This window comes from Pseudorasbora parva, chromosome 13, assembly GCF_024679245.1.
Source record: "Pseudorasbora parva isolate DD20220531a chromosome 13, ASM2467924v1, whole genome shotgun sequence".
Classification (NCBI taxonomy): Eukaryota; Metazoa; Chordata; class Actinopteri; order Cypriniformes; family Gobionidae; genus Pseudorasbora; species Pseudorasbora parva.
Genome location: NC_090184.1, coordinates 4,282,547 through 4,505,902, shown reverse-complemented (window position 1 = coordinate 4,505,902; position 223,356 = coordinate 4,282,547). Strand labels below are relative to the sequence as shown.

At 39.2% G+C, this 223,356-nt stretch overlaps 5 protein-coding genes across 9 annotated transcripts; 1 reads left to right on the top strand and 4 right to left on the bottom strand.

Annotated features, from left to right (window-relative positions):
• The first annotated feature begins 1,206 nt into the window (after positions 1–1,206).
• gna14a (guanine nucleotide binding protein (G protein), alpha 14a) lies at positions 1,207–32,355 on the top strand. The gene is made up of 7 exons (XM_067413002.1): positions 1,207–1,603; positions 17,485–17,669; positions 23,344–23,498; positions 24,523–24,651; positions 28,573–28,702; positions 28,795–28,948; positions 31,166–32,355. Exons 1-7 carry the CDS (start codon positions 1,483–1,485, stop codon positions 31,354–31,356), a joined length of 1,065 nt encoding a protein of 354 aa, XP_067269103.1. The 5' UTR covers positions 1,207–1,482; the 3' UTR covers positions 31,357–32,355.
• vps13a (vacuolar protein sorting 13 homolog A) lies at positions 31,825–142,121 on the bottom strand. Of its 3 annotated transcripts, none has more exons than XM_067412994.1 (72): positions 141,852–142,121; positions 138,472–138,515; positions 138,303–138,345; positions 138,080–138,175; positions 134,778–134,879; positions 134,588–134,697; positions 134,362–134,421; positions 132,632–132,691; positions 132,463–132,543; positions 132,320–132,377; positions 132,107–132,234; positions 131,916–132,022; positions 131,658–131,829; positions 130,908–130,970; positions 130,553–130,685; positions 129,572–129,666; positions 128,102–128,244; positions 126,343–126,544; positions 124,752–124,866; positions 124,362–124,498; positions 121,267–121,399; positions 119,919–120,036; positions 119,654–119,828; positions 118,571–118,655; positions 118,301–118,464; positions 117,200–117,356; positions 116,548–116,627; positions 106,190–106,249; positions 105,865–106,054; positions 105,393–105,509; positions 105,209–105,312; positions 104,591–104,758; positions 103,249–103,556; positions 102,099–102,246; positions 101,873–102,014; positions 92,221–92,342; positions 91,934–92,103; positions 91,056–91,282; positions 89,673–90,004; positions 83,512–83,865; positions 80,024–80,125; positions 78,590–78,742; positions 78,241–78,499; positions 76,848–77,008; positions 76,046–76,149; positions 74,466–74,751; positions 72,898–73,308; positions 72,710–72,814; positions 71,766–71,912; positions 71,432–71,563; positions 64,782–64,915; positions 62,873–62,941; positions 61,579–61,705; positions 61,220–61,449; positions 59,204–59,357; positions 55,488–55,634; positions 55,161–55,242; positions 54,904–54,973; positions 53,604–53,718; positions 52,892–53,005; positions 50,052–50,197; positions 48,549–48,630; positions 48,346–48,459; positions 46,569–46,644; positions 46,226–46,389; positions 45,826–45,871; positions 45,587–45,710; positions 45,382–45,496; positions 40,753–40,838; positions 37,498–37,621; positions 34,065–34,139; positions 31,825–32,982 (listed from the first exon to the last, which is right to left on the bottom strand). In XM_067412994.1, exons 1-72 carry the CDS (start codon positions 141,949–141,951, stop codon positions 32,935–32,937), a joined length of 9,705 nt encoding a protein of 3,234 aa, XP_067269095.1. In that variant the 5' UTR covers positions 141,952–142,121; the 3' UTR covers positions 31,825–32,934. The 3 variants fall into 3 exon arrangements, with proteins under 3 accessions (XP_067269095.1, XP_067269097.1, XP_067269098.1); XM_067412996.1 differs by having other exon boundaries at positions 119,684–119,828; positions 141,852–142,120; XM_067412997.1 differs by lacking the exon at positions 62,873–62,941 and having other exon boundaries at positions 119,684–119,828; positions 141,852–142,105.
• Positions 142,122–151,684: 9,563 nt separating this feature from the next.
• Positions 151,685–175,063, bottom strand: rnf122 (ring finger protein 122). Of its 2 annotated transcripts, none has more exons than XM_067412448.1 (6): positions 174,698–175,063; positions 165,356–165,512; positions 162,122–162,167; positions 161,975–162,016; positions 155,108–155,190; positions 151,685–152,220 (listed from the first exon to the last, which is right to left on the bottom strand). In XM_067412448.1, the coding sequence occupies exons 1-6, from the start codon at positions 174,720–174,722 to the stop codon at positions 152,109–152,111; spliced, it is 465 nt and encodes a 154-aa protein (XP_067268549.1). In that variant the 5' UTR covers positions 174,723–175,063; the 3' UTR covers positions 151,685–152,108. The 2 variants fall into 2 exon arrangements, with proteins under 2 accessions (XP_067268549.1, XP_067268550.1); XM_067412449.1 differs by having other exon boundaries at positions 155,108–155,187.
• A 6,957-nt stretch (positions 175,064–182,020) lies between these two features.
• LOC137038009 (gamma-glutamyl hydrolase) lies at positions 182,021–186,885 on the bottom strand. The gene is made up of 9 exons (XM_067412447.1): positions 186,758–186,885; positions 186,512–186,626; positions 185,656–185,706; positions 185,236–185,320; positions 184,907–185,045; positions 182,819–182,925; positions 182,642–182,735; positions 182,417–182,554; positions 182,021–182,304 (listed from the first exon to the last, which is right to left on the bottom strand). Exons 1-9 carry the CDS (start codon positions 186,861–186,863, stop codon positions 182,186–182,188), a joined length of 954 nt encoding a protein of 317 aa, XP_067268548.1. The 5' UTR covers positions 186,864–186,885; the 3' UTR covers positions 182,021–182,185.
• Positions 186,886–195,036: 8,151 nt separating this feature from the next.
• Positions 195,037–216,554, bottom strand: polr3d (polymerase (RNA) III (DNA directed) polypeptide D). 2 transcript variants are annotated; one of them, XM_067412445.1, is made up of 9 exons: positions 216,390–216,554; positions 209,786–209,946; positions 209,661–209,704; positions 209,414–209,568; positions 207,009–207,130; positions 205,786–205,933; positions 201,407–201,657; positions 201,154–201,306; positions 195,039–195,487 (listed from the first exon to the last, which is right to left on the bottom strand). In XM_067412445.1, exons 2-9 carry the CDS (start codon positions 209,939–209,941, stop codon positions 195,371–195,373), a joined length of 1,146 nt encoding a protein of 381 aa, XP_067268546.1. In that variant the 5' UTR covers positions 209,942–209,946; positions 216,390–216,554; the 3' UTR covers positions 195,039–195,370. The 2 variants fall into 2 exon arrangements, with proteins under 2 accessions (XP_067268547.1, XP_067268546.1); XM_067412446.1 differs by lacking the exon at positions 216,390–216,554 and having other exon boundaries at positions 195,037–195,487; positions 209,786–209,944.
• Between the last annotated feature and the right edge of the window lie 6,802 nt (positions 216,555–223,356).

The following is a 223,356-nucleotide window of genomic DNA, read 5'->3' as shown; positions in this document are numbered from 1 at the left end:
TCAGAACCAGCATTAACTTCTCGTCTGTTTGATCGGACCACACGGGCCAGCCTTCGCTTCCCACGTGCATTAATAAGCCTTGGCCGCCCATGACCCTGTGGCCGGTTCTCCACTGTTCCTTCCTTGGACTTTTGATAGATACTGACCACTGCAGACCGGGAACAGCCCACAAGAGCTGCAGTTTTGGAGATGCTCTGGAACAACATCTAAAATAAATGTGTGTGTGTATATATATATACCTATTTACATATAACCATGGGCGTCGGAACCATTGTGTGTGTGTGGGACAAGACCCCCCCTCTTTTTAAGACCAATGATATTGGACTCACTCACTTTTATCGTCTCTAATTCAGCACATGTTTGCTTACCTACCCTTAACCGAGAAACACTTATTATTAAAAACATGTTAAACGCTTTATTTCCCCTTCTCTAATATTTTCTCAATTTTTATTGAAAATAAATGCCTTTCTGATCTGATATGTGATGGGAAATGAAGAAGAGCGAGTTCGGCAAAAGCGGATTCGAACCTCTGATCGATTTGCGTCAAAACCTCAAAACTTGATAACCTGCGTCTTACCCCTATTCTACAGCCACAGTAATTAATCAGTGATTTCTGTTATTTTGTCTGGCCCAATCAATCGTTTAGTAAACGGCACCTTTTCTATCTGGAGCATAATAAACATGCAAATTGTTCATTATCTGTGAAACTGTTGATTTCTATGGCAGTTAAATTGATATAGTCTTTTTATTAGACTATTGGTATTGACTGGTTTGAGGTATTTTATTGGTATAGGCAAGGGATATGGCCTCAAACGCAGCATAATGCCGGAAATTACATCTACAAATTATTTTAATTTTTTTCTGGGGGAGAACCCCCATACCCCCATATAAATTACCCCACCTATAATATTTTTCACCAGCCTCTACTGGGACCCACCCGCTTTTTATTTGCTTCTGACGCCCATGCATATAACACATATTTACTAATATTTATTTTAAATGCGATAAATCGGTTTGACAGAAATAAATATAACAAATTAGTCTTAAAAAAAAAAAACGTATTTATTTATTTGCTTACTAATTCATTCTAGATTTGAAGAGATTACCTGGAAAATAGAGTGGCATCCTACTTCCCTATTGGCGCAGGTGATGGGAGTCAGGATGCCCCACCCTGTGTGAGTGACAGCAGCACAGATGCCCATCATCATCATCACTGTCACGGGAGCAGAATCAGTTCGCGCGCACGCTCCTCTGAGCGCGTTATGTAGCTGTCGCGTGCGTCTCTGTCTCTGCCATTCCTTCATCGGGACCGATCAAAGATTTGGACATCCACACATAAGTTCTGCTAAATAGCTGGAGATTATGTCCAGTGGACTTTTAAAGGAGGAGCCCATTCATGAACTCTCAGACTGTGGTGTGGAGCAAAGGAGAACCGAATAGATCTAACCGAAGCGTTGCTATAGTGTGCCGAAGACCGGGATCATGGCTGGATGCTGCATGTCTGCGGAGGAGAAGGAGCGGCAGAGGATCAATCAGGAGATAGACAAACAACTGAGGAAGGACAAGAAAGACTCGCGGAGAGAACTCAAGCTGCTCCTGCTGGGTGAGACCTGCGTGTACTATCATAGCATTGTAAAAGAGATGTTATGGCACGCTTTACGTATAGATAAACCGATATATAGTCACTCTGTGAGGACACCTGCGTGAACTTGACGGGGACCGCGTGACCGTTAAAAACGACCGTTTAAAAAAAATATTGTAAAGTTAAAGCCTGCTATGTTTTAGTCCGATCATGTTTTTTATTTGATAGTTTGTATTTTTACCGGATTATATTGTAGTAAAATATATTTATGCAGTAGTTATTATTAATTGTATTTACTTTTTGAGCATGGACCTAAAACGTCCAACGTAAATTGTCGTAAACTTTGAATGTTTTGGAGCATTATTCCCTGCGTCTCAATCAGCTCCCTAGTTCACTAGTTAGGACACTGATCAGGACGTAAGTCAATGGGCTGACTCCCTGATCAGTGCCCTGACAACTGAACTAGGGAGCTGATTGAGACGCACCCATTGTTTCTTTTTAAAGACGACACTTGGGAGGTAATTTCTGAAGTGAAAAAAGTATTTAATGGGGGATTGTATTTAACAAATAGCAACAAATAGCATTTTAACTTTTTATATTAAGTATATTTCCAAAACATGGTTTACTCCAAAACTGTGAAACAATCAAAACCACAAATCTAAACAAGCTGTGTTCCAAATTTGAGGTTGATATCTCAAAAAATTTGTAGCTACCGGTAAAGCGTTTGTTTGGGCGCATTACCAAACACTTCCACTAGAAAAAATTTGTTTCCCATTTATTTCCAATGTGCTAATTTTTGACATGCCCATGAATTGTGTGTGTGTGTGTGTGTGTGTGTGTGTGTGTGTGTGTGTGTGTGTGTGTGTGTGTGTGTGTGTGTGTGTGTGTGTGTGTGTGCACAGCAAGTGCCAAGGTTTTTTTTTTATTTATTCCGATGAAGTAAAACATTGGGACATTTTCGGTCACCAGAGGGTTAAGAATGTGAACTACTTCAAACCATGGAAGTATATTAAAAAACCTGTACTTGAACATAATCTAATATTACCAAAATAAAAGGTTACTTAAGGGTACTTAAAGAGAGCACACATTCATCACTGTGGTAACACTTTATTTTACAGCATCCCTGTTTCACATGTTTACATGTATTTACTAATAACAGTAAATTATGCATAATTATATGCAACTTACCCTAAAACCAAACCTTAACCCTAACACTAATTATATAGTAAGTACATGTCGTTAATTACTTAGTACTTAATTGTATGATTAGACTGTAACATGGACACTTTAATATGAGTGTAAGCCTGTTTCTTAACACACTTAAGTATGCGGTAACCAGTGTTGGGTAAGTTACTCTAAAAAAGTAATTAATTACTAGTTACTAATTACATCTTCAATAGTGTAATTAGATCACTGTACAAATTACTCTCTCCAAAAAGTATTTAATTACTTATTACTTTTTAATTACTTTCTAAATCACCCCTTGAGTTAAGCAATTCAAGGTTAGACATGAAACGGCTCTTAATTCATTCAAATACATACTATAAAACTACACAAAATTACTCTTATTAACTGACCAAAGTATTACAAATGTGAGAAGGATACATAAAAATGTGCATTTTAAAGTTAGACTTTAAATGTTGATGTTAAGTCCACTATTGAATTATGTATAATTATATTTAGTATTTAGTTCAATTACATCAGAATTTACTGTAATTAAATTACAGAAAAAATAAGAGTAATCCCTTACTTTACTTTTTCAAGGGAAAAGTAATTAAATTAAATTACAGTAACTAATTACTTAGTAACTAGTTACACCCAACACTGGCGGTAACACTTTATTTGACAGAGTAGTTACTGTAGTAATAACTATGAATTATGCGTAATTACATGCAACTAACCCTAAATAAAACCTAAATTGGAATTATATTAAAAAAGTACTTGCAAATAATATAATATTTCCAAAATAAAAGGCTACTTAAGTGTACTTAAAGCTGTAACACATGTTTACATGTAGTAACTGTAGTAATAACAGTCAATTATGCATAGTTACATGCAACTAAACCTCAACCCTATTGTAAGTACATGTAGTTAATTATTATTATTAAATATATAATTACACACACTGTAAAAATGTAAGTGTAATCTATATTTTAAATTAAATAAACTGCAACTAAACCAGTACAAATGCATGACATATGAGGGTAACACTTTATCTTAAGGTGTCATTGTTACAGTGTAATTGTATATTTAAGTACTGAGTAATAATAATGAACCACATGTACTTGCTATAGGTCAGGTTTAGGGTAAGTTGCATGTAATTATGATTAATTTACTGTTATTTCTATAGTAACTACATGTAACGTGTGTAACAGACACTATATTACCCATACAAGTTTCAATATAATGACAGTTAAGTATATTTTAGTTTACCATAAATGCTTGTCAATGCATTCAGCACCATATTTCAAAGACAATAGAAGTAAATATGAAATTACTTATACAGATGTAGCCTACTACACTCTTGAGTTCCACTAATTTAATTTAATATGAATTTAAACTTATAACATAATAAGTTTTCATAAATTGTGAATAGCATGCAGAAAACATGCCATTCAGTTTGCACTTAAGTATATTTTTAACACATTTTTCACAAGGGAGTACATCCACCAAATGATGTTGTGGGGGGTCTGTGCTGGGCTAGATTTACAGAAAGAGATGTATGTGTGGTTTTCGCTGCTGTGGCACCGTTTTATACAGCAGTTCCTGGCCGCACGGCCACTGTCTCTGTTCTTGCTATGCAAAAGCATGCAAAGCAGAGCCCGCAGTGAACTCTAAATAAACTTTCCTCAACAGCACTCCCTCCCTCAGCCTTCTGCCTGAGCTCATTTACAGTCACGATCACACAGAGAAATGGCTTTTGCTTTGTCATGTGCGTGCATGCATGGATATGTGTGTGTGTGTGTGTGTGTGTGTGTGTGTGTGTGGCTTGAGTGTCATGTTATAATTGTAACAGCGGACAAACGCACCTGTGCAGGGTGTGTGAGCTGAATCAGTCCCTGTAGGTTCATTATTACACTGACCACATTAAGAGTTCGGCCCTCGAGACTGACCCAACAGAAAGGTCAAAATAAGCATCACGTCTACAACACACTCTCTTTAAACTGTACACTCTAAAACACTTCAATTGGGTTATTTTAACCCAGTGATTGGTTGTTTTAATCCTGCGGTTGGGTTAAATATTTGCTTAAGACAACCCAATTGCTGGGTTAAAACAACCCAACTGCTGTGTTAGTCCATATTTGACCCAACATTGGGTTGTTTTTTACTCAGAATTTTCTGAAGTGTAACTGCATTTTCGTCGGATGTCACACATGGGTCTATTGTATGATGATGTGTTTTATACAATATGTAAAACAAAACATTTGCATTGTGCTTTCATGTGTGTGTGTGTGTGTGTGTTTTGTGTACAAAAAGTACGTTCATGTGACCTGTGAATAACAACTGGATCGCAGTCTTTATAAACATATTTTATTAGAAAGGGTTATAGCAATACAGTAATATGAAAATATTTGTCATTAACAGATACTACTACTTTACAAAAAATGATTGTACACTATTAGCTAAGTTGAGAATAATTAAGATTAAACAAGGCGTTTATTTGATTAAAAATACGGTAAAGCTGTAATATTTTGAAATGTTATTACAATTTAAAATAACAGTTTTCGATGTGAATATATTTAAAAAATGTGATTTATTCCTGCGATTTTTATCATCATTACTCCAGTCTTCAGTGTCACATGATCCTTCAGACACCATTGAGGAATAGAAAGCTCAAAAGAACAGCATTTATTTGATATAGACATCTTTTGTTTTATATGCATGCATTTTATTGCATCCTTGTTGAATACAAGTGTTAATATCTTTGTTTTTTGTCTTGCTTACCCCAAACAATTATCATGCTTTTTACTAAAATATTAACCAGCAAAAACTGTAAGAAATTGTCGTAATAGTTTTTACTATATTTTTTGATCACATAAATGCAGCTGTAACATTATTATAAAGGCGATAAATCTCAGGACTCTTGGTTTCTGAACTCATTCAAATCTGCTCATTTTCATTTGTGTAAAGCATGGCAATGTCGCTAGGACTTTCTCAACATGCTAATTCATGCAAAGTGGAGGATGGCTGAATGGAGAAATTTTCATTTCAAATTTGAAATCCCTTTTTGCCACACCTGCCTATAGCGAGTGAAAATCCAGCAGCCAGCCATCAATATTTCTTGCCCGCCAAATTTGTATTATTTAGTTTAGAAATATATTGTTGATATGCTTAAAGGTCCCGTTCTTCGCTATTCCATCTTTCAAACTTTAGTTAGTGTGTAATGTTGCTTTTGGAGCATAAATAATACCTGTACAATTATAAAGCTCAAAGTTCAATGCCAAGCGAGATATTTTATTTAACAGAAGTTCCCTTTCAAAGCCTACAGCGAACGGCCGGTTTGGACTACACCGCTGCACTTCCTGCTTTAATGACGTCACTAGAACCGTTTGTTGACTAAAGGTCCGCCCACAAGAACACGCAAAATAGGGGGCGTGGTCTCGTTGCTCTCCCACGTGGAGAAGAGCGCGCATTCAGCGCTTGCATCGCCCCGTTATGGTAAGAGGCGGGACCTTTCCGGGCAAAGTGCTCTAAGCTGCTGTCCAATCACAACACGGGAAGCGCTGGCCCAATCAGAACTCGTTACGTGTTTCTGAAGGAGGGACTTCATAGAACAAGGAAATCATCAGGCCGTTTTTAGGACAGAGGAAACAGCGCTGTACAGATAAGTCAATTGTGTGAAAAATATTGTTTTTTTACACGCGAAACATGAACTCATGTTATATTGCACACTGTAAACATAATCAAAGCTTCGAAAACATGCGAAAACGGGACCTTTAAAGACAAAAAACAGCATTTAAAAAAACACTGGCTTTATTGATCAATGCAAAATTCATTTAAAGACATAAATATATGCAGAACGGTTGAATTTCTTTGATTTTATTGTAATTTATTGTCATTTAAAATTCTAAATTTGCATTGCATTTTATTTATTGAATGCATGAACATTGAATAAGTATGCATTATCATTGATATAGTAAATTACTTTGTAATTTCCCCAGACAGATCTTTCACTGGTCAGAAAAACAAATAGCCACGCCCCCAAACTCCCTCCACTGGTTGAGCCAGTGTTTATCATGCATTATTTAACATGCATTATCATTGATATGCTTGTATAGTTTTTGTTAATATTTTAAACCTTATTCCTGATGAGGAATTATGGCTGGCTCTGACTAAATGCTGTCAATTTTCCTTCATATTTTATTTTCAGACACCATGAGAATAAAGCACCCATGTTGAAGTACTTTATGAGTATGGCAAGAGCTCTTTTCAGCTGCATTCTTTTCCTCATGAAAAGTATGAAAATCTCCTGATTTAATTGACGATCCAATTAATAATTCACTGAAATGCACAAAGAATCTCTCATTTTTCTCCTTAAATCCTCACATCTCTTTCCAGATTTGTTTTCACAGATACACAATTTATTATCTGTCAAAATGACAGAAATCACTTTGAAATAGTATCACACAATGCGGAAGTTAATGAACATTTTTAAATAAGGCAACATATGTTACACAATACAGATATTAATTACTACACTGATTTTTAACCCGTCTGTTATTGCTGTGAAAAGAATAATGCTTTTGGGGTCATTCATGATCTGTTGGAAGTTCCTGTTCATGCTTTTACACTTTTAAATGTCCTTTTAATGTTCGATGGTTAAAGGGTGAGAAGAATAATGTCATCTCACTGTACCCAGTTTAAAAAAGTGTATTATTGCGTTCATAGAGCGAGCCTTTCAAATATTGTTTACGCCCCATAATTCACGCAAAGCATCATGGGGCGTACGAATAAGGATGATAGATATCGGCCACAATTTTCTGTTAAATGGTAAATTATTAAAGATGTATTTTTCCTCTATAAACTTAGTCTTTGAAGAAATATGTGTAATGAAGCTGGCAAAACTGAAAGAAATACGAGTGAGGACTGAGTTTTATGTAATGCGTCTAAGTACTATCTGATTGATGCACTCATTACACTGGCGCTGTAACACAAACGTTCAAAAGTGAACTTCTCTCAGACAGCTGTAAAAGTGTCAAACATCAGGGGCCAGCCGGGTGTCTGCTGTGCACCTCCAGTAGAAAACACACGCTTCATTATCAGCTGCAGAAAGCATTAATGTGTGTGTGTGTGTGTGTGTGTGTGTGTGTGTGTGTGTGTGTGTGTGTGTGTGTGTGTGTGTGTGTGCGTGCGTGCGTGCGTGCGTGCGTGCGTGCGTGCGTGCGTGCGTGCGTGCGTGCGTGCGTGCGTGCGTGCGTGCGTGCGTGCGTGCGTGCATGTGTGTAAGGCATTAGAGAGTTCATGCTCTGCTAAGTGTCTTTGTCTAAGTCAGTAAATCACCCGAAGAAGTCTCAATTTAACCTAAATCTGACCTGGGAATTTACATACACTGTAAATTTCGAGTCTTTATTCAGTCAAAAAAGAATCAAACAGTGAGTGTCCAGTGAAGTTTAACACATGACGTGTGCCTGAACAATGGCTCTCACTCCACTCAGAGATTGTTTATTGGCCGAGGGCAAGACGGATATTCTGCCACACGGCACTTTAAACAAAACTCACTGAAACACATACACCCCAAATCTTTTTTCTCTTCTCCGTCTCTATCTATCACTCCTCTGTCTGCCAAGTGAAACAACTGCAATTTGTTCATTATTATATTAATTTATATTAATTTGTATATATATATATATATATATATATATATATATATATATATATATATATATATATATATATATATATATATATATATATATATATATGTAGCAAAGTTCGTGAATGTGAGGAAGGAAGAGGACACGGGGGTCGGCTAGACGGTTGTTGCTCTTTTATTTAGTAACTCAATAATCAAACACACTCAATAGTGTGGCTTCTCTCAGACTCAAAACAATAGCGATCACTTCCGGGTCGGCACTTCCGGCTTCCGGCAACTCAGTCTCTGTATGGGTTTGGCAACAACCGTCCTGACTTTCTCTCTCTCTGGTCTCTGGTTCCGCTGGTGTTTTATCCCGTCTCCGCGCTCATTACTAGAACAAGAGACAGGTGTTATTAATCTGCGTCCAACCCACTCACTTACCGCTCGTCCCGCGGCCCTCTCTCCCGCTGCAGACCTCGCTGAACCACGCCCCCCTTGCCACATACCCCCACCGCCCGACTAAGGCCGGGGAGCCGTCCGGCCTGCAGCCCCCCCCCCCCCCCCCCCCCATTTCTGGAGAGGAAATTTGCCACAGCCATCTGAGCACCCGGCCTGTGGACCACCTTGAACTTAAACGGCTGAAGAGCCAGATACCAACGGGTGATCCGCGCGTTGGTATCCTTCATGCGGTGGAGCCACTGGAGAGGAGCGTGGTCCGAACAGAGAGTGAACTCCCGCCCCAGGAGGTAATAGCGGAGAGTGAGAACGGCCCATCTGATGGCCAAACACTCCTTTTCTATGGTGCTGTACTTAGCTTCCCTCTTGGAGAGCTTACGGCTAATGTACAGCACCGGCCGCTCTCCCCCCTCCACCTCCTGGGCCAGGACTGCGCCCAGCCCCCTGTCCGACGCGTCAGTCTGCAACAAGAAAGGGAGAGAAAAGTCAGGGGAGTGTAAGAGCGGCCCGCCACATAGAGCAGCCTTCACTTGGGTAAAAGCCTGTTGACACGGCTCCGTCTACTGGACCGTATCTGGTAGCCCCTTTCTAGTAAGATCAGTCAAAGGGCTGGTGAGGTCCGAATAATTTGGTATAAACCGTCTATAATATCCCGCCAGCCCCAAGAACTGTCTTACCTCCTTTTTGGTCTTGGGCCTCGGACAGGTTGCAATTGCGGCAGTCTTATCAATTTGGGGACGCACCTGCCCATGACCCAAGTGGAAGCCCAGATACCTTACCTCCACCCGCCCAATCGCACACTTCTTCGGATTGGCCGTGAGCCCCGCTCTCCTCAGCGACCTCAGGACCGCCCTCACATGCTGCATATGCCGCTGCCAATCGTGACTATAAATCACTATGTCATCCAGGTACGCAGCAGCATATGCAGCATGGGGACGCAAAATCCTATCCATGAGTCGCTGGAAGGTTGCGGGCGCCCCGAACAAGCCGAAAGGAAGCGTGACAAATTGGTGTAATCCAAACGGCGTGGTGAAAGCTGTTTTTTCTTTGGACAATGGAGACAAGGGGATCTGCCAATAGCCCTTTGTTAAGTCCAGTGTCGAATAAAATCGAGCCGTGCCTAACCGATCAAGCAACTCGTCAACCCGCGGCATTGGATACGCGTCGAATTTCGACACAGCGTTCACCTTGCGGTAGTCCACACAGAACCTGACCGAGCCGTCTGTCTTGGGGACCAAAACGATCGGGCTCGCCCAGTCACTGTTGGACTCCTCGATTACTCCCATGTCGAGCATTGCGCCTAATTCGTCCTGAACTACCTTTTTCTTGTGTTCAGGCAAGCGATACGGCCGGCTGCGAACTACCACGCCCGGCTCGGTCTCGATATGGTGCTGAATCAAGTCGGTACGTCCCGGTAGGGGCGAGAACACGTCAGCGAATTCCGCCTGCAATTTCGATAAATCAGCGAGTTGTAACGGTGAGAGGTGATCTCCCCCAGGGGCCAACGCGACTGATTGCGCTTTAATGCTCGCCTCTGGCCCGAGATCATCCTCTCCCCCGATCACCGTTGCCAACAACACTGATTGCACCTCATTCCATTTTTTTAGCAGATTGAGGTGGTATATTTGACGTGCCCTGTTCCTATCGGATCGTATCACTTCATAATCGAGCTCTCCTATCTGCCGTGCGACCTCAAACGGCCCCTGCCACTTTGACATTAATTTTGAGCTCGACGTTGGGAGTAGAACGAGCACTTTCTCTCCCGGTGTGAATTTGCGTAGTTTAGTACCCCTGTTATATGACCGGCTCTGGCGGTCCTGGGCTTGCAACAAATTCTCCCTAGATAGCCGCCCCAATGTGTGGAGTTTTGTTCGCAAGTCCAGGACGTACTGAATTTCGTTTTTGGCCAACGAAGGCCCCTCCTCCCAAGTTTCTCGTAGGACGTCCAGCACCCCCCGTGGCTGCCGACCGTAGAGAAGCTCGAAGGGGGAAAACCCCGTGGAGGCTTGCGGGACCTCGCGCACAGCAAATAAGAGGGGTTCTAACCACCGATCCCAATTTTTGGCGTCTTCCTGTACGAATTTACGGATCATGGATTTAAGAGTGCGATTAAATCGTTCGACCAAGCCGTCTGTTTGTGGGTGATAGACGCTGGTTCGAATGGATTTAATGCCCAATAATCCGTACAATTCGCTTAACGTGCGTGACATAAACGCCGTGCCTTGATCAGTGAGGATTTCCTTCGGAATCCCCACCCGGGAGATTAAACGAAACAGTGCGTCCGCAACACTCTTCGCCGAGATGTTGCGGAGAGCCACTGCTTCCGGATATCGTGTTGCGTAGTCCACGATAACTAGCGCAAAACGATGTCCGCGTGCGGATCGCTCTAATGGCCCGATGAGGTCCATCGCAATTCTCTCGAAGGGGACCTGCATTAATGGAAGGGGGCGCAATGGCGCTTTTGGGGCGGCCAGTGGATTCACCAACTGACATTCCGGACAAGACGCGCACCACCTGCGCACATTGTCATGAATGCCTGGCCAAAAAAATCGGGTCATTAAACGATTCAGCGTGGCCGCCTGTCCCAGGTGGCCCGCCATTGGGTTAGAATGAGCCGCCTGGAAAAGCATTTCCCGGCGGCTCTTTGGTACTAACAGCTGGGTTGTATCTAGCTTTGTCTGAGTGTCTTGGGTCACTCGATACAACCGATCCTTAATTATGGCAAAATATGGATACGAGACAGGCAAGGCAGGTTGGAGAGACTGCCCGTCAATCGATCGGACCTGTTGGAAGGCATTTTTGAGGGTCTCATCTTGTGACTGCTCCAGCGGAAAGTCATCGCGGTCCGAGAGAATCAGTCTCTCGACCCCGCTCGGTTCCGCTGAAGCTGTCCTCAAGGGTCCCGTCTCAGTCTCCCCAAGCTGCACTCGCGCCGCCCCCCTCCGAGCCTTTTTCTCCCAAGCGGCATCCGCGCATAACGACCCCAATAACGCCGAAAAGGCGGGCCAATTTGTCCCCAGAATTAGCGGATGCCGGAGGTGTGGACTAACCGCCACCTCTACACTATGCTTTTTCCCCCGAAATTGTATCGTGACCGGGACAACCGGATATTCCACCACATCCCCGTGCACACACCGCACCTTAACCACGCGGCTTGTATCCAATGCCCCAGGCTGCATCAGGCTTTGATGGATCGAGGTTTGGTTACATCCTGAATCCACCAAGGCCTGATATGTACCCCCCTTGATACTCACAGGAATTTGGTACTCTCCTGCTTGATCGGGGGTGGTCCGCTGGACGTCCGGGATCCGGATCATTGTTCCGATGTCCATCATCGGACATCGGTCCACAAAATGATCCGGATCGCCGCACCGCCAGCAGGCCAGCCCAGGCCTACCCGCCGCCCCGGGCGGGACCCGCGAACTCCCGGACGGTCCAAGGCCCATCCCACCCCGGCCTCTGGGGGGGACGCGAGGAGGGCCTGGAGTGCGGGACCTGGGGAGAGGGATAGGTCGAGAGAGAGAGAGAGAGAGAGGGGGGAGAGAGAGAGGGAGAAGTTAGTGGGGGTTCGCCGACCCCCGGGCACGCCACCAGGTGGTCCTCCGCCAAGTTGATGGCCGTCTCCAGCGACGTGGGCCGGTGGCACTGGACCCACTCGGCGGTCTTCCTGGGGAGCCGAGTGATAAACTGCTCCAGCACCACCAGATCGACAACATGGTCCACGTCGCTGCCAGAAGCCATCTGCGGCACTCGTCCCGGAGCTGTTGGGCCAACGCGAAGGGTCGACCGGACTCACCGCACTCCAGGGACCGAAAACGCTGACGATGTTGTTCCGGGGTCCGGCCGACCCGCTGAAGGATGGCCTTCTTTAGATCATCGTAGTCCAGGAGGTTCGCGACCGGTAGTTGTTGCGCGGCCGCCTGGGCTTCTCCAGATAGCAGGGGGATGAGGCGCACCGGCCACTGTGCCCGGGGCCACCCGCAGGCCTCCGCGGCTTTCTGGAATAGATCGACGAAGACCTCCGGGTCGTCTTCCGGCCCCATCTTCTGGAGGGGCACGTGACCCGGTGCGCTGGCCCGTGCGGCGGCCTCGGCGCGGACCTCCCGGTCCATCCAGCTCCGGAACCGCTCGCGGTCCTCTTGCTGGCCTTGGACGATCGCCTCGAAGCGGCGCTCCTGTTCGGTCCGGAGGTCCAGCAACGCCTGGTGGTGTTCTTGGTGGAGGACCGCGAGGGAGTTGATGACATCCGCAAATGGCGTGGCGGAGGGCGTTGTCATGGCGGCGGCACTGTCCTACTTCCTTCCCGGGTTTTCGGCACCAGTGTAGCAAAGTTCGTGAATGTGAGGAAGGAAGAGGACACGGGGGTCGGCTAGACGGTTGTTGCTCTTTTATTTAGTAACTCAATAATCAAACACACTCAATAGTGTGGCTTCTCTCAGACTCAAAACAATAGCGATCACTTCCGGGTCGGCACTTCCGGCTTCCGGCAACTCAGTCTCTGTATGGGTTTGGCAACAACCGTCCTGACTTTCTCTCTCTCTGGTCTCTGGTTCCGCTGGTGTTTTATCCCGTCTCCGCGCTCATTACTAGAACAAGAGACAGGTGTTATTAATCTGCGTCCAACCCACTCACTTACCGCTCGTCCCGCGGCCCTCTCTCCCGCTGCAGACCTCGCTGAACCACGCCCCCCTTGCCACAATATATATATACTGTATATATACATGCCGATCAGGCATAACATCATGACCACCTTCCTAATATTGTGTTGGTCCCCTTTTGCTGCCCTGACCCGTTGAGGCCTGTAAGTTGCGAGGTGGGGCCTCCATGGATCGGACTTGTTTGTTCAGCACATCCCACAGATGCTCGTTTGGATTGAGATCTGGGGAATTTGGAGGCCAAGTCAACACATCAAACTCGTTGTTGTGCTCCTCAAACCATTCCTGAACCATTTATGCTTTGTGTCAGGAGCATTATCCTGCTGGAAGAGCCAAAGCCACCAGAATACCGTTTCCATGAAAGGGTGAACGTGGTCTCAGCAATGCTGAGGTAGGTGGAGCGTGTCAAAGTAACATCCACATGGATGGAGGACCCAAGGTTTCCCAGCAGAACATTGCCCAAAGCATCACACTGCCTCCGCCGACTCGCCTTCTTCCCATAGTGCATCCTGAGGCCATGTGTTCCTCAGGTGAGCAACACACACATCCACGTGATGTAAAAGAAAACGTGATTCATCAGACCAGGCCACTTTCTTCCATTGCTCTGTGGTCCAGTTCTGATGCTCACATGACCACTGTTGATGCTTTCGGGCAGTGGACAGGGGTCAGCATGGGCACCCTGACTGGTCTGTGGATAATGCCTAATGCTGCCCAATATATCCCACCCATTAACAGGTGCTGTGATTAAGAGATAATCAGTTGCCATCATGACATCACCGGTCATAATGTTATGCCTGATCGGGGTGTATATTTGTTATAAGTATATTATATTTATACTTTTTTACATGTTCATCTTTCTTTAGTGTGTAATGTAATGTTGCTGTATCTGTGTCAATGTTTCTGAACTCCATTTTAGTCTTTTTTGTCGGTAACCAACACGTCACAATATTCTTAATTTAAATCATTTATATGCAGAATAAAGGGACGGGGCCTGGTTGAGTTAGTAGTAGAGCTGGGACAATAAATCAATCCATCGCGAGCCTTCAAACAATTCTGGAGAGATTATTGCTATGCATCTTGATTCTCTCTCCAACCGATTCTAAGCTTAGTTGTAATTTACCAAAAAGACTTCCAGAGCACACCCCTATCTTCTATTGGTGGGAAAAACAAATAGCCACGCCCCCAACTCATACCATTGGTTGAGCCAGTGTTGCTGTTTATCATGCATTAATTAGCACGCATTATCATTGATATACTATTTGATTGTTTTTACTTTAATTTTATATATATTTTTTAATTATTTTTAGTTTGTTTTTGTTTACGTTACTTGCTGATTTTTTTTTTAGATTATATTTTATTTCATTTAACGTATTTTATTTTAAGTTAATTTTTTATGGTTTTGGTTTTAGTTTTAGTTTTAATGATAAAAACCCGGGCTGCACATACAGTCTTGTTCAAAATAATAGCAGTACAATGTGACTAACCAGAATAATCAAGGTTTTTAGTATATTTTTTATTGCTACGTGGCAAACAAGTTACCAGTAGGTTCAGTAGATTCTCAGAAAACAAACAAGACCCAGCATTCATGATATGCACGCTCTTAAGGCTGTGCAATTGGGCAATTAGTTGAAAGGGGTGTGTTCAAAAGAATAGCAGTGTGGCATTCAATCACTGAGGTCATCAATTTTGTGAAGAAACAGGTGTGAATCAGGTGGCCCCTATTTAAGGATGAAGCCAACACTTGTTGAACATGCATTTGAAAGCTGAGGAAAATGGGTCGTTCAAGACATTGTTCAGAAGAACAGCGTACTTTGATTAAAAAGTTGATTAGAGAGGGGAAAACCTATAAAGAGGTGCAAAAAATGATAGGCTGTTCAGCTAAAATGATCTCCAATGCCTTAAAATGGAGAGCAAAACCAGAGAGACGTGGAAGAAAACGGAAGACAACCATCAAAATGGATAGAAGAATAACCAGAATGGCAAAGGCTCAGCCAATGATCACCTCCAGGATGATCAACGACAGTCTGGAGTTACCTGTAAGTACTGTGACAGTTAGAAGACGTCTGTGTGAAGCTAATCTATTTTCAAGAATCCCCCGCAAAGTCCCTCTGTTAAAAAAAAGGCATGTGCAGAAGAGGTTACAATTTGCCAAAGAACGCATCAACTGGCCTAAAGAGAAATGGAGGAACATTTTGTGGACTGATGAGAGTAAAATTGTTCTTTTTGGGTCCAAGGGCCACAGGCAGTTTGTGAGACGACCCCCAAACTCTGAATTCAAGCCACAGTAAACAGTGAAGACAGTGAAGCATGGAGGTGCAAGTGTCATGATATGGGCATGTTTCTCCTACTATGGTGTTGGGCCTATTTATCGCATACCAGGGATCATGGATCAGTTTGCATATGTTAAAATACTTGAAGAGGTCATGTTGCCCTATGCTGAAGAGGACATGCCCTTGAAACGGTTGTTTCAACAAGACAATGACCCAAAACACACTAGTAAACGGGCAAAGTCTTGGTTCCAAACCAACAAAATTAATGTTATGGAGTGGCCAGCCCAATCTCCAGACCTTAATCCAATTGAGAACTTGTGGGGTGATATCAAAAATGCTGTTTCTGAAGCAAAACCAAGAAATGTGAATGAATTGTGGAATGTTGTTAAAGAATCATGGAGTGGAATAACAGCTGAGAGGTGCCACAAGTTGGTTGACTCCATGCCACACAGATGTCAAGCAGTTTTAAAAAACTGTGGTCATACAACTAAATATTAGTTTAGTGATTTACAGGATTGCTAAATCCCAGAAAAAAAAATGTTTGTACAAAATAGTTTTGAGTTTGTACAGTCAAAGGTAGACACTGCTATTTTTTTGAACACACCCCTTTCAACTAATTGCCCAATTGCACAGCCTTAAGAGCGTGCATATCATGAATGCTGGGTCTTGTTTGTTTTCTGAGAATCTACTGAACCTACTGGTAACTTGTTTGCCACGTAGCAATAAAAAATATACTAAAAACCTTGATTATTCTGGTTAGTCACATTGTACTGCTATTATTTTGAACAAGTCTGTATGTCCGCCTCTCCTCAGCATTTGTAATGATCCTCAGCCCTTTACATCTTACAGCTGTCCTGAGTAAAGACACAGCAGCTGGGGAATATAAACACAACTCTGGCACATTCACTCTGTCCAACATAATCATCGCAGTCTTGTCGTTACAGTAGCCAAACACTAAACAGATTTACCTTTTGTTCATCTCAGAGCAAAAATATACAAATGAGAACCGGCCAGAGTCCCCCAAGCATTTCTATCAAAGCCACAAAACCGATGAAAATGAAAGTTGTTCATTTATGAAAGAATGTATTGACGTTCAAATAATTCATGGATTGTGGAATTGGTATGGCATTATTGATATCAGTTATCAAGTGATGCTAATAATTTCAAAAATGGCTATTTTTATATACACTTGAAAAGTTTGAGGTCAGTTTTTTGACAGATGTCTCTTCTGCTCACCAACGCTGCATTTATTTGATCAGAAATACCGTAAAAACTGAAATATTATTACAATTTAAAGTAACTGTTTTCTATGTGAATATATAGTAAAGTGTAATGTATTCCTGTGCTCAAAGCTGAATTTATCATCATTACTCCAGTCTTCAGTGTCACATGATCCTTCACTGATCATTCTCAGATGAGGATTTAAACCTCAATAAAAATTTATGATTATTATCAGTGTTGAAAACTAATTTTAGCCTTTTAAATGTTTTACTGTCACTTTTTCAATCTAATTTGTGCTTGCTGAATAAAAGTTCTGATTTTTCTTTCTAAACTTTTTAAATTATAGTTGTGAATTAGTGTTGATTAGAACAGAAAGACCTTCACTCTTACAAAATTGTACATTTACATGCCATTTTACCATTGTAGTTTGTCCAAAAACATGGTAATTCATCTGTATTTTTTGTTAGTGCAGAAATTAAGGATTTTGTTTCTTCTCTTTTGCAGGTACAGGTGAGAGTGGCAAGAGTACGTTCATTAAACAGATGAGGATCATTCATGGCTCGGGATATACTGATGACGATAAGAAGGGCTTCATTAAGCTCGTCCATCAGAACATGATCAGCGCCATGCAGTCCATGGTCCGAGCTATGGACATGCTCAAGATCGCTTATACTAACTCAGGCAACCAGGTACCGCACACAGACACAAATCTGCACATCTAGATAGACATTTCTGATACATTTGAAACTTTCTTGATCAGTTTTTGGCATCCTTATGTCGACACATCCACAAGTGGTCACCCAAAAATGAAAATTCATTCATGAGTCATCATTATGAAACCCCACATGTTGCTCTAAAACTGTATGACTTTCTTTCTTAAGTGGAACAAAAAAGATGTTGTTGTTTTGGACCCTATTGACTTTCATTTTCTGGACAAAACAGCTGAAATATTTTTCAAACTATTTTATGGCAGCGGCTATTTACACCAAGTGATAATAATAATTGCTATTTATACTTATAAATATTGGTGGATACTGTTTGCACCTCGGCAGTGTTGTACATTAAACAGTATGCAGCATACATTAAACGGTAAACATGAGAAGAACAATTTTTTGTTTTGATTTTCAAAATATAAGTTGGTACTAAACATTTGGATGTTCTGCAAACGGATGATACTGCATTTTGATGCACTATGTACCGTAATAATAAATCACAAGATTTGCCCTGTCTTTTTTTTTTTCTTTCTTTTTTTAACTGTTCAACTTTCAGTAAAACACTGCACTCGTCACTGTCATGTTTTACCTAGCCGTCCAATTACAATGGAGGAGGGGCGGGACAAATACAACTCCGACCAATCATTCTACTTGTACAGTGGCGATGAAGAAGCTAATGTTGCCGATTTCTGCTGTTAGATGTATGCTTTGTGTTGTTTTGTTTTCACTATGTTTCCCAATTTGCTTTGTGTTTTACTAATGACCTGCGTTTATTGATTAGTCAATCGGTTCCACCTGTATTCCTTCATCACCTCATTAGTTCCTTTGTTTGCTCTGTCCATTTAAACTCTGAGTTCTCAACCATTTTCTGTTCTTTCTCATTTGAGACTGTGTTTATCATTGTTGTTCTCTAGGTTTTCTAGTAAATATAACTCCAGTTCATTCTCCTTCGTCGTATGCTTTGTTTACTCAACAACTCTGTATCAGAAGGACGAACCACAACAGTGTTTATTTTCTGCTGCGTTTTCTTTTTGTTTGTTTTGCCCTCCATCACCATGGACCTTCCCACTGTCCAGTTATTGAGAGCTGTCCATGACTGCTCCCTGGAGTCACACACCAGGGATTTTTTGGAGTTGGCTTGTGAGGATTTCGCCGCATGTGTGGATTGGGTGCTGGTAAACAACAACTTAGCATTGACCATCTACATCTTTCAGCACCCCTCCACCTAACCCAACGCCCAGTCAGCCTACATCCAGCAGGATGGGGCTAAAGCCTGATTCCACCTCCGTCACGGAGCCTGCGCCTAAATGAGCCAGCGAAGAATGAGCCAGCGAGCCCCGCTAAACCGTATTCCACACCGGCGCCCAAGCCTAATATAATGTCAGACCAGGTGCGTAAGTTGGCAGCAACACCCATCCCAGAGGGAATTTTAATGGAGCTTGAGGACTTGGATGGAAGTCCCACCCACACTCCCGCCGCTTCGTGTGAGTTTAATATGGACCCTGGGAACTTATTGGATTATTTGAAGGAGGTAAATTCCTTTTTTCTTCTGGCCCCGCTGGCCCCATACAGGATGAACTCTCTAGTGCCCCACTGGTCCTGCCCAGCCCAGAGTTTCATAAATCTCCTGAGTTTCCTGAGTACCCGTCCAGCCTCCCTCTCCCACCTCCTCTACCTAATCTAATCGTGTCATCAGCCCTTCCTCTGGCTCCTGTCAGTCCCTCACTGCATCCACAATTGGGCCCCTGCATTACAATGGATTCGCCTCAGGTCTTCCAGTCCCCAGCATTGCTTGGCGTGAGGTTTCCCATCTCCACCTCCATCCACAGAACCCCGAATTCCACATCGGTCCTCCAAACCATCGGCTTCGCCTTGGCTTAATGCTCCCTCAGCTCATCATCCCACCAGCTCCACCAGGGTGCCTCGTCCCAGAGTCCTGCACGGGTCCATTTTTTATGGCCCGTACTCGCAAGGTTTAGCACCAGATCCGACCCATGACCCGTGAAAATATCAAAATTAAATCCGCACCCGCCCAGAATGGTTATTATTTGGCCCGTTACCCGACCCGTGCCCGTGATAAATCACACGTGCTAAAATCATTCCAATTAAAATGCTTTATTTTTTTATCTTGCACCTCTCTCAACATCAACAGGGTCATGAATGGGCTAATGAAACAGGCTAGTGCCTTTAAAGACTCGTTGTCAACAATTTCATATAGGCTACTCCACTCACCAACTTTACTTTTACTTCATCCATTGCTAATCCTGCAATGCTCGCGCCATCTGGGCTACGAGAGGCATCAACAAAAGCCGCAGTGCCGCAGTGGTGGTGACGTGATGGGCAAATAGCATATCGTTGTTGCGTGTATGTGTAATGGTAATTTGGACATAGTAATTGTAATACAGTATGTTTGAGGGGGGAAGAAGGAGGCGGGAACCGGCGAACATTTAAAAGACTTTAACCAAACAAAACGAAAGTAACGCGGGCAGCCCCTCACAGACAACCGCCACACACACATAATAAACCGTAAACACAACTCAACGTCAAATCCGCAGGTCTGGTGATCTCTCGTCCTTTATTGGTGTCGCTCGTCCTTATATGCCTCGAGCTCCCTCAGAGGACTCGAGACCGGTGTGGCTCGCAGGTGACGCTCATTCACAATCACGCCCCGGTCTCGCTCGCTCTCTCGCTCGTCCACCTCGCCACAGAAATATTGCACATATATTTCATCCGCGCTACCATCTTTCAAGCACGTCATTGTGTGAAAATGAGCAAAGAGCCGTAATGTGGGTGGAGCTGAGGTGACACAATAACTATAGACGGCAGATAAATGGCTATCCACCTGTCACTCAAAGTAACCACACCCTTAATTATACAGAACTTTAAGGCTTTATATAATGTAAACGAATGAGTTATAAAAAAATCACTCCCTCACAGTTGTCATGAAGGGTAAAATTAGCCGTATAGACCAAAACCACAATTTGTACCAGGCTGTAAACATGTTTTATTCTGCTGTAAAGTTGGGAATATTAACATGGGGCTCAATGAGATTCTGCTCATTCTGGAGGCTGTCCCTGGTGGCCAGTCGAGGAATTACAGTTTAAGTCACTTCCATATTGGCTTCAAGAGAGATCGCAGGAGGTTGCCGCTTGGTTACACCTCTGCCCTCCATCTCTTCTGCTCCACCGGGCTTCGCCTTCCATCCGGCTCCACTGTGCTCTTCCGGATCCCCGACTACAAAAGTATCTCAGCCGGAAAAACCCTGAGCGTGCAAAATGCTTTTTCCAACCAGCTGGCCATTTTCAGAAGAGCACCAGGCATTTTTTAGCTGGCTAAAAGTGCTTTGGTAAACACACGATAATGTAATATTTATAGCTAGGCATATGGCCAATTAGTCTGTTTAGCATTTATGCAATATACTGAAGCCGAACCTGAGAAGGGAGTCCAGAAGATTTCACAGCGCTCCTGGATGTGTAATTTGCTTTGCTATAACTCATGGGCAGGGATTGTGCTAATTATTATTGAGCGTGCACACCTGAATTTTTGGAAGATTTGTAACACATTAATGTACACACGTTTAACTATTAAATTTGTGGTATACACAGCCTTTGTGAATCTGGAGGAGAGTTTGTAAAGGTCCATTTTACATGCAAATATACAAGCCCGAATTTACTCAAATATTTACGAAAAATTAATGTATAAGGCGCATAGAAGGTAAATTTATTATATTTATTAACATTATTGATTACTACAAAGTTCTCCCTACACACAACCCTAAACAGTTTATTATTGAACACATTAGGCACTTTATTTCCACTTTTCAAATATTTTCTTTTAATATTATTGTATTATTGCCTTTCCGATCCGATATGTGATGGAAAAGGGAGTCAAGCGGGCTTGGCAAAAGGCAGATTCAAATTCAGGTTGATTCGCATCAAAACTTTCAGCCACACGCCTTACCCCTACACTAATAATGCTGTTGGCTATACAGCGTCTTCCGTAATTTTGTCTGGCCCAATCAGACATCAGTGGGTGGAGTTAGTGTAAATAGCCTCTGCCAATGTGGTTAACCAAGGTGGTTATTTGCACTTAATGTAAACAGACACTCCAATATTTTATTTTGTGTTTTTTAGAAGTCATACAGGATTTGGAATGCAATTTGTAATATCATGAGGTTGTTGCCTGACTATCACCAGACTAAGCTCGTACTAAGACTCATACTCATACTAAGCTAATTGAGCATTGATCTGAGTCTGGTCTGTATTTTCTACTGCACAAGAGGTGTGATAAACAAGCATTATTCAAATGACTCTGGACTCTGACGCAATTGGATAGTCCTTCAACCAATCAGAGCACAAGAGGCGTGATCAACAGGCAATGACCATAGACCGTAAAAAAATATGGACGACTCGACATCATCCGTTTCCGCTTGCCCGAGTTGAAGCTTTCAGGCGGCCTGCACCGCACTGACATCCTGGGACCGAGTCTGAGCAGTAGAGATTTCGGGACCGGAGTTGTGCAATAGAGCGCAGGAAGTAGAGCAGGAAGTACAGCTGCGATATCAAAAGCCCGCCCACACTCTCGCAGATGCAGAACAATTAATTATTTTGGTGTGAAATAAACAGTTATGGAAATGTAGAAATTAAAGCTAAAGCTCTAATCTGCTCCCAAAAATTTCGAAAAAAGTCCGTTAGTGCCTCAGTGACAACTTCACTCAGAGAAGACGTCGATCTCAGTCGATCTCAGACACCCCCCGTTTTTATAGGATCAGATAACAAACTAAAACTAAACTTATTTTAAAAACGAACACTTGAAATGAAATCATCGTGATGAGAACTGCCTTCAGTGACATAAACTAACTTTGGGGAAAAAATATTTGAAGTGTAATTTTATTGTTTAGTTTGCCTCGCGTCCATTAGAAATCACAGAGGGGCGGCTATACTGGAACCGGTCACCGGGGGGCGGTCGAGGCGCGAAAGCTTCAGTATCTGAAAGGGGGACTGCAGGCTTGGCAATAACCCATCACCTATCTATCTGTCATCGTGTTAAACCCACCAATAGCGCGCTAGGTGGATAAGCCAGTCTGTGATTGGTTCCTGCAAAAGTGTAACAGAAGCAGTAGAAATGAATGTACAGGTTTCCAGACTGAGTTGCCGGGCGAAATCAAATCGCCGGCAGATCAGGCTGGGTTTACCCAATCTAATGAGGTTGAGTAAACGATGACAGAATCTTTTTTACCATTAGACTGTTAAATCTCAACAACAAAAAATTAATCTGAAAAATAATGCTCACAATCGTCACTGCCCGGACCCCTAAAAATCTGCTAATGAAACAAGCCAAAATATATGTGTGTATCCAAGATCATTTACAACACTCACCATCCAGTGCAGTTTTGTTTCTTAACATATTTATCTTGACTTAGAAACATCTGAAATTCATTTTGGTCATTACGTTTTTGATAATGTATAATCATGCTTTTTTATATTTACCTGTTTGTTTCCTTCCTTACTTCCTGTTTATATGCTCTGCTCTGCTCCACTTGAACTCACATTAATTGGCTGTTTTCCATTCGGTTTCTTGACCGCAGACTCTCATTGGTCCCCTGGGGAGTGGGGTGGTGAACTCTGATTGGCTGTGCTTGTCTCTACAGGCTCATGCTGCACTGGTGAATGATATTGAGGTGGATAAGATCATGAGTTTGGACGAGGCCCAAGTGACCGCCATCCGTAGTCTATGGAATGACGCTGGGATTCAGGAATGCTACGACCGCCGTCGAGAGTACCAGCTAACTGACTCTGCCAAATAGTCAGTCTTGTTATTGTGCACCCATTAAAACTATAATCTCTCTGTTTTTGACACGTTTGTGACTCGGTCATATATATATTGGGGGGTTGGGTACTCTGGGTTTGGGCCAAGTTCGAGTTCGAATCCCTCCCCCTGGACAGCACACCAAATACGCATTAAAATTTACTCTAGTTATATGTAAGTGTGAACTCGTGAAATATATATATATATATATATATATATATATATATATATATATATATATATATATATATATACCTATGGAAATTATATAATTTGAAAAGATGCTATTTGCTACACTGTAAAACATTTTTTGTCTCCAATTGAAAATTTTCTAGTGACTAATCACATCTAAAAAAAAATTGTAGTTGGTCGAAATGAAAATTCTGTGAATTTATGCAATTTAATTCACAGAAATTTAATTCGGCCAACTGAAAAATTGCCTGACCGAAAATTTTCAATTGGAGACCTGAATTTATTTTTACAGTGTAGTTGAAATTTATATTAAATGCAATTAGTTGAAAAACTTAGGAGTTTTATTTGAATACTTTAAATATTTAATTAAGTGTTTTACATGCGCTTTAGTATGCTAAACAACACATTAAAATAAGTGTACTTATATAAAGTAAAGCAAAAGATTATTAAAACATTTTAAACTACTTTTAATTTGACATTATTTCATAGGGCACTTTTTAAGTCTACTTAAGTGTCTTCATAAGTCATGAAAAGTGTGCTCTCCTTATGTATTTTAAGCTTTTATTTCAGCAATATTACATTTTCTGCAAGAACAGATAAAAATATAAAAAATATACTTTTAAGATGTGAGTACTAAGTGTGCATTCAATACATTTAGTGTTCTTCTTTTCACTGGGGGAGGTGCAGTATAATCATCTGCGTCTCTCTAAATATCCAGAAAGTTTGTGTGTGTGGTATTGGGATGTAAAACTCCTCACAGCAACTGTAAAGCCTATTTTATCAGCTCAGGCCATGACTTGACCACAGTATTTGTTTTGTCCCATAACAGTTACCTGAGTGATGTAGATCGGATTTCAGACGCGGCGTACGTTCCCACAGAGCAGGATATTCTGAGAGTCAGAGTTCCCACCACAGGTATCATCGAGTATCCATTCGATCTGGAGAACGTCATCTTCAGGTAAAAATCTTAATATACCACATCAATGTTTTGTCATGCATCAGCACAGGAAAATTCATTTTGGCTGTGCAAACAAATTGATCAAAATCCTCAACACTAAGAGCCAGATTTACTAAACAGGGCAAACTAGTGTGAGAGCTCAATCCCATAAAAGTGCCGATGGGAGTGGACAGTTCAGAGCGTGATCTACAGACACGCAAATGAAAGAACACAGACGCAGCCGGATCATTTCCATAATGACCAACACAATCTACTCATTAACACCTGGTTTATGACATGCTTCTTTTGAGCAGTAAATAATGGCCTTAATACATCACCTTGCATGGTTCATTTTAATACTCTCCTCACATCAACTGTATCTGAAAGAGAAACTCCTACAAATGCATATGCAATAAGATCAGCCACAAAAATAACCCTGACCACGCCTTTTCAGAGCTAATGTATCACTGCGTGTCTTTAGTGATTTCTGACAGGTGTTTTTAATACCAAAAAGAGAGTTTGGGCTGGAGCAAACCCAGATGAGAATTAGGTATGTGTTTGGGTCGATATTCAAGTTTACATCTAAGGATTTTTTGCACATCAAAATGTTAACTGTGATGTCATGCACCAGACCAGTAGGTGGCGATGTTACTTTGTAAAGAAAAACGACATGGCTTTAGACTGAATGCCAGCCAAACTTAGCCCCGCCCACAACATTTTTAGGTCAGGCAGTTCGGTCTGGCCTCGCTCCATAGAGGAGTAATTATCCCCGAACAGAAACTGTTCGGACCAATGAAATCATCAGGGCGGGCTTTAGACGATGACGGACAGATGATCAACAGTAACGTAATCATGCACGTCATCAAAGGGGCTTGGGTTATATTTGTTCAAATCCTAGACGGAGAGCTTGTTCGTATCTGCATCACCTTCACTATTTCTCTCTAAAATGATAATCATGTTGGGTTAGTACTCTGTGTATCATTAAATTCTTTTATTTTTTTACAACACCGGCAAAGATCGTTTATTTATGCGCGCGTGCACACAGGGTTGCTGAATTTTTACAACAAAACCCGCCAACTACTAGCCTTAAACAATAGCTTCTCGGGGGTTCTACGGGAAAAAATGGCGTTTGGGGATAAAATGTGTGTTATTTTGGCAAGATTGCCTGCTAAAATTCGCACTCATGGGTCTATATATCACATAATAGTTGCTTCAACAAGCGGACATGGAAAACAAAATGTGGGGAAAAAACGCGGACTTGGCAACACAGTAGTTGAGCTCTGTTGACATTTGACAATGTGTCACTCTCGTTGCTCTGATTGGTTGTAGCTCTATCCAGTTGATGTCTTTCCTGGTTCGGTTGACACACGCCCCATAATCACAGCCCAATGGAGCATTAGACTCATATTCTGACCACGTCAGGCTAGACTGAATGTACAATTCCTGAAGAAATGTATGATGTTGTGGAGCGGAGATATGGCTTCTTTATGTGTTTGTACGGTTGCTAAGGTACTGTAAATGGTTGCTAGGGTGTGGCTATGCAGTTTAAGGGGTGATATTTAAAGACTATTGGCTAGTCTGAGTCAAAAGAGCCAAACTCTATATTTCTACAATGCTCTGGTGCTGAGATATGACTTGTTAATATTGATATATGGTTGCTAAGGTGCTGTTACTGGTTGCTAAGGCATGGCTAAGAAGCTGTGATGTCACTACTTATTGCCTGCTTATTAGGCCGAGTCAAAAGAGCCCAGTCTCAAGTCTCTATTACCTCGTGATCTGAATATGATGTCACACATTTTTGTGTTTTTATAAAGTCACATCGCCACCTACTGGCCAGGCAGCAGAATACAACGATTTCAGTCGTTTTTGCGGATTCTTGTGAACGGGGACTCGTCTGACAACGTCTGTACACGAAAAACACAAAGGAAAAAAAAAAGTTTTTTTAACATAAAAAAATGCAGAAAAAGTGAAGCGCTGCGAATACTTTCCGGAAGCACTGTATGTTAATATTATACCGTGTAATGCACAACAACACCGAGGTGCAAACAGTATCTGCCACTATTAGTTTATATAGCATCTAACTATTTTTGCAGAAAATACTGCTATTTTTACTTTTTATTAAATATAATTTGTATTGTTTAACCTATAAACACTTAAACACACGTTAGACACTTGATTTCCACTTTTAAAATATTTTCTTAAATTTTATTGAAAATAAATGTCTTTCCGATCTGATCTGTGATGAGAAAAGGGGTTAGAGCGAATTCGGCAAAAGGCGGATTTCGAACGTTGATTTGCGTCGCTACTGTTGGCAATCCAGCATCTTCTGTAACTTTTGTCTGGCCCAATCAGACGTCAGTGGGTGGAGTTTGAGTAAATAACCTCGGCCATTACAAGGGGGTAATCTAGCACTCGGAGAGCGTTCCACCCCTAGGGGCTGCCATTGCTAACCAAGCCATCACCTGCTGTTAGCATCCCATTGACTCCCATTCATTTTTGAGTCACTTTGACAGTGAATAACTTTACATCTGAGGCGTTTAAAGACTCCATTTGTCCATTGTTTATTTATAAAGAAACACGACAATGTATAAAAGGCTCCGTTACCTTGTATCTTACACTATCGCCCCGTAGAAGCTGTTTTTGTAAAAATAGGCTAACGATTGCGTCATAACCAACGCAACTCTGTCATGCAGTAGAGAAATTACCGTATAGACAGGAGGAGACGCTCGCAGTCAATCTTTTACTGTCTATGAGGCAGTCGGGGGGACGTGGAGACATAAAGTCTGATAAAGTCAAGGGGGAAAAATGGGGAGAAGCCCATAGTGAGCCAAAAGCAACGGGAGAAAATATTTAAACAACGGGATTCAGATTTCACTTTCCACAACTACTAGAAGACCTACAGCTGTCAGACAGGAGGCTCACGTCACATCTACGTCCTCAAGCTCAGTCTGAGCCTGCGCAGTTCGCTCAGCCATCAGGAAGTGTGTGCTTCTAGTTGACCTCACTTTCCGCCGTTGAAGTCTATGGGATCGCTCTGTCCATTTCTTTTACTGTCTATGGGCCATTAAGGTGCGCCATCTGCACTTATGCTGCCTTCACGTGCTATCGGAAGTTTCCTACTTCCCACTTCAGAAGTCGTGAGCTTGTTTTGTTCAGGCGCTTTGTTGTCGGAAAGAATGGAGGACGCCAGGTTCATACTTTTGTGCGTCTTTGGAAAATGTTTAATACTATAACAATTAGAGTCATTTCCCGGTCCCAGAAAATCATAGACTCACTGGCAAACATAGCAGCACCACACGAAAGAAAGCATATTGTTTATAATCACATTCACAATAAATGCAGCTTAAAGACTAAAATGGCAATAGCTTTTTAGCCATAAATGATCCTATTGTATAGCTACTTTTACCACACAGTCAGCTTGCTCACTATTCTGGAATGATTGTCAACTACATGCGATTTTCGATGTGTTTAAAATACACAATATTCTTCAAATGATTATTAATTTATGTAAATATGTACTACTTTAACGGCAAGACAAGACAAGACAAGGAAATTGTTGTGGAAAAAAATGAATAAAACACCTGCCACAGCAGAAATTCGTCTCCCATCCGCCATTTTTAACGGTTATGGCACGCCCATCTCAGGAACTTGGGTAGCAAAATCTATTCCCGAACTTCCCAGTGGTAAACACGACACCAGAGGCGTTCATGTGCAATTTTTACCTCGGAAACTCATATTTACTATAATCCCGATAGCATGTGATGGCAGCATTAGTGTAAATATTTATAAAAAGACAATATTTATAGCATAATAACAACTATTCAAATGTCCAGAGGGAAGCCTTTTTGGCCTTCTGGGTTGCCTTGCATATGTATGTAATAACTGAACAGCTTTATCTTTGTTTTATTTCATGTTTAATGGCTCAAATGTTGATCTCATCAGGATGGTGGATGTCGGGGGTCAGAGATCTGAGCGCAGGAAGTGGATTCACTGCTTCGAGAACGTCACCTCCATCATCTTCTTGGTGGCGCTGAGCGAGTACGATCAGGTCCTCGCTGAATGTGACAACGAGGTCAGCGTCGCGTTGAGTTTGGCTGCTTTCAGCCCTGTCCTCTCAGACTTCAGGCTCATGTCAACTGACTGGGATTGTTTTTTGTGTCCTAGAATCGCATGGAGGAGAGTAAAGCTTTGTTTAAAACCATCATCACTTATCCTTGGTTCCAGCAGTCGTCTGTGATTCTCTTTCTCAATAAGACAGACATCCTGAAGGAGAAGATTGTTCACTCTCACCTGGCCACCTACTTCCCAGAATTCACAGGCGAGTCATTGATAGCAGTTTACTTGTGAGACAAGGGCTGTGTCCGAAATGTATTTTGAACAAGCGAGTGCTAAACATTGATGTTCTATATAGTATAAATGTAATCCTTATTCATATATAAATGTTGTCCTTATCATGTGACCTTCCAGCGTCGGTTGTGTTGCTTCACTGCCATTCATGAATCCTCTCCTGTGGCCTCATGGGATAGTAAAGTGTCCATTGTATGCTTACAAAAATATAAATCTATCCTGATTTATGAGAGCTGTAAATTTAAACATACATCTGTCGCATACTGTTTTTCACCCACTATACAGGTGCTGGTCATATAATAAGAATATCAACAAAAAGTGGATTTATTTCATAAATTCCATTCAAAAAGTGAAACTCCCAAATTCAGTATCTCAGAAAATTTGAATATTGTGAAATGGTTTAATCTAACATCATTTGTCTGAAATAAAAAGCAACATTTTAAATGTCTATACTGTCACTTGATCAATTTAGGGTGCTTTCACATCTCTAGTTCGGTTCATCTGGTCCGAACCAAGGGCAAACAATTATACATTGTTACATTTTTCAGCTTTTTTGGTTCCTTTTCACACCACACTGATTGCTTTGGTCCGAACCAGTTGAAACGAACCAAAATGCAGGCACGTGACAACATCCACATCACTCATTGGCCACGGTATAACCCAAGTGCGATTGCTGCTTTCAGACCCGACCAAACGAACCGCACCAAAGAGGGAAACGAACTCTAATACGATTCAACCGAACTAAATGAGGCAGGTGTGAAAGCACCCTAAATGAGGCAGGTGTGAAAGCACCCTAAATGAGGCAGGTGTGAAAGCACCCTAAATGCATCCCTGATTAATAAACGTATTAATTTCACAGGTGGACAGTAACTAAGTCCATTTACTTGAGTACTGTACTTAAGTACACTTTTTGAGTATCTGTACTTTACTTGAGTATTTTTTTTCTGGCAACTTCACCACATTTGAAAGACAAATATCATACTTTTTACTCCTCTACATTTCTATCAAGGGCGAAGACAGCCTATCAGGAATCACTCTTGTAGGGTCACGTACAGTTCACTGATTTCCCAGCATTTTTTGAACATTGATTTATAGTTTATAGCAAAATGTAAGAAAACGGATGTCAAAATGCTCATTTTGGCGAGTATTCACATAAACAAGGTTGATTATGCCTTAAGTGAAGGTAAACAGTTGGAGATTATCAAACACAAAGCGCTGTCACTTTAAGGCCGAATGCATAGATCATATACAGTGATACACATCAGTGTAGGATCCGTGCATTCGGCGTTAAAGTGACAGCGCTTTGTAAAGGGCTTTGTAACTTAAGTATTTAAATTAGTTTAAGTTAGTAGTATGCTAGCATTACTGACTGGCTTACATGGCACATTACAACGATAATAAAGTAATGCTTTGACATAAAAAAGGAAACTTACTTTTGATACTTAAGTACTTTTGAAAACAAATACTTCTGTACTTTTACTTGAGTAAAAATCTGTTTTTACAACTTTCACTTGTAACGGAGTAATATTTGTCCAGTAGTACTTTTAGTTTTACTCAGGTTATGAAGTTGTGTACTTTGTCCACCTCTTGTTATTTTCTTTCTTTCTTTCAAAAAAATAAAAAAAAAAAAATTCTTACCGACCCAAAACATTTAAATGGTAGTACAATGTTACAACAGCTTTTTATTTCAGATAAATACTGTTCTTTTGAACTTCCTATTCAGTTCTAACAGTTATTTTATATTTTAATAATATTTCACAAAATTACAGCTTTTTCGTATTTATAATAACATAAATGCAGCCTTGGTGAGGAGGAGAGACTTCTTTAAAAACATTACAAAAGTCCTACCATTCTCACACACACACACTTCTGTTAGATGTGATTAATCGATTTGACCGCACATTATATATATATATATACGTATACATGTTCTTAAAATTATCATTTTTTTCTTTTGAAAATGTTTATAATATAATTTTGTTTTATTCTTTTACCACCCTCAGATTTTCAACTATGACACCAAAACATATAAAAATCTATTAGTTCAGAAATAAAAAACATGCTCATCACCGAAAAGGTGTCATATGAAAGTCATTGCATGTGCAAATTGTATTTTTAAATAAATTAATAGATAGGACCAAAAACCAAGCATGACATCATTGACCCACGGATTATTGTCTTTTTTCAGGCCCCCAAAATGATCCAAAGTCAGCCCAGGAATTTATTCTGAAGATGTACCAGGAGGAGAACGAAGACAAAGACAAAACCATCTACTCTCACTTCACTTGTGCCACCGACACCGAGAACATCCGGCTGATCTTCGCCGCTGTCAAAGACACAATCCTGAGACACAATCTCAAAGAGTTCAACCTGGTGTAGAGTCGGTCCTGCTCGCAGTAGATTTAGCGGTCTCTTTATCTTAACATTGTTCTAAGGACGTATATAAGGAGAATTGATGTGGACTGGGTTCCTGAAAACAAGCCTTGATCCACCATTCCAGTCCTGTTTAGGTCGTCTAATAGATGGATAACAGATGCTGTCATCTTAATCTTTATGCAAGTAGAGTTTACAAAGGATGCGATTTTAAGGCACATGTAAAATAGATCAGTCTTAAACTACTTGTGTAAGAGCTTTTAAAGCCAGAGTAGAGGGAAACGTTTACATGTTCATGTTAAGACTTATTCTGGATGCCTTATGTAGTTATTCTAACACCTGATTGGTCATTTGTAGAAATTATTTTATTTTATTATGTGTAAAAAAACATTTACTAGCATTTACTTGGTGTCAAAATTTACATTTCTCATCTTAAACATGTATATTCCATAAAACACAGCCACTGAACTCTAACTGGTTTAATTCTTTATTTTACCTCAGTCCGCTGTAATGAATACCTGAAGTGCCTTTAAACTGTAATGTCTTTATCTGCTTTGATAATATTTATTAAACAAGGTTATACATCTATTGTATGTTGTAACTCATTACAATTCCAATAATAATAAAAAAAATCAATACATTTATTAAATGTGCATAATTAATTAAAAATGACAATGATGCAATCAAATGTCATGCCTTTAAAGTCAACATGATATCACATTTACTTTCCCAACATCATGCATTTAAAAATAAAAAATGCAAGTATGCAGACATTTCGTCCCAGAAATCATAATTATTTGAGCCACCTGGAAACTTGATGTATCCCATCAACTCCCCACTGTTTATTGCTATAACCTTTATTATATTAAAATTAAATGACTGCATTAACTATTGGAAAGATTATAGAAAGGCAGCCAGAAACAGACGAACAGCTGTGTGCCGCCCACAGGCCTTGATCATGACATCAGGGTCAATAAATAGTGTTTTGTCTCGACTTTGATGACATTAAGTTAATGAACAAAAGCGAAATATTACAGGTTGCATATTTGTGTTATGTTACAAGTGTGTCAGTACTGGCGGCGTAGAGACCAGACGCAGTCAGAAAGCCATCGGGTTCGTACTCTTGAGCTGTAGAGTTCATTAAATAGACACTGAGAATCAAAATCACATTTCATGCAAAGCCACTTATTAAAAAAATATCCCAGCTCTCCTGTACGTACAGTAAGAGATTACCATTCTCAAACATTCCTGGTCATTTTTCTTTTAAGTTCCCCATAATTTACATACAGTGTATTGGTCTATTAATCCATTTATAAAACGACACCTTAATGTCCACTTTAGTGTGTCCTGATAAGAGACGTCTGCACGCGGTTCGAGGCACATTGTAAAGGACATACGGGCTCAGACTGAGCTCCGACTGCGGGTGAGGACAGAAAACACAGCGTAATGTAATCCCAACACACAAGAACACAGTCTAACAGTCATGACCGGAGTGGGTTAGTGAAGGACCGCTGCATTGTGGGTATCGTTTAAATTGGCACACTGCAAAAGCAGCATAAAGGCACACGGCAGCTTCAACTGTCGTTACTTCGGCAGACTCTCCGTGGCATCTTCCAGCTTGGAAAGAACCCACTGAGGACGACAGGAACACATCATTGAAATGAGTGCATGGATACAAACAGTTACACGCAGCTGCAAAAATCATATGTGTGTGTCAAAATGAAACAATTGTGAAAAGAAATACAGCCCTTTAACTCTGCGTCCCTTCTGGGTCTTTTTGACACGGTTGAAAGTTTAACATTAAGAATATGTCCTTAATCTTAAGTTTGTCCCAAAACATTGCAAAAGTGAATTAGTAAAAAACATTTTTGGGGGATTTTATGATATTCATTTACTCTTCTTTATTCTTTTTTTATGTATTATAGAAGTATCGGATCGGGACTTGGTATCGGCAGATAGTCATAATCAAATGACTCGGACTCGGGGGCAAAAAAACCTGATCGGGACATCCCTAGTAAAATGTGTTTTGTAAAATATATACTTCATATAAAAATTGAAAATAGTATTTTTGTGCATTTTTCATTATACATGTAAAATATTATAACTTTTTTCAAGTTCACTTTTTAAGACTTTTTTCCCTTTAGAAATAATCTGCCAAGTGTCGCCTTTAAAAAGAGACCAAATATCTTAATTCTCCAAAACATTCCAGATTTACGACAGTTTAAAGGGATAGCTCCCCCCAAAATGAAAATGACCCCATGATTAACTCCACCTCAAGCCATCCTAGGTGTGTATGACTTTCTTCTTCAGACGAACACAATCTGAGTTATAATCAAAATGTCTAATCCTAATGACTAATCCAAGCTTTATAATGGCAGTGAGTTGTTGTGTCGTTTATGAAGTCTATAAGTGCATCTATCCATCATATAAACTTCCGGCAGTCAGCGGTAACAAGTCGACTATCAGAGTAACCCTTGACCCTTGACACATGAGTATAGATGAACGCAGAAGCGCAGAGGATAGAGCAAAACAGATGTAGAGTCAGGGGTCACTCTTTTAATGTAAATCGCCTCACATACCACTGACCACCGGAAGTTAGTTATTTAAGTCTATACAGTTTAAAAGACTGCCTTGATTAAGCTCTATTTGTGCCCTTTGTTATGAAGATAATGGTTCATGAACAATCTTTAACTGCAAAAATTATGCTACTTTACCTTTGCTAGTTCTGGGGTTTTGAAATTGATGATCTTCCCAAACTCTTTGGCATGAAACACTGACTTGACTCTCTCCTGTGGAAATCACAACAAGACAAATGATGTTTCCATCTTAACAAAAATATCCTTGTTTGAGAGACATTTGAATTGCATCAAACATGTCAGGCTATTATAATATTACAGCTAATGCTTTGACCTCGCCTACTTGGCCATGCTTACATCATCAAAAAAAGAAAAGACCTTTCAGAGATGCAGAAAGTGTTGGACTATTATGTAAGTGTACTGATTTAAAACAAGTCAACTACTTGGACTTAAAATGGGTTGTGGTTATGTTTAGGATTGGGTTCACACTATAAACTAATGTGCACAATAAGACCAGTGACAATTATGAAGTAAAATTCAGCTGTGAGCAGCAACTATAAGGGTTCAAGGCGCGTTAACGGCCTTTAAGCACATATGCGTAAAAAGGAATTATGTTTAGTATGGTCTTTATAAAAGTACAGCGATGGAAAATACAATTTACAACCAATACAGACAATTTACTAAGGAAAAATATGTTTTTGACAGTTGTAGCGCCACCTATTGGTGTCCTCGGAGTGTGCTTATACATATGTGTCAAATTTGGTGTAAATATCTTATTTCATTTTGAAATTATAGACACATTTATCAGGGCATAAAAATGACCCATGGTTGACATTGGTCGGTTTTTTTGCCACTTCCTATCAAAATGTTGACATTTGGGCATTATTATTTCGCAATCAACCCATATTTTCAAATCTCCCGCGGTTTCATCTCGATTGGACTAATGGTTTTAAATATATTCACAAAAGTTTTTAAGAGCGCTAAATCACATCATTGCACACACCATAAGGCGAAACCTGGCATGCCTGATATCGCTGGACTCGGCATGGATTCAGGAGTCAAAGGAGGACTCACGTGAAAAGCTCGAAAATTTCTCAGGCTCCTTCAGAGCAAACCGAGAACCGGTTGTTATGCAGAACCGATACTGCTTTTTGAAAAATACCGGAACCGCGCGAAATTCCTGAGTGTCGGTTCCGAAAACGGTTCTAGTGCAATGTGTGTGCGAAGCGCTGGGAGCATAGCCGCGAGCCGCGCTCCCGCTCTCTCTCTGTCTCTCTCACACACACACACACACACACACACACACACACACACACACACACACACACACACACACACACGCCTCCTTTCCCCTCACGTCACTTTTTTAAAATCCCCCACAGCGCGAGTCCCGCAAACGCGGCGTCGAGGAGCTTGTTTGTAATCTGAGGACAATGGCTCATTAGTTTCGAAATGGTTTGGGTACAAGGTGATGGCGTTGAAAATAAAGGCATTTGTCTGGCGTTATGAGGTCATTTGAAACATTGCCGCGGCTCATTTAAGAAAATGACAGCTCTGAAGAGACGCCGCTTTAGTTCGAGGTAAGTTAGTGCTAACAATAATAAAGAAAGACGATCAACACCTTATGTGTTACCACTGAAATGTAGATGTAATAAGTTATATTTCCAAATGTAAGCCCATCTTATGCGGAATGCACGCTTCATACTGTCGTCTGGTCTGGCTCTAACCTCGAGTGTTTTAGCCTGTTTACTTTTTGCAAACCTTGTGAGCGCGCAAACGCTGTGACCTCGCGCCAAATGTTTTTAATGGTTTATTAACTACAAACAGTAGAGTTATGTAAAATTGAGTGCGAGGGATATTTTCACTTCACACAAAAAGATTTTGTAATGAGACTGCTAACTGTAGTAGCGTTTAGTCCACTGTCTATAATAGCCTAATTTAGAGATCACCTTTTTTTTTTTTTAACCGACAACTTTGATCGGTTAACGTTGATACGGTCAACCATCGGTCAAACGGTCATCGGTTAACATCCCTAAAACTAAGAGAAAATGTAATAAGACAATTTCAGAGGTGTAAATTTGAACATGTTTATTTTAATTTCCATAAATTCCATATGGCTCGATTAATCCTGTAATATATGTATAGTACAGGACTTTTTTTTGACATTGCCAACCTGTAAATTCATTTGAGAGCAAGTAATAAACCCAAAAAAGTATTGTTTAAAGTTGCGTATTGTGCCTTTTTCCTTTACCACTATTTGTTTAATAATTTTAATGGAACCAGAATCGGAACCGGAATCGTTAGGCGGAATCGGAACCGGAAAATTTCTCACGATTCCCAACCCTACCGATGATGCATACAGAGTTTCCATCTGATAGGCCTCCGTTAACCTTGTCCAACACCCCTTTTCCCCCAGAATGAACCAGATGCTAGTTCAGAGCCAGTGCTAGTGCCAGTTCAGAGTTAGTTTGACCGATGAGCCTCCTAAGAACTGGTTTGTCTTTCCATGGGCTAGAGAGCCCCACAGAGCCAATTCTTACACCAATGTATACGCCTCATCTTTCTCAGCAACGCTAGCGAGGCAGCTGGAAACACACACACACACAATCACACACTCCAGGCTTGTTTGAGATGCATCGACACTGCGCAGACCGAACAGCGTATGATATCAAAATACCGCGTGAACGATTTAAAAGCATAAGAAATCATATGCTCTCGCTGTACTTTGATGTCATACGGTGATCGGTCTGCGCAGCGCAGATGCATCTCGGACAAGCCTAACATCAACAATGCCGAACGTAGCGTTACTACTCAATTCAAGTCTACTGATGCTCATGGCTTTACGATCCTACATCGCCATCAAAACACTGCGAATCCAACGCATGATTCGTATAGACAGAGACTACAATCGGGCAGCTGTTAGCTTGATTAGCTGCTATTACAAAAATGGCGGATCTCAAGTTTGTGTTGGTCTTGTTGGTCACGGTAACGCCGCCCCCCAGCCCCTGATGCAAGCGGTTCTTACTTCTGGACCAGAAATGATTTGGTGCTACTTAAAAACCACTTTACCTGGCTCGGAGCTGGAGCTTTGGGTGTGGAAAGACAAAGAACAGATTTGAAACTAAGCTCTGGTTCTGAACCAGCTCCAGCTTGGTGGAAAAGGGGTATAATAGACGCTCAAATTTCATTGGCCTATGGCGGCCATGTTTTTTGAGATAAGCTAATTGTACTTATAGACAGACAAAGACACTGAATGGCAAATTTCAAGTAAATCAGACTAGTTTTTTTCCTGTTACAGCGCCACCAAGTGGTCAATTGTCACAATTTTTTGTGACCTCAGATTAAACGAATAAACATATGTCCCAAATTTAGCGAAAATATGTTTTTCAGTTCACAAGTTATAGCCGTTTTAGTGCTCCCAACTTTTTTGGATAACTATTGACAATCAGACTCCAGAGAATCTTGCTACACTGGTTGGGCTCCGATCGGGCCACAATCCAAGGCGTACATTTCGTTTTTTTCAGCTCTGCACGCTTGAACCCCTAATAAAGCAGTGTGTATGCTGATGTACCTTAGCTTCTATCCGCAGTCTCCGGCCCTCCACGATCATGGGTGCTTTTGTGAACTCATCAAAGAGATACTGCCACTCACACGTCAGCTGCCCAAATGTGCCCTTAGTCACGAAAAATATTCCTCTGCAAGAGTCAAATCACACAGACTGAATAAGGAGAGGTACACTTGACTCAATAGAACAGAACTGCACATTTATAATCATACAACTACATGCATTAATATACAGTAGTATGGGGATATGAGAAAGTGCCTATTTGTAATATTTGGGGTCAGGTGTTCGTTGAGATCTCTGACCCCCGAGTATGAGCAATATGCTAAATGCTTGCTCTGTTATTTACTCCAAACACACAAGTCTTTGGTTAGTCTTCAAAACACAAATTAAATTATTTTTAAATGAAAGCTGAGAGATTTTCGCCTGCCTCCGCCCTCTGAAGTTCAATTTTCATTTTCCTTCAGTACGTCGTCTGGGTTTGGGTTATATTCTAAGAAGTCCTCGCTGCGGCCTGTAGCACGATGACGTACTGGATCAGATCCAACACGTACTGGACGCGCATGCGCGGTGGTTTCATTCACAGTTCGATGACGTCAGATACGCATGCGCAGAAGAGTTTTGGGGGCATCATTGAATGCACAGGAGAGTTTTGCTGGATAGATAAATACTCAAACCGCTCGCGCAAAAATAATGATTAATAACATGCTCACGCCGTCAGGACACACGTTTTGCATTTTCCCTTGAATGTGTAGGCTACTGGTATTTGAAGTTCTTTACAGATCGTGTTGTATTGTACCTTGATGATTAAAATTACAGAGACAATTACCTGACAAATTTTTCCTTCCACTCAACAGCAAGTTTGACCAGAATATATTAAATTTGTAACCGTTTTGCATGCATGTACAGCGAAACTAGGATAATTTAAGCATCACATTTATGAAAAGATGATTTATTCATCAATTAATTACTTAATACTATTGATCAGTACTACAACTACACGGTTTAGAACATCATCTATATACAATAATGATCATACATTAAGACTAGCGCATACGCATTATTAATTAACCCAGAGATCGCTAGGCTATGACATTGCCATAACGATCCACCATCTACTACGTATTGAATCTGATCCAGCTACGTCATCGTGCTACAGGCTGCAGCGAGGGGAGTCTCGTATATTCTCTGGTTTTCTCCGGCCACACTTTAACCGGTCCAATCAGCGAACAGAGGGAGTGGCTGTGAACGATAATGTTGATGTCGTGCGCTAGTTTGAGATCACATACGTCCCGACCAAACGATAGCGATTGGTTATGGCAGATCCAATAGTTTTAAACTTCAACAAAGTTCCCGCCTTCAAGGAAGTTAACGCTTGTCAATGGAGAGTGGCCAGACACTCTGTACAAATGAAATGCATGAGTCGGGTAGGACCAGGCTAGAGAGATTTCTGTCCGTCCTTTGAAAGTCCAGGTCACCAAAACTTAGAAGGCGTCGTAAAATGAATTCATATAAATCGAACAGCTTAATCCAAGCCATGTGAGGAGAGATGAATGCTTTATATGATGAACTGACTCAATTGAATTTATTCACAAAGAAACACACATGCACAGAACGCATCACATGGTAAACACAGACCCTTGTGTGTGTGTGTGTGTGTGTGTGTGTGAATCATATACAGAGATCGTGTTTCTCCAGAAGGCGGATTAAACTGCTCGATTCGTTGTATAACGCATTTATGACCTTTTTGATTTTTCAATGTTTTGGTTACCAGGATTTATCTATTTATTTGTGAAGATTTGCAAAATTTGTATTGGTTTGGAGTGACATGAGGGCGAGTAAATGATGACAGACTATCCCTTTAAGCAATCACAACTATTTGTTGAGTAAAATAATTTCCACTGAAAACCCAGTATGAGTTTTATCAGAAATATTTTCATTTGTGTTCTGAAGACAAAGGTCTTACGGGTTTGGAACAACATAAGGGTGAGGAATTATTGACAGAATTTTAATTTCTGGGTGAACTAACCCTTTAACTTGCACATCAAGGCACTGCACATAATAGATGGATTCAAAGGTTTACATTGCCTAAACTCTTATTTAAGATATACAACACCCCTTTAATGAACTGAACGGTGAATATGCAGCTCAGTCTGGAAACCTCTACATTCATTTCTACTGCTTCTGGATTTAACATGATGACGGATAGAGAAATGATGGACCAGTGCCTGTTGATCACTTGTGGTCTGATTGGTTGAAGGACTATCCAATTGCGTAGAGTCATGTGAACTATGCCCATTGATCACTCCTCTTGTGCATTAGTAAATACAGACCAATGTTCAATCTTATAAGATTGAGCTTGGTCTGGTGATAGCCAGACAAGGTGTTTACATGAGGGCTCTAGATCAGGGGTTTTCAAATCATTCCTGGAGTCTCCCCAGCACTGCACATTTTGGATATCTCCCTTATTGGACACACCCAGCTCAGCTCATGGAGTACTAAACTAATCAGCTGATGAGTTAATACAGCTGTGTTAAATAAGACACTCGTCCAACATATGCAGCCCCCTAAGAAATGCATCTTAATAGATATGTTTACTTGCACTACTTTTCCAATCCGATTTCAGATTCTTAAAGGGTTAGGCTTCTGTATAGTAAAAGGGGCTGAATATGATGGATGGGTGTCTTATTTAACACAGCTGTATTAACTCATCAGCTGATTAGTTTAGTACTCCATGACCTGAGCTGGGTGTGTCCAATAAGGGAGATATCCAAAATGTGCAGTGCTGGGGAGGCTCCAGGAATTATTTGAAAACCCCTGCTCTAGATTATTTAGGTTGCATTTATCCAAATCGATCACTCAAAAGGTATGAAGTAGAGATCCACTGATTATTCCGAATTTTCTACGAAAGCTGATGATGATTATTCAAATGCTTGTGCTATAGAAGGTAAGATAACCGTCTAAAAATATCACAATATATATGGTGTCACACAATCCACTTCAATGATGATTCAAATGTAAATATTTCAGGCAGGCCTACATGTCAACTTTTCTTAAAGGAACAGCTCACCCAAAAATGGAAATTAGCATTTTATATTATTTCCTCAGCCTCAGGATGTGAGATTCATCAGTGCCCCCTTAGCATGAAGCACAACAGCGGTGACATGCTTAACAGTACTCGTGTACGCCAGCATGCCCCTTCATCTAAATGTGCGTATGTGACATTGCTCATGCAAAACGAGGGGTTTATGGAAATCCACCTACCTTTTAGTGATCATCAGGAAATCTGATTCGTTCACCTTAGCATGAGCAAAGTACCTGTACTTGGCAAAGCGTCCATTCTCAATACTCTACAAACCAAACAGAGAAAAACCAATGAAAATATTAATATATAAAAACACAATCCTGTGAACTTCCACACAGAATCATGTTTAGACATTTGAGGACCTGAAATATGGTGATGGAGGGGCTATATGACACAAGAACGGATGAAAAGACACATAAAAGGACTATCTTCATAGAAACCTTTAAAAACCGACTCAGCAGTGCAATATTTTAGCTCTGAGTGTCTGTGCACTTTGACATTGCCTATTGCGTTCTGGATGCAAGAATGCTAAATTGCTAGAATTTCCCTAGCAAAAAGACTTCAATGCAAAACATAAGCAAAGGTTCAGTCATGATGTTTTCTGGCAGACTAAAGTCACAGCACACACCCCTAATTCAGTGTACTTTGTGCCAAATAATTCTGCAATGCATGGTGGGATTGATGAGTGTGGAATGGGATAATGATGAAAAACGCACTTGGAGACAGACTTTATTCAGGAGAAATGACAGATGATGGTGTGGGACAAAACATCTGATGGAATTAAACCAAGATTCCTGATCATAAACAGCAATATTTACATGTAGTTGTTGCAGACTAACTACTTAAACAATGTAAATTATATAGATGCAAATTACACAATCAGACTGAATATCTATTGAACTCAAACGTAAGCTGATTGTCCTCATCCTCATCAGTGTCAGAGCTACTCCACTGAGAGAAGGCCGTTCTTTTCTGTGAACATGACAAGAGAGGAGAGCTGCGGTCAGTACAGCCTGTAAATACTCCACTATCACTACTAGTAAGGTACAAGAGGGCTAAAGGCTTAAACCTTTTTTGACTTTATTCTCTTTTAAACCGCTAGATGGTAAATCCAGCTCAGCACTTTTCATAATAACCGATATTCAAGATGCACGTGGCTGATTGCAGAAAGCAGCGCAAAGTTGATTCTGTGCTCATTTGATCTAATATTGAATGTTTTTTCAAACGTTGTAGATTTTTGTAGCAACTGAGAATTGATACAACTAATGTCTGTATTTTGAGACAATGTCTATGTATTTTTATTAAAGGGATAGTTCACCCAAAAATGCTAATTAGCCGATGATTTACTTACCCTCAAGTTATCCCACATGCAAGCAAAGTGGCGTGTTTGTGTAAGAAAAATATCCATATTCAAAACTTTATAGACTAAAATAACGGCGCTCAGTGGCACGCACGTCGACTTGCGCTAAAAGACTGACCCCTGACGCGATGTACAGGAGCATCTCAAGCTTTGACGGCTCTCGCGGATCGGGCTGGGCAACAAACTCAAGCCTCTTTTCTTATATCGAAATCCTTCGCCATTTCTCTTTAAAAATTAGTTTTAGACTCTAATTCATGACCGGTGTTTCATTTTGCTCTATTCTCTGCGCTTCTGTGTTCATCAACGCTCTTGCATCAAGGGTTACTCTTTCACCGATAGTCGACTTGCGCACCGCTGCCCGCCGGAAGCTAGATATTTGACATTATAACGTGTTAAATATGGATATTTTTCTTACATGCATCACTTCGCTTCAGAAGGCCTTTATTAAAGTTCTTCGTACCTCGGTTAATACATCTGAGATGATTTGACAGCTCCCAGATCTTCTAATCGTGATAACTGATCTCTGGATAATTTGGTTCTTCAAACGAATTTGCGGATTGGATTCAAATATCTGGATGAAGTTTGAGATTACTGCTCGTTCCCGTGTTCCCTGAAGAGGGCAGATGCATCGATACTCGAAACCACGATCAGCAATGCAGCGATTGGCTGGCGTCAAGACAACGTAATGACATCATATCATTAAAAAAGACACCTGGCAATAAACATGACAATTTTAGACAAATAACCGACCTAAAAGTTAGATAAATGAAATGTGCATTTTTTTAACATGATTCCCAATTATTTATATATTCACAATTTTATAGTATTTGCACACCCTTTACATGTTTATTTCAATGTTGTAATTAGCAATTAATTAAAAGTTTAATTCAATTTGAAGCAGATTTGCTACATTAAAGAACAAATTAAAGTTTATTAAAGGTGTCATGAACGGGCTTTAAAAAAAATTATACTGTTGTCTGAGGTCAAATAATGAGGTTTGTGTGGTTTTTACATTAAAAAACATTATAACTGATAAGTAATAGGCTATCTTCTACACTGGTTTTGAGGCTCTCTCCTGAACGCTGGTTTTGATGGGCGTGTCACTGGAGACTTGGAAGTAAACACCCACGGCTAGGATTGGATAAGATTTGCATATTTAATGAGCTTCATATCTATGCCCCTGTCAGTTCAGTTCACATGAGGGAGGGATTGATCTGAAAGCGGCAACAGCAGAAAGCGGTCTTTATCAAACAAACACAATGATTTATTTCTCATCCAATTATTTCTTATTTCTAAATCTGTTGCTCCATCAGTGTTCACTAAAAATATATTTTGTGCAATTATACACTATAAGAGTCATGAAAAGCACATTTTCTTAAGGTTTGCCTTTAGCCCTGTTGTACCTTACATCTAACACTACTGAGGTGTTCAATCTGCAACTCTCACAAGCTACACAATACATCACAACTAGACAGAGATGAAACTTTCTAGAGCGCATGTGTCGACCGCCAGTGTTCAGGTATACTTTGAAAGGTAGCATGTGTTAAAAACTTTGGGATTTAAGGGAACAGCAACGATTCAGAGTAAATGCAAGTGCTCATCTGGATCTGTAACAAATGTCAAGTTTTCATCAATGATCTTGCATCAATAAGGTAGTTTAATAGCAAAGTTTTACACACACATCCTGTAGAATCTTTCTGCTCCAATTCAAAACAGTGTGTACTGTAACTATGAACACACCTGCACATCTGATGATAAAATTACAAACCCTTCGGGTTTCCTTGTTAGTCTTTTTGCTTCATGTTGTGTTTTGGATACTGGGCTATAATGTTTTTTAAGTAGTTTAACCAGCAAGACTTCCTTGGTCAACCAGTTTCACTAGAAAGACCGGTCTGTTGACCAGCTTCAACGACTATGGTTTACAGAATCTAGACTAACATGACACCAGCACTAACTAGGGCTGAACGATATATCGTTATTGCATCTATATCTAGATATGAACTTTCAAGATATTAATATCGGAAAAAGCAACAATATCAACGATATACATTTCCCCTTCGTGATCGTACGTGCGAAAGGGTTAAAAACAATACATTTTCTGACACAAATTTTTAAAATGTAGGCTCAAATCGGTTTATTTTTCTGAGAAATGCTTGGTTTTCACCAAACAATTAGTCATATCGTATTGTATCGATATCGAGATATCTGGCATGGGAATCGAGATATGAAATGTTGTCCATATCGTTCAGCCCTAGCACTAACCAGCGTAAACCAGCCTGGACAAGCATGAAAACTCATGTTGGTCTAAGCTGTTTGTTTAAAGACAGCGGTGGGTGTTTAAGATAATGGCAAAGTATTTTGGAGCAAGAAACAACTGCAAATAAATCAGAAATATGTTATGTATCTACTTGTCTGGGTTGCTGACATGGATATATTACCAATATATTATGTTTAAATACATGTTTAAATAAATGAATGATGGATGCACAATATATCGGCCACCATATCAGGATCGGCCAATGTATGTAAATTTTGAATGTTTTTATTTTTATTACTTTTGCAGATATATTAAAGCCAATAAATAATGTATGATTTCCTTCAGCCGAGACACTTCAGATGAGAAATGTTTCTCCATGATGGTTTTGAATTGCTAGAAATATGATTGGAATCAAAATACAGTTTAGTGTAACATGTGCAGCGCACAATTATAATGAGAACATTATAATTGTGTTCTTGGGGCATGGATATAATGGTGAAACTTTTTTTAAATCAGGCAGTCAAAAAATATATAAAAAGTTGGATTTAGATTTGTCGGCTTTCAAATATAAAGAATTATCGGCTATCGACAATTTTCATATCGGCGCAACCCTAAAATAAATATTAAATAGGTACACTACTGTTCAAAAGTGGCAGTAAAGACATTTAAATTTTTAATAAATACTGTTCTTTTAAACTTTCTATTCATCAAAGAATCCTGAAAAAAACGGTGTAATGATGATAAATTCAGCTTTGATCAAAGGAATAAATTACACTTAAAAAACATTCAAACAGAAACAAAAGTTTTTTTTTAAATTATATATTTATATTATATATTTATACATTTATATTAAATATTTAAAAATGTACTGTTACTCCTGTATTTCTGATCACACAAATAACGCCTTGGTGAGCAGAAGAGACTTACTTTTACTCCGTAGTTTATATCTCAGATATTAACCATTTGGCATTTTTGCAGTTTATTTAAATAGTGTTGTTTACATATTTTAGAAATACAAAATAAAAAATATTGCTATTTGTAATTTTTTATTCTATTATGTGATGTTTTTAATTGAGTCTGTTGTCAGCTGCCCGTTTCCGTTGTCTATTATCATGCATCGTCAGAACACTTTAATGCAATGCCACTATCTGGAACAGCAGGAGTGTGAAGGCAGGAAGAGTGAAGCGTCACCTGCAGCATCTGGCTGCCGAGTCCCTCTCTCTCCTTATACGGCCGGATGACTCCATCCTCATGGATGAAACGAGGAGGACGCAAACTCTCCACATCCTGAGACGTCTCTGCGGCTCTGAATTCAAATCAAGCCAGAAAATGCGTCACAGTCATGGAAGACTCTTTCCCGAACAAAGCACACAGGCACATAGACAGATTCAAACACCTTTTGATGCCTTGAAAGGTGCTGCTGGCCATGTCAATGATGCCCCCTGTTGGTCTGGTCAGAGCTCCAACCAAGCCTTTGCCCACACCCTTAAAGAAACCCGCCGCTCCTTCCTTTTGTGCTCCTACAGGAACACACACACACACACACAACATGCCTATCAGACTGAACACACAGGAAAGCTGCCTGTTGACACTGAATTACTGCGAGAAAACCCAACAGCTGGTCAGTAGCTTTACCTTTTATTGGTTTAGTCACGATGCCGGTAATGCCGCTTACAAAGCCCTGTGTGACAGAGATCATATTTACACACACTTCACACACAATCAAAATAAAATTACTGCAGTGAAAGCAAATTTTGACTTGTAGGCTGTCAATCAATTAAATGTTTAGGTCCCAGATTATATTAGGTGTGTTTAACTGCTATTTCAAAGGGGTGGTTGATTATGATTTTTTTGCACTTTTTTATTTTATTTTTTTAATTCTAATATAAATTTTTACCTTCAAAATTATTATTTTTTAACTATTTGAATATAGAATATCCGTTGCCAGTCGTAGTTAGCATGTTATTTTCCTGTGTTGTTTTAATTGTGCCATTTAAATCAAATGACAATGACTTCGGCATGCGTGTTGACTCACAGACACCAGCCCTTTCCCTCCTCGTGTCAGTCCTTCTCTCAGTCCGCTGGGCTGCTTGTTCATGGCCTCTCGTCTCTTCTGCTGGTAGTCCTCATCCATTGTCATGGCGGCCACACCTTTAGCCATCGCTCCCGTGATCCGAGATGCCGCTCCTGCCAGACCGCCTGAGAAAAGGACGACAGAAAGAAACAATGAATAGGTCAGAATCTGAGAAGAAGAACAGTGCTGGTTATATTTGACATGAACCCAATGAGACCAAGTTTGTTTCGATTTTAAGGAAATACTTCAAAGATTACTCACAATATCAGTGAATTATTGCATGTTGCAAAAAGAGAGTACGTACCCACAGCCCCTCCAACCAGAGCCTTCACCCCGAGTGCCATCCCTTCCATAAACTCCTCTGGTCCCTGTATGGCACCCTGACAAACGAACACACACACACACACACACACACACACACACACACACACACACACACACATTCATGGTTAAGGCCAATAAAACACACTTCACATACTCGGATACTGACAATCAATAGATTAGTTTCCATCTAAAGTTGCAAATTTATCTTGGAATTGGCAAAAATCATCACTTCCTGGTAAACTGGTGGAAAATATCTGCAATAAACATTAAAGTTGTTGCAATCGAGGAAGCCGCTATGGCTCTTTTTTTCCTACACAATGAATTACTTTCAATATTATGATTATTTGTATGTAATAAACGCTGTTACGCTCTCTTGCGTTGGGAAAATGAGTTGCGCTGGTATTTGGGAACGCAATAGTGTGAGGGAATTAAACCAAATCATTCAGACTTCGGCTCAGGCCATTCAGAGCCACCAAAACAACATTTGAGATGCCGTGATGCGATTGGTCCACTGGTTAGTCCACTTATCCAATTACAGCCTCTGTTGAGGATTTTGATGTGCATTGTGGGATTTATTCAGTAAATGTGTTTCCATCGTAGTTTATACACGTCTTATTGGATTAAAAAAACATTTATCTGCCTCAGTTGAGCACATACATTTTATGTACATTTTTAGAATGCATATTTTAGAAAAAGCGGGTCGTCAAAAAAAAATATAGTCACCAAATCGGAATTGTGCATCGAGACCTGCAGTGTAAATGCAGCCTATGACTTACGCCGAGGGCTATTCAAATCTTGCCCTGGATCATTTTCTAATGATCCTGCAGACATTGATTAGCATGTTCAGGTGGGTTTAATCAGGGTTAGAGCTAAACTCTGCAGAGCATTGGCCCTCCAGGGCAAGATTTGAATACCCCTGAACGGTTTGGTCTTTTAGGGTCCAACGGTTTGGTCTTTTAGGGGAGAAAGATGATCCTTGGAAATACCAACAATTACAAAAGAGTTTCAGCGCTATGCTCTTGAACCCCTAAGGCCGGGGACACACTGCAAGCGTGCCGTGAGCGTCTCGGCTGCGTGGCGTGTCCGTTTTTATTTCGGCTCCCATGTTAACCGGTTAGAGCTTGCATACTGCCTGCGTCACACGGAAAACGTGTGCATGCTTCAAATAGAAGCGTGTTGGAAGCGTTTCTAGGCAAAATAGCATAGGAAAAGATGTTTATTTGCCAATTTGACACGAATACATATTAATAAATGACATTTTCATGTTTGAAAGTCTGTAGGTTAACATAAATGCAGATATAAGCCTAATTGTAATAATAAAAAACAACATAATTATCGATTTTGAAATATTAAACCTGTCAATACAGAACAAAATGTTCTGTAGCCTATTTTGCCGTCAATACCGTATATATGTATGGTCAATAGGCTACTGCCGACATTGTCTTTGCTGTATCAATAGGCAATATATTTATATTAAACATGAAGTATAGGGCTTCCCTGTACATTAATAGCAGCAGCGCCGCGTCAGACACGCTTCTGGTGTGCAAAGACAGATAAAACGCCACGCAGCCGCCCCGCGGCTGACACGCAACAGAAACGCCACGCTCACACCACGCTTGCAGTGTGTCTCCGGCCTAATAACTAATGTGCTCGGCAAAAAAATCATGGCACTTTTATTTAATTTCAAACCTTGCCGTTTAGAGGGTCACAAATGGTGTACCTCATCAATCGTTGGGTGTGAAGAGTTAAAGTTTCACCTGATAAGGCTCATAAAAGAAGGCCTCGACGCCTTCAGACAGACCGCGGATCAGTCCGAACGGGTTGCCAAGGACGTCTAAACCCAAAACCAGAACATACATCTGTTTGATAGCCTAAAACACACAAGCACAGATACATAAACACATGTTTTAAACGCACTGAAATCACCAGCAGTCTCTGAGTGTTAAGGGTGAAGGGTCACCTGTTTGGAATAATGGCGGATGACCTCCCACTGCAGCTGCTGAGTGGTGCGAAACTGGTACGTCAGCTCAAAGAAGGCAAGTCTGGAGAAAGAAAGGACAGACAGCATCAACGTTAATGTAAGCATTTCAATCATACGAGACTCTGCATGTACACAACGGCCTACTCGTAATATCTTAGTAGTGTATGCATAATGTACACAATTCAGTATGTATGGAATATACACAAAACCTACATTTGCCATATGCAGTAGAGAATCAGACCACAATACACTGGCTAGCATATCCCACAATTCATTGCCCTCGATTTGATCTGGCCTTTCCAATTTCACAAAGGTCAGTGAGAATTTTTTTATAAGAAATGCATACTTTTATCCATCAATGATACATTAAAGTAATCAAAAAGAAATGTATAATGTTACAAAAGAAATCTATTTCAAATAAATGCTGCTCTTTTGAACTTTCTATTCATCAAAAAAAAAAAAAAAGATTTTTTTTATTTATATTAATATATTTCGACATGAGCTATTGTCTGTCTGTTACAATGAAGCAGCACATTAGTTCAGAACGGCGATTCATTAAGCTAAGTACAATAATTGGTTTAAAATGTGCATTCAGCTGATCAATATTGAGCATCAGATGGAAGATGATTTCACATCTAAGTGGCATACTTAAAACTAATGGCTTATAACTACAAAAAAAACAAGATCTAAAAAAGTACATGGTCTCATTTGATAGAAAACCTTTCAAATTGTGAAGTTTTTTGTTTTTTGGAGGTTCTTATGTTACATCAGAAAAAGTGATACAATTTATTGATTTCATTATCATTGATGATGGACATGATGATTATTAGAAAGTATATATGGAAGCTTATAAAATCAACTTTAGTTCACAATCATGTCATCTGCATCTGAGCCAGATTGTGTGTTGATATCTCAAAGCAAATCAAACTTTTTTTTTCACTCTTTAAGAACAGTGCTCCTCTAATATTACCGCAAATTTAAAAGCACTGGTTAAAAACTGGTTATATGCTCTGTATTAATTGCAAAGCCAAGCTTCTATACTTTAAAATGTCACTTGGGTTGACAACTTTTAAGGTTTAAAGGTTATAACCTGAAACTTTAACAAAAAGCACAAAGTTAAATTAAAAATCAAATCTAATTCAAAATATTAATATAAAACTACAACAGTATGTAAATAATACTAGCATACAACATATACTGCTCAGTATGCAGTAAAATTGTCATGCTAGTATGCTGTAAATCTAATGTCTGATAACAAACTTCTCCTACAAGCCTCATTTCTAGCCGACCTGTTTCTGTCTTCCCACTAGAGGGCAGTGTGAGAACAAACACTGAAGTGAAGAGTGAGTTTCACAGCATCTAACCACCTGTGAAATCCAGAAATACCCAGTGTGTGATCTGAGGGTTTGGCTGGACAGAAAGAGGAAGTGCAGGGATGTGCGGCCACAGTGAGAATGAGTGCTGTGAAGTGAATGTCAGTACTTGAAGAGGACGTCCTGAGCGTCAGTGAGCGTCGCTCCGATACTCTTCAGCAGGAGGTGGAGAGACTGAACAGGAATGACCTCCGTCTCTCTTTCTTTCTTATTCCCGTCTTCACCAGTGGTGCTCAGAGAGAAACTCAAGTGAAGCTGCCACACAAAACACACACACAGTTACACACTGCAATGTACACTCAAAATGTGTTGATTTTGACCTTCAGTGACCAAACTTCGTCATAAATATTAAACCTTTGTGTGTGTGCGATCACAGTGATATTGACAGTGGGTTTTATTCAGCAAGGATACATTAAGCTGATCAAAAATAAAGACATAATCTTACAAGATACTTCTATATAATATACAATATACTTCTGCTGTTCTATTTATCAAATAATCCTACATTGTAACATTTGTTAATAATAATTAATAATAATTGTTAAATGTGTTGATTTTAAAAATGCCTTTAACAGGGCTTGGAATTAACTTTTCCGCTCAGCAGTCACTGTGGCTAGTGGTTTTCTAAAGTCACTAACCAATCAGCATTTTTACTGGCCAACGTTTTGAGATCGATACCATGGGGAAAAACTGCCATATAGATGCTCATAATTAGGCAGTAGGTTTATTAGGCTGCTGTCACTTTAAAAGCTGACGTACAGATCCATTATACTGTTAGACATGCATTTTATTTCTCAACTGTTTATTTTCACTTCAAACAGAACTGACTGTGTTTACATGAATACTCACAAAGCACGGCATTTTGACATAATTTTGTGTACGTTTGACTGTTTAAGCGCAATAATCAGTGAAAAAGAACTCAATTTAGCACAAAATAAGCGGCAATTAGTAAAATTATTAGCAATACATGCAATCCCACGCTGAAATTCAAGCCCTGTAACAGCAACAATATTCATCCAGATGAAATGAAGCGAGTGAGGGAAAGATATAAGAAAAGATATAAGACATGAGATATGAGAGAGAGAGAGAGAGAGAGAGAGAGAGAGAGAGAGAGAGAGAGAGAGAGAGAGAGAGAGAGAGAGAGAGAGAGAGAGAGAGAGAGAGAGAGAGAGAGAGAGAGAGAGAGAGAGAGAGAGAGAGAGAGAATGGGATTATGTGTCTTCTCTGAGCCTTCAATGAATAATAGGGGTGTAACGGTTCACAAAATTCACGGTTCGGTTCGATACGATACACTGGTGTCACGGTTCGGTTCGGTACGGTTCGGTATGTTTTAGATACAGCAAAAAGAAAAAATTGGCAGATAAATTACCTTTTTTTATATTTTTTTTAATTAAAACTAACAAAGTATGATTTTTTTTTTTTACATTGAACAATGATGGAGCTATACTTTACCCATCTTCTACGTAGTTACAGGAATAAGACATTAGCTCTTTACATTAGCGTGTGCGGTGCATGCGTTGCAGGAGCCCCAAAAGTTTTTACTGAACATGCCTCGTCAGAATTCCAATTCTCTTTGTTTACTCTTTAATAGAAATCAGGTTACGTAGCCTACTACATTTAAACAACATTTTATTAAATTTATTTATTCATATTATATACTTTAGATTTAGCTCACACAAGTGTCAAAACATTTAAACATAGGTTATAGCCTTAAATCACAAACATTTTAAATTAGAAACTTACAATAGTCTATTCAAAAACAGCCGACTCTCGTCTTTTCTTTCGTTTTTACACCCTTTTAAAAGAAATCCTGCAGGTCAAAAAGAACTTTGCTTTTCACCTCCAAGAAAGTACGAGTGCTCTCCATTATGGCACTTTTTTTAACCTAAATGCCAGGTGTGGTTTTGTTGCTTTACTTGAGAAAAAAAAGCCATGTGTTGACTTTGAAACGAGTATATTTTAAATGATATGCATCTGTGGTGAAATTACTAGATTTTCGCGTCAGTGCATGTTTATTTTAATGCGAACAATGTTCTATCACTTTAATGCAACAACGCGCAGCAAAAAATAGACTCGGTACGAAAACGATCCGTGCACTGCTGCAGACGCAACTTTCCTGGAACGGACTGACGGACTGCATCCGCGTGCAGTGTGAAAGCTGTCATCCGTTAACATGGGTACTGAAAAAAATATGCACCGCACACGCACTGCAGACGGAGTATGTGTGAAACGGGCGTTAGGTCTCATATCCGCGGCTATAAATGGACCACTCGCCGCGGTGATGTCTTTTGCCATTTGAATACGTTGGAAATGTCTGTCTAAATGCTGCGGAGATAGTTTGTGGGATAGTTTGTGGCTGTTTCTCCTTTTTATCGTCTTGTTGTCGGCGTAAATGAGTTGATTAACATGACATGAATTATTCCCGCTGCTGTACCATCAGCAAATGCGACATACCATTGTTTTTTAATCCATCACTCTTGCCAACACCACCATAGCTTACAGAGAATCCAAAGTTCACCCAAACACCAGACCTGTTGGTTATTGGAGGATCTTCTATTTCTGGTTTGTTAAACGCAATAGCCATTTTGCATTCAGCGCGTAGCCTACTGAGTAAGCGAGCACCTGACTGAGCAGCCTAAAACATATTTGGTGTTTTTTTTTTTTTCTTTCACTTCGGCGGTGTCAGGGGCATTGCCTACTATGTCGTTTTGGTTATTGGGCTACCTTGTTGAACGCATATTATTATATTTCACACACTTTTTTATTTTCCAAATCTAATTAATTAGTCCAAGAACCGTTCGGTACATAATGCGTACCGCGTACCGAAAGCCTCGTACCGAATGGTTCAATACGAATACGCGTATCGTTACACCCCTAATGAATAAATATATCACATTTAATATTTCTGTGTGGTCACAGTGAATTTGGCAGTGGGTGTTGGTAACTGACCTTTATGGGAGAGATGTGGAAGTACTCGTACAGGCTGATGGGGGACGTGTCTGTGGCCGAAACATGATTCAACTCAGTCTTCAGATACTCGATGTCCTTCTCAAACAACTCCACCTAGAGAACAACACCACAACAGATCAAATCACTACAGGTCAAAAGATTGTTTTTATGTATTTGACAGAAGTGTCCTCTGCTCAACAAGGTTGCATTTATTTGATCAATGATAAAGACACATTTATTATGATTATCATCAATGATGAAAATAGTCCATATTTGAGTGGAAACCTCGATTAACTTTTTTCCAGGATTCATTGATATAACTAGAAAGTTTAAAACAACAGCATTTATTTGAATGAGAAATTTGATGTAACATTAATGTCACTTTATGCATCCTTGCTTAATAAAAGTAATAACGGTTATTTTTTTTAAGTACTGAGCCCAACTTTTAAACAGTAGTGTATGGACTGTAATATACAAATATAACCATAGATAGTGCGGATGAAGTAAAGGGAAAGTCAATTAAAATATTGTTCAGTACTAAAAAGCATCAATAAAGATGAGTTCTAATTAAAACCACACCATTTAAAGTTGGAATAAACTGCAATCATTAAATCCTCTATTGGGTGATGTGTATGACTAACTCATTAATGGCATTGTAGCCCATTCAGAGACCTTCATATCAATCACTTCTGAGGTTTGATAGGAGCATTACCTCCTGTTCAGATGTGACAGCACTGGTGTGTTCGGCAGTGAAGAGCTCAAGTATGGCATAGAGGAAGCCGAGGTCCATCCGCAGGTCCATCTCCTGAATCAACACTTTAAAGTACCTGTAGGACCAAAAATGAAACATATTTTTCTATTTGTGAGAGCAAGAGAAAATGAGAGGAGTGAAACATAGGGCCTTATGACTTTCGCGATGCGGAAAACGCAGACGGAATCACGGAAGTCATAAAAACATAATTTACTATATAACGTAAAATTTCACAGAATTTGTCGAAATTTTTAATGCATAAATAAAAGGCAGGTCAGTAAAGTTAAATCAAATCGCAATGTAGACTAGTGTCTGTGAATATTAAACCTCAAAAAAACGATTTAAATATGAATCCTGCATGTTTTGTGTCTCTGTGTGTATGAATGGTATTTCATTTTTGGCATAGTGATTATATATTTTTTAATTCGTTGTTTTTCTCGGATCCCTAATGAGAACATGAACGCATGTCCATCATCTCCAGAGCCGCTCTGAGTCACTTCATCAGCATCGTATCATTTCATTTGAGAAAAACTACCATCATATCATAACTCAGAAACTCAAAGCTCTTCACGGCAACACGTCAAAATTAAAGTTTGGTTTAACTTGAAGAAATTATGACATAAATATATCACTGTTGTACTGTAGAATTTAGCTCAATGTAATAATAATACTAGTACTTTAATTATTTATTAAAATTTACTTAAAGGCGTAATCACAATTTTAATTTTAATTGTAAAGTTCTGTTGTGCAGCACTTTGTTTGACAGAAAAAGTTGAATTTATCATATGATTAAAAGATAAATTAAATTAATAGTTCATGCCTTCATTTGATTGTGAGAAAAATTAAAACATAATTAACAAAAATTAACAAAATTAAAAACAATATTTTTAAAATAATTAATACATTTTAAATGTATTTTTTTTAATTAACAAAGTGTTGTTTTTATTTATTTAATTAATTAGACATGCTTTTTGATTATGCAAATTTAATTAAATCATTAAAACAGAATCCAGAAAACCTAAAACAAAGTTTTTTTTTTTTAAATTTAACATGTACATTTTGTTAAACCTTCAAACTATTTTGTTGAATTGTATAATTTTAATTAATTAGCCAAGCTTTTTGCTTACCAATATTTTTTATGTAACCATTCAAATTAATTCAAAAAAATTTGAAACGCAAAAATGGAATTTGTTAAAAAAAATCAAACTGATTTCATTGAGCCCTAGAAACAGAGGAGAGACTGAAGGAAGAGGAGACGCACTTGATGCGCAGAATGTCTGAGTGTCCGGCTGCTCTGGTGATGATGCTGACATCAGTGAGCGGTTTCGGCTCTTTAATAAAAAAAAGAACAAAAATAAACATGTATTACTTAGATGTAACAATACATGTAACAATTCCAGATTGGTCGGACCCAAAACAAACAAATTATTGAATAAAAATAATTAAATAAATTATAAATAGATAAAAATTATTATGATTTTGCATTGCTCTTCCTCTCAAGGCTGTGGATCAACTGACCTGAGTCCATGCTGACCGACTTGGGTGGTTTGACGGGGTAGAACACAAATGGGAAGATGGCTCCAGGTAACTGGTTTTGGATCTGATGAGTGAACAGAGGCATTATAATAATTTTGTGCAAAGGCCATAATAAATATATGAATTTGTGTGTTATTTATGAAAAGGTCCGATAAATGACCAGAGCTGCGTTTCCCACAAGGATTGTAAGCCTATGTTGATTGCGAAGACCACTGGCACCAATGTTCTCTACGATCAACTTAGCTCACGTTGCTTTTGGGAAACACAGCCCTAAGCTGTGCCAGTTGCTTTACATGGTGTGAAACAGACCTGAATCCTGTTGATCTGGACTCGGTAGGTTTTCTGACGGGAAGAGACACTGTACTCCACCTTCAGTGCTGGCAGGAAGTTCCTCCTGAGAGGAGCATCAAAGGGCTGCATTATCCTCATGTCCACCCCATTTGCAGCAAACATCACCTGATGGATATACGGTACAGCCAGAGATCAATTAAAACAAGCATGACTTCTCTGATTGCCTTCTCTGCTTCGTGTTATTTTGCAACTTGGCAGGGGGTTGCCGATGCTGGCATCTTTAAATGAAAGGTGGCTGATGACCGATATAATAGCCCTTATATAAACACTTTAAAAACAGTAAATAACACATGTATAAGAAAACTGCATGCAAAACTCAATATTCATTTTAATTAAAAATAGTTCATTAGAAAATGAATCAATCTGAAAAAATGCATCAGTAAAAATATAGCTGCAAGCAGCGATGATGGGCCCAATCTTGTGGCTTTAGGGAAACTGTAGAAGGTGGGCAATATGCATTTAAACCGGTAAATATAAAGGACTATGTCACAGACATACAACACATTTACTGCAGCAGCTGTTGCCACCATGACCACAAAACACAATAGCGTCATTTATGAAATAATTTCAATTCAGATGAATTTTAATAAGTTGTAATGTTTACCAGTTAGTTGAGCCAGAAGATTCAACATTTCAAACAAAAAAGTAAAATATGTGACAAAGTAGTCTTTGATGATGCCTAAATATATCCAAATGCAATAGCTAATAATGAATTGTCTAAAAACTAATTCTCAGCAACAAGACTTCACTCAACCCTGTTTAAAGGGGGGTTGAAATGCTGTTTCATGCATACTGAGCTTTTTACACCTTTAAAGACTTGGATTCCCATCCTAAACATAGACAAAGTTTCAAAAACTAATGTTGGACGTTTGATGGAGTATTTCTGTGTTAAAAATACTCCTTCCGGTTTCTCACAAGTTTCGGCGAGTTTTTTTCGAGTATGGGTCTACTTGACGTTAAAAAGAGCGGAAGGTCCTTGTATGGGCCGTACGGGCTCTTCTCCCGGTAGGGTGCGCGCGCGTGACTAGAGGGAGAGAGAGGAAATGCACGCTGTAAACAGTCTCTCAGGTGCAGATCCAGTCATCCGTGAACACTTCTGACGCGCCCTATGGTTGCACCGCACTCCACTTTATTCCTATGGGTGACTTCAAGCAACTTCAACGCTTCAGCACAGCATTCCGGGAAGGCAGCGCTGCATTTGAACCGATTTGAACGCAGAAATGACGGGAAGCTTCAAGGCATCGCTTCAGTCGCGTCGCAAAGTGGATTTCCACGGTCACTGCTGTCACAGGACTTCACCAAATCATACCAAAGAAGTGTGTTTTTGACGGAGCGGTCCCAGCGATAAAGGTTCGGTCCTGCTTTGGAAGCAGCCGGTGAGTTAAACTGCTTCAAATGTCTGTGCTGTCGGCTATCGTCGCGTGAGTAAACATCAGTAAACGACACGATCGCGTGCTTCGTCATTCAAATGCGCTAACGGTTACTCCATTGCTGTTCTGTATAACACTAGTCTGACTCTGACGTGCAAAACTGTTTTGCTTGCTACTGCTAAGGTTTAGTCACATACAATAGTCCATAAACCGAATCATGTCCTCATAAACTGCGCGTAAAGACACACAAAGGCCCCTAAATACAGTACATACCACAGAGACGGACATCCTGATGTTGTCGTTTCTCCTGTTCAATTTATTTCAGCCTCAGATTTCATTGTGGATCATTATCTGTATTAGCTGAGATAGCTGAGCTGGGTTTCTCCACGCTTGAGGACGTCACCGCTTTGTTTGCACTCGTCATTCTTTAGCTCCGCCCACACGATACGCCTCCAGGCGCTCGGTTTTTTCCGGAAAGACTCGGTACAGCCCATGTTTCTTTTATAAATATGATAAATCTAAAGACTTTTCGGAGATATGAAGGATGCAATACTACTCTATAGGTACTCAAGATTGACATGAGATTGACTGAAACTGAGTGTTTCACCCCCCCTTTAAAAACAGGCATATGGTTATACTATGCATTACATTTGATTTGATTTCTTTCTTTCAACCAGATAGCACGAATTCTGCATATTTTTAATGTGCACATAACCCAATAGTTATAAAAATGTTATTTACTTTTTATTTGTACCATTTTATATAGAACTAAATGGTGTATAACTGATTAATTTATAAGGTATGAGACTTCCAGTTTCCATTTTTGTCATTACTTTAATCCTTTGCCATGGCAACACTGTTTAAGATATCCAGTACATGTTCATAATTTAGCATCTTCATCATATTGGCATCATGTTGAGAAAGTGTGATGTGAATCGTATGATGGCCCCGTAAAAAATTCAGAGTTTGGTTCAAAAAATCCACATTCAAACTAAAATAGCTGACTTCCTGTTTATCGGAGCTAATGATTGCAAATTAGAAAGTTGTCCGGCGCTATAGAGCCTCTCCTTCATACCTGTTTCTAAGGCTCTGCCCATGTTTTATGCAATTTGAAGCATGCTAATAGCCTCAAAAACACCCAAAAAGAATATTAATGTTTGACATGTTGCCTTGACAACAGTATTTAAGATATCAAGAATCCTTTCACAGCATCTGCTAAATTAATAAATATAAATGTAATCAGTCATACTATAGCATTTTTCACACGTGTTGAAAAAAAATCCCCACTTCTGGCACTTATCGGCCAAACTGAAAAACATATTTAGCCTGCTTTAAAACATGCCAAATAGTGGCCAATACATTTTAGCCTTGGTGATGTAATCGGTCAACCACTACAAAAAAATCAGTCATTTACATGTAGAAACCTTAAAGGGTTACTTCAGCGATTAGCATATGGCTTTGTATCAGTAGAAACCCTGGAGTATATTCAAATTATTGTGCTTTCCCCCCTCATATCTCCCTGAGACAAGAGATTTATGCATTTTATTTCTGGAAAAATTCCTCCTATGATGCAAATTGACGATTTTTGCATCATAGGAGGAATGTTTGCCCAGAGGCTAAAGACTACAGCCAGCAGAGGGAGCTATTTCCGCATGTTTTGAATCCGCGCATGGGGGATGGGAGATTACACTCAGCTTGCAGGGAGAGCTCAGCCCACAGCTACAGGCACTCATTTAAATGGAGCTATGGTGTGCAATGTAAGTCTTTTAACTTCTCAAATTAATTTCTATGAAAGTTAAGCTTATAAAGGCATGAACTGAAACGCGCCAGACTGAACTCACGTTGTGAATGTATGCCGCGAGTGTAGTCGCGATTACCTCAGCTCTCATCACTCCTGCAGTCAGTGCTCAGTGCTGTGAGACTCGCGCGGCGACTCACTCATTATATTGAACACATTTTAATTGTAGTGTCTTCTCTAACTCAGTCACTGTAATCAAGTTGGTGGCGTTGGGGAATGGCACAGGGCAGCGAAGCATTCTGGGAATTGTAGTCTTTCATCCCCATGGGACAAAAATACATTTTTTGTCTTTTCTCAGTCTAGAAGGCACCAAATTCAAAAATAATTTCACATTTCAACTACATTGATGACCCAGTTTAAATACAGATTCATCTTCCCAGCGCTGAAGTACCCCTTTAAAGGTACAGAAGCAAAAAACTTGCAGTTTAATTCTAATGATGACTATTTAAAAAAAAAAAAAGACATCTTTCCTATAGGGCTGTGAATTGGTTCCAATATGCACTAACCTGGTAGTCGTTCTCTAGGTCGATGACGGTGCTGTCCACTGGACCGCTCTCTATATAATCTCTGTAGTGCTGCTCCAACATTGTAGCTTCTTTAACACTCAAAACCTTCCATCGGCTACGCTTCTTAGGCTTTGTTTCCCACACCACATCAGAACTGAACGACACGCATATAAATAAAGTTAATTTATTTCTGGGCAAAATATCTCTTACACCATCTTACAGGACCATACACCAAGAAGTATAAGTATAACTATAACTGTAGCTATTTAACAATCATTCTAATTCTATGAGAACAGCAGAGTCCACACCACAACTCTTACGATGACAGCACAGATATTTATTAATATATCTAACTGTGTCTGAAGGTGAACGGAGGTCTTATGAGTGTGGAACAAAATGAGTCATTAATGACATAAATTAAATTTTTGGGTGAACTAACCCTTTAAGAGTCAAAACACTTAAAGGTGCATTATGTAGTATTTTTGCAATCAAATATCCAAAAACAACTATAGTGCTATATAGTGTTATATATTTTATTCAGTTGAGTACATACAATATCCCAAATGTTTCCAACTATTTGTCAATTGTGAGAAAATTGCTATTTTAACTAAGGACCGGGACATGTCAGCATAGCGTTTGAGCGAGTCACCTGTCAATTGCGTCATATCTGAGTTACCTTCAGCTTAATTCTGCAGAAGCGCTTTACTTTTAGCAGTGTGAACATGTCACAGCAGTGCCGAGCGAACGCACAGAGTAACGTCAGAACATCATTTTAAACACTCTTAAATGTACCTAATAGGGCTGGGTGATAAAACGATAACGATAATTATCACGATATAATTTTCCTCGATAAAACGATAACAACAGTTCGATAAATTCTCGATATAATGCTTACGCGTTATGCGTAATACTGCGCATGCGTATTGCAGACCGGGCTTCTGGGTGCTGCACGCGCTGTTGTTTACAGTCAGTGGCTGACAGGCTTGGAGGATCGGAGTCAAGTGGAGCAATAAAAATGAGCGATAGTGAAGAAAACTCAGAGCTCACGACCAGCTGGGAGAAGACAGATATCGTTGACAAGTTAGTTCGCTCAACTTCAGTGGTTTGGAGATATTTTGGTGATCCCATCCGACATAAAACAGCGACATACGTGGACTGCTTATCAATATGAGTGTGAGAGAGATGCAGTGGACCTTTTTTTTTGCCCGTTTGCTACTTACACAATAAGCAAGGATATTATTGATATACAGTGTAGAGTACAAAAATGCCGACCACAATTAATATTTTAATAAATAAATCTACCTCAGTTTTAATAAATTGTTCGCCTGTTTGGGAAGTGTTTGTCATGTTTTGACAATAAAGGATAGTTTAAAACCATAGTTAGCTGTCTGTTTACTACATATTTCACTCAGGAGCAAAAATATGCCTTTAAACTTTAAAGAAATAAAGATTTTACATTTATCGTGATATTTATCGATATCGACTGGTATGGAAAATTATATCATGATAATTTTTTTAGGCCATATCGCCCAGCCCTAGTACCTAATATGATAAACAGAGCTGCATTACCTCATAATCATGATCGGAAACGCGGAAATAGTGCAGGCCTGGCGACTGTCCCGTCCCGTCATAATAAAAGCCCCGGTGCTCGCAAGCCATGTGTTTGTGTAACAATCGCTCCAGCGGCCGTGCTCAGCTCCACAACACTCGCTCCTGCTCTGCTTTACACTACAGTAACATTAATAACCGCATCCATCAACATGATTTCTGCCCGAGTCCTATTTTCCACCGGCTGTGAGGTGAAGACCACACGTCCCAAGATACTTGGTGTCATCAAACTACGCCTTTGTTTAGAATAGGTGACCTCTAGCGGACGGAAAGTTGCATAGTGCACCTTTAAGAGACCTTTTATTTCAGTAATATTATATTATCTGCAAGTTCACATTTAGGACGATTAAGGGCACTTTTTTCCCACAAAGGGTTGATGTGGACGCCACTATATATATACAGCAGTACCTGGTGATGCCAATGAAGGCCACTTCCTGGCTGGTGGTGTTGTTGACCAGTGAAATGCCCACGTTCTGTAACGAGATGCTGATTTCCTGTTCAGCCAGCTCAATTTTCTCGTTCTCGCAAATGTTCTTATAGACACGCCGTTCTGTGGTGAAAAGTACCACACGTTGGAGGCCTTCATAAAATGAGACGACGAAAAACTTGCCCTCCTTGTTCACATCCAACAACTGGTCCTACAAACGAAGACAGAGAACCAGACGAGCATTTAGCTTCATGTCTTCAATCAAGTGCAAGTTTAAGTCCATAAAATGTGGGGGAAAACTTTGTAATCGATTTTCAAACCTAGTTTTTATATTTCTCACCTCTTCACTCTTTAGCTCTCCTTTGAACTTGCCCCATTTCCAGCTCAGGATTCTTGAGCCGGTGGGTTCAGCCCAAGTGTAGTAGACCGCCTGACCTGGACCCAGCTCATCCATTTCTGCCTGAGAGCTGTCAGAACCACACCGTTAGTTAGACTTACACATGAGCAAACATCACACAGAAAACATCCCAAAAATTGCAACAAAGTTCAACAAACTCTGTACAAAACAGTAACAACGCAAACACACTACCGGCCAAAGGTTTGAGGTATGATTTTTAATATATATTAATGCTTTTTATTCAGCAAGAATGTTATAACATTCCATTAATTAATTAAAAATGTATCACGGTTTCCACTATTGTACCTGTTTTCAACATCAAATCCTCATATTAGAATGATTTGTAAAGGATCATGTGACACAAAAGACTGGAGTAATGCTGGTAAATTCAGCTATGATCACAGATATAAATTATATTTAAAAAATAAAATTCACATAGAAAATCGTTCTTTTAAATGGTAATATTTTTTCACAATATTCCTGTTTTTACTCAGCCTCAAGTGAGCAGAAGAGATGTATTTTAAAAAAATTACAGAACCCAAACTTTTGAAATGTAGCATGCATTGCAAATAAAGAAAAGAAAAAAGAGAATCTGATTTTATGGAACAGTTTTGACTATCTGAAAGTGAGACACTTTCACAAGGTACACGTAATCATATTTAGAGATGAAGTTGAAAATATGACGCTCACAGGTGTTCATTATAGCATACCGAAACCACAGAAATATCAGGCCCATAGTATTAACAAGAATAATTTCCACTTCATATACAGCACAGGCGGTTTAACTTCACTTTAACAGCAGCCAAAGTCACAATAACTGAGTGTCCAATGAGAGACAAAAGGAAATGATTCATGCTCTGTACATCTTATCAGAAACGGCATTCCGCTGAGACACAAACAGTTCATTTGTTAGTAAATGGAAATGAAGTTGAAAGCACAGAAACAGGAAGCAAGTAGGATCTCTCCTTTTCCGTCCACAAGGTTCAGAAGATAAAATAAAACCATTAGAAGAGAGAAAAGAAGAGCATAAAGTTCAGTTCAGACTCCAACCTTAAAAGCTGTGGGAGGAAAAAGAGTTAAAGAAGAAAACTGTGTTGATATCAGAGTGTTTTGGAAGGAGTCGTGCGGCTCTCTTCACCAGATGCTGCATTAGAGTGCGAAGAAAAGAAATACTGCTTCATGCGTCTCAGCCATCATCACTTTGTCTGTGTGAGTGTTTATGTGTGTGTTTGTGTACCAGAGGGAATCAGTCTCTTCCCCCAGTGAATCATTCTGAACCCAAGTAGAACATTTCCGCTTCTTGGTGCTACAAGGGAAAGAAACATAAAACCAAACAAAACAGACAATTAAAGCGATTAAAAATTCATACAGAACGCTTCAGCGGACGATAGTTTGGGTTTCACTTTCTCTGCATTAACAACAGGTTCAAACTCTAGAAAATAGACAAGAAATAAAAAAAAATGTTTAATCCAAAAACATATTAAAGGGATGGTTCACTCATAAATGACCCCATGATTTACTCCACCTCAAGTCATCCTAGGTGTGTATGACTTTCTTCTTTCAGACGAACACAATCAGAGTTATAATAAAAATGTCCTGGCTCTTCCAAGCTTTATAATGGCAGTGAGTTGTTGGGTCACAGTCCATAAAAGCGCATCTATCCATCATATAACTGCTCCGCACGGCTTCGGGGGTTAATAAAGGCCTTCTGAAGCGAAGTGATGTGTTTGTGTAAGAAAAAAAAAATCTATATTTAAAACTTGTTTTATTTATTTGTTTCACAAATGGATAAAGAAGCAAAAATGTCATTTAAATGTTGCATTTAAGAGAGTTAATATTCTATTGTTAGTCTATATTTAAGTATATTTTAAAACACAAATGAAATAAATTTCTATTTATTTGTGAATTTAACATTTAAAAGTTACGCTTCTTTATTATACTTATTTATTATATTTATTATATTCTTTATTATAATTGTTTATTATACACTGGATAATGGATTTCTTCCTTTTATTTTATCATCCATTAAAGTGAACATTTAGCTATAAATAAAATATAGAAGGATTTATTATTTATTAATATATTATTTTTCCCTGCCCATGCATGAATTATTATAATATATTGTATTGTATTTAGGGCTGTCAATTGATTCAAATGTTTAATCTAATTAATTACATGATATAGCTAATAATGAATCACAAATTAGTTACACATCAAATGTGTATGAGATCATTTAAAGGGATAGTTCACCCAAAAATGAAAATGACCCCATGATTTACTCCACCTCAAGTCATCCTAGGTGTGTATGACTTTCTTCTTTCAGACGAACACAATCTGAGTAACATTAATAAATGTCCTGGCTCTTACAAGTTAACCGAGTTAAGTTAACGTATTAAATCGACAGCCTCAATTATATTATATTATATATGCAAAGATGTTGTAACTTCGACACATTTCACAATTGCAATGTTTAATTCATCAATAAAAACAAATGCAAACACATACACAGTACATGACTAACCAGGAAAAAAACAGTCCCCTCAAATGACCCGGACAATCCTTATTGTTGTCCCTCACGCTGTCTTTAAAGGGCTGGTTGCATGCGATTTGACTTTTTTTTAACTGTAGTCAGTGTGTAATGTTGCTGCTTGAGCATAAACAGAATCTGCAAAGTTCAATGCAAACAGAGATATTGTCTTTTAAAGTTACGGCAGTTTATTGCCTACAAAAACGGCCGGTTTGGACTACAACGAGCCTCTTCTGGGTTGGTGACATCATAAACCCTTGCTAGTCTCCGCAGATGTGACTTCTGCCCGTAATGGGAAGGGGCGTGGCGTTTCCGGACAACCTGTGCTTGGCACTTCAGCCAATAAAAATACAGGAAACTACATTTGGCCATCTAACCAACCTAAGACCGTAGCGTTTTTCAGAGGGATGGGCTTCATAGAAGCAGGAAGCAGACGAGTCGTTCAAAGGACAGTGGAGACAGCGGTGGGGAATAAAGGGAGAATATAAGATAAATACGGTGTTAAAAAAAAGAAAAAAGTATTGAGGCATGTTATACTGCACCCCATAAACACAACCAAGCCTAGAAAAAAAACACGGAACCACCCCTTTAAACCTTGCACATCATGAGTGGTTCTCACCTCTGATGGAAATGTAGCGTCTCGTCCTTTGTGTGGTTGATGAGGAGGAATGGAGCGGCACCATCATGGTAATCAGAGAACCGGATCACAGCAGAATGTTCTGTCAGATTCACGTCCACAATAATACCGCCCAACTAGAATCCAGAGGGAACAAGAAAAGGATCAATTGTGGGGTGTGTGTGTGTGTGTGTGTGTGTGTGTTAGGACTGGGTATTGACACATTTTACAATTAGATTAGATATAGATTCACAAGCTTGTACTTCGATTCAATATCGCTTATTTTGGACATATATTAGGTACAATGCATGGCAAATTTTCTTAAAGAAAACGAATCTCTGAACTAAAGCTTTAAACTCTGGGAGTCAGAGGTCAGCCTACTATAATACTGAAGGTAAAAATGAACTGATTTGTATACAGACTTAAATTACACTCAATGATGCTTTTATTATTATTATTATTTTATATATATATATACATACAGGGAGTGCAGAATTATTAGGCAAGTTGTATTTTTGAGGATTAATTTTATTATTGAACAACAACCATGTTCTCAATAAACACAAAAACTCTGAACAGCTGAATATTTTTGGAAGTTTTAGTTTTTAGTTTGAGCTATTTTAGGGGGATATCTGTGTGTGCAGGTGACTATTACTGTGCATAATTATTAGGCAACTTAACAAAAAACAAATTTATACCCATTTCAATTATTTATTTTTACCAGTGAAACCAATATAACATCTCAACATTCACAAATATACATTTCTGACATTCAAAAACCAAATCAGTGACCAATATAGCCACCTTTCTTTGCAAGGACACTCAAAAGCCTGCCATCCATGGATTCTGTCAGTGTTTTGATCTGTTCACCATCAGCATTGCGTGCAGCAGCAACCACAGCCTCCCAGACACTGTTCAGAGAGGTGTACTGTTTTCCCTCCTTGTAAATCGCACATTTGATGATGGACCACAGGTTCTCAATGGGGTTCAGATCAGGTGAACAAGGAGGCCATATCATTAGATTTTCTTCTTTTATACCCTTTCTTGCCAGCCACGCTGTGGAGTACTTGGACGAGTGTGATGGAGCATTGTCCTGCATGAAAATCATGTTTTTCTTGAAGGATGCAGACTTCTTCCTGTACCACTGCTTGAAGAAGGTGTCTTCCAGAAACTGGCAGTAGGACTGGGAGTTGAGCTTGACTCCATCCTCAACCCGAAAAGGCCCCACAAGCTCATCTTTGATGATACCAGCCCAAACCAGTACTCCACCTCCACCTTGCTGGCGTCTGAGTTGGACTGGAGCTCTCTGCCCTTTACCAATCCAGCCACGGGCCCATCCATCTGGCCCATCAAGACTCACTCTCATTTCATCAGTCCATAAAACCTTAGAAAAATCAGTCTTGAGATATTTCTTGGCCCAGTCTTGACGTTTCAGCTTGTGTGTCTTGTTCAGTGGTGGTCGACTTTCTGCCTTTCTTACCTTGGCCATGTCTCTGAGTATTGCACACCTTGTGCTTTTGGACACTCCAGTGATGTTGCAGCTCTGAAATATGGCCAAACTGGTGGCAAGTGGCATCTTGGCAGCTGCACGCTTGACTTTTCTCAGTTCACGGGCAGTTATTTTGCGCCTTGGTTTTTCCACACGCTTCTTGCGACCCTGTTGACTATTTTGAATGAAACACTTGATTGTTCGATGATCACGCTTCAGAAGCTTGGCTATTTTAAGAATGCTGCATCCCTCTGCAATATATCTCACTATTTTTGACTTTTCTGAGCCTGTCGAGTCCTTCTTTTGACCCATTTTGCCAAAGGAAAGGAAGTTGCCTAATAATAATGCACACCTGATATAGGGTGTTTATGTCATTAGACCACACCCCTTCTCATTACAGAGATGCACATCACCTAATATGCTTAATTGGTAGTAGGCTTTCCAGCCTATACAGCTTGAAGTAAGACAACATGCATAACGAGGATGATGTGGTCAAAATACTCATTTGCCTAATAATTCTGCACTCCCTGTATATATATATATATATGTATATATATATTAGACATGTGCCGATTTTCGATAATGCGATTTATCACGATAATGAATATGCACGATATTGTTATCGTGGGCACTTTAAAATATCGTAAATAATAATTTATTAACAATTTATAATTTTTTTATAATGCACTCAAGAATACTTTGCCCATCAACCGTAAAAATGCTCAACACCGCTGTATTCTATGGAAGCCCGTTTCCGCCACTAAATAATAAAAAAATAATAATAATTGCGACTTTTTATCTCACAATTCTGACTTTTTTTCTCGCAATTGCGAGTTATAAAGTCATTGATCTGCCGCGTCCCGACACGAGTTGTGTCGTGAACACATTATAATAAGTATTTTAACTGTAGTTTTAGCTGATAATGATGGAATGATTGTCTTATACCTGAGTGACGTTAATATCTCTGAGCAAATGCGCTCTTGAGGGGATTTTAAATGCAAGCTTTGGCACTGAAACAGAACGGATGTGAGGTGATAACGTTCATATTCTGATGAGTTATTATGGAAATATAATCCCCAGAACATCACCACCTTCAGAACGTGCTGTAATTCACGATTTCCTTAGAGAACGAGTGTTCAGTAATGACACGTCCAGTTGGGCCTATGACATGTCGCCAGTCACCTGAGCGTGGCGCTGCTGGGATCATATTTCATAAATAACGAATCATTAATAACATATTTCATTAATAACGCATCAGAATATGCTGTAAGGCAGGATTTCGTTTGAGAATGAATTGTATTGACCTCCATATGTGCTCGGTTTTGATCATATTTGAAATAATAAATTAATCGATCTTTGGCTAATCTGTTACAAATTCTAATAAAGTAATATAATCGCATATCATTAAATCTCAGCTGCAAACATTATATAATGTCATATTTCTATGTGCTTTAAATATGTAAGACATGTTAAATGCCTCAAATGATAAATATGTACACTGGCACTTATAGCTTACTATATTTATTTGACAAGAACTTCTTACTCCATTCCCTGACTGTTAATTCTATATTATAGCCTATTCTGTTCCATAGCACACATGTACACAAATTTGTCTATTTGTGTGTATTATGCATACGCGTATCTCACTCATTCATTTATTTTTATTCTCTATTGTGTAGCTACTGGGGTATACTGGAAACTTCTGTCACTAAGACTCTTCTGTAATTTCTTGTGTGTGCAAAAATGGCAATAAAGCTCCTATATTGATTCTTTCTGATTCTGGTGTCACATGCGCCATTTATTGAAACAGTATCATTTGATCTTTTTAACGTTTAATGAAAACTGCAGCCTGATCACAACACGTCAGTGCTCTGTCGGTACATACAGTCACCTGAGGGTGGCGCTATTCTGGGATCATATTTCATTAATAACGCATCATATGCTGTAATGCAGGATTTTGAGAATAGAAAATAAATGCAAAGGGGTACTCTGGTTGAATTTGTCACGTGGGCCTTTTATTAAAACATATAAGATTATTATTTACAGGAGTAGGCTTTTAATGAAAACTGCTCCATCTCAACCTCATATTTCTGTTGCAACTGTTCGGCAGCAGAACTCACTGTTTCTCTGTCAGGTTCAACACCATTCAACCGCACGTGTGTGTGTGTGTGTGTGTGTGTGTTTGTGTGTGTGTGCTTGACATTGAGGTTTGAACTGAAGTGGTAACAGAGCCTTTTACAATTAATTTATTATTTCAAATATGATCAAAACCGAGCACATATGGAGGTCAATAAAATTCATTCTCAAACGAAATCCTGCATTACAGCATATTCTGATGCGTTATTAATGAAATATGTTATTAATGATTCGTTATTTATGAAATATGATCCCAGCAGCGCCACGCTCAGGTGACTGGCGACATGTCATAGGCCCAACTGGACGTGTCATTACCATAGACTGTAAAAAAATATGGACGTAGCGTCCGTGACGTCCCCCATAGGATTCTGATAAGCCGTTCTGAAGCTTAAAGTAGGGGCGAGTCAACGCCTGTCACTCCCGGATAACAGAAAATGGGCAAAAAGGCGGGATGTGCGCGGAGCTGAGGTGACGCAATGACTATAGACGGCGGATAAATGGCTATCCACTTGTAACCACGCCCTTAATTATGCAGAACCTTAAGGCTTTATATAATGTAAACGAATGAGTTATAAAAAAATTCACCCCCCTCAGAGTTGTCATGAAGATCAAAATTAGCCTTATAAGCCAAAACCACAATTTGTACCAGGCTGTAAACATGTTTTTTTTCTGCTTTAAAGTTGAGAATTTTAACATGGGGCTCAATGAGATTCTGCTCCCTTCTGGAGCCTGTCCCTAGTGGCCAGATGAGGAATTGCAGTTTACATTACTTCCGTATTGGCTTCAAGAGAGATCGCGGGAGGTTGCCGCTTGGTCATTACTGAACACTCGTTCTCTAAGGAAATCGTGAATTACAGCACGTTCTGAGGGTGGTGATGTTCTGGGGATTATATTTCCATAATAACACATCAGAATATGAACGTTATCACCTCACATCCGTTCTGTTTCAGTGCCAAAGCTTGCATTTAAAATCCCCTCAAGAGCGCGTTTGCTCAGAGATATTAACGTCACTCAGGTATAAGACAATCATTCCATCATCAGCTAAAACTACAGTTAAAATACTTATTATAATGTGTTCACGACACAACTCGTGTCGGGACGCGGCAGATCAATGACTTTATAACTCGCAATTGCGACTTTATATCTCAGAATTCTGACTTTATAACTCGCAATTGCGACTTTATATCTCAGAATTCTGACTTTATAACTCGCAATTGTGAGAAAAAAAGTCAGAATTGTGAGATAAAAAGTCGCAATTATTTTTTTTTTTTTTTAATTTAGTGGCGGAAACGGGCTTCCATAGTATTCTGCGTCAAAGGGACGTGCTCAGATATAAACAAGCCCAACGTGCGTTTGCACATGACTGAACCGGTGAAGGAGACGCGCTGCTGAAGTGCCGCTCAGTGACAGCAGAGGGCGCTGATGAACTGCAGAATGCAGCCGGTTACCCCGGAAACCAGCAAACAAACAAAAAAACGCCTGTAGTTTTTAAAACAGCCATTCGTTTCTTGTAATCTCAATGTTGTTCATCAAAGCACCAAATACTTAATACTTAAAGACTTAATAGGCTATTTATTTTCAAATTTAAACATTTTTATGTTTTAATCTGGACTACAACATACCCTAATAATTAGAACTGTTCTAATTATTTATTGTTCAGTATAACTTTGAGATACGACTTCATTAGTTAACATGTTAATTCATTATTACCAAACTGACAATGAAAAATACTTATAAAGAATTAATCATTCTATGTTAATTTCTTAGTTACTTTTTAATAACATTAAAATCAAAATAACTTTTTTAATGGACCTAAGATAAAACTAACAATGATCAGTATTTCTTAACTAACTATAACAAAAACATTATACTTTCTGTACCAAATGTAGCTATTGCTCAATCTTAGTTAATGCATAAACTAATGAGACCTTATTGTAATTTGTAAGCCTACCTGTTGTTCATAGCCTAATTCTTTTGCACTTTAATCTGTTTGAAAATTGTACTTTTACAGCTCTGAAAAAAATCAAGAGACCACTTTGATTTCTCAATGAGGGGTCTCTTAATTTTTTTTTCCAGAGCTGTATATATTTTTGGTGCATTATTGTATTTAAACATTCAGTTATTTTTGTTCTTACAATAATAGTTCTTAAAGCTGTTATGCTATGGCAACACTTTTTTTTGCAACTTATTTCAATATCGTATATCGTGATAAAACTTCATCAATTAATCGCAACATGAAAAATTTATATCGGCACATGCCTAATATATATATATATATATATACACATACATACACATACATACACACACATATACATATATATAAGAATAAAGTTATAATATTAACTTTACAATTACAGAATCATATATCTACTCCAATTTTTTGTTGTTCTTGAAATATAAACATTTAAATGGTGGCTATCATAAAAACTTGCCAGATTTATTCAAACATGATTTAAATATTAAAGAACATTAAAAATTATAATGGTTATGTAATATGGTGCCTATATTTGCCTAAATGCTCCTCTCTAGAGTTGATTTTTTCAGCTGACTGATGAGTTTATGGACACTGGATATGGTTTTTCTGAGGTAAATGTGACGTTTCGTGACATTGTTCACGAGCTGTTTTACTGACGTCTCTCCGCGGTTGAAACTGATTGAGCGAGTCCATGTGACGTGATACAGATTTCAGTGAGTTGTCCTGAATCTTTAACACACTTTCAGATGCTCATTCATGTTTATTACGCGCTGTAACTGGTATTAAAGCGGAAGAGAAGATCCGTTCATGAGCCGCTTCTCTAGAGCTGAGCCAGAGTGATCAGAGAGATGATTTTGATTTATTAGATTGGAGGAGATACAATGCTCCGTTCATTCATCAACTGAAGACAGGATAGACTCATCGATTCTTGGGGTTTAAGAGTCCATATCGGTTCATGAAAATGAGAATCGATTAAAATCCAGAAATCAATATTTTTTTTACCCAGCCCTTGTTTGTGTACGTCAGTCTGTGTAGGAAACACTAACTCACAGTTTTGTCCAGGTGCAGCAAGAGGCAGTTCTCTGGTTGGTGGAAGTCAAATGCCTGAGGCGAGGATTGGCAGCCCTCCACTTTGACTCTGAGTTTCTTTGAGTCTTTTTCTGGCCAGAATGGAACGGCAGCCTAAAGAGCAGACAGATATAGATATATATATATATATATATATAGATATATAGATATATACAGCTCTGGAAAAAATTAAGTGACCACTTAACATTGAAAAATCAATGTTAAGTAGTCTCTTAATTATTTTTCAGAGCTTAGAGAATCACAAATTAAAGAATTATTAACATTTCTCTTGTTACAATCTTTTTAATCTCCTGACCTGTCCGGGACGTGCCTCTGTCCAGTGCTCCTGACCCTCCTCACAGACCTGAATCACATGCTTAGTTCTGTTCACCAGCATGTAGAACGGCAGGAACGTCACCAACCGAGTCAAACTGAAGCTGGATGCATCGATCTTCACTCCCACCTACCATCAAACCAGACGTCCACTATCAATTTAAGTCAACGTGACATTTGCAATCTGACATATTTCTGAGCTAAACAGGAGATTCAATGGGGACAAACATGAGGCTTGATTAGAAAATGGTTAGATTGTGAAGGTGGTGATCAATCCAGTGTTTTTTCAGAATTATTCATATACGATTATATTTTTTTAAATTTGAATATTATTTATATATTTTCATTTTTTCAATTTTAATTATAAAGTTTTATGATGTGCTTTTAGCATTTTCATTAGTCATTTATATTTTTTTATTTAGCTTTAATTTATTATTATTTCAGATTTAATAAAAGTAATACAAGTTTGTATTTTATTTATTTTTTAAATTAATAAAAGTTTAAAAGTCATTATTTAAATGTCAACTTATTTTATTTTAGTTAGTTACCAAGGCAGCATATCTTAAGTTTTCCCATTTGATATTTATATTAAAATGTATATTTACTCTGCATCAATCTCCAAAACCATTTAATTTTTGTTAAAATTTTTGTATGAATTGTTTCCTTAACATAAAATGAATAGATAAAATGGCCCATTATATATATATATATATATATATATATATATATATATATATATATATATATATATATATATATATATATATATATATATATATATCCTCCCTTATACTGTCTTTGTGAAAAAATATGCAAGGGACATGTAAGACAAGGAACATGTATTAAAAAATAGAAATAAGTTCAATTTTGATTTCATGTTGATATTAATGTATTAAAAATGTATTGTTGTAAAGAAAGAACGGTCACCATGTAATCCTTCTGTCTGCCTTTGCATTTGACGTCCCCATAACTCCCGACGGTGTCGATGGAGAAATCGTCTGATAATTCACTTTCGGAAATCATCAAGCGAATCTGTAAACAAAAGAGCGACAGAATGAAAAGTTAGAGAAATGATCAATAAAACATTCTTGATACTTGATGAGGTTCTTCCAAACCTTGTTGTTCTGCAGAAAGTTGCGTGGCTTGAAGGAGAAGAGCAGCGGCATGTCGTAATCCTTCGGGTGTTTGCGATGGATATCGTCTGCCTTGTACTGCAGCAGTCTGCCCGTCTTATTCACCATCCAGTACGGGGAGTGGATGGCCACCACCACCTGACCCTCCTCCTTTTTAACATGGACCGCAATATCCAGCTCCGGCCGTGCCTCCGGCTCCTCGTCCGATCCCCGCGAGCGAAATTTGATGAAGCTGATCTCGTCATTGTCGCTGCAGAGACTGTAATGGGCCTCCCAGTCCTGCTGCAGGTATCCCAGCAGCCTCAGCTCCAGAGAGGAGAAGTCCATGACAGCTGTGTGGATCTGGGAGGAGTGGCCCTCTTTTAGTGAGGTCGAGGGGAAATCTCCAGTGCCCTGCAAACATATTTTTTACAATATGTGAATATAAATGTAATACTCGTTACATGCCATAAAAGTAATATTTTTTCATTTCAGAAAGTCTTTGTTACTAAAAAAAAAATCAAATTTAATTTCTATAAATGCTTCGAAGAGACTTGGGTGGAATTTCCTACTGTACATTTAATAATAAAAAATTATAGCATTTAAAAATAGCATTTAAAACAGTAAATACCATTAAAAACATTTAATTAATGACCATACTTAGAACAAACTTTAACAATTCCTTTGGTTCATTTTATCACAATATTTTAGTGTAAATGTGTAGTGATTGAAAGAAGCTGCGATTATGGTCGTCTAAATTGTCTTTCATAATTTCTTTTTTTATATTTGTTGGACTTTTAAAATGTCAAAATAATCATTTAAAACATTAAACTAGTTAAATAATCACTAAAATTATCAGACACTATTTGGGTGTACCAATATAAAACTTTAAGGGCTGTCAAAATTAATGTATTAATGCATGTGATACAGTTTTTCATTTTTACACAGTTTATTGCCTACAAAAACGTCCGGTTTGGACTACAACAAGCTTCTTCTGGGTTGGTGACATCATAAACCCTCGTTAGTCACCGCAGATGTGACTTCTGCCCGTAATGGGAAGGGGCGTGGCGTTTCCGGACAACCTGTGCTTGGCACTTCAGCCAATAAAAATACAGGAAACTACATTTGGCCATCTAACCAATCTAAGACCATTGCGTTTTTCAGAGGGATGGGCTTCATAGAAGCAGGAAGCAAACGAGCCGCTCAAAGGACAGTGGAGACAGCGGTGGGGAATAAAGGTCACATATAAGATAAATACGGCGTAAAAAAGAAGAAGTATTGAGGCATGTTATACTGCACCCCATAAACACAACCAAGCCTAGAAAAAAAACACAGAACCACTCCATTAAAAAAAAGAATTACAGGTCAACTGGCGAAAGTTTCAACGCTGACTTTTACTGGCATTTTGAAACATGCTATTATTAGAAAATGTGACATTTTGCAGTTTATTTAGTAATTGTTTAAGACCATTTTGTGATTTTAATCATCGTACAGTAACCAGCCATAAACCAGTGGGCATCCGTAATAAAAGGTAATAATTGTGACAGGCCAAACTATCTGTACTATTATACCTTTAACTTGAAGGTGATGGGGTACGGCAGGAGGTTGCGGAGGAGAACGGTGGGCCACAGGTGCAGAACGATGGGCTTGTCAAACTCCTCCTCAGTGCTATGGGACATCACAGCGTCCGGAAGAGGAACCATGTTGATCTTCAGCATCAGGGAGCGGTCTCCATGATGAAGGCAGTTCTTCTCTAGACGCTCTCCGGGCTTCTCAATCACCTCACTATAAGTGAAACCCTCGGAGCGCTCGTACTGTTCCTCGCCTTCGGTCACAGGCTGCAGACTCAGTTCAGCTCTGAAAACAAGCAGGAAGCATTTGCAAATGGCACGCTTATTGGTTTAAACTTCCCCTTTATTATGCTATTTGAAAGGCTCCTAATTTTGCTTTGAAATCTCTCCAATAAGTTTATATGCATTCAAAGTCAAAAAACACTTTTTCTTATATTTATCCATTGCAGAATTACAGCTCTGGATCTTCAGTTGATACACAGTGATATAAACAGTAATGATGGCGTTGGTTTACCGTTTCAATTCCAGCACAAATCTCATCCTTTGGAAGTGCAATTAAGCATCTTCACAACATGTTGACAACATGAACCAAACTCTTCCAGCCTCAGCTACAACTAGTGTTTGAGGGCGGGGCAAAGTAGACGTTCACGAGCAGCCAATGAAGAACAAAGACTGGCATTATGCAAATTTTTTACAAACGTATGCAAGTTCATGCAGGAAGTAAGACTGGAATTACTGACGACTCGCTTCAGGCAGTTCTTTTGGGACTTTGTACTTTGATCTTTGACCTTTTACATTCACACACAGTGATATTACACACTACATGAAAGGTCAGATCTGAAAAAGCATAATAGGGACACTTTAAGAGATATATAGGATGAAGGAATGATTCAGGCTCAAAAAAGATAAAACCTTTAAAATTGTTTAATATTTAAGCTTTTCATGCATAATCCCCTTCCTAGTTTTTATATTGTCAAATTTGGTGAACACTGGACAAGGTTTGAAGAAGAAATTGAAAATTGAAAAAAAAAAAAAAAATTACCTGGCCATAATAATAATATTTCTATTTACATAATTATAAAAACAAAAGAAAAGCTAATTAAATGGATAGTTCACCCAAAAATGAAAAAATGACCCCATGATTTTCTCTCCTCAAGCCATCCTAGGTGTGTATTACTTTCCTCTTTCAGACGAACACAACCTGAGCTTTAAAATAGTTATATGTTCTGGCTCTTCCAAACATTATAACGGCAGTGACTGGACTTCATAAACAAGACAACAACTCACTGCCATTATAAAGCTTGGAAGAACCAGGACATTTTTAATGTAACTCAGATTGTGTTCGTCTGAAAGAAGAAAGTCATACACACCTAGGATAACTTGAGGGCGAGTAAATCATGGGGTCATTTTCATTTTGGGGTGAACTAACCCTTTAACATACAATAATTATTATTACTTAAAGGTATATTCTCAACACGGCTTCTCAAGTAAATGTATTTTTCCTGAACAACAAGACAAAAACACCAAATCAGAGGTTTTTTTTGCAGACTCAGAGCGGATAGTCCAGTGCTGTAACTGACCTGTACGAGCCGAGCGGCACACAGAACTCCTCTGTAGGCAGAGAGATGCCCAGACACTCGGATCCTTCGAAAACACGGATCGGCACCGAAAAGTGATTGATAATCTAGAAAATCAATAAACAGCAATGACATCAACACTTGCCAATGATCAAATTAAATGTACATTTATTCATTTATTAAATATCGTAGCTAATTTGATTATGTTTATAGCTTCTAGTAAGATAATGGCATAGAATATGTTTTTCTCTAAATCAGAGAATCAGAGCAGAGAAATTCCCAGATTCTGCCTAGGCCTAATGTGAAATAATTTTTAAAGGGAAGGCCTGATTCTAGAGAGTTTTTATGCTCTGATTTTGAAAGAAACCTGAGGCTGTGAACAGGTGTCTACATTGTGTGTGTGTGTGTGTGTGTGTGTGTGTGCTTGTTTTTGTGAAATATGAGGACACAAATGTGTATAATGACATGGGTATGACACAGGTATTACAGAAGGACCATCTGGTGGCGTGCCCGGGGGTCGGCGAACCCCTTCTAACCCCTTCTTACTGAAATATGATGACATTTCCCCATGTCCCCACTTTTCAAAATGCTTATAAATCACACAGGATGAGTTTTTTTGAGAAAGAAAAAATGCTGAATGTTTCCTGTGATGGGTAGGTTTAGGGGCATGGGGCAGTGTAGGGGGATAGAAAGTATGGTTCGTACAGTATAAAAACCATTGTGCCTATGGAATGTCCCCACATTTCACAAAAACAAACATCTGTGTGTGTGTTTGTGTGTGTGTGTGTTTTAAAACAACACCCACCTGGAAAGGAGAGCGGATCTTGACATATTTGCTCCCCTGGAAGGTGTAAATCTGACAGACAAAGAAGCGAGTGACACCGGAGTCATGGTGAATGACGCTGTACATGCCCCGTCCTGTTTTGATCAGTGGGATCACACTTGCGGTACTGTGGCCAACCGGAGCTGGAGAAGAGGGGAAAGACAATTGCATTGTATTGTATTGTATTGTATTGTATACTGATATTATATAAACTAGTTTTTGTCTAAAAATGTTGCAGAATATAAGATTTATGACATATTATTTAGAGCCAGATTTACTAAACAGGGCAAACTAGTGTGAGAGCTCAATCCCATAAAAGTGGCGATATGAGTGGACAGTTCAGAGCGTGATCTACAGACACGCAAATGAAAGAACACAGACGCAGCCGGATCATTTCCATAATGACCAACACAATCTACTCATTAGCACCTGGTTTATGACATGCTTCTTTTGGGTGATAAATAATGGCCAAAACACCAGCAAACTGACGAGTGCAAACCTTAATAAATCACCTTGTGTGATTCATTTAAATACTCTACTCAAATAATACTGCGTCTGATGAGAGCAACTCCTACAAATGCATATGCAATAAGATCAGCCACAAAAATAACCCTGTCCACGGCTTTTCAGAGCTAATGTATCACTGCGTGTCTTTAGCGATTTCAGTGTTTTTAACACCAAAAGAGGGTTTGAGCTGGAGCAAGCGGTTAGTAAATCTGGCCCTTAATCATTTTTAAAAACTGTATCTCTATTAATTATTTACTGGACTTTTCAAATTCAGATGAACAAAAATTTCCACAGAGAATAAAATCATTTTAATTATTTATTTGTTTAATTTACCTTAAAGGTATAGTTCACCCAAAAATAAAAAATCTGTCATAATTTACTCATCATCATGTTGTCCCAAATCTGTATTTTTCTTTCCTCTGAGTTTCTTTCTTTGGTTCAACACAAAATAAGATATTTTGAAGAATGTCGGTAACCAGACAGTTAAAACTAGCCACTAACTTCCATAACAGGAAAAAAATACAATGGAGGTCAATGGCTACCGTCAGCTGTCTGCTTACTGACATTCTTCAAAATATCTTCTTGTGTGTTCAACAAAAGAAAGAATCTCAGGTTTGGAACAACATGAGGGAGTAAATGCGAGACCTCTTCAAGGAGGTTTCGGTCCGCGCTTTTGATGCGCACCAGTTAGATTGCTGCTTCCACACCTGACCAAACGAACCGCAGACGATTCAACCGAACTAAATAAGGCAGGTGTGAAAGCACCCTAAGAAAATAAGGTTTATTTATACATAAGGTTCTTAGTGGAACCCATGGTTGTTCTATGGCATTGCTACGAAAAAATGAACGGGTTGTTATGCAGTCTTACTGGGCTGAATGTAGTTTTTGGCGCTGAGGCTGGTCATGGCTGAGAACTGGTCACTGGACTCAGCGGTGAGGGTGTACTGCATATTCAGGCTCTCTCCATCCTGGAGCTCCACCACACGATGTTTAGACTCTTTACCGATGGGACTAAACACTTCGCTGTGCTGCACCGACACCGCCAAACCCAAGTGATTCTTCACCACAAACGGAGCCTGATCCGTCTGAAAGCACTCTGCCGTCTGTTTAGCAGCCTCTGCAAATGCCTGCAAAACAAACAGGAGAAACCACTCGTCTAAATCTGTGTAACAGAAGGACGTCTCTTTTCAACCACTGGAGTCATCACAATCTCTTACCATTCCTAGATTACTGAGCATGTGAAGGCCGCACTTGGAGAGGGTGACGTTAAGCTGGTCTTTACTCATGAAGCTGATGACCGTTTTATAATCAGGCACACTGCCGTCCACCTCATCAGATACCCCCGAATATGTCATGGATTTCTTCTTCATCTGTAGAGATAATAGCATTTATTAGATAGATAGATAGACAGATAGACAGATAGATAGATAGATAGATAGATAGATAGATAGATAGATAGATAGATAGATAGATAGATAGATAGATAGATAGATAGATAGATAGATAGATAGATAGATAGATAGATAGATAGATAGATAGATAGATAGACAGAGAGAGAGAGAGAGAGAGAGAGAGAGACAGACAGACAGACATAGTGAGAGAGAGAGAGACAGACAGACAGACAGACAGACAGACAGACAGACAGACAGACAGACAGACAGACAGACAGATAGATAGATAGATAGATAGATAGATAGATAGATAGATAGATAGATAGATAGATAGATAGATAGATAGATAGATAGATAGATAGATAGATAGATAGATAGATAGATAGATAGATAGATAGATAGATAGATAGATAGATAGACAGACAGACAGACAGACAGACAGAGATAGATAGACAGACAGACAGACAGACAGACAGACAGACAGACAGACAGACAGACAGACAGACAGACAGACAGACAGACAGACAGATAGATAGATAGATAGATAGATAGATAGATAGACAGACAGACAGACAGACAGACAGACAGACAGACAGACAGACAGACAGACAGACAGACAGACAGACAGACAGACAGACAGACAGATAGATAGATAGATAGATAGATAGACAGATAGATAGATAGATAGATAGATAGATAGATAGATAGATAGACAGACAGACAGACAGACAGACAGACAGACATGTATTGTCCCTTAACAGGATTTTTTTTCCACAGACTGTCATACAGTACAGACGACTGGCAAAACATGTACAAAAAAACAACAAAAAACAAAATTAACACAAAAAAAGTGAAAGTTCAGCTTTGTTGCCTGTAAAGAATTGAAATGGCTAATGGTACAAAGCTCTTTTTGAAGCGAGCCCTTCTCCGTGTCAGAGTCCTGTACCTGCGCCCGGAGGGCAGGAGACTGAAGTGAGAGTTGAGGCGGTGCTCTGGGTCTGTTATTATGGTTTGGGCAAGGCGGGCTATTGCGCTATCATTGAGTTCTGAGATGTTGGGTGTAGGAGAATGTTTGTTTTTTTTTGAAGCTGTGTGTGTTATTTTATTCAGTTTATTTTTGTTTGTGACTGACAGCATGGTGTAAAAACTAGTGGAGCAATATAACAAAATGGGCTGGATAATGCTTGTGTACAGTACTTGAGTATATGAACTTGTGAAAAGTTATTTTAGAAACAGATTAGGGTTGAAATGAAAGGTAACCTTCAATGACAGAGTCCATGGTCTAAAGCCATCCTTTTCCTCATCGTCCAGCGGCTCCAGCAGCGGTTCCCACAAACCCATCATCTCATTATAATAATTCACCTACAGGAGACAAACAACATGTTATAGGACAGTAACATCTAAAAAAAAAAAAATCTAAATTATTTGAACCAGCATTCTTTAAACTTGACACAGAACGACATTTTGTTCACGTCTGGTGACATTTCACAGTTTTTTCAGCGTCTCACACTATGAAAGTCATGTTAAAATGGTGTGTGAGTTGCGAAACTAGCAAAGCAGTTCAAATGGCTCTGCATCACACACTGGGACACGTGGTGACAGAAAGATGAAACTTCCTCTAAAAACTTTAACATTGTGCAATTTTTTAATAATAAAGTGTAACAGGCAAAAATATATATGGCATTAAGCAAAGTTAAAAAATAAAATAAACCAGTCTGCATTCAAAACACATGTTATTAAATTGTATTGGCACAGCGGACACCTAAGATGTTCATTTTAGATATTACAAGCAAGTGGGAGTATTTTGCATAGTTTATAACAACACAAATAGCATGAACAGAGTATAAGGAATAAGGATACTTAAAATAGATTATAAGGATGCTGGGATTGCTGAGAGTAGCGCTTTATGAAAAAACTCCAGGTTTTCTGTGCTTGTTTATAAAGCTGCATAATTTGGCCAAATAACTTTGTGATTATGTACCAATATGACTATAAACAACTGTAATTTATAGTGTGATTGTATAATAATTATGACCACAATCAGGGCTTGACATTCACTTGCTCAGCAGCCACTGTGGCTAGTGCTTTTCCAAAGTTCTTAGCATTTTCACTGGTCACAATTTTTCATAGACTCTAAAAATAATATGGACGTGGTGTCTGTCACGTCACCCATAGGATTCCGATAAGTCATTCTGAAGCTTAAAGGGGGGGTGAAATGCTGTTTCATGCATACTGAGCTTTGTACACTGTTAAAGACTTGATTTCCCATCCTAAACATAGACAAAGTTTCAAAAACTAATGTTGGACGTTTGATGGAGTATTTCTGTGTCAAAAATACTCCTTCCGGTTTCTCACAAGTTTCGGCGAGTTTTTTTCGAGTATGGGTCGACTTGACGTTAATAAGAGCGGAAGGTCCTTGTATGGGCCGTACGGGCTCTTCTCCCGGTAGGGTGTGCGCGCGCGTGACTAGAGCGAGAGAGGAAATGCACGCTGTAAACAGTCCCTCAGATGCAGATCCAGTCGTTCGTGAACACTTATGTGGCGCCGCGCTCCACTTTATTCCTATGGGTGACGTCGAGCGACTTCAACGCTTCAGCACAGCATTCCGGGAAGGCAGCGCTGCATTTGAACCGATTTGAACGCAGAAATGACGGGAAGCTTCACAACATCGTTTCAGTTGCGTCTCAAAATGGATTTACACGCTACTGCTGTCACAGGACTTTACCAAATCATACCAAAGAAGTGTGTTTTTGACGGAGCAGTCCCAGCGATAAAGTTTCGGTCCGTCTTTGGAAGCAGCCGGTGAGTTAACTTAAACTGCTTCAAATGTCTCTGCCTTTGGCTACGGACGCATGAGTAAACATCAGTAAACGACACGATCGCGTGCTTCGTCATTCAAATGCGCTAACGGTTACTCCATTGTTGTTCTCTGTATAACGTTACAGTATTCTGACGTGCAAAACCGTTTTGCTTGCTACTTCTAAGGTCTAGTCGCATACAATAGTCCATAAACCGAATCATGTCCTCATACACTGCGAGTAAACACACACAAATGTTGACAGGCCACTAAATACAGTCCATACCACAGAGACGGACGTCCTGCTGTTGCCGTTTCTCCTGTTCAATTTATTTCTCCCTCAGATTTGATTATGGATCATTATCTGTATTAGCTGAGATAGATGGGTTTCTCCACGCTTGAGGACGTCACCGCTTTGCGCTTGTCATTCTTTAGCTCCGCCCACACGATACGCCTCCAGGCGCTCGGTTTTTTCCGGAAAGACTCGGTACAGCCTATATTTCTTTTATAAATATGATAAAACTAAAGACTTTTCGGAGATATGAAGGATGCAATACTACTCTATAGGTACTCAAGATTGACATGAGATTGACTGAAACTGAGTGTTTCACCCCCCCTTTAAAGTAGAGACGAGCTGGGCGTTGCCATCTTGTAAGCGAGTCATCGCGTGTTACTCCCGGATAACAGAAAATGGGCAAAAAGGCGGGACGTGCGCGGAGCTGAGGTGACGCAATGACTATAGACGGCAGATAAATGGCTATCCACCTGTAACCACGCCCTTAATTATGCAGAACTTTAAGGCTTTATGTAACGTAAACGAATGAGTTTTAAAAAAATTCACCCCCCTCACAGTTGTCATGAAGATCAAAATGAGCCTTTTAAGCCAAAACCACAATTTGTACCAGGCTGTAAACATGTTTTTTTCTGCTGTAAAGTTGAGAATTTTAACATGGGGCTCAATGAGATTCTGCTCCCTTCTGGAGCCTGCCTCTAGTGGCCAGTTAAGGAATTACAGATTACATTCCTTCCGTATTGGCTTCAAGAGAGATCGCCGGAGGTTGCCGCTTGCAATTTTTACATCGATACTATGGGGAAAAACTGCCATATTGATAAGTTTAAAATGATCTCATAATTAGGCAGCAGATTTATTAGGCTGCTGTCACTTTAAGAGCTGACGAACAGATCCATTATACTGTTAGACATGCGGTTCTTTCTCAACTGTTTATTTTCACTTCAAACAGAACTGACTGTGTTTACATGAGTGTGCGTTTGACTGTTTAAGCACAATAAGCAGTAAAAAAGAACTCAATTTAGTACCGAGAGGTCGCTTTATGTGCACACACTTTGGGTTTAAGCACAAAAACTGGAGGATTGAGTAAAATTATGAGCAATACATGCAATCCCACACCCAAATTCAAGGAGGAGGGTGTGTGTGTCACTCGCTGTTGGAGAGATGAGAGAGAGAGATATGAGAGATATGAGAGAGAGAGATATGAGAGAGATATGAGAGATATGAGAGAGAGAGAGAGAGAGAGAGAGAGAGAGAGAGAGAGAGAGAGAGAGAGAGAGAGAGAGAGAGAGAGAGAGAGAGAGAGAGAGAGACGCTGGTATTGTGTCAATGTGTATCGAAAAATCTTCACGTAGTTTATTATTTCAGATGCCTTTAAAAAAAGACTACAATTGACAAATGCATATATTATATATAAAATTCAACCTGCCAAAGTGGCTAGTAGGAGTGACTGTGTTAAACGCCACTGCTGAAATACACACACACATTTGTTCGGTTGGCAAGTGTTAATATCAAGCCCTGATTTGCGTATTTTGCATTCCCAAATGAACATAATAAGTGACCCAAAGTTTGTCATTTACTGTCAACCGAGGCATTTTGAAACGCTGAAATCACCGGCAGATCTCATTAGCCATATCATATTTCCATCTTTCATTCTCTGACCTCCAAATCCAGATGACAGTGCAGGTTAATGAGAGTACTCCAGTTCTTCACGTCTCCCTGGAACGAGGCTTTGGCCAGCAGCATGGGCACCGTGCGATGACCCACCCCGGCCTCCAGCGTCAGGCAGATGGAGTGGATGCTCATCTTCAGAGACTCTCCCTGAGGAATGAGTGGAGTGACGGAGTGGGTGACTTCCTCTCCTCCTTCCTCCAGGAACCAGAGCTTCAGATCTCGCAGGTTTCGGCGTTCCCACAGATCTTGTGGCACAGGGCTCTCCAGCTGCTCAGGGGTCTCGGCCGCAGGGCTCAGCGCTGACTGAATGGTGATGACGGTGTTTATGATGATGGGAGACACCTTTGGGAACAGGAAGACCAGTAGAAGTCAGGGAACTAAAAGGTTTCATAGCTTTGTTGTGCCAAAAATGTTTTTACAACAATCCTAACTATTTTACAGAGTATACGCATGCAAGGCTTTTTAAGACCTACACAAATAAATTTAAAGGATAACTTCAGCGATTAGCATATGGCTTTGTATCAGGATAAACCTGGGAGTATATTCGAATGATAGTGCTTCCCCCCTCATATCCCCCTGAGACAAGAGATTTATGCATTTTATTTCTGGGAAAAATCCTCCGATGATGCAAATATCGTCATTTTGTGTCAGAGGAGGATTTTTTGGCCAGAGGCTAAAGACTACAGCCAGCAGAGGGAGCCATTTCCGCATGTTTTCAACCCGCGCATGGGGAGTGGGATCGCACTCACGGCTCAGCTCGCAGCTGCGTGCATTCATGTGAACGGAGCGGTGCGAAGCAAAGTGAGTGTTTCAACTTCTCAAATTAATTTCTATGAAAGTTAAGCTTCCAAAGGCATGAAGTGAAAACGCTCCAGACTGAACACGCGCTGAGAACTACTGCCGCGGACATGGACACTTTTACCTCAGCTCTCCTGATGAATATAATCTGACTCCTGCTGCGTTTGTGCCGTGACTCGCTCGGCTCACTCACATTATATTGAACACACACGTTCAGTTTTTAATTGTAGTGTATGTTCTCTAACTGAACTGATTGTATGAAGATGAACACGGTGGGCAAATCATCCAGTAGCGGTGGCTTTGGGAGTGGCCTCATAGGGCAGCGAAGCAAGTGCATTCTGGGAATTGTTGTCTTTCATCCCCATGAGACAATATATTTTCTGTCTTTTCTTAGTCTAAAAGGCACTTAATTAAAAAATAATTTCACATTTATACTACATTGATGACCCAGTTTAAATACAAAGCTTAAAGGTCCACTGAAATCAAAATTGAAGCTTTTTAGCTTTTAGTATGACTGTGTTAGCCTTAAAGTTATGAATAAGCTGGTATGTTCCAAAACATTTAGGAGATATAAGCATTCAAAATTTACAGTCTCTCATTTCCGCTAAAACGAATCTCAGATTTTGGTGAGATCATCGCAGACTTCACTTTCTCGTCAAATCTTCTGTCCAATCAAAATGCTCTCTAGAATCTAAAGCCCGCCCCCTACACTGCCGAAGCTCTGGCTGAAATCAGTCAGTTGTTAACACACATTTACTAATTTCTACATGGTGAAAGGCACACAGCACACTATATATGCGATAGGAAATGATTCAGTGTAAATATGCTTTCATTGGAGGCGAATGAAGTCTGTTTTCATGTTAGTTTCACGCACCACAGCGGCGCACACACCCCAACGTCTCTGGTCTAAATTTAGACTACAGACACGAGAGCGCAGCGCGGATCATACGAGCGAGTCGGCGCAGACAAGAAACATATCGACCCATTTGAATTCTGCACAGAATGCTGCATTTCAACGCGATATGGAGGAGATTATGATGGTAAACAGTGTTAGAGGAAACTTACGCTCTTGCGCTCTAGTAAACTGTATATTAACGAAACGCTATTGGCTGTTTCAAAAAAGGGGAGGAGCTGCTAACAGCTGGAGCCGTTTCAGGGAAAAGTATGTCAACACATTGAATAATGCGGCCAGGGGCGTAGGAGCGACTTTGACATTGGGGGGGACATTTTCGCCGCTATGAATCAACGTCCATCCCACCAACATAATAGTAACAGTATAGCCTATAGTGACGTGGTACAAAATGTATAGAATTACAAACAGCAAATAAATAAACAAAATCATCAGTTTATCATCTGTTTAAATCATCTGTTTATTATTACACAAATATTGAAGTTGGGAAACATAAAAGTGTACAAACCCCTCCTGTAATTGCAGGCAGAAAGGAAAGTAGCACTTTAAAAGGCAAATATTTGATTCGTAACCCCCCAAAAATACAAAAATACAACAGTAGAAATATCCTTTAAAAATTTTGTTGTTGTTATTATAAATAATCTCCCATTCAGTGGCGTAACTAATGATGGGCCCCAGGACAGGCGCAGTAGGCCCCCCCTAACCTAGCATGTAACACTTAAGGTTTAGGTTTCATTTCTATATCAGGATATCGGTTGTTTATTTTTATTTAAAAATCAAATATTAATGGCTCATTCTGTGTCACCGTAGGGCCTACATTCCTTAATGGTAAAAAAAAGACACTTTTATAATCACTAAGATTCCAAATGTGAGTTATTTAGGGGGGTTCGGGGGCATGCTCCCCCGAGAAAATTTAGATTTCTAGGATCTACATATGTGCACTTTAAGATGTTCTGAAGGCCAAAAAAGTAGATAACAATATTACTAAAGACTCATCAAGATGGACATGTTGACATAGGCTACTTTTTTTGTGAGTTTGTCCGTTCAAACGCAAGACTTGAAAGAGAACTCTATATTTGCGCGCTGTGAGACTGCGCGCTTTCGGGTGAGTGCACAGAGACAGATGTTCTCATTCGCGTCTTCTGGCACTACACACGGGTGGATGATGGTGAAAATGACTGTCCATATTCCAACCTAAGGCAGCACTCGCATGCATTGAACAAAGTTTATAAAGAGAGACCGTTTTGCCCACGTTTTTCTTTTATAATCGCTGGTGTTAGTGTATCACTGAGGAGCCAGTGCGTGTATCCATCAAGAGAAACATAAACAAAGTATTATTTTCAAGTTACAACCCATAGATGCGTCATCAGATGTGAGATGAACCACATCTTTAGACCAGCACGCAGGTCGCGGTTTCTGTTTGCATCATCACATTTCGGACGTATTGTTTCGGTGATGAAAGTCTTTCGGCCAAGAATGCACCGAGAATGCACATGGTCCATTTTCGGCCGAATATTTGATGCATCCCTAATTAAAATAATTAATAATAATAATAAATTACATTATGGGCTATTATTTAAACATAAATATGAAACTAAATAGGCTACGGTTTCTTTAACCCTCTGGCTGAAGAACGCACCGGCGAGTTCTGATGTTTTTTTCCCCATCACGAGTCATGACGAGGGATAGCCTATAACTCGCAATACTCCGTACTTCTTGGCCATACAGATAAATGTGAGACATAATTATAAACTATTAATTGTCTACTTTTATTTGTGTACACTCACATAACAACAAAACTTTATGCTTTAGTAAAATAAATAAAAAAGGTGCGCTTTCTATCTGCGAGAATCTGAAACTCGGTGAATACATGACATAAACATGAAACACACGTCTAAAGAAAGCTTAAAATCGCTAGATTTAATCAAATAATTCACATTTTATAGTGAATTGTGGAGCTCACTGGCAGAGAGCGGAATATCTAGCGGAGCGTCACGCAACTGTGCTCCGCTCACATGCTGAAAAAGGGGGTCAGTAGCCTATCCTAAGCGTGACGGTAGAGCGCGACAGCCGTGTGAAATCTGAAACCAGTGCTTTTCATTTGAAATGTGAGTGTCACAATATTCTGCGGAGTCACTTTGTCGCCTGGGGCACGTTTGCAATGTGGGCATGGGCCCGTGTGCGCTGCCTGCACTGTCTATAGTTACGCCCCTGCTCCCATTTCTGTCTTCAATATAGAGTGGGGAAACGTCTTCCTTAAAAGGTAGTTCACCCAAAACTGAAAATCCTGTCATTATCTCACCCTCGATCATGTCGATCCAAACCTGTAAATATCTTAAAATTGTGTCCGAAGATGACCGAGGGTCTTATGGGTTTGGAACGACATGAGGGTGAGTAATAATGACCGAGTTCAAATTTTTGTGTGAACTAACCCTTTGACTTTGTAAAGCCGATTTCTGTACAGTAGCCAAATGCGTGCGTACTCGCCTTTCAATTGTACAATGCATTGGAATAACACGTTTCTTTGTTTCATATAAGATTGAAGTTGGGAAACTTAAACTTGTAGATTAAGTGCCCTATTTGAGATTGATTGTATATGAATGCTACTGCATCACAAAAATCCTGTGCTCTATGCACTGCCATTAATTTTTGCGGTAAACAAAAATCCGATCAGTTACTCCAGATGGCTTCCACTTGACGTGAACAAATGTAAAGTGATCTGCTTGATCGCATCACGGTGATCGCATAATGCCAAGTGTAAACGCAGCCACAATAAGTTACCTCTACAGTAGATTATTTCTGATTACAAGCAAATAAATAACAAGTAAATCACATTAGACATACAGCTATTACAGTAGACGCCAATGTCATATGCAGCCAGACTGGATATTTATGAAGCATTCAAGGCTTGGTCAGTCGCACACTCTTTTTTTGTTGTTGCCCTGTCATGTGCTCTCTGCTTGATTGTTAATATATCATGTTATCCAAAAATAGTATGTCAAAAATGTGTTTTTCTACTGAGTAGTGCTCCATACTATCTACAGCCAGACCGATAAACAAACACTAGAAGTTAACTTCGGGCCAGGCGCGTAACCGTAGCAACGCGCGTGCGTTATGAAGCTGGTGATTTGCGAATGGTGATTATTCAAACATAGCATGAAATCACTCTGGGTTTGACTGGCAAAACCGAATATCTTCTTTGTTGCGCTTTCAAAATAAAAGTTCCAAATGTTACAGTTTTTGTCCCTGCGTATAGGCTAATTTGTGGGTGGGACACATGCAGCATTTTCCAATATTGAGGGGGACACGTCCCCCCCGTCCCCCCCGGTTCCTACGCCAGTGAATGCGGCGCGTTTCAAAGCACTTCAGTGGGCCTTTAATGCTAAATCACTGAAGTAACCCTTTAATACAGCATGTCCATTCAGTACAAACTCATAAAATCTCAAAATAAATCATGCATCTCAGATTCTTTTACAGGGCCCGACAGTGTGAGCATATCACTCACATATACGATGAAAAATAGATGTGTGCGAACTGTAAAATCATTGAATATGATTAAATACATTTTCTTTTCTGAATTTAAGGTCATAAAAAAAAAGTCATATTTTAAATGGTGTAACAAAAATCATTTTAAAAGGTCTTAAATTTGAGCCCGGAAAACAGCGATTGTGAAATGGCTTAATGTGATTATGTGGCACTGTTGTGTGTTTTTCAGAGCATTTCGCAATCAAAGAACACCTCACATGCCAAACGATTGCTTATGATTCACTGTTGATGAATTATGACAATGTTTACTTTATGGTGTTTGTATTGTCATATGATTTAGATGGCTGTAAGAGTGGATATTTTAATCTCCCTCATATATTTGAACGAGCAGTCGGAAGTAATAGATACATTTCGAGTCCCATTGTATTTTGGGCATATGTTATGCATAACATGTTTTTTTCTGGTTATTATTGGTATTTTATTTATAAAATAAATGTATATGGAATTTAATAAAATGTTTAGAATACACATAATTCCTTAATTATTAAATATATACAGTTTGAAGCAGAAATGTTTAAAAATCTTGTGTTTGTATTCAAAATAATAAAATAATTTAGCTTGCAAATGTCATAAGGATAAACTATAATTTGATAAATTCTCATTGTGCCCCTGAAGTTCTTTAAGTGCTCCTAAATTTACTAAACTTAACTAAACATTTATTATCATAGTTCATCAAAAGTTGATATTTTGGCATTAATGTGCAGTATTGTGGTTACTGCTTTTCTGTCGTAAAATGATAATAAAGACTTTAATTATACCATTCAAGATATTTAAGATTTTTTTTACCTTAAATTTGATAAAATGGTCTCATTAGAATTAAACAGTTTTTCAACTGTAGCTTTAAGATATGAATGATTTCTAAACAGCAGTTGATCACCATTTAAAGCTGAATCACCTTGAGTGTGAGGGAGCTAATGGACAGCTCGATGGACTGAGGCTGAGAAGGCGATTGGCTGCTCTGGAAGAACACCTGACATGGTTGGAGCACCGTCGTCACATTGTGCTCACGCTTCTCTCGCACAAACGGACACGCCACCACCTTCAGATCTGAAATGGCCGCCGTCATTGACTGACCGCTGGGCTCGCTCTTCATCACCAGCTCACACTGCGTCGTCATGACCAGAGCCGGAGCGTCAGCACGCGTGAGGTCGGCCACAAAAACGATCTCCGGATTCCTCACCACAACGTTCATCTCGGTTTTGGAAACCACTGGTGGAGCAGGAACCGCTAGCAAGAGAAAGACAAGTCAAATAGCCAGTGTTAGTATCATTGATATACTATTATAGTTTTTGTTAACACTTAAACTCCACGGACCCTGTACAGGGTCGGGAATGGCATCGTCATGTATATACTTTCCATTATAAATGTCTGTGGAGGAGCTATGATGTGGTACCATTGGAAAGCTTAGTCTCTACTTTCTGGAAATATGCATCACTTTGGCATTTGTTTTAGACAAAAAGTAATGTATTTACACTGAATTACTCTGGTACCATTTCCGCTTGGATTTGGCCTACCCAAATTAAAAAGCCTCCCATACACACATACAGTGGTCTAAGTTCAAAATTTTGGTGTCATTTTACAGGAAACCCTTTGAAGTTACATAAAACACTGCTAAATGTGATAAACATGTAAGTATAGGATTTCTGAGCTGTAATAACCCCCAAAAACAGATCCATTTGAGTAAATCTTGCATACAACATGACACAGACAAACTTCTTTTTTCCACTATTTTCTGGAATTTAGTGGAAACAGCCCAAACTGTCTGCTGGGTCCTAGACATAGACTGTTAAAAAAAAATATGGACGTAGTGTCCGTGATGTCCCCCATAGGATTCCGATAAGGCGTTCTGAAGCTTAAAGTAGAGACGAGCTGGGCGTTGCCATCTTGCGAGCGAGTCATCGCTTGTCACTCCCGGATAACAGAAAATGGGAAAAAGGCGGGATGTGGGCGAAGCTTAGGTGACGCAATGACTAAAGTCGGCGGATAAATGGCTATCCACCTGTAACCACGCCCATAATTATGCAGAACTTTAAGGCTTTATATAACGTAAACGAATGAGTTATAAAAAAAATTCACCCCCCTCACAGTTGTCATGAAGGTCAAAATCAAAATTTAATTGAAGTAACTTCAAATGGTTTCCTCTAAAATGACACCAACATTTTGAACTTAGACCACTGTATGTGTGTATGGGAAGCTTTTCAATTTGTGTTGGTCAAATACAGGTGAAAGTCCCAAAAATGGTACCAGATGTTAAGCAATTAATATTTTGATGAAGAACCTGGGTCTTTAGAGGAACTGGTGGGTTGTTTGTTGCTCTTAGGAGGACCAGAGAAGCCGTCAGCCATAGCTTTGAGAAAGACATCAGCTACTGTGAGCAGGAACTCAACGCTGGCACAGAGATAGAGGTCCTGAACCAGGGTGTCCAGGACGGTATATTCCCGGCCTTGTCGGTAACTCACGTCTACCATCACATTGCCTTCCCTACCCTGACGCATCGCCATCATCCTAGAGCAGCAGGAAATTAGGGAAGACATTAAGTGACACACTTGATTTACCAAAAGGCTGCAACTAGCAACTTTTCAGAATGTATTAATCTATTGACTCTTTCTTCAATTAACTTGATATGTAAGCATACATTTTGTGCAAAAAAAGGTAAAAAAATTATGTTACAGCATCAGTTATTTCAGATAAAGAGGTTCTTCATGCACAGAACAAAGAAAATGTAGAGAATTTAATAATCTATTGATTATTTCTTCGATTAATTGGATACATACAATTTGTGCAAAAAAAGTTTTAAAATAGAAATGTTTCAAAATGAACGATTTGCATAAAAGGTTCTCCATGCTCCGAGCAAAGAAATATCTATTGATTTTATATCAATCGATTAATTGGATATGTAAGCATATATTTAGTGCAAAAAATAAATAAATATATAAATGCTACAACATTAGTGATTTAAGATTAAACAAATTATTAGTGACAAAAAACTAAGAACAATAAATTATTCGATTGTTCCTGATTTCATCAATTATTTGTAGCTATATCACAGAAAATGAGCAACGACTATGTCAATTGCATGAGGCAGAAGGACATTACATTTGTACATATAAAACAACATTTAACACAACTGGAGCATCTTGAGTGTGTGTGATCTACCTGGATGTGATCATTTTCACCCTCTGTCTCTTGTCATCCAGGAGGCAGTTTGTGAGTTTGAGGGAGGCTTTCATGGAGCTGTCAGAGAACATGAGCACAGCGGTGGAGATCGTGCCCAACGTGAACTCTGCCAACTTCAAACTCTCATCACGAGAGTCGGATAACTGGACCTATACACAAACAGATTACAAAAAACTGAACCAGAATGCAAAATATTTAAACTTAGTAAACTATGTAAACATTACATGAACATGTTGGTCTACTGTGACCTGAGTGTATTTTGTCACCTCGTTGTTCGGGCTGTAGAGGACCAGTGTCATGGAGTCAAACTTGAAGTCGAGTTTCAGAGTGTTCTTTAGTTTGCCTGTTTTCTGGCCCTCCACCACTGCTGCCGTCACAACCGTGTTCCCTACAGCAAAATAAAAGTACTCCAATATTCTCTCAGTACTTTTTTGAATTGGGAAATACAATTCTTCGATTATTATTACAAAAAATATAATTTTATATACATTTTAAATTTGAGTTAAATTATCCTATTATTTTTATTTATAATTATTTTGACCAGGACATCGATTCTACACTCTTTTTTTTTCCAGTTTAACTTGTTTAAAGTATTTAACGCAATTAACACAGCATCCGTTTTACTATCTTGCGTTTATTTATTCATGCAAATGCTTTTAAACCATTCAAATGTGACAAGACAGAAGAGAATGGGCTGTCTGTGAATGTCCTGTCTGTGCGGGTATGTCTCAATCAGCTCACAAACAATACCCCATAATGACAATGTGAAAGAAGTGTGTCTTTGTTACGTCCAAGGACGTATTTTTGCTTTCCCCCACTTTAATTTTGCACACAGTGTGTTTGTGAGTGAGTGTGTGTGTGTGTGTGTGTGTGTGTGTGTGTGTGTGTGTGTGTGTGTGTGTGTGTGTGTGTGTGTGTGTGTGTGTGTGTGTGTGTGTAGGGCTGTTCTGTGAGGATTCGCTTCTTAAACTCTACCAGCTTTATTAGCATCTTTCTTTCTCTTTGTTTACTTTAAAGGAGAATCATTGTTGCTTGAGTTCTTATTGTTTTAAAGTTATTGTGGTAACTTAGCCTAGAAATCTAGATGCACCCTAGCGGCAGCAAATTTAATCTGCCCGCAAAATCTGGACGGGCCAATCACATCGTGTATAGAGTCGGTGGGCGGAACCATAATGACGACAGCCGAGTTGCGTTTGCGTGCGAACAAAGAACGGCACTGAAGTCATTCTTAAAAAGGGAAGATGTGTTCGGAGTTTAGCCGACCGGATACAGCGAATGTTTAATCTATCAACGAGCTCTGCTTCACCTTCGTTGCTCTGGTTGGTTGTAGCGCTATCCTATCGCGTGCAGAGGGAGTTTGAAAGACAACCGTTTATCCGCCCCTCGGATTGAGCTGTCAATGGTGAGTTTCCAGACCAAACATCTTGATGTGGGTCTGGCTTGTCAGGCTAGTGGTAACTGGCACCTACGAAAACTAAACTCCTCTCTTTTGTAAGTCATCATCTGTTAGTAATTACTGTTCTTATGGTCTTTTATTTATCACGTTTGTATTGTTAATCATTTGGGGAAGGGATTAGTGGCGTAGGTGGGTGCCATTTTCTTTATATTCGGTTTTCTCCTGTTTAAGTTAGTTAAGGAGTCAGTGTACTTCTGTTGTACTTTGTTTTCTTTACTTTTGAAGTTTAGTTAGTTTTCTCCTGACTAGTTCGAGGTTTTATGTTTGTTGTTTTGGCCTTGCCTCCTCGATCCTCCCCTGTCTGGAAATAAAAGTCCTTGTTCTTTTTTCCACATAAGTTGTTTTGAGGTCTATTTCTTGTTAAGAAGCTCAGGGGTTGGGAACTGAACCTTGCTGCCTCCACACATCACACCAACATAGTCCATTTAACCCTAGACTACATAGAGACGTAACAGTCTTCTTCACAAAATGTATTTATAACTGCACTAACTCCTGTTTCCACTGATCATCCTTCAGATGTTCCTACAGCTTGATTGGAGTCCACCTGTGGTTAATTCAGTTGATTGGACATGATTTGGAAAAGCACACACCAGTCTATGTAAGGTCCCACAGTGCACAGACACAAGCCAAGTTTCAATTACCCTTCAAATTGAGCAAATTGAAATAAAAACATTTAAAAAAAAATAAAAAATCAAGAAGGGGGACCGGAGAGTGTGTTCCAACTACAGGGGGATCACACTTCTCAGCCTCCCTGGGAAAGTCTATGCCAGGGTACTGGAGAGGAGAATTCGGCCGATAGTGGAACCTCGGATTCAAGAGGAGCAGTGTGGTTTTCGTCCCGGTCGTGGAACGCTAGACCAGCTCTATATCCTTCACAGGGTGCTGGAGGGTTCATGGGAGTTTGCCCAACCAGTCCACATGTGCTTTGTGGATTTGGAGAAGGCATTCGAACCGTGTTCCTCGTGGCACCCTGTGGGGGGTGCTCTGGGAGTATGGGGTCCGGGGCCCCTTGCTAAGGGCAGTACGGTCCCTTTACGACCAGAGCAGGAGCTTGGTTCGCATTGCCGGCAGTAGGTCAAATTTGTTCCCGGTGCATGTTGGTCTCCGGCAGGGCTGCCCTTTGTCACCGGTTCTGTTCATAATTTTTATGGACAGAATTTCTAGACGCAGCCAAGGGCCGGAGAGTGTCCGGTTTGGGGACCACGCGATTTCGTCACTGCTCTTTGCAGATGATGTTGTCGTGTTGGCAACCTCAGACCGGGACCTTCAACATGCACTGGGACGGTTTGCAGCCGAGTGTGAAGCGGCTGGGATGAGAATCAGCACCTCCAAGTCCGAGGCCAAGGTTCTCAGTCGGAAAAGGGTAGCTTGCTCACTTCAGGTTGGCGGAGAGTTCTTGCCTCAAGTGGAGGAGTTTAAGTATCTTGGGGTCTTGTTCACGAGTGATGGAAGGATGGAACGGGAGATTGACAGGCGGATCGGTGCAGCATCTGCAGTAATGCGGGCGTTGTACCGGTCTGTCGTGGTGAAGAAGGAGCTGAGCCGTAAGGCGAAGCTCTCGATTTACCGGTCAATCTACGTTCCTACTCTCACCTATGGTCATGAGCTGTGGGTCATGACCGAAAGGACAAGATCCCGGATACAGGCGGCTGAAATGAGCTTTCTCCGCAGGGTGGCTGGGCGCTCCCTTAGAGATAGGGTGAGAAGCTCGGTCACTCGGGAGGAGCTCAGAGTAGAGCCGTTGCTCCTTCACATCGAGAGGAGCCAGCTGAGGTGGCTCGGGCATCTATTTCGGATGCCTCCAGGACGCCTTCCCAGGGAGGTGTTCCGGGCACGTCCCACTGGGAGGAGGCCCCGGGGAAGACCCAGGACACGCTGGAGTGATTATGTCTCCAGGCTGGCCTGGGAACGCCTCGGGGTACCCCCGGAGGAGCTGGAGAAAGTGGCCAGAGAGAAGGAAGTCTGGGCGTCTCTGCTTAGACTGTTGCCCCCGCGACCCGGCCCCGGATAAGCGGAAGATGATGGATGGATGGATGGATGGATGGATGGATGGATGGATGGATGGATGGATGGATGGATGGATGGATGGATGGATGGATGGATGGATGGATGGATGGATGGATGGATGGATGGATGGATGGATGGATGGATGGAAAAAAAAAAATCGAAATTTTCACAAAACAGCAATGGAAACGTTTTTTTTCTTCTCGCATTTACAGGTCATCTGGCGCATTGCTGCCACATAGGGCCTATATATTATTTTTCCACTCAATTGTGTCGTAATAATGAGATGTTATGTGTTTTAACAACATCTTTCCTCTTAATAAGGAGATCTTATGTCATTAAAACAACATATATTTTCTCCTAGTAAGGACATTGTTGAAGTTTAACCTAGTAATGACGGACCTCGGAGCAGCCACAAATAATATAATTTATAGGCCTTCTGTTATTAAGACATACATTCAAGAAATGTATTAAACAGTAAGACGCTTTAGTTTCAGCCTTACTCACTGGCCGAGGAAACAGGCCACGCACGTCAATCCATTCCAGACGATCTTGCTTCTTATTTAATATACAGGCAATTATTTGATGAAACATCGATCAAAATTAAAATACAATATATACAAAACGAAATACATTTTTAATAAAAACTTACTCATACTGCTCCCTTTTCATAATCATTATATGGAATTAAAACAATATAATTATAGGCTAATGTTTAGGCCTATTTAGTTTCATAGTTAGGCTATATTTTCTTTAACCCATGGCCAATGAAGATGCTGACGTTTTTTTTTTTTCTTCCTTTAAGACAGCGGAAACAACTCACAATACTCCGTAATCTTTAGCTATGCAGATAAGTTCAAGACATAATTATAAACTATAAACGGTCTAATTTTATTTATGGACTGCATGCAGGCATTATATTGCATGCACAAAATGTATTTTGTTTATTGAACACAAAGTTTTTAATATCAAAAGCATTTTTAAATTCAGTTCATATTTTCCAACAAACGGAATTTCAAGCCAAAATAACGAAGTGGTAAAACGAAAAAACCTTTGAGTTACCATCGTGCAAATTCAAACATTTAGCTGTTCTCTATATGTGGCAATGCGTCACAATAAACTGACGTGTGTAAAAGTTGATCATTCTTTACATATGACAGTTTGTTTGGACAGAAGAGACGGAGTTCTTTATTAAACTCATAAACGACAATACAATTACAGGAATACTGGATTCTAAACACAGAAATGCCACATTATCATGAAGACCCTTAAAGCAGATCTGAGGGAGAAACACACACAAACACCTTATATGTGCCGCTTAAGTAAACTATAAGGGGCTTTCCTTGCCATTAATGCTTGGATAACACACACGTCTCCTTTCAATAAAAATAATGGCTAGTGCGGTGAATGGGATATACAAACCTACCAACACAGGTTCCTTAATTTTTGGACTGACCTATCGCGAGAGGAAAATAATAAGTTTTAGTCGCATAACTGCGCTAATGGAAACAGTCATTTCGCAATCGTTTTTTTATCAAAATTTAGAAAATATTGCTAAAGTTTTGTACAAATCTGTAATGGAAACGTGGCTACATACATGTCAGAGCACAAACCAAGCCATGAAGTCCAAGGAATTCTCCATAGACATCCGAGACTCGATTGTATTGAGGCAAAGATCGGTAGCCTAGAAATCTAGAAGCACCCTAGCGGCAGCAAATCTAATCTGCCGCGAGTGTCATCTAGCAACTCTCAATACACTTCTGAGCTGGAAAAACCAAACTCTGGTCGGGCCAATCACATCATGTATAGAGTCAGTGGGCGGGGCTTAACATAATGATGGCAGAGTTGCGATTGCATGTTACTAGTAAACACAGAAGCTGGCGAACGGCAGTCTTTCGAATCGGCTTTGGCCGCGGCTCTGGAAGACTTGGAGTTAAGCTTTTCTCTGAGAAAAGAACAAAGAACGGCACTTAACACAAGAAGTCCCAGAGAGCAGCCATTTGGCTTTTCTACCTATAAAACCCGCAGGACAGCCGATGGGCTGTAAGGCTTTAGACTAATATCCTTAATCACCTGTGAACAGTTGCTTTTGTTATGTAAACAATGTGGGGCCATGCTGAGCCACTTCAAGGAAACTTGAATCTTAGGGAGCCATCTTAGGGAGAAATCAACACACATGTTTTTTTTTCCTTTGTTGCTGAGATTTATTGATAAAAATAGTACAAAATAAAATAAAGAAACCAACCAGAGAAACCAATAAAGAAACCAACCATTTCATACAACATAATTTTACCATCCAGCTAGGTTCATTATTGATTACCCCTTCAAAGTCGGTCAGAAATCTTGGAGTAATCTTTGATGACCAGCTGTCCTTCAAAGACCACATCTCAGCCCAGTCATGCAGGTTTGCATTGCACAACATCAGGAAAATCAGACCGTTCCTTACGGAGCATGCAACACAGCTTCTTGTCCAAGCCCTGGTCATTTCTAGACTTGACTATTGCAATGCGCTTCTGGCTGGACTTCCATCTTGTGCAATCAAACCGCTGCAAATGATCCAGAATGCTGCGGCACGCCTTGTATTCAATGAGCCCAAAATGGCTCATGTCACACCTCTCTTCATCTCTCTGCATTTTCTACCACTCGCTGTCTGGATCCAATTCAAAGCCCTGATTTTTGCTGGATCTTCCACAAGCTCAGCACCCGTATACTTTTACTCACTCCTACGAGTCTACACACCCACCAGAAGCCTTGAAGCCGGATGGTACGGGCCGTCTCCTTGGTGACGCGGGGAGACAGATCAGCAGCCTTCCTAAGTTCTAAAATGTCCTCAGGAGAGGGACCTTCTCCCTCGTCTAGCTCTTTGAGAAGGTCGGCCTGGTACGCCTGCAAGATAGACAACGTGTGCAGAGAGCTACCAGCCCGACCCGCCGCCATATATGCCCTGCCCACCAACGCCGATGTGTCCCTGCATGGCTTGGTGGGCAGTACCGGGGCTTTTAGGGACGATGCCGATTCGGGTGACAGATAGCTTGCGAGAGGGGCGGGGCTCGCGTGGTTGGCCGGCCTCGTCAAAGACCGCCAACCGAGACCTTAGTACCCTGAGCGTCAGCAGCTCACAATGACTGCAGGCGGCTCCCTCGAGAGCCACCTGAGCATGCTGAATGCCCAGGCACTGAACACATAGAGTGCGTGTCCGCTCCCGAGATGTAGCGGGGACACGGATGCACGCACCTCTTAAACTCAGTGTTCGACATATTTATTTTATATATATGTTTCTAGGTCTCTTTTCTTTTCTTTTTGATATATGGGACAGACAACAATAAATAGACAGACAGTGCTTCAAACACACACACAGAGCGTTATTGCTGTAGAGCGATAACTGACGCTACAATGCGCCGGGCTCCCCTTTATAGCTTCCGGGTATGCCGTCACATCTACGTCATGACGTAGGACCAATAAAGATTGGACTAGTTTCATTCATACTTCAGACGCGTTCATGCTTAGGGAGTATCCCCAATTTCTTCGTTTCGACGCAGTGCGAAGTTCCCTCGATATAGGGAACACCTAATAAATAAGATATTGTTATTTTCATAGCACTTTTACACACAATGAAACACTTGGCGGTGTTGATTCTAAAATTTAGAAACACAAACATAGAACCACAAAAGACCTGCAACATACCGGAGTGGTGAATTCATTGCGATCTGTATGTCTAGCGGAAAGAGGGGTTTCCCGGGAAATCTTGTTGACTGTGCCGAGGATGGTGGTTTTCCGGCTAATACGTTTATGCGCAAGTGACAGCGATGTGAAGAAATTGCCCGTGGTAACATTTCTACCCATGTCCATGTGAGACATGGTCAATCAAGTTCTCTGCTTTTAGCAGCCCTCCCTCCCCCACACATACAAACAAGCCACTAGCAACCATTCACACACACACCCCCAACCCCCCTGCAGATTGCTCAGGTAATGACCATATTTACACATGAATTGATGCTAATGATAGCCAAAAGACTAGCCAGTTAGCATCCACTTGGCTAAAGGAGGGCTACAAATCTCTGGGACTTCTAGTGTTAAGTCATTCTTAAAAAGGGAAGATGTGTTCAGAGTTTTGCCGACAGGATACAGCGAAAGTTTAATCTATCAACTAGCTTTGCTTCACCTTCGTTGCTCGAGTTGGTTGTAGCGCTATCCTATCGCGTGCAGAGGGAGTTTGAAAGACAACCGTTTATCCACCCCTCGAATTGAGCTGTCAATGGTGAGTTTCCAGACCAAACATCTTGATGTGGGTCCGGTTTGTCAGGCTAACAGATTGGGGGAAGAGTACAGAAACATTTCTGCAGTATTGAAGGTCCCAATGAGCACAGTGGCCTCCATCATCCGCCCAAACTGAGCGATCGGGGGAGAAGGGCCTTAGTGAGGGAGGTGACCAAGAACCCGATGGTCACTCTGATAGAGCTCCAGCGTTTCTCTGTAGAGAGGAGAACCTTCCAGAAGAACAACCATCTCTGCAGCTCTCCACCAATCAGGCCTGTATGGTAGAGTGGCCAGATGGCACATGACAGCCCACCTGGAGTCTGCCAAAAGGTACCTGAAGGACTCTCAGACCATGAGAAACAAAATGCTCTGGTCTGATGAAACAAAGATTGAACTCTTTTGCCTGAATGGCAAGTAATAATAATAATAATAATGCGTTCGATTTATATAGCGCTTTTCAAGGCACTGGTGGATTGGTGGAGAGGAGACCGAGTGATGAAGCCAATCAGGATATGGTGATTATTGTGTGACAAGTGTCATCCAATACCATCCCTACAGTGAAGCATGGTGGTGGCAGCAGCATCATGCTGTGGGGATGTTTTTCAGCAGCATGTACAGAGAAATCCTTGATGAAAAACTGCTCCAGAGCACTCCGCAACTCAGACTGGGGCGAAGGTTCATCTTCTAACAGGACAACAACCCAAAGCACTCAGCCAAAATAATAAAGGCGTGGCTACAGGACAACTCTGTGAATGTCCTTGAGTGGCCCAGCCAGAGCCCAGACTTGAACCCGATTGAACATCTCTGGAGAGATCTGAAAATGATTGTGCATCGACGCTCCCCATCCAACCTGATGGAGCTTGAGAGGTCCTGCCAAGAAGAACAGGAGAACCTGCCCAAAAACAGGTGTGCCAAGCTTAGAGCATCAAACTCAAAAAGACTTGAGGCTGTAATTGGTGCCAAAGATGCTTCAACAAAGTATTAAACAAAGGCTGTGAATACTTATGTACATGTGACTTTTCGCCTTTTTTTATTTATTTTTAATAAATTTGCAAAAATTTCAAGCAAACTTCTTTCATGTTGTCATTATGGGATATTGTTTATAGAATTTTGAGGAAAATAATGAATTGAATCCATTTTGAAAAAAGGCTGTAACATAAAATGTGGGAAAAGTGAAGCGCTGTGAATACTTTCCAGATGCACGGATTCACGACCTAGGAGGCTAGGGAGCTGATTGAGACGCCCCCTGTGACTCACACACAACGCACAGAAAGACGCGAGCACACAAGAATCTCTTTCATGCTCTCATTTTTTTATTTTTATTTTTTTTATTATTATTATTATTTTAATTACTATATCTTTACGACTGTTTTAACTATGCTTGTTTTTAATTCTTTATTCGTCCATATGGTATTCTTTTTTTTCTCATGCATTTGTTACCACTATTTTAATTAATTTCTATGTAAAGCACTTTGAATTGCCATTGGGTATGAAATGTGCTATACAAATAAACTTGCCTTGCCTTGCCTTGCTCGAACAAACAATAACACACAGAACTATGCCAAAATGCCCATTTTGTCGAGTATTCTTGTCTTAAATGAGTTAAATAACATCTTAAAAGAGCTTAAAGACTTGTGAGGAAATGAGATGCATGTGACGACGTGTCAGATCTTAAAGTGACAGCAGCCACTAATGCTGTCTGTCATTAATGTTAATCAAAAAACAAAGATAACAGAGAAAAGTGTAGCTTTAATAAGGATTAATCTATATTTAATTTGTTATTTATGCAATTAAGACTGTAAAGTGTTTGATAACTGTAATCAATTTCTGTATGTCTAAGAGGAAGGAAGGTCACAGGTAAATATGACATTTATGAGCTGTTATACAGTAGGTATAAGTAAATGTTATAGAGTGTTTCTTTGTTATTTTGACAAAAACATGCAAAACTTTAAATTATCAAATAATTATTTTTATTTCGCCTAATCTTGTAAAATTATATTTTGTATTTTATATTAAATATGTCATTTGGAATGGCTATAACATGATTTGCAATATTTTTTGATACTTAAATGACACATAAATAGCAGGATATTCATTTCAGGCAAACATGCAAAGACAATAAAATAGAAAGTGTGTTTGACATAACCTGTGCAGCAATGATTGATAAAGCTTCACTGTCTGTGTTTGTGTGTATCTTATACCTCCAGAACTCTGGGAATCTTTGGTAGAAAGCGTGTCTCCTTTATCAGAGCTGGACGGCGCTGGAGGATCACCAGAAGTTTCAGACAGATTCTCACTCAGAGTCTTCAGCACTATAGTCAGGTCCTCCTGACTCAAGATCAGCTGCAATAAACACACATTCATATTAGCTGCAATATCCCTTACGCCTATAATCACACAGAAATAAACACAAATATATCCTCTTACACTCATGGGTTTGAGGTGTGCATTGATCTGGATGTCAGGTATGCTGTGATACCAGGAGGCAGCGAGATTGCGTTTGATTGACAGGTCCATGTTGACTGGCTTGAGTAACTGAATTTCACTCTTAAATTGTCCGTCACTGAATGTGGTCCTGAGAAAATAAAATAAAAAATATTAGAAACATCATTCATCAAGCAATACAAATTTTATTTTAGGGCTGTTAAATCCAGGAGTGGACAGTAATTCAGTCAATTTACTTGAGTACTGTACTTAAGTACACTTTTTGAGTATCTTTACTTGAGTATTATTTTTTTCTGGAAACGTATGACTTTTACTTCACTACATTTGAAAGACAAATATCATACTTTTCACTCCACTACATTTCTATCAAGGTCCTCAAAGTCGAAAGCCGTTTCTGTAGCAGCTCTTAAAGTCAATGGTTGATATTTTTCTTCTATAAAAGTTTTTTATTTTTTTCAGACAGCCTATTAGTAATCACTCTTGTAGGCTCATGTGAAGTTTCCCAAGATTTTTTGAACACTGAACAGTTTATAGCAAAATGGAAGAAGAGTTTTCCACGGCACAGTGCGTGGCCATGGTCATAAATAGAAAGTATGTTTCAGTTTTCTGAAAAGATTAAAGATTAGTTTAGTTGGCATACACTTGATGCATGTCTCATAAAATGTTAAAAAATGTAAACATCTGGGAGAAAGAGAAGAGTAAACAGTTGGGAGAATATCAGATGTGTATCAGTGTATTGGACCCTGGCATTCAGCCTTAAAGTGACAGCAGCTTTGTAAAAACTTTGTAACTTTTATTCAAGTATTTCAATTTGTTTAAGGTAGTTGTATGCTAGCATGTCAGATGGAGCATCACTGATTGGCTTAAACCACCATCATGGCATAATGTGCATTTATACAACAATGCAATAATAAAATAATGCATTGACATAAAAAGAAATTGACTTTTGAAACTTAGTACTTTTAAAAACAAATAGTTTTGTACTTTTACTTAAGTAAAAATCTGTTCAACATTTGACCAGAAGTATTTTTACTCAAGTAATAGAGTTGTGTACTTTGTCCACCTCTGGTTATATCAAATTAGTCAATGTGTTTAAAAATACAGAAAAAGTGATTTGCAATACTCTCCGCACCTGAACATTTTAAGATCACTCAGTCCAACAGCCATGATGTCCATGACCGGGGGGATCTTGGTGTGTGATGGAGAGGAGACCATTTCAAAGCGGTTCTTTACCGTCACTAAACCCAGATCTGCCACAATGACATTGTGGGAAACCGAGGATTGTGGGAGGAAGACAACTGGAGCTTTGATGTCTACGTTCAGGGAGATGCGTGTACTTCTCTCTGCCAGCTCCAAAACCCCCGTGGCTGCTTTCTCTGCTGCCTGGGCCGTCACCTCTGCCAGTGCATTTTTAGCCTCCTGGAAATTATTAATAAATGCCTAAAGAGAGAAAATAAAAAGAGGGAGATTTGACCATTAGACAAATTAAATTCAAACAGAGGCTAATAAAATTCAAAAAGAAAATTGCATAATGCTGTGGTTTTCAAAGTGACAGAGTAAGTAAAGAAAAATAAGGTTTACTTGCAGAGTAGAAATTTGTTTCTATTAAAATATTAGTTCACTTCAGAATTAAAATGTCCTGATAATTTACATCATCCAAGATGTTCATGTCTTTCTTTCTTCAGTCGAAAAAAGTCATTGGACTTCTTCGGGAACCAATGGGTTAAAGGTCCAAATTGCAGTTTCAATGCAGCTTCAAAAAGCTCAACACGATCCCAGCTGAGGAAAAAGGGACTTCTCTAGCCAAACCATCAGTCGCCACATATAAAGTACTCATGCTGGAAAGGTCACATTACACAACGAATGTGCAAAGAAGTAAAACAGCCTTCACAAAAAAAAGGTAAAAAACGATTGTTGGATGTGAAAATTTCACCCTACCCACCAACGTCAGCGGTAACCTTTCCAATGTGATTTTGTAATAAGTGGCACATGCAGAGCAGTGCAAGACAAACATTTGTGGTTGTAAAATGTATATCGGTTTTGTAGATTTTTTTTGAAAATTACAGATGGTTTGGCTAAATAAGAGCCTTATTCCTCGACTGGGATTGTGTCGAGCTCTTTGAAGCTGCATTGAAACTGCAATTTGGACCTTCAACCCGTTGGTCCCTGTTGAAGTCCACTATATAGAGAAAAATCCTGGAATGTTTTCCTCAAAAACGTAATTTCTTTTCAACTGAAGACAGACATTATCAGGAAATTTTTAATTCAGAAGTGAACTTTAAGAAACTAAGGTGAACCCCCGGGTTCGGCAATAGGCCCTCTTCTGTTTTTAAATGTACAAGTTATAGGTGCTAAATAAAATGTAAAAAAATAAAACAACAGCTGTTATCATTATCAGTATTATTTTTTTGTTCAACTAACTTTCTTAGTATGGAAGAATGGGGGATGCAGTAGTGTTTGAGATGAACACTTACCAGTATTGAGGACACAAACTTGTTGAGGAAGATAACCTGAATGCAGCCCACAGTCAAAGTTACACTGGTGTCCACAATTTGCATGTCCGTATAGGCGTCCCCCTCGGTTACATCCACATGGTTCACCATGTGGAAATCAAACACCTCCTTATCCGCGATGGACACCGCCTACATAACATCATCATTCCATCGTTAGCCTAAATCCATTACATCTCACACCCTGTCCTTTCTTCTCATGAATGATACAAAATTACATTTAAAAACAGTTCAAAATCATAAATGTTGTTATTAGCCCAAAGTCAGTAAGATGAGGTATCTGTAAACAAAAGAACGTACTAATGTGGCAGCTTTTTCCACCATTATATTTGAGCATTAAACTTTTTTGTGAGTGGATACAAATTGAGTTCAAGACATTGGAATTGTAAATAAAAAATTATATAATCTAATAAACAATACTTTTACTTTGGACCAATAAAATAGGAGTGAAATGTGTGGTTAAAAGTCTTACTGTTTATTATTGCATAACACAACATTTAAAAAATGTGTGCCAGTTCTCCATTGTGCCCATGTAGTTCCCATTCTATGATTTATTTATCCTCAAAAGTAAAGTTTTTCTACCTTTTTATATAGTGCTTCTCTGTCACAATCCAGAATTATAATGTTCTTGAGGTTAGCCAGAATCTCCACTGACTTCTTCTTCATCTGAACTTCAGAAACTAACCCTGGTAAAGACAGAACATGCTGTAATGGATCACATCCCAACGTTATTGAGTTGATTTGCATCTTCAGAAATGTGCTTTACCCTCTATGCTGATCTCAGAGATCCTGGCTTTCTCTCCTCTTATGAAGACCTTCAGACAGCTGAGGTCAGCTCGGATGTGCAAACTCACCACATCCTCAAACTTTGACTTCTTATAGGCTGACGGAAAAGCCAAAAATATGAGATTAAAAAGGAGATCATGACAAAAAAGAACAATAACAATTGAAAATGGTATCACTGTAGTATGAGGAAACACATTCACTATTAACTACAACTTTTGCCTCAATAAACTCCTAATTTACTGCTTATTAATAGTTAGTAAGGTGGTTTTTGTAGCATTTAAGTTTAGGTATTGGGTAGGATTAAGGGATGTAGAATATGGTCATTAATACGTACTTTATAAGTACTAATGAACAGCCAATATCCTAGTAATATGCATGCTTATATGCAAGTAGTTAATAGTAAGAATTAAACCCTAAAATAAAGTGTTACCATGAACATCTGAGTTTCTTACAAGATTTCTTTGCAACAGCAGAATCCTCTATTTTTGCCTCCTCTTCTTCTTCTTCCTCTTCTTCCTTGGGTCGGACGGGCTCCTCCTCCTGTGTGTCTTTCTTCATGGGTGGGAGGAGGTTATTGAGGAAATTCATAGAGTTGAGGAGTGCCTCGGTGTGCAGGTGCACGTCCAGCGAGGAGAAATTCACCTGGTGCAAAAGCCCAGAGAATAACAATTTTAACAAACCCTTGAAATTAGCCTCCAGTTTATACGCTTTGTGATCTGATAGGCTACCGCTCTAACTGTAGAGATATTCTGAGCTCTGATTTGTGAAGAAGCTTACCTTGATTAGTTGCTCAGTATTTTTATACATTGTTTTAAATTCTGGTGCATTTTTGTCCGCCTGAAAAAGAATAGGGAATTATTGGGATGCTCTTATGCAGAGAGCTGTGCTCATAGAATCATATAACAATATACAGTACTGTGCAAAAGTCTTAGTATTTTCACCCAAAAAATGGTTAAGCCAGTTATTTATATCTTTAACCGTAGTGTGTCAGTAGTAAATATTAGTTTATAACCATTAATAACCATACTAACGTACCTTTTGCACAGTACTTTATTCCATGATTAGATTTCTCACAATATTGCACTGGAAAGAGATGTCAAACACATGGGCTACAGGATGATTATAAGGATAAAAAAAATGTAATGGACCAAAATAATAAATATTAAAGCTGCGAGCAGCGATGACGGGCCCAAGCCGGGGGCACCGCCACCCCGGTGGCATCAGCTTAACTGTGCACAGCAGGCCAATAGGCATTTAATATGGGAAAAAATAAATAATGGGACTATGTCAAAGTCATTTGAATTCACCTCATTAACTGCAGCAACTGGTGCTGCTATGACCAGGAACCACAACAGTCACATCTCTGAGATCAATTACATTTTATTCATTAATTTTATGTCAGGTGATGTCAAATGTCAATTTCAAAATGAGTGCAGAATACTGTCCAAATGCTGAAGTTGTATTATCCTTACACTTCTCTTAAAAATAAATTAAGCCAAATCACAGAGACTGCAACAATGATTTTATAATACATATTTATAATGATTTTATAATGATATATATAATACATTTTTTTAAACTTATTTTTCACAATAAAGTGATAAATATTGCTGATAGCAATTATGATATGAAAGGGTTAAATTATGAAAAAACAAGAGACAAGGTGACACAGACAGAGTGAGAGAGACCCCCTCCACACACACACACACACACACACACACAGTGAGAGAGACCCCCTCCACACACACACACACACACACACACTCACACACACACACACACACACACACACACACACACACACACACACACACACACACACACACACACACACACACACACACAGAGTGAGAGAGACCCCCTCCACACACACACACACACACACACACACACACACACACAGAGTGATCCTGAGAGAGGGAGGGGGAAGGGGCAATAACAACAACAGTTTTATCTTCAAAACAGTGTTCCCTAGGACATATCCAACCTGGTTACTGAATAAGGCTACACTTCCACCTTCTGGTTATTCTATATTTAGTTATTCTATATTTATATTTAAACAAAAGGCATTAATCTACTTTTTTTTAAGACAATTAAATGTTTTTTTCTTTTGTTAGTAATGTTTTTTTATATTTATATTTTTTTATTCATAATTATTTGTATTAACACAATTATTTAACTAATTATATAAAACAATATTGTCAATGCCCTACAAATAAACTGGTTTTATACATTCATTTTTTTATTCAAACCCAGAATAAAATGTTTTATCCTTTAATGCAGGCCAAAGCACAGCATTGAGAGGTAATCTTTTTAGACAGAAGAGTGGCTCACACACACACACACACACACACACACACACACACACACACACTGTAGAAATCAGTGACACGTGTCCCCATGAGTCTGTGTGCATTCAGGTTGAAGTCCCCACCAGGCTAGCAAAAAGAACACACACACACACACGCACACACACACACAGTAGTAATGCTGAAGTATGCTGCAGGCAACTCTTATCAGTTAAGCCCACCCACCATCCCCCATCCACAACACACACACACACCCACCCACAAACACACACACATACACACACAGTCAGGTCTGGTTCACTATCTTTCTGGGGACTCATAGATGTAATGGTTTTTATGCTGTACAAACCATATTCTGTCATCCTACACTGCCCCTGCTCCAAAACCTACCCATCACACAAAACTTTCTTCAAAAGAACTCATTCTGTCTGATTTATAAGCTTTTGTACCCATTGGGAAGTCCCCATGAGTCTGTGTGCATTCAGGTTTAAGTCCCCACCAGCCTAGAAAACCATTCTCACACACACACAGAGGCAAGGTTTTTTGCTTGAAAACTTATACAATATTGCCCTCTACTGGTCATTTAAGGGAGAGCATAAGTGTTGAAAAAACAGAAGGAAAAAAAAACAGAAAAACAGCCAGTGTGATATAGAGAATAACCAGCAGGTGGGAGTATAGCCTTATTTATGAACCAGGCACGTGTGTCCCTATTTTGTGTTTTTTAGGCTTTTGCTACGGGAAAACCGTTTGAGATATCCAATAACCGTTCGCATTTTAGCATCTTCTGTATATTTACTTCATGTTGTCCGAGTTTGGAGGAGATTGAATGAATCGCTTTTGAGGAGAAGGTAAAAACTCAGAGCTCGCTTTCCACTTTGTGTTATCTTCCAACCAAATTATCTGACTTCATGTTGGTCAGAGCTAATGACAGTAAATTAGAAAGTTGTCCGGCTAGAAAAGTACTATATATATACCGAGTTTGGTGAATGTAGATAAAACTAACCCTCCTCTTTGGACAAAAGTGACACTTCCTGCTGCCAGTTGGTGGCGCTATAACTTTGACTCACAAAAGTCATATCCATGTGATCGGCCTCTTACAACGAACACACAGCTGAAGTTTCATCAAAATGAATTAATGTATGCAGAAGTTATTACACACTTCCTGTTTCCCTTTTCTCGCCATAAATTCGTCTCTTCGCCACGGCCAAACCGTTTGAGATATCAAAAAGTTGCTCGCAATTTAGCATCCTCAGTGTCTTGACTTCCTGCTGACCGAGTTTGGTGCTGATCGGGTGAATCGTCTAGGAGGAGTATCGCAAATTCCACAGCATGCGTTTTCCGAACAACCCATAATAGCTCACTTCCTGTTGTGCTGACGCATAACTTAGAGCACGAAAGTTGTTCGGCCCGATGAGCTCTATATGTGTACCGAGTTTCATATATGTACGTGCAAGTGTGTTTGATTTATAGACCCCGTTTTCAGACCCCACTTTAGGGGGCGCTGTCGAGCCCCCCTGCCACGCCCGGGTCCCAGCCTCAGCCCGGCCCTGATGGCCGCGCATTCTGATGCGTGTGCAAAGTTTCAAGAGTTTTCGAGCATGGGAAGGGCCCCAAAAATGCCCAAATAGTCGCGTAAAAAAATAATAAATAATTAAAGCTGCGAGCAGCGATGACGGGCCCAAGCCGGTGGCACCACCACCCCGGTGGCTTCAGGCAAATTGTGCAAGACAGGCAATATGCATTTAAACAGGAGAGTATTTTAAAATCGCTCAAATATGCCACATTTACCGCAGCAGCTGGTGCTGCTATGACCACAAGCCACACCCATGATGTAATTTAAATATAGATGAATTCTAATGTAATATGATATAATAGGTAATTTTCAAATGTGTAAAGTCCAGAAGGCCAGTATTTAATTCATGGTCTTTTATTTTATTAACACAATTATTAAACTAATTGTATAAAACTATATTGTTAGTGCCATACAAATGAAGTTGGATTCACCACATCAACTGCAGTTGGTGCTGCTATGACTACGAACCACAACAGTCACATCTATGAGATCAATTACATTTAATTAATCAATTTTATGTCAGATGATGTCACATCAATTTCAAATGAGCGCAGAATACCGTCCGAATGGTGATATTGTATTATCCTAACACTTCTCTTCATGTGTTTTTGACCTACCTTAGCTATTTACAATCTTATGCAATTAAGCTTGCTTTCATTTCAATATTTGTAGCATCCAATAAAAAATGTTAATTACAAAATTACCAATTGGAGCCAAATCACAGAAACTGCAGCAATGATTTTAATATTAGTGTCAGGTAAGAGTAAGATGCGCGTCTAAATTTTATGGAAGTTTATTATAAACTTTATTATAAAATTTACTTAGACTGACTGGGTAAACCCAGCCTGATCTGCCAGCGATTTGACTTCGCCCTGCAACACAGTCTGAAAACCTGTACATTCATTTCTACTGCTTCTGTTACACTTTTGCGGGAACAAATCACAGACTAACTTATTCACCTGGCATGCTATTGGCGAGTTTAGTAGTCTGTTTAGTTGACTATCCAATTGCATACAGAGTCATTCAAATAATGCTCATTGGTCAAATCTTAAATTGAGCTTGGTCTGGTGATACCCAGACAACTTATAAACTAGAAATCATGTGAAATTTACTTTTTAAATCAATTTCATTTTTATCAGTAAATAATTCATTTTAAGACATGTGTCTTTTCAAAAACAGCAAATGACCTTCTGTAAAGCCCATGTATAAAACACACACTCACACACACACTCACACACACACACACACACACACACACACACACACACACACACACACACACACACACACACACACACACACACACACACACACACAATTTCAAGCATGCTAAGTCTCAAAAACACCCAAAAAGATAATTAAACTGACACTTTGCCATAGCAACAGTATATAAAATATCAGGAATCCATTCGTATGTCTATATCTGTCATGTTTTCACATTATACTGATGAAGTTTGAAGTAAATCGGGTGAAAGTAAGACAGTGATTCAAAAATGTTTCAAAAAGTGACACATCCTGCTGCCAGTCGGTGGCGCTATAACTTTGACTGAATATTGGAATGTAGATGTCTTCAGGCCAGGACTCTTGTCAAACATGTGAAGTTTGAGGCAGATCGGACATTGTATGCCTGAGGTACAAAAAATTCCTGTGTCATGGCGAAACATCAACATTTGTGAGGCCGCCACAGACACACCCTTCAGGGAAAACTCAAGATCTTCCCAATTAAACGCCACAAAGGCCTTTAGATTAGACTGTGCAAATACGATGTTGATATGATTCAATCTCTAGGAGGAGTTTGTTAAAGTACAACGTCTGCTAATGGCAAAAACGGCACCAATTTACCAAAGAAAATTCAAAATATCTCAGTTCCTGTTGGTTTTTCAGATTTGGCGCCCTGGGTCTTTTTTGTAGGTATTGGGCTGCTGAATGCGTCTACCAAGTTTTCATACTCATACATGAAACGTAGCACGAATGACGCTTAATTTAAATTTTGTAGGTGGCGCTATCGAACCATTTTGCCACACCTAATTCTGAAACCCACATCAGATGTATGTTTTCACCACTTCTGATGCGTGTGCAAAGTTTCATGAGTTTTCATGTGTGTTTAGGCCCTCAAAAATGTAATTCATTTGGGAAAAGAAAAATGATGGTTTGAGCAATTACAGTGAGGTCCTCACAACTTAAGCCCTAAATATCTGAGTTCCTGTTCGTCGGAGCTAATGACTGTAAATTAGAAAGTTGTTCGGCTCAAAGAGAACAATATATATACAGAGTTTGGTGACTGAAGATAAAACTAACCCCCCCACTTTTGACAAAAGATTGCATTACTTTTGTCAAACGATGGCGCTACTGAGCTCCTCCACCATGCCTGTTTTTAAGTCTTTGCCCATATCTACTGGACAGCATGTCTGATGTGTGTGTCGAGTTTCATGTAATTTGAAGCATTTTAAGAGTCTCAAAAGCAGCGAAAAAGAATGTTATAGTTTGATGTGTTGCCGTGGCAACAGTATATACAATATCAGGAAGTGCTTACCAGCTTTATATCTGCTTTGTTTTGACATTATACTGATGAAGTTTGAAGTAAATCGGGTAAAAATAAGATGGTGATTTCAAAGCATTTTGAAAGTGACACACTTCCTGCTGCCAGTTGGTGGCGCTATAACTTTGACTCACAAAAGTCATATCCATGTGATCGGCCTCTTACAATGAACACACAGCTGAAGTTTCATCAAAATGAATTAATGAATGCAGAAGTTATAACACACTTCCTGTTTCCCTTTTCTCGCCATAAATTCATCTCTTCGCCATGGCCTAACCGTTTGAGATATCAAAAAGTTGCTCGCAATTTAGCATCCTCAGTGTCTTGACTTCATGCTGACCGAGTTTGGTGCTGATTGGGTGAATCGTCTAGGAGGAGTATCGCAAATTCCAGAGCATGCGTTTTCCGAACAACCCATAATAGCTCACTTCCTGTTGGGCTGACACATAACTGAGAGCACGAAAGTTGTTCGGCCCGATGAGCTCTATATGTGTACCGAGTTTCATATATGTACGTGCAAGTGTGTTCGATTTATAGACCATGTATTCAGACCCCACTATAGGGGGCGCTGTCGAGCCCCCCTGCCACGCCCGGGTACCAGCTTTGGTCCGGCCCTGATGGCCGCAGATTCCAATGTGTGTGCAAAGTTTCAAGAGTTTTCGAGCATGATAAGGGCCCCGAAAGTGCCCGAATAGTCGAAAAAGCTAAATTGTCCTTAGAAGAACAATAGGGCTCTGCGCCCTTTCAGGGCTTGGGCCCTAATAATAACAAAAAATAATCCTTAGAAGAACAATAGGGCTCTGCGCCCTTTCAGGGCTTGGGCCCTAAATAGATAACACATTCTCAAGTCTAAATGCTGACAAGAGTTTGACTATATTTACAATTAGTCATGCATCATGAGTCACTAGTCTTTTATTAGGTCTAATTTTGTGTTAGCATTTGGCTTATTAAAGCTAAAATTATAAAATGCCCTACATAAAAACAGCATTCAACTAGACGTTTAACACACACAAACTGAGAGACACCGCCACAACAAAGAAAACTGTCTGACTCTGAGACGCTTTAAAGGTAGGGTAGGTAGGGATGATCTAAAACACTTTTGTCCAAATTTGTTTAAACTTTCTTTATATGTCAAAACATAATTAAAATGTAAGTTCTCTGAAAAGGAGAGTATAAAAATCGAGTGACTCTAGACTTTTTAATCTGCAATAAACACTGCTCATTATTTTAGTTCGGGACGAAACAAGTGATTGGCTTGGGCGACTGTCACTCTCTCTCGCTACCATGGCGACCACTGCTTTCGCTACAGGACCCGCCCACATGCGCGCGCTCGTATGATTTGAGCAGTTCAAGAGGCAAGAAACCTAGGCATAATAATGGCAGAGAATAAGCATTTAAAATTCACAGTCAGCGAAGGCAAACGATGCAAAAAAAGGAAGACAGTACGAGAAAAGGCAATGCACAGAAAGTCTTTGGATAAACAAAGAAATCAAACGCGAGTAAATATCGGCGTGGCTTTTCAACGATGGTGAGAACTGAGGGACCTGAAAAACGACTCATTGCTGGCTTTATTTCTGCTGGACAGGTCATCTTTCATTTTGATTATACATTTTTTTGGTTTATATTTTCATGAAAGCATGTATCACTAGTAGCACATGAAGCTGCCTAATACAGCTAACATAACATTACCTAGCATAAAGTTACAATATGATACACTTAGCCATTAGTAGAGATGATAAATACTCAATATGCTTAGCTCAAGTTGATCGCTGTCGTGTTGAATTTCGCAAAATATAACTTTAGATAACAAAATGTGTAAAAGCTAGTACACCACATCCAGGAACTTTTTTTTAGAGCTAAGTTAGCTTTAGCTGCTGCTAATCAACAATGCTTTCATCATGGAAACTCTTACATGCAGAACACAGTATATGTTATGAATCTTACACGAAATTCATCTTCATCACAGTATAACTGATGTTATTGGAAAAACATGATGCTACCCATTTGCTTTGCCTTATAAATATAACTAGCTTGTTACCAAATCAAACAAAAATATATTATAAACTTTACCAGTATCGGTATTCTAGCTTGACAGTGAGTACTAAAATACATCTTATTAGTTTATATTCATACTGATAAAGTTAGATGTTTTATTACATGTGATTCTGACATGATGTGACTGCATGCACACCGCTCCTCTCAGGTCAATAATGCGTCTTCCAGCTGATTGGTCGGTGAGGCGCGTTCATGTATTTTGGGGGCGTGGCTTTGGAACTAGCCCAGAGGGGAGAAGGTGGAGTGAATGGAAATAATGAGCTGTCTTTAAAACAGTCGTGAGAGGTCTACAAACACTCAATTTTTATACTTTCTTTTTCAGAGTACTTACATTTTAATTATGTATTGAAATATAAAGAAAGTTTAAACAAATTTGGAAAAAAAGTTTTTTAACCAATTCCTACCTACCCTACCTTTAATGCTTCATAAATTTGATGACATACAGCCCTTATATACACATGGTAGAGGTGTAACGGTACATGCATTCATCTAAAAGTGTCTGCTAAATGATTAAATCTCAAGCCCATCACGGTTCGGTGCATACAGTCAGATGACGCATACAGTCAGTCACAGGCGAACCACACTCCAATCCACAAGAGCTGGCCAGTAGCCTATACGTTGATTCATTTTTGTGACAAGGAAACCGAGATGGCAGAAAGCAGCATCCTGTTTGTTTCCTTATTTTATGAAATCACTTTTTTTATTATTATGAGTGTACACAAATTGTTTCAAATGATGTCTTACTCGCTGTTATAATGAGACAAAATCATTTGACACTGTGCCGATTTGTATCACGGAGTCCCACTATAGTCTAATGATTAAATATTTGTGTTCAGGAAATGGGAAGCCTCAGGTGCCGTTTCACTCACTGTTTCCTCGTGGAAAGGTGAAGTAGGCTCTTCTTCACCTTCTTGATCATCTTTCTGTGATTTTGAACTTTGTGCATCCACCACTGTCACGGCATGTTAATGAACCCTCACGCACAAAGAAAACGACAGCGTAGGCTCCGTACAACACATTAATTAAACAACATTATCCAGATGTGCCAAACATCTAGCCTAGAAATCTACACGCACCCTAGCGGCAGCAAATCTAATTTGCCGCGAGTGTCGTCTGGCAACTCTCCATACCCTTCTGAGCTGTAAACGCCAAACTCTGGTCGGGCCAATCACATCGTGTATAGAGTCGTTGGGTGGGGCTTAACACAATGACGGCCGAGTTAAGCGTGCTTCTAGTAAACACAGAAACTGGCGAACAGCTGTCTTTCGAATCAGCTTTGACCGCGACTCTGGAAGACTGGAGTTAAGCTTTTCTTTGAGAAAAGAACGGCACTGAAGTCATTCTTAAGAAGGGAAGATGTGTTCGGTTGGTTGTAGCGCTATCCTATCGCGTGCAGAGGGAGTTTGAAAGACAACCGTTTATCCGCCCCTCGGATTGAGCTGTCAATGGTGAGTTTCCAGACCAAACATCTTGATGTGGGTCCAGCTTGTCAGGCTACCAAACATCGGAGCTCGGCAGAAAAGTTTAATAACACAATTACCTTTATATATTTTTACACTTTATTTTAAATATATTTAATTTAATTTTTTAAACAACTATTTAGCACTTATGTATAAACGTTTAAATTTAAAAAGACGAAAGGGCCTGGAACTGAACCTTGGGGGTCACCCTACAGTTTCTTAATAGAAACCTATTCAAGAGTGCATTCTGTTTACTGCTTAGTGCTTAATAAACTAAAGGAGGCTGTACTGCACCAGCTCCCTCGGGGGGACTAAATGCCGCTAGGTGGAACAAACTGTAATTTGCAAATACTTATAGAAGGTTAATTAATGTAAGTAACAGTCCTCAAAACAGTTACAGAAGTCAGGTAAACAGTCAGGCAACACAATAAGAAACGAAGAAACACACAAAACCGTCACCAATAATCAGAACAAAAATACAAATGAAATAAAGAGTGCTTTAGGTTTTTCAGGAAGATGTACTAACTGATATTCAGATCAGTAATAGCCTACAACAGAAATTGAATAAAGTAATCAAATGTAAAATAACTGCTGTATATATTAAATATAGACTAATTATTATTAAAAATACAGTTTATTCATTCAAGAGCAATCTTTTGTTGTTTACTTTAACCACAAGACATAAGTGTGTTTTCGAGGTTACTTAACAAAAGGGCATTGACATATTTGTGGTGAGGCACGTCCCTGAAGCCTACAGTGTACTTAGCTTTTGTACATTCCCCCCTCGTCTCTTACAGTTTCGCATCAATAGACTGTATTTTACAGCACTTACTTATTCGGCTGATTTGGATGTTAAGTTTGGGGTGTTAGGGAGGAACAAAAGTGCACCGCTGTGAAGGAAAGAAAGGTGCACGGGAGGGAGTGCAGCTACGGCATATTAATCGTTTTATGTCGATTATCTAGTTTTCATTATCGTTGGAAGCCATTATCGAATTTGAAAATTAATTCTGATTAATCGCACAGCCCTACCTAGCATTGGTGATTTGTTGCTTTTTCCTGTTGTACCGAACTCGTATTAAACCATGACCCCAAAACCGAGGTACGTACCGAACCGTGACTTCTGTGTCACGTTACACGTTACATATACAGTACCTGAACCCAAAGGAAAATGACACGTAAACATGATAAAGCAAATGTACCTTGACATACTCCAAAGTGAGCAGATCTTCCTCGGTATTGTCCAGAGTGGTGATAAGGTGAACTTTCTTGTCTTCAGAATCTTCACACAAAAACAAAATCATTTTCATTTTTTGGCTACGTCTACATATCTGGAGACATTTGAAAATGGCATTTTCGTATCAAAACGCTCTCCATCTACACTAGCATTTTCAAGCATTTTCCAGAAGTTTATCATCCACACTGAAATGACTGAAAATGCTAAATTCCCCTTATTGCACATGTGTAAACCCTCATATAAGCTCACAGAGAGGATACAGATGGAATTAACTCAACATTCACTAAAGCGTCCAGATCGCATTCGCTCACCAATATACTGTGTTTGGTCTAAAACAAACCGCTCGTATGTTTTGCTGTAGGACAGCAAATGCGAGTAAATACATTTTGTCTCATCTTTGCAGGACTGTGATAAGTTTTCAAAAAGCTCAACTTTCGTTCATAAAAATGCTGTATTTGGGGGGAAAACAGCATTAATTTGAAGCAGAAATCTTTTGTAACATTATAAATGTCTTTACTGTCGCTGTTTTTAGCCTCCTCGCTGAATAAAAACCATACATTGCTTACTTTCTTTCAATAAAATTCATCTTTTGAACAGTGTCTGCACATTGCACTTACCCAAGTACTCTGAACACTCAAGACAGATCTCTCGCAGAAAAGTGTATGATGACATATCATATGTGCGAAGATTGAGTTCTGTCCCCAATCCATCAATGAACAGATGCAGAACGCTCACTTCCTGTCCGTGTGACAAACGACACAACTGAATGGAAAGCTAGAATAAAGGAACGAAACGGGGAAAAGAGTCAGATTGGAGGAGCCTTGAAATGTTAAGACATTTTCAAATGAACAATATATACGCACTAGGGTTGTAACGGTACACAAAAATGAATGGTTCGGTACGTACTTCGGTTTTGAAGTCACGGTTCTGTATGGGTTCGGTACAGCAGGGAAGAGAAAACTAAATATGAAATAGCTTTTTATTAAACTGGTTTACAGAACAAATTGTCTATCCTTAAATATATTCAATTAAGGGAGCCCTTACTTGCACATTTCTCTAATATTAAAGGTTATAACAGAGCCCAAACTACTAGCCTAAATTCAGCTAAATTAGGCAGTTTTTGCATTAACTTCTAATTATAAAATAAAAATGTACTCCAATTTAATGTTGAAATCTAATTATTTATACACATTGGCTGTCATTTTCATGACAGATTTATCTAAACATACATTAAATAATGAAGACATTTCTAACAGTAGAATATAATGAATATATAGGCTAATATAGGTCATATATTTAGTGAAAGAGTTGATTTCTGTAGTGAACCAACAGCTGTGGACACTGAATGACTTCTGAGGTAAATGTGATGCTACCTGAGATTGTTCTCAGTTGTAATGTATCCTCAACACGCCTTCAGATGTTGATTCATGTTTATTCATTGACTATGACGAGATGATCGCGTTAACGCGCTCGCCGCCGCGCATATCAGTCACGTCATATTAAAGAACGCATTAAAGACTCGGATTGAAGTGTGTTCTGCATGTAAAACAAGCCGACTGTTAGCAGTTAAAGATACACACCTGTACCGTGCCGGAAGTAGCAAAACGGTCCGGTATGAATACGTGTACCGTTACACCCCTAATACACACATATCTGATATGATAGGAAAGGCAAGCTAACTAGACACTCTTCGTAAGTTGACAAGGGCATAATCAGACCTTGTTGATCTCAAATCTCAAGAGGAACTCGGTCATGTTTTTCTTGGGGTCTTTCAGCACCATGGACAGACGCTTATCAGAGCCCTGCAGAGAGTCAGACGAGGCCTCAAAGAACGGCAGGTCCTCTATCGGTGAACTAGGGGCATCGAAGAACAACTCCTCCTCTGGAAAACACAAACACCGTGTTTTAATGTGAGGGTGATATTGGATTTATAGATATATCTGTACTTGATCACTGATGTTCATTCATGTAAATGTAACCATCTTTACCTGAGCCATATATGATGGATGCACGCAGGTCGTCTATGGCTGGCCTTCGGGGGGTGAGCTGAGGCGTGTTCACATGTTTTGATGCCTAACGTGAAAAAGCAAAAAGTATCACACAGCTGCTAGAAAACCTCATGTGCAAACAAAAAGGATATATGACCAAATTAATCTGAATTATATCGATCTGAATCAAAAGCTTGTGAATTGAATCTGTATTGATACTCAAAGCCAATAGTCTGCTTTATCTAATATATATTTTTAAATGACAACAGGGCACAAACTATGCAGTTCGATTTATCCAAAATGTGTGTATTTTAAATGATTTATTAAAAGAAAGACATCAATTAAACTTGAGATTTTATTAATCAGGACAATATTAAAAAAATTCAAAGAAGATCGTAAGTTACTGGGAAACATATTTTTTAATTAGCCTTAATATTTGAGATTATAGTCATCAGACGATAATTGCGACCCCATAGCAGTGTTCTTACTGTTAACTAAAATGATTAAAAATAGTTTTCGTCATATGACGTTAAGCTGAAATACAAAAAATATAGACATTATAGACAAAAATATAGACATGACTACTTATAGTAGTCATTAAGTATTAACTTATTTACTCATTTTTTAAGTTTCTTAAGGCACAAAAATTCCTAAAACTGAAAAAATACAAATGAAGGCTAAATACTAATATGAAATAACAACAATTATTAAAATGTACTACAATAAAAACAAAATATAAATACTATAATGGTACATAAACAATAACGAAATAACACTGATAGCAGATTTAATTTCAGTAATCTACATCCATCCTTTGTTGAATTCAATATTATTATTTACAGACACAACTACATGTGTCTACACTTTCTTGGAGTAGATCAAATAAAAAGGGAGTTCATATCTGACTGCTTGTATTCATTGATGAAATTGTAGCCATGTGCAGTCATAGTGAAAATTGAGGAACAAATCGTGATAATGAATCGTTGACGCAAATCAGATTGAATCGTGAGACCAGTGACGATTCACATCCCTACTTTTAACCTCTGTAGCATCAGTGCTATGTGCAAAAAAAAGTTAACTTACAGCCCTGCCCATAAGCTTTCTTTTAATGACCTTGGGTGTAACCTGTTGCCCTTTAGTCTGAGGGACGGGGCGGCTCTCAGGAAGAGGAATGCTTCTGAGCAACGCCAGGACGCCACGCACTTTATCATCAGAGATGCGCAGCGACAGCAGAGGGAGTTCACCATAAATCTTAAACCTGAAAGACATTAGGTACGAATATGTCAATGCATAATATGTGATGTGCAAATAAAAAGGACTGACCTCCAGAAAGGGGAACCCTCCTTACTTGGGCATTCTTGAGTCCGTCACCACCATGGCTCGGCTGAAGACCACCTTCAGGTCGACAGGCTCCAGGATGTGGAAAGCAGACTGCCTCAGTGGACGAGCCCACTTCCAGTCACCACCTGATATGACACACAGCACGTTACGTAAGGGATAATGTAAACCTAGCCAGATTTTATGCGCAGAATAAACCCCGACAGAGTGATCAGGAGTCTTGTGTCACTCTGAAGTGGTTTATTCTGCGATAACAACCGGCTGGGTGTACATTATCCTGCTTATTACACGGCTAACGTTACTTGTCTCAAGTAAATTAGACCAGAGTCCTGCACGTGTCCATTTTTGGAGACCTGCCCCCACCCGTACCCGCAAGGTTTAGCACCAGATCCGACCCGTGACCCGTGAAAATATCAAAATTAAATCCGCGCCCACCCAGACCGGTTATTATTTGGACCGTTACCCGACCCGTGCCCGTGATAAATCACACACGTTAAAATCATTCCAATTAAAATGCTTTATTTTTTTATCTTGCACCTCTCTCAACATCAACAGTGTCATGAATGGGCTAATGAAACAGGCTAAAGTGCCTTTAAAGACTCGTTGTCAACAATTTCATATAGGCTACTCCACTCACCAACTTTACTTTTACTTCATCCATTGCTAATCCTGCAATGCTCGCGCCATCTGGGCTACGAGAGGCATCAACAAAAGCCACAGTGCCGCAGTGGTGGTGACGTGATGGGTCAAATGGCATATCGTTGTTGCGTGTATGTGTAATGGTAATTTGGACATAGTAATTGTAATACAGTATGTTCGAGGGGAGAAGAAGGAGGCGGGAACCGGCGAACATTTAAAAGACTTTAACCAAACAAAATGAAAGTAACGTGGGCAGCCCCTCACGGACAACTGTCACGCACACATAATAAAACATAAACACAACTCAACGCCAAATCCGCAGGTCTGGTGATCTCTCGTCCTTTATTGGTGTCGCTCTTCCTTGTATGCCTCGAGCTCCCTCAGAGGACTCGAGACCGGTTTGCTCGCAGGTGACGCTCATTCACAATCACGCCCCGTTCTCGCTCGCTCTCTTGCTCCACCACCTTGCCACAAATAATTGCACATATTTTTTATCCGCGCTACTGGAGTTAATTATCCGCACGCATCCCCGCCCGTGAATATTATAAATGTCCTAATCCACCCGTTTTAGCCACTTTTAAATGGAGAGACACAAACTCTCCATTTAGATCGTATGCCTGAACATACGGGACAAACTTCATTGATGCCTTAAATACGGGATGATTCCGTATTATACGGAACGGGTGGCAACCCTATAGTTATTGTGCGTGTCTGCGCACCTGCTTTAGTGTAGAGGAACTGTAAACTGCTCAGCTGGACGTCAAAGCTGTCATAAGCTCGAGACATGATGTCCTCGATAGTGCTGCTGACCGCAGACAGCTGAGGCAGGTCGGCTCGGCACTGACTGGACATCTGCACACAACAAACACACATTTATAACCAATTATTACTTAAAAATATTAAGACCGCTATATCTATAAAACACCATTTATATTGTGCAGGAAAAAATATTTAAAGGGATAGTTCGCCCAAAATTGGGGTGGCATGAGGGTGAGTAAATGATTTGACTTCCTTCCCTCAGATCAACACAAACAAAGATCTAAATAATCCATATAATGCATACCACACACACACACACAGCAATGAGAAAGGTAATCCATACGAGCCCAGTGGATAAATCAAGGTCTTCTGAAGCGAAATGATAGCTGTGTGTAGTAGTAGTAATAGGTTTTTTTAATGCCATGTCAGCAGGTGAGGGTATTTTTATGACCAAAGAGTTACAAAAAATGCAAGCGTTGCATAAATACAATAAAACCCAAACAAAATGAAATGCAAACAGCAAGAAATATTATACGAGATGTTTTACATTGACATATGATACAATTGTATAGTATTTTCTGGTAAAATTTCACTAAACAAGTTGTCACTTGCATTTGGACCCAGTGGGACAGTTCAATAAAATATGTTTCATGGAAGGGGACCTTAAAACACTGCTTCTGGACAACTCTCCTAGGTGCATTCATAAGTTCAGCTTGACATAAATGTAAGCGTGTTGTGGAGTTCATGCTAGAAGTAATACAGAAGCACTACTGCCACTTCTCAAGCTTCACAATCTCGTGAGCACTCGTTTGACAATAGACCAGAAGCACTGTTTTACAGTTAAAAGAGTTTAAAATATTAGTATTTTTCTTACACACACCTATCGTTTGGCTTCATGAGACATTTATACATCCACTTGGGGTCATATGGACTATCGTCAAAATTGCTGTGTGTGTTTTTTCAAGCGACCGACACGACACCCATTCACTTATATGGGAATTATATGGACTCACAGAGATGGATTATTTTTGTACAAATCTTGTTTGTGTTTGTCTGAAGAAAAAAAAAGTCATATACATCAGGGATAAAAATATATCCTGGCTCTTCCCAGCTTTATAATGTTAGTGAATGGTACCTTTTTTTTTTAAAGCCCAAAATCATGACAGTAACCCTGTGGGGTTAATAAAGGCCTCCCTGAAGCAAAGCCATGCGTTTGTGTAAGAAAAATATCCATATTCATAACTTTATAAATAATTACTGGCTTGCGGTAAAAATAAGAGTGACCTCTGACCTGATGATTGACATATTGATGAATGCGGAAGCGCGGAGGATGGAGCAAAACAAAACACTGCTCATGAATTAGGGTCTAAAAGAAAAAGGTTTAAAGAGAAATGTGGGAGGGGCTTGAGTTAGCTGTTTGAACCTATGCCTATCCACAACTTTCCCGAACTCTGACCTTTTCCATGATCGCTATGGCAACGTAGAACACGCAGGTAACAAACTTCCGGTTTACGTTAGTCTGTACTGTTATTTGCTAAACGCTTGGTTGTATTATCAGGATTCAGGAGTAGACTTTTATAACAACGCTTCAGGCAAAATGGGTCGCATGGATCTGACTATCTGACAAGAACTTACTGATATCTGTAGCACTAAGCGGTTTACCTGAGTTATGCGGCGCAGACATTTTGCCACTGTGTGGTGGTAGGCTTGGCTGTTCCTATGAACCACGCGAGAATTACCTTCCGTCCATGCGCCTGTAAATCGATTTTATTTTATTATAAATAAAGGTTTATTTGATTCTAGTTATTAATTTTGTTCACCCGCTTCCGCATTCACCCATCAAATATTATCCCGCGCGGCCGCGCCGCACTCGGTTGTGCTGGGTCCCGCGGGAGTGCAGGTCTCTATTTGGATAGTAACGTTAGACTGTTAGAGCGGTCTTGCTACACATTAAATCTGTAAATTATTGAAAACAATAAACATACCCCTTGCAAAAAATTAAACAGTTTTACTGCAGTATTTTAAATAGGTTAAACTAATATATAAACTCAATAATTACATTTACAGCAATTAAATGTTAATTTTTATTACAATGAATTTAAATTCACATAAGTTCATGCATCTATTTTCATGTTGATTAAAAAAAAGTACTGACAATGTCTGACAAAAACATTTCAACAATTACAAATATTAAAATACAAATATTACTTCATCACAATTCTTGAGTTTATTTGAAGCTCGTTGGGCATTGAATGGAAGGTGTAGGGTGGTGCTAGGCAACGTGTCAAACGGGTCCATTTATGTTGCATGGTTTATGGAAGCAAGGTTTTGGAGGTGTGAGACCCAGGCGCTCAGCGCTCATTAACCCCGGCGAGAGCAGCCTTAACTCGGCTAGTCCTTCTGACGACTGCCGCTGCCTGGCAAAAGCCCCTCCCATGACGCAAATTCGCGTCTGTTGTGTAGTGAATGAAGCGAATGGATTCAAAATGTTTACGCGTCCAACTTCACACGAATTGCGCTATTTATTCGCGTCACTCGCATCTGGTGTAAGCAGCATAACTGTAACGTGAGCTAAACCGGAACTGAGATACCGTCAACCAGAAGTATCGAGTGTCATGGCGACGCCCACTAAGACATGCAGGAAAGTTGTGGATATCATGCGTCGGGTCAGAGGTCACTACATCCTACATCATCAAGGTCACTCTTATGTCAGAATTATAAATTATAATTTTTTGCATAAACTAACCCTTTAATTTCATTATTTCTGATACTTTTCCCCCCCCATTCTTGTTGTTCACCCCCATGGGGTGCCAGACTCAAGATTTAAAAGATTATTTGTGTTAACTTTAATATATATATATATATATAGTATGACGTATACAACAGGGAATTCACATATCTTCACATTCAAAACACTTTTCATGTTTTGCCTGATATATATTATTAACCGAAATATTATTCAAATCTCTATAACCTAAAAAACATGATTATAACCACAACATTTAGTTTTATTTTTTGTAAACAATCCTGTATACTGACAGTGAGCTGATTTTACCTGAAAATGACCCAAATCCAGAATGGCAAGGTTGTGTTTGGGGTCATAAAAGCCGTTTTCTGGTACGATGACATATGAGGCCATGAAGTTTATCTTCAGATCAAGAACCTTCTGAGTCTCAATGATGTACATCAATCCTGTCAACAATGAACAATACGGTCTTAATACTAGATACCATTTAATAACCACAGATAAAAGCTACAATTTTGTTAAATAAATACACTTTTAAATTTAAAACAAATAGCATTTTAAGCTTTTATAAGTTGAAATAAATTCTTAGGAAATCTGCAGTTATGAGAACTTTGCCCTGATAATAAAGCTTATTCTGGCCAAGAACTGTGCAAAACAAGTGCATGGCATGCAAGTCCACACACACTCACACACACACACCTGTGGAGGTCTTGTCTCTGAACTGCTCCAGCTTCATGAGGGTGGCGTTGGTCAGCTCGTCCAGCTGCAGGTCTTTTGGAGGCATGAAGAAAGCAGACATACTGTTCACTGTCATCTGCAGAAAGAACAAAATACGTGCCACTATCCATTCATAGCACAGAGCTGGGATTCACAAATGCTGTTTTGTGGGTAATTTAAATCAATCATAAACATGAAAAATTTAATTAACTAAAATACAGAGGGCTGCACAATTAATCAAAATAAAAAAATTTAAAATTTTTAAAAATTTTAATAAAAAATTTTTGCACTAATCGATCACATTATCGATTAGTGCAATTATCAAATTGCAAAAGGCTGCAATATCTTTAACCTCAAACAGCTAATGCTCCAGTGATATTAGACAGATCACAGTGCAAACCTGTGCGATATTCCTCCAGTATCAACACTGGAAGCGTTTCATCGTTTGCATCACTCATCGCTTGCATCATTTCTCACACTGAGTGTCATGGCGGACGAGCAAACCACCATCATTTTACAAATACTACTGTTATTGTGTCCCGCAATGCGAGAATGTAGCAGACCTCAAATATGCGACTTGTATATAAATAAAGGGCATATTTGACAATTAGTTAAGACGTTTCCGTCAGCGGCCGTTCAGTGCTCAAGTACCCGCGAAAAATAATATGAGATGGGAGGAAAAATTATGTTTCAATGTTTTGCTAGAAAATGTTTTGCACTCCTTCAATAAACTGTTGTGATCTTTGCGAGTGAATTGCAAAGTTTCTGGGGGGAGTGCAAAAGCCTTAACAAATAATTACATATATTAAAGGGGTGGTTGTATGCGATTTGACTTTTTTAACTTTAGTTAGTGTGTAATGTTGCTGCTTTGAGATATTGTCTTTAAAGTTACGGCAGTTTATTGCCTACAAAAACGGCCGGTTTGGACTACAACGAGCTTCTTCCTGGGTTGGTGACATCATAAACCCTCGTTAGTCACCGCAGATGTGACTTCTGCCCGTAATGGGAAGGGGCGTGGCGTTTCCGGACAACCTGTGCTTGGCACTTCAGCCAATAAAAATACAGGAAACTACATTTGGCCATCTAACCAATCTAAGACCGTAGCGTTTTTCAGAGGGATGGGCTTCATAGAAGCAGGAAGCAAACGAGCCGCTCAAAGGACAGTGGAGACAGCGGTGGGGAATTAAGGTCAAATATAAGAAAAATATGGCGTTTAAAAAAAAAAAAAGAAATATTAAGACATGTTATACTGCACCCCATAAACACAACCAAGCCTAGAAAAAAAAACACTAAACCACCCCTTTCATGAGAACTGCCGCAAATCGAGCTAAGTCTTCCTGCAGGTTTTCTATACCACACTAGAATGGTTCGAAACATGGTAACCAAGGCATTTTTTGCACAAAAATGTTTAAGACTGGTAGAACTTCAGACATTACCACAAAAGTAATGAAATATGTGTGGCAGGGCACCTTTAAATTATTTAACTTTTAAATCAAAATCTACTATATGTCAGTCAGATCAGCTGACAAAAAAAGTGAAGCCCTGGCGCATAGAGATGCTTCCTCACACTCACAGCGTCATAGATAATCTCCAGCGCCTGGGACTCGATGCGGAGTTTCTGGTCTGCACACGCGTCCAGCGGGTTTGTCTCGAACATGAGGTTCAATAGAGTCTTATCTTTCATCCCTTCCACATGCCGAGGTGACAGCAGGATGGGTGCAGTCTTGCCTCGTGGGAGACCCGACACTACAAACGATGACAGCTGAGCAGAGATCCTTAAAAAAAATTAATAATAATAATTATAATTACGCTAATGTTCTCACAAAGGAAGTCTATGTGGAAAGACATTCTGAAGGATTAAAGGAACTATGTAAGAAATTAATTTCAATTAATCAGAAAATGGCCCTGATATGTCACTAGACATTAAAGGGTTACTTCAGCGATTAGCCTATGGCTTTCTATCAGTAGAAACCCTGGAGTATATTCGAATGATTGTGCTCCGCCCTCTCATATCTCCCTGAGACGAGAGATTTATGCATTTTATTTCTGGAAAAATTACTCCGGTGACGCAAATATCGTCGATTTTCGTCATCGGTAAAATGTTTGGCCAGACGCTAAAGACTACAGCCAGCAGAGGGAGCTATTTCCGCATGTTTTTAACTCACACATGAGGGATGGGGTCGCACTCACAGCTCAGCTCAGCTCAGGCATTCATGGAAACGGTGCAGCCGGCGGAGCAAAGTGAGTATTTTAACTTTCAACGGCATGAACTGAAAACACGCCAGACTGAACACTGGCTGAGAACTACTGCCGCGAGTGTGGACGCGTTTACCTCAGCTCTCATCACGAGAACACATTCAGCTCATCATGTTGCGTGTAATCTGACTCCGGCTGTGTGTGTGCTGACACTTCATCAGCGGCTACTTCACAATATATTGAACACACACATTCAGTTTTTAATTGTAGTGTCTGTTCTCTAACTGAACTGATTTTATGAAGATGAACACAGTCGCGATGGGAAAGTAAAAGTGATTCAGTAGCTTTGGGAGTGGCCTCCGCAGGGCAGCGAAGCATTCTGGGAATTGTAGTCTTTCATCCCCATGAGACAAAAATACATTTTCTGTCTTTTCTCAGTCTAGAAAGCACCAAATTCAAAAATAATTTCACATTTCTACTACATTAATGACCCAGTTTAAATACAGATTCATCTTCCCAGCGCTGAAGTATCCCTTTAAGAAATCATGTTAATTTCAAACACTTCTATCACTGACAATAGTAGTCAGGCCAGGATATTGTCATTTAAAAGTTGTTGTTGCAGCCCTCAACTGATGTTGATGTTGACATGCTGTGTTTTGGCCTGAAGCTCCGCCCTCCACCTATCGACCAATCACAAAGTCAGCAGTGTTTGGGCATCCGGGTTGCCAGATCTGCTCTAGTTACCACAGCTGCAGATCTAAAAACGGTCCTGCTGATCCTGCAGCCAATCTGGCAACCTCGAGTCAGAGGGAGGGGGAGGGGGGATACACCTGCAGTAGCAGTTTTGGCCATAAATCTTCTATACACTTCCTTTAAAAAGCTAAATGTGTGCATGGTGTTAAATCATGTGAAAGTTACTGCAAGATTTATTCCAGTGCATTGTCTTGCCCCATAGACTTCCATTGTTTTATTGTGAACATGTTTGTGCTCGTTTCACAAACTGAGGAACAAATCAAAAGAACAACAGCAAGTGTCACACTAAGTTGAACACTGAACACAGAACATTCCTTCAAATGAAATAAACCAGTAGCAGTTTACTGAAGGAGGTGATATGCATTTAGAAGAGAATACTGTACTTTATTGCTTGAGCCGCAGGTCTTTGAGCCAGCATGGCTTTCAGATCAATGACGGACAGCTTGATTATCTCCGGCTTCTCTCGGCTCTCTTTGATTGACAGGGACAGACGGAGAAGCTGGAAATTTATCTTCATATTTTCAAACTGCAAACAAATATAAGTACATACAAGTCAGAGGGGTGATGCCTCACATGAAGTACAATCAGATCAATGATCAGATCAGTTCAATGAGTAAAATTTTTTGAGAGAAAGAAATAATTTTACTCAACAAGGGTTCATTAAATTGATGACAAAAAGTTGATATTGTTACCAAAAATATATATATTTAAAAATGTATCACAGCTTCCACAGTAGCACAACTGTTTTCAACTGTTTCTTGAGCACCAAATCCTCATATGAGAATGATTTCTGAAGGATCATGTGACACTGAAGACTGGAGTAATGATGATAAATTCAGCTTTGATCACAGGAATACATTACCCTTTACTATATATTGACACAGAAAAAAACTTTATTTTAAACTGTAACATAATAAATAATAATAAATTGAGCATTTCCAACAGGGCTGAATGCAGTCGTTGTTTGTGCATGCATATCCCTACATATGATGCCATTTAGACCAGCTGAGAACTCGTGAAGAGCTTATAAAGTGTGTAAAGGAGTCAAAACAGCAGCAGAAATCCCTCCGTCACACACACACACACACCAAGATCTGCTGCAAGGAGACGCGGCTCTGACGCCTGTACCGAACTGTGTTAGGAAGCATCCCGATTATGACGAGAAAAACATGCGCTTGAGCATCACGTCCTGTTTTTGGTTGGATTACATGTCTATGGCCTGTGTTGCGTTTGCGTGTCTAACCACACGAGAGTTTGTTTGGAAGCGGAGCGAGACTTATCTTTTCTGGTCTCTGTCCGCTTGTGTGATTCAATTCAGATGCGGCGTTTACACCCATTCAAATTAACCGCACTAACAGAGCAATCGCACCAAACATGACCATTTCTATTTCTGCGACATCACAGCTGGAACCACAACAACATATAACAATGATAATCTCATGTACTGTTTTTTTGTGCTGTGTCCTAACCCTAAACTCATATGTCAAATTTAAAAATTAGTTATTCTATGATGTTTCAGCCACTCAGTATGTATCTTTAATAATGTTAAAATGGTTTATGAATTTGACGATATATTTATCCATTGCACTGCGAGTGCCGCACGATTGCAGAGACTCTGCCCACTCTCCTCTGATTTGGCTGTAAACATGACTGATTTTGTCGTGTCAAATCATGTCTGGTGTGGACACAGTTTAAGAGGCTTCTTTTAAAAAAGATTTCAAACTTTATAATGGTTGAGCACACAAATATAAACCATCATTAAGTCAAGTTGGGGAAAGTGTCATGCATTGACACTAAATTAAATCTATAAGAGGAAACCGGATTTATATATGCTACAACTGTTTGTCACAAACCTTTTTTGGCAGGTTAGGATTGACGGCTGTCTCGCTGTATCCAATGGCAGCGTACAGTTTGGCTTTCTCTGCTGGGGTCATTAGCCCATCAAAACCTGAGAGATATGAATCAGGATGTCAGCCAATCAGAAACAGATCTGCATAAATGTGGAACTCTCAGGAATATTAAAGGGTTAGTTCCCCCAAAAATTTAATTTATGTCATCAACTCACCCTAATGTCGTTCTACACCCATAAGACCTCCGTTCATCTTCCCACACAGTTTAAGATATTTTATATTTAGTCCGAGAGCGTATGCAAGTGTATGCACACTATACTGCCCATGTCCAGAAAGGGAATAAAAACATCATCACAGTAGTCCATATGAGACATCAGTGGGTTAATTAGAGTCTCTTGAAGCATCCAAAATACATTTAGGTCCAAAAATCACAAAAACTACGACTTTATTCAGCATTGTCTTCTCTTCCGCATTCAAACGGTTATGAATTAGCGTTTTGATTCATGATTCGGATCACGTGTCAAACTGCTGAAATCACGTGACACTGGCGATCTGAATTATGAATCAATACGCTATTTCATAACCGTTTGAATGCGGAAGAGAAGACAATGCTGAATAAAGTAGTAGTTTTTGTGATTTTTTGGACCAAAATGTATTTGCAATGCTTCTAATTAACCCACTAATGTCACATATGGACTACTGTGATGATGTTTTTATTCCCTTTCTAGACATGGACAGTATAGTGTGCATACACTTGCATATGCTCTCAGACTAAATATAAAATATCTTAAACTGTGTTCTGAAGATGAACGGAGGTCTTACGGGTGTGAAACGACATTAGGGTGAGTCATTAATGACATACATTTAATTGTTGGGTGAACTAACCCTTTAAGTATCACATGAACATTTCATGGAATTCTAAACAACAGATTCTGTGCAGGCCTAGTTTATGCTTTACTAAACAGATACTGATCACAGTCAAACCTCCTGATTTGACGTCTTTGGTTGGTGTTTCACTGTCTCCAGACCAGTTCCACATCCAGCCGAACCAGCCCTGTGACTGTTCTTCCTCCACCTTCACCCCAGGGCGGTATATCCTGAGCCCTGCCTTTGAGGCCTACAACACCAGGGGCAGAATACGCAAGAGTCAACAGGTGTGGTTCAATTAGAAACTCAACAATCAAACCAAGACCTTCGGCTTCACACTCTACCAGCTGAGCTACAGGAACACACTTTCTGTTATATAATCCATAGGCCACACTGTATACAGGATTCAAATGATCTATACAATATTATATGTGTGTGTGAGAGAGAGAGTGTGAAACTGATTTCACGTCACCTCCATCTCAGCTTGCTGTCTTGCCATTGTGATGTTGAATATATCCAGGCTTCTTTCCGTGTCCTTAAGGAAGAAAAAAATGCAGGTTATGCTCGAAACAGAGCAGTCACAGAAATGACAACAAAGTTATTTGTTTTTTGCCACATTTTAATCTTCATAAAAGGTGTAAAAAAATGATCTATATTAGAAATGATCTATTCTGAACACAACACTAGATTGATATAAAGTTACTTTGAGTCATGTGAATCAAACAGACGGGTAAAGTAGCATCATGCATCAATCAACAGAGGCTTAATAATTTTGAAAAACAGTAGCGTTATGCTCACCTTGAAAGTGTTTTTATTCTAATGCAGTATTTAAGTATTACAGAGCATATTAAAGCAATGTACACTTTATTTGTTCAGAAGACTATATCCATATGCAAGATTTTGTAAATGTTCTAACGCTAGCTTAAAAACAACAGCACACTCTGCATTTCAAACCAATATATCATTTTTAACATAAAAAGAGATTTTTTCTGAATAGTCTTTATGCAACTCTTGCCAGTTCATTATGACCAAAAAAACAACAACACAAAAACAGCACCATTTCACAAATACCGCTTATAGTGACCATGGCTGCCAACCCAATGGCCATAGTTCTCATTTAACAGCATGTGGATTTGTAACGACATGAGTGCGAGTAATTTGTGCAGATTTTTCACTATTGAGTGAACTATCCCTTCACTGAGCATGCTCAGAGCTCACCCACCTCAAGCTCCTTCAGCAGACTCTCTGCAGGTTTCTTACTGGTGATTTTGTTCTTGTAGATCTCTCTGTACTTTTTCACATGTTGCCGATGGCGTCGGATATGTTGCCATGACCACATGTGAAGGCGGGGCTTGATGTTGACCTCCAAAACACCTGTGATCACATATCGCCACCTATGATAACCACAAATACAGAAAATACAGAATTAAACAACTACAAAATTGAATTATCCAAGACCACAAACTCCAAATGCACTTACCATTGATGAGCATTAGTGTGAACCACCACATTTGGACGAAACCTCCTGTATGGAAGGTTACGGGTCATCATATCCACCGAGCCCAACAGCTCCAGAATGCTGACATACTAGAAACAGTTGTGAAGTCATATGAATGATCTGTCATTATTTGTTCGCTGCATTGGACAAAATTAAGCAGACATTTTCCACACCTGTGGCCGGCTGAGTTCAATTGCCACCTCTGCAAGGTTGACCTCTAGGTCCACTTTTGGCGAGGAGAAGTCCACATCGGAGCGAGGATTCATGCGCAGCTTGGCTTTCGCAGATATTGGACGAAAGACTAAAGCAGCGACGTGCAAAAAACAAAGTTGGTTTGTATTTTCTAGAGAAAACACATTTGTGAATGAAAGCAAGAAGGAACTCACTGAAATGATAATCCTGAGGGATAGCGTTCTGGACGGCTACACTGTGCTTCATGTATCGCTATAAAAAATACAAATGTACAGCCAATGAAGATGGGAGATTTATTTTCCTTAGACTCAAAGTCGAATGAAATGTGAAGACCTACCAGAGCCTCTTCAGGGACGTGGTTGGAGTAGAGCTCTGAATTCACGGTCCAGTACGCAAACAGATTGTCCAAACGTACGAGCTAAATGAAGTAACGAGCCGCATTAGTAAATAATACTAAATAACTGTGCTACTCATAACCCTGAAAGTGAAAAAGACAAGTGTTAAACCTTAAAAAACAGCTTGGCTTTCTCATCCAGAAGACATGGGTTCCAGTTCTGATCAGATGTCTGGAAAATATAACAAAAATGTTATAATACAGACAGACAAACAAACACATAGCCAGGTTGTATTTCATTACAAAAAATTATATATTCTATTCATAAACATTATACTAAATGTGGGGTGCATAATAAATTTGTGCTGTCAAATCGATTAATAGCATTTAAAATTTTATATATATATATATATATATATATATATATATATATATATATATATATATATATATATATATTATGGCTGTGACAATGGCAGTTTTTTACCACCGCAGTGGTTATTGATCAACCACCGGCGGTGAAAGGGTGTTTGTGGGGTTCGGGGTGGGGGATGAAACTGAAACAATGAACTAAAACACTGCCCTATAGCCTACTTATCACACAAACAGGAAACATATGTTTAAAGAAAGCTTGAATGTCTGCCTTTAAATAAAACAATTCGCATTTAAAAAAGATATATATTGTGAGATTTAAAAAATGAGGCTCAAACATCTGTTAACAAACATGTGTGTTTACAGCACTTAAGTGAAACACAGCCTGCTAACATTGAAAAAATCAAATAAATATCAGGGATAATAAAGTGAAACAAACGGGTAAATAAGAAAGTTAAATATTAAACTATAAATCATTGCAACTTTCAAACAGAATTCGTAACATGCAGGGGAATAAAAACTGCGGAGCGGCGCGCTCCCCACCGCCAAATACGTTGCCATGTCTCTTGTCAGCATTTTCCACTTGTCACTCTCCCGTTTGTATTTGGCTTGTTTGGCGAAAGCCTCTCCAATACCAACCTGACCACCAGCTGGGCGTTTGCATTCACAGGAAATAACTTGTACAAACGCCGATGGATGACATGATTGAAGAGATGGCTCTTGAGATTTTATGTGTTCGCCCATTTAACACATATTTAGTTTTTACAAATCCAGCAAATGGCTTCATCCTTATTTAAAGGTTCACCTTTTTCGTAAGGCACAAATCCAAAATGATATCAGATCGGCGATGTAGTATTTGGTTTCCCAAACAGGTCCATTGCTCAACGCAAAATTAATTTGCGGAATGCAGGAAAAGAAATGGATTTGGCCGCGCTCAAACTATGGAAACGCTATATACGCATGAGGTAGAATTAGTGAATACGCTATTTTATATGCTAGTCTAAAAAACGCATACAGCTAAAAGGTACAGGTTATAAATAGCAACTGCTATTGCAAATGTTATATTCTTTGCCCACTTTGTCGAGTACCCTCATAAACATGAGTTATTAGATGAGTTAAATAAAGTCTTATATGACCATAAAGAGTAGTGAGAACATCAGATGTGCCAGTTCCACATCATGTGTGTCAGCTCTTAAAGTGACAGCAGCCTAATAAACCTGCTGCTGTCTGTCATTAATGATAATTAAAGAACAAAAGACAAAGAGAAAAATCACTCAATGCTTTTGTAGCTTTAATAAGGATTCATCTATATTTCATTTATCATTAATTTAAAATATTACTGTCTTTATTTTGTTACATTTTAGGTGCAATTAATCGTGATTAATTACAAAAAAAGGTGTGATTAATAACCAGTAGTAAATGTTTTCAATCTTCTGACAGCACTAATATGTGTGTTTGACAGGTCTTATGAGATTCATCCAATGCAGTCATAATTTATTCCTTTTATTTTGGATGAAATTCTTGGCATACCTGGAGACTGAGGTTCTGCAGGGACACTCCAAATGAGAGCGGAGCACTGGGGTTGGTGACCTAAAAACATGTTTAACATTGAGAAAGTTAAGTGCTAATATACAAAAAGTCTGCTGCACTTCATGCCATGTGTGTGAAAAGCTTATACAAAGGCGTAAACACAAAAGAACATGCATTGCAGATTTTAGTATTAAAAAAAGCTGCAGAAAATGTCCGAAGTACTCACATCATCCTCATAGCGGACGTGTATGTTGGATATTTTCACCTGCAGGTTTTTGATCACCTGAGTAACCAGTTTCTCCACAAATGTGTCCTGCTTCTCCTCCTTTGGATTCTCTGAACACAAAGACACAAATGCAATTTGCATGTCACCAGTCTCCATGTAGAAGCAAAGTGAGCTCAAATGATTTATCCACCTTTTTCTGCTGCTCTCTGTTTGGTCTCCTCGATCCGCTGCAGCTCCCTCTGCCGAGCTTCCTGAAGCTGTCGCTCTTCCTTCTCTGCGTCATACTTTATACCTGAGTGAACAGAGGTGCAAGAAGCCTGTTTTCAAAGCGAACTGGCAGGATCACATGCATGCAGATATCTTCTGTGAGGCCTGGCAGTCAAATAAGTGTCACACTTCAGTAAACGGCCATGATGACTCATTACAACTGATACCCTACTGATTATACAATACAAATACTAATAAAATGTCACATGAGATCTTATCACTCTCACTGGGGTCTGTAAAGCTGCTTTAGAACAATAATAACTTCATTCAATTGAACTAATTCAATTTGGATAGCTGGGTGTGTAAATGAATGAGCTTTTTCAGATCTTTTGATCTAATGGATAAAATAAGCTCAAGCAATTTACCTATGACCATGACCAGACACGACAGAAAACTTACGGAGAGCATCGGCTATCATTTCTGCTCTGACAGACCAGCTGAACACTGTGAGTGTGTGTTAGAAAACAGGAATGCTGACAGAACATTGTGTTTGGTATGTTTTTCATCTTCAAACCGAACTTGGGTCTTCAGCCGACAAAGTTTAAAGGTGCCCTAGAATGAAAAATTGAATTAACCTTGCCATAGCAAAATAATAGGAGTTCAGTACATGGACATCACATACTGTGAGTCTCAAACATCATTGCCTCCTCCTTCTTATGTAAATCTCGTGAATCCAAAACTCAACGGGAAAATAGTGCTTCTCAACATAAACCCAACAGTGACGCAGCATTGACAGCATTGTCTAGATAACGCAAGATGCTAGTACAGTAACAATAGGAAACACCAAGAAAGTACCATACAAAACTAAATAGTGTGTCTAATGACAAAGGGTAATATTATTTTCTATTACAAAATACAACCGTAGATACTTTGCTTAGATCGTTCACTCGATCCTTCTAGCAAACGTCACCTTTTCCACCCTATAAGTTAAAACGAGTCATTTGACAAGGCTATTCATTTTGTAAAAATATAAGTTATATATTTATATTTTTGAGAACTGAAGTATGGTGTTTCCAATGATGTTTTTGCCTATTTGTATTTCAGATTAGGCTACATCACAGTCACTGCGTAACGTTAGCCTACATTGTGACTAACGTTATATAAACATGCAATATCGTTGACGAAAAAAGACAAGTCTAAAATGTAGACTGAATGACACTTTAAGCAGAACATCTCAAACGGAGATTGATAAAATGCAGCTTACTTGTTTATTGGTGTTTTCAGATCATCACGTGAAAGAGAGCTTGCGTGCATATGGTTGCCAGATTGGATATGTTTAGGTAAAAACCGGAGTGTATAAGGGTTTCTTTTCACAGAAAAGCTCTGTTTGGGGGATTTAATTATTGTAATCTGGCAACCGCACGAACGCGAGCACTCTCTCACGCGTGGATGATCTGAAAACACCAATAAACAAGTAAGCTGCATTTTATCAATCTCCGTTTGAGATGTTCTGCTTAAAGTGTCATTCAGTCGGTGTGTGTTCTGTCAGGACGGTCAGGACTCACGAGCCGCTTTACTGAACTGCTGTGAGCTGTTGAAATAAGCCAATCAGAGCAGTGCTCAACATTAATATTCATGATCCTTCCAAATAAGGCAAAAACAGAGCATTACATCCTAGGGACAATTTATAGGGTTGTAAATGGACCTGTTAAACTGTATCTGGACAATATTTGCCCTTAAATAAGCCACATACCCTCAATGTAGATATCAGAGAACAATTTAACATATTGTTTCAAATCATTCTAGGGCACCTTTAAATCCTGTCTGTCTAGCGCACGCATCTTTTGTGGCTGTTTGAAAAGCAATCCGGTCGAATGTGTTTGCCACTACCTCTGGAAGTGGTCGAAAGCTAACAAGTTTAGTTTGAAACATGGCACGGTTTGCATGAAAAACTGGCGATGTGAAAACTATCACCGGAGTACCGAACCCGAGACTATCTGAAGGAGTTTGGTTGCACTCAAACTGGATGTGCACTTGTTCAGAAAGAAAAGGCATTTTAGCTGATTATGATGTCTTTAGTTCAACAAAACACATGTAAGAGATGATAGTGTTGATGATCTACCTTGGATGCGAGCTAGAGCGAGTCTGCATATTAATTGCGCATAGCAAGTGCAATCAGGGCGGCAAATGAATAGCTTGCAATCCGCCGTCTCCTCAGAAGAGTCCATTTGCAACAGCAGAAAGCGCCTTCATGCGACACACATGCTGTAAAGCTAAGTGTTGTTCACTATGCTTTGAATCTAGTTAAGTGTGAAACCATACCAAGGCTGTGGGGATGCCAGGAACTATCGCGCTACGATTCGGATCACAACAAACATATCCAGATGGTCTAGTCTGCTGTGATTGGTCTAACACTGACAGCGCATGTTAAATCCAAATACTCATTAGCATATCTTAATTTTAGCTCTAAATCTGAATTTCTAGCACTTGATACACAGTGGTAAGGAAAGTAACGGTCTCATCTCATGGAAGTCCATTAAAGTAGATTTGCTTTTGCTGCAAAATAAAAGCGTCTTAACATGTCGACAACATGAACCAAACTCTTCCAGTCTCAGCTACAGCTAGAGTGTTTGAGGGCAGGGCTGTCATGATCCGGTTCTTCTCTCTCTCTCTCTCTCTCTCTCTCTCTCTCTCTCTCACTCTCTCTCTCTCTCAGTCCTGTCGTGTGAGAGGCTGATTTATATTAGGGGAACTCCTCTGAATCGGAGAAGCACCACTCGCCGCTACCTCTCCCTAGGCCCATTCTCATTCCCTGGCTCACGGAGTCTTCTCTCACCTCCCACGTTACCACCAGGCTGACCGGGGCTGCGCTGTCTACTAGCCGAGACCTGAGTTTGAACTTTATTATACGCATTGTATTGAGCTCGCTGGCAAGCCCGGTGTTGAATTAAAGCTTCCATTATTTCTCAGCATCTGCTGTGTGATCCTCTTATCTTCATGACAGGGGCAAAGTAGACTCCGTTCACAAGCAGCCAATGAAGACCAAAGACTGGCATTATGCAAAAGTGTTACATTGTTACATAGGTTTGTAACAGGAAGTAAGACTGGAATTACTTTTGAGTCGTTTCAGGCAGTTCAGAATAGATTCTTTCTTTTAGGAGACAAGAACTTTATTCATTGTGCACTTTGATCTTTGAAACTTTGCAGATGCTTTACATTCACACAAAGCTGTATTACACACTGCATAAAAGGTAATGTCCGAAAAACCATAATAGTGGCACTTACTAGCAGTTGGCACGATGAGCAGGTAAACTTCATCCAGCGTGGCCTCCACAGACTGAGTGTACAGGTTCTTCCAAGGGATCTTCAACTCCAAACGACCTGACAAAGACAAATATAACCACTGAAAGAGCTCAAATCATAATGTATGCTATGCATGCTGGTTTTACAAAGTCACAAACATGATATTAGCAGTTCAATACAACACATCTGTCAGGTCTTTTCTTACCAATGTGTCCTGCTCTGACTTTGAAAGGGATGTCCAGTTGACTCTGTTACAGAGATAAGTGTCTCATTAGAGCATTAGTTCACAAAGCATTAGAAAAAGTAGTCCTTCATTGATATTCTTTACAAACAAATGTCATTACAAATCTAAAGTGAAACATAAAGCAACATACCAATGCATTTTCTTTTATCTCGAGGTTTCTTAATATAGCAGCACCTGCAAAAGAAACATTGACATATTACTCGCCTTTGTCTGTAATAATTCATAGTATCATTGAGCAAATATTTACAGAGTCAATAAAGCACATGGCATATCATAAAACTTTATAGGAAGGTTCTCCAGGACATCCCTATACCCCTTTTCCCTTGTGTCAGTCTATTATTATAAATCTAGATGAATTTAGCATTCATTACAATAAATAAATGTAGAAAAACTACACTCAATCATATTGACTTGGAAGCCCCCATTGCCAAACAATATTGCCTCATATTTCCCCATATTTCCTCTGATATTTGTGCTTGCTTTCAAACGTTACCAACAGAAACTGGGGAGTGTTATATAGTAGGGCTGGGTATTTACACTAATTTCACAATTCGATTCGATTTCGATTCCGATTCAATATTTAGATTATTTTAGATAAACATCCCGTACAATATACATGTCAAATTTTCTCAAGGAAAACAATCTCTGAACTAAAGCTGTAGACTATGAGAGTCAGAGGTCAGCCTACTATAATACTAAAGGTATAAAGGCAATAAACTGATATTTCTATTAGGGATGCCACAATACTCAATATAATATTGAACCATTCGGTACGGCATTCACGGTTCAATACGCGCTGGTGAATTGCACCATTTACAACCCTATCGGTTTTGCATTTAATTAATTATTTCTCTCCGTTTGAAATATTTCTCTCCGTTTATTTCGGCTCTGTTTGAGTATGCCTGTGAGTCTACGCGTTCATATGAGCAAATATCAAATCATATGCACTAAAGTTAGGCGGTGTTTAGCCGCGTTTTAAAGCCTTGCTGGTTAAACATTTCATTCTCGTGCTATGTTTTGCATTAAGCGCGCGCACTAAATGTCTGTCAAACACACGTGATTACTGGACAGTCTAACTGCGCTAATACTGTCACTTACACACAAGGTTAACATATAAACACAGTCGGTTTTGTCTAAAGTGAAAGTAAAATTGCGTACTTTCACTACGAGCAGGTCTTCAATTGATAGCAGCGCAGCCTATAGTGAGCACGCTGTCCTTAAAGGGACAGTTCACCTCTAAAATGATTTTAATTTTTTTTTAAAAACACCTTTAATACAGTAGTTTTTAATCAATGTTGTATATTGAAGGATATGTAGTTTTAATTTTAGCGTGGTTAAAACCGAGGTATGTATTGAACCGTGGACTAACTGTATTGTTGCATCCCTAATTTCTATACAAACACTTAAATTACACTCAATTAATTTTTATAATAATAATGTTCTATGAAATATAAACATCTAAATGGTGGCTGTCAAAAAAACTTGCCAGATTTATTTAAACATGCAGTAAATATTCAAGAACATTAAAAATTATAATGATTATGTAATATGGTGCCTATATTTGCCTAAATGCTCCTCTCTAGAGTTGATTTTTCCAGCCGACTGATGAGTTTATGGACACTGGATATGGTTTTTCTGAGGTAAATGTGACGTTTCGTGACATTGTTCACGAGCTGTTTTACTGACGTCTCTCCGCGGTTGAAACTGACTGAGCGAGTCCATGTGACGTGATACAGATTTCAGTGAGTTGTCCTGAATCTTTAACACACTTTCAGATGCTCATTCAGGTTTATTACGCGCTGTAACTGGTATTAAAGCGGAAGAGAAGATCCGTTCATGAGCCGCTTCCCTTGAGCTGAGCCAGAGCGATCAGAGATGATTTTGATTTATTAGATTGGAGGAGATACAATGCTCCGTTCATTCATCAACTGAAGACAGGATAGACTCATCGATTCTTGGGTTTAAAGAGTCCATATCGGTTCATGAAAATGAGAAACGTATTCATTCTAGTAGTTGTTGGTGTTTTATTTATTATGGTAATGGGTCAAAAACAACGAAGACAATAACTAGGCCTATTTTATTTATTTTATTTTGTATTACTTTTTTTGTGGGGCCAGTGGAAATTTGCTGAGGCCCTCAGAGGGCCCTGGGCCCCTGGTTAAGGGGGTTTCAAAGTGATTTTACTTCGGATAAAATATCTACTAAATTATTAAATGTAAATGCAAATGATTTACTACTACATCTATTGATTGTTATCACAGGCAGAGACAGAAAATTTCACAACGTTGTGGATGTTTTATGGTCAGAAAAATTATATTGGATGTCATATAAAATACAAGACAACAGGAGGTGATTTTACATTAATCAGACCCACTTAAAATTAGAGATTTAAAAAAAAACATATATAAATATGTTTTCATAAATATCTATATCAGTAAGGATGCAGCAGTGAAAACTAAAAAAGAGGAATAATTTTATTGCTGGGGAAAAATGAATCATGACATCCAAAATAAAAGTTTGTGTTTAAATAGTGTGTTTGTGTGTGTGTGTGTGTGTGTGTGTGTGTGTGTGTGTGTGTGTGTGTGTGTGTGTGTGTGTGTGTGTGTGTGCGTGTGCGTGTGCGTGTGTGTGTAATACACACATATGATGAATGTATATATTAAAGAAATATTTGCATGTATATAATTTATCTTATCTTATATACAAATAAATCAAAATTTTAAAAATATGCAATGATTGTCCTTAATTTATACATGCATGAGTGTGTATTTTTGTGTATAGATAATAATTATACACAGTACACACACACACATAAACACAAACATTTATTTTATATGTGATTAAATCCCGATTAACTTTTTCCCAGCACTAAATATTTTATATATTAACCTCTTCATTTTGTCAAAATATAGTATTACAAGATACATTGTTTATGTTTTATCATGTTAATAAAATCAAGAGAAATTGAATGAAATTGTACATCCGTGTTAAATAATATAGCAGAGTCATAATCTCTGATAAATGTCAAAGTGAACATTATCATGTTTTGACAGTCATGCTCCAGTGAAATGCATATAAACAGAAATGTATCCAGGATCTCAGAATGAAAGTGAAGCACGAGTTCCCACAAAAGTGAAACCTGTCTCATGAGTTACTTGAAGTTTTTGCTCCATTTTGAAGCTGGACAGTTTACATGAGGTATGAACTATCCCAATCCAGGTAATACCATACTATTTCAGAGTAACATATAATTAGAAAGAGGAGCTTATCAACATCCTTACAATAGATTTAAAGCAGAAGATCAGATTATGCATGTAGTACTGGGTTAGCTTTAGTTAAGGGTTACTGTAAAACGCATGTTCAAACCTGTCCTCAAAGCTTGACTCTCAGATTCCAGTGTAAGGTCAGCTGGCTCTTTTATATATAGCTGTGTATATTAATGGATGTACACAAACACGTTGTTAGCAGCAAAGACACGTTTGTATTTGACAGCTGGCTCGTTTACTGTACCTCCCCATATGCCGAGGCTGAGCTGCGAGCTGTCGAGGTTCACCACATAGTCGCCCAGAAACCTGTTCAGCACATCGACCACTACCGACTCGAACACCATCTTTAAGCGCCGTTTACGCGACCATCAGCAGGCGTTCAAACGACCATGAGCAAGCCTTCCTTCGTCTGCGTGTCCTAAGATTGTAGTTGGATTTACTGAGCGTCCCGTCCCGTTTCCTGAAATAAACATCACTGGAGGGACGGGGAGGTTCTTCGCACGCTTCACCGCTGCTCTGCCAGTGCGACAGCGCCCTCTGCCGCCAAACACCCCGCGCGACACTAGCGACACTCCGCCAAACGGCCGTTTGGATCACGTGGGCCTCGTGAGCCAATCATGTGTTGAGTTCTGCAACCGTCAGTCACCTCCGTAGGTAGAAAAAACTCACTTTGAAATAATAATAAATCGATATTACCCTTCACTTTAAAAGAAAAACATAATTTCTGTAAACAAGAGTCGGGAACAATTTTACAAGTCTTTTTCGGTTGTAGCTACTCATACAAATGTAATTTTAGCCACAAGTTTCATTATTTCAAGGGTGTTGAAACTTCATTAAAGGTGAACTATGTAGTATTTTTGCAGTAAAATATCCAAAAACCACTAGGCCAGTGTTATATATTTTGTTCAGTTGAGTACCTACAATCTCCCAGATGTTTCCAACTATTTGTAAATTGTGAGAAAATTGCTATTTTAACTAAGGACAGGGACGTTGCAGCATTGCATTTGAGAGAGTCGCCTGTCAATTGCGTCATATCTGCGCTACCCTCGGTTTCGGCTTTTATTTGGCAGGAGCGCTTTATTCTTAGCAGTGTGAACAACTGAACGCACGGAGTAACGTCATAACATCGTTTTAAACACACTTAAATGTATCTAATATGATAAACAGAGCTCCATTACCTCAAAATCATAACCGGAAGAGTGGATCTGTGCAGGCGCCCGGCAAATGAGTCCCGTCCCGTCATAATAAAAGTCCCGGTATTCGCGAGGCGGGTATTTGTTTAACAATCGCTCCAGCAGCTTTGCTCAGGTCCATAACACTCGGTCCTACTCTGCTTTACACTACAGTAACGTTAATAACCGCATGCATGAACGTGATTTCTGCCCGAGTCCTATTTTTCACCGGCTGTGATGAGAAGACCACATCTCCCAAGATGCTGCGCTCACACTTTGCGTCATCAAACTACGCATTTGTTTTGCATAGGCGCCCTCCAGTGGACAAAAGCTGCATAGTGCACCTTTAAGTTTCAATACCCTTAAGGGTTCACCCCCCCAAAAAAATTATGTATATAATTAATTCCTCAACCTCATGTCGATCCAAACCCGTAAGACCGTTCATCTTCAGAACGTAAATGAAGATATTTCTGATGAAATCCGAGAGCTTGCCATACAGCAATTCAATGAACACCTTCAAGGCCCAGAAAAATAGTAAAACATTGTTAAAATAGTCCATGTGACTCCAGAGGTTCGACCTTAATGTTATGATGAGAATACTTTTTTTGGTGTTTAGGATGTGTGCGGCACACTTGCGCAGTTGGCCAGCTCCTGCATCAGCATCAGATCAGCTAATGGTAAGCCGGTGTTCTGGTGTAGTTCGTAACGCAGAAGCGCTGCTCTGTATTTACTATTGGAGCCTATTTCCGCTACTAAATATCGTTATCCCAGAAATCTGACTTTTTTTCTCACAATTGCGAGTTGTAAAGTCACAATTCTGATTTTTTATCACAGAATTCTGACTTTATAACTCGCAATAGTGAGGGAAAAAAAGTCAGAATTCTGAGATAAAAAGTCGCAATTACTCTTTTTATTTTTTTATTTAGTGGCGGAAACGGGTTTCCATAATTTACTAAGTCAACAGCGTAGGAGACTGACACAGACGAGAAGAAATTGTTGAATAAAGTCGCTATCTTTGTTTGTTTTTGTGCACAAAAAGTATTCTCACTGCTTCATAACATTAAGTTTGAACCACTGGCGTCACATGAACTATTTTAACATTGTCTTTACTGCCTTTCTGGACCTTGAAAGTGTTAATTAAATATTTGGCTATGGAGGGTCAGAGAGCTCTTGGATTTCATCAAAAATATCTTAATTTGTGCAGATGAACGAAGGTCTTACAGGTTAGAAACTAGAAACAACATGATGGTGAGTAATTAATGAATTTTCATTTTTGGGTGAACAAACCTTTTAATTATTGATGTTTGTTTTTGTTTTGTTTTAACAAAATTGCTACAATAACTGATATATGGTTTTGTTTAGGGAATGTGATACTGATTTATTGGAGATGGACAATATAATTTAAAATCTTATTTTTATTTGGGAAATATACATTTTCTGATGCAAATTTTTGCTGTATTTTGATTGGATGGTTGTGATTTGCCATTGGTCAATCTCATGTTAGTGACAGGTCGCCACGCCCTCACACCAGTAAACACATATTTTGATTAACGAATACTTGGCACATTAATTTAATAAGATATCAGGCTGATGATGGGCACGATAAATCATGCATAATTAAAAATTGCTATAGATTTACATGTCCAGGTTTCTCAGAGCCGAAATCGTCATAGTTGGGTTGACTTTTATAGCAGAGAATGAGAGAATATGTTTAAAAAAAAAAATTTGTGTCGCCATCTGCTCAAATAGCACAAGAAAAATGCAACAACAGTGATTTTGTTTAAATAAAATCCTACCTTTATCTTTTTACTTTGGGCGACTGCATTTAGGGTTCAAAATTCATAAAAGTTGTTCATCTAATTATCAAAACTTTTATTTATCACATCTAGAGTTTGGTTTTTGCGTTTATCCAAAAGCCAATTGGAAAATCTGCACCTGTCGTAGCAAATTCTAAGTTCTTACTTGTCTCTAACTCTTTAAAGAAAAATCTATCAGAGCCGAAGTTCCAGGTCTCAGAAGAATTCACTTTATTGTTGGGACAACAACAAAGTGATATGCAGCTATTCATCTGACCATCTCTTCCTTAGCTCACACTTTTATACAGTTCTAGCTCAAGATTTCATGGCAGGTGCATTACTCCCCACACTTTTTGCCACAGTTACTGTATTCATAAACTTATCTAGTCTTCTTTGTAATGGTGGCCGACTGCCACTAGATTTTCTTTCTCATCCATTAGGCACCATTCTTTTTATAGTCACCTCATGTTTTTGTCCACAAATATATATAAACAATGTATCATATTTATCGGTGGACCTTCCCCGCCTTCCCAGTACATGACAGTTTCCCTGCGCTTCTTACCCATTTTCCCCTTACAACTAATGTAATATCTCCTCTTTCTCACGCTTTGCTGTTTTTTTTACAAGCGGCAGACCTTGGTTTCTTGGTGCTCAGCTGAGGCCAGCTTATACTGCAGCTAAGGCCTAGTGAAAATGAATTTCCTCTACACACCTCGCTATTAGCTCACCGCAACTCTGATTTGGTGGAATTTTCTGTACAGGACAGAATACCGCGTATTCTCTTGAGTAGGTTGAATTATTCACAGCCACTAAAGAAGTAAGGTCTATATAAAGTATGAATGTGTGTATTATGAATTTAATCTGGGCATAAAACATTGATTCGCCATGGTGTCATTATCACATGACCTACTTTACTGCCATTTATAAATCCTCCCCCATGGCCTCATGGGATTAAAAGTGTCCATCATATACACTCTTACAGGAAGTAGTAGGTCATCCGGGTACTTTTTGCCAGCTCTTTTATGAGTACTGTGAATTCTCTTTTGTCACTTACTGGTTTTCACCCACTATATATCATAGGGAAGTATATGATTTTTGGATGCAGCCCTTGCCCTGTATTCTGCTATTTTTTTTATTCTGTGAGATCACCAAAATGTTTGAATCAAAAACACATGACATGATCTATGTAAGCTAATCAAAAATGTAGTGACAACAGCAGTGTTTTACTAAACATTTTTCATATAAAATGCGTCATTGCTCTGAAAAAAAAAAAACTGTTGCAAGACGAATCAATGAATCGAACCTCAGCCTCACCAACCTGTTGTCTGGATGACACACTTACCTCCAGAGAAAGTGCTGTTGTCAAGGAAACAGCCACAGCTCATCTTACACCTGAAAGTCCCCGTTTCACATAATATGACCATATTCTGAATCTTTTATGTTGCCGTATACATTCAAAATCCAAATCACAAAAGGAGAAACACGTTGTTGGTCAAATGTGTCAGTGTGTAGAGGTGCTGTGAAGTGAAAAAGCTGATCAGAGCACAAGGAAAAGCTGAAATCATTTGGGAAGGATGGAAAATGTTCACATGCTGTCTCTCTTTATGAGAGAAGCAACCATCACATGTTAAAGGGGTCCTATTATGCACCTTTTCACAAGATGTAAAATAATTCTCTGATGTCCCCAGAGTGTGTATGAGAAGTTTTAGCTCAAAATACCCCAAAGATCATTTTTATAGCATGTTAAAATCGCCTATGAAGAGAACAGGGATAGTTTAGTTTAATTACGGTTATAATATCTGCTGATGAAGAGAGAACAGGGATAGTTTAGTTTAATTACGGTTATAATATCTGCTGATGAAGAGAACAGGGATAGTTTAGTTTAATTACGGTTATAACATGTTGTCATCTTGCTTTATGTCATGCTATTGCATTTGTGTTTGTACTGTATCAATAAATGTGAAAGACAGACGACAGCTTGAGCGACTCCCAAATGTGCTCGACTACAGCAACTCTTCCTCTTCTCCACATGTTCCTGGGGGCGGGGTTTATGTAAATTTTAGGGTTAGTGATGTCAATAACCCAGGAGGAAGTTTGTGTAGTCCCTACCAGCCATTTGTTGTAGTCCTTAAAAAGCAATTTCTGTAAAAGAAAATTTTAGTGTCGTAACTTTGCAGATGTCCTTTATGCTCAAACAGCGACATTTCACACTAACTAAAGTAAAAGTGATATCATTATCAACTACCCCTTGTGTATTGTGAGGCTCAATAAAGAGTTAGCAGATATCAAGCAGAGTCTACTAATACTCTTAGTAAAGTTACTAACAATCAACAGAATGTTCAAAAGCGACCATCAAAATAAACAAATACCACAATTCACAGGTAATATATTTACTTTACTTTACAATCACTTCGAGTTGTCTGAACTTGTTCCTGAGAGAAAGTACATCTTATCAGTAGATTTTTTTGAAAAATTATTGTTTTCAACCAACTCCAACCTTGAAGAAGCTGTGTGTCTTTGCGTGTGTTTTACTGGCCTTTGTTACAGGACCAGACCTTTGCAAGGCGAGCAACTGGCACACAGGGGTGATGAAAAGACTACAGGTCCTTCTAAAAAAATTAGCATATTGTGATAAAGTTCATTATTTTCCATAATGTAATGATAAAAATTCAACTTTCATATATTTTAGATTCATTGCACACCAACTGAAATATTTCAGGTCTTTTATTGTTTTAATACTGATGATTTTGGCATTCAGCTCATGAAAACCCAAAATTCTCCTAAAATTTGCATATTTCATCCGACCAATAAAATAAAAGTGTTTTTAATACAAAAAAAGTCAACCTTCAAATAATTATGTTCAGTTAAACACTCAATACTTGGCGGGGAATCCTTTTGCAGAAATGACTGCTTCGGTGCGGCGTGGAGGCGATCAGCCTGTGGCACTGCTGAAGTGTTCTGGAGGACCAGGATGCTTCGATAGCGGCCTTAAGCTCATCCAGAGTGTTGGGTCTCGCGTCTCTCAACTTTCTCTTCACAATATCCCACAGATTCTCGACGGGGTTCAGGTCAGGAGAGTTGAGCACAGTAATACCATGGTCAGTAAACCATTTACCAGTGGTTTTGGCACTGTGAGCAGGTGCCAGGTCGTGCTGAAAAACCAAATCTTCATCTCCATAAAGCTTTTCAGCAGATGGAAGAATGAAGGGCTCCAAAATCTCCTGATAGCGAGCTGCATTGACCCTGCCCTTGATAAAACACAGCGGACCAACACCAGCAGCTGACATGGCACCCCAGACCATCACTGACTGTGGGGACTTGACACTGGACTTCAGGCATTTTGGCATTTCCTTCTCCCCAGTCTTCCTCCAGACTCTGGCACCTTGATTTCCGAATGACATGCAAAATTTGCTTTCATCCGAAAAAAGTACTTTGGACCACTGAGCAACAGTCCAGTGCTGCTTCTCTGTAGCCCAAAAGTGTCTTGACCTGGGGAATGCGGCACCTGTAGCCCATTTCCTGCTCACGCCTGTGCACGGTGGCTCTGGATGTTTCTCCTCCAGACTCAGTCCACTGCTTCCGCAGGTCCCCCAAGGTCTGGAGTCGGCCCTTCTCCACAATCTTCCTCAGGGTCCGCTCACCTCTTCTCGTTGTGCAGCATTTTTGCCACACTTTTTCCTTCCGACAGACTTCCCACTGAGGTGCCTTGGTACAGCACTCTGGGAACAGCCTATTCGTTCAGAAATGTCTTTCTGTGTCTTCCCCTCTCGCTTGAGGGTGTTCATTCAAGACAGATTTAAATCTGATCGCTCAAACTACTTCAGGAGGTGGTCTGGGCCGCATTCCACATGAAACTGAACAGGTCTAAATGCATCTGGTTTTCGAAACCACATATGTAAATTTTACTCCTCCCAACAATGCTAAAAAAGAAACGTGTGAGAGTGTGTTAAAGGCTATATGACATTTTATAGCCAGATATGACGGCGCTCCTGCAGCCCGCACCGCCAAACTGGAAAAAATGCACTTCTTATTTAGGTTTTTTTTTTTTTTTTTTTTTACTTTTTTCCAGTCCAAATATCAAAATATTCTTAAATCAAGATGCATTAACTAGATAAGTAAAACGACATAAGATATTTTTTCCTTGTTTTCTGGGGAAAAATATCAAAATAAAGTGAGTTTTTGCTTAAAACAAGCAAAATGATCTGCCAATGGGGTGAGGAAAATAATCTTGTTTGGGACGGAAACAAGAAACAGATTTCAATCAGAAACAAGATTATTTTTCTCACCCCATTGACAGATAATTGTACTTGTTTTAAGCAAAAACTCATTTCATTTTGATTTTATTTTCAACAAAAAAAGAAAAAATATCTTGTGTCAGTTTACTTATCTAGTAAATTCATCTTGATTTCAGAATCGTTTGATATTTAGACTAGAAACAAGATAACTACTAAGTAAGAAGAGCATTTTTTGCAGTGCACAGATAAGTACAAACTACCACAAATAAAACCGAAAGAAGTCGCAGACACGCATTACACAATCATCTTCATTTAAAGGAAAGAAACTAAATGATCTTAGCTTAGGTTGTAAATAAAATAAAATGCAGCTCAAATCTGTTGTTTTCCGTGACCCATGTGCTTAGATCGTTAAAATAGGGCCCTATAACTTCAATTTAGATGTTCAATTTTAAATTTTAGATTACAAATTATTTTGTATAATATAAAATGTTTAGTTCAGGTACATATGCTTTACAGTAAACATTTACACTTCTTTTCACCTCTGCAGTAATCTGAACAGGTTAAAGGTCAGCTGAACGCTCACAAAGAGAAAAAGAAACATACTGCACAGATAAATGCTTTCAATGGGTTTTTTTTGGGGGGGGGGGGGGGGGGAGATTGGTGTGAAAACATTGACTAAAACACTGCAGATAACAATGGCAAAACAGATTACAGTGAACAAACACAAAAAACTTAATACAAAAAGAAAGTCACTTGTGTTTTCACTGGCAGCCCATTTCTGTGGTAGTGTTTGCTTAAATCTCTTAAGACAGTCGATGATTTGTGCACATATAATCTAGAATGAATCTGTCACTACTACTGATGACTGTAAAATACACACACACACACACACACACACACACACACACACACACACACACACACACACTCACATAAACACATACTCTGATGAAATTCTTTGGGCCCAGTGGACTGTGCTGTTGTTGCTGGAATGCTGTAAATGTGGTTTCCTCCATCTCAGCCGGTCTTACGTAGAGCATTTACAGTACAGATGTTCATCTTTTAAGCCCTAAAATCCAGAGGACAATTAGCAAGTTTGAGTGCGGGGTCCTCGCTGGAGTTTTTAGTGGTTTTTGGAGTAAAATACGGTCTGTCTTTACATTTCATTTTGGCACAGTTTGTTCTACAACACCAATTACAAAACATTTATACCTCCGTTGAGAATTATAAAACTATTGTGTGCTTTAAAAAAAGTTTCTACTTGAAAGACTACAATGGTTGTTTGTTTGCTCAAGTATTGAAACTCACATCCTTGAAACTTGAACCTTGAAGTAGTGTTAACCAGACCTTATTTTCTTTTAAGAGATAGCTCTCCTAAAAATGAAAATTTTGCCATTAATTCCTCACCCTTTTGTCATCACAAACCCATAAGACCTTCATTCATCTTCGGAACACAAATGAAGATATTTTTGATGAAATCTGAGAGATTTCTGTCCCTCCATTGACAGCTACACAACTGACCCTCTGACGCTTCAAAAAGTTCATAAAGATAACTAATCCAAATGAATTAAGCTAAATTGAGTCCAAATTTTCTGATGAGACTTGATCGCTTTATATGATGAACAGATTGAATTTAGGCTTTTATTTATACACATTGATCAGCGAACATAATCATAAGCTCAACCGAACCTGCTTGATGCGCGAGAATGAACCTTATTGGTTCTTGCTGAAGTTCAAATGTGCTGCGAAAAGCTTCAGCAGGAACCAATTAGGTGCATTCTTGCGTTACACATCACATTTGAGCTGCAAAAAACAATAAGGTTTATTCTTTGCGTTACGGAGACGTTTGAGCTTCAGCGAGAACCAATGAGGTTCATTCTCGCATTACGGAGACGTTTGAGCTTCAGCGAGAACCAATGAGGTTCATTCTCGCATTACGGAGACGTTTGAGCTTCAGCGAGAACCAATGAGGTTCATTCTCGCATTACGGAGACGTTTGAGCTTCAGCGAGAACCAATGAGGTTCATTCTCGCATTACGGAGACGTTTGAGCTTCAGCGAGAACCAATGAGGTTCATTCTCGCATTACGGAGACGTTTGAGCTTCAGCGAGAACCAATGAGGTTCATTCTCGCATTATGGAGACCTTTGAGCTTCAGCGAGAACCAATGAGGTTCATTCTCGCATTACGGAGACGTTTGAGCTTCAGCGAGAACCAATGAGGTTCATTCTCGCATTACGGAGACGTTTGAGCTTCAGCGAGAACCAATGAGGTTCATTCTCGCATTATGGAGACCTTTGAGCTTCAGCGAGAACCAATGAGGTTCATTCTCGCATTATGGAGACCTTTGAGCTTCAGCGAGAACCAATGAGGTTCATTCTCGCATTATGGAGACCTTTGAGCTTCAGCGAGAACCGATGAGGTTCATTCTCGCATTATGGAGACCTTTGAGCTTCAGCGAGAACCAATGAGGTTTATTCTTGCATTATGAAGACCTTTGAGCTTCAGCGAGAACCAATGAGGTTCATTCTTGCATTATGAAGACCTTTGAGCTTCAGCGAGAACCAATGAGGTTCATTCTCGCATTATGGAGACCTTTGAGCTTCAGCGAGAACCAATGAGGTTCATTCTTGCATTATGAAGACCTTTGAGCTTCAGCGAGAACCAATGAGGTTCATTCTTGCATTATGAAGACCTTTGAGCTTCAGCGAGAACCAATGAGGTTCATTCTTGCATTATGAAGACCTTTGAGCTTCAGCGAGAACCAATGAGGTTCATTCTCGCATTATGGAGACCTCTGAGCTTCAGCGAGAATCAATGAGGTTTATTTTATAATCTCTTAATGAACTTTTTGAAGCGTTAAAGTGTTGGTTGCGTAGCTGTCAATGGAGGTTGAGAAATCTCTCAAATTTCATCAATGAGATCTTAATTTGTGTTCCAAAGATGAACAAAAGTCTTGTAATGACATGAGGATGAGTTATTAATGACAGACCTTTCATTTTTGGGTGAACTATCCCTTTTAAAACGCATATACAGTAAATTCCTCAGAGGAGCTGTGGTGAATCAGTTTGATGGGTCAGCATACATACTGATGTTAAATCAAAGCCACATTCCTCAAAAGATACAAAGCCTTATCCTACAAGTTTCTTCAATCGAGCATCTATGGTTTCCCTTGTGTGCTGTTGAGAAAATGTGTCCGCTGAGTTCATCTGTGAGGTTCAGTCTCAGTCACAGTCAGCTCAGAGAGTTATCGGCCTCTTTATGTCTGTAAAAAACTCCAGAGAGAGTCTGCCTTCAGTCTACACCAGTTCATCCAGCAGTGTGCCTATGCTCTGGTGCTGCTCCGATCCGGCCAGGGGTTTATTACACATGGGGCAGACGCAGCGCACCTCCAGCCACTTCACCACACACCTGCAAACACACACATTCTGCATTTAGTCCACCAACACACACACCAATGCGCATTTGCATTTGCCTTGTGATCATGTTCCTGTATTGATGTACTTCCCATGGACCCTTTTAGACTGATGACGCATTTATACCTTTATTTTCATATTTTAATTTACATATAATGTACATTTATAACAATTTACTTTAGCGATGATATGAAAATTGATATGCGATATTGGCCGATACCAATAACCAATAATTCTTTACATTTAAAAGCTAATAACTGATATATTGGCTGAGAAGTCTAAATCCAAATTTGTATATGATTTTATCTTTTTATAAGAGATGAGACTCTGATTGGTTTATTGTGCCCAAAACACACCCATGACTCATTAAGAGACTAGGGACAACCCTTTTGGACCATGCGCCGGGCGTGCCGATCGTGTCTTTTGTCGTTAAACTAGCAAAAGTGGATTTGGATACGTCCTAAATGTATCTGTACCATGAGCTTCAGACCATGAGCTCAGAGCTCAGATCATTAAAATAGGGCCCTTAGACTGAAACATCTTCAATGCATCTTTTCTACATCCTTGGACACTTTTTTAAATTCATTAAAGGGATAGTTCACCCAAAAATAAAAAAAATGTTGTTTATCTGCTGACCCCCAGGGCGTCCGAGATGTAGGTGTGTTTGTTTCTTCAGTCGAACACAAATGTAGATTTTTAACTCAGCCGTTGCTCGTATAATGCACGTCAATGGGATGTATTTCTATGAGAGTGAAAAACACACAGACATACAAATCCATATTAAACCCTGCGGCTCGTGGAGACACATTGATGTTTAATACATGAAACGATCGCTTTCTGGAGAAACAAAACAGTATTTGTGTTTTTTTTTTTTTACCTCAAATCAGACAAATCTCATCTAGTGTTCCCCAGCTCCATTACTTCCGTCGAGTAAGGTCAAAATCCTGGCATGATCATAGATATATATATATATATATATATCCTCATTAGTGGTAGAGTCCTCAGGGTTCAGTCAAATGAGGCATCTATATAAACATATATATGATCCTGCCGGGCTTTTGACGTTATTCTAAGTAATGGCGCCGGGGAATACTAGATGAGATTTGTCTGATATGAGGTAAAAAACACAAATACTGTTGTGTTTCTCGCAGAAAGCGATCGTTTCGTGTCTTAAGACATCAATGTGTCGCCACAAGCCGCAGGGTTTAATATGGATTCGTATGTCTGTGTGTTTTTCACTCTCATAGAAATACACCCCATTGACATGCATTATACGGCAACCGGCAGAGTTAAAAACCTTTATTTGTGTTCGACTGAAGAAACACACACACCTACATCTCGGATCCCCTGAGGTAAGGTAAACATCACATTGTCATTTTTGGGTGAATTATCCCTTTAAGAGACTAGGGACAACCCTTTTGGACCATGCTTCAATGCATCTTTTCTCCATCATTGGTCACTGTGGCAGAGGGGGCGTGGTTCAGCGAGGTCTGCAGCGGGAGAGAGAGGCGGGAGACGAGCGGTAAGTGAGTGGGTTGGACACAAACTACCAGCACCTGTCTCTCGTTCTAGTAATTGGCGCGGGGAGAGTAAGAGCCCTGGAGAAACGGAAGACAGGGAGAGAGAGAAGGATTGCGTCCCAATTCGCCTACTTATACTACGTCCTAAAAGTAAGCACTCTTTTTGTGAAGAAAAGGTATATACTTTTGAGTGTGTAGCAGAAAAGTATGCAAGCTTCGGGACATACTACTTCGCCATCTTTAACGGACTCTGTCGCTTAGTTACATGCATCCCGTCACCGTTTATCTGCCGTGTCAATCATCGGTCAGATTCGTCACAGTTTAAATCCTCCACATTCAGTTTAATCTCCTACCGTATCGGAGAGAAATGTAGCCGCTCGTTGATCTGCCATGTGTGGGTCTTTGTGGGTCAGAGACTCTCCTCATGTGTTTGCAGTTTAAATATAATGATGCATTTAAAAGTTAATGGCCAAACGTGTCATTAAAAAAGTTCACAATGCTGCTGCAGGTGAAATATAATGTGGATAACACTGAATAAATATATTTTTGTCAGGTTAAATATTGATAGTTGGTCACTCAAACCCCTTTATCTGAACTTTTCTACTTAACCGTCGAACTCGCACATCCGCCATGTTTGTAGTTTATTAACGCTTTTTATCCGCGTTTGTAGTTCTAATCGAATCCTCGTCCAACTCGCAATGGGTTGTGGGCAATATCAGCCGTTAGAGTGCCCATCGATCCATACTACGAATTCGGACCGGAAATAGTAAACCATCCGGGAATCTTTGGAATACTCTTTTCAACATACTACGATTTGGGACATACTAATTCTATTTTCGCGTACTATTTAGGATGGATAGTATGCGAATTGGGAAGCAGGGAAGGACTACTGACGTGTTCCCCAGAGTTCCCGGATGACCGTAACCCGGAAGTGATTACGACGAATGATTGAGTTGAGTTGCACTGTGGTGCCAACACGAGCTATCTTGAGTTGACAAATAAAACGTCAGTAGTCCAGTCGACCCCTGTGTCCTCTTCCTTACCCCACACACGATCCGCTACAGTCACTTTTTTATTTTATATATATATATCTTTTATTTTATATCTATACTTTGTAAATGAGCATTAGCACAGAACAAATTGGACTAGATTGGATGATTTTTAAAATGATATCAAAACAGTGATATCCAAGTTATCTTGCATTGCATCGTTTCTATTCCAACTGTCTGTTTCTTTTAAAAGTCTGTATTAATCTGCACCTGATCTGGCACTATCTTAATAGACATCAATAGACAAAGGGGCGTAAATGCAAAGGGAAACAGAGAATGAACACCAGCTGTTTCACTCCAGCTTATTGCTCACCTCCTGTGAAAGGCATGTTGGCACGGCAACACTCCCAGCTCATCTTTCACCTTAAAGTCCTCCAGGCACACGGCACACGTCTGCTGTAGAGGTGTGGAGACACACAGGGAAGAAAAGAGGAAACAAATGGATGGAAGCTTAAAGTAGAAGACTGTATTGCTCGGTTGCTGGGCTGTATTTATTTGATCCAACAAAAAAAACAAAAAAAATTTGGTGACATTATTACTAGGGGTGTGATAAGATCTTACAAAATTAACTCTTTCCTCTCTAGTGTTTTTGGAAAAACAAAATTGCCAGCCAGCGCTTTTGATCATTTTCACAAAAATGTCATGGCCCCAGAATATTTGTTGAATGAATATCTGAACATGCAATATATCAAAAAGAAAGAGCAGAGCTTCTGCTTTAAAACAAAAAAACTAGTTTGATTTTAGCTTCATGCATTCTTTTTTATCAACACTTGAATGTGGGTAAGTTTCATTAAAAATTTAACATTTTGAGCAAAAAGCTGAGAAAATCATGTTTTTCTGGATCAGATTCAGAGCGATGATCAAACACAGATGGAGCAGATGGAGTCCATCAACACCCCAAAGCTTCACAGTCCTGGGGCGACACTTCATTCAGTAACATTAGGCAGTTTTGATTTATATGCTGTTTAATGTTCGAGTTATTTTACATATCCATCTGCCTACATATGATATTGCTTGTTTCTGCTTCTTCTTCTCCTGGGTGAACTATCCCTTTAAAGGGGTCGTGAAATGAGAAATCAACTTTTCATTGAGTTTTTGATATATAAAAGGTCATTATAAATTTACGAATATATATAATATAATTATTATTTAATATAATTATATCGAATATAATTCAATATATGAATATCCTGTAAGTTTCAGAACTGAAAACTTCCTTGTTAGTCAAAGAAAAGCTTTTATCGACAGTTGGCTCATCAAACGAGAGATCTGTGAATTTGCCGTGACGTCACAGAGCAGTGAAACGCCGCCTCAACAGAAGAAGATTCAGTAACATAGGCATAACTGGATCGAGCTACCAAACAATAAACAGCCATTAAAGATTAAACAATAGTGCACAGGGCCTGGTCTGGGAAGAACACAGCTTTACGTAAGATTTCTTTGGATTCAAGTATGGGTAATCCGGTTGAACTTTATTTTTAATGAGGATCCAGCTCACGTGACGTGGGTAAGACATTGCACGTTTTTTCACTTCATTTCACCGCAGATTCTTTTGTAGAGACTGGATTTGCAGACATATTAAGATTAAAAACAATGCTGTAACTTCTATATTGGATCCGACAGGAATGGTGCAACACGCTTATGTGAGTAAAAAACACATTTGATATCTATTGGTTATGTACGTGTCTAACTGAACATACGCTGGCACAGGCTGGAGTATCCTTTTTGTATTTGTTGTGTTGTTCACTCTCTTGATTTGATATTTAAAAAGAAAATACAATCGTGGATGTTTTGAACTTGGTGATTTGTCTGCAGTGAGGATTTGCTGATGCGTGAGTGTGTGTGTGTGTATGTGTGTACTTGTTGATATTACACTGTGGGGACCAGCCAGCGAAATGGAAAGTTCCTATGGAAAGTACCTACAATTCACAAAAACCTAACGTGTGTGTGTGTGTGTGTGTGTGTGTGTGTGTGTGTGTGTGTGTGTGTGTGTGTGTGTGTGTGTGGTTTATGAGGACACAAATGTGTATAACTACATGGGTATTACACTGATATTATACTATAAATGTGGTTTATGAGGACATTTCAAATGTCCTCATAATTCAAATGGCCTTAAAAACATACTAAATGATGTTTTTTTGAGAAAGTAAAAATGCAGAATGTTTCCTGTGATGGGTAGGTTTAGGGGCAGAGTAAGGGGATAGAAAATACGGTTTGTACAGTATAAAAACCATTACGCCTATGGAGAGTCCCTGTAAACCACATAGACCAACATGTGTGTGTGTGTGTGTGGTTTGTGGTTATATCCTCCCGATTGGGTGGGCCAAGTAATACAAAATAACACGTTAACGCCATAAGTTGACCTCAGACAACAGAATAAAAAAATGTATAAAGCCAGGTCATGATGACTCCTTTAAAGATTACAGATGCAGCAGCTCATTTCCACTACCACAAACCTTAGTAAATCACAAGCATGATTTATTTACAGTAAATGATTTCATTTATAGACTCTCCTCCCATAATGTCTCATGTTTCGTCAGAAAGGGAAACTCCTACTAAATTAACCATGGGCCTTTTCAGCGCTAGTTTTCCCTAGATGTTAGTAAATCTGGCCTTAGATGTTTTAGAGCTGAGCACAATAAAAATATATTTACTATAGAAATTTCTTAGATTTCCATTAAATAAATTGTTTTAATTTTAGTGCTGGGCAACAATTAAAATGATTAATCGCAGTATGCGCAAAATTCTATAATGAATTCAAAAGTGCTGCTAAATGAACAAAAGTGCAATAACATATGGTTTGCAAACACTTTAAACAAATAAGGTGCTTTTTACAGCAGCTAAAAGTTAGTAACAGTAACAATATTTCTTGTAAATATCAACTTAAACATTAATTTAATCAAATTAAATTAAATTGATTCTGTAGTAATATTCTCATCAGTGTTCTGTCAGCTTTAACATAGGCTGCCTTAAATCTGCATATTAGTGATATTCACCCCAGGGCGTTATTTAATTTTATAAAGGCCATTTTTTAAAAATCTTATTAAATGTATGCATCATCTTTCATGTTCAATTCTTACATTTGATTAATAAATTCAGTTATAATAGTAAAAACACTATAGGCTGTTACCAATCAAATTAAATAATTTAAACTGCAAAAAATACAGCTGCAATCAGGGGCGTAGCCATCTTTTCAGAAGTGAGGGGGACAGAAATGTCACAATACCATTATTATTATTTTTGACCAATATAATTTATCGCATCTCTTGCTTTTAATTGGGCAAGATATCAAATACACTGCTGAAGAATAACCACTAATATCTATAATATTATTCTCCTATTTTTTATGCCAATTTTATGATACTACAAACACTTGCGCATTAAGACTTTTTAATGTAAAAAATATATATATTCTGATGTAAAACAGCTGTTCTCTATATGAATATATAGTAAAGTGTAATTTATAAAGCTGAATTAATCATCTTTACTCCAGTCTTCAGTGTCACATGATCCTTCACTAATCACTCTCATATGAGCGTCAGGGCCCAGTTTTTCAAAAGTAATCCACTAGGATTTTGGATAACGGATTGGATCAACTCTTGAAAATCTGTTTTTCAAAAGAAAAAACGGATTACATAATCGAATTAGATCACGTAATCCAATGTTTTTGATCCGGATCAAACATTTAGTTTGGGTTTTTCAGAACTTTTTTGTAGGATTTGGATCATTTTGATCCCAAAAATCTGGATTAAACTGATCCCATCAGAAGGGTGGATTCAGCGTGGAGTTCATGCCCAAAATGTAATGAAAACTTTAAAAATGTATCAAATAATACTATATTTGGATCATGCAGTATCTTACCAGATATCCTATTTATTCATAATGCTTTAATTTTATTTGTTCATCTGTCAGGTTTCAGTGATTAGGTAGGCTTTAACGTATTCAGCCTTTCAGTATAGGCCTACAGCAAAGTAAAAAGAGTTTGGCCTCATAAAATAATCTCCCAAACAGCTGTCAAAATTGACCAAAAACAATACATTTTATTCTGTCACTAATTGATATATATATCTCAATTAGTGACAGAATAAAATGTATTGTTTTTGGTATATATATATATATTCATCACAATTGAAAATATTTTTGTTTTTAGAATATTTATTAGTGATGCATGCAATGATTACAGTACATCTATACTTGATACTTGTTATAAATATCCTCAATGTCCAGTGTTTGTGTTGTAGGTCTCAGATGAGCGGACTGCTGGAAGAGTGGGGTTTTTCGTTTTTTTAAATGTGTGTGTTTTCATTTCAAATAAAATTAAACTTATACTGACCTTACACTGGCTTTTCTACTTGTTGCTCTTTACATATAGTTCTACTTTGTGATTTCCTATCATGTTTGAGCACTGGTTATCCAGATTTAGTGATCCTGAAAAGTTCCTTTCCAGATCAGATTGATCCAATCCGATGTTGCTTTAAAAAACTGGCTCCAAAAGTAAGCTGGATTACGTGATCACGGATCGCACAAAAAGGATTACTAAATCCGGATCAATTTTATCCGGATTAAACCTTTTGAAAAACCAGGCCCTGATGATCAACACACATTTATGAGTATACTTTTATTGATGAGACATGCTTTAAATTGATCACAAGTGATATTTTTAATATTACAAAAGATAATAATTTATTTAATAAATGCACATAAATGCTGTCCATTGAACTTTCTATTAAATAAACAATCCTGAAAAATAACATGTAGGATATCATGGTTTCCACAACATTTTTAAGCAGCACAACTGTTTTCAACACAGATAATAATCATAAATGTTTCTTGATTATGAAATCCTCATATGAGAATGATTAGTGAAGGATCATGTGACACTGAAGACTGGAGTAATGATGGTAAATTCAGCTTTGATCACAGGAATACATTTCTATATATATTCACATAGGAAAAAAGCTGTTTTAATTTGTAATAATATTTCAAAATATTAATGTTTTAACTATTTTTGATAACATAAATGCAGCCGTGGTGAGCAGAAGATACCAAACATTTAAAGCTGCATTATTCATATGATACTTTATTGTCAATAGGCTACATTGAGATGGCTTGAAAAACACACATATAGCATATATTGTCGCAATCGTCTGATTGTCGTCGTCACGTTTCATCACTCATAACGATTGTTTTCCTTCAGCTGCAGCTCCAGCGTGACTGGGTATTTACTCTACGAATCCACTTTTGGACTTTCAATGAGAGCGCCCTCCTCATATTTAGATGCGAATAAAATTACAGGTCATGCATAGATTATTTTTGTCTCTGAATTTAAATCTTGATGTATTCACATTGGTTTCTATGTAAATACACTTGCCCTTGACCTCAAGAAGCGCGTTATCAACCGAGATTAGAGAAAGCTGTTTTTAGCGTCCCTGTTAACTTGCCCGCCGCCGCGCAGGTAACGCCGGTTCGAATCCTTCTCGGAGCGGGTCGACTAGGATCAGTGAGACCCAGTAAAAGTGCAGGGGACGAAAATACATTTTATTAAAAGTGAGGGGGACACGTCCCCTGCGTAATCTACGCCCATGGCTACAATAAATAATGTTATAAGATTGATGTTCAAACATGCAATCATACTTTTAAACATAACCGCCAATAGGGGGCAGCAAGTGATCATCTTCATAAGTGAGTCATTGAGTCGTTCATTCAAATGATTCATTCAAAACGCTGAATCATTTAGTAACAAAACAGAGTGTTGCTTTCCTCTGGAACTATTTTCGTCGGTGAAATCATCGGTGAAATGGAACAAAAAAGGTTGTGTGGATCTAAAATGTAAATAACTTAACATTAAAGGTGAACTATGTAGTATTTTTGCAGTAAAATATCCAAAAACCACTAGGCCAGTGTTATATATTTTGTTCAGTTGAGTACCTACAATCTCCCAGATGTTTCCAACTATTTGTAAATTGTGAGAAAATTGCTATTTTAACTAAGGACAGGGACGTTTCAGCATTGCATTTCAGGGAGTCGCCTGTCAATTGTGTCATATCTGCGCTACCCTCGGTTTCGGCTTTTATTTCGCAGGAGCGCTTTGCTCTTAGCAGTGTGAACAAGTGAACTCACGGAGTAAAGTCATAACATCGTTTTGAACACACTTAAATGTATCTAATATGATAAACAGAGCTACATTACCTCAAAATCATAACCGGAAGAGCGGATCTGTGCAGGCGCCCGGCGAATGTGTCTCGTCCCGTCATAATAAAAGTCCCGGTATTCGCGAGGCGGGTATTTGTTTAACAATCGCTCCAGCAGCTTTGCTCAGGTCCATAACACTCGGTCCTGCTCTGCTTTAGACTACAGTAACGTTAATAACCGCATGCATGAACGTGATTTCTGCCCGAGTCCTATTTTCCACTGGCTGTGATGAGAAGACCACATCTCCCAAGATGCTGCGCTCACACTTTGCGTCATCAAACTACGCATTTGTTTTGAATAGGCGCCCTCCAGTGGACGGAAAGCTCCATTGTGCACCTTTAATTAGGCTACTTGTTTATTGAACTAGGCTACACCATTCATGCTACACAATTCACGATTGCAAAGTCGGCTTGTGTAATTAACAATATCATAAATCATAAATATCAACAACTACAAAAAGCTCAGTTTTACCCCAGGATGTTTCTTCTGTGAGTTTATATCACTGCTCAATTGTTTTGATTTCTCCACAAATGTCTCTCACAAAGAGACAGGCAGCGCGAGCCTCAACGCGACTTGTTAACGTACCAAAGGCAGAGGTACACTCCATTATCAATCGCTGTTTACATTGAATATAATAAAAACAAAAAAAAATCTGGATCATTCTCGCGTTTCTGGTTATTTTTTATATTTTATTTGTCCCATTTGTCCCAGACAAAGAATGTCAAGCCCTTGGCTTAGGCTATAGACAGCCATGTATTCTCCTGACCAATGGTTTGTCTGTATGTGTATTCAGAGGCAGTGAGCAACGGGCTTTCAATATAATAATAAATAACTACGTTAATGCGCAATAAAATAATTGTCAGCGTTAATTAATTAATGCGTTAACGCGATAATAACGCGTTGACTTGCCCAGCCCTAATTAATTCCTCCTCCTTGGGACTCTGATATCTCCAGGTTTTCAAAGGATCTAGACAAGGCAGTTTCTTACCCCATGAAGATTCAGTTTCTTCGGATCTCCTTTTAAAATAACCTGCAATCGACACAAATACTAACAGTTAGTACAATTAGCCTTGACTAATACGATAAAGATGTCAGGTATGAGCTCTCTAAAGCATTTCTACTTAGTCTCTCTTACCTCTCTGTATCCAAAGCGCTCACTTTGGGCTTGATGTCTCAATTTACTATTAATGACAAAAGAAAGATAAAGCATAGAATTACTGAAAAATGACCACAAACACAATTCACTCAATATCAGATTTTCAGCCTTGTTATTTTTATTATATCAAGTCACTTACAACACTGGCCATATCAAAGTTATCCCGATAGACACAACAGGCCTTTTTGCTCCATGAATAGTGACTTTCATTCTAAACATTCATTTCCTCCTCCACCTTCTCGTAATTCTTGCTTTTTGCATTGTTTGGATACAAAACCAATCGGTTAGTTTTCAGTGATGCATAGTAATGAAGTATTTCTGCTGTACTTAAAGGGATAGTTCACCCAAAAATGAAAATGACCCCATGATTTACTCTCCCTCAAGTCATCCTAGGTGTGTATGATTTTCTTCATTCAGACCAATACAATCAGATTTACATTAATAAATGTCCTGGCTCTTCTAAGCTTTATAATGGCAACCCAAAATTTGAAGACCAAAAAAGTGCATCCATCCATGATAAAAATGTCCATATTCAACACATTGGACGAACGGTCCGTAGAATAGAATAGGCGATTAGACTAGACATTTTACTTTATGACGTGTTAAATATGGATATTTTTCATACACAAACCCATTGATTCGCTTCACAAGGCCTTTATTAACCCCCTGGAGACGTTTGGGGCACTTTTATAATGGATGGATGCACTTTTTTTGAGCTTCAAATTTTAGGCTCCCTTTCACTGCCATAATAAAGCTTGGAAGAGCCAGGACATTTTTAATATAACTCAGATTGTGTTTGTCTGAAAGAAGAAAGTCATACACACCTATTATGGCTTGAGGGTGAGTAAATCATGGGGTCATTTTCTTTTTTGGGTAAACTATCCCTTTAAGTACATTTTTCAAGTATCAGTAAAGAAACGTTTACTATATTCCAAAGCATATACATACTTTTACTCCACTACATTGCATTAAAAACATTTAGTTCTTGATTATTTCTAAGTGAAGAAATCCCCACCCTCTGAGAGATGCAAGAGCGATGTCCGAATCAAGTTGATTCATTCCAATGAACAAGCTGAATTGGTTCACTAATAACACTGAGCGATTCATTCCTGAATCTGACTGATCAACAATTCAATGATCCGGTCCGAATGAGCCAAGAGTAGGTACATCGTCAGAACTTCAACATGCACATGACTAATGGCACAAAATTGTTAATATTGATTATTGTAAATGAAATCACATTTAAGAAATCACATTTAATTCACGACTGTCAGGGCGAGCGGTTTAAACCCATTGAAATGCGTGAATGAGGACATGTCCACATTTTTTGTCACTGACTGTTTGGCAATTTATTTAGGTAAAATAACACAAATGAATGTCCATGGTTGACCATCAGTACTTTTCACACTTCTTCTGGAAAAAGCATTATGGTATGATATTCGGATAATAGGATTGATTTAAGTATTTGAGAAAAACTGTCGGATGACCTGGTCTACACATTCACATTAGGAGAGAGATTCAAGGTAAAATGAAAGTATAACTCGCTAATTGTGGCTGAATCTGTGGCATAGACCCAGCTAAATGAATCATGGCATGAGTTATTTTCAGGATTAAACCTGAGTGATTAGCGTGGCAGTGGAATCACGACACAAGCGCTTCAGCGTCTGCAATGATTATTCTTGAAGGGCTTTCGTTTGCATTTGACATGGTTTACATATTGCCCAACATATAGAAGATAATAAAATAATAGTAATATATAGAAGTCGTCTATCTGTGCTTTGTCGTCTATAGACATAATTTTACAATTGTTTACAATAAAAGACATAGATCATAGACATAAAAGAAAAGGATAGTAATAGATAAGAAAACAAAAAAGAAATGATAGCACAGGATAAGGAAACTGAAATTAAATGAAAAGGATAGATAAGCAAAGAAAAAAGACACAAAAGAGATTAGGGAGAAGGATATGATGTGATTGATATGATATACAGTTACTCTTATGATACTGTTATGATATATTATATGGTAGAATATATGGTAGGATAGGATATAAGATGGGATGGGATAAGATATAGGATAGGAAGGAATGGGATACACTGTAAAAAAAAAAAAAAAATCCAATTGAACATTTAATTCACAGAAATTTAATTTGGCCAATTGAAAAATGTAGATGTGATCAGTCACTAGAAAATGTTCAATTGAATTTAACCTGAATTTTTTTTTACAGTGTAGGATATATGAAAAATAATATAGGATAGGATAGGATAGGATTAGAAGGAATGGGATATTATATTAAATATAATTTAGGAAAGGATAGGATATGATGGGATGGAATAGGATATAATAAATATAATATAGGATAGAAAAGGATGGGAAGGTATATAATAAATATAATATAGGATGGGATAGGATAGGATAGGATATATGAAATATAATACAGGAAAGGATGGGATAGGCTATATTAAATATAATATATGATAGGATAGAAAAATATAGAATATATTAAATATAGGATAGGATATATTAAATATAATATAGGAAAGGATGGGAAAGAATAGGATAGGATAGGATAGGATGGATGGGATGGGATATATGAAATATAATGGAAAGGATGGGATGGAATAGGATATATGAAATATAATGGAAAGGATGGGATGGAATAGGATATATGAAATATAATATAATATAATATAGGATAGGATGGATGGGATGGGATATATGAAATATAATATAATATAGGATAGGATGGGATGGGATATAATAAATATAATATAGGATGGGATAGGATATGATATGAAATTTAAGGAAAGGAAAAGAAAAGAAACAAAAAGAATATGACAGGATGGATAATGAAATAAAGAAGAGGACAAATTAAATGTATTATTTAAAATGAAAAGGCTACAATACCATAAAATAACTGGAAAGTAAAGAAAAGAACAGGACAGACACAGGCATATTTTGATTCAGATCTTATTTGAAGCAGTTTGCATTGACCTGTAATAGCTACATTAATAATACATCATTAACACCTATCAAATGTGTTAGACATGAACCACCACGCTGACGTCTGCATGTGTGCTGTGAGTAAAGCAGTTTCCTGTTGACTTTCACCAACTTCCTTTCACAACACTAGTGTTCTTCAGCTGATCAATGATCTCATAAGATATGCTTCTGCAGCTGTGTGTTTATGTGTGTGCATGAGATCAGATTTACCTTATAAAATAGCAGCAGAATATGAGGCTGAGTACGAAGACAAAGATGCCTGTGCCGAAGATAACCATATAGATATTGAGAGGCAGGTCCTGGAAGGTGACGGATGGCATAGTGCAGGTCTTATTGGAGTAGATCAGTCCCAAACCGCAGAAGCACCCTACACATGCAAGTACAGTCCATTCAGAGCGCAAGTGAAAGCTGAGCACTAAAACATTAAAGCATATAAATCAAACAGAACATGATAAAGCCCTCCCTCATCTGACTACAGGTTTAATGACTGGTCTTTGAGTTGAATAAGACCTGATTCCAGCTTTCACTAGCCAAAAACAGTGAACCTTAATGACTTTCACTCAGTCGTACAGGGCTCGATATTAACTTTTTTGCTCTCCAGTGTAAGTGTGTCACGTTCATATTCATGCCTCATATGGTTCATGTCTTTTATTTTCAAGTTTAGTCATGGTTTCTGTTTTGTCATGTGATTCCCTTGCCCTCTTGTGATCCTGCCATGTGCTCTCTGGTCATGTTCTCATTGGATCATGGGGTGATTATTGTTCAAAGGTGTGTGTTGTTTAGTCATTAGTTTTTGTGTATTTAAGCCTTCATGTCTGCCTTGTTGAGTATTGTTTCCTGTAACATGCTGTTGGTGAGCCTGTTCATGGTTCAAGTCAAGTCAAGTAAAAAAAAAAGTGGTTTTTCAAAGTTGCTAGCCACTTAGCATTTTCACTGGCCACCATTTTGACATCAATACCATGAGGTAAAACTGATTCATATTTAAAAAAAATATTATCTCATAATTAGGTAGCAGGTTTATTAGGCTGCTGTCACTTTAAGACCTGACGCACGGATCTATTATACTGTTACATGCGTTTTCTTTCTCGACGGTTTACTTTCACTTTAAGCATATGTGAATACTTGTCAAAAGCAGCATTTTGACATTATTGTATGTGTATTTGACTATTTAATTGCACTAAGGAAAGTTTAGTACTGAGAGATGCTATTTGACGTGCGTTACAATATCTGTAAGTACAATTAAGCGCAATCCCACGCCAAAATTCAAGCCCTGTAACACCAACAATATTCATCCCAAGCAAATGAAACGAGTGATTCGTTTTATGATCTGTTTATGAACTTTTTGAAGGGTCAATGTGGTGTAAGGGACAGAAATCTCTCAAATTTCATCATAAAGATCTACATTTGTGTATCTAAGAGGAAGCAAAGTCTGGCAGGTTTTTGAACGACATGAGGATTAGTAATTAATGACAGAATTTCAATTTCTAGGTGAACTAACCCTTTAAATAAATGAAAAGAAGGGTAGCACTTGGTATTCTTGTTCCTGGTTGAAAACTAAAACAAATAAGCAGCAGCTCTTTCATACATCTCTTCACACGGTGCTTGGACCAACGGAAATCAATAACATTGTCATTTAACATCATTTCTGCCGAAAGTCTCCCTCAAGTAGAATCAGGCTTCCTAGAGAGGAAATCGATAGCAAATCAGTGGCGTAGTCTCAGTCTCTCCACTTCATTCTCACACTCCCTGCTGTCCTCAAGAACCTCAACAAATCTTTTAGATATATTTTTGACAACTGATTTTAAATAGATCTTTAGTTTAATGTGAAAATATTACCAAATCCTGCAAACGATTCCCAGTCAACCATTTAAATGATTATCAATCTGCTGTTTTCATTATGTATCTGCTTTTATAAACATATCTGTCCCACACAGTTTATGATAAATGTTTCTGCCGCAACCAATATGTAGTTTTATTATTATATAATAATGCAATCATTTTATTTATGCATAACATTTGTAAATATATTATATATTTTCTTTCTCTTTTATCTCTTTTATATTTTTTTATCAATACGGTACAAGATTATCAATGTGATAAGCAAGTTAGGTCAAAAGTAATCTAAAAGTAAACCAAAAGTAGTCAGATTATGTTACCTTAAATATGTGATATAATGGATTACATTACTAACTACAGGTTTTGCCGTGTAATTTGTAATCCGTAACTGTAATCAGAATTTTGATTTTTGTCATTATTTACCATTTTTATGACATTCTTTCTTCTCTTGAACACTAAATTATTCATAAAGAAAACTGGCTATATTTGATTGTAATGCCTGCTTTCTTACATAAGTTAAAGTCCCCCTTCGGTTCCCTAATTTTAACCCATAAACCCCATTTTTGATCACCAAAATGACACTTAAAAAATTCCTTTATACCTTAAAATAGCTTAAATGTAACTACACCCTTGTTTTTTTATCATACGTTGAACCATGAATATTCAAAAGAGCCCCGTCTCCATTGATTCACACCAGCTCAAAAATATTGATCCACTTGCTCAGATTAACTGTAAATGCTGGTTTAATCCAGCCATATTTAAACCAGAACCTGATTCAGAATAAGTGGAAGAGTGAATTATACAGGCTCATACAAGTATCAGAACGGTGATGGGTTTGATTAATCACTCTCTACAACATCGGATATACACCAATCAGGTATACATTATGACAAAATATTGTGTTGCTCCCCCCTTTGCTGCCAAATCAGCCCTGACCTGTCGAGGCATGGACTCCACTAGACCCCTGAAGGTGTGCTGTGGTGTCTGGCCCCAAGATGCTAGCAGAAGATCCTTTAAGTCCTGTATGTTGTGAGGTGGGTTCTTCATGGATCGGACTTGTTTGTTCAGCACATCCCACAGATGCTCGATTGGATTGAGATCTGGGGCATTTGGAGGCCGAGTCAACGCCTCAAACTCGCTGTGCTCCTCAAACCATTCCTGAAGCATTTGTGCTTTGTGTCAGGAGTAGGGCTGGGATAAACGATTATTTTTTAAACGATTAATCTAGCGATTATTTTTTCGATGCATCGATTAATCTAACGATTAATTTTTCCTGTCCGATTCGGTTACGATTCGATTCGATTACCGATTATCTCCCCATTAATTGCCTAATAGCAATTTATACATGTTGATTTAATTATCTGAATGAAAAAAACTAATTCCTTAACATTGCAATATATGTTTATTGCTCTTAAAATTCCAAAGTAAAAGACTATAAAAGAACAATGCATTCAATAAAATCATAACAAAATACACACACACACACACACACACCCTATTTTGAAGTTACTGCACTCTGCCTTTGTATTGTCTGCAAAAAATGTGGAGTCATGCCAAGGCAAAAGGCAGTAACTTCCATATTATCAATATTTGGTTGCTGATCACCTTTTACAAAATCAATATAGTAACACCTGTATAAAATGTAATGATCATGGCATTTATTTTGGATGATTTACAATTAATTATAGCCATCTTCTTATTACCATCATGTGCTTTGGCTGCATTCTGATGCCATTATTAAGGACACAATACGTCTTGTAAAGAGTATCTTCATTGCTGTGCAGCAAAACTTACAGGTTGATAGGTGACACTGAATTATATGAACAAGATAAGATTATTTCTAATGAGTAAACATTTGCATATATAATGCAAAGATATAAAAAATAGAACAAATAACAAATCATGTAAAAATGCATGTGATTGTAATAAGATAAATAGCAAATAGTGCCGCTGGTTAATCAAGGGTTAAGTTTGGCTATCACACTCTAATGACAGCACTGACTGGATCGGATTGCCCATTCATACGCTAAACAGAGAAATTATTTATTGCAATATGTTTTTAATGTTTTTATGTAGCAAAAAAATGATACAATAGGCTACATAGCAATTACTTTTACATCTTTGAATGAAAATCGCCTATAGCCTAAAAGGACAACTTTTAGATTGATGTGAACGACAAGTAGGAATAATTCTCAGAATGCTTGTGGATTAAACATCCCCGATGACATTCATTGCCATGGATTTTATCGGGTTTACAAGAAAAGCAAGGATATATGGATATAATTGCGAACTGTTACTACTGATTGTATGCGTGAGCTCACGATGTCACGGCATTCGAGTGCACACACTCGTGCAGTGGGCAGCCCCAAACTGCCTGACAGCGCGCTGAGTGAATATTCTGCATTATGAAAACATGTATGACAGTACACAGGCTACACCGTAACTTAAACGCGGCAGACTTTAATAGACAGTAAAACAAAGGCGGGACACCATAACTGGATGTGGGTACCGTAACTTAATTTAAACATCTGTCTTCCTGTGTGCAGAAATTTGTTTATGTAGCCGTGACAACAAAACGCGTGCATGCGCACCTGTGTATAAGAGCGCTTGCTCCGTGCGCGCCGCGCGCCAACCCGCAAGCCTTGCACTTCTGAAAGTCTGAGGAGCCACTCGTGTTGCTACCATAGATATACATAATAAATAATAGACTTAATTACATAATATACTTTATTATGTATATCTATGGTTGCTACTACTCTCCGGCGCCACCATCTTTATTTTGGGTCTGACGAATCGACGCGCATATTTTGCGTCGACGTATTTTTTGCGTCGACGTCATCGATGACATCGACGCGTTGTCCCAGCCCTAGTCAGGAGCATTATCCTGCTGGAAAAGCCACAGCCAGCAGGGAATACTTTTTCCATGAAAGGGTTAACATGGTCTTCCATTGCTCCGTGATCCAGTTCTGATGCTCACGTGCCACTGTTGGTGCTTTCGGCAGGGTCAGGGGTCAGCTTGGGCACCCTGACTGGTCTGCGGCTATGCCGCCCCATACGCAACAAACTGAGATGCTCTGTGTATTCTGACACCTTTCTATCAGAACCAGCATTAACTTCTGGAGCAGTTTGAGCTCCAGTAGCTCGTCTGTTTGATCGGACCACACGGGCCAGCCTTCGCTCCCCACATGCATCAATGAGCCTTGGCCGCCCATGACCCTGTGGCCGGTTCTCCACTGTTCCTTCCTTGGAGCACTTTTGATAGAGACTGACCACTGCAGACCGGGAACAGCCCACAAGAGCTGCAGTTTTGGAGATGCTCTGACCCAGTCGTCTAGCCATCACAATTTGGCCCTTATCAAACTCACTCAAATCCTTACGCTTGCCCATTTTTCCTGCTTCTAACACATCAACTTTGAGGACAAAATGTTGACTTGCTGCCTAATATATCCCACCCACTAACAGGAGCCATGATGAAGAGATCATCAGTGTTATTCACTTCACCGGTCATAATGTTTTGCCTGATCGGTGTATAATGTAATTTATATGATAATCCTTTTCCTTGACTACATTATCAGACAGCTAATAATGTGATGCTAATGTTACACAGACACATCTTAAGACAGATGACATAACAATCAGCATCCTTAGAAACGCTTTGAACATCATAGACAGTCAGTGGAGAAAAGCCCCGCCCCCCTTGTGACGGGATTGGTCACATGTTTGTGATGTGGAAAACGGGTGGTTTTAAAATAAATTTTTTATATGCCAGCAGCCATATCACCCTGCAGCCCAAGACTGGTTTCCCACTGAAGCTAAGCAGGGCTGAGCCTGGTCAGTATCTGGATGGGAGACCAACTGGGAAAACCAGGTAGCTGCTTGTAGAGGTGTTAGTGAGGCCAGCAGGGGGCGCTCACCCTGTGGTCTGTGTGGGTCCTAACGCCCCAGTATAGTGATGGGAACACTGTACTGTCAAAGAGCACTGTCCTTTGGATGAGACGTTAAACCGAGGTCCTGACTCTCTGTGGTCATTACAAATCCCATGGCACTTCTCGTAAAAGAGTAGGGGTGTAACCCCGGTGTCCTGGCCAAATTCCCTCGATTGGCCCTTACCAATCATGGCCTCCTAATAATCCTCATCCACTGAATTGGCTCTATCACCCTCTCTCCTCTCCACCTATCGCTGGTGTGTGGTGAGCGCACTGGCGGCGTTGTACTGTGGCTGCCGTCGCATCATCCAAGTGGAGCGGCACACTGGGTTGAGGAGAGACCGCTGACATGAGTGTGAAGCGCTTTGGGTGTACAGTAGTACATTTGAAAGCGCTATATAAATGCCTCATTCATTCATTCATATGCACTGCAGTTTTAAGTAGAAAATGTGTTGACTGTAAAAACACCACATAGACATATAAGCAACACTAGATTTTCACCACGGGAGGCTTCAACAAAAAAGCAGACTGAAAATGTGCATAAAATATTAACAACCCCACGAGATTAGAGAGCTTTCAAATACGGAATGACCTATAAATACGAAACAAGGGTGTAATCGAAATATATTCAGCAGCCCTCATATATTATGTAGATGCCTCATTCGGCCAATCCGTGCAGGCACTAATAAGGAATCTATGTATATATACATACATGCATCTTGGATGCACTGGGGGTAAGCAGATAAGCATCACATTTTCATTTTTGTGTGAACTAACCCTTTAATGCAGGATCTCGTCATTGCAACTCAATTTCTGCACACTAAGGAATTATTTTATCATAACTAACAGTGCAAACACAAAGTAAATAAGAGATTTGTTTATTATAACAGGAGTTATATAATAAAGTCCAGAACTCAGTCACTGATAAACAACCCATTCTCACTCCCAAGGCGTCAAAAACCGAAGCATGGTCAAGTGCCTTCCGCGTCACAATAAAGACGCTAAAGGTGCCCCAAGGCGTCATGTTTCGACGCGCTGGGTGTTCCATTCATTTCAGTGAGAAACCTTTGGCGTCATACACATACGCACTGGGTATTAGTAATGTTATCGTCATGGTGAAATTGTATTAGTTTATAATTTTGCCATTATGACATGTTGGAGTGTGTTTTTCAATTTAATCAGCAAGCATAATTTTATTTACATTTTTTTTATTTACGCTGTTTAGACATGCTTAACATGTAACCCAACACCATCCCATCCCTAAACCTACCCATTTGTGTGAACATGATATAAAACACAGGATATAACATACGACTGCATCCACGAGTTATTCAAAAAAGTTAAATAATCCAAGTTTTCCGAGGCCAAACGATTGATTTGTATTAAGAAAATCCCCAAAAGCGATCAGCATCTCCATCCGCGCAGAAGATCATCAACAAACACAATCAAATTTCAAATATTGGCGCCCGTTACGTGAGATTTCATAGTGAAATTGCATTGGCTCTCGTATGTCTTGTGACCAATTGCGTCATTACGTCAGCATTGATTGTAAAATGTCATTGGCTCTCGTGTGTCTTGTGACCGATTGCGTCATGCTCAGGAGTCTTTTGAATTATTTGAATGAGATATGAATGAGTTCGTTCAGGGGGCAGCGGGATCATCATTTCAGCGATTAAAACATCAAGATCAACTCTGTTCTTCACATGAAGATATCGTATGACTTCAGAAGACTTGGAATGCAACATGAGTTAATACTTTTATACTGCTTTGGTCAGTTTTTGCAATAAATACTTGTGACTGTACATTTATTTGCCTGTTATGTGTTTTATATTGTTTAGATATGGGTAGGTTTAGGGTAGGAGTGGAGTTAGTTGCTCCAAAATATAAAAGTAGCCTTTAAATATCAATAAAATCATGTCTGCTTTTATAAACGCAAATAATTAAATGCGTCTGTTTATGACGCCAAAGGTTTATCATTGTAATGAATGGAGCACCCAGCGCGTCGCAAAATGACGCCCAGGGGCACCTTTAGCGTCTTAATTGTGACGCGGAAGGCACTTGACCATGCTTCGGATTTTGACGCCTTGGGAGTGAGAACGGGTTGTAAACTCGTGCTGTTTGATCGACAGCTCCAGAGATTGTAAAGGGAGCGTCTTTGATCGCTTTCTATATATATTTTAATCACACTTTTATTAACAGTTTATTTTCATCCTACTAAGAGAAACAAATGTGAAGTTGAGCGTTTAGACACTGGTTTGATTTACTTACACAGTCAAAGAACATCTGACTGTGTATGAAACCTATCAGAAATCACTGGTCTCAGATCAGGCGTTAGAATGAACACTTTTACTCGCATGTTGTGGCGCTACTGTCGAGTCCATAAGTCTGTTTGCAAAGCCAGTGCCGAAACCGCGTCTGATTTCCCAAAGAGTCCACAGTGAAATGAAGCGAATGCAAATAAATAAAGCTCAACTGAGACTCACATTGATGAAGATAAAGAAGCTCATTCCTAGCATTAGGATCCTTTAGAAGGTAATGTTATTTTCAGTCGCTCTTCTCTCCTCGTCATCTCACTAACACTCCAGTGGGCGGAGCCAAAGTTGTGATGATGAAGTAGGAGTTGATCTTCTTCTGTCTTTCTCCTAAATGAGTCTTTCTCTGGGCTTGGGGACAATAAAAGCTGCTTTGGGACTAACCAGGACATTTTCAGGATATTTTTTATAATATGAGGATCTCTTATATGTCAAAAAGCGCAAAGATAATTTGATTTCTCAATTCATGACCCCTTTAATTAAGGAAAGATCTGGGCAACGAATTGACATAAATCTATTAAGTTATTCAAAACTACAAATGCAAATATAATACAATAGCCTACCTGTCATGCTCAATAATATACCTTTTCCATTTCTGAATTAATAATATTATTCTAAAATGATTATTATAAATTGATTTTGTTTATTTATTTTAAATAATATAATATATATTAATAACAATGTATTAATATTCATTTTGTCCACCAAATCAGTCGGTGTGGTGCAACTAACACACAGTAAGCCATTGTTTGTAATGTGACAAAAAATTATGGCCTGGTTTTACAGACAGAGCTGAAGCCAGGATTAATCTTTAATTCAATTAGGGCATTCAAGTAGCTTTTACATCACTGGTGTGCATCTTGAGACAAAACAATGACACTTACATATTTTAAGATAATTTTAAGATTCCAGTCCAGGGTAAGTACAGCTCAAACATGCATTGGGTTGTTTAGTCTGGGGCTAAAATGAATTGTTAGTGAAAAGATGCTTTCTGTTCAGGTCAAATAAACCCTAAGAAAACTTAATATATTAACATTAACTATCAGATATCCGTGGCTCAAAGATATATGGTTATATATGATAGTGAAACAATTACTTGAAAATTATGTTTGAAAAAGTTGTGCAGTGTATTCAGGGTACAAAGAAAGCATTTTAGTATTTCATGGTTAGACCACTCGACTTGAAATCCAACTTTTTGTAGAAAATGTGGAATAAACGTTTTTCAAAATGTATGAAAACAATATGGAAATATTACATTTCTAAGATCTGGCACGTGCGTTTCAAACTAGATTTGTAAACGATGTCTCCTCCTCATCATCAACTCAGACATCCATATATTTGTCATTGACCCATTTAGCAGAATCTATTGTTTGTGTATATAAACCAACCAGTCTACCCTCAACCTCACATCTTTTATTGTGTTTTAATATAGCCTATAAAATCCCACAGTCTTCCAGGAGGGATAAAGGTGATCTTACCGTTGCACCACTGGAAAGGGTGCATCAATCCACCCGTGTGATTCCTTTATATGTACGGATGTGTGTTTATAAACAGAGATGATGCTCTGTCAGGCCATTCAGCACATCTGGATTCCTCTGACTAAACACAGTCCTCCTCACACGTCTTCATAGCGACCCGAGGCGGTAAATAAAGTCTCATTCACGACGCTCGACTCATATTCCTCCGTTCGCCTGCGTTTATGTCCGATTGGCCTCAGGAAACGTCCTCCGTTTTACATCTGATCGCCTGTCGTGGCTGATGTTGGCATCCATTGAGGAATAAACAAGAGCGCATTAAAGTCCCTCCCAGCCGGAGTGATGGGCATCAAACTGAGCCAATCTTCTTCAGCACACATCTCTATTCTCCACTGTCATCTGTGACTCACTTATGAACACACAAACAAGTCATTTTTAGACATTTATATCCAAGTTGAAGGCTAGGCTTTTAGCAGTTTAAATTAAACGTATAAGTAATTGGAATAGAAATAACAGCGTGTAATTACAAACGACTTCAAAATGATTTGCCTTCACAAACTAGATTTTCTGGCGTTTGCGCGACTCTTTTATTACCAGCTAACAAAAATATGTTCTAAGAACGTTTTGCTAAGTTAATGTTCCCATTAAGTCACGAAAACGTTATGAATCTTAATGTTCAAAATGACCCGATTTTAAAATGTTTTGAAAATGTTTTTCTTGCTAAAGTGAACAATAAGGACATTCCTTTTTTTAAATAACGGAACGGACCCTTTTCACAGACCTGTGAAGGTAAAATAACCTATATTAATAACAATATACTTTGCATTGCATCATATTTTTTGCATACACACACACACATGTTGGTCTATGTGGTTTACAGGGACTCTCCTAATGGTTTTTATACTGTACAAACCATATTTTCTATCCCCTTACTCTGCCCCTGCCCCTAAACCTACCCATCACAGGAAACAATCTGCATTTTTACTTTCTCAAAAAAACATAATTTAGAATGTTTTTAAGGCCATTTGAATTATGAGGACATTTGATATGTCCTCATAAACCACATTTATAGTGTAATACCAGTGCAATACCCATGTAGTTATACAAATTTGTGTCCTCATAGACCACATAAACAGGCTCACACACACACACACACACACACACACACACACACTCACACACACACACACACACACACACACACACACACACACACACACACACACACACACGAGTTAAGGCACAATAAAAACCACTAGAAAAATGCTTGTGTGCTTTCATTAACTTAAATGTTTCCAAATCCCTATTCAGACGGTTGTTCCTTACGTGGATGTCCGTAAAAATAAAATTTGCATGACACCACGGTGATAATATTAGTGCATTTGCTGGCGATTAAGTCACATGGTGAAGCCAGTTTTGTGACCATGAACCTGGGAACACGCTGTTCACATGCATGCTCAGTCGCATAATTGTCAAGAATAAATTCATATTTAATTGAGAAATTTTTAAATATTTAATGATTTAAATCTCCTGGATGTCATTTTAAAAATGTGGAAATGAGTGGAAATAAGCTAATATCCTCTTATTTACAGGAGGTAAACATAATTTAAGGTGTATTAGGTTAATTACTGCCATAATAACGGCCCGCTTCTAATGTTGTTTTTTCTTCTCTTTCTATTTTGAGTGGTAATAAGGGATTATTCTTGGGGATATTTTTCAGCATTTCAGTAATAAAAGTGTAGGCTAGATGATCTTTAAATGCATCCAAATGATAAATATAGTGAATTTAGAAGCAATCTCTTTTTGAAAACTCAGAGATGTAGATTTAGGCGGCAATTAAATTACAATTAATTAAATTACTGAATTATAAGGTAATTCAGTTCAGAATGACATTCTGGATTCGGGTGGTAAAGAATATCACAGACTAGCCCCTGTAAAAAATACCTTGTGACCCCACGAGAAACAATTACGTATGAATAAGGCTCAAGAATAGACTCGGTAAACCCAGCCTGATCTGCAGGCGATTTGATTTTGCCCGGCAGCTCAGTCTGGAAACCTGTACGTTCATTTCTACTGCTTCTGTTACACTTTTGCAGGAACCAATCGCAGACTGGCTTATCCACCTGTCACGCTATTGGCGGGTTTAACAGGATGACAGACAGAGAAGTGATGGGTCAGTGCCCATGCTCTTGTGGTCTGATTGGTTGAATGACTATCCAATTGCGTACAGAGTCCTGCTATGCTCGTTTATCACGCCTTTTGTGCAGTAGAAAATACATGGTCTGGTGATAGAATAATCCCACAGTCAATGTCCAGCTTCATCGCCCATTTCAAAGAGGTCTTCAGAAAACCAGCCTGGGATGCCTCCATTGGTGAGTAATCGTATCATTTAAAGCAAAATAATGTCTGTTAATAATTATGCCCTCCAGTTTAGAACCTTTGCTTCCGCCAGAGGATGGAACGAGCAATCATTTCTTACCACCAATCAACAGAGATTGGATCCCCGAGTGAGATTACATCTCGCTGCATACAAGGATCCCATCGGGCTCGAACACTTCATCCAGTGATCCATCCGCTTCACCACTCGTATGCTGTCATGTCTTGAAGAGCACCAGGGCCAGGTATTAGGCCCTCCTTTCCTCCGCTGACCAGACTCCATCAGCCCTCCAGAACCAGTATCCGAACCGATGCAACTTGAGCATGGCGACCTTACCCAATCTGAAGTGCAGAGGCAGCTGAGTCAGGGCCTATGCCTGTATTGTGGCTCTTCGGATCACTACATTGCCAAGAGTCCCACACGCCTCCTGGTCTTCTGGTGAGTGCTATATATTAGGGCTGGGATAAACGATTATTTTTTAAACGATTAATCTAGCAATTATTTTTTTCGATGCATCGATTAATCTAACGATTAATTTTTCCTGTCCGATTCGGTTACGATTCGATTCGATTACCGATTATCTCCCCATTAATTGCCTAATAGCAATTTATACATGTTGATTTAATTATCTGAATGAAAAAACGAATTCCTTAACATTGCAATATATGTTTATTGCTCTTAAAATTCCAAAGTAAGACTATACAAGAGCAATGCATTCAATAAAACCTTGAAAACATAAAGTAGGCTACACACACACACACAAATAAATAAGTATTAACCTACAACAAAGAAACATATACGATTTTTCTATGTATGCAACTCAGCCTACAGGCTATGCCCATCGATTAAATATCAACAAGTTGGTTAATCAAATCCGGGGACACTGCAAGCGTGAGCGTCTCGGCTGCGTGGCGTGTCCGTTTTTGTTTCGGCTCCCATGTTAACAGGTTGGAGTTTGCACTCTGCCTGTGACGCGCTGAAAACGCGTGCATGCTAGAAATAGAAGAGCGCCTATTTTTCACGTGTGTTGGGAGCGTCTCCAGGCAAAATAGAATAGGAAAAGATGTTTATATATCATTTTGACACGAATACATATTATTAAATTACATTTTCATGTTTGAAAGTCTGTAGGTTTACATAAATGCAGATAGGCCTAATTGTAATAATAAAAAACGTCAATAATCGATTTTGAAATATTGCAACTGTCAATACAGAACGAAATATTCTGTAGCCTATTTTGCCTTCAATACCATAGATATGTGGCTACTGCCGACGTTGTCTTTGCTGTATCAGTAGGCTATTTATGTTTAACATTAGGAATAGGGCTTCCCTCCGCATCAATAGCAGCAGCAGCGCCGCGTCAGACACGCTTCTAGTGTGCAAAGGCAGAGAAAACGTCACGCAGCCCCGTGGCTGACCCGCAACAGAAACGCCACGCGCATCCGCGGCATGACAGTGAAAACAGTTACATGTAGAGTGCATTATGGGTGCCAATATTCCGTTTAAAACCGGAATAGTCCTGGGATGAAACTGCTCACTTAGAGGATTGATACCCTCGGTCACATCAGCGCGATTAGACATTGAACATTTTAAATTTAAAACAGCTTATTATGTAGGTAACGTAGCCAATGTGTCCGATGCTTTCACTTGATGCAAACGTTTGTTTTTGTGATTAAAATACATCAAATATTACCAAAACATCTGTCTTCCTGTGTGCAGAAATTTGTTTATGTAGCCGTGACAACAAAACGCATGCGCGCATGCCTGTGATGCTCCGTGCGCACCGCGCGCCAACCCCATAGACTGTGGCCAACCCGCAAGCCTTGCACTTCTGAAAGTCTGAGGAGCCACTCGTGTTGCTACCATAGATATACATAATAAATAATATACTTAATTACATAATATACTTTATTATGTACATCTATGGTTGCTACTACTCTCCGGCGCCGCCATCTTTATTTTGAGTCTGACGAATCGACGCGCATATTTTGCGACGTCGACGCGTTGTCCCAGCCTTACTATTTATCCATCTGCTCACAAAATGCAACCCCTTACCACTGTTGTGAACCTCATTACTGCCGATGTCTCGTTGCCAGTCTCTGCCCTCCTCGACTCTGGGTCAGCTGGTAATTTCATCTCGGACGCCCTTTGCCGTCAGCTCAGGCTCAAGATGACTAACAGTCTGTCTATCTACCAGACCCAATCAATAACAGGAAGGCCCCTCAGCCAAAGACAGGTTCGCTCCATCGCCGGTCCCATTCAACTGGAGGTGGGGATTCTGCATTCAGAACAACTCCATCTACTGGTTCTGCTGGAATCCACCGCTGACGTGATCTTAGGAAATCTTCATCTCTTGGAAAACCATTGAGATCCTGAAGTGGGGCAATAGCTGCTTCCCGAATTGTTTCTCTGCACTCCCTGTTCCCTCGATTCTTCACTCCAGAAAGATTCCAGTGTGTGCCACCTCCATTTAGAGCCTAATTGAGCAGCGCTCACTGGAAGTACCACCATGCTACGCCCTCTTCAGTGATGCGTTCTGCCCTCACCGCGACTCCAAGCTGCCTCCTCATCGGCCATGGGACTGTGCTATCGATCTGCTTCCGGGTGAGCCAGTGCCCCGTGGAAAGATCTACCCGCTGTCACTGCCAGGGGAGAAGGCCATGGAGGAATACATCCAGGAGGCACGAGACCAAGGATACATTCGGCCGTCCACTTCCCCTGCTGCTTCTAGCTTCTTCTTCAAGAAGGACGGAGGCTTGCAGCCCCGTATCGATTATCGAGCACTAAACAAGATAACAGTTAAGTTACGTTATCCCCTTTCTCTCGTCCAAACAGCGCTGGAAAATCTCCATGGTCCCACTGTCTTCACCAAGTTGGACCTCCGCAGCACGTATAACCTTATGCGAAAACGTGAGGGGGACGAGGGGAAGACAGCCTTCGTGACACCCACCAGTCACTACGAATATCTCGTCATGCCCTATGGACTGGCCTCAATATTCCAGGACTTTATCCATGAGGTGCTCCGGGAGTTCCTCTACAGGACAGTCCTGGTCTACATAGATGACATCTTGATCTAAAAGGTATCTGCACTCTTGTTCACTCTGCTGGTTCTCAATATAAACCATTAACCTTACATCTTGTCTCCGTCTCTTCTGTGCGTAACAAATAAAGACAAGATAACTATTAACGGTACTGGAATAAAGTTTGTACATTGTTCAGAATGTTAACTGAAGTTCTACGAATGTTACCTGTTAACTGAGATTATTTTGGAAATTTGAGTCAAAAGTAAATGGGTTTAAAGTGCACCCACCTTCATCCCTGGCTCTGATGGCAGGGGCCCCCAGGGGCCGACAAATGGCCTCAGTACTCTCAAAAGAGCCCACCCTCATGGCTTGGGTCAGAGATATAGGAGAGGCCCCTAAACTGCCCCAAGTAAATAGAGTCCACCCTGCATGTCTCTTCAAGATCCTAGTGCTAAGGGACCCTAAGGGCCTTTATACACAATGCCCACCCCGTTTATAGACAGCAATTTAATGAACACTTTTAAGGTCCAGAAAAGCAGTAAAGACATCGTTTAAATAGTCCATGTGATTCCAGTGGTTCACCCTTAATGTTATGAAGCCACAAGAATACTTTTTGTGCACAAAAACAAAACAAAAAGAACAATCTCTTATTCAACAATCTCTTCCACGTTGTATACAGTGCAGCGCTTCTGAGCTATCTGTCAGGGTGTGGGTTAGGGTCAGGGGTCAGAATCGGTTTTTTAAATTCACCTTTCGACACGCCCATTACTCCGACCTGCAGCTACACCCGTCTCCAAAGAAAGGGACCTCGAACCGGAGAACTCAGTGCCACCCATTGAGCCGCCCTCAGTGATGTTCAGTCGTGTCATTTTGGTTGCACTTTATTTTACAGTATATGTACTTACAGTTTACTTACCTAAGAAAGTACTGGGTAATAAAAGGTAACTACATGGTTTAGGGGAGGTTCAGGCAAGCCATACAAATAATTTGTATAATTCGCGGATCGTCTGTGACATGAACGCCGTGCCTTGGTCGGTGAGAATCTCTTTCGGGATTCCCACCCGAGAGATTAGGGAAAACAGCGCGCTTGCCACACTTTTCGCCGAAATAGTGCGGAGCGGCACTGCTTCCGGCTATCGCGTTGTATAGTCTACCAACACTAATGCAAAGCGATGCCTGCCCACGTGCAGACCGTTGTAATGGCCCGATGAGGTCTGTTCAAAGGGGAACTGCATCAGTGGTAATGGGCACAAAGGTGCTTTTGGGGTAGCTGGTGGATTCACCAACTGACATTCACGACAAGACCTGCGCACCACCTGCGCACATTCTCGTGAATGCCCGGCCAGAAGAACCGGGCCATGAGATGGTTAAGTGTCGCTTGGTGTCCTAAATGTCCCGCCATAGGATTAGAATGAGCCGCCTGGAATAGCGCTTCCCGACGGCTTTTTGGTATTAATAAATGGGTTGTATCTTCTACAAGATGGTCGTATGTATATGACCATCCAGTGAATAGTTTCTGCTCCTCTCAATTCTGATTTCGTTTTAACTCCTGCGGTGGCCGATTTAGTCCAAGATTAACACGGCAATCCCCCTCTTCACATTCGACACGGTGCCATCGAGTGTTAAAACGCGAAAGGCGAAGCTTGAATTTACGGGTATGTCCGTCTTTGCCGGTTACACTATTTTATTTTAAGGTGTCCCTGTTACATTGTAACTATATATTTAAGTACTGAGTAATATAAATTAATTTACTATAGGGTACTATATAAATTAACCCCTATAGGGTTAGGGTAGGATTAGGGTTTGGTTGAGGGTTAGTTGCATGTCATTATGCATAATTTATGGTTATAACTATGGTAAGTAACAATGACTAAAATAAAGTGTTACTGTAAATGTGTCTGTTTTTAAAAAAACTTGCATATGTAATAGGATTTATTAAAGGAATGATATATGTAAGCATAAATCACAAAATAATGAATGAAAACACTGATGATTTCATTTGTCTCTCTGTTAAAAACATAATATCCTTAAATATGAGGTCTGTGATTATTACAGTACATTTGTCAATCTGAAAAGTCTCATGTGCGTCTCTCAGAAGAAATAAGACTGTTCATATGCAGAGATGTTTGCCACATAAACAGGGTTGTAGTTGTATATAAGCGCGCGGCTCTCTTCTACTGCGTCACTGAAGCGGTGGCTGCTTCTCCTTCCTGAAAACAGACACATGCATTTCTTCATTTAGCACTGCATTTCTTCATCCAAATGTATGCAAATGAGGAACATCACAAGCAAATGAGTAAATAAGTGAGAGACTGTAATTACCCTCATTTACGAAGAATTCAGCCAGTAGGGATGAGATGCGCACAGCATTGCTGGAATGAGGAAAGTTGTAGCGAGGTTTCCACTGAAAGCGGTTAACCTCTGGGTGCCACTGGACCCCATAGAAAGGGTACGCCCTGCCTGCAGACCCATATCATATCATCCACACTGTGTATGGCTGCTTCTACAGTATATGGTGATTTGTAATGTAAAAAATATGTTTTTTACCTTCCATGGTGGAAACAAACTCAAGGCCGTTTTGAGCTATGTTTGTGGACAGCACTGAAAAGAAGCCTTTCAGTTTCTCATTACCCATGAATGCCTGAGAAAGAGAAAGAGTTCATCGCTGGCTGTTTGTTATTTTGATTAGAATGATTTAAATGAACTTATATGGTGTGTACGTACCTCTTTAGTCACTCCGTAGTGATGGAAGTTTGCAGTGAGTGGCTCCTGGGACAGCGCTTTAAGGAGGTCCGGTGGGACGCTGGCAAACATTCGACTGGACGAAGCCTCTGTTAGTGGACACAGTTGATGGCATTTAAATATGAATAAAAAGTTCAAAAGAACCACATTTCTTCAAAATATAAATATTTTCTAACAATATAAATATAACACATCCTTGCTGAATAAAATAATGTCTTTAAAAAAAAGAGTCTGAACGGTAGAGTATATTTTTTACAAAAGATTTCTGATGTTTTTTGTTGTTGTTTTTTTTTACTTTTTCTTCATCAAATAATCCTGTAAAAAAGTATCACAGGTTATAAATAAAAATTAAGCAGCACAACTGTTTCCAAAATTGATAATAAACCCTCATATGAGAATGATTAGTGTGCAATATCATTGCTGCAAAGTAATACTTTATTATTAGGCTATTATTTCACAACATTTATAGCCTACACATCGGACAAATACAAAGGTCCGGATTCGGAGTATTGGCCGTCATTACTTAAAAGAACACTTGTTTATTACAAAAAAAAAAATGGATTTAAATTCTTGACCTTTAGTGGTGAGCGGGGTGGGGGGGTTATGTTCGAATGTTTTAGTACAGTTAACTCATTGTCATGTTCAAGAAACCAATTTGAAATGATTCAAGCTTTGTGACATGGGGCATTATCCTGCTGGAAGAATCAATGTTCAGGTAGGCCGTGGCATTTAAACGATGCCCAATTGGCACTAAGGGGCCTAAAGTGTGCCAAGAAAACATCCCCCACAGCATTACACCACCACCACCACCACCAGCCTGCACAGTGGTAACAAGGCATGATGGATCCATGTTCCCATTCTGTTTACGCCAAATTCTGACTCTACCATCTGAATGTCTCAACAGAAATCGAGACTCATCAGACCAGGCAACATTTTTCCAGTCTCCAAATGTCCAATTTTGGTGAGCTCGTGCAAATTGTAGCCTCTTTTTCCTATTTGTAGTGGAGATGAGTGGTACCCGGTGGGGTCTTCTGTTGTTGTAGCCCATCCGCCGCAAGGTTGTGTGTATTGTGGCTTCACAAATGCTTTACTGCATACCTCGGTTGTAACGAGTGGTTATTTCAGTCAAAGTTGCTCTTCTATCAGCTTGAATCAGTCGGCCCATTCTCCTCTGACCTCTAGCATCAACAAGGCATCGCCCACAGGACTGCTGCATACTGGATGTTTTTCCCCTTTCATTTGTAGTGTTTTAGTCAAGACCACCTAAACCGAGACCAAGTCGAGACCAAGACCAGCGTTTGCCAAGACCAAGAAAAGACCAAGGCAGGGCGAGACCGAGTCAAGACCCAGACCAAACCAGCACTCCTTAAATTAATCAAAAATATCCTTATCCACTGTCTGAAAAATGTCTTATACTTACAATTATCTATAACGCCGTTATTCCCATCACTGTTTAAACCATTTGTTGTTTGCCTCTTTTATGTTGCAGCATATGAGCCAGCCATAACATAAAAATGGGGACTCGTCCGGGATTTCATGAGGTTTGGTTTGCACTCCGATTAATTAGTAATATTAACTTCTTGTTTATTGAATGTTTAAATGAATCAATATAATTTGAAATCACGCTTATATTCATGAAAACAGCTCTCTTGCTCTTGTGATATTGCTTAATTATATTCTATGTTATATAAAAAAAACTACATATCAGAATTTTTTGGTAATTTATATAAATTTGAGGCATTATTGAGAACCCGGCAGCACAGCAACACAAGAAATCACATTATAAAGAAGTTGTTGATTGCATTTTAAGTAGTACGTTTTACATCAAATCACATTAATGATGTAAACTCAGACAATGCACCGGCAATTTAGTGATATCCTTGCAGTTCCGAGTCCTCTAAGTCTGAGACCAAGACCAAGAACTAGACCTAGTCTAGTCAGTTTCAGTTTCTCTGTGCCGTTATCATAATAGCTGTGGTGTGAACTGTGCTATTCCTAAATGATTTTTAAAACTATATATGTATCGTCCTTGGTGAGAACAGGTCTTATAACTATAGTGTGTGTAAGTACCTGAGCTGAAGTTGAGCGGATAAGTGACATTCTCTGCTGTTGTCTTACTCAACAGGTTTTCTCCGGCTACTAGCACAGTGAGCAGCTGAAATCCCAGGCATGTTCCCCAGATGGGAAAGTAATCGCCCTCATCATGTGCCTGAGAACAGCACAAAAACAAGTCTGGTAGGTCATTTCCTTCATTTAAGTTAATACGACAATGCTAAAGAACCAGGAAAGCTATTGAAATAAAGAATACACTGCCATTTTAGTAACAACTAATAGTTCAAGAAACACAAGGAGCATCTCACATTCACGCACAGACATGGCATATACTGTAGTTCACTCACCTTAAGGGCAAGTCTGAAGTAAATCCCAGCAGTGCGAGCAAAGTCAGATGTCTCAAGATTCACAGATCCTCCGATGAGAAGTAGACTGATTGACAGATAGATGGAAAAGTTACGCTTTTGTATTTGCTTTTCAGCTTCGTTCAGACATGACGAGATGTGTCATTACTGTATTTAGGGCATAAAATTAGGTCTGCACAGATACACATTCAGAACCAATTATATAGTCATAGAATTGGTGAAATCTAGGTTACTGCAATCATGTGTTCAGTGCTATGACACATCCTTTTCTAAATGCATATAATGGCCTAAATCATGTATGAATACTTCAGGAAACGTCATCATAACAATGAGGAACTCTGGGCGTGACAGCCTCATTCTGAGTTTAATTTGAGAATACTGTGAGAAAGTAGCAGGACATACCCATTTATTGACTTGAAGATCTTTTCATGTTCTGCAAAACTCTGGTTTAGTCTGTAATATAACGTGTGTTTATTAGTATGATTGTTTAAAAAACACATTTTGGACACTGGTTTGCTGATTTCTGTGTTCTGTCTAAAATAGAAGTTCTGTAGAAAATATTCACTTGCTGCCTAATATATCCCACCCACTAACAGGTGCTGTGATGAAGAGATAATCAGCGTTTTTCACTTAATCTGTCATAATGTTATGCCTGAAGTGCACTTACAGCTCTGAAAAAAATTAAGAGACCACTTAAGTGATCTCTTAATTTTTTTCAGAGCTGTATTTTCCCATAAAGCCTATAAAAAGTATGCAAATGTGCCTTCCCCTTTTTCACATTAAAACACTTTGCTGTAATTAACTGAATTCAAAAATCAATGAATCGGTTTTTATATGTGACCCTGGAGCACAAAAGCAGGCATGTGTCTCATGGTATATTTGTGGCAGTGACCAACAAGAGGCTACATTGCATGGGTCAGAATTATCCAATTTTTTTAATGCCAAAAATAATTAGGATATTAGGTAAAAATTATGATCCATGAAGATATTAAGTAAATTTCCTACTGTAAATATATGAAAAAAATATTATTAGTAGTAGGCTAATATGCATAAGGACTTAATTTGGACAATTTTAAAGGTGATTATCTCAATATTTAGATTTTTTGCAATAGTAGGCTATCTCAAATATTGTCATATTATAACAACAGAGCTTATTTATTCAGGTTTCAGATGATGTAGGCTATAAATCTCAATAAAAAAAATTAACCCTTATGACTGGTTTTGTGGTCCAGGGTCAGATATAAAGAACTAGACTTACCTAATTGGCATAACCCTAGCTCCCCCGGACTCGATGTACTTCACATATGACGAAGGGATGTAGGTCTTTCCAAATATTTTCATAGCCTTATTGTCAACCTCTTGTGTCAGAATCCCTGTTAAGAACACAATTGTTAGCAAAACAAGAAATTAAGGTGATGCTATTAAATCACATTTTGTGAAAAATGCTATATTTGACATAGGCTATATTATAAAGACAGGAGTTTTATAAAGACAGGAGTTTTACCGATTATCGGTCTGTTGTTCTCAGGCTCGTTTCTCTGTTTTAACGGAGCCGCGTTGCACAGCACGAGCACGAGCACGCACACGAGAGACAGCGCGCTGAAGCCCATCGTCACTGCACTCGGACCCGATGGCGACCTGAAGCCAGATGACCGTGTGTGTGCTCGATCAGCTGCATTATCATATGTGCGAAAATGAAAGTTAGAGGTTAGTCATGGGATGGGCGGGGTTTGTACTTTCTGGAGGAAGCAAAACAAAAGAACAGCAGTAAATACCGCTCACACGGTAACACCAGTTTGTTTGGGAAAACACACCACACCAGACCAGAAGTTCCTGTAAGTTTTAGGAACTTGAATTTTCCTAAAAGTTCACACAACAAGTGTTTACCACGAACTGTAACCAATGCATGACAGTCTCCAAATAAATCCTGTCTATGATCTTACTGTGAATAAATAGGTGCTGGAATTTACACTTCTTCAGGAGTCAGGACATTGTTTTTCTTCTGCACAACGATGCATTTTACGTTGTAGCGCTATCCTATCGCCTGCAGAGGGAGTTTGAAAGACAACCTTTTATCCGCCCCACGGATTGAGCTGTCAATGGAGTTTCCAGACCAAACATCTTGATCTCTGCCTAACAAAGCCTGGCTATGCCAAACAAAGTTTTTTTTTTTTTTTTAAACGCCCATAGTTCAACGTCCTCAGTGCCGCAATCAGAAAAGCGTATATGTATGACTAATAAATCACTGTTTTGTCGCAATCAATCTTTAGAGATTTCATTTTTTTAGTACTTCCCTGCAAAAGCTACATAAAATATTTTTAAGATGATAAAATGTACCCCCCAAACATCCTGTGCAAATGTTTAAACCCCCTTGAATTTTAATGCCTCGTGTTTCCTTCTGGAGCACCAGTTTTTACTATTTGTAATTGAATGTGTCCAGCCAAGGTGTTGACCTCAATGTGAAAATATGGATCTCAAAAAAAAAAAAAAATCACACAGTCACTGCTGGAAAGTGTTCAAATATGCAAAGGATGCTGGAAACTGGGTGATTTTTCTGAAGAAATGTGGACAGAACATGAGTGCTCAGGACAAACATGAGACTTTTCAAAAAACAGTTCATTCAGACAATGACACAGCTCCGAGAAACCTTTAATTTGTGTAAATGCAGATATTATTATATCTTGTGGACTATGTAAACATCTGTTTTCATAAAACATTTTCATTGCAGTGCTAAATAAAAAACATGTCGTTTATGATCTCTTATTTAAAAAAAATGGATAGAGCAACCATTGACTACAATATTAGGGGGAATGGTTGCTCTATCTGCATTGTTACAAACATTCTTCAAAATATGTTATTTTGTGTTCAGCAGAAGAAAGACACTCATAAAGGTTTGGAACAACTTTTGGGTAAGTAAATGATGACAGAATTTTCCTTTTTGGGTAAACTATCCCTTTAATATTAGCCTATTACAAAAAAGTACATGTGCTTTAGTGTGCTAGTCAATGCAAAATAAGTGTAGGTCTGATTTTTTTAAACATGTGACTCTTTAATTTAAAACCTTTACTTTGACATTAGTCAGATTATAACTGCGAACAAAGCTGTCACATCGGCTGCTAAAATGAGCGTACGATGATAGAAAATATAAAAGAAACACTTTATTATAAAAGAAAACACGCGTTCACAGGAGAATAACAACCACTTCACCACTTCACAATAAACAGGACAGAGAACGAAGACTGGGAAACAGAACAGAACAGGTGCGGGGAACTAATTAACAACCTGGGAAAATGAGGACAAAGGAAACAGGAAGTGGAACAGAAGTGTTAACCACAAAATCCTGTCCACAATTTAAATCATCACGTGAAAATATCAAATGGCACGTCAGTTTATGTGTTTGATGACTGGACAGAATGATTTATAAAGGCATTCAATGAGAAGACGAGCTCTGAACAGGTATATCATTCTCTACTGATCTCTGATTTAGACAATTATATCTGTGTATTTTATGGAATGTCAGGTCTGCCAAAATAATAAATAAATATAGGCTACAAAGAAATTAAATGTATAATTTTATTTCCTTATTTATGTATAATTGTATTTTACCACATGTATTTATTTCTACATGTCTTTGTCCGTATGCTAATGAGGGGTGTGAGATTTTATGTCAGACATAGTAATCGAGATGGCACAGCGACACCTTGTGGGATTGATAAGAGCTTGCGTTTATTAATGAGACTCAACACCAGTGTGAATTACGCTGAAGTCTACGCAAGCACACTGATCAACGCGTTTGAAACGCGACTGCAAATGCAGTTTACATTCAATTTCAATTTCATTCTAATTTTGCATGCAAAAAATGCACAGGTTCAAGAGCTTAAAATATAATGCATTAAAGATACTGCAACAGAGCTAAAGGCTCCACGGGGTAAAAGACTCCTTCGGTTTTATTCTCCTCTAAACCTCTAGATGGTGCTTTTCAAGATGCTCGTGGAAATTTGTCTGATCTTTGATGCGATCATGGGCAGCAGCGCAGATTTAACCCAATTCTGTTTTGTTTTTTTAATGGTGTAGATTCAAGTATAGCAAATGAGAATCGCTAAAACTACTTTATTTTGAGACAAAGGTCTTGTTAATGATTTTCAGTTTTGTTCAAGTTAAATGAAGTTTTTAATAGTGGAAGAATATGTAAAAGTATGGTATTGGGGCGATCAATATTAAACATGATAATAAACAGCTGACTGACTTTTCCATTTGTTGACATCACATGGTTAGATTCAGACTATAAATATCATATTTTAAGTTGGGTGTCCACCTTGGCGATAATCACCATATTTAAAACGAAACCATCATATTAAAACAAATATGAATATTATAATATAAAATATAATTTAATGTTACTATTAAATCTATTAAATTATGGGATCTCATTCAATGCATTGAGAATCTTTACTTTTTAAAATATATATATTTATATTAAAATATTTTAATGACTTAATGTATATTTATTGAACAAAAATATTTAATTTATAAAAAATATTTTTTTACAAACTTTGCTAAAGTGTATTAACTTAGACATGGTTAAAAACATTATTTTAGGTAAAGTATTTTTATAAATAGTGTGAGCCTTTTACCCCGCGTGTCTGTGGAGCCTCAGTACATGAACCACTTTTATGATTTATTTTCACACAAAATGTGTTGCACAATAAATGTTTTAACACAAACATATATAGATTGTGTCTGCAATCATGCACTTTGGGAGGAGTGAAAAGCAATTTTTTTCTTAAGGTGTGTAACCTTCTGATTAGTCACGTCTTCTGCTAAACCATCAATTGGAATTATTGAGGATTAAATCAAACAAAAGGCGTTCATGTAAACACAGCTCGTGAAACACACATCTCATGGCCATTCAAACGGCACCGGTCACGCCCCTCAGATTATTGAGCCAGCTGTCATTTTAATGTTACAATAACTTCCAAAAACAACATCACAGCAACAGAAACAAACCTTTCTATTAAGAAGTGATGTTTCTAACCATGTTTTTCTAACCTTAGTAAATGTATGCGTCATCATGTTTGTCAAATTCTTAAATTTAATCAATAAATTCAATAAGAATCAAAGTCGAAGCAGCGATGAAAGGGCCCTCCGACCCCATGCCACCGCCTCCCGATGGCTTTAGGAAAACAGAACACGGTGGGCAATGTGCATAAAAAAAGGAGGACTACGTCAGTCATTTCTATTTGCTACACTTTTTGCCAATAGTGATAATAGCATGCTTTTGCACTCAGCTAAGTGTTGCTAGCATGTTTTAGAAGGTTTAGCACTTAATTGTATATTTTAGTTTGTTGCTAGTGTAGTGCATCACAGTGTTAAACACGTCACTTCCAGTTGCTAGTGGGTGGACTGAATATTGACATGTAGATGTGTTCAGGGCAGGAGTGAGTGCTTCTCAAACATGAGTTTTGGGGCAGATCGGACATTAGGGGCATTGGACCCACTTTATATTAGGGTGGCCTTAACTACTATGTACATTGTAATTAATAATTTGATACAATGCACTTATTGTGTACATACATGTTTTTACATTGTACTTACATTTTTAAAATACTTGCATGTAATTAGGTCTGTAATTACTTTCTGTAGTTACATTTATAATTACACTTTTGACACTTCCCTTACACCTAACCCAACCCAACCGTTAAACTCACCCATCCCACCACACCTGCCCCTAACTCAACCCGTATCCCACCTCAATATCAGCAAACGTGTTTTTAAATACAACTGAACACAGTAAGTACATTGTACTTATTTTTTTGATGTAAGTACATAGTACTTAAGGCCACCTAATATAAAGTGGGGCCGGTGCGTTTAGATGGAGCACTGTAATCGGTTTAAAAGTCCAATCCGAATGAAAATGCTCCATATAAACACCTCAAACGGAATAAAAATGGCCAAACCGAATGAAATTGTAATCGGTTTGAGAGGGGTGGGATAAACCTTTTCATGAACCGATCTAACAAAAAAGTCCGGACCCGATTACTTTTCAGTGTGTGTCCTTATATGACGTGATACACAGCGTGCGCCTTCAGCACTGACCGCGCCACGCTCACACGCAGGCTATAATGTTGAGAGGAAAGTTAATTTTTCTGAGGGGTAAACTTTTTATTTCGTAAGAAGTTATGAAGATAATGTTGGCATAATGACACAGACATAGCCCGGCTACACTCTCTCATCTTGACAGCGTTTGTCCCAGACACTTTTACTTCAACTGCGCCTGACAGAAGAATTAATTTTTTTCTTAGATGATTACACACTTTACAAAAAATTAAATAGCTTTTATAAAACCGTGTAAGTCCTGGTGCTGCTGATGGACAGCGTCAACATTTCTGAAGCGGCAGACAAACTGCTCTGTGATGATTGCAATTGAAAGTCAGCACATGTAAACCCCAGATCGGTTTAGATAACGTCTCATGTAAACAGTCCACTTAATCTTTCAATCGAAATGACAAAAAAAGTGTGCATGTAAACATGCCTAGTGTAAGCCTGAGTTACAACAACTTCCTTGTCTGGCTATCACCAGACTAAGCTCAATCTTTTAAGATTGAACATTGGTCTGTATTTTTCTAATGCACAAGAGGAGTGATCAGCGGGCATAGTTCACATGACTCTACGCAATTTGATAGTCTTTCAACCAATCAGACCAACGATCCATCGCTTCTCAATCTGTCATTGTGTTAAACCCGCCAATAGCGCGCCAGGTGGATAAACCGGTTTGTGATTGGTCCCCGCAAATTTTTAACAGAAGAAGGATTTAAGTACAGGTTTTCAGCCTGAGCTGCAGGGCTAAATCAAATTGCCAGCAGATCAGGCTAGGTTTACCCAGTCTAACAACTTCCTGTTTAATGGCGTAAATCACATACTAAAACTAAGTGTTGCATGATTTACCATGTTTCTAGCATGTTTGGGACTTTATTTAAAATGGGCATATTTAAATGTTTCTGGGAGGGAATTACAGTGAAAAGCACTGTTTCCTGTTGCCAGCAGGTGGCGCTATGACTGTAGATGAATATTGCCATGTAAATGTTTCCAGGTTTAGGGCAGATCGGAGATTGTATGCCTGAGTTTCTGTTTCATGGCGAAACATCATTTTGTCAGGCAGCCAAGAACACGCCTTTCAGCAAAAACTCGAGATCTTCGCAATTTAACATAACCTTAAGATTAGACTGACCAAATATGATGAAGATCTGATTAAATCTCTAGGAGTTTGTTAAAGTACAACTTTAAAGTCTATGGCAAAATCTGCACAAATTTTGCAGTGAAAAATCTAAATATCTGACTTCCTTTTGGGTTTTTAGATGCTTTTAACAAACACAGAGGTGGTGTGGTGATGTAGTATCTGTCCGAATCCACATCTCTGAGTTTTCAAGAATATATCACTTCAAAATTCACTGTTTATAATCATTTTTGACCACTGCAGAGCACCGTACTGTTTGCTTTGCTGTTATTTGGATGCATTTGTAGATTTGTATCTCTTTTCAAATGCTCGCAAGTATTTAGAAGAGCAATATATTTCATCACATTAAACAAATCAAACAAATTAAAATAAAAGCACATAAACATTTGAACTGGTCTGTTATTTATAGCAGCATTTATTATCATGCCAAGCATATTACATTTTATTTACAGCACACAATCATGTTACGGACCACGAGCGGCACGTTCCCCATCACAAAACTCTCCCCTTCACCGTGGCGTGAATAAATCACAATCTGAATGCACGAGGTTTAGGTTTTATCATTGAGGTGGCCTGCACAAGTGCACATTTATGCTGTCGGATTTGTGTGAAACAGGTGAAGGGCACATGACATACGTCACGACCAAACGTTAGCGACTGGTTATGGCAGATCCAGAGTGGCCCAGGGCAGATCCAATAGTTTTAAACCTCAACAGAGAACCCGCCTTCGCGAAGTAAACGCTTGTCAATGGAGAGTGGCCAGACTGTACAAATTAAATGTATGAGAGACTGGTAAGACCAGACTAACTTCTTTCAGCTTGGATTTGATTTTACTGGTAGCAAACATTACTCTGAATAATGTGAATTTGAATGTATTAATGTAATGCTATTGATGTAATTTAGTAACACAATGAAGTCAGACTATATGTGCAGTCTTCACTCGGATCGACCTTTTAAAACCCAATGTAGTCATATTAAATGAAAATAAAAATATAGATTTATTTGAACAGAACAAGACCAGTTAATTTAAATGATACCACTTACAGAATATTTTAAACTTATTTTACAAATAATTTTTCCTGTATGATTTTCCATTAAGTGGCTCTAAGGCTGGATGTTACCGCGGGTTTGGAAGTGACTGTGGTTAAATGCGTAGAGGAAAGGATTGAGGGAGGCATTGATGAAGGTAAATGTTATCAACAAGTCCCAGCTGGCATTGCACACATTTATAGCCATTTCAAAGCCATTAAACAGGAGCAGCGCCATTCAGAACACACATTTACCCGCGACCAGTCACGTCATCATCTATCCACGTCTCTGCGAGTATCCTAATAAACATTCAGTTATGTCTTAAAAGTCCCACGTAATAAAAAAAAACGCTTTTGTTCACGTGCCTGGAGCTGCTGAAGTTTCAGGAAAACACGACTTGGTGGCGCTCAAGCACAAAACGGTCTTGCCGAGCACACATTGATACGACGAAGAGGGAGTAAGTAGACAAAGAAGAAGATGAACTGATAACGCCTATCACTGTGACACCGCTGCTTGCCAGTTAGCAAAAAAGTGTGTGAATGATTTTGGAAAGCACGTAAATACTGTCTCTTCTTCTGCGTGACAAATGAGTGTCAGAAGTGTAAAGTGCCGCAGCATCATCTTGTACACCGGGAGCGTCGCCAGTTAAAAATCGTTTGGGTTTGAATACAAAGACGCACCGAAAAGATCTCCAAAAATGCTAGCGATAATGGACTGCATTTATATAGCGCTTTTATCCAAAGCGCTTTACATTTTTGCCTCACATTCACCCATTCATACACCGACGGCGATGTCAGCCATGCAAGGCGCCATCCAGCTCATCGGGAGCATGCTGGGGTTAGGTGTCTCGCTCATGGACACTTCGACACTTGGTCAGGTGGAACCGGGGATCGAACCACCAACCTTTCGGTTTGTAGACAATCTACATGAACCACTGAGCCACTGCCGCCCCAGCGATAAGCATCCTGGTGTGCACAGGAATTAAGGCTAACATTTTTATAATAAAAGCCAAAAAACTTCCATTTTGATTTCATGGGAAACGCATAAATGAGCAAACAGTTGAGGAATAAAACGCATGTGTAACAGTATAGTGGATTTGTGCATTCAGTCTTAAAGTGACAGCAGCCTAATAAACCTGCTACTCAGTGTTTTAATGTTTAAAAATCTCTCTGCTCTTGGCTGACTTTTGTAACTTTAATAAGTATTTATATATATTTAATTTATAGTGACTATGTAGTGTTATTTAATTTATGTACCTGAAAATTGTGAATTTTCACTGGCATCTAAAATGTTGGTGTCACAACTGGCCAGTAAAAAATATCTATAAACAAATTCTCTTCAGTTCATCCATTGGCAGGTATCGCAAAAAGTTAGTTTTAGGCTCTGACTACAAATATACATTTTTGTGTCCTAAAATGTTGATGACTTATGATTTAAAAAAAAAAACATCCTCTACCTAACAAAACAATACAAAATCAAATGTAGTCAAAGTTTTTGAAAGGTGCTTTTGTGAATTTTCACCACTAGGGGAATGATTCAATACATTTATTGAATCAAAAAAAGGAAAGAAAAAAAGGTATTTATGTCACTTTTTTTTATTTATTTAATGTTTCAAACTCAAACCCAGATTTTTTAATAAATGTATTAGTTATTCTAACCCACAATATTTACATGTGTAATAGTGTCTCATTCCTGAATGACAGCTCATTAGTTCTTCTAAATAAATTTCCTTGGACATAAATTATTCTGGTTCATTCCCTAAGAGTTGTCCATCAGTGACAGTGCATGGGAATATCTCCTCACACAGGGATATACAGCACTCGTGTGAAACACTGGGACTCCAGCAGCCGCTCCTCACGCTCTGTTTTCCAGAAGAGCCTGGAAGTCCGGTGAACAAACCAACTTGTGTTTAACGTGTCCCAGCACGGACAGGTCTCCCCTTCGGCCCTCGGTATTTACTGAGACCAGCTCCTACAGACACACACAGAAAAGCATGTATTCAGACAGATTAAGAAGTGTATTAATTGAATTTACGGATATAGTCCCTTTATGGGGTTTGTCACCAATTTCATAAACATTAGGTGCGTTTACATGGAGCACTGTAATTGGTTTAAAAGTCATATCTGAATGAAAATGCTCCATATAAACACCTCAATCGGAATAAAAATGCTCAAACCGAATGAAATTGTAATCGGTTTGAGAGGGGTGGGATAAACCTTTTCATGAACCGATCAAACGAAAAAGGTCACCATGTAAACGACCTGACCCGATTACTTTTGAGTGTGTGCCCTTATACGACGTGATACACAGCGCGCGCCTTCACCACTGACCACGCGCCGCGCTCACACACAGGCTATAATGCTGACAAAAGAGGAAAGTTCATTTTTCTGAGGGGTAACGTTAAACTTTTTATTAAGTTATATATGTTATAAAGATAATTTTGGCATAATGACACAGACATAGCCTGGCTAGACCCTCTCATCTTGACAGCGTTTGTCCCAGACACGTTTTACTTCAACTGCACCTGACAGAAGAATTCATGTTTCTGAGATGATTATTACACTTTACAACAAATAAATAGCTTTTATAAAACCGTATAAGTCCTGGTGGTCGTTGAGAGTTGCTATTGCATCCATGAACGCACGGGGTCAAATCAGTATTAATCAGATCAAATCAGATTTGAGGTAAATACAATATAAATTTGATATAAAATCTTAAAATTGTGCTCAGTGGCGCGGCAGGATTTTGAACAACTTCCTGAGCTGCGCCGGTGTGCTTACACTCAGGCCCCGTCCACACGGAGACGCGTTTCGCTGTATACGTATAAATTTTGTACTGTATCAGCGTTTCGCCCACACGGATCCGGCGTTTTAGAAGCATGAATCCGATATTTTTCGAAACCGGGTCCCAAAGTGGGTAAATCTGAAAACGATCATCTTCCGTCTTCGTGTGTACAGCGAATCCGTATATTTTCTGAAACGGTGATGTCATCACACTACGTCCAGCACGGTGAAAGAGTTTAGGGATACAACTACGGGCACTGGGCATGCGCACATCAATATCGCGTCATTTAATTACCGTATCTGCAATATTGTAAGGGTATGTTTTGGGTTGGGGTAGGTGTAGGCATTAATAAAACACATCTGTTAAGTAGCAAATGTATTTCTTCTTCTCCGTTTTTAGTGTATTTCTGTGGCAGAATTTCAGCGCCACACACTGGCCTGGCATGCAAACTACATCGTTTTTAGTCCGTTTTCTTAATCCCGTGTGGACGCTGATATTTCTTGAAACGAGGAAAAAAAATTATCGGATTAGGAAAGAGCTGGCTTCGTGTGGACGAGGCCTCAGTTGAAAACAATGTGTTTGAATTTTAGAGACGTGGCAGGCGCTTCGCTTCGTGTCCGGTGTGCAGACAAACTGCATGTCACAAAATGATTGCGATTGAAAGTCAGCACATGTAAACACCAGATCGGTTTAGATAACGTCTCATGTAAACAGTCCACTAAATCTTTTCATCCGAATGACAAAAAAGTGTGTATGTAAACGTGGCTATTGTTTGGCCTTTGAACTTTGGGTCTACAAATGCTGTCATAACACCTTCACCCCAGCAGTGGGCAGCGATTCTCCACCAAACGATCAGTTCAGCAGCTGACATACATATACACTAATCCTGATACTGTCTGCAAATGCTTTATATACGATGAATGTGATTTTTACTTTCAGTGTTGCTAAAAATAAATCGGTGCAGTTTTACTCTCCTGTGGTTTCCACTCATGACCGGGATCAAACACACACACTTGCAGAACTCCAAAAAAAAAAAGCACCCACTGTTCCCCTAAAGCTGGATTATTTGTGAAGCTGAATAAGGTGATATTTCCCTCACAACCAGAAACACACTTTAAAAGTACACTTTAGTCACATTGTTGATTTCTTGGTCTAACAAACCAACCAGCAGCACCGACGGCTCCCGTAACCTGAACGAAGCTCGATGATGGGCACTCTCTAAATCTCACTACGTGTGTGTGTGTGTGTGTGTGTGCACACTCATCCAGGAGAAGTGCCAATACAAGCAATAACATCATACAGGGCCATACTCGGGGGGAAAAAACCCTTCCGAAACTTGTTTGAATCCTGAAGGAGTGTATTCTGGCACAGAAATACTCCATCACACGTCCAACTCGTTCTTTGACACTTTGTCCATGTTTAGCATCAGAATCATCTCTTTAACAGTGTAAATGAGTCAGAATGCATGAAATAGCATTAGACACCCCCTTTAAATAATCTATATATGTGCAGTCATATTTTCCACTGTTTGCCGAATTTACTGAGGGCAATGTTTCTATCATTTTTTTTCCAATTTAACTTAAGTGCAAAATTGGAATATAGCATAAAACATTTGTGAATAAAGCAGTGTTTCCATCCCAGTTTAAGAGGACAAGATCACTTCCTGGGAATTTAGTGCAACATTTCTGTAATAAAAATGGAAGCTGCTGCTATTGGTCCACTTGTTTATCCAGTTTATCAATGGGCATCGAGGGATTTATTCAGTAAATGCGTTTCCATCATAGTTTGTCTTCAGGAAAAAAATGGAGACTCCCCTCGCTGCAGCCTGTAGCACGATGACGTAGCGGGATCAGATCCAATACGTACTGGATGGTGGATCGTAATGGCAATGTCATTCATACAGATCTCTGGGTTAATTAATAATGCGTATGCGCTAGTCTTAATGTATGATCATTATTGTATATAGATGATGTTCTAAACCGTGTAGTTGTAGTACTGATAAATAGTATTAAGTAATTATTGATTAATAAATCATCTTTTCATAAATGTGATGCTTAAATTATCCTAGTTTCGCTGTACATGCATGCAAACAGTTCATTTTAATATATTTTGATCATACTTGCTGTTGAGTGGAAGGAAAAATGAGTCAAGTAGCCTAATTGTGTCTGTAATTTTAATGCAACACGATCAGTAAAGAACTTAAAATACCAGTAGCCTACACATTCAAGGGAAAATGCAAAACGTGTGTCCTGATGGTGTGAGCATGTTATTAATCGTTATTTTTGCGCGAGCGGTTTGAGTATTTATCTATCCAGCAAAACTCTCCTGTGCATTCATGTCCCCAAAACTCTACTGCGCATGCGTATCTGACGTCATCGAACTGTGAATGAAACCACCGCGCATGCGCGTCCAGTACGTGTTGAATCTGATCCAGTACGTCATCGTGCTACAGGCTGCAGCGAGGACTTCTTGAAAAAATGTTTTGCCTCAGTTGGGCACAAACTCTTTATGCCAATTTTTTTATTCAGTCTTTGTTTCTCTGTACAGCAACCTTAACTTTGAAAAAGTCACTTTATAAGTAAAATGTTTTATTGCTATTACTTTATTTGCATTTGGCATTTACATCCAGTTTTTTCCCCTATGCAATATCCCCAAATTTGCATTAAAAAAAGGTGGATAGAAACATAAATAGTCTTTGTAAAATGGCTGATAAGGCGTGGTCACATGAACACTTTTTTTTTTGTGCAAAATGTTGTGTTTACTTCGGGCAGTCATGACAATGTTAGAGAGTCACATCCGAAGGTTACGGGGTCAATTCTCAAAACCGGCAGGAAATGACTGAGGTGCCCTTGAGCAAATCATCTAACCCGCAATCGCTCCTCGAGCGCCACAACAAAAATGGCTCCCCACAGCTCCGGGTGCGTGTGTTCACTACACAATACTCCTATTGTTTGCGCACTAACTTGGGTTGGGATGGGTTAAATGGAGAGGACAAATTCCAAGTATGGGTTACCATATGGCCTTCACATGATACTTTCACTGTCCTAATAATTAGGAGTGCGGGAAAAAATGTATGCATCGCGATGCGAATGTGGACGATTCTGAATCGATTCTCAAATGTCAAAAAAATTTATTTTCTAAATGTTAATAATAATGTTAATAATAAAGCGCGGGAAGTGCAGCGCCCGAACCGTCTGGAAATTTGAAGGGGAAAATGACCTGGACAAGAGCCACACAAGAAAAAAAGGAAAAAAAAGAAAAAGAAAAAAAATTGAAACACGACAAACATGAGAAACCATATTACACATTTTCGACGCTTGGTTATATTGCTGCAAACCAGAGGACCACAAATTATCGCTAATGCTATGCTCAAGGATTTGGGACCATAGTCTCTGCTGATGTTCATTTGATAAAAGTTGCTTTTGATTGTGGTAAACAGCAAAAACATATCACATATTCACATAACTCACGTGTATACTTGGTACATGCGCACAGAGGGGGAAGGTCGTTCTTAAAGAGCCCAACACTTTTAGTGTACAGCTTATTATAATATACAAATCACACACTTCTGTACAGATCATTTATTACAATGATCTACTGCTGGTACAGAATTCTATATTTTTGCATAAAAGCTGTGATTCCGGTACAATAAAATGTTTATTTAATTTTTTTGTCTGAAGGATTATATTGCTCATAACAGGAGGGTGTTGGTTATTACTTTCTGTTAGTGATTCAGAATATGCAGAATTATTTTACTAGAAGTATGCTGCTACAGACACTTTCATGTTGGTTCTTTGCAATGTCGGGACATATTCTGGCAAATGTAACCTTCCTGTTGAGTTTAAAAATCGTTTCCATTTTTTTAATTCATAAGCTATATTGGAAATAAATTCACTATGGGTCATTACAAATACTTTGCTTTAAAATTACCAAGTGAGAAAAAAGATGCATCGATAATCGTTTTAGGGTGCGTTCTCACTTGTCATGTTTGGTTCGATTAAAACGAACCCTGGTGCGATTGCTCTTTTAGTGCGGTTCATTTGAACATATGTGAACGCTGCCATCTGAACCCTGGTGCGCACCAAACAAGCGGACCGAGACCGCTAAAAAGATGGGTCTCGGTCCGCTTCCAAACGAACTCTGGTGCGATTGATATATGAACGCAACACGGTTCAAAGACATGTAAACGGACCAAAAACCGGACGTAATGTCACAAGATGCGACGCTACAAGTCATATGATTTGCTGACACGGAAAGATCGGTGTATCCGAAATGAATAACATTAACGTTAGAGGGCAAACGTAGAGCAACGAGGAGGCGCCTCATCAATATTTGGTCCGACGAACATGTTTCGAAAATGCTAGAAAAAACGCACAAAAAGCAAACCTGGTTCTTCTCATCAGAGGACCTGTTGCCCATTAGTCGGTACAGACGACAGAACGCCCGTCTCTTTTAATGTTTTGAATATTTGATGAGCTCTTTGTGAGTTCGCAGCTGTTAAAAATAATGCCATATATATACATAAAATAATCGTGTTTAATCCAGCACACAGCATTGTTTTGAATGTTTGATAAGCGAGCTCCTATGTCATATAAGCCGACCAATCAGGTTGTGACCGTCTCCCTATGCATTTGGTTCGGTAACTTTAGGTTCGCTGTTAAAAATGCCAGTGTGAAGGCTAAGCGGACCAGGACTATACGTTTTGTTTTTGTTTTTTGGTCCGGACCAAACGAACCAAACTAACCGAACTACAAGTGTGAACGCACCCTTATAATCGTATCGCAGCCCTCTGAATCGTAATCGAATCGTGAGGTGCCTAGAGATTCCCAACCCTAATAATGAGTGTAACCGACCTGCAGGAAGGCACAGGGGGTTCCTAGGGCCACATCCAGGGTGACGTTACCCAGAATAAGCTGCACTTTGCCCGACTTCCTTACGAGCATCTTTCCCACCAAACCCTCCTGTAGATCCTTGAGACAACAGCTGTTCTCTTCTTGAGACTCATCCTGACACACAAACACACAGGAGGACAAAAAAAACACATGAACATATGCAAAATCCAACATGGCTATGTGGTCTAAATCTAGAAATCTAGCCAGTGGCAACCTGTGTCTCGGTCTTCTGCATCATGGTCTGTCCATCGCTGGACTGCACCTCTGTTTTGGTGGGCCGGACGTCACTGGTGGGCGGCTGGCCTGGCAGCGAATCAGGGAGCTGCATGAAGAGAAGCTCCTCCTCTTTGCAGTGATTCCACACCTCCAGTAAATCAGGCAGCAAATCAGGTTCAGGCAAGGGTGGCAGTCTGAACATAGTCTCCGCCTTCTTGGCTTCAGGAATATCTAGCGGCTCCTGCTTGACTGTAGGAAGACGAGATGGGATGGATACCAGAGAAAGAGTTGCCCCCTATACCCTCATTCACTATTCCCTACATTAGTCCACTCATACATTATGATGATTCAGCTGCGCCATCATCTGGTCAGATGCGAGAATTAATTCGGAGTGACATGCAGTGCATTGTGGGATTGAATGAGTAAACTTAATAATTTCCACTATGGTTTTGGACACCACTATAAAGAGCTGCTCCCTCAAATAATATTTAAAGGGATACTCCACCGCTTTTTCATATTAAACTATGTTATTCCCCTAACTAAGCAGAGTTGATACATCCCTCTCTCGCCTCAGTGTGTGCTCTTAATCTCTCTGACGCGCGCAGTGACGATCTGATAGCATTTAGCTTAGCCCACTAAGCCCAGTTCATTCACTATGGTACCAAACAGAGATCAAGTTAGAAGCGACCAAACACCTCCACGTTTCCCCTATTTAAATACAGCTGAACGATCAAGTATGATGACACAAAATAAACGTGGCGCTTTTCAAAGCGGATTAAAAAGGACAACTATAATGTATGGCGGAATAGCACTTCTGAGAGTACTTCGACTCGGCGCAGTAAAAAGTCACGCCTGAAAAATCGTCCCTCACATCTCTCCCTCCCACTCTCATTTCCGTCAATAGGGGGAGAGGATTTTCCAGACGTGACTTTTTACTGCACCGAGTCGAAGTACTCTCAATATCGTGATATCGGTCACAGTGCTAGACGTTTCACACTTAGGGCCCTATTTTAATGATCCGAGGGCAAACAAAGTGCACTTAGGGCATGTTTGAATCCACTTTTGCTAGTTTAACGACGGGAAAAATGGTCAGCGGTCCAGGCACATGGTCCAAAAGATTGTACCTCGTCTCTTAATGAGTCATGGGTGTGTTTCGGGCCTAACGTGCAATAAACCAATCAGAGCTCCCATGCTCTTTAAAAGCCAGTTTTAATAATAATAATAATAATGATAGATTTTATTTATAATGCACTTTTCATTCCGAAGAATCTCAAAGTGCAACAAAGGGGGGGGGGGGGGGGGGGGATAACAACAAAAAACGAATAACAAGTAAAAATATAGAATACTACAAACAATCAACCAACACAGAAAACAGAACAGAAACAGAGCTGACGGTGAACAGAAACAGAGCTGACGGTGAACAGAAACAGAGCTGATGGTGAACAGAAACAGAGCTGATGGTGAACAGAAACAGAGCTGATGGTGAACAGAAACAGAGCTGATGGTGAACAGAAACAGAGCTGATGGTGAACAGAAACAGAGCTGATGGTGAACAGAAACAGAGCTGATGGTGAACAGAAACAGAGCTGATGGTGAACAGAAACAGAGCTGATGGTGGACAGAAACAGAGCTGATGGTGGACAGAAACAGAGCTGATGGTGAACAGAAACAGAGCTGATGGTGGACAGAAACAGAGCTGATGGTGAACAGAAACAGAGCTGATGGTGAACAGAAACAGAGCTGATGGTGAACAGAAACAGAGCTGATGGTGAACAGAAACAGAGCTGATGGTGAACAGAAACAGAGCTGATGGTGAACAGAAACAGAGCTGATGGTGAACAGAAACAGAGCTGATGGTGAACAGAAACAGAGCTGATGGTGAACAGAAACAGAGCTGATGGTGAACAGAAACAGAGCTGATGGTGGACAGAAACAGAGCTGATGGTGAACAGAAACAGAGCTGATGGTGAACAGAAACAGAGCTGATGGTGAACAGAAACAGAGCTGATGGTGAACAGAAACAGAGCTGATGGTGAACAGAAACAGAGCTGATGGTGAACAGAAACAGAGCTGATGGTGAACAGAAACAGAGCTGATGGTGAACAGAAACAGAGCTGATGGTGAACAGAAACAGAGCTGATGGTGGACAGAAACAGAGCTGATGGTGAACAGAAACAGAGCTGATGGTGAACAGAAACAGAGCTGATGGTGAACAGAAACAGAGCTAATGGTGGACAGAAAGAGCTGATGGTGGACAGAAACAGAGCTGATGGTGAACAGAAACAGAGCTGATGGTGAACAGAAACAGAGCTGATGGTGAACAGAAACAGAGCTAATGGTGAACAGAAAACAGCTGATGGTGGAAGTCTCTGTTAGCTCCGCAGCACACTGTGGTCCACTCCATGTTTCAGATTTCTCCCAGCGGCAGAGTCCCGATGACATCGCCGAGGCACGACAGCTGAAGACCAGATGATGGGGCTTCTTCATGATGATTCAAATGATGGGGATCGCTGCAGCACCATGCAAGAGGCAGAACATTCCTCCGGGCACTTCTGTGGACACGCCGGGGTCGGCGCAGAAGTCCAAGCCGCTCCACGGTCGCAATGCAGGACGGAACAGCGGCGCAGCCGAGAAGCGGAACATCCCAACATCATGCCGGACGCCGCCGACGAGAGCCCGGATGACGCTAGCCCGGTGCAAACTTCAGCCACCATGCAGCTTAAGCCCAAGGGAGACCACCAGTGAGCAGCCGCGGCGAGAAACATCAAATGTCCTCCAAACCAGAAACCAACCGCAGCAATTCAAACGTAAACATTAGAGAAGCGGTTGAAAACGGCGAAACGACGAACAACGACCTCTCAGTGGCTGCCAGCAATCAGCAACAGTCCCAATTGTAGCTCTGACTGTTAGACTAGTCACAAACATAAGGAAATAAAATAAAATGTAAATCTAATAGTACATTAACATGATTTGTTGTGGGTGGAGAAGCGGTGAACAGACAACGCCAGCGTCCTCTCCCCCACGTTGCCTAGCAACCAAGTCCCTCACATCACATCAGTTTTGCTCCAACCACGGTGGAATCGCTATTTACATGGAGCAATACAGACAAAACAGTTTGAATACATGTGTGTATTGCCACGGTTGGTTAAATAAGTAGCAAATTTAATTCGTCATTACTGCAAATAGGGAATTCTGATACTGTAATAATTGTGCACTGCCTTTAGGCTCATATTACTACCCCTTAAATAACACAAAAAATCCTGCACTATTGACTTTAGAGCAGGTTTGTGTTGGTCAATGGTCAGTGGTTTTCAGTTCCTCACAATAGAAACGCTCCAACAATGCTCCTGGTGTTCAGACCAGCACACCCATGGGCGAACAGATGCGCCAGTGCATTTGCTATGTAAACAACGTGGAGCTGGACATAAAAACGAGACCTGCTTCGGGTTGAAACTTGCAAAAAACACTTGCATCGCACCTGGTGCCGCATTGCGCCGAGTGTATGATAGGGCCCTTGGTTTGCATATGCTCTCAAGTCAACCACTTAATGATTCAAATGATCTGTTCACAGCGAGTCTCCATTTAACAATACACTGAATTTAGGAGTCAGACTCAAAATGAGCCAAGAGTTGGAGATCCTCGAACATTGAGAGCGCATTCACCTGATGGCGCAAAGAGCAAGTTACTAATGCTGAATTTTAGGATTTATTATTGCAACTGAAACTCATATTTAGGTCATGACTGTCAGCTGTTTGTAAACTAAATCTGCGGTAAAAGGGCGCTCTGTTTAAGCCCATTGTAGGGAACCCTTGAATGTGGACATTACATCTGAAAAGGGTATGTTTTAGGTAAAAACTAAACATAACATTCAAATAACATAAATTCATGCCCACGCTTCTTCCCCGCTGCTGTAGCAGCTTTAAATGATATGAAACTAGTATGTTGCATAAATCTTAACACATTGTGATGTCGGTTTTCTTACTGTGGTGTTGGCCTAATATTCCTTCCTTATCCTGGCTAATTAAAAATTCATAATTCATAATTATGTCAGACTCAGCTGTAACCTATTTAAGCTCTATCTGTGTCTAACGCATATCCCCCATGTATTTTGAGCAGTAGGGAGTATATAAAAATGCTAAATAAAATAAACATTCAATAAATACTTTTTACATTTAGTGAATCTGAGGTGAAATTTCACAGGCAAAAAAGGTCTACTGTCAATAGTGGAGGGATGTATGAAGCTCAGCTCACACAAAAGTCACTTTCAACCCAAGCAGCTTTCTTTTGGTCAATGCCACAAATTCAAATGACCAAATTGAACACAAGTGAAATCTGACTGACAGCATCAGCTATGTTAGTTTGTGCCGTCGCTCCTACCCTTGACTTCAGCTACAGTGCTGATTGGTTCAGGATCTGAAGAGGTCTTCTCAATGAACTCCTGTTTGAAGACCCATCCGGACACAGCCAGCGGCAGCTGCACAGGACAGCTTCCTCTTTCACCCGTCAGGTGAGGGTCATCCAGAAACTACGGCACACAAACAAAGTCTTGTGAGTGACACGCAACAAAGACCTGGCATAGTATACTCAGTTAAAGAATTGGCCAAAAAACATGGCCCAGGTCATGTCACTTCAAAAACAAAATACAAAAGAGAGGAATTAAATGTATTTTGTATAAAGAAAAGTAAGCCTATAATTACACTAAACAAAAGATTTTTGCATTATGACATTTGCCCCTATAATTGCCATTATTTTAATGCACCAGATCATCGTACTTTTCATTTTATAAGTCCTGTTTTTTTTGTGTGTGTGGTGATTCTTATGGCAAAATGTATTTATATATATATATATATATATATATATATATATATATATATATATATATATATATATAATCTACGTATGACAAAAGTAATTATTTATTTAAAAAAAATTCAATTACATAAAAAATATTATTTTTTATTAATATGACCAGGTTCTGCACAAATTTGATTAGTTAATTTCTATTTAATAAGTAGTGGCAACATTTGTTTTTGAAAACATACATTGTCAAACTGTTAAGACGTTATTAGCAAAAATAGCCCTCTTCTCAAAATCTCATGACCTGTAGGTGGTGCTGTACTCAAATTTGGCACAGACCCTCAAATAAATGTTCTGATGAAGCGTACCAATTTTCGTTTTAATTGAACAAAGTTTTGCCAAGATACAGCCTTTGAACCAATTTTGGTTCGACATTAGCTGCGTTTCCATTACCCTTTAAATTGCGCAAATTTAAATTGCTTACTGAAAATACGCCCAATGGAAACATCATTTCACAAATTGATTTGCAATTTCGGCAATTCGAAAAAAGGAATATTACGCTAAATTGCAATGGAAACAGGTCACCATGCATTATCGTGAGAGGAAAAAAAATTACATTTAAGTCACATGACATCGATGAATGGAAACGCTGTAATTTCGCAATTGTTTTTTTATTGACATTTAGAAAATAATGTAAAAGGTTTGCACAAATTTGTACTGGAAATGTGGCTAAGTTTGTGGCATCATGTTTGATTAGTTAATTGCAAGTTAATAAGCAGCTATATTTATTTTAGAAAACTTACATTGTCCTTCTCAAGTTTGCGCAGGATTTCTTTAGTCTCCTCTTCGGTCTCTCTCTCCTTTTTGATGTTGATGATGGGCGAAGGGCCAGTGTTTGGCGTTTCTCTGGCGTCGTCATATACACCTGATCAAATATAGAAAAAAATAAGAAAGTACTGAGACAAAAAGACAAGAAAAGGCTAATATTTAAACTTTTCACATCATAAAACAGACTACACCCTAGATATTGACCCCAACATCCTGATTACGCAATGATAAATAATTATGTCCATTTCCATTCTTAAATTCACTAAATCTGTACCATATAACAGCATAATCATTTGCCGTTATTTTATTATATAAATCGTATTTATACGATTTCACTCTCAAAGAGCAATGTCTGTCCAATTAAAACATTGATCATTGTATTCACGTTCATGACTTCCAAGCCTGGAAAGCATTATCATTTCCTAATAATTCCAGGTTTTCCATGAACATTAAACCCTAGTTCAAAGTTTTTTTTGGAAATTAATACTTTTATTCAGTAAGGGTGGAGTAAATTGATCAAAATTGACAGTAAAGACTTTAAGGTAGAATAGGTAAGAATTGGTTAAAAAACTTTTTTTCCCAAACTTGTTTAAACTTTCTTTATATATCAATACATAATTAAAATGTTAGTACTCTGAAAAAGAAAGTATAAAAATTGAGTGTCTGTAGACCTCTCAGGACTGTTTTAAAGACAGCTCATTATCTCCATTCAGTCCACCTTCTCCCTTCTGGACTCTTTCCAAAGCCACGCCCCCAAAACACATGAACGCGCATCATCAACCAATCAGCTGGAAGACGCATTATTTACCTGAGATGAGCATGTAGTCACATCATGTCAGAATCACATGTTTTAAAAAAATCTAACTTTATCAGTATGAATATAAACTAATAAGATGTCTTTTAGTACTCACTGTCATGCTAGAATACCGATACTGGTAAAGTTTAAAATATTTTTTTGTTTAATTTGGTAACAAGCTAGTTATATTTATAAGGCAAAGATAAAAACGGGTAGCACTGATAAAAAATAATTCCTCAATAACATCAGTTATACTGTAATGAAGTTGAATTTCGTGTAAGATTCATAACATATACTGTGTTTTGCATGTAAGAGTTTCCATGATGAAAGCATTGTTGATTAGCAGTAGCTAAAGCTAACTTAGCTCTAAAAAAGTTCCTGGATGCGTTGTACTAGCTTCTACACATGCATTTTGTTATCTAAAGTTAAATTTTGCGAAATTCAACACAACAGCGATCAACTTGAGCTAAACATATTGAGTATTTATCATCTCTACTAATGGCTAAGTGTATAATATTGTAACTTTATGCTAAGTAATGTTATGTTAGCTATATTAGGCAGCTTCATGTGCTCTTGATACATGCTTCATGAAAACATAAACCAAATTTTTTTTTAATCAAAATGAAAGATGACCTGTCCAGCAGAAATACAGCCAGCAATGAGTCGTTTTTCAGGTCCCTCAGTTCGCCATCGTTGGAAAGCCACGCCGATATTTACTCGCGTTTGATTTCTTTGTTTATCCAAAGACTTTCTGTGCATTGCCTTTTATTGTAAAGTCTTCGCTGACTGCAAAACCCTGCACTGTGAATTTTGATTGCTCTTTCTCTGCCATTATTTTGCCTAGGTTTCTTCAAACGAGCGCGCGCACGTGGGCGGGTCCTGTAGCGCAAGCGGTGGTCGCCATGGTAGCGAGAGAGAGTGATAGTCGCCCAAGCCAATCACTTGTTTCGTCCCGAACGAAAATAATGAGCGGTGTTTATTGCAGATTAAAAAGTCTAGAGTCACTCGGTTTTTATACTCTCCTTTTCAGAGAACTTACATTTTAATTATGTATTGACATATAAAGAAAGTTTAAACAAATTTGGACAAAAGTGTTTTAGATCATTCCTACCTACCCTAACTTTAATGAACTTTGTATTCCTCAAAGTAGTCTGGGGGAAACTATCACAGTTTCCACATCAATTTAAGCAGCACAACTGCCTCTTAAATTCATATAATAATACATGTTTCATGAGCATCAAATCCTCATATGAGAGTGATTAGTGAAGGATCATGTGGCACTGAAGACTGGAGGAATGATGATAAACTCAGCTTTGATCAGAGGATATACATTATAAAGTATATTACAATACAGTTGTTGTAGTAGTAAACATAATTATCTATTATCAACAATGATGTCATATTGCTGCTGCTTCTGAGCTGATGTTTAAATCAATCGCTTTTCAAAGCTGTGTGTCAGTGATTTTACTGCTGTTAAGAGCGGACGTTGTTGAGCACATCACTAAACGCTTTAATGACATTTAGCGTCACTGACACCATACTCTGGCTCGAAACACAGTACTTGGCCTAGCGATTTTTCTTTACCTTTCCTCTTGGCCATCATCTCAGCAGGACCCTGCTCGAAAATAGAATGAGACTGGATGACCTCAGGGCGACCTCGGCCCCTCCCTCGGCCGTCCCGCTGCCGACCTCGATCAACATCCTTCTTATCTCGCCTCTTTCCTTCATCAGCTTTTAATCTGTGGCAAAGAATCACTTGTAAGTAACAGTCAACAATGAAGGATTACAGATGGTAAATGGACACTATTTATAAAAGAGTCAGGGCACTTACTCCTCTTTTGATTTTCGACCAATAATATTCGGGGTGAAGGTTTTCTGGAGGACAAAGAACAACACACTTGAAATTGAATCTGAAATGTTTGGTATCGACTAGCATGTTCAGCTATTAATCTTAACCTTTTTGACGCCTCCTAACGTGAGGTCTCTGGAGCGCATTGTTGGGAGGCGTCCTGGAGTGATGGAAGCGGGCAGCCGGCGGCCCATTGGCAGCCCTCTGGCTCCCCCTATCTGCGGCGTCCGTGGAGGCCCACTGGGGTCACCAGAGCTATCCATTCTCACTAACCCAAGGAAAGAGATGTTACAAAATCACTGCAAATGTCAATTAAAGGTGCACTATCCGGGTTTTTCCTACCTTGAAATTTTTTTGCCGGCCGCCAAAACAAATTTGTCCCGCAAAAGCCTTATTTTATGAGTTATTGTGCTTTATATATTGATGTGGATGACTAATGCACGTGACAGGGCGCACGTTAACTGAGTGACAGATAACGAGCAGAGAGTCTTCAAAATGATCATCGTCTGAGCTCTTTCTCACTCGCGCATATCAATCAAAATCAGCTGAACTTACACAAAAGTAAAAGGTCGGAAGACTGACTCCATAGCTGTGTCCCAAAGTGAAGTGCGCGCACTTCGAAGGCCGCATTTGAAGTGCGATTACGTCATACCTGCACTACGAAGACTGTCCCAAAGTGAAGGCTGCACCCTCTGAAGGCCGCATTTGAAGTGCGATTACGTCACAGCGGCACTACGTAGGCTGTCCCAAAGGGAGAGCTGCACCTCTGAAGGCCGCATTTGAAGTGCGATTACGTCACAGCGGCACTACGTAGGCTGTCCCAAAGGGAGAGCTGCACCTCTGAAGGCCGCATTTGAAGTGCGATTACGTCACAGCGGCACTACGTAGGCTGTCCCAAAGGGAGAGCTGCACCTCTGAAGGCCGCATTTGAAGTGCGATTGCGTCACAGCGGTGCGACGAAGGCTGCCGCAATTCATGAGCGACTTCAAAATGCGCCCTTCGGTTCTCAGGCAAAGGAAGGGTACAGCAGATGGGACCTTCTCATAACTTCGCAGCCTTCCCTATCCCAGAATTCATAGCACACTGGTGACTACAGGATTTGACTGGTCCGCATTCCCGCGGCACTCGATCAGATTCCAGTTAAAGACGGTAGGGGTCGGTAACTCAAGTGTAGCCTGGGTACTATTGAACAACAGCGCAAGCGCTAGAAGTAAATAAAACCTCCAACGTTAGTGCATTCACACAGTTCCCAGTTCCCTGCCCTGAGCAAGATGAACTTTAATTTCCCCAATTTTTAAATGCTATTCATTTCTCAACCATTATCTCAAGAAGATGAATCAGTCCATTATCACCCTTTTCGCTGTTTCTTTCTTTTTTTCCCATAGGCCTACACTTTCTTTAAATAGCCTTCAAAATATAATCTGCAGGGCTGTATTTTCGTCCTGCTCCCGCTATTCCGCACCGCACCATTCCGCTCGCGCAAAATTCACTCCGTGCTAACCCGCTATAAATTATTTTATTCCCGACCCGACTGATCCAGCTAAATTTAGATTTTGTTTCCAGAATCTATCTTTTAAATTTCCCTTACAGAAAGAGAGACACTGGATAGGAATTGTCCGTGCAATCATTTATTTTTCTTACAGCCTGCTGTAGCCTATGTCAACACCGTAACTAAAACAAATCACAGAAAAATAGGCTAAATCAAACGTGACATCTGTCACTCAGAATTATAAGAAAAAATACAAACAAACGAAAACTGCTGACTTAGATGCTAAAATAAAGTTTATATATATATATATATATATGAATGAATGTTCACTGACGACGGTCAACATCGATCCTCCAAAGGCTGAATGCGTGGCCGACACAGAACAATTTAAATGGCTAGCTTATTATTTTTTATGCTAAATTAAGTTATTTGTAAATTAAACGAACTGCTGTCTATTGTTCATTTTCGTTAACTTCAAACTTAGGCTAAATTAAAGAGAAGTGGTTTTTCTATAGCCTAGCTATTGTTTGTTTTTGTAATGCACGTTATAATTTGTAGCTAAACACATTTATGTTTATACATATATTTTCTTGTCATGTAATTTAAAATGTGTAAATGAAAATAAATTGGTCTATTAGCCTACGTAGGCTTTTTACAATATAGCCTATTTATAGACCAATAAAATAACTTAAGTTTAACATTAGAAACAACAAATTTTTATTATCAGCCAAACCAGAAGAAAACACTTTTCTACACTTTCATTGCGCTGAGCGGGAGAAGCTGGAGCTGGACCGGGATGGGGAATAATGCACAATAGAGACTCTGGTAAGGCCTGAGCGGGACATCATCTTCTGGGATGAGTGCATATTTCCACTGTCCGCAGCTTTGCGAGGCTGAATCGGTCGACGGCTGCATTGCATGCCATAAAAAATGCATCTGAGATGATGAGTTGAATAAAAATAAGTAGGCCTACTTAAAAAAAACAAAGAAAAAACTTGGACGTATATAGGCTAAATGTTTAAAATATATTGTAACAGTTACATTTAACATAATAAATAAACTGTTAACTAATATTTGCAATTTGACAATATTTAACCGGCTACAGATTTACATGCTTATGGTCCAGCCCATCGTCGCAGGCTTTGAAGCATGTCAAAACCCAATAGAAAGCTCAAAAAAGTATATATATATATATATATATATATATATATATATATATATATATATATATATATATATATATATATATATATATATATATATATATATATATATATATATATATATAAAGTAGTAGTATATGCTCCATTTCTCTTTTTAAAATCTCCTCACGAACGTCCGCTGTCAGTTGTCAGAACCTGCTAGTCCATTAACGGCGCTTTGGTTCATTGTTGCCAAGTCTGGAATGGGGTTGCATTTAGGCTACTGTTGCTTTGGGGTGTTTGTAGCCTATAGTCCACAGGTTAAGTTGTCTTTACTTAAGCAATATTTCTACTGCCCGCGCCCCGCATTTTGGGATATTTTGGCCCATTCTGGCTGTGATTCCGATACTTTTGAATAACAATTGTAGGGGTTTTATTATTCAGACCTGGCAACCCTGTCCCTCGGTTCGCCCTTCGTGCACTTCGTGCACTTTGAAGGCGTGGCCTGGTCTGGCCTTCGAAGTGCATGGCCTTGGAAGTGCGCACCCTTCACTTTGGGACACAGCTCATGTTCCACGAGGCGCGTTTGCAATTTTTTTTCTTCCCTGAATTGCTGTTGGGTGTAAATTGCGCTCAATAAATGCAACTCTTCTGACAGACGTTTTGCACACGCAGAGACCATAAACCATACTTTATTATTATTATTATTATTACTTTCAAATACACGGAAATATATCCTTATAAATTGTTTTCTGTGATGACAAATCTTTTGCGCTGTTTTAGCAGTCTGGATTCACACATAACACGTCCTCTATTGTCCGATTCACAAACTAATGACTCATTTGAACCGATTTATTTTACTGAACTGATCTGTCCAACACTGAACTCACGAATCAGTGTTTAATCATTTACTCACAACAACTCTGAAATGAGAATGCAAGTGTGCTTACCCCATTAAACAAGAGGGGTTAGTAAGAATTAGTTTTAATAATCCACAGTATTTTCCTGTAGGCCTATTTATTTTAGGTATTTATATTGAAGTAAATAAATATGTTTAGTAAATTACCACAAAAAAATTAGTTTAGACTGGAATAAGGCGAAACCAGAGCAACACAAGTTGTTAATAGCTGGCTGATAATGTTATTAAATTGTAGATATGGTAGAAAATGAGACTATTTATTCCATTTTTAATGCTATTTTTTAATGATTGTTGCCAAAATAATTAATCAGTAAACAATACAAACTGGGTAAAAACAGGGAACAAAAGAAACACATCAAAACATCATACATAATAAGGAAAAAAATATATTATTTGAATTTATTTTACATGTATTGTCTGTATTGGGCTCACATATCCCGCGGGTAGGTACTTTTACTGTTTGTGTGTGTTTGTGTGTCTGTGTGTGCGTGTGCTCGCGTGAATGCGTGTGTGTGGATTACCATGTCTGGTCAGCTAGACCACCACCGAAGACCATTTCTGACCCAGGAAAAACGCTGACTATGTAACTTTTCCATCAACTATTCTAAACAAAGGCGTAGTTTGATGACGCCAAGTTTGAACACAGAATCTTGGGACATGCGGTCTACACCTCACAGCCGGTGGGATAGGACTCGGGCAGAAATCATGTTCATGGAATCATGGATGCAGTTATTAATATTATTAACTAGGGGTGCCACGATATATCGTGATATAAAAATATGACGATATGTATCGTTGATGGAAACGATATATTTTGCGATAGAGTTGTTTTATCCAAGGCTCAACTTGCTGTAGTAGGCCTATTTATAAGGTATAATTCCCCTTAACACGAATGAACAAATGTAGGCTACCACAAATGTAAACTCTGTCATGTACTCACCATCATGTCTTTTTTTTTTTTTTACTTCCAAACACAAATGAAGATATTTTTTATGAAACCTGAGGGATTTATGTCCCTCCATTTTTAAAGTCCATTTCTCTCAAAATTAAAAGATGCAAAGACTGTCATAAAGGCATGTGAAAATAACTAATCGAGTGTCTAATCCAAATCTTCTTTAGTCTTCAAGTCTTTTAAAATTAACTAATGGACAGGGGTGATCTTACAGGGGCTATCTTTATTGATCCAAAAAAAGATTTTGATTTAGTTGATCATTATTTATTATTAGATAAGCTTTATACAATTGGTCTTTCTCAAAACTCTTTATTATGGTTTAACTCTATTTACATATTAGAAAGCAATGTGTAGTCACTTCACTGAACCGCATTTCACTGACACACTGGGCAAATATTTATTTAATTCAAATCGCATCCTTTATGCTTTCATAATCCAGCATAAGCCAAATCTTGCTTGCAGTTCGATTTGGATTAATTGTGCAGCCCTATTACACAACTTGTGTTGAAAGTTATGTTATAATGCTACTCTGTGCGTGCGCTCAGCGGCTACTATGGGACTCTTAACACCATGTATACAAAACACGGTACTTGCAGTAAATCGAGGGTAACGGGTATGATGTCATTGATAGGAAATGCACGGACACGGCCCGTGTCCTGGTTAAAATTGCTTATTTCTCTGGATTTAAACACTCTTGGAAACATTTAGGATCATGTAAAGCATACAAGTCAACACAATATATAACATTGTTCTAATGGTTTTTGGATATTTTAATCCAAAAATCACACATATTGTGCCTTAAACATCACAGTGCTTGAGTAGCCATGCCGACATGATTTACATTTGACTAATCAAATGTTGATATTCAAATTAAGTGGTGTTATTACAATATTTCAAGACCACCCACCATTATAGCAAAAAGCTTATTTGTACAATTTTAGCTGATGTCCCACTTTTGCTGATTTTACCTATGAGTATGCGATTTCTCACACATACACACAATATATATATATATATATATATCCAGTACAGACCAAAAGTTTGGACACATTACTATTTGTAATGTTTTTGAAAGAAGTTTCTTCTGCTCATAAAGCCTGCATTTATTTGACCAAAAATACAGAAAAAAAATGTATTATTGTGATATATTATTACAATTTAAAATAATTGGTTTTCAATTACTAATACTTTAAATTATCATTTATTTCTGTGATGCAAAGCTGAATTTTCAGGATCATTCCTCCGGTCTTCAGTGATCATGATCCTTCAGAAATCATCCTCATATGAGGATTCATTATGAGTGTTGGAAAAAGTTCTGCTGATTAATATTTTTTCATAACCTGTGATACTTTTTTTATAATACTTTGGTGAATAAAAAGTAGCAACAAAAAAAAGCAAATGTTTTAAAAATAGAAATCTTTTGTATCAACAACATACACTACTGGTCAGTCATTTGGGCTCAGTAATTTTTTTCTTTTTCTTTTTTGAAATAAATCAATAATTTTATTCAGCAAGGATGTGTTAAAATTATAAAAATTGATAGTAAAGGAGATTTATTTTATTTGAAAATATGTTTTTATTTTGAATAAATGAAGTTATTTTGAACCTTGCATTCATCAAATATGTTCGGCAGCAGAACTATTTCCAACACACATAATGAATCCTCATATGAGGATGATCACTGAAGACTGGAGGAACCATCCTGAAAATTCAGCTTTGCATCACAGAAATAAATGATCATTTAAAGTATAATAAATTGAAAACCAAATATTTTAAATTGTAATAATATATCACAATATTTACACACAAAAAAATTCTGATGTCCAAACGTCGCTTGGCTATGAATGAGAACCTTCAGTCTTATTGGGGAACTAACGTTGCGTCAGGAAAAAGATCTAGCTTTGGTGTTATAAAGCTGGAATGCCAATAAAAATTGCCATTACGATTCTTTAGAAATGATTCCAGATTCTCAGACATTCTGTGCTAACTGTGAAGAACAGTCGTTCAGGATTTAGGACTACAATCGTCAGGACTACAATGCCACGATACTCTGAACATTCAGTCATGATGTGAAATACATATTTACAGCAAACCGGCACTTCCACGCGTCCCAACACATGGCAAGAAACACACACATACACACACACACACACACACACACACACACACACACACACACACACACACAGACCCATGACAGTGCACTTACCAGAACGCTCACTCCAGTACAGAGATTCTTCAAACACGGCCTCAGAAATATAAATATAGATAGATGATAGGCAAGATCGAGATTTGAGTTATAATGATGATGAAATGCAGCGCAAGTTTGTTAAAGGCGGAGTTTCACGTGCAATGACACTTTGACCCGTGTGACGAACAGATTTTGTGATTGGTGAGCATCAACTCTGCACCACTTTGCGCAGCATTTTTAACCCCTTGTGGGATAGTTGACACAAAAAATGAAAATTAGCCCATGATTTACTCACCTTCAAGCCATCCTAGCGTATGACATTCTTTTTTTTCATACGAATACAAGCAGAGTTCTGGCTCTTCCAAGCATTATAATGGCTGCCCACAATTTGAAACCCAAAAAAGTGCATCCATCCATCATAAAAGTGCTTTAAAAAAAACTGGTGCGATGATAACGTTGGATGTGGTGTAAATGTTTTGAACTGCAAGAGGCATTACACTTTCTGTGTAAGTTGAATAGAGTAGGCGGTCTGACAGAAGCTAAATATTTGACTTTATAATATGTTAAATATGGATATTTTTCATACACAAACCCATTGATTCACTTCAGAAGGACTTTATTAACCCCCTGGAGACGTGTCGAGCACTTTTATAATGGATGGATGCACTTTTTTGGTCTTCAGATTTAAGGCTGCCATTATAAAGCTTGGAGCCAGGACATTTTTAATATAACTCTAATTATTTTCGTCTGAAAGAAGAAAGTCATACACACCTAGGATGATGTAAGGGGTTAACAGTTTATGACCCAGGACCAGTAGTGAAAAATGAAGACCAAGAGTCAGGAGTGCAATTAATTAAAGAAAAATTGACTGAAGAATAGTTTGCAGTTTCATCAGCAGAAGCCAGCTTCATAGAGTTGGTAGGCCTCTCTACCCATCTATTATATCATTTCTCAACAGTTGTATTCTTTGCAAGGCCTACCCACGTCATTACTGCAAGGTGGATGATTCTGATTGGCTCATTGGTCATGGTAAATTTCCACACATTGTCAGTTAATCAGGTTCGCGTGTCCATAGACGTGGCACTTGTTGATGCTTTCACCCCGGAATTAGGACCGTAGTGACCTTCCAGATCTGGAGCAGAACAACAAGTCCTCTCATCTCTTAGGATGCCCATAACACACCTTCAACACTGATCTGTAACACAGAATATTGTGCACATATAAGGTCTCTCCAAGGTTGGAGTTGTTTGAGCTCTGGCCCGAACCAGAAAGTTTCCCAAAACATACTGATAACATGTGCTTTCTCTAAGTGAGAGGTACAGACAATGGTACAGGCAATATTCATCTTGATTCTTTAGTGTTTCAGTCAGAAAATAAGGTACATTGCTGTCACTGGGAAGGTACCTGATATGTACCTTTTAAGGTACTAATATGTAGGAGTGAGTAAGGTACAAATGTGTACCTTTTCACTTTTGTACCTTAGGGTACCGCCCCAGTGACAGCACTGTACCTTTTTTTTCTGAGAGTGAGTAAAAGGAATATAAAATGAATTAAAAATCAGTGGTTCAATTGATTAAGTAAAATCATTACAGGAAAGAATCATTATAATAATAAAGGAGGATAAATATTAAGGCTTTGATTAAACATTTAATTAGGATATTTACATGCATATTGAAGCATCAGTGAATTTCAGAATACACCTTTCAATGGCTTGAGGGTGAGTAAATTATGGGATAATTTTCATTTTTGGGTGAACTATTCCTTTAACTCTCACCCTCCTTTTTGAGCGTATGTGAAAATGCATTGTAATTCATGAATGCTGCAATACAGACCTACAGTTGGTCTCTGTATAAAGAAGTGAAATGAAAGTTTAAAAAAAACGTTATAGACGTTTAGGTTTACTGTAAAGCAAATGTATGTTACTAAACATTTGTACTAAACATTTTAATTTTGTAAATTATTTTACAAAAAATGTTTACTCTGAAATTGTTATAAAATCAAAACCATATATCTAACTAAGTTGTGTGCCAAATTGGAAGCTGATATCACAAAAATTGAAGTTCCCATGAGATTTTGTTTAGGCGTAATACAAAAAATAGCCACCGGGTGTCAGCCACATTCCATTGATTTATTGATTTATTGACTGTAATTCTCCTGTGACAATATCATTTCAATCCCAAAATAGTCTCCAAATATGGAACCTTAAGTCTCAAGACCTTCCAACGATCTGTGTTTTGTCAAGATGAGAAAAAAAAGTTTAAATAATGTTGTAAATAAATGCATTGCACTTTCTCCCCAGTAATCAGAGTCTTCCGATATTTAAAGTCTTGGAAAAAGACAATAAAAAAGAGAGCTAAACCTCCCGCTAGTTAAAGGGATAACACAGCTCCCATTTCAAAGCCAAACTGTATAGGCCTAAATGTAGAAGTACTTCAGTAGCAACCTCACCTTTCTCTTTATATCTGTTGCTAATCACATATTGAATATTTATCTGGATTGGGCTGATTTTTAAAACAACAAATAACATATTAACCTTTTAAATGCCACTGACCCACCGGTGGGCCCATTTGCCACTGCATGTTTAAACCAAATATATATCCTATATTTATCCTGATAATGTTGACAAATTATATTTCATTCGAAAGCTTACGAACTCAAGATTAATCCTGTGTAATCGTGTTACCATGGAAACGGTGCTCTAAATGATTCTAGCGGGCTCCTCCTCAAGTGGCGTCGTCATGTTTCCTATTTATTTAACTACTTTACTTTAAAAACCTTTTCTAATCTTAACAAAACACATATAATCGGAAAGGTCTGAGTCTCACGGTTCTATATCTGCAAACCGTTTTGTCATATTTGCACAAATATATCTAAATTTGACACAGGAAATTGCATTTAAAAAATCAATAGAATTTCAATGACACCCGGTGGCTATTTGTGGTACAGCGCCTAAACAAAATCTCATGTGAACTTCAAATTTTGTGATATCAACTTCAAATTTGGAACACAAATTGATTAGACATATGGCTTTGATTTGATAGTAATTTTAGAGTACAAAATATTTTGTAACATATATTTTATATTAAATATTAAATATCTAGTACAGTATATTTGATTTACAGTAAATTTAAACTTCCATAACTTTTTTAGTCTTTAATTTTTTGAGCAATAATCTGCTGACTGTCTTCTTTAAAATGAGACCAAACTTATGTCTATATTCCAAAGCATTCTCGAATTGCAACCATTTAAGTTTGGATAGTGAATTTTCATGTATATTTTCAAAAAGGGGGGTGACACTTAACAGGTTTATTAAAATATTACAACAATTAAGTTAAACTTTATCCTTATATTATTATAATATGTAAAGAAGCATATAAAGGATAATTTTAGCAAATGTAAACATTTTGAAACCTGCAGCCAACACAAGAAGAAGAAGAAGAAGAAGAAGAAGAAGAAGAAGAAGAAGAAGAAGAAGAAGAAGAAGAAGAAGAAGAAGAAGATACACATTAGTTTGAGCCCATTGCCATTTATGTCAAGTGTTTTTGTATCAAATTCATATAATTGCAGAATATTCCTTATTTAAAAGTTGCAATATAGTCAGAAAACAAACCGAGTTTTGGCCTAAAGATTTACATTATTACATTAATATATTAAAACTGATAAATGTTTTGTTTTGTATTATTGTATGTTTTGTTCATTTTCATTTAGTGTTGAGTGAAAAAATACTTCCATGCATGAATAAATCTGTACATCTCTAAGGCATTGTGTTTGCACGGCTGTCTGGGTCTGGTGTGTATTAATTATCCACTGTCCTTTAATTACACTCCATCATCCTGAGAGAAGACAGTCATCTTAACACAAGCGAGCATCGAGTGACACACATCAATCAGAGGCATGAGCCTTGAACGCTTGACCTTCAGAGAGCATCAGTGTGTCATGGCGGTCAGAACTCATAGTTTTTGGTGTTTGTCGTGTTCTGGCTTTACAGGGATGGGTTTGTGACCATATGGCGCAGCATTTGGTTCGTTTCTCTGTAGGTTGAAGCATCCGAGCGTCCCGTCCTCGAGTTACTCATGCACGAGTGGGCGCTGATATCAGGGTAACAGTGAGTTATGGAGGATTTTAGACTTTGGCTCTCAGTGCAGTGGTGACATCCTCCAGTTAACATGCTGCTTTTATACACTAATGATTGAAGGGAAGTCAGATTCATTTCTCTCTCTCTCTCTGTGTGTGTGATATAATACTAATACACACACACACACACACACACACACACACACACACACACACACACACACATATATATATATATATATATATATATATATATATATATATATATATATATATATATATATATAAGATATGGAAACAGTAATATTAATAATAAAATTAATTCATTATTATTATATTCTTTACATTTTAAAATGTATTTATTTGCTTTATTTACCCTTTTTACATTTCCTTTGTAACTCATAGACTGCTACAAATCATGATATTTATATGCATGAAATGTAAAATTATCATTACTTATTACATGGCTCTGTGAAATACTTGATTCTGATTGGTCAATCACGCATACCAGCGGTATGTTAATTTCAGATAACAACCGCTCATCCGGGTACTACGAGTTATCTTGACCGGTACTACTTCTGTGCTTAACGCTGGCGCCATCTTGTGGCTGTTAAATACTTAAACAGCCATGGCTACAATGGAAGACTTCAAGGCAGGTTTCCTTTATAAAGATTTAAATATAGATATTTTTCTTACACAAACGCATTGATTGGAATCAGAAGGCTCTATTAACCCATCGGAGTCGTGTGGAGCACGTTATTTGACGGACAGCTGCATGTTTTATGGACTTCAAACACAACTACAACTACTGCTGGGATTAACGTTGGCCTGGACTTTTTAAATATAACTCTGATTGTATTTGTCTGACAGAAGAATGTCATATACACCTACGATAACTTGAGGGTGAGTAAATCATAGGCTTGGTTTCATTTTTGGGTGAACTATCCCTTTCAGCATTCATTTTCAACATTTAGCAGCAATAGATAAAGGCTTAAAGCAGTTTGGAACTGTTTTTCTTCGTGGAAGCTTTGCGTAAGAGCTAATAAAACATTTAATCTCAAGACAAAATTTTGTGTCTAATTTATTTGAGACTAGTAGCCGTGTAATAAGCGGGATAATGTACACCCAGCCGGTTGTTATCGCAGAATAAACCCCTTCAGATTGATGCAACATCACTCTGTCAGGGTTTATTTTGCAATAACCACCGGCTGGGTGTACATTATCCCTTACTTAAAGTGACAGTAATATTATAATATTAATCTACAGAAAGGCTTGATCGTAATATTGAGTACAACATGATGAACAGAATGTTTTAATGACCCAGTTAAGGGCCAGTAAAGATATTAACCACTGGAACTTAAATAATAACACATATCAAAATATTATTATATTGCTTTAATATTATTTTTTATACTATTAGTACTATTAGCTGTAAGGGATGATATGTGTTTAAAGCAAAAGTGTACGACCTGAATTCTAGTTATTTTGTAACATGTTTAAATGACTTCAATATGCTATATCCATTAACGCTTTCCTTGCCATTGACAGAATTGTTTTACGGTATGGGGCGTAATTACACATCTTCTGAAAAGGTAGAGAATCTCCTGGTCAAAACACAGGAGAAGAAGAAGCAGAAACAAGCAATATCATAATCCTCTGCAATGTAAAATAACACAATCATCAAACATTAAACAGTATATTAATCAAAACTGCCTAATGTTACTGAATGAAATGTTGCCCCAGGAGCAGCTTCAGGACTGTGAAGCTCTGGGGTGTTGATGCACTCTATCTCCAGTTGTAGTCTTTGCTCAAAATGTTGCTTTTTTTATGAAACTTGGTCACATTCAAGTGTTGATATAAAGATGTATGTGTCACAGTTAGATTCTGTTTTTGTGTTCAGTTCATGTTTGCTTGTTACTCCCATGTGTATCATTGGTTAATATCTCTGACCTGCTGTCTCCTCTTTTGTTTGATTCAGTAACCCCAGTCACCTGTTATGCCTAGTTCACACTACAGGATTTTAAGCCCGATTTGCAAGTCAACAAGCTCGCCATCAGCTCGCCGAAAAGTCGGGCTGTGATCGTGGGCAAATTTAGTGGGTTATCAGTGCTTGCCAATCTTTATGTGTGAACTACTCAACAACGCATTAAAAATGCTTGCTGACGAGTCGCTGGCCAAAGTTCCAGAGTCTGGTCCCGTCATGGCCGCAGTTCCAGAGTCTGGTCCCGTCATGGCCGCAGTTCCAGAGTCTGGTCCCGTCATGGCCGCAGTTCCAGAGTCTGGTCCCTTCATGGCCGCAGTTCCAGAGTCTGGTCCCGTCATGGCCGCAGTTCCAGAGTCTGGTCCCTTCATGGCCGCAGTTCCAGAGTCTGGTCCCATCATGGCCACAGTTCCAGAGTCTGGTCCCGTCATGGCCGCAGTTCCAGAGTCTGGTCCCGTCATGGCCGCAGTTCCAGAGTCTGGTCCCGTCATGGCCGCAGTTCCAGAGTCTGGTCCCTTCATGGCCGCAGTTCCAGAGTCTGGTCCCGTCATGGCCGCAGTTCCAGAGTCTGGTCCCTTCATGGCCGCAGTTCCAGAGTCTGGTCCCTTCATGGACGCAGTTCCAGAGTCTGGTCCCTTCATGGACGCAGTTCCAGAGTCTGGTCCCGTCATGGCCGCAGTTCCAGAGTCTGGTCCCGTCATGGCCGCAGTTCCAGAGTCTGGTCCCTTCATGGCCGCAGTTCCAGAGTCTGGTCCCTTCATGGCCGCAGTTCCAGGGTCTGGTCCCTTCATGGCCGCAGTTCCAGAGTCTGGTCCCGTCATGGCCGCAGTTCCAGAGTCTGGTCCCTTCATGGCCGCAGTTCCAGAGTCTGGTCCCTTCATGGCCGCAGTTCCAGAGTCTGGTCCCGTCATGGCCGCAGTTCCAGAGTCT

Coding starts and splice junctions, on each gene's coding strand:
- gna14a (XM_067413002.1), top strand. CDS start 1,483: ATGGCTGGATGCTGCATGTCTGCGGAGGAGAAGGAGCGGCAGAGGATC. Junction 17,670..23,343: donor ATACTAACTCAGGCAACCAG/GTACCGCACACA, acceptor TTGTCTCTACAG/GCTCATGCTGCACTGGTGAA. Junction 24,652..28,572: donor CTGGAGAACGTCATCTTCAG/GTAAAAATCTTA, acceptor TGATCTCATCAG/GATGGTGGATGTCGGGGGTC.
- vps13a (XM_067412994.1), bottom strand. CDS start 141,951: ATGGTGTTCGAGTCGGTAGTGGTCGATGTGCTGAACAGGTTTCTGGGC. Junction 119,829..119,918: donor ACGGACTCAAGAATGCCCAA/GTAAGGAGGGTT, acceptor AATGTCTTTCAG/GTTTAAGATTTATGGTGAAC. Junction 64,916..71,431: donor TGCTGCACCTGGACAAAACT/GTGAGTTAGTGT, acceptor TCTGGATTCTAG/TTGGGCGGTATTATTGTGGA.
- rnf122 (XM_067412448.1), bottom strand. CDS start 174,722: ATGCACCCTTTCCAGTGGTGCAACG. Junction 165,513..174,697: donor CCCTTTCCAGTGGTGCAACG/GTAAGATCACCT, acceptor TTGCATGTGTAG/GGTGCTTCTGCGGTTTGGGA. Junction 152,221..155,107: donor CAACATGCCTTTCACAGGAG/GTGAGCAATAAG, acceptor GTGTGTTTGCAG/GTGTGTGGTGAAGTGGCTGG.
- LOC137038009 (XM_067412447.1), bottom strand. CDS start 186,863: ATGGGCTTCAGCGCGCTGTCTCTCGTGTGCGTGCTCGTGCTCGTGCTG. Junction 182,736..182,818: donor ACTACGGAGTGACTAAAGAG/GTACGTACACAC, acceptor TCTCTTTCTCAG/GCATTCATGGGTAATGAGAA. Junction 182,305..182,416: donor TGAATTCTTCGTAAATGAGG/GTAATTACAGTC, acceptor GTCTGTTTTCAG/GAAGGAGAAGCAGCCACCGC.
- polr3d (XM_067412445.1), bottom strand. CDS start 209,941: ATGGATAGCTCTGGTGACCCCAGTGGGCCTCCACGGACGCCGCAGATA. Junction 201,658..205,785: donor CACTGTAGCTGAAGTCAAGG/GTAGGAGCGACG, acceptor GTCTTCCTACAG/TCAAGCAGGAGCCGCTAGAT. Junction 201,307..201,406: donor TGCAGAAGACCGAGACACAG/GTTGCCACTGGC, acceptor TTTGTGTGTCAG/GATGAGTCTCAAGAAGAGAA.